We start from the raw sequence: 288358 nt of genomic DNA on the forward strand, positions 1-288358 counted from the left end.
TTATTAACTTGACCCTACACACATGACTCACAAAAAATAGGATGTGACTCTACCTTTCAGTCACCAACTCTGTACACATCTAAATGTCATTGTCATACCGACTTTTGTTCTGATATATCAGCTGCTTCTTTAGAAATCAAAGTTTTTATGCTAACGCAAACAAATGAACCCAAGTTACACCTCTGAAGTTTCAAGAGCACAGAGGTTCCCATCTGGGAGATTCTACCGGAGAAAGAAAAAAAGGATGCACAACAAGTACCACCGCAAAACAATATAAATGTCGAGGAAAAGGAGTAACTAATCAGTTACATCAAATCTGCTTTGAAGAGATGGAAGGTGACTTGTAACCGCGAGACAACCTTCTCAGCCACCATGGAAATGCAACCGCGCAGTAACCAGAGCAGAGACAAGCTCAAACGTCTTGTGAGGAGACAGTAAGTGAATTAGGTTTTCGATTAAAGGAGTTATCTAATTCTGGATTACTAATCCAAATATAATCTAATTTTGGGTGAGTGACTCCTACCTGCTTAGGTAGGAGTAACGGTAAATGAGATGAGCAGAACGGGAAAATACTGAGGGCATTAAGTACCACCTTACAGTTTAAATTTGCTGTAATAGAAACATCCTCGAACTACATTATCTGAGCAAGTGTTAAAAAGAACAGCAGCCTAAATGCCAGAGAAGTGTCCAAGCAGAAGCTAGACAAGAAACCGTCCAAAATCAAGAGCATCACTGTAAGTTCAGAATAACTATAGACTTGCAGAATGGATCTACTCATTTTCCTAGGGGAGAATCAAATTAATTGTACTAAATAGCAATTAGTAGCTGATGCAATAGTGTCAACCATAGTTACAGTTTAACAAACATATTAAGGGCAACTCCAATATTGCCCTCAGTGCACATTTTTCAGGACTGTACTTTTTGTCTTTGGTTTCACACAGTAGTCACTGTATAGCACAATTTTTTTTTTTCCTACTCTCCTCTGAAAAGCTTTTTCTTTTATTGGATCAACCAGAACAAAGTATAAACTGCACCTAAGCATGAAAGCCTGAAATACTCTTTTCTTTCTTACCAAACTCCAACTTTAAAACCTTAACACAACCAAAAAACAAACTTATATCTGCAGCGGTAGACGTGCAGGTTGCTCAAAACAGTCTTGCTAACGTTACTAACACTGCCAAATATTTTTGCCTCAGATTTTCCACTCAACTTTCATAAACGTTCTCAGCACCCAAATAATTGTATTAGCCCAGTCATTCTGCCTTTGGATTCAATGTTTTCACTTTGCACTTTTCATCCTGGGCTTGGGACATTTGAAAAAAATTACTAGGTACAGTAATTGCCTTGAAATGGAAGCATTTGTTTTCATCAGTGCACATGCAGATATGTTTGTATATATCCTCGTCCGAAAATATCCCTTCACGAAACTTGCTTTTTAAAATGTTGCCCTTTGCCCACCCCTAGGCTCCTACAGAATATTTAGTTCAGTGACGACATCCATTCTCTTGTGGCGTTCTAGCCCAGAAGTATGCAATTTTTATTCTTTTACATACACTGTGCAAAATTAATTTTAAAAATACGGTTTACAATTCCTCACGAATGGCAAAGAGCAAAAACAAGAACGTTTACATATTTCGACAATGATCCCGGGCATTAAGGCCAACAATGTTAGCCACGGAGAGACTGGGTAAAAAGAGGTGGGCTGATCTTTCATAGGACTGCTTCCGTGGTCGCTAACAACAGTTCGCCTGCTCACTGGACAAGCAGCGACACAAGCTCTGGAAGCTTCCAATTCATTTCGAGATTCACAATGCGGAAGAAAAAGCCCGGCAGCCCGGCTCCGCGGTGCGCAAAGATATGCGCGGAGGGAGGAGGACAAGCTGGAGGCGGCTCAGCCAGCTCAGAAAGGCCGGGTGGGGATATGGGGGCGGCCGCGAAAGGCGCAGGCTGCAGCCTGCCAAGACAAGGGAGCGTAGTCGCGGGCTCTGCCGCAGCCCGACCCCCAGGAGGTTTTGAAATCCCCCAGTAGGAAGCCCGCACAAAGTGACGACCCGGTGTCTCGACTCTGGGACTCCTCTCGCCCCCGTGAATCCCTGAGACAATCCCTTCTCCAATTCGTGGTGGCAAGCCCCCCATCCCTCCTCTGGCCGGGTCGCTGGTCCCCAGTTCCACGGAGGGATGCGCCGCTGCCCAAACGCCTCCGTTTGCGGCGGAGATCGGTGTAGCCAACCAGCTTGGGGTCCCCACACTAAGAGCCCAGAACCTCCTCCCATCCACCCTCGCAGGCTCCCACTTACGGGGTGCACCGATCGCTGAACTCATTGGCGATGGTCTCGATGCCCCCGGCCCGGGCCACCGCGATGTAGCAGCTCTGCGATCCCACGTCCAAGCCCACCACCGACATGGCCGGCTCGCGGTCCGCCTCCGCCTCGGGTCTGGGTCTACGTCCTCCGGCCGCCTGCCTGCTCCTCCTGCCGCCGCTTTCTGCCCGGCCGCGTTCGGCTCCGGCCCGCGGGGTCTGGCCGCTCCTCTGACACTCAGAAGGACACACGGACAGCCGGCCTGTCAGGCTCCTCCTACTCCCGGATGACAGCGGCGGCTGGCAGACGAGAAGCCCCGGGAGAAAGCCGGGCTCAGTCTCCGCGGGTCGCTCCGCACCTCCGGTTGCCTGCCTCTGCCGCAGCTCGCACACCGTCGCCGGGGCTGAACTACCGACCCAAAAGGGGAGGTCCCACTTCCTCAGCCTTATGTATCGCACTGATCAGAACTTTCCAGAATCTGCGGCATTTACTCACCGGCGCCTCCACCGGCCCCTCCACGTGCCACTTCCGCTTCCTTCTTCTCGAGCCTTCTGGAAAGATTCTACCCAATGGGCGGCCGGTCCCCCGAGAACGGCGGCCGTTGCCATGGCAGCGACAGGGCCGCTCCCGTGCCATTGGCTCAAGGCTGCCTCCGCCCACTCCCGCCCTAGCCGAAGGCATTTTGCTGCCCTAATAAAACAGGCAACGAAGAATGACTCCAAAACTCGGAATAATCACAATTTGCTACTGGGAGGTGGTACCCGACCCTTAACTCTAAAGGGAGGCTGAACGGGCGGAGAGAGACCCCATTTTTGCAGAGACCCCAGACACCAGGATGGTGGGGAGGCCGGCCAGCTGTCCGGAGAGCATGTTGGGAATCGTAGTCTGGCCGGGAGAAGTGTGCGCCTTGCATGCTGGGATGTGTAGTCCTTGTCGCAGTGCTTGCTGGGACCCGGCTTTGTCTTCTGGGACTCGCGGGAGAGGCTGGGCTGGGTTCTGTCTGGCGCCTTTGCGCGGGTTCCCTGGCAATAAGCGTCATTTTGTTCGTTTGTTTTGTATTCACTTCTATTATTGTCTGGATTACCCGGACAACTGGTGCGTTACGACTTAGGAGAAGGAACACCAGTTTAAACCGCTTATAATAAAAGCAAAAGGGTTTTGTTAAGTGTTCTTGTATTCATCAGCCAGCAGGATGATCTTTTGTGGAGTAAAATGTCAGGTTTTTGTTTTTTTGGTTTTTTTAAAGCGATTTTTAGTTGTGACGTCATTTGGCAGGCTGTTCACAGTATCACTTTCTGCTTATTTTTAATACGTCTGATTTAAGCCGACGCTGTTCTACCCTGCCACTCCTAGTCATAAATTGGTGCTGTGTGTAAGTTTTGCTTCTTGTTTGATGTGAAGCGGTTTCTCTTTCTTTCCCTCAAAAGCGATGTCCCCGTAAACGTTTGTTCAGTGAAGAGACAGGGTAAGAAAAGGTGGAACTGTGTTGCTGATAACTATCAGGTCTTTTATACCCTTTTATGTCTTTTTAAGTTTGCTTCTGATCCCTGAGTTTACCTTATGTCAGGCACGTGGAAGTATAAGCACAGTTCAAGTGTGTTGTTGGATAAGCGTGTAATTGAATAAGGGGTTGTAACCTAAAGTTAGAAAAATCTAAAAGAGTGTGAGAATTCCTCCTTGTCCATCAAAACAAGTAGGTTAAGTCAGAGGCAGGTTTACAAAGGCCCAGGCTTATGTTACATGTAAATTGTATGTGCTTTTGCTAGTTTTCTGGCCACTTAGGTGGCTTACTTAACATGCTTCAGTTAACTCACCTTTAAAATGGGAGCGATAACAGTTATCACAGGGTTGTGTTCTTAAATTTGGACATACAGTTAGCTGTAACTGTAAGTTATTTTTGTTATGCATCCCAAAAACTTGGTTTCTGTCCCCACCCCCCACCCACCAACTTTTTCTTGCATATCAAAACCTTGTAATAAAATCCATGGAGACATAGCAATTTTGAAGAGAAAGAACCTTTGAGATTATTTGGTCTGCTTCCCACATTTTAACTGCTGTATGAAGAGGAGACATGAACAGTTCTCAGTCTTTGGAGCCAGACAGATTTGGGTCAGGTTCAAATCCTTGGCACTCTACTAAGATGTTTTATATAAAGTACAGCTTGTAAGGGCACGAGGCCTCCTGGAATCAGACTTCATGGGCTTGAATCCTAGCTATTCTTATTTGTGAGCTGCGTGACCTTGCGATAATTGCTAAGCCTTTCTATATTCCACCTCATAGTGTTTATGTAATGATGGAAACTGTATATAAAGCACTAAACAGATATCATTAGTAATATTACCTATGTACTGTCTGTAATCTTTGTCAAATTCCTCTTTGCCCTCTGTTTCCTCCACTGTAAAATGGAAGAAATACCTATTTTTGCTAGGATTTTGGAAGGATTCAATATAAATGAAACATAGGGTATGGTGTTATCTAATAAATTGTAGTAATAGAAGTAATATCATTCAGTGAAAATACAAACTTTAATCTTGTACTGCTGTGGATGCGTTATATAGTCATGTTATAGCCCCCTTTTATTTAATCGATTCACCTTAATTATTTAGCACAACAGGTAAGTGATAAGAGGTTGTAAAATCTACCATATTTATTATCTAATTGAAATTCTTAGCTGGGCCAGGCATGATAGCTCACATCTGTAATCCCAGCACTTTGGGAGGCTGAGGCAGGAGGATCCCTTGAGCCCAGGAGTTAGAGGCTGCAGTGAACTATGATCACTCCACTGCACTGTAGCCTGGGCAACAGAGCAAGAGCCCGTCTCTAAAAATAAAAAATAATAATAATTCCTAGCTAGGTGCAGTGGCTCCTTCCTCTAGTACCAGCCACATGGGAGGCTGAGGCGTGTGGGTTGCTTCAGCCCAAAAGTTGAAGTCCTGCCGACGCAATATAGCAAGACTACTAAAAAAAATGTGGGCAGGCGCGGTGGCTCACGCCTGTAATGTCAGCACTTTGGGAGCCCTAGGCAGGCAGATCACAAGGTCAAGAGATCGAGACCATCCTGGCTAAGATAGTGAAACCCTGTCTCTACTAAAAAAATACAAAAAAATTAGCTGAGTGTGGTGGTGGGTGCCTGTAGTCCCAGCTACTCCAGAGGCTGGGGCAGGAGAATGGCGTGAACCCGGGAGTTGGAGCTTGCAGTGAGCCGAGATCACGCCACTCTACTCCAGCCTGGGCGACAGAGCAAGACTCCATCTCAAAATAAATAAATAAATAAATAAATAAATAAATTCACTTTTATCACTTTATTTTATTTATATGTTTACTTTATATATTTTTATTACACATAGAATTTATCACACTTTCTATTGTAATGTCAAAAATTTTTAAATGAGACTTGGACCAAATAATGACAATCCCTACAAATCCTTGTTACGTAATTATGAGTCCAATTAGGTTTCATTCCATATTTGTTTTAGAGAATACCAAAGACGTCAAAATTGGAAGCAGAAACAGACCGCTTCCAAAGAACAATAAAAAAAAAATGCAAAATTAAGAAAAGCCCAAACAAAAATGCCATTCAAAGCAATAATATGCAGTAGATATAAAAAACTATGCCAGGCTTCCTTAAAAGGAGGAAGAGATGGGCAAAGGAGGGGATATGCAGATAGAGTAATATACATGAAAGGGCATATGACCTTGAATTTCTGGTATCAAACAGTATGGCGGTCTTCTCTATAACCAGCATAATTCCAAGGGCTGGAGGGTTACAGAAGTAGTATAAAACTTGTTCTAAATCAAGATGTGTTTTGTCGCTTCTCTACAATGCTAGGGCATCATCGTGAATACTCAATTATCTGAAATCTTGTCCGTTTGAACCTTTTTCCGTATTTGCTTACCAAAAGATTTTTGTTTTCTTCTTATATATTAACCTGAAAATTTATCCTTTAAACCTTAATTGGTTCTGCTAAAACCTATTTTGGCCTTATTTTAAGTTATATTAGAATGATCATCTGAAAATAGAAATGCATGGGGAAATAATGCAGGGAGCAGAGACTTATAAAAAGGTACACCTAGAAGTAAGGTAAGTATGTTTTGTCTGCTAGGACATGGAAAAGGATATGGAAAAGATATGTAAAATGTTGTTTCTTTTAATCTAAAAGGGATCATTATATTTTGTAATAAATGTGGCAGACAAAAACTCAATGTGTAGGAAAATGTTCTTGTCTGTCCCCTAACCTAACTGTGAGCCACTTTCCCATTGGAACACCGTGCTCAGGCACACTGGCCCCCTACCCCACATAAACACAAGGTGTTCTTTTATTCCCCTGACTAGAAAATTATTCCTCAGGCTCCTGGCTAGGCCAGTTCCTCATCCTTCAAGGCCTATTGAAATCTTCACCACCTGTAGAGAAGGTTTCTGAATGCCCACCCAGTAAGCACATTACCCTTCCCCAAAGTATACCCAGTTTTTGTTCAGTTAAGGAGAAGCTGGTGCCAGCCCGAGCGCCCAGGGTGGTCACTGTTTGGCTTAGGCCAATCAGCACATCCTGTTCCCCCTGGCCACCATCATTGGTTCAGGGATGGTTAGGTGACCTAGGCAGCCCAATCAGGGTGACTCTCAGGACTGTGGTTTAGAATGCCTGGATATCGGGGTATTTCTCTGCCCTTTTCACCCCTTCTACTCCCGCCATCTTCTTCCTCCAGGTGCTGTCGTGTGAGGTGATGAGGCCCAGAACCATTACAACAACCTTAAACTATCATCCTGAAAAGGAAATGACACATGGAGGTGGATAGAACTAAGAAAATTAAGTTGGAGCCTAGGGCTAAGTCAGTCTTGAGAACCCCACTCTACCTCTAGATTTAAGTTATGCCAGCCATACATTTCCTCACCACTTAAGACACCTTGAATTGGGGTTTCTGTTACTTGCTACCCAAAGCAAGTAACCTCCTCAGGAAGGTCTTTCATGACCATATTACCTAAAGCACATCCTGGTTCACTGTCTATTGTCATCCACTGATTTCCTTCACAACATGTACCACACTCTATACTACAACATACAGCTGCAGTGATCTTGGTGTGTGTGTGGGGGCGGGGGTGGGTGTGTGACTTCCTTCTTTGAATTGTCTGACTCAGAGGGCAGTGACTGTTTTTCTTCTTTATAGTGCATTATAGATGCTCAATCAATATTTGTTGAATAGTTGAATGAAAAAAACAAACTTACTGGGAAAAGCTTTTCTCTAATGCAGAGTTTCTCGGCCTTGGCACCGTTGACATTTTTTGCTGGATAGTTGTCGTATGGGCTGTCCTGCGCCTTGAATAATTAACTGCATCCGTGGCCACATCCCCCTAGATGCCAGCAGCAGTGTCCTGCTCTTCCTCTTGCCCCCGCCCCCCACCTCACCCCTGGCCCAATTGCAACAACCGAAAATGTCTCCAGACATTGCCGAATGTCACCAGTGAACAAAATTGTCCCTGGTTAAGAGCTGTAGCTTTGATTTAAGCCTAATACAAAAAGGGCAGAGTTTCAGAATGTGTTTGAAAGAAAATACAGCACTATCTGATTTCTGAGCCACAGAGGCTAAGAGATGGGAGAACAGTAACCCAGATCTGAATGAGTCAGACAACAACCTGTATTAGATTACAAGAGGAGGGACACATCTCTCATTTGGCTGCAAGACATGCCTGCTGTTGTACAAATGCGCACTGCCTGTTCCAAAAAGGTAATCTTGAACTGTGGTTGAAAGTATTTTTGTGATTATCAATTATTTCCTTCAGAAAGGTACATATAATTCACTGTTTTCCTTTGCCTTGGGGTTTTTTGTTTGTTTGTTTGTTTCTCAGGACAGAGGCTTGTTCTGTCACCCAGGCTGGAGTGCAGTGGTGCAATCTCAGCTCACTGCAACTTCCGCCTCCTGGGTTCAAGTGATTCTCCTGCCTCAGCCTCCTGAATAACTGGGATTACAGGCACCTGCCACGGCGCCTGGCTAATTTTTGTATTTTTAGTAGAAACGGGGGTTTTACCCTACATAATATTCTGATTTTCCACCCTGAAAACTAAATTTATATACCAGAAATAGATTCCTCTTTTCTTCTTTCCTTTGTTTCTTCAGGCACTTGTGAAAAGCAGAAAAGGAAGAGTTAGTATCCTGTGTCTTTTCTATTCCAAATTATGATGAGGTCAATTCAAAGTCCTTGTACATAAAGATGCGTCATTTCAGTACAGACTCTTTGGGTTTGCTGTGTTGAAAAAAAAAGCACCTTCATTTTGGTGGGAAAATAACTAAAAATTGTTGGTGTATATTTCTGTGGGTCAAAGAGATTCTGAAACCAGGATGTGTCTGAGCTCTTGAGGCATATTTTTACAGATGCCCTCATTGGGTAGCTTGTTAAGCTGTTGGAACCAAGGGTGCATTCAGTTCCCCTAAACTAATTAATAATCCACTAGGGAGGGTGGGAGTGGTAGAATGAAAAACATTTTGGGTACCTGTTTTTATTGAGCAAGTCAGACTGTTCTTACCTCATTTGTACCAAGTGAAATGAAATTCCTCCTTCCAGACACTTCAGAAGAACTGACCATCTGATTGCAAAGTTACATCTTGGCAAGGATATATATAACCACTTGTCCAGTGGTGGATGACTAGAATAATGTGGAAAGGAGAGACGTAACTCAAAGCCATACAAATTAAAGTTGCTTTATTTGATTCTTTGACATCAGTGGGAAAACAGCAAAAAGGGCATTTCTTGCCTATTCTGAACGATGAGGCACTCATTATTCTACATGCCATTCAGCTGCTTTCCACACCAGCAAACATGAGGTTAAAATACATTGAGAGGAAGGAGCAAAGCATTGGATAAGGTATTTATAACTGAGACTTCCTAGAAAAAAATTCAGTTACTCTTAGAAAGCTAATATTGCTGACCAATAACACTGAAACCAGCCTTTTAAATTCTGAAATGTAAGTTAGACCCAAAGAGTCTGTACTGAAATGACTCATCTTTACGTACAGGACTTTCAACTGACCTCATCATAATTTGGAATAGAAAAGAAACAGGATACTAACTCTTCCTTCCTTTCCTTCTTTTCACATGTGCCTGAAGAAACAGTTACAATTCTGTTTTTCCCAAGGAAGTATGTAATTTGTTACTTTCATTAAAGAAGCACATTCTCCATAAATATGTTAGTCCACCTTATTTCCTGCTTACAAAAGTTTTCTTAGCCTTTCACCATTTAACAACTCTTTTTGTATTTGGACAATATAAATGTTTTCCCCTTTGTCTCTGAAAAGAGGAAACAGCATCAGCCCAAGACGCAAAGGCAGGAGAGTGTCTTGAGCTCCTTGTCCCTGCCATGTCTCCAGCCTCTGTCTTTCCCAGGCCCAGGCAGATACCCCACCAGCTGGTGCCTCCCAACTCCCAGAGCTCCTTTCGCCTGGGTTCTGCGGTGCCATCCATGCTTACACATCTCTCTCTGCACAGTGCCCTCCACCGAGCCAGGTGTGTAGCCAGCCCTCACGCCCTTTGCTGCTGTTAAATGCCAGCACCCCACCCTACCCAACTCTTGTGGCTCCGCCTACTGCCAGCACTGCTACCTCATCAAACAGGTGCTCCCAATCATTCCCAGTCATATGAAAAAACCAAGTCATATAGATTTACGTTTACATTCCCAGAATGGAGATATTTTTATTAAATAAGTTCCACCTAAATAAAACCAATTTCCCTAGTTGGTTATATTAAAGGCTGCATAGGAAGATATCCAAGGGGCAGGCTGGGCGCGGTGGCTCATGCCTGTAATCCCAGCACTTTGGGAGGCCGAGGCAAGCAGATCATGAGGTCAAGAGATCGAGACCCTTCTGGCCAACACAGTGAAACCCGTCTCTACTAAAAATACAAAAATTTGCTGGGCATGGTGACACACACCTGTAATCCCAGCTACTCAGGAGGCTGAGGCAGGAGAATCGCTTGAACCCAGGAGGCGGAGGATGCAGTAAGCCGAGATCTTGCCACTGCACTCCAGCCTGGCAACAGAGCAAGACTGTCTCAAAAAAAAAAAAAGAAAAAAATAAAAAAGGAAGTTATCCAAGGGGCATATGGCTCTGTAGGACTCTCCCTTATATTACCGTGGTCAGACTGGCTGGGTGCATTAGAATCTTTATGGCTCCCTTCCAACAGCTCCCCACTGCCCCCACCACCCCCCAACTCCATTCCTCTTGAGAAGAAAGGGGAGTACTGCTCTGCACGCCCTGCTCTGCTCAGCTGCCTCTGATTTCTGTCTGAGTTGTTCAAACTTTAGGGCTTGTTTATGGATTCTCCCAGGGGCTGTGAGCTCCCGAACACTGTCCTTTCTCTTTTTATTTATAGGCCTTTGTTGAATGAATCAAAAATTGCTCCTTTCCTTTTCCTTCGTTTCTTCCTGTCTTCCTTTCTCTCTTCATCATTTATTAATCATTCACTGTTGGTTGTGTCTCCTAAATGCCCCAGAATGAAAATCCCTGACCTACCTCTGCCAAGGTTCATTTTTTATTTTTTATTTTTTATTTTTTGAGACGGAGTCTCGTTCCGTCGCTCAGTGGCGCGATCTCGGCTCACTGCAACCTCCACCTCCCGGGTTCAAGCGATTTTCCTGCCTCAGCCTCCTGAGTAACTGGGACTACAGGCGCATGCCACCATGCCTGGCTAATTTTTTGTATTCTTAGTAGAGGTGGGGTTTCACCGTGTTAGCCAGGCTGGTCTCGATCTCCTGACCTTGTGATCCACCCGCCTCGGCCTCCCAAAGTGGTGATTTACAGGTGTGAGCCACCATGCCCAGCCCTCTGCCAAGGTTCTTAAGCCATACATGCATGTTCTCTTCCTATCTGATTACTTTTTGACCTGCCATGGCTAAGAGGCCTAACCAGCAAGTGGGAGCCAGGCCTTCTTACATCACCGGCTGCAAGAAAGTGAAAAAAGTGTCCGTCCCTGTCTGCTAGAACAAACAACAAACCATTCCTCCTTTTCCCCACCTGGGACCTGCACTGGCCTTTCTGGGCTTTCCAGTGGGGAGGACAACTCATTAGGAGGAGGAAATCCACTCTCGACTATCGCCTTTGGTGGCAGAGATGAATAAAAAAGGTTTTGCTTCTCCTTTGGAGTAATGGAAGCTCGACCCTTACTACTGTGACCTACAGCATGTCCTTGAGGATCACATTTGTCTTTGAATAGACCCAGACCTCTTCCCTGGGGGCAGGCTACCATTGTCTGTTGTTGTGTGTAAGGAGATGTGAGGGTGTTTGGCAGGGATGGTGAGTGGGGACTATAACATTGAGAAACCCTGGGCTGTTCCCAAAGTGAGGCAGGAGAATAGAGTCCGGAGGCAGGGAACCTAAGGCAGATTTAGGCTGACTTCCTAGAACTAAATCAAAAGGAAAACGCAACTTTGCAAGCCCCTCCCTCCTTTTCCTGCATGGCAGACAGAAAATTGCAAGTACCTCTGATTGGTTGCTTTCCACAACCAATCAGATGTTTGCATAGGAATGCAACTTTGTAGCTTTGCTTCAGCCTCTGATTGTGGACCACTACTTCATTTGCATGGGGTGTACACCATGGCCAATGGGAAACCACTAGAATGTATTTAAGCTCCAGAAAATTCTGGAACTGGGGCCTTGAGCCCCTATGCGAAGGCCCACTCCCACCATGTGGAGTGTACTTTTATTTTCAACAGATCTCTGTTTTGGTGCTTCATTCTTTCCTTGTTTTGTTTGTGCATTTTGTCCAATTCTTTGTTCAAGATTTCAAAAACCTAGACACCCTCCACCAGTAACAAAAGGAAGAATCCAAGGACCTTATTGGCTTTTTTGAATGAGGTCCTTGGATTCTTATTAATATGGAGCAGTAGGTCTCCATGATATTAATTAGGGTAAAATAAAACCAACATGGCCAAACCTTTGTGCTTTTAAATGTCCTTATAGATTACATAATGAAAATACCTATTAGCCTTTGACTTGAAATGTTTTATTCTAGTAAGTCACCTTCACACTTTCCTCATACAGAGTGATCTAGATGAACTCCTACAATGTGGCAGCCCTTTGCTTTGTGCTGGTGATACCATGACGAACAGCCCACGTTCCTGCCTTCAGGAAACTGAAAGGGAGCCAACTCTCAGAACTGCAGCAAGGTTAAGGGCCTGGGCAGCTGTACTGTGCATTTGGTATTATAGTAATAGTAACAAGACAACCCTCTAAAGACTGTGTCTGAAGTCAGGCAGAGCTGTTTATAAATCCTGGCATCTGCAACCTCTCTTGGGCAAACTGCCTAACTCCTCTAAAATCTTACCGGTAAGATGTGGATAAGAAATTCTACCTAGGCCAGGAACGGTGGCTCACGCCTGTAATACCAGCACTTTGGGAGGCCGAGGCAGGTGGATCACCTGAGGTCAGGAGTTCAAGACCAGCCTGACCAACATGGCAAAACCCCGTCTCTACTAAAAATACAAAAATTAGCGGGGGGTGGTGGCGGGCGCCTGTAATCCCAGCTACTAGGGAGGCTGAGGCAGGAGAATCGCTTGAACCTGGGAGGTGGAGGTTGCGGTGGGCCGAGATCATGCCACTGTACTCCAGCCTGGGCAACAAGAGTGAGATGCCATCTCAAAAAAAGAAAAGAAATTCTGCCTCATTGTGGTGTTGTGGGGACCAGTAAATAAAGTAATATCACCTAAGCCTGATGTCTTCCATAAAAAGGGCACACATAATTGACAGCTATGGTTATTATTGCTTTGATTACTAATGCTTGGTTACCTAAGACACTTCCAAGTAACTTCATTCCCTTCATAACCCTTTCCCAGGATTATGAGAGAGAACAGCAAAACTGTTTCCTTATCCTTATCTTTCATATTGTGCTGTTCATATTGCATGACTGCTTATATAATTGACAGTCCACAAATTTCAAAAAAAACTACGTATATCTGTGTGAATATCTTTGCAGATAATTCTAAGTGAGAGAATCAGATTTTAGAGGGGAGGTCAAAATACCTCCATTCCATTGTGAAAAATTCATAACAATATTCTGAATACCACGGATTTAAAATCTATCACTGTCCTGGAAAGGTTAACTTTCTTTTCTTTACCTTTATTTCTATGACATTGTTCTTTTGGCCCTGTCTCCAGTGTTACTTTATAACACGTTATATTTCTGCTCAGTGGATTGCTACAGTGATGTTGGTACATGTTCTAAAGGGATATATAGTATCATGCACTAAATGGACTAGTCCATGCACCTTTGTTCGGCACTGGAAATTTCCCAAGTCTATTCATTCATCCATTCATGCAACAAATATCTGTGGAATTCCTCCCATGAAAAGCCATCATGTGAAAGTGTTACAGTTGATTGAAGGATCATTGTCAACAATGAAAATGTTTGCCTGCCTGCTGGGGCAAGAGACCTAAAGAAGTATAATGCAGAAGATGACAAGGAGCTGTAGGGGAAGCCAAGGGCTCAGGGGTCAGAGAGGGCTGTATTCAAGTCTCACCTCTCTCACTTTAACTGTGTGACTCTGGGAAAAAGCTTAAGCTCTCTGAACTTCATCATTTTCATCTTCAAAATGTGGATCTTCCATCATTCATTCAACAACCATGTCGCCTTTGTGCTAGGTACATCTCCCTGTCATTTATTTATGCTCTTGTTAAATTCTCACTACAGTTCTCTAAGGCATCTAGACAGTAGTTCCTCAACAGATGCTATTTTATCGACCCTGTACTTTTAATGAACATATTAATTCAACAAACTCTGCGTGTCTGCTATGGGCCATACCCTGAGCCAGGAGACACATGACTTTAAGAAAAAAAGAGTTAAAAACTGTGGCTCAAGCTTCTCGGTCTGGTTGAGGACACACCCATAAACATAATTATGCAATGGAATCATTATGACAGCTCTGTGCACAGAAAATCGTTGGACACAGAAGTGGGACACGTAGCTCACCTGGGCCAAGGGGGTGGGAATGGGGAATAAGGTGGGTGACGCCTGAGCTGAAGTGAGTAGGATGAAGGAAGAGGACTCCGTTTCTCTGCCAGAGTATGCAAATACAGAGGAGATGAACAGATACCTATGCAGAGCAGGTTAGCGATTCTGAAGTTCAAGGGTCAAAATAAGGAATGAGCAACAATGATGTAACAGGTGAGCCCAGCTCAGAGAGGCACATACTACAGATGTTTTTCCAGGTTGTCTCTGAGTACTAAAAGATTGTTAAGTGTTCCAGGGACCTTTTTGCAGTAGCAGTGGCTCCCCAGGAATTCATCTTGACAAAATAAAACCAATATGGCCACACCTTCATGTTCTTAAATAGGTTCTTACAAATTACATCATGAAAACGGCTATCGACTTGTAATTTTTTTCTCATTAGTCAGTTCTTCCTCAGACAGAATAATCTGGATGAGCCTAATTCCTCTGGCTAGGACTTTTAAAATCATGTTGGCATTTGGGCTGGTTCCTGTAGCTGGTTGGCACAACCCTCTAATATCAAGATGGTGCTTTGTGTGCCTGACTGCTTCTAGAAGAGGGTGACCCACTGCCCCCCAACGCGGGCCATTCACTGTACCACTGACTCAACCCACTCACTGTACCACTGACTCAAACCCAATTCAATGGCTACCCAAAGCAGGACCAGGGATGAGATTTGACCGACTGCAGACCCAGAACCACCACGGCTAGAAAAGCAGTATAACCATGAAAAAGAAATTTCTGCCAAAACATTTGTGGGCTAAGATTACACACAAGTACGTTTGAGACTAGAGGAGTCGAAACATAAATAAACTGTGGAAAGGAGCATGCTAACGCAGAGTGGGACTCCTAGAAATGTGAATTTATTCTCTTTGCCACCCAGGGGAGCCAGAGACTCATGAAAATCTTACACAAGCTGTCAAAGTTACGAGCCAGGGCAGGGAAAAACAGTATATTAGTTTGGATTTTTGCAGTTGCAGGTAACAACAACAACAAAAATCAGCCAACCAACAAAACAAAACAAAAATAGGAATTTACTGATTCACATAATTTGGAAGTTTTAGGGGTATCTAGTTTAGGCTCAGCCATATCCAGCAGCTCAAGTGACATCCTCAGGACTTTCTCTCTGCCCATCTCTCAGCTAAACTCTGCTCTGCTCTGCTTCCCTTCTCAGATGGGCCTTCCTCATACAGGGGCAAAGGCAGACCTTGCAGCTCCAGGGTAACATAGTTCTTACTGTAAGAGAGTCACAAAGATACAATCAGTAATTAGACTGGTAGTAGAGGCAGGTATTATGACCCAAACCCTTGCTTGATCAAACGGGGAGGAAAAGTGAAGGGGAAGGGGCACTGGCCTCAGCAGACTGGGAGCCACAGAGGTGGTGGGTGGGGACACAGGCAACGTGAGAACAGAACACAGCGCTTTCAGTAATTTCTTCCCTTTCTTCAGCAGAGCCTAAGCCACCAAATCTCTGACAAGTAAGTCCCGGTGAATGGGGCACAATTTTTGTTCTATTAGAAGCGCAAGTCGGCTGGGCCTGATGGCTCACACCTGTAATCCCAGCACTTTGGGAGGCCGAGGGGGGCTGATCACGAGGTCAGGAGATCAAGACCATCCTGGCTAACACGGTGAAACCCCGTCTCTACTAAAAATAGCAAAAAAAAAAAAAAAAAAAAAAAAATTAGCCGGACGTGGTGGCGGACGCCTGTGGTCCCAGCTGCTCTGGAGGCTGAGGCAGGAGAATGGCATAAGCCCGGGAGGCGGAGCTTGCAGTGAGCCGAGATTGCGCCACTGCATTCACTCCAGCCTGGGCGACAGAGTGAGACTCCATCTCAAAAAAAAAACCACAAAAAACGAACTAAAGCAGAGTAAGGGGGCAGGTGGTACAGGGAATGGTGTGTGTGTGCGTGTGTGTGTGCGCGTGTGTGTGTGTGTGCATGTGTGCGTGCGTGTGTGTGTGCGTGTGTGTGTGCGCGCGTGTGTATGTACGTCCGTGTGTGTGCGTGTGTGTGCATGTGTGCGTGCGTGTGTGTGCGTGTGTGTGCGCGTGTGTGTGTCTGCGCGTGCGTGTGTGTGCGTGTGTGTGCGCGTGTGTGTGTGCATGTGTGTGTGCGCGTGTGTGTGTGCGTGTGCGTGTGTGTGTGCGCACTCCTACTTTAAAGGAGGTGGTAACCAATGAGCAGAAGCCTGAAAAGAGTGAAGGAGTGACGTGCAGATAACCTGGGGAGAGGGATTCTAAGCAGAAGGGAAACATGCAGAAGGCCTGGGGTCGAAGCCTGGTTGGCACGTTCTTTGAGTAGCGAGGAGGCCTGTATGCCCTGAATGGAGAGGCAAAGGCAAGTGTGATAGGAGAGGGGGTGAGAGAGGGCAGTTGGGGTCATCTAAAACCACCTAAGTCCTTGTAAGACAGAGCAAATCTTTTATTTGCCTCTGAGCGAAATGCAAAGCCATTGGAAAGCTTTTAGCAGAGGAATGATGTGATATTCGTGATTCTCCAAGGCTCACTCTGGGTACTGCATGAAGTCCAGAGCAGTGCTGCCCAACAGAAACATAATGTAAGCCACAAATGCAAGTTGTATGTGTCATTTTAAAAGTTCCTAGTAGCCACATGAAAAAGTAAAAAGAAATGGATGAAAATAATTTTAATATATTTGACTTAACCTAATATATCTAAATTATTAACAGTTCAGCATATAATCAATATAAAATTATTGAGATATATATATATATTTTTTTTTTTGAGACAAAAGTATCGCTCTGTCTCCCGGGCTGCAGTGCAGTGGCGCCATCTCAGCTCACTGCAACCTCTGCCTCCTGGGTTCAAGCAATTCTCCTGTTTCAGCCTCCCAAGTAGCTGGGATTACAGGTGTCCACCACCATCCATCCCTGGCTAATTTTTTTTGTGTTTTTGGTAGAGATAGGGTTTCACCATGTTGGCCAGGCTGGTCTCAAACTCCTGACCTCAGGTGATCCACCTGCCTCGACCAAAGTGCTGGGATTATAGGCATGAGCCACCGCACCCAGCCTATATTTTTTGTTAACATACAGAATCTTTGGAATCTGGTGTGCATGTTACTCTTACTGCACATGTCAATCCAGAATCATCACATTTCAAAGGCTTAACTCCCCAACTCCACTTGTTACCATATGGTACTACAGTACAGGTTCACACTATAGGGGGGCCGGGTGAACATGGGGTCCCCAGGAAAGATGCTCTTCACTGGTCCAGATGACAGATAATGACGAGGCTAAGGGCAAAAGCACTCCAAGGGTGACCAATTCATTAAAAAATAGCTTCTCCTAAGGCGTAGGGTACAACTTGCTGACTCTCACCCCTGCTCCCTGCAGGGAGATGAAAGAGCCCGACTGGGAACAGCTCCGGGCATACCTGTGACAGCCATACTGGAAGAAAACAGTCTGAAAGAACTCAGCTGGCTTAGAGCTGCCGTCCATCCTCATCACGCTCCACACTTCGGAGGCTCTGCCACCTCTTCATCCTCCCACCGACTACATGATAATTCATGTAGAGCTTGACCTAGGGCAGCAGCACTCTTCCACAAAGTGTCCTCTGAGGAGAGGGGAGGGGAGGAAGCCCTATTTTTCCCTGGAAGCCACAATTTCCTCATTTCTGTTCTTGGCTTTGTAAAACAATTACATTTGAGAAGTCAACAACTAAATTTGTTACATGAGAATGCCTTATGTAACAGACTGCAACCTAGTTTAGTACTTAATCTAACTGAAAGTCTAATTTAAGAGTATACTCTTGTAACAAATTGCAGTGTCTCAGCAAGTCACAGCAGCTGAACTTCAGCCAATCACAGGTGGCAAAGGACTCAAAGAAGGTGAAAGGCGAGCTGTAGACAATTAAGCAGCCTCTCTGCCTCACTTCCGTTTTCTGTCCATAAATGCTGCCCCACCACATTGTAGGCCAGGGTTCTTAGCGCTTGTCTGGCTCTGAGGGCTGTCCTATTGGAGAACTGCTCTTTGCTCAAGCAAAGTCAGTTAAATTTAACTTGTCTAAGGTTTTTCCTTTTAGAGCTTGTTAACCCCAATGCACTGGATGAACAAGCAGAGTCCCACCAACTTTCTGTTGCTCTCCAGAGGAAAGCTTAGAGGAGAATTCCGAGTGCCCATTCTAGGGCCACATTATAATTTTCATGAACCCTTTCCTCCATTGAGAAAAAAATACATATATGTGTGTTTACTATTGGGCTGGTAAATTGATGTCTATACTAATATATTTAAAAATTTTCGGCCGGGTACAGTGGCTCATGCCTGTAAACCCAGCACTTTGGGAGGCCGAGGCAGGTCACCTGAGGTCAGGAGTTCCAGACCAGCCTGGCCAACATGGTGAAACCCTGTCTCAACTAAAAATATAAAAGATTGGGTGCGGTGGCTCATGCCTGTAATCCCAGCACTTTAGGAAGCTGAGACGGGTGGATCATCTGAGGTCAGGAGTTCCAGACCAACCTGCCCAACATGGTGAAACCCTGTCTCTACTAAAAATACAAAAATTAGCCCGCTGTGGTGGCGTATGCCTATAGTCCCAGCTACTCGGGAGGCTGAGGCAGGATACTCGCTTGAACCCGGGAGGCAGAGGTTGCGGTGAGCCAAGATTGTGCCACTGCACTCCAGCCTGGGGATCAGAGCAAGACTCTGTCTTGAAAAATACTACTAATAAAAATTTTTTAAAAATACAAAAATTAGCCAAGTGTGGTGGTAGGCGCCTGTAGTCCCAGCTACTCAGGAGGCTAAGGCAGAATTGCTTGAACCCAGGAGGCGGAGGTTGCAGTGAGCTGAGATCGGGCCATTGCACTCCAGCCTGGGTGACAGAGCAAGACTCTGTCTTTAAGGAAAAAAAACTTCAATATGAAAGTTGTTTTTTTTCCTTTTTTCTTTTTCTTTTTCTTTTTCTTTTTTTTTTTTTGAGGCAGAGTTTCACTCTTGTTGCCCAGGCTGGAGTGCAGTGGCACGGTCTCATCTCACCGCAACCTCCGCCTCCCATGTTCAAGCAATTCTCCTACCTCAGCCTCCCAAGTAGCTGGGATTACAGGCATGTGCCACCACGCCCAGCTAATTTTGTATTTTCAGTGGAGACAGGGTTTCTCTGTGTTGGTCAGACTGGTCTTGAACTCCTGACCTCAGGTGATCCACCCACTTCGGCCTCCCAAAGTGCTGGGGTTATAGGCATGAGCCACCGCGCCCGGCCTTTTTTTTCTGATTTTAAAAGAACATATTGTCAGGAGCCCCTAAAAGAATTACAAACCCTAGGTACTGTGCCCGCCATGCCTAATAGAGAAGTTGGCCCTGACCCTTTACATAGTTGCCCTCCCCATCCTTTCTATGCTGCTTCCGCCCTCCCGAATCAGTAAAGTGGGCATTTGAGCCCCTTGAGGACTTTATGAACGTCTCTTAAATGTGGCTCCAGAGACCCCTAAGGTGGATCGAGACAAGGCATTCATTGTTATACTCGGAGTCCCACTCTGCAACAGGCTGAGAGGTCATCTATAAACCATTTCAATGCCCAACTATGTTTCATAGAGAGCACTGGTATGAATCCAGTCGAAGTAATACAATGCTCTGTATGTGACTTTGTGTCACATATGGTATTTTAACTTTATGGACTCTGATTTTTTCTCACAGAAAAAATTAAAATGGAAGAGACATACAAATGATGTACTTTTTCCATTTTCCCCTATTCTAGGCAGTCTAGCCAGAGAGTCTCAGGTGCCTGGTAGTCTAGATTCTTGATTTAATGGCCCACCCTGAGCTATTAGCCACTTCAATTAATATAACTCCTTCAAGGCCGCGTGTGGTGGCTCATGCCTGTAATCCCAGCACTTCCAGACCAGCCTGGGCAACATGACAAAACTCCGTCTCTACAAAAAAAAAAAATTGGCCAGGCACGGTTGCGCACGCCTGTAGTCCCAGTCATTTGGAGTGCTGAAGCAGGAGGTTTGCTTGAGCCTGGGAGTCCAGGCTACGGTCACCACCTTCACTCCACACCACTGCACTCCAGCCTGGGTGACAGAGCCAGACCCTGTCTCAAAAAATATGTATATATAACTCCTTCAATTCACTTATACTTTTGTTCTCCTTACAGGCACGTTGTGTGGTAGCACTTTCCATTTAAATTTCTGCATGGCTATGTGATGTCCTTTGGTCACTAGAAGGTGAGTAGAAACGTGCTGTGTTACCTCTTGGTGAAAGTCTTTAAGGCAGTGTGCAATTATGTTCTCTTTACCTGCCTTGGGTCCACCATGTTTCGGATGGTGCAGGCAGAGGCCTGTGTCTCTGAGAAGCCAAAGTCCTGACTGCCTGAGATGAATATGTCCTGTGAGCAAAAAGTAAGCCTCTTTTCCAAAGATTTATTTGACAATGAAGCATAACCTAACCCAAAACACTTCCATGGTTGCATTTCTTCATTTCCAGGTCTCTTTTGTGTCTCACTTTCCGAAGTTCTTGGGGTCAATGTAGAAGATAAGAATGCAACAGCACCCATTAGACTGTAATGCTATTTATCCATATGCAGTGGCGTGCTTGTGGTGACCTTTTCTATGAAAGGATGAACACCCCCTTGCTGTTGAATTCACATGTGGCCATGCAACTTACTATGGCCAATGAAATGGAGCAAAAATGATATGTAATTTGCTCTGTTTTCCCCCTCCCCCATAGCAACTTTTAAAGTCTCAGGAAGAGGCTGCTATGTCATCCTGGGTCCTAGAGTCAAGGTGACATGAGCAGAACTATACCTGGCCCTTGATGGTGATGTAGGGTAAGAGAGAAACACATCCTTATTAAGCCTCTGAGAGTATGGGCGTCATTTGTCACGACAACCTGGTATGTAACACAATATCAAACCCACAAAATTTAGGAAACCCAAGTAAATCACAGAACTGAATATCCATGTGATGAGCATTCTCACAGAAGTGAGGCCTGCTGGCCTGATTGGTTAGGTTTAACACCTTCCTGGACCTGTGCTCTGCTACTTGTCCTAAAGATCAGGACTAACGTCCTGTTTGACTTCCGGCCTCCACAGGGCCTTGCTCCGAGGCAGTGTATCATTCCTGTTTATTTGACTACCTGGATAGGTGGACTCTCTTTGCATGCAGACCCAGCCATGTAAGATTTAGAAGGGAAGGAATAAAGAGCAAGATACTTCACTCAAGCCTCCTGACCTCCACCATATTGATTCAGCTTAACTATTCATCTGGCAATAGGGCCTACCTAGTTATTGATCAAGCAGTATTTGGCTACTGTTCCTTGGTTGTGTGACACTTAGGAATAAACCCCCAGAGGGAAGATTGAATGAGTCGTCTGATTACCCCAAACCCCAGCGCAGACCTGGACTCCTGTAACTAGACACAGTCTACAGCCAATGTCCTTATCAGTTTCCCAAACGAAAGCAGCATTCCAAACAGACAGCGTGTATTCGCCCATGTTATTGTTACAGAGTAGCCCTTAGCAGAAATTTAATGTTGTCTTGAAGGACAAGTGAACAGGGAATAAAATAAAGAATAAGTACTCAGTTAAGACGCTTTAGAGACCTATTTCAAATTACTCTTTTTTCAAATTAAAAAAATAAAAGAGGTTATGCTTTGGGGATTAATTTTAGGGATGCTGAGTAATGAAGCTATAGAGCACAGGGCAGAGCCAAGACACATCCACCCAGCTTCATCCCCACCAGTCACATGGTGAGCAAGCGAATAGGGCTGTCCTCATTGGACTCACATGCCTAATTATTAACACATTAATACATTGTTGCCTACGTAGCTCTGCTATCAGCAATACAACTTAAACAACTGGGCAGAAAGCTGTGGAGGACCACAATATAAGAGTGTTTTTAAATGATTCTATTTTCTCCAAGTACTTCACAGTCAGACAATTCTCATAAGAAAAAGCACTGAGGCTTGAATGTCCAGACTGAATAGAATTTTCAGAAATGGGAATTGTGACTGTATAAAGTATATTCCTATTGGTTTTTTTTTTTTTCCTCTCTCTCTCTCTCTCTCTGATTCAAGACCTGCATGAATAACTGGGTTTTTGGCTTGTTTGGGCGAAGACTTTCACATTTGCAAATTAATGACCCAGTCCTAGCTGAGATGGTAATATCTAAATACTTCATTTAATAAACAAACCCATGTCTGGATTTTTAAAATAGCCGTAGACTATGGATTGGATTGTCATTCATTTGTGCTCTAAGGCATCAATCCGTGACTGACTGAAGAGGCAACCAAACTGAACACACGTGTCAGGACTGTTTTAATGAAGGAAAGGAATTCACTTGACTTTTAAACTGCAGTTATTCAGATAAGCCAGTCAAAACACCAACTTCTGCAATCTGTCACTACTAAGAAAATGATGAGAACTCAAAACTATCTATTTTAAAAAACTATTTCTAAGGGCCGGGCGAGGTGGCTCACGTCTGTAATCCCAGCACTTTGGGAGGCTAAGGTGAGTGGATCATCTGAGCTCAGGGGTTTGAGACCAGCCTGGCCAACATAGTGAAACCCCGTTTCTACTAAAAATACAAAAATTAGCTGGGCATGATGTTGCACATCTGTACTCCCAGCTACTCAGGAGGCTGAGGCTGGAGAATCACTTGAACCTGGGAGGCAGAGGTTACCGTGAGCCGAGATTGCCTAGGCAAGAGAGGGAGGCTCCGCCTCAAAAACAAACAAACAAAAAACTATTTCTAATGTTATATAAGTTAATTTAGCAGGTATTTCAGCACTGTAATTACCTGACCTTCTTTGTGTCAGGTACTGTGCAGGTGCAATGACAAACCGGACAAGGTATCACAACAGAATTATAATAGAATGTGATTGATGATATGAATGCGGTAGAAATATGGATGAAGTGTGTGCACCCTGGGCTGGGGGTGGCGGTGGAGACAAGACAATCTATTGAGATATGGGAAGAAAAAACTATAAAAACTTGTCTTCACATTTTTTATCTCGTCCTTTAATTTGTTCTAAGTTTGTGTGTTTTAATATACATGATTGGTACTATGTGTGGCAGCAGCACACACAGTTTATAACTAGATATAGGCAGATATGGTGCACAGCTACCTGTGTAGGGAGCTCTGATAAAAGTGAACAGAAACAGGGACACTGTCATTTGATCCAAGGTGTGGAGGACTCAGGATGACATTCCTGAATAAGCGATATTCCACCTGAATCTTACAGGGGGCCCTGTGATTTCTCCAGGCAGAACAATTGTCAGGGGTGGGTATACTAGTTATAAGGAAAACATTGCGGCCAGGCGCGGCGGCTCACGCCTGTAATCTCAGCACTTTGGGAGGCTGTGGAGGGCAGATCACAAGGTCAGGAGTTTGAAGCCAGCCTGGCCAACATGGTGAAAACCTGTCTCTACCGAAAAAATACAAAAATTAACTGGGCATGGTGGCGTGCGCCTGTAATCCCAGCTACTCAGGAGGCAGGCCAAGGCAGGAGAATTGCTTGAACCTGGGAGGCGGAGGTTGCAGTGAGCCGAGATGGTGCCACTGCACTCCAGCCTAGGCCACAGAGCAAGACTCCATCTCAAAAAAAAAAAAAAAAAAAAAAGGAAAACATTGCAGTGTTTTCTTATATGGTTGAAAGAAGAAAAGACTTCTACAAAATGTGGTGTGGCCCAGAAGAGTCCTGATGCACCTTGGGGCAAATGAGGGGAGAGAGAGAGGCAGAACTGATGGTAGAAAGGTTGAGCCCAGAGTGTGAAGAGCTTAGGGTGCTAAGTTCAAGACTCAGGTTTACCCTATCAAGTGAAGAAGAGTGGGGGGAAAGAGAAGGACATGGTGGTTTTCTGGATAATCAGATCTTTCCACGGCCCCAGTGGACAAATCTGTGGGATTTCTTCTTAGTTATGATGCTAAGAGTGGGCCTGCCTCTGTTGGAGGAAGAAGGAAGAATCAAAAAACTCCTTAGCATACAAAATGTAGCCCTGAGAATGAGAAGCCCTCATATTTTTAACAATTGGTCCATAATGAGTCCTCCTGCAGTCTATAACCAAATCCATATTGTTGGTTAGCACAGTGTTGATCTCAGACATAGGGTCAGATAAGCGTTATCTTTGGATTCACTCTCTTTTCTACTCCTAGTGATATTTTATACTGATTACTAGACACCTGCCTAAAATCACAAATATCCAAATTATGCAACCAAATGCCTTCTTGGACAACCTGCAGTACTTGACATTGTTGACAGTCTTTCCATACTATTTGTGGGTCTTGGTTGCAAGCAACAGAAATAACTGTAGCTGACTTAGGGAGAAAAGGAAGAGAAGAATATTAGGTGGCTCAAATAATGTCGGGGAACAGGGTGGACATGGTGGATGGGCAGGGAATCAGTCAAGGAGGCTAGGAAGCCAAGAATAAGTCCCAAAATCATGCTGAAGATGGATCCAGGGAATCTGCTGCTAGCCCTGGATGCTGCTGCTTACACTGTGGGAGGCACCAACGCTACCTGCAGCTGTCACTGCTGCCACCATTCACTGTCGTGTATCCTGCAGCATCCCTCACTTCTTTCGTGGAGCCTGAGGCACAGGTGCTGATGGGCCGAGTCCAGGTTGTACCCCAGCATCCTAGCTGCAAGGGAGGCTGGGAAAGTAATCAGGCTTTACCTAATAGATGAGAAATTCCCCAAACATAGCAAAGGGGCTCAGATGCTGGCAAGTCAAAAAGAAAGCTAAATGTTCACTTTCTATCCCTTTCTGAAACACGTCTGTGTTGTTTCCATCACACAGGCTAATGTGGTTCCCTCCTACCTCTCTGCTTTGCCACTAGCTTCTCTTCCTTGTGACAATGGCCCTTGTGATACCATAGAAAGATGTTTGGTCTTTGTCCCTGGTTCCTAGCACAGAACTGCTAAAACCCTTGAAACTTCAATGATAGAGGTACCAAGAGCTGCTTTTGTTCTAATGGTCTCAGTGGGCTCCTAGATAGCCTCAGGATGAGGGCTGATTGCCAAAAAGACCACACCTTGATTAGAAGCCTGGAAGTCCCAGCCCCACCCCCAACAAACCTCTGGGGGGACAGGAGGAGCTGCTAAAGATTGAGTTAATCAGCAATGGCCAATTATGTAGTCAATCATGCCTATGAGGTGAAACCTCCATTAAAACTCCTAAATAGGCCGGGCGGGTGTCTCACACCTGTAATCCCAGCACTTTGGGAGGCCAAGGCAGGCGGATGGTCTGAGGTCAGGAGTTCAAGACCAGCCTGGCTAATATGGCAAAACCCGGTCTCTACTAAAAAGACAAAAAATTAGCTGGGCATGGTGGTACACGCCTAGTTCCAGCTACCCATCTGGGAGGCTGAAGCAGAAGAATCGCTTGAACCCGGTAGGTGGAGGTTGCAGTGAGCTGAGATCACGCCATTGCGCTCCAGCCTGGGCTACAAGAGTGAAACTCCATCTCAAAAACAAAAATAAAAACAAAAAACCCTAAATAGTTGGATCTGGAGAACTTCTGAGTTGGCAAACACATCTATGTGCTGCAAGGGTGGCACAGCCCAACTCCACAGGGACAGAAGCTCCTATGCTCAGGACTCTTCTGGACCTCAGTCTATGTACCTCTTCAGCTGGCTGCTCATTTTTATGTTTAATAGTGTTCTTCATAATAAACCAGTAAACATAAATAATGTGCCTTCCTGAGCTCCATAAGCCTTTCTAGCAAATTATTGAAACTGAGTAGGTCGTGAGAACAGAAGTAGAAGTACCCCAGACTTGTGAGTAGCATCTGAAGTGGGGTCAGTCTTCTGGGACTGAGCCCTTTAACCTGTGAGATGTGATGCTAATTTCAGGTACATAGTGTCAGAATTGAATTGAATTGTTGGACACCCAGTTGGTGTCAGCGTTGGAGTAGTGTTAGAAAAGACACGGAGTTTGGTGTCAAGAGGAAAAAAACTGAACAGCTCCAAGCTGATGTCTTCACTTTGGTGTTACTCCAATCGCCCCTCTCTCCCTATCCTCAATAACTCCCGTTTCTCTTCTCATCTTTTTGTGGGTCACTTCACATCTATATTTTAGTTGATAACTATTCTCTAAGCTCCAGTCGTTGTGTCTACCTGAGTACTGAACATTTCTTTGCAGATGGTTCACCCTCACCTCAAATGCAATTTGTCCAAAATGCAAAACCAGATCTTTTCAATTAACAAGCTCTTCTCTCTAACTTCTCTAACCATAGTACTTAGCCATTCAGATTCTAAACTTCAGAATCATTTTTAGTTCAGTCTGGTTAATCCTAAGACTTTTTGATATATCCTTCATGATAGCTCTTTCATCCACCTTATTTTACTAATTCTCTAGCCACCACTCTAGTTCATTTCCTTATTATGTCTAGACTATTGCAAATGTCTTCAAGCAAGTCTCACTAGCATCTGTCTAGACTCTCCCCAGTACATCCTGGACTCTGCCCTTACAGTCCTCTTAGTGGGCCACTTAGATCTAAGTGTCAGTCTCTCAACACACAATGGTTCCCACTGACTACAGAAGAAACTACAGCTTTGTAAACTTGCCATTTAAGCCGTCAAGAGTCTTGCCACAACTTCCTTACTTGTTCTAACATTGTATAGTCTAAAATTTACTTCAAACATTTAAACAAACTAAGGGTTGTTATCTAGTGGGATGATAGAAAGAAGACTACGTTGATTCCGATCATTCCAGGGTCCCTTAAATTCTACACCTGTAATGTTTCATCTTGCAGTATCTGCTCTTCTATTACCACTGCCCTACTTCAGTATCTTCCCATTGTCAATCGGTTCCCCAAGGTCCTTCAATGAATCATGCAGCTTCCCTGAGCACACGACATCACATGCATCTCAAAATGTGGGGTTTCCTGCTTTCTTCTCTTTTATCTCATGTCTCTCCCAAAGTAGGTGTCAATGTACACAGCAGGGAGATGGAAACAAGACTTGCCTGCTCTGTAGAGCCAAAGAACATGACAATTTAATTTAAACAAGATAATTCCAACATCCATTTGACTTAATGCTAGTAAAATGCTATTTCTGAAAATTATATTTTCATTTGTGTGAAACAATTTTGCCACAGCTATTTTATTGTTATGGCAGTTGAGAAATTAATGAAGCAAATACATTTTTTAGGGAAAAAAAGACATAAAGAATGTTTTGGTTCCAGCTTCTTCAATGAAAATAAATGATGTATTTCTATGCCTAACATTCCTCCTGTAGATGACTAGAAGTCCTCGGGGCCCTGTGGCCTCCTTTCTAGTGGATCTGGTCAGCCATTCCTTCTCTTCCTCGGCTGGGACTTGGGTCCTCCCCAAGGCCAGTGCCCCATTGCTGGGCTTGCTACTGGCCTCTCCAGACACCTTTCCTGTCTTCTCATCCCATCTTTGTGTGCCAGCAATACTGTTCCTGACATGATGAACTGTGGCCACACTGGTCTGCTTGCCATCCTGCAAATATCGTTTGCTTCACTGACTTCATGTCTTCTTCATTTTCCCCCTTTTCTATTTCTACTACTTTGGAGTCTTCCCTCATTTCACGACCTCTATTGAAATCCCACCTTCTCCCTGAAACCATCCTCAATCATCCGTGTCAGAGTTTTCCTTCACCAAGCACACTCCATCTGGACCTCTCCTATAACTGCCCTGTTCGGTAATTATTTGTGTGGTTACTTGGTAGGTGGTAAAGAGCTATACTAAAGTAAGATGACATTCTTTGTACTTTTATCTTTTCAGAGATTTTGTGAGTTCCTGAAGGGCAGAAGCTGAATTCTCAGCCTTGTTTCATGCCCTGGCATCTAGCACACCATCTTTTCAAAGCAGAAGATGAGGTGTTTTAGCTTGGATGTGTAGAGCAAGGGGAGAATTATTGGCAATGCCACTGAGGCATGAGAATAGGGTCTGGAGGCAGGGAACCTAAGGCCGATTCATGCTAACTTCCTAGAACTAAATCAAAAGGAAAACCCCAACTTTCCACACCTAAGTAATGAAAGGACCTGAGACTACTCCTTTTGCAAACTCCCAACCCCTTTTCTGTGTGGCAGATGGAAAACTGAAAGTATCAATGATTGGTTGCTTTCCACAACCAATCAGTATGCATAGGAGTGTAACTTTGTAACTTTGCTTCAGCCTGATTGGCTGCTTTCCTTAACCAATCAGACTGATTGCAGGTCAAGTCTTTGTGTGCAGAGAAGTGTAACTTTGTGCCTTCACTTTAGCCTCTGATTGGTTGCTTTCCACAACCCATCAGACGTTTGCATACTTTTGTACGTTAACTTAACCCTCTGATTGCGGACCACTACTTCATTTGCATAGGGTGTACACTAAGTGACCAATGGGAACCTTTAGAGGGTATTTAAACCCCAAAAAATTCTGGAACTGGGCTCTTGAGCCCCTATGCTCAGGCGACTCCCCTTCTGCAGAGTGTGTACTTCTGTTTCCAATAAATCTCTTTGTTGCACCATTCTTTCCTTATTTGTGCATTTTGCCCAATTCTTTGTTCAAAACACCAAGAATCTGGACACCTTCAACTGGTAACCACCACCAAAACCCCGCTATCCTCTATTCTGGGACAGCACTTTCTCCCCCTTCAATGAAACATGAGCATAAGTGACTTGTGACACTTTCACTGGGAGCATTGGATTGCTGGTGCTTGGCTCTCCAGCACACCCTTCCCTGGCAACAACGATTGTGGAGAGCTTGAGTTGAGATGCGGCCAGCCCAGAGCACTAACAATGGGGAACAGCTGGCCTGGAGGGTCGCCCGCACTGCAGCAGGCTTGGCATGACTTGGCATGACTAGGAAAGCCTTTGTTATGTTAAGCCACTGAAAATGTCGGGTTGTTTGTTACCATGGCATAACCTTGCCCATCTGATACTTATTATTTTAAATCTCTAATGATTGGGGGTAAAAGGTGACTCTGAGCCCGAGTTGGCTTCTTAGAAATCTGGCACCTCAAATACAGCAGATCTAAAACTAAACAGGGAGTAACCAAGTGCAGTGGGTAAGAGAAAGGGTTTTGGAGTTAGGTTGATCCAGATTTTAATACTGGCTTCCACAATGTACAAATTATGCATCCTAAACTGGCAGTTTTCAAACTTTGTGGTCTCATGACCCCTTTACATTCTGAAAAATTGAGGACTCCAAACAGCATTCGTTTATTTGGGTTACATCTGTGAATATTTTCTGTATTAGAATTAAAACAGAAATTTAAACATATGTATTAATTCATTTTAAATGAACAATAAGCCATATTAATGTTATGCTTTTACGAAAAATATATTTTCCGAACAAAAAAATTCATGAGAAGCATATCATTGTTTTACATTTTTGCAGATCCCTATAATGTCTGGTTTAATAGAAGACAGGTAGATTCTCATAATTTGTTTCTTCATTTTATTTATTTTGGATGACATAAAGGAAGAAAATGCAGCCTCACACAGATATGTAGTTGAAAAAGGGTCATTTGGAAAATACCGTTTCATTAGAGTATGCAGATCTTCCAAGGGTTGAGACATTTCATTACACAATATTTTAAAATCACATTTGTGAACACCACCATTGATCTCATTACAAAGTCTTTAAGGATGGGGAAGCTGTTAAACTCATGGCAGCACGTACAAGTTTTCCAAAATTCTAATTTCACTTGGAAGGTTGATTTGTATTACTGTAAACAAATTACATCGTTGTTTTCCTTAAAGCGACAGGCTTCTTTTATTTTTGAGAAAATGCCCAGTACCTAAACCTGAATAACCTGAATAAGTTTGCCATTTTTTAAATCGATTAAACATGGCATACATGAAAAATGCAACTAGTTCAGCTTGCAACTCAAGCAATCTCACAAGTGTTTTTTGAGACATCATGCTTTAATATGTAGAAGTACTTTTATGCTTACCCCTCAACTCGTTACACAAAATATTACAAAGATGAATACTCAAGGGTGTAATTTAATAAACTTAGTAATTTTTACTGCTTCATCAAGGACCTTGTAAGTGAACTTGGCTTATTTTGTTTGTCTGTTTTCTCACTGTAAGCATAGTTTGGTGCCACTACCTTGACTAGTGCTACAGCAGTAGATAGCACTTTTATCCATGATTGCTTTTGCACCATTGGTGGAAATACACACGCAGTAAAAGTAATGTGTTAGTATTGCTATAAAAGTAGTTTTGACCTTGCAAACCTGGATACCCTGAGTGTCAGGGACCCCTAAGAGAATCACTGTCCTTAGGCAAGCTACTTAATCTCCCTAAAGTAGGAATGACAGTCATAAAGCTGTTTAGAAAACTAAATATTATTCAACATGAAATAAAGTATGTATAGCATTTAGTATAGTGCATGGTACATAACAAGCATTTCAGTAAAGGTTAGCTACTACTATGCATCTGTTGATAATGTGAGGGCATTGCTGTCACTTACACTAGCAGTAATGATAATCTTTCCTTTTTCTCCACAAACTCATTCTTCTGGCAGATCTCCGTTTTAGTTAATTGCCTCATTTGTCTCCTCTGTGGCCTCTCTCTTTGCTCCAGCCAGTATTGACTCACTCACAAGTACAACTGATCTGACCTCTGTTGTGCCCTCACAGCAATCCCTTCCCTTCTATTCCTGTTGCTACTACCTCCGTTAAATAACAGGGTTTCCACTGAAGGCAGTTCTGGCTGTTGGTATTTGACAGTAAACTGAGACTCAGTTCACTAATCTTGTAAAGTGGGAATAATAGTCCTGTCACGGGTTTTTCTTTTTTCTTTTTTTGGTGTGGGGTTAACTGAAATAATATATTTGAAAGTAACTAGCAGAGTGCCTAGCTATTGCATGTGTTCAGTACATGTTAGTTTTCCTTCCTTTCCCCTTTCCTCGTAATTTTTTTAAGCCACGCTTTTTTCTTTCCTTCCCCTCTCTAATCCATCCACAACATTACCACTGAATTAAACTTCTCACAGCACTGATCAATCATTAAATCAGTACCGAACTCACATGAACTGAGTGTTCATCGTGTGAATTCATCACAATTGAAATACTCATTATTTTTCTGATAAGGGTTGCCGAGTTAGGACAACAGGTAGGCCTTACGAGCTACAGTCTTGTAGTGGAGGTTTTGGTCATCACCTGCTGAAACATCCTTCCATCTATCCACTGCTCATTGCCCCACTCAAGGGAAGGCCATTCTCTTAGCATGGTGCCTGAGCCCCTGCTCAGTGTGGTCCTAACCACCCTCCCCTCCATGTTCCCTCTTGTGATGGCCAAACTGAATAGCTCCTCGGTCTCTGAACTCTCGGTCTTCCATGGCATTTCTTGCCCGTCCCCTCTGCCTGGAATGCCTTCTCCCCTTCTCTCTTGGCAACTGCACCATCTCGGTGAGGCCCCACACAGCCCCACTGACGAATGTGCTTTCCTTCTCCTTGCCCTTGTTTGCACGCTTCTTACGGGATTTCCATGTTCTGGGTGAGTTTATGGCTATTTCTGTATGTCTTGGCCCTCCTAACTAGACTGTGGTCTGCCCCAGGAAAATGCATTTTCCTCCAAACTCAGCCTGCCATATGAGGGCCTTGCACATGCAGTTACTCCGGGATACATTTGTCACAAATACATAAAATTTTTGTTGAGTTTATTAAGCAGGATCCTACATCTGAAAGCAGCTGTTGTAAAATGAACAACTACTTATTAGCAACAGCACCAAAAACACCAACACATTTCGTGTAGGCTGCTGAACAGTCATGTCCCACGCCTTCTGTTCTTAGTAAAAGTCTAACGCAGACACTTCCTGTCATGCCTGCTATGAGTGATTCCTGATCTTTACTAAGAACAGGAGGATATGTAATTCTAAAAAAGACAACAAAACAGCCAAGTAGATCATCTATTTCTGATTAAAAGTTTCTACGATAGCTCATTCTTGTAGACAGGCTTTATAACACTCTGTGTCTTCAAATGTCAATGGCTTCAGATTTCTGGGCTTTCGTGGGTGGTCTGCTGAGATGGTAACCTGTTATATTTCCTGGATTTTCGTTCAGGGTTGTTAGGCTGTGAGAATCCCTTCGTTAAGCCTCTTTGAATAAAAATCTTGGTTGTGGCCGGGCGCGGTGGCTCAAGCCTGTAATCCCAGCACTTTGGGAGGCCGAGACGGGCGGATCACGAGGTCAGGAGATCGAGACCATCCTGGCTAACACGGTGAAACCCCGTCTGTACTAAAAAATACAAAAAACTAGCCGGGCGAAGTGGCGGGCGCCTGTAGTCCCAGCTGCTTGGGAAGCTGAGGCAGGAGAATGGCGTGAACCCGGGAGGCGGAGCTTGCAGTGAGCTGAGATCCGGCCACTGCACTCCAGCCTGGGCGACAGAGCATGACTCCGTCTCAAAAAAAAAAAAAAAAAAAAATCTTGGTTGAAAGTTTGGTTTGACAGAATGGGTTTTGCCTATAATTTTTTTTTTTTCCTCCAGACAGAATCTCACTCTGTTGCCCAGGCTGGAGTGCAGTGGCACGATCTCGGCTCATTGAAACCTCTGCCTCCCCAGTTCAAGTGATTCTCCTGCCTCAGCCTCCCGATGAGCTGGGATTACAGGCGTGCGCCACCATGCCCGGTTAATTTTTATATTTTTAGTAGAGATGGGCTTTCACTACATTGGCCAGGCTGATCTCGAACACCTGACCTCAAGTGATCCACCTGCCTCAGCCTCCCAAAATGCTGGGATTACAGGTGTGAGCCACGGCACCTGGCCTTGCCTATAATATTTGAATAGCTTTGGAAGCAACGTGAGACAAGCTCATTGAGGGCATTAAAGAAACCATCGCATGTCATCAACGTATTCTTCCTGAGCACGTGCAGTGGGGCTGTGGCCCCGGGTCCTCTCTGAGTGATGAAAGGTTTGCTCCCTCTCTCTTCTCTTCCTGTTTTGCTCTTATCCGTGGGGAACATAGATGTATCTTCCTCCCCAAACACTGAAGCATAAGGTACAAGTGATGAGTCTTTCTCCTGTGACCCCTCAGTGGTTACCCCACTGATTGTGGGGTACAGGGACGGTCAGCAGATTATGAAAGTACTGTAGCGTAGGTCTGATATTATAATGACCTTAAGTCCCAGAGACCCTGTTTTAGACATTCTATTTCACTGTTAAACCTAAAGACCTGATGTTAGGTTTGGAAAATAATCCTCAAGACCACTCATAATTCATAAAGCCGCTGTTGGATGCAGGAAGAGAACAGTCCTCCTGAAACAGGTTGACTGCTAATCCACTTTAGGCCTGATACTGAGTGAGAGGGCCCAGAGACTGGGAAGAGTTGGAATATGCCCTTTGGGCTTTGCTAGTATAGAAACAGGGTGCCGCGGGGGGGCCCCTTCCAAGTCACAGGAGAGAGGCAGCAGGCTGAAGGGGGCAGAGTGAGAAGCCGTTCCGGTCCTGCAGCCCCTCTCCCCACCCGCCACACTGCTGTTGTCTGATTTGCACATTCCTGCTGGGCCTCAGCCTGGGGCACCTGTCCTCCTTTCTCAGCTCAGGAACCTATTTCTCCTTTAAGATCCTGCGCAACAGTCGCTTTTCTTACAGATTCCAAAGGCCCTGAGAAATTTTGTTTTTCCGGTGTGTTCCAAAGTGCTCTGATCTACGCATGCCATGCATTTATAACAAGGTAGCAAAGTTAGTTATGAACATTTTTGTCTCCCTAACTGGACTGTGAGTTCTTGGGCCCAGGGCCACGTTTTATGCTCTTTAATATCTGCCCCAGAGCTTAGCAAAGGGCACATCAGCTAGAAGTGCTCCCTATCATTTGAAGGAACGAATGGAGTTCAGCCTTTTGGGCCTCAAGTATAGCTGTTGTAAGATCAGAAACCATCTGTTTGGAACTTGTTCATTAGATTATTTGGCTCTCAATGGTTTTAGTATGTCTTTACGTTCTCTTTTAGTATTTACAAAATTATCTTTAAAATTACCAGTCTGTTTTAACCACGTTGCAACAGCGCCTTCCCCAACAAAAGACGGCTCCTTGCTGCTTCCCCTGCCCCTCAACAAGGAAAGTTTCAGGGGCCAGCATGGAGGTGACAGCTGGGATTATGTTGAGTGAATCCCAAGTAGATGGCTTGCTTCATATCACAATCTTAGAGTTTATGGGATTTTTTTTCTACTTAGAGTTGTTCCTTTACTGTCAATGTTATAGGCAAGCAGTGCCTATCACGTATCTGCCAGTATCCTCATGAGTATGTTTCTCTAGGAAGCTCTCCCGACATGTGACTGGGAGAGAGAACTCCCAGAAGTCCATTTATCATATGACTAGAGTAAGTGAAAGGCAATTCTTTTTAAAATGTGAGTGATGGAGCTTTGTAATGTGCCGTTTATCTATGTCGAGTGTGGAAAGGAAGGATGCCAGAGCAAGTTTATTACTTAAACAGTGTGTTCTCTGTTGTCTTTGGGGCTTAATTTTTCCACACCTTGTTCTGGAATATAGTAATACTCTAACATGATGAATTTCCATGAAAACACTGATTAAGCACCGAGAGTTGCTTACCCACGTGGAGCAGGCATTTGATCTTATTAGTCTTCTGTGTCTAATCAAACACAGTTTGGTTACATGTTTACTACCCCACATATGCAAGGAATACTTTCTTGGAAAAAAGCAAAAACAGCTCTGGAAATTGGAAACAACCTAGAATCTCAACTAGGCAGGTAAGCTTGAGAATTTCCCAAGGATAAAAGCAACAAATTCAGTCAACCATAGATTTGACATGCTAAACTAAGAAATGAAATGGAAGGATCCCTACATTTATTTTTCCTCCCATCAAAATAGTATTGACCCAAGACCACAAACCTTGGGCGAATGGAACAAAAGGGTACTATTTGCATTCACACTAAACGGATCACACGTGAAATATTTAGTTCCCACTTTTAAGAAGTCAATACAAACCACACAGAGAGAAAATTCTTTGTCTCCAGGCCTCCTTTTCAAAACAATTGCAGCAGGTACTGCACAACTGCAGACAATAATGTCCTAATGCATTAGAGCCTAAGTCCCCTAAAGGCATTCAAGTTAAAGAGGGCTCAAGCCTACAAATGTTTATTCAGTACCTGCTTCTCTGTCTCCACGACATCCTACTTGTATTCCCAGGGCCATCCTACTTGTATTCCCAGCGCCTCATCCTCATTAAATGTTTAGCAAGTAGGTGAATGTGGTATGTCCATGTGAAAGATACCGGCATTCCTAGGGTGCTTAGCAGAGTTGCAGTCACATAGTAGGTATCCAACAAGTGACTAAATATGAAGGAAAACAGATACTGCCTTCGAGAGGTCATGAGCTAAACTAGGGCCGGGAAAAGCACTTGGCCCTGTGCACTTCCTTGGAAATAGAAGTGAGTCAAGGCTTGAGGGAGGCACGAGGGAGTTCAGAACCACTGAAGGAGTCTCTAGTTCCTACTTGTAATTGGTTTCCCCTTCAGTGCACCACACAACGCAACAGGGCTAGTCCCCTATCAGGGCCACCACTCTACCGGGCTGGGGAGGGAGGCCCTTGGCAGTCCTGCGGGAACAGGAGGCACTCCCACATCGCCCCACTTCTCTGTATTCCAGTTTAATTAATTTTTATATTTTGAATAAAATTACACCCACTCTCTTCCATTATGGTGAACACTTAAAATTACATTTATAGAAAATTACATTTACACAAACTTGTTTAAAAGCCAAATCCCAGACCTAGGCTATTGGCCAAAATCCATTTAAAGGGGATATTAAGTAAATTAGTTGAGCTGATTAAAAACACCTTCATCAAAGTAGAGCATTGGTGCCAACAATATTAAGAGTTGAACTATTGATTACATTTTTTTTTTTTTCACAGCAGATAATACATTAGCAGGGAGGAAAAGTGATTACTGCTCGCCTGCACTTTACAGGTGTAACTACTGATGGGGGTGACGCGGTAAGGTGGGAGGGCATAAAGGCAGGGCACGGGGCCTAGGTCAGGAGGGACGCAGAGAGGAAGGGAGAGGAGGGGTGGAGGCTGGCGGCCGGAGCGGGCAGAGGTCAGACGCCTCGAAGGCGGGCGCCGTGCGGGCAAAGCTGAGGCCACCTCCACCGTAGCCCGTCGGGCCGGACACCCGCCGCTGCAGCTAGCCGGGCGGACGCTGGAAGCGCGCACAGGGTCACTCCCGCTCCCGGCCGCCAGAGGGCGCGGCCGGCGATGGCGCGGCGGAGCTGAAGGAGGGAGGAGGGGAGCCGGCGGAGAAGGGTCAGCCGCGGCGGCAGGGCGGCGGCGGCAGCGGCAGCGGCGCAGCTCCGCTCCCCGCGTGTCTCCAGTCCCCGCGCCCAGGTAGGGTGCGCAGCCTCCGCCGCCGGGATGCGGCCGCCCGCCTGCTGGTGGCTGCTCACGCCGCCGGCGCTGCTCGCGCTCCTCACCTGCTCCCTGGGTAAGTAGCCGGCGGCCAGGCGCTCAAAGGCGAGGCGTGGGGTACGCGGGCACAGTCGCCCGTGCCCCGGTCGGCGCAGGGAGGAAGGCGCCGGGCGGCCCAGCCCTGCCCCGCCGGCGCGCGTCCCGCCGTCCGGTCCCCGCTGTGCCGCGCCGTCAGCAGCGCCCTCTCGCGGCGCCCAGGTGGGACTCGGCCCCGGGACCCAAGGCGTGCCCGCTCGGCCCCTTTCGGTCCTGGGTCCCCGCCGCCGCCCCGGCCCGAGACTGGCGTCTCCATGCCTCCTCCGCCCCGAGCAGGCGGGCGGCGGGGCGGCGAGGGCGCAGCGGCCGCCCCCACAGGAAGCGCGCAGGAACTGTGCCACCGAAGAAACTTTGAAAGAGCGCGAGCGGCGGCGGCGGTCCCGCCCCCTTGCCTTCCGCCCGCGCTCCGCCGTCCTGCGCGCCCCGCGCCGGGCGGGAGGCTGGACGGGAGCCGGCGAGGCGGCCCCCGAGGTCTCGCTTCTCCTGCTCGACCCCCAGGGGGGAGGACAGCGGTCCCGGTGTCCGCGCGCCTCTCCGCAGGGCGTTCAGGACGTGCCCTGGCCCCTGAGGGTAAGCGGCCAGCTCCGCGCCAGCCGTTCCCGGATTCCGACCCGGAGGAGGACAGGGGCCTCCGCGGGAGCGGGCGCGGCGGGGAGGACGCCGTGGGGAGGCTTGCTCCTGTCTCGGGTCTACGCTGGGAACATCAGGGGACACGTCTGCGAGCAGTGCTTGCCCGGTCTCCTGCTGCTGTAATGTCCATCCTTTTTTATTTCTATTCTCCTCGCAAGGGCATTTCCCTCCTTTATCGTAAAACGATGTGATAAAAGTTTAAAAAAAAAACAAAAAAAGAAGCAGCCTTGTAATTGACTTTTATGATAAGATTTGTTCAAGTTTGAAATCTTGAGCGAAAAATTATTTTCTTTTCAGACTGTTGCAGAGTTGTTGTCCTCTAACCCAGACTTGCTGGTGTTTCCAGCCTGTGAAAAGGCAGTAATTTCAGATTTTTTACAAATGGCAGAATGGTGCAGTTTAGGAAAAGACGTAGCGTTTTTGCGCACTGCTCTTGCTCTTGTTAGCCCACCGGAGCCTTTAAAGCCCGTTTTTATTTGTATTTAAGCTCTTCGAATAAGGATTAATTTGCTGCTTCTGTGTACTTCTGGCATTTCTATAGGCGCTCAATAAGTACGGGAAAAGAGCAAGATTAGTTGGTAATTAATTGTTTACATGCATGATTAATTAGCCAGCAGTGTAATTAAAAATATTAGGGCACTTGGGCAGAGAAGGCTGTAGTTGGTCTTGGGGGGCAACTGAATTTGGCTGGAATCGGCTTCAGTGGAAGAAAGGCATTGCTGGGTGGCAGCCCTGGGAGAAAGGGAGGTTGGAGGTTTGGGAAAGCGACTGGGTGACTCCTGGCTGCATCAGTTGGCTTGTTGCCTGGATGTTTTGCAACTAACCAAATGGGTGGGTGGTAGCTGAAATTGGCATTCTATTTATAGCACTGCACTTTATAATGCTGTACTGGGGGTATAATATTTGTATATAATATATACAACATATGGGCTGAAATGCACATTTGTATTGCTGTGTATTTTTTACTATCCGTGGGGGAATATTTGCACTGTCCAAATTTGATAATACACTGAAGGACATTCAGAATGCACTAAAATGTCAACACATTTTTAGAGATGTCTGTTAGCCTTGTGAAGTTGTCAGATAAGCACAATAAATAAGACATAAAATGCATTAAAAGGTCCCTGTGAGACATTTGGGCTTTGTGAACTGGCTTTCATGGGTTGGCACAGACGGGAGGCTGTATTCTTCGAGGTCTGAAGTGACTCATGAATACCTTTTATGGAGCTCTGCTTCGATTTAGGGGAAGGGCACTGACACGTATAAAGATGTCCCCACTTATGATGTTCTTGGAATCTTGCTGAAACAGACAATGTGACAGCCGTTTTGAGGCATGTGAACAATCTTGATAGTTTATAAATACCTTAAATATTCCCATGTAAAATGGGCCTGACTATATAGTTTCTCCACAAACTAGAACTTACTTGTTTATGTGTTTAGAGAAAAGTCAATATAGAAAATTTCTTTTAAACCCACATGCATATACAGACACGGTTCACTGCAACTTTGGTTCTAAAGTCTGGCACCGGTTTCAGAATGGGAAGATTGATTCAAGCCTCCAGGTTACCATTTGTTAGCTGTGTGGCTTTTAGTGGTTTTGAGCTTCAGTTTTCTCATATGAACAGGACGCATAGACTGGATAGAATGCTAGCATTTTGCCATCTCTTGCAGTTTTAACATACTGACCCCATTGTAGCAGAGACTGCCAGCTGCCTGCGCAATAACCCTTTGGCCCCTGTTTTCCTAACAAAACTAATATAATCCGGGTTGGGGGGAAGGGTGGAGGAATGATGGTGGGGTGGTGGTGGCAGCGGTGGCAGCAGCAATGTGAAACATTTCTCTCAGTGGCCTTTGCATATGGGGGCAGCTAGTCTCTACAGAGCTATCTTTAGAGATTGTTGGGTGGGGCTCCTGGTAAAGCTCATTCAAGGTGGCCTACTCAGCTGGGATGCATGCCTTTTCTGTTATCCTCCTTCCCATTGCCTATTAAGTGGATCTGATGGATGGAGCCATGGTGGCCATCTTGTGACCATGAGGTGACCTTGAAGATGGAAGCCAGCATAAGGATGGTAGAGGAGAAAGGTAGAAGAAGCCTGGATGCCAGATGGATGTGGAGCATCATGCCAACTCTGCATGGCCTGTTTGCAGACTTGTATTGCATGAGATTGTATGCAACCAAACCCAATCCTATTGCCAAACCTAATCCTAATTATAGAAGAAGCTTATTTGAACCAATTATATTGATAAAATAATAGGTATTAGCTTTTATTTTTCACAACCCTGTCTCTTCTCTGTGTGAGCCAATTTTGTATTTCTTAGCACCTGCCAAAATTGGGGATGGTTTTTCATTCTGAGCCAGGTCTTGCCCAGATTCCTTTCATTGCAGTGAGTCAGAAATTTTAGGACACCAAGAGTCAGACCTAATTCCAGGTTGTTTTGTGTGTTTTGATTCTTAAAACCTCTTCGTTTCTTAAGCAGTATGCAGATATTACTGGCACAGATTTTAATCTTCTGGATGGATTCTTTGTCATCCAGGTAATCCAGGACCCCCGAATTGGCATGGCCCACCTGGTCATGGACTTGACCCAGGGGAGTTTGCCAGTAGCCAACAGCTAAGCTAGTGGGAGGGAGGGAGAGCATCTGTTTCAAATAGCAGTGTGAATTGAAAGGAGATGTGGTAACTTCCTTGGGGACAAACATTGTGGGCTCCGTATTTGAGCACTTCCTTATAATTGGCTCTTGGAGCCAGGTTTTTTTTTGTGTGTTTTACTAGACTTGTTATGAAGCAAGCAAGCAAGCATAATTTTTAGGCATAAAGGTATTACTTAGAGAAAAGTTGCAAATGTTCTATGTTTTTCCTCTTGTAGCACTCCGTGTGGTCCATCTTTGGCTTTGCACAGATTACTTCTTAAGAACAATATTTGGGAGTCTCCATAGGTTAATCTCATCTTTCCCATGGTAAAGGAAAAGTTGTGAGTTTCAAGGGTTCATCAGACCTATTGAGGAAGTTCTCCCTTGCTACCATGATTTCAAAGTTCTAGTCACTAAGCAACCCCCAAAGAAACCTGATTTAATGTAGGTGTTGACTTGAACTACTCGAAGAATGTCAATTTTAAAATCGTGTTAAAAGGAAAAACTGCCCAAAGCGTCTCATTTATTCAGAGTAATGTGGGTACCTACTGTGTGTCAGGCATCGTGATATTGCAGAAACAAGACAGATCTAGTCTGTCTCTACCCTTGGGGAGCTTGCACCCCAAAAGGCAAGGTGATATTAAACAGTAACGACTGCAGAACGAATTGTGTCTGTGCTAAATGCTGTGGAAGAGATGTTCAGGATGCTGTGAGAACATGTTGCAGGGAGACAGATGGATTTTGCCTAGACTGGGGAGATGGATCTCAACAGGGAGCCATCTTGCACCTCAGGGAACGTTTGTTGCTGTCTGGATACTTTTTGGTTATCCCAGGGGCTGGTTTGGCAGAGGGTGCTACTGACATCTAGAGTCAGGGATGCCGCTGAACATCCTACAGGGGCACAGGACAGTTCCACCCTACCGTCGAACAATTAATTATTGGATCCAAAATGTCAACAGTGCCAAAGTTGAGAAACTGTGGGGTAAGGGTCAAGGAAGGCTTCTTAGAAGATGTGACGTTAGAGCTCAGACCCGAAGGGGAAGCAGAGATCTTATGGTAAGTGGGGGGCAGAGCTTGGTGGTGAAAGAGCCAAGTGGAGAGAGGACAGAGGACTGAAAGGCTGGCAAGATCAGTAGGGGCCAGGTTAGGCAGGGCCTTGCAGATCAGGGGGACGTATTTTGGGGTCGTCCTCAGAGCAGGGGGAAGTGTTTGAAGGGCTGTAATGGGGCAGTATGTGATATGGCTGCCTTTTCGTGATGGATGTTCCATGGAGCAGGAGTTGGAGGGGGCTGTCGTAGCTGTGGGGAACTGTGAGGAGGCTGCTGGAGACAGGTTGTGAGAGAGGGTTAAGAATCTCTCAGACTCTGGGACTGGTTGGGTTTCGTGTGCTGAGAGAAAGGGTGGGGCAAGGACGAGTCATACATTTCCGTCACATCCACCATGGGTAGTAGTGCTGTTTACTAACTTGGGCACTGAAGGAGGAGGACCAGGTTTTCAGAAAGTTTTATATAGTTCAATGTACACAACATAGGGTTTATTAAGTGTAATGAATTCTAAGTGTACAGTTCTGTGGCATTAAGTACTTACACCATTTTTTGAAATGTACTTTGACTTTTAATTTTAGTGGGAGTTGAAGCTGCATAAGTTCAGTTTTGCACAAACTGAGTTCAAAATGCATGTGAGATGGCCAGGTACCGTGTCAGGTGAGCAGTTAGATATTTAGGTCTGTAGAGGACAGGCCTGGCTGGAAGGTATTTTGGGGGGTCATTATATTAGGTGGCAATTTGAGTAGGTTTTTTTTTTTTTTTTTTTTTTAAGAGTTGGGTGTCTGTCTGGGCATGGTGGCTCAAACCTGTTATCCCAGCACTTTAGGAGGCTGAGGCAGGCAGATCATTTGAGGTCAGGAGTTCAGGACCAGCCTGGCCAACAAGGTGAAACCCTGTCTCTACTAAAAATACAAAAAAATTAGCCAGGTGTGGTGATGCGTGTTTGTAGTCCCATCTACTCGGGAGGCTGAGGCAGGAGAATCGCTTGAACCCAGGAGGCCGAGGTTGTAGTGAGCAAAGATTGCACCACTGTGCCTGGGTGACAGAATGAGACTCTATCTAAAAAAAAAAAAAAAAAAGTTGGCAGGTCTGGCTATGGGGCCCAGGCTGGACCTGAACTCCTGGCCTCAAGTGATCTGTCTGCCTCAGTCTCCCAGTCAGCTGGGACTACAGGCATGTTCCACTGCACTTGGTTGTTTTATTGTGTGTTTTTCTTTTGTGTGTGTGTGTGTGTGTGTGTGTGTGTTTTAAAGGAAGAGAGCCTTGATTAACAGAATAAATTCATTTAAGCATTTACTCAAAATGTATATATACCAAGATTTGGTAGAAGTTGGAGAGGACAGTAGTCTTTATCTACATATATCTACATGTTGTGAAGCTGAGGGTTTAGACAAAACAAAAATAAAAACAAAAACAAGTATAAGTGTTGTCAAATAAGAGGTGAACGTATCTTAAGTATAGCAGTGTCATTTCCTCCTAGGGATATGACTTATTTTCTCTCCTAAAAGAATATTTTATGTAGCTGAAAAGATGATATATTTTAGTTTACATCATTACTTCCCCGTAAGAAACTCAAGGCTCTTTACATATCACGTTGAATTTATCTTCTCTGGATCCTTGAGGGGGGAGATGGAGGAGGTTGTTTTTCATTTATGAGCTGAATGAAGTCAAGGAAGTTAAATGGCCACAGCCTGTTGTGAAAATAGCCACATTCAGTTACCTTGAGTTCCTGTCTAGTTGTGCATCTTAGTGGCTGTCAGACTTCAGAGAATCATCTGAGTGTCTTAAAGAAGCCCCTATTTGTTAAAATGCAGATTCTTGCGTTCTAGCTCCAGATTTTCTGATTCAGAAGATCTGAAATGAGACCTCCAGGTAAGTTGTCTGTGAAGCCAGGTGTGAGAACCCTGCCTGGGCCACCATAGGCCCGGGTATAAACTAGGACTCTTATTGGGTGATTTCTGTGAACATCTGTGGAATATAAAGATGATCGAGGCCGGGTGCAGTAGCTCACACATGTAATCCCAGCACTTTGGGAGGCCGAGGTGGGCGGATCATGAGATCAGGGGTTCAATACCAGCCTGGTCAACATAGTGAAACCCTGTCTCTACTAAAAATACAAAAAAAAAATTAGCCAGGCGTGGTGGCGGGTGCTTGTAATCCCAGCTACTCAGGAGACTGAGGCGGGAGAATCGGAGGTCGCAGTGAGCCACGATCACGCCACTGTACTCCAGCCCGGGCGACAGTGCGAGACTCCATCTCAGAAAACAAAACAAAACAAAAAAAAGATGATCGATGGTTGTTTTGCCTTAAAAAAAGTAAGGAGTTGTTCTGGAGAGAGCAAAGTGTGGCATTGAGGCCTACTCAGTCAGGTCTTTTGTGTACTTGGGAAAGGAACTGGAAACGCCAGAACTAAAACTGAGAAGTCTGTCTCAGGCTCCAGGATCATTTGGCAAATTTTTAAATGCTGTTGAGGAAACCATAGTCCGTGGAGCTTGAGTATCAAAAGTTAGAGCCGTGAGTTATTAAAGCAAAGGTTTTTGGGCAATATGCAAATAAGTTTCTAAAGGCTTAGAGCGTCTGAGATTGTGTGTACCATGGATTGAGTGGTACTGACAGGAGTGCTTACCTTATCTGTCTGTCTATCCATCCGTCCAACCATCTGCACACTAGGGGTACTTTTAAAAATCTACTTCTTTAATAAGATGCCCAAAAGTTAATCATAAATTTTTATAAGTTAAGGCTGACAGTTAACTGTTCAGTAGTACACTTGCAATTTAAAGGAATTACGTAAAGTGCTAATTTTTTTTTTGTTTGAATATTTGCTGTGCTCCTCTTTGGTGTGTTCTGTAGTAGGCTGTGTGACCCGGGATTTTTCTGACTCTTCCTATGACTTAGGCTATGGAACATGCTAGTGAGGGTGAGGTTTTAAATCTCACCCCCCAAAACTGTTTTGAGTTGCAATTTTCTGGTTTGCATATCCTGAGTGATCGTTTTTAAACAAGATGCAAATCAAAGTAGGAAATGATCTTTTCCCTCATATATATATAGTTATTTTCTATTTTTCTCTTTTTTTTCCCACCATCTACTGTCCTTCCTGTAAATATATTTATTCTCTGGCCCATAGAATATGTTGGTCTCCTCAAACTTTGTTGTCAAGTGAAGAAAAGCTAATATTCCAATTTTTCCCATGACTTCTGTGATAAAACAGGAGAGGAGTTTCAGATGGAGCTAGATCATCTCTGAGTCGATAGTAGGCTCAATGGGGGAATGTCTTGTCTGCACGCTTGCTGCCTCACTGGGGTAGGAGGCTTGGCCTCCTTCCTTACTACTTCTCTCCACTGGCTGAATTGTCCTGACATCTTTCCCAGCAGCAGATCTCTTTTCCTAAGAGTTTACTGTTTGGCACTTGAGCAAAAGGCTTAATAGGTTTTACCATAGGCCAGGTACTTTTTTGAACCTGAACCTACATGAACTCACTTAATTCTTATTCCATTTTTTCCCTCTACAGGGAGGGAAACAGAGGCTCAGAGAGGTGGCTTAACTATTAAGTGGCAGAGCCTGGATTTGAACCTAGGAGGTTTCAGTGTACTTTGTCTTTGTACTCTGTACTTTGACCTTATGCTATATGACTTCTCAGGCAGGGCCCTGGCCCGGGTCTCCTCTGCTGCCACATCTTTCTGTTGTACCGTGTAGCTTTAAGGAGGGAGTTCTTTGAAAGGATTCGTTAAACAGCTGCCTTCTCTCCTGCTTCTCCTCCCCATCTGGCCATTGCTTTAGTCTCCTTTGCAGTTTTGTCCTTAAATGTTGGGGTTCCCCTGAGCCGTCCTTGGCCTCACAAGCCTTGGCCTCCGTTCTGGTGCGCTGTGAAGATTCTAGTGCTGCAGCCGCTATCGCACGCACACCCCTGTGCTGGGCTCACCCCTGCACCTGGCTGTCCTGTGTATCTGCACTCACGTATCCTCAGGACGCTGGGGACCAAGTTGCCTTCCCTCACACGTGCTATCCTCCTTTATTCTCAGAGGCCCCAGGCCCTCCCCTCCCGTCTCACCACCCACCCCGTGCTCTGTCTCAGAGTCTGCAGCTTCGGCTTCTTTAGTGGCCCCACCCCTCCCCTGCTCACTGCCACCTTAACTGAGGCCCTTAGCGCTCCTTGCTTGACACCAGTGGCCTTCCCACTGGCATGTTTGTGTCCTTTCTTGTCCTCCCACAGCCATCTCACACACTCCAGAAAGCTGTCTTGGGCACAGGTCTCAACATGGCATACCCTCCTTAAAACCTCAAACAGCTGTTCCTGGCTCAGAAAAACCTGACTCCCCAGTACCACCTGCTCTTATGATATGGCCCCTGGTACCTTCAGCCTCATTTCTAGCCCCAGCCACCCCTCCCCACAGGGGTCCCTGCCCGGGTCACCCCCTTCTCACAGGGGTCCCTGCCTGGGTCACCCCTCCTCACAGGGGTCCCTGCCTGGGTCACCCCCTCCTCACAGGGGTCCCTGCCTGACCAGGTCACCCTCTCCCATCAAGGGACCCTACCTGGGTCACTCCCTCTTCTGAGGTATTTCTGCCACCATGTGTGTTGGCCCTGCCCTTGGCCTGCCCTGTATAAAACCCAGGAGGGAGAGACTAAAACCCGATGCCCTTTAAAAAAAGTATGGAGTGGCGGGGCCTTCCGTCCCATGGTTGGAGGTGGTGTCCCATGGTAAATGGAGCTGCTACCCAGCTTGTCTGCTGCTGTGGGGACAGGGGACAGTGGATTTGTCCCAGTAGGGTGGAAAAAAGGCAGACTTTACCCCTGTCGCTGGGCTGCAGGGGTGTTTGTTTCTGTCCCTCTGCTGCCATGGATTATCTTCAAAGTGGGTACTTGGAAACAAGTAAGTTGGCTATGCGCCATGTATCCTGGAGCTTAAGGCCCCCTGGAGGACCTGGAATTAATCCTGGAAAGCTCCACAGAGAGGCAGCTGCTGGAGGCTGGAGCCGGCTGGGTGACATGCTTTGTAAGTAGGTCACAGGAAAGAAAGTGAAGCCCCGAAGGCTTCCTCCCCCAGCGTGTTAGAAAAGAAGTGGCAGCCTGCATAGCCTGGAGGGAGTACCTGAGCCATGTGTGCTTCCAAGAGGCTCTCTGTGAGCTTTGGCCTGGGTGACAGAGCCACAGGTACCGGGTTTTGTGTCCTCCTGGCTTTTGTGCAGGGCAGGCAACCACCTAGACACTTCCCAGACTGCGGTCATTATCATTGTGGTCACCAGCATGGCCACAGCTGTTGGCTGAGCTTTTTTATATATTCTGAGCTGATGCCAAAGGCTGTAGGCATTGTCTCATTGGTTCCTGACAGCGCCCTCTGAGGTGGAGTTATTTGGCAGCTTAGTGGTTTTCTTGTTTTTAGTATTTCATTTGGTTTCTATGAGAGATGTTCCTGGGAAAGTTTGGGAAAACGAATTAAGAGAATTGGAACAAAATCAGGTGAGGAGGTAGAGGGCACAATCATCTTTCCTGCGTGGGAATGGGGGTCCCTTGCTCCCTCACAGGGACAAGGAAAGAGAGTTGATTAGTGCTGCTTAAATGCGTTGCAATTAATTACTCGCCAGTTTTCTTACACTCGGGGGCTTAGGCTGGCCTATAAATCTTAGTCCCAGGTTAGTTGTAAAATCTTGATTTATCTCTCCGTCTAGGCGTGCTAACACATTTGTTGGCTTGAATTATTTAAAGTTATCATGGAAGAGGTCCGATTTCTATTGCCTGCCCTGATTTGCACTTTAAATATAGTTCCCTGTTGCAATTTACCAGAATTCATGTTGAAAATAGAAAAGGGGAAATTACTTTTAAACAGCAGTTTGGCATATAAAGCATGATTTACTCTGGAATATTTCTCCAACTGCACATTAAAGCACTAAGGCCAAATTTTCAACAATATTTTCCCTGCTGAATCTGGAAATTAATATGAAAGCAAACAGCTAACACTGAGCCTCAGGTAGCCACTCCTGTGTGCCCCTTTGGTTGGGGGCAGGATGGAGAAATCTTTCCCTCACTCCTCCTTTTCTTTGTCACTCACTAGCCCAGACTCAAATTGCAGTATGCACTCTTGTTAGCATTGTTGAAGGTGACAGGCAATTTCCTACCTCCCTTGCTAATTTTTCTCACTTTGCTCATCTCTTTGCTCCATTTCTCTTTCATTTCCATGAAACCAGGATTTTTATGGGTAAGAATTCTGTAAATGGTTAGTTATTTTAAGATTGGATTTATTAGTGGTATAGCATATTCTGTGCCTTCACAGTATATTTGGTTCCTTTTTATTTTTATTTATTTATATTTTGTTAAGAGGCAGGGTCTCTCTCTGTCACCCAGGCTGGAGTGAAGTGGCATGACCATAGTTTACTGCCGCCTTGAGCTTTTGGATACATGGAGTCCTCCCACTTCAGCCTCCCAAGTAGCTGGGACTACAGGTGTGCACTAGCAAGCCTGGCTAAGCTTTAATTTTTTTCTTTTTTTTGGAGAGATGGGGTCCCACCATCTTGCCCAGGATGGTCTTGTACTTTTGACCTCAAGTAATCCTCCTGCCTCAGCCTCTCACAGTGCTAGAATTACAGGCATGTGCCACCACGTCCGGCCACATTTGGTTCCTTGATGATTTCTTTTGATTTATTTAGATTATAGAAATGTAAAGATAAAACCAATTGGCAGCTGGGCATGGTGGCTCATGCCTGTAATCTCAGCACTTTGGGAGGCCGAGGTGGGCGGATCACCTGAGGTCAGAAGTTTGAGACCAGCCTGGCCAACATGGCAAAACCCCAGCTCTACTAAAAATACAAAAATTAACCGGGCATAGGGCATGCGCCTGTAATCCCAGCTACTCAGGAGGCTAAGGTAGGAGAGAATCGCTTGAATGGAGGTGGAGGTTGCAATGAGCTGAGATAGTGCCACTGCACTCCAGTCTGAGCAACAGAGTGAGACCTGTCTCAAGACAAAACAAAACAAAAAACAACTGGCATTTTTTTCTAAGGATTATCTTGTTTTATGATTTGTTCCTACAACGGAAAGTAACTCTGATGCATTTTTTATGTCATTGTTTTAAATATTATAATTTGTGTCTATCATGGGAAAAAGGAATTTTAAATTTCACGGCAGAGTGATGAGAAATGACAGGCTTTTTTGGTTTGGGTTTTTTTTTTTTTTTTAATGGATATTTTAACTCTAGGTCTATATTTTTGGACAGAGCTAGAATCTAGTTTAACTTAGCTCAGTTAAGCTTTGTCTGGCTAAAGGAATGGTGTCTCGATTACAACAAGCAGAATTTGTGGAATTTATTTGACGTATTGGCAATATCTTTCCTGTATGTAATTCCTACTTTAAACAGTTACATCATCAAATAATATTAGCTGCTTACTTACAAAAGGTGATACATTAGTAATTTTAAGAACCAGTACCAAATAAAGATACCTTCCCTGCACTATATTCTACATTCTAAGGGCTAGGGACTTTTGTGTTCACATGCACTTCGTGGTCATATAGCTCAGTCTGGCCTTGCAAAAAAGTGAAGTAAAAGTAAACGTGTTATTAGATGATGCTACTGGACCTGTTACATTAAGAAAGTTATTTTATTTGATAAAAGAAGACATTCTAACCCCAGAGATATTTGACTGTCCTTGTTTGGAATTAGGAATTAATTGGGGAGGGGGAGATGGGTTTTTTTAGACAGGGTCTCACTCTTGTCCAGGCTGGAGTACAGTGGCATGATTATAGCTCACTCCTGGGCTCAAAGGATCCTCCCGCCTTGTCTTCCTAAGTAGCTGGGATGACAGGCGTGCTCTAGTATAACTGGTTGTTGTTTTTTTTTTGAAGACGGCGTCTTGCTCTGTCGCCCAGGCTGGAGTGTGATGGTGTGATCTCTGCTCACTGCAACCCCCGTCTCCCAGGTTCCAGTGATTCTCCTGCCTCAGCCTCCTTAGTAGCTGGGGCTACAGGCACCTGCCACCATGCCTGGCAAATTTTTGTATTTTTAGTAGAGATGGGGTTTCACTATGTTGGCCAAGCTGGTGTCAAACTCCTGACGTCATGATCCCCCCGCCTCAGCCTCCCAAAGTGCTGGGATTACAGACATGGGCCACTATGCTCAGCCACATGTCTGGCTAATTTTTTTATTTTTTGTAGAGATAAGGCCTCCCTATGTTGCCCAGGCTGGTTTCAAGCTCCTGGCTTCAAGGGATCCTCCTGCCTTGGCCTCCCAAAGTGCTGGGATTACACAGATGTGAGCCACCACGCTCAGCGGGAGATGGATTTTTGAATCAAAGTCATGAATTAGTTTGATCACAGTTTTTGTATCTTGCAAGTTCTCAGAATATTCTATTTTCTGGAATTCTGTGGTGCTAAGATGTGTTAACATGTTGCAACCTCCCTGTATGATATTCCTTAAGTAATTCTGTTTTTGATATCTTCTGCAGGGTTTTAAATGTGCATATTAGCTTAGAAGTAAATAAAATAAAACCAAAAAGTTAAGTACCCAGAAGCAGAATTTAAATGGCTTTGCAATTAAATCTCTCCTTTCTTCTTAGAACTTGAAGTGATGATTGGGCTTTGTTTTTCGTGTGTGTGTGTGTGTGTGTGTGTGTGTGTGTGTGTGTGTGTAAAGTGAGAAAATGCATTAGATCCTGTTGAAAATAAAGGTGAGAGGCACTAAGCTTCTTTGTTCTACTGGGTTGGCGCTGCCTAGTATAGGGAGCGGGCAGTCCTTATGTGATGTGACCCTAGGGTCCTCCAGAGTGAAGACTTTCACTCATTCATTTATTAAGTACATATTTACTGAGTTCCTTCTGTGTGCTAGCTGTGCTTTTGGTGTGGTGGCAAACAGTAGATAAAACTGTATTCCTGGTGGGGTAGTAGCCCAGGCCTGTAATCCTAGCACTTTGGGGTGCCGAGGTGGGCGGATTGCTTGAGCCCAGGAATTTGAGGCCAGCCTGAGTAACATGTTGAAACCTTGTCTCCACAAAAAACACAAAAATTAGCTGGGCATGGTGGCACATGCCTGTAGTCCCAGCTACTCGGGAGGCTGAGGTGGGAGGATCACTTGAGCCCAGGAATGAAGGTTGCAGTGAGCTGAGATTGTGCCATTGCAGTCTATCCTGGGCAACAGAGTGAGACCCTGTCTCAAAAAACACAAAACAACCCCACCCCCACCCCCACCCAAACCCAGTATAACTGTATTCCTGCCCTTGTGGAGCTTATAATCAACTGACGTAAGATAAGTAATAAATAAATATATATGTCAGTTGGTGATAAGTGCTCTGGAGAAGAGTAAAGCAGACTGAGGTGGATAAGGAGGGTGTGGAATTGGGGATTTATTATTTTATGTGAGATGGTCTCAGGGAGGCCTTGTATAATGTCTACTGTTACCTAAATTGTTCACATAGAGGTTCATATGGCTTAGATTTCAGTTTCACCCTGCCTTTTGAAATGTCATTCTGGAAATGGAAACGATGAAACCATGTTCGTCATTTGCTTCTTAGTGTGAAGATGTTTTAGATTCTTTCTTTTGAGCAAATGTTAATGCAATATTTGAGGCAATGGATGTCTGGGGGTGGGGATGGGGAGGAATTAGAAGGGATCCAAATGGGTGAGGTGGTCTCCTGCTTCTGAGTAGGGTCCCCTCTGCCACCAAGGAGCCCCTCTGCTGACACTCCTTGTACATTATTGTTCCATGGTGTCACTTCTCCCACTCTTTTAGTACATCATTGCCCTATGGCACTGCCTTTTACTCCTGTGAGTGCTAATTGGAGAAAGTGAACTCTGCAGTGCTTTCCTCTTAGCTGTTGAGGAGAAATGTGCTGTAAAATGAAGGGTACTATTTTTTGTTCTGTTAAGCTTCCTGTTTGGCTTGTCATTTTGCTTTATATTTTCAGAGTGTTACTGTCATGTTGTTGTTATTATTTTTAATGCAGAGCCTAAATGTGGCTCTAGGGATATCTTTGTCTATTATGGCTCTGACTCGAAACATTCATTCATTCTAAATGGAGAGTGATTTTAATTTCCCTCACTCTCCCAGCCCCATTGCTTTAGTAGGGTTCTGTTAGGGTTTAGTAGGTTCTGTGCTTGCTGGTAGTAGTATCTGCATCACACTTCTAACCTTGCAGCCCTTAGGAAAAAACTTGCTCTAAATTTAGCTCTGTTGCCTGCCAGGCTCTGGGAGTGATTTTGAGGGTGAGAATTTGTACTTCTTCCTCCTGGATTCTCAGGAATTCCCCTTTGCTTAAGAAGGCACCACACTTAAGGTTTCTAAGAAGTAGTATTTTGTACACATCTATTTTATGGTTTATGTCTATAGACACAAATGGCATACACAGCTTTGAATTTGTCTGATGTACTATTTCTTTTGCTTGGTAGCCGAAGCGTGTTGGCTTCGTGTTGATGAATAATTTTAGGTCTGAGATGAAGAAAGCCAGTAATAACAAGTTTGCAGCAATGCAGCTGCTTAAAAATGAGCAAAATATGTCTTGTTAAAGTCTCTTTTTTTATTATAAGCAAAACTGTTGGATATAAGAATTAACCTGAATTGCTAACTCTAATGTAAAAATGTTTCTTTTTTTTTTCCAGCTTTTGGTTTGGCTTCTGAAGATACAAAGAAAGAGGTCAAGCAGTCTCAGGTACTCATCCCAATGATCAAATCTTTTCCTTCCAAGATTCCTTTGTATTTTCTCTAATGGGAACTGTAACCATTTCATTCTTCAATTGTTATCATTTTTATTGTTATATGAATTCATATAATGTTGGTCAACACATTTTGAATCCCTAACGCAACCTATAGATAGACTTGCTTTTTAAAAATCCTTTAATATTTAAGGCTGATCCACTTGGTTTTAAAGTTATTTTGAGAAAAAAGGTGTTTTGACATAGAGTTGTACATTTTAATAGTCTTGCTTGGATACCATAGTTTTCCCCAGTCTTACCAAATACCGTTTTTTATTTCTTTTTTGCAACCAAGTTTCACTCTGTCGCCCAGGCTGGAGTGCAGTGGCACAATCTCAGATCACTGCAACCTCTACTTCCTGGGTTCAAGTGATTCTCCTGCCTCAGCCTCCCCAGTAGCTGGGAATACAGGCGTGTGCCACCATGCCTGGCTAATTTTTGCATTTTTAGTAGACAGAGGGTTTCATCATGTTGCCCAGGCTGATCTCAAATTCCTGACCTCAGGTGATCCACCCACCTCAGCCTCTTAAAGTGCTGGGATTACAGGCATGAGCCACTGCACCCGGCCCAGTCTTAGCAAATATCTTAACCTTGGGTTTAATTATCTCAGTCTGTGAAAGGATTTTACTATGTCACAGAAACCTGATTAGTCTCACCTTGAAGGTGGCAGTGTGTGAGAGGGTGTGCTGGGGGCTGGGTGGGAGACCCCAAAGGTGACTCTACTACCAGACAGTCAGAACCAGAAAGCTAGGCCAGGGGACTCGCAGAGAGCAGGCAGTGCTTATCTCAATCTCGGAGCTGCTGCTTTTTAATCATTGGTTGTAGTCAGGGAACGGCTCTAAATGTTTATTAGTTGGGCTTTGCACTAGATCAGTTTAGCACATAAAAAAGAAAAACAGTAGTTTAAAATGTCAGTTGTTTTTGTCATATTAGTTAAAGCTCAGTTGACTCTATTTTTTACCCCACAATTGGTGTAAATGCGTTTTTTTAATAATATGTTTCTTTTATCAACAGAGTATTTTAACTGTACTATGAGATTCTTACACAGGGGAAATGATAATACTAATTGCTTACGATTTTAAGACCTTTTATGATTAATAAAGCATGTCACACATATAATTTAGTCTTCTCAATGATCCTGTTATTTGTTAAAGTAAATATTCCCATTTACAACAGAGAAAACTTAGCCTCAGAGAAGTTACCTGATTTGACCAAGGTCACATGATTTTTTTTTTTTTTCTTTTCAACTTTTGTTTTAGGTCAAGGGGTACATGTGCAGGTTTGTTACAGGGGTAGATTGCATGTCACAGGGGTTTGATGGATAGATTATTTTGTCACCTAGGTAAGAAGCATAGTACCTGATAGGTAGTTTTTGGATCCTTGCTCTCCTCCCACCCTTTACTCTCAAATAGACCCCAGTGTCTATTGTTCCCTTATTTGTGTCCATGTGTACACTCTGTTTAGCTCCCACTTATAAGTGAGAACTTGTGGTTTTTCATTTTCTGTTTCTGCATTAATTGGGTTAGGCTAATGGCCTCCAGCTCTATGTTGCTACGAAGTCCATGTTCTCATTCTTTTTTATGGTTGTGTAGTATTCCATGGTGTATCCATACCACATTTTCTGTATCCAGTCTACTGCTGATGGGCATCTAGGTTGATTCCATGTCTTTGCTATTGTGAATACTGCTGTGATGAACATATGTGTGCATGTGTCTTTATGGCAGAACAATTTATATTCCTTTGGGTATATACCCAATAATGAAATTCCTGAGTTGAATGGTAGTTTTATTTTATGTTCTTTGAAAAATCTCTTTCCACCGTGGCTGAACTAATTTACATTCCCACCAGCCATAAGTATTCCTTTTCTCTGCAACCTTGCCAGCTTGTGTTATTTTTTGGCTTTTTAATATTAATGGCCATTCTGATTAGTGTGAGATGGTATTTCATGTGGTTTTGATTTACATTTCCCTAATGATTAGTGACGTTGAGCATTTTTTTTCATATGCTTATTGGCTGCATGTATGTCTTCTTTTGAGAAGTGTCTGTTCATGTCCTTTGCCCATTTTTAAAATGGGGTTGTTTGTTTTTTGCTTGTTGACTAGCTTACATTCCTTATAGATTCTGAATATTAGGCCTTTGTCAGATGCATAGTTTGCAAATATTTCCTTGCATTCTGTCAGTTGTCTGTTTACTCTGTTGATAATTTAGTTTGCTGTGGAGAAGCTCTTTCGTTTAATTAGGCCCCACTGGTCAAATTTTGTTTTTCTTACAGTTGCTTTTGTAGTCTTCCTCATGAAGTCTTTGCACAGGCCAATGTCCAGATGGTATTTCCTATGTTTTCTTGTAGGGTTTTTATAGTTTTAGGTTTTACATTTAAGTCTTCAATTCATCTTGAGTTGATTTTTGTGTGTGGTGTAAGGAAGGGGTCCAGTGTCAATCTTCTGTATATGGCTAGCCAATTATCCCAGCACCATTTATGGAATAGTGAGTCCTTTCCCCATTGCTTGTTTTTGTCAAAGATCAGATAGTCATAGGTGTGTGGCTTTATTTCTGGGTTCTCTAACCCGTTCCATTGGTCTATGTGTCTGTTTCTGTAGCACTACCATGCTGTTTGGTTACTGTAGCCTTGAAGTATAGTTTGAAGTTAGGTAATATGATGCTTCCAGCTTTGTTTCTTTGGCTTAGGATTGCTTTGGCTACTTGGGCTCTTTTTGGTTCCAAATGAATTTTAGAATTTTTTTTCTAATTCTGTGAAGAATTTCATTGGTAGTTTGATAGAAATAACATTGAATTTGTAAATTGCTTTGGGCAATATGGCCATTTTAACAATATTTATTCTTCCTATTCATGAACAAGGAATGTTTTTCCATTTGTTTTGTTGTCTCTGATTTTTTTTCAGCAGTGTTTTGTAATGCTTATAGAGATCTTTTACTTCCCTGGTTAGCTGTATTCCTCGGTGTTTTATTCTTTTTTGTGGCTACTTTTTTTTTTTTTTTTAGATGGGAGTCTCATTCTGTCACCCAGGCTGGCATGCAGTGGCGTGATCTCAACTCACTACAACATTTGCCTCCCAGGTTCAAGCAATTGTCCTGCCTCAGCCTCCCGAGTAGCTGGGATTATAGGCGCCTGCCACCACATCTGACTAATTTTTGTATTTTTAGTAGAGATGGGGTTTCACTATGTATCCCAGGCTGGTCTCGAACTCCTGACCTCAAATCCACCTGCCTCAGCCTTTCTCAAAGCGCTGGGATTACAGGTGTGAGCCACTGTGCCTGGCCTTTTTGTGGCTATTGTGAATGGGATTGCTTTCTTGATTTGCTGTCAGCGTGGATGTTATTTGTGTATGGAAATGCTACTGCTTTTTGTACATTGATTTTGTATCCTGAAACTTTGCTGAAGTTGATTATATCTTTTCTAGGTATAGTATCTTACTGTCTGTGAAGAGAGATAGTTTGACTTCCTCTCTTCCTGTTTGGATGCCTTTTATTTCTTTATCTTGTCTGATTGCTCTGGCTAGACTTCCAATACTATATTGAATAGGAGTGGGGAGAGTGGGCATCCTTGTCTTGTTCCTTTTCTCAAGGGGAAAGCTTCCAGCTTTTGCCCATTCTGTATGATGTTGGCTATGGGTTTGTCATAGACAGCTTTTATTATTTTGAGGTATGTACCTTTGATGCCTAATTTGTTGAGAGTTTTTAACATGAAAGAATTTTATCAAAAGCCTTTTTTTTTTTTTTGCATCTATTCAGATGATCATGTGGTTTATGAAAAAGCCCCGATAGATTCATAGCCAAATTCTACCAGATGTGTGAAGAGCTGCTTCCAATCCTACTGAAACTCTCCCAAAAAATAGAGGAAGAAGGACTGCTCCCTAACTCATTCTGTGAGGCTAGTATCATTCTGATACCAAAACCTGGCAGAGACACAACAAAAAAAGAAAACGTCCAGTATTCCTGACGAACATAGTTGCAAAAATCTTCAACAAAAATGCTAGCAAACCAAATTTAGCAGCACATCAAAAGCTAATCCACCACAGTTAAGTAGGCTTTATTCCTAGGAGGCAAGGTTGGTTCAACATACGCAAATCAATAAATGTGATTCATCACCTAAACACATGATTATTAAAAAGTAAAGTTAGAATCCAAATTTTCTGAATCCTTGAATATTTCTCACTTTACTGTTTTATATTACACAGCCCTATGCATTATGATGTGTGTATTTGGCAATAATGAGGATCATTTGTGACACATTTAAAGTGCTACCTAGTCCTGTGGTAGCACTCAAAGTCCTTGTGACTTTGAGTCCTGAATGACAGGCATAAGGCACTGGTCGTGAGAACCAAAGTGTTGAAGTTCTTTGTTTTGTGTTTTTTTTTTTTGAGACAGAGTCTTGCTCTGTTGCCCAGGCTGGAGTGCAGTGGCGCAATCTCGGCTCACTGCAAGCTCCGCCTCCCGGGTTCACGCCATTCTCCCGCCTCAGCCTCCTGAGTAGCTGGGACTACAGGCGCCTACCATCACGCCCGGCTAATTTTTTTTTTTTTTTTTTTTTTAAGTAGAGATGGGAGTTCATCGTGTTGGCCAGAATGTTCTCCATCTCCTGACCTCGTGATCTGCCTGCCTCGGCCTCCCAGAGTGCTGGGATTACAGGCATGAGCCACCACGCCTGGCCCAAAGTGTTGAAGTTCATGTCTTCTCCACCACTAGCCAGCTGTGGGACTTAGTGAACCTCGCTGTGCTCAGCCTCCTCATCTGTAAGATGGGGTAGTAGGACCTACCTCACAGGGCTGTTTTGGAGATTAAGTGTGCCTGTTTACAGCTTAGAACAATGCCAGGTCCTGTTTACATGTTTACCTGATAAGACAACAACAAATCCTATAAGCAGCCTTTTAAGAGGTCGCATAAGTCATCTTTCCTACCTGAACAAATCAAAGTAAAGAGGAACTGCTTTTGTCCGTTACATTTCTGTTGTAGAGGTAGTTGACTTCATATGAAGTGGTTGATGATAATGATGAAAAAAAGGTAGGTGCCAATAATTATTGAGCATTTGCTTTGTGCACACCCTGTGCTCAGCATTTTACTATCTTGTTCAACCTACAACACAATCTTGTGAAGTGGGTCTTGTCATTATTATTCCTATTCCGGTTGAAACAGGCCTGAGATAGTTGGTGGTACAGGCAGAATTAGAGCTCAGGGCCAACTGAGTGTGATCATGAACACATCTGATTATTTTATTCAGAGTCTCTAGGGCACTGGTGGGAGATTCCATTTTACTCCTCTTCCCTTTAAAATATTCCATATCAAATTCTTGAGGATGTCTTATCTTCTTTTAACGAAGGACTTATAAACTAAGCATTACATGTATGGATTGCAAGTGTTCAAATCTATTGTGAGTTGAAAAATAAAACCTGTGTCAAAGGGTGACTTTAATATGCGTTTTCTTGACTAGCATAGGAGCTGTCTGTAGGGTAGAGATTAATAGCAAATCTCTTTTGTATGTGAATAGGAATTCAGTTGACTTATAAAACCTTGACAGTGAGCACATTTTGATTGATACTGATAGCGTAAGAAACATGTGGCAGCAGAAATAATAAAACAAACCATGTGTTTCCTTCATCTTAGGAAGAACTAAGTCTTTTCACAAGGGAAGCTGGAGACAGAATTTTAATTGTTCTGTTAATTTAGTCTAATTTTCTTTCTCACAGGGGAAATTAGTCAAGACCATTTTGGTTCCATCTCAATTCACCTAATTCAACTGTTTCTTGCATATTTTATTTTTACAGTTTACAGATTGAACCCCTTGAAATGGCTAATCATTTCCTAGCTGTCGTGTCAGTCAACAGAGCTGCTGTGCTTAATAGCAAAGAGAAGGATGTATCATTTCGTTGCTTTTCTTTGATTTCACAAAGATAGCTATCTGATGGAAAGCCCAGCTGGTTTCGCAGCTTCAGTTGCTCAGTCTAGAACTGTAGCATTCTAAGTTGTTGATAAAGGTGACTTTTGCTTTCTATATTATTTTTTAGCTCACTCTCAAAATCTGTTCACATCTAATGATGTGTATTTTCTAAAGCATGCCTCCCGAGGAAGGCTGGGCAGGCGTTATCATGGTGGTGTGAGGAAGAGCATTGGGATCGAGTTAGGAGACCTGGGTTGTAATTCTGGTTCTGTGGCCAGAATGACTGGTGGACCTTGGGAAAATGATTTATCTTTTCTGAGCCTCTGTTGTCTCATTTGCAAAAGGGGATTGCTGGGTTGAATCATCTCCAGTGCTGTTTTTAGATCTAACAATTCTATTTTTCTAGGAGCCTCAGCTGGCAGCCAAAGCTGTGGCATCCAGAAGGCAGCTTGGCCTGGGGCAGGTGGTGGGTTGCCAGTGGAGCCAAATGGCTCCTCTGGAGCTGAGGCTGGCGCCTTCCCTGAGGGCAGGTTGTCTTCCTGGTCAGGAGTGGCATTTAGAGTAAGTCTGCGCATGCTGACTTACGGTGATAGCCTGGCTTTGGTTCAGTGCATTCAGAGAACTGGATTGAGCTTTCCAGTCTTTTTAATTTCTTCCAGGTCTTCGTATTTTATCAGGATTAAGTTGGGTGTCACTTGATCCATCCTGAGAGTTAACAAATCAGCATATAACTCTAGGTTCTCCTCTACTCAGTGGCATTTCTAGTCTCGAGACAAAGATAATTTCAGAATATGCCACTAAAGGTGGTCGCTCCCCTGTGTTTAGCTCTCTCCTCCCCGAGTGTTGTCATGGTCCCTTTGGTATTCTTAGAGGATGCATCTCTGTGGATACATCTCTTGGCTTTTAAGCTGCTCCCAATTTTGTTGGTAAGGGCTCGCGATCACATTTCTTGTTGCAGTCTGTGAAGACAATTGGAGGATATTTGCCACCGTCCAATTGTCATAATTATAGCATATGGCAGTTGAAAGCAGGAAAGGGCAATTAGGGAGAAAATTCCTTCTTAGTCTGCAGAGAAGACAATGAAAATGGCAGATTTAGCTGCTGACGCTTTGCACTTTGCTAGAGAAATCTTTTGAGAGTTCCTCCCTTGATTTACACCGAGTCGAGGTCAGGTATTTCTCTGCCCACATCCAGATTTCTATGTCTGGGGCTCTCCAGCTCTTACAGTGCCCCTTCTGTGCTCCTGAATTTTTTTTTTTTTTTTTTTTTTTTTTTTGAGATGGAGTCTAGCTCTATCCTCCAGGCTGGAGTGCAGTGACACGATCTCAGCTCACTGCAACCTCCGCCTCCCGGGTTCAAGCGATTCTCCTGCCTCAGCCTCTTGAGTAACTGGGACTACAGGCGCCCGCCATCATCCCCGGCTAATTTTTGTATTTTTCGTAGAGACGGGGTTTCACCGTATTGGCCAGGCTGGTCTCAAACTCCTGACCTTGCGATCTACCTGCCTCAGCCTCCCAAAGTGCTGGGGTTACAGGTGTGAGCCATTGCACCTGGCCTCTGTGCTCCTGAATTCTAGTGACCGCCATAGGCTGGCCTCCGAGGCCTTGTGCAGGCCCCTGGGACGACTCCTCAGGTAGGAGAGAACATTGTGGTAATATTCTGGAAGACAGTATGTCTGCACCCAAAAGATGATGGAGTGCGGTAATTCGTGGAACTCATCTTTATGAGGAGCACCCTGCCAGAATCAAGACTATCCTCTGATATGTTCATAATGCTTTATGGTTCACAGGGCTTTAAAAATGAACCCTCCTGAGAATCTCATGAACCAGTTAAGCGGTCACTGCATCTTATACAGTAAGGAAAGAGCTTCAGCTCAATCGACTTGCCCAAGATCGCATGAGAAGGGCACAGCCCAGCCTAAGAGGTCTGTCATGATGCAGAAGTACATCATTGCTCCGTGGTCCCTTAGGTTTCCGTCTCATTTCTTTAGGGAAGTGCTTCCAAGCCCCCGTTTTCAAATCTTCCTCCCATGCGCTGATACCCACCATGCACCACGCATGTTTACTCAGTGTATTGCTGGCTTCATTATGTACCAAGATTCATCTTTTTCTCTTTCATTTAAAATACAGGATTTGGAGAAAAGTGATATATCAAGGAAAAATGACCTAGGTAAGTAATGATTTTTTTTAACCTAAGAGTGTGTACTCAGGTGTATTTTGTATGAATTATATTGCCATGAAGTGATTTTTTTTTTTCTGATTTTATTTATGGGGTAAATATTGTTGTCCAAATAGTCTGTCTTTAGCCCAGCCTAACGTTTGTTCTCCTGAAGATGTGGGGCAAACACTTCTCAGATGGACATGTTGGCGTGTGGTGGACTTCTGTTTACTCAGTGAGATATGTTGGATTTAATTCCCTCTGGCATCATTCATTGAGCTTCTGATAAGGATAAAGCCCCATGCCTGGTGGGCTCTGTGGGGGAATGCAGAGAGGAAGGAGACGTGGTCTCTGTTATTAAGGACCCACACAGTGTGGGAGAAAAGGACAAACTGGCGTTTACGCGTGCCCCCCGGGAGTAGGCTCTCCACTCGCTGGCCTGCAGTCACCTCCGTGCCTTTCAGGAGTCAGCTCACCAGTCACGTCTGCCAGACTCGTCCCAAGCCTCCTGGCCTGGAAGCTGTAAGCCCTTCCTTTGTAAGGCATTATGCTTCTATCATAGCCCATTCCTTATTTGTACTCCTTTTGAAACACCCACCCTGCCATATATTGTAAGTATCTTCAGGAATGTGACCATGGGTTAGACCTAAAACAAAAATTTCATCGGAAGCATGCCCAGTGTGTAAGGCCACACCTCTGTGTGCAGGGGTGAGTCTGTCCCTGAAGGGTATGAACTTTGTCAGTGTGTTTCCTCCCAGGGTAGGAAGAATGACCCAAGTCTGGAACTCAGTCAGCCAGGACCTGGACACCAGAAGCAGTGGAACCTCACAAGAGGCCCATGATGTCAGGGGGATGCGGTCCATGGGAGAAGCTTCCCTGCAGACACAGGTGGTTGGCTCACCTCTAGTTTCATGATGGATAAGCCTGGGTTCCAGGAAACAAGAAGGGAACGATATACTCTTCTTGCTTCCTCCCCACTATTTTCCATGGAGACCTGGAAGGCGAGCTCTAGATAAGAGGGAAAAGGATAAAGGAAAGTGTTCCTTTCTAGGGCTTCTCTTCCTGGGCCTGGGTTCTGAGGGGTACAGAAGTGCAGGAGAGCCTGCCCTGCCCCCTCGTGGAAGTGGGAGAATGACCTGTTTTGGGGAGGCGTATCTAGGGCCCACAGGGGACTGTGTTGGGGTCTGTGGGGTCTGACAGCAGCTGTATTTAAGGAACCACATGAATTTGTTGCTTTTTCTTCTCTGTATTATCACACCCTGTATGGTTTAGCCACACCTTTCCATGTGGAGATTTTCTTTCCTGCTACCAACTCTGGTGGCTTTGAACATTTATTTGTAGTTTATGGGAGCAGATGAGTCTCTGGTTATTAAATGAATTAATGATGCAAGTCTGGAACATGGGCTTGAAACTACAAAGGGGAAGTTACCTTGGACAAGTAAATTTATATTCTTGCAATTGCACATGGCAAGTCGAGCGAAACCTGACTTGGTATCAGTTCATCTGAAAAAGACCCAGGGGGCTTCTTTGTCACAAGCTTTGTGTGAGCCTACAAGACCAGGAGGCTACTAAAGATTCTGTGCAGTTGCAGCGACAACAGTAGATTCAGGGCACAGAGAGCATGGCTCACAGTCAGAGCTGGGAGATAGCCTCCACGCACGGGACGCTGTTTCTCCTGCTTGCTGCCTGATTGATAGATTCACTAGAGTATGATTATTCTCACCAAGTAAACATAATTGGAGTGGCGCTTTGTGCATATGTGTTTTCGGGTGTGTGTGTATGCATGCATATTTATCCCTCAGCGTTAAATCATAAGGCTGCTTGTTACTCAGCTTTTATCAGAAGAACATCATGTTGGTTTCTCATCAGAAAAACACCAGTATGATGAAACCCATTTTTCTAGGTAATTTCTGACCAGGAAGATGAGCATTTTACAGTAGAGTGCTTTGCCCATGGTAGGTGCTCAGCAACTGAAGACATGGAGAGCATTTGGTTTCTTCCGGCTTTCAAAGAAGAATCATTGCTCTCCAGCATCCGTTTTATATTCTAACTATCTCTCTGCCCTGCTGCCTTTCCTGAGCACTCTCTGCCACTCACCATTGGCTTTGGCATTGCATTGGCCCTTTAGGTATCCTTGACTAATTTCTTTATCTTCCCCTTCTAGCCTGTCGCTCTGATTATTACTGTCAGGCACTTAGTGTGCGGCCCATTTATTGCCCATTCCTGGAGGAGAAACAGTGACGATCCATTTTGAGTTGTGACGGTGTTTGCTGAAGGCAGGTTGCAGTGAGTTTAAAGAAGTGCAGCCAAGATGATAAGGAAATTGTGGAATTGTCTTATTTAGCTCTGTCGACTGGGCAGCAGGAGCTTCAGAGTCAGGTGCTTGGATGGCATACACAAAGAAGACAGCTACCAAGATAAGCTCTGGGATCTGGACTCAGCCAGAATGTGATTCAGTGAAGGGATCGCTTAGGCTGTATGTCAGAAAATATTTCTTGGTACTGGTGTGAAGAATGCAGGAATTTAAACACATAAGCTGTTTTCAGCACCAAACTGTACTAACTATACTAATCTAGTTCTTTTCTGGATTGGGTTGGGGTTGAGTAGCATGTCAGTGAACTTCCGGCATTCATTGTGATCAGGGTCACAGGAGCTCCCCTCCCCTTTAGCCTTGTCCTCGATATTAACCCCCTTGCATCCTGTTCCTTGGCCATACCTAAGCGTTAGTATTTTCTGGCCCTAAATTTGATCCTCTGTCCCAAACTTTCACCACTCCCTCTGTGGGGAGGGTCTTTCCACACCTTTTTTTCCTCATCTTTGGGAGAGTGTCCTCCTTCCCTCCTTTGGGAAGGCTCTGCTGCCTAGGACCCCATTTCGCTCCTGAGGCACTTCCCCCATTTGAAAGTATTAATCTAGGCCGGGCGCGGTGGCTCAATCCTGTAATCCCAGCACTTTGGGAGGCCGAGACGGGCGGATCACGAGGTCAGGAGATCGAGACCATCCTGGCTAACACGGTGAAACCCCGTCTCTACTAAAAAATACAAAAAATTAGCCGGGCGAGGTGGCGGGCGCCTGTAGTCCCAGCTACTCGGGAGGCTGAGGCAGGAGAATGGCGTGAACCCAGAGGCGGAGCTTGCAATGAGCCGAGATCTTACCCCTGCACTCCAGCCTAGGTAACAGAGCGAGACTCCATCTCAAAAAAAAAAAAAAAAAAAAAAGTATTAATCTAGAGCCCAAGCCTGTCAGCATGGTATATAAATCCCTCATGATTTGACTTAACGGATCTGCCTCCCTTTCTAACTTTATCACCTACTGTACCGTGCCCCGCTCCTTTTCTCAGAAATGCCTGACAGACATGGCCGTTCCCTCAGGGATGCTGCAGAGATACCCCAGGCTGTGGGCTCTGTGGTGATCGATCCCACTGATCTGCTACCCTGTGTGTGTGTGTCTGCTGCTTTTTTTTTTTTTTTTTTTTTGAGACGGAGTCTCGCTGTGTCTCCCAGGCTGGAGTGCAGTGGCGTGATCTCGGCTCACTGCAAGCTCCGCCTCCCGGGTTCACGCCATTCTCCTGCCTCAGCCTCCCGAGTAGCTGAGACTACAGGCGCCCGCCACCACACCCGGCTAGTTTTTTGTATTTTTAGTAGAGACGGGGTTTCACCATGTTAGCCAGGATAGTCTCGATCTCCTGACCTCGTGATCCACCCGCCTCGGCCTCCCAAAGTGCTGGGATTACAGGCTTGAGCCACCGCGCCCGGCCGTGTCTGCTGCTTTTTAAAGGAAACTCAGGACATACCTCCTCCCGGAAGCTCACCTTGCACTCGCCCCCGGTCCTCTGGGCTCCGGTCCCCTGTGCTCAGTTAGCTCTGGCTTTCCATTTACTGCTTTGTGTTATAATGGCCTGCCTCTGAACAAGGCTCAGACACTCCAGGGCTGCGACTGGGCTCACTCATTCTTGTATCACAGAGCTCTACACTGAGGAGGTACTCAGAAGACGTTTGCTGAATGAATGAATGAAGCGTGCATGATTGAAGTGTAGGAGAAAGGGAGAGGCCAGCATGATTTCTTAGTAGCTATGTTAAAAAGAGGACAGATACAACTGACAGGACATGACCTAGGTATGGATGGGAAGAATTTGCTTTTTAATCTTCTTGCAAATCGTCTTCCCTGCGTGGAAGTGCTGTTGTCTTCATGAGAAGACAGTGGGAGCTTTGCTGAGCTGGTAGAAGTGGCAGGAGTTGGTTACTGTGATGAACGGTGAGTGCAGGATTAAACTTCTTTTTCTTTTTTTAGAGATGTAGTCTTGCTATGTTGCTCAGGCTGACATCAAACTCCTGGGCCCAAGCAATCCTTCCACTTCAGCTTCCCAAGTAGCTGAGAGTTCAGGTCCTTGCCACCATGCCCAGCCAGGATTAACCTTTTGCTCTTTAAAAAATGTATTATGAAATAATTTGAACATGTAAGAAGTTATAAAGAGAATAATATAATGAACATTTATGTATTATATGTTCATTAGGTTAAGAAATATCACCTAGATTAAGAAATTAAATACCATTAACACAGTTGAAACCTTTTAACCATTATCCTGATATGGTATTTATCATACTCATGTAATAAATTACATTACTCATGTAATCTTTTATACCTTCACTTGCTATGTGTGTATATGTTTGGTATATATACATTTTAATATATTTATGTTTATATTGTTGCAAACTGTTGATTTGTATATTCTTTTGCAGCTTGCTTTTTTCAGCATTATAACTATGGGATTTATCTGCCATATCCATCTGGATTGATACATGTAGTACTGGTTAATTTTTATTGCTGCGTAGCATTCCAGTTAATATATCTTGTTAGTGGATATTTTCGTTGCTTTCTGTATTTTGTTTTACACAGTGCCACTGTAAGCACTTTTGTCATATATCCTTGTGCACACATCTGAGTTTCTCAAGGATGATTAATAAGAGTGGAATTTCTGGATCACTGGGAATGTGCATCTTTTTTATTAAATTTTAGAAAAATTACACTCTGAGGCTTATTTACTGCATTCTTAACAAGAAGAAATCTTTATAACTCCTCTTTAGATGTGTCAGTTTATATTAATGTTTCAGATGTAGTACATCCAAGATAAGAATTCAGTTGAAACTGAAGACACCCGTTTAAGTCTTACCCATGTGTCCAACATATAAAGCTGAGAAGCTGGTTTAAAATAGAGACAGGTATATGGAATGTTCCTATTTATATAAACTCCTAAAGGAAAGGAATTAGGTCATATTCAGTAGGCTGTTCAGCATTTCCTTTTACATATTTCATTGAGTTTTAACCAAAGAGCATTTTAGATTATTTTTAGAATCTAGATGGCTACACTATGGAACTATCTGTTGTGTGAATATTTGAGCAAGTGAATAAATGAATGGAGCTATAGAATAGAACATAAGAACCATCAAATAGAATGGAATAAAATTAAAATCAAATTAGGGTCTCTGAGCTGAGATGTTAAAGAGAAATATTCTTGGTGGGGGAGAGCTTCCTTCCCAGCTCTCCCAAGGAACCAACCAATTTAATATATTTATGTTTATATTGTTGCGAACTATTGATTTTTATAGTTACTATATATTATATATTTGTGTATTTTATATATATATATATAAAATTAGTACATATATATATATATAAAGTTAGTACAAGCAACAACCCCGCATGGCTTCGCTGACTATCTGGCTGAATGCTACAATTTATGTGGCACCTTCTTCTGCCAGCATTCCTGTCTGGCGGCAGGGTGCTGACACAATCACTGTTTTATCCATTTCTTTGTTATAGGCTCAGAACCTGGGGAGGCCTAACGTGTTTCTCTGGGGTGCAGCCTTGCTACCGCCGTTGGCAAGCCCTCTCATGGTCTTTGTGGGCAGGACATACTCGGGTTTCCTTCCTGCTCGCCGTTGTAAAAAGCTGGCTGCCTGCAGGTGCATCTGTAGCAGGCTGGTGAATACTGGCAGCATGGGGTGTTGTAGATGGTCTTTATGCAGACTTCGTGCTAAAGCCCTGTTGCTGAGGAATTGCTGTGGCCGATTTCCTGGAGATAACACCTAATCCTGGCTAGGTGCCTTATGAGGTAGGGTAGGGATTATTGAGTTACTTATTTGCAAACCCTTGTGAACTCTTGGGAGATGGGCAGTTACTGTTGAGTGTCATCTTAAAGGGCCATTCAGAACATTCTTGAGGTAGTGTGGTAGTGAGCTAGGACTACATAACAAAGTACCACAAAACGTGGCTTAGTACAAGCAAGAGAAATGTATTGTCTCACAGTACTGGAGGTTAGAAGTCTGACATCAAGGTGTGGGCAGAGTTGGTTCCTTTGGAGAGCTGGGAAGGAAGGAGCTGTTCCAGGCCTCTCTCTTTGGCTTGTAGATGGCCATTTTCTCTGTGTGTCTCATACCATCTTCCTTCTGTGTGTGTCGTTTATGTGTCCAAATTTCTCCTTTTTCTAAGGAGACTGGTTATATTGGATTAAGGCTCACCCTGATGACCTCACTTTAACTTGATTACCTCTGTAAAGACCCGATTCTAAATGAAGTCACATTCTGAGGTATTGGGGGTTAGGACTTAAAAAATATGAACTTTGGAGGACATGTTTCAACTCATAACAGGTAGCAGCACAGTGTAGGATTATGTGGGAATCGTTAAAAGCTACTTGTGAATGTTAGATTTTCAGCTACTAGGAAGGTTAGCGTTCTAGATGTTTTCACACATTTGCAGTCATTCTTTCTGACAGATGTGAGAGCACATTCTCAGTTTGGTGCCATAGACTGGGTCCGGTACAGTCAGCTTATTTGCTTGCTAACTTGTAGGAAGAAAGTTTGGCAAACAGTTTAAAAAGAGGGAAAATTTCGTCTCTAGAATTACGTACAAATTGATTTTTTTCCCCTTAAGAGTTTATTGCCTGAAGGTTTGCCTTGTAGCTATTTTTTCACTTGTTTTCAAGTTTGTTTTAATAATTGTATAAAAAGAAATACCTGAAAACTAAATTTTTTTTTTGTTCTAGACTTAAAAGAAATTGTGTTCGTCATCCAGAGTCAAAGTAATTCTTTTCATGCAAAGAGAGCAGAACAGTTAAAAAAAAGCATCTTAAAGCAGGCTGCAGACCTTACACAGGTACGTAGCAATGGCTGGGGGCTGCCAGTTACAGATTTCTTGATTACCTTGATGTTTCCCAAAACACTGGATCTGTGGAGAATCAGTTTTTATTTAGACGAGAATAACTCCTCTGGCTCATTTTGCTTACTTAATATTGAGTATTTGTTGTTGAAAATATTTTGGTCAGCTGGGCGTGGTGGCTCACGCCTGTAATCCCAGCACTGTGGGAGGCCAAGGTGGGTGGATCCCTTGACGTCAGGCGTTCGAGACCAGCCTGGCCAACATGGCGAAACCCCGTCTCTACTAAAAATACGAAAATTAGCAAGGCACGGTGACGCATGTCTGTAATCCCAGCTATTCGGGAGGCTGAGGCAGAAGAATCGCTTGAACCCAGGAGGCAGAGGTTGCAGTGAGCCAAGATACAACACTGCACTCCAGCCTGGGTGACAGAGTGGTACTCTGTCTCAAAAAAAAGAAAGAAAATGTTTTGGTTAATTCCTAATGCACAAATTATCATATTCTGAATTATTTTGTGTGTGTGTGTGTGTGTGTGTGTGTATAAATATATATATATAAATTTAAGAGAACTATATAATTGTGTGGGGCAACTGTGGATTTGTCACGAAGTATGATAAAAGCAAGTAGAAGAAATAACTTTTTAAAGGCAAGGCTTAAAATAGAGATAATTAACGTTCAAAATTTTGGTAACAAGTTCTAAGGCAATTTTCATGTTGGAATAACATTTTCATTAATCTTAGTGCAGTGCTTCCTCTATGAGTCTCTTAATCTGCTTTTTTAATTGGATGTCATTAATTTAACTTTTGATTTGATTTATAATGTAATATTCCAGAAGGATTATGGAGAGAAAAATCTACTCATGTAGGTACATTTTAATAACATTTAAAATAGGCATGAACAGAATATAAAGCTGCTCTGAATGATGCTGGAGGTTTGGAGTAAGGGCGGATCTACCTTATGCTGCCCTATAGGTGCTTTCCTTCTTTAGCTAAGTAAGTCCATCAAGACCTCTGCACTATGTTGTGATGGCCTTCAAGACCGACGTGCTTGCCTGTAGTTAAATGCTATCCCTTTGTTCTCCCAGGAAAGAACTCTTTGACAGGAGACATATGTGGCTGACAGATTGCTTTCTTTCTCTTCATGGGTACTGGAAAATAAAGGGTCAGAAATGTCAGTGGAAACATAAACAGCCTTAACAGTATTCAAGGCAAGGAACTGCTGGGAATAGGGTTTATTATGCTTAATTTCTAAATGCTTTATATATAAATGTATCGAACTGTCCTGTGTCCCTGCAAGGCCAGGTTCTCTGGGCTGCTGTGCTTGAAACATCATGCTTTCTCAAAGGAGAAGAAAGTAATACATGCTATAGATAGATTGTTTTTCAGTAGTCAGAGATAGGAGCAGCTTGATAAGTTAAAAATTTTTCTTTTTTGGCTGGGCGCGGTGGCTCATGCCTATAATCCCAGCATTTTGGGAGGCCGAGGTGGGTGGATCATGAGGTCGAGAGATTGAGACCATCCTGGCCAACATGGTGAAACCCTGTCTCTACTAGAAATATAAAAATTAGCTGAGTGTGGTGGTGTGCGCCTGTAGTCCTAGCTGCTCAGGAGACTGAGGCAGGAGAATCACTTGAACCCAGGAAACAGAGGTTGCAGTGAACTAAGATAGCACCACTGCACCTCCAGCCTGGTGACAGAGCAAAATTCTGTCTCAAAAAAAAAAAAAAAAAAAAAAATTTTTTTTTTTCTTTTTTTTGGAAACCTAACTTTTGGAGGTTTTCTCCTACTAAACCTTCATGGATTGTATTAGAGAGGCAGACATGCAGCAGCCTTGACTAGCTGGCCTCTTCCGTCTGCTCTGCTGGAGGCACTAGTGGGGTAGCCAAGTGCAGGCTGCTGCAGGGGGGAGGAGGAGCCAGAAGCCCAGCTAATCCATCCCTCAGGTGGGTCCAGGGAAGCTCTAACTGGATTTTGCTCAGTCAGACCTTGGCAATTACCCCAAACTGTGTGATCAGTGATGACATCAGAACCACAGTTAGGCATCCCTTGTTCATATGAATTAAGAGCACACATTTCCCTACGTCACCTGCATGTGCTGCTGCTCCCAGCAGTACCTTTCGTTTTGCAGATACGGATTTGTGTTTTTTAGATTATGTATCTTCCCCAGTAGTCCTTGACATTGATATGGATAGCGATGCCCCTTGCCATCTAAGCCTAGTTGATTGCATATGCCCCTATACTCCCTCTACTGTTCATCTACTCTTATTTTTGGCCAATTTTATTTGTGTGCAAATGGATATTCATTGCTGGCTCTCTACCTGTCTTTCCGCTTCTGTTCTTCTGGGAAGAGTAGTTTTCAGAGCACCTTCGAGCAGGGCAGTGTTCCTGGGACTTGGTTTATAGCGGGGATAAGGCATGTGGGTATGTTTTGGTGGGAAGCAATAGAAATGATAAAGTATTCCTCCTTCTCCTCTTCCCCTTAGGAAAAATGAGAGTTGGCAGGATGCTGCTGGGGGCTGGATATGCCTGCTTCTTTGAGAGGCTCTGGGGCTCTGCAAAGGATAGGGCCCAGGTACAAGAGCACCGAATGCTTAAAACTAACTCTAGGCTCTGGGGAGGATGGTTAGAGGTTCCTGTGTAAGCTGAACTTGGCAGTTGTATATAGGAATGGAGAATGTGTGTTATAGTTCTCTTTGGTGTCTGTCAGGATTGAGGCAAGACGGTAGGCAGCTGAGCAGGTGTGGATCCAGCAGAGCAGAAGGAACCTCCATTGCTTGTTACCTTGTGCCAAGATAGTTGCACCAGAGCTTGTTAACTGAAGTCCCTGTCTCTGGATCCCAGCTTCATCTTCTACCGCTCACCCCCTGGCACTTTATTTGCCGGTAACTTCAAACTTGATATGGTTCTAGGATCACTTGCTATATTAGTGCATCCTTGCATTGCTATAAAGAAATACTTGAGACTGGGCCATTTATAAAGAAAAGAGGTTCAATTGGCTTATGGTTCCATAGGCTGTACAGGAAACATGACAGCTTCTCGGGAGGCCTCAGGAAACTTTCAATCATGGCACAAGGTGAAGGGGAAGCAGGCACATCTTATGTGGCTGGAGCAGGAGGGAGAGAGAGGGGAGGTGCTACACACTTTTAAGCAACCACATCTCTCAATAACTCACTCTCCTCATGACAACACCAAGGGAGATGATGTTAAACCATGAGAAACTGCCCCCATGATCCGGTCACCTCCCTCCAGGCCCTGCTTCCAACGCTGGGAATTACAATTCCACATGAGATTTGGGTGGGGACACAGATTGAGACCACATCGCCTGCTATGCCCCTGTGGCTTTGTATATTGTAGATCCCGTCTTCTTGTCAAGCCTATGTATCCCCATAAAGGTATTCTGTGCACCATCTTGACCCGCCGTGCTAAGCTACTTCCTTTTTGGTTCCACTTTTGTATCTTGGACAAAATTCTGTTCTATACTTTTTACCTGTCTCTTTTACAAATTTTGAGAGCAGAGAATAGACTATGTCTTCTGAGTTGATTCTTCAGAACCAAGCATTGAATCCTTGAAATTCATGATCTTTTCTTTCCCAGAGTTACTTTCTTCTCTACTGTAATAGAAGTTTCCTTGTATTTCTCCTATATACAGTATGGACCTTCACCCGTACGTACACAAGCATGCACACACATGCTGTATTAAATCATAAGTTCTTTGAAGGCAAACACTTCTTTGGATCCTTCCATAACACCTTGAACATAGTAGGTATTCAGCATATGGCAACTGAATTGACTCTAAGAAATTTATCAAATGAAAATGAAAATTTAAGTAACTTATGTATTTTATTCCTATTAACTCTTAAATGGATAATGGCCAACCTCCCTCTTATTAAATATAGTAGCTATTTACTTCTCTCAGTGAAACCACAGAGTTTAGGAATAAGAGTAGAAAAAAAAATTAGGTATGAGCTGGTGCTAGAAAAATATGATCTTATGAATAATTAAATCTTTTGGAGATAATATGAAAAAGAACCAGAAGATACACTTGACTACTTTAACACAGACAACATAATAGTGACTTAAAGAAGATGGAAATCTTTCAGTATTGAAACAAAATTGAAAAAAAAAAGAAGATGGAAGATGTACTTCTCCCCACCCAACAGTCCAGTCGGTGGGGGCCTGGGGAGGCAGCTCTGCTCCGGGTTCCTCTGTCCTGTTACTTGGATGAAGTGTCTTGTCCTGCTTGGTTGAAGCTGACCTACATTCTGCATTACAGTGTGTGGAGGCCAAGCTGCTTCCTTTTAAGGATTTTGTACCTTGCAATTGTATATGTTGTGTCCCTTTATGTACCTATGTCCAGGGTATATCATGTGGGTTACACCTGGGCTGGGAAGTGTAATGTCTGGTTGGGTGGTCCTGGATTCAGCTAGAACTCAAGGGGTTCTAATCTTTAGAAGGGAAAGGGAGCATGGATACAGAGGGACAAATCAACGTCTCTGCCAAAGTCAGGATTTTGTTTCCATGTCAAGGACTCACTTAGTCTGCGGAATTTATTTATGAACCTCTCATTCATTCTTTTCCTATTTGAAGACATACTATGGGCAAAGTACTGGGAATACAGAGATCAACAAGACATAATCTTGGTACTTGAAGAATGCACAGTCCCAGAGAGGGGAAGGGCCATCAGCAGGCAGTTTTTCTTTTTTTTCTTTTTCTTTTTTTTGCTCTGTCACCCAGGCTGGAGTGCAGTGGTGTGATCTCGGCTCACTGCAAGCTCTTCCTCCTGGGTTCACACCATTCTTCTGCCTCAGCCTCTTGCGTAACTGGGACTACAGGCACCCGCTACCATGCCCGGCTAATTTTTTTTTTTTGTATTTTTAGTAGAGACGAGGTTTCACTGTGTTAGCCAGGACGGTCTTGATCTCCTGAACTCGTGATCCACCCACCTTGGCCTCCCAAAGTGCTGGGATTACAGGCATGAGCCACTGTGCCCGGCCAACCAGGCAGTTTTCAAGCAAGGTGGAAGGGCAGTGATAGAAGGGTACACGTGGAACACGAAGGAGGGCCCCTACCATGGTGAGGTAGGGCAGGGGAGCTGAGGAGGGAATGTGATGCTCCAGGAGGGATTTCTGAAAGTGCTGAGCCTGGAACTGAGCCTACCTATTAGGCACTAGCTAGGTTGAGGCTGAGGTGGGAGGGGAGGGCTCTCTGGGTAAGGAGGACAGCAGGTAAGGTGGCCAGATGAGAGGCGGAAGCACAGATGTGTGTGCCCTAATGCTGTCCTGGGGTCAGCAGATGGGGGGTGGCAGTGTGGGCCCCAGGCCTGGAAAGTCAGGAGGGAACATGGTCACATGGAATTGTTTATCCTGTGGGGAGCCAGACTTTTCTGGGGGCTTCTCTGAGGGCTCTCCTGGTATTCTGAGGTGTATCTGTTTGGTACACAAGGTGGTTAGCGTCTCTCGTCTCTGGCAATACATGTAGCAGTGACCCTGGTCGCTGTTACAATTAAAAGTGCCCCTTGGTTGAGGATTACTACCAGCGAGTGCCGTTAGGGAGTAGGCCTGGTAGAATTTGTGTTTTAAAACCGTCCTCTGGTGGCCTTAGGTAGAGTGGCATTAAGAGAGCCAGGACTGGGCAAGGAACCTCATTCTAAGGCCGTGGGACTAGTCTTGGACCATGCTGCTCAGGGCGGGTTGCAGACTGCTGTGTGCCTTCTGCCACAGCAGTTTGAGAAGCCCTGGGCTGGAGACAGGGCCATGGATCTGGCCAGGGGGGGCGTAGGGGTGCTGCAGGGCCAGAATGGTGGGAGATGGACCCAGGCTGGAGAGAATGTCAGGGACGCTCCCAGCTGGGACTCAGATGAGGTGGGGCTGCTGAGTGAGACGGAGGAAGGTTCTCTGGTTTAGAGGGTGATGATGACTTCGGGTGTCATATCTGAAGTGAGCGTGTGAGCAGCTGGAGGCTGGATATTTGTTTTACGCTCAGGAGAAAGATTTGGCCAGAAGATGGTAGATTTGAGAGTCAGCAACATACGTAGGTAGTGGCTGGAAGCTTGAAGGTGCTGCTTCCAGGGGAAGCCAAGGGCCCTGGAGGAAGACCAGTGTCTAGGGGCTGGGCAGAGTCAGAGCAGACTGAAGGGCCATATGAAGGGATACGGAGAGGAGGGGCGGTTTGGGATGCTGGGGACCTGAGGACCGGCCCGTCAAATCACCATCAGTAATGCGACATTCTCCGGAGAGGCCTCAGAGAGACCAGTCTCAGACCGCCTGACTAATCAGGATGGTGGCCTGTGCACTGACCTCAGGATGCATCCCACTCAGTGTGCTTTGTTGTTGCTGGCACTGCCGCTGTTGTTATTTGTTTTTAATTCTGATAAAAAAACACATAAAATTTACATCTTAAGTGTACAACTCAGCAGTGTTAAGTGGAATCATGTTGTGCAACAGATCTCCAGAACTTTTTTATCTTGTGAAACTAAAATCTGTACCCATTGAACAACATTCAATGCTCCCCATTCCTCCCTCCCCCAGCCCCTGGCTACCACCATTCTACTTGCTGTTTCTGTGAATTTGATTTTTCCAGATCTCTCAAAGAGTGGAGTCATAGGGTATTTGTCCTTTTGTGACTGGCTTCTGTCACTTACTAATGCCTTCAGGGTTTATGACAGACTCTGTGTTGTTGTAGGTAACCTCAGTCTACTGTGATGGACATTTTCATCTGTAGACACCTATTTCCTCGGATGCTTATTTGGCGTTTCACGTATGCATCCCCAAGGTGTACTGTGTCCTTCAGTGTATCTGTTCTGCCTGCAGACTCCAGAGGAAGGTGGGACCTGTTCCCTACTCCTCTTTGCATCCCCCATAGCATGTAGTAGATTGCCAGCCACACACAGCATTAGAAACTGTATTTCCATTGATTCGTTGTCCTTAGCTTTTGAAGCTTAGGAAATAGCTACATTTCTTTAAAGTATTTGACTTTTTAGTGCTTTATTCTCTGCATCTATTTAGCTTCATAACACTTATGCTTAGTTTTTATTGTCCTTTATTTGCAATTTTCTGTTTAGGCAACCTGTTGAGTAGGGGACTTAGATTGCCACTAGGTGGCAACATTGGTTTTACATTTAAAGGCACGTAATTAACCAATATCGTTAAGCAATGCACCCCCCTCACCCCCAGCATTTAATTTCTGTGATAGTAAGTAGAGCCTAGACTAAAGCAATAAGGAAGCTTCCCTTTAATTATAAGATAGTCTGTTATTGTTGTGAAATTTTTTGCTTGGATGAAGACAGCTAAGAGCACCAAAGTAGGTATGACAAAACTTTAATTTGCTCACAAGATCCAGAGTGAGCTTTTAGAGCTTAGGTAATTTCATTTTTGGATTAACAAGTCTTTCGGAAGTTGAACTGTCCAGAAAGATTTTAGGGTTTGCAATTATTCTGGATTCTGGATCATTTTTTCTTTTACAGAGTTTTTTTTTTATGGCACATGTGTGATTAAAAGTTGACTTTATTCTATGAATAGCACTCTAGAGATCCATAAATGGGGCCAAGTGCTGTGGTTCACGCTTGTAATCCCAGCACCTTGGGAGGCCAAGGCGGGCGGATCACCTGAGGGCTGGAGTTCAAGACCAGCCTGGCCAACATGGTGAAACACTGTCTATACAGAAATACAAAAATTAGCTGGTCATGGTGGCAGACTCCTGTAATCCCAGCTACTCTGGAGGCAGAGGCAGGAGAGTTGCTTGGACCCAGGAGGCAGAGGTTGCAGTGACCCGAGATCGTACCACTGCACTCCAGCCTGGGCAACAGAGCGAGACTCCGTCTCAAAAAAAAAAAGATCCAAGAACAAGAATGGCTGACAGCTAACATAGAGTCTGTAGACAATACTTAGGGGGCAATGATGAGATAACTTGACCTGGAACTAAATGAAAATAGAGAAATAAGATCAACTTCTGAGAATTAAATGCTGAAATTCACAAAGCGTAGGGAGGCAAAATCACTTTAAAGAGGCAGGAGGGCTCCTTAGTTAAAACCTAGCTGGAGGCGGTTTTTTTGTTTTTGTTTTTGTTTTTGAGATGGAGTTTTGCTCCTGTTTCCCAGGCTGCAGTGCAGTGGTGCGATCTCAGCTCACTGCAACCTCTGCCTTCTGGGTTCAAGCAATTCTCCTGCCTCAGCCTCCAGAGTAGCTGGAATTACAGGTGCCTGCTACCACGCCTGGCTGATTTTTTGTATTTTTAGTAGAGATGGGGTTTTACCGTGTTGACCAGGCTGCTCTCGAACTCCTGACCTCAGGTGACCCACCTGTCTTGGCCTTCTAAAGTTCTGAGATTCCAGGTGTGAGCCATCGCGCCCTGCCTGCTGGAGGCTGTTTTAAGAAATGGACATAAGAAAGAACTGGTGACTCTGTCAGCTATGGGAGCTGAGAAAGGGAAAAACTAAGAGGCAGAAGTTGTCGGCATCCCAGTGCTGTTGTGGGAGCAGGAGCAGGCTGGCTCCTCAAAGGGGTGCCTCAGCAGCTTGGTGTGGCAGGTATGCACTGTGCCTGTAAGGGACAGGATGTCACCTGGGACCTGTGTCTGTAAGGGACCCTCATGTCACCTGGGACCCCAATTATGAAGCATGAAGGTTGCAATTTTGGTTTCTTCATCAATTTGCCCACCATGAACATTCGTAAAAGTTGCTTGGTGAGGCAGAAGTCAGCAGTAAGTTTTATCATTTGAATATTTATCTGATAGCTCAAAATATATACTCCTCCCACAATACCAGATGTCTAGAACTGCTGTTTAGTCATTACTCTGTCAGGTTGCACTTGACTACAAAGTCTGCCAAAAAATTAAGGTGCAAAAATATAATGATTTCTGTGATTATGCATCTGTTTTCAGCTATTCTCTTTGCTTAGGCAAGTCATTACCTATGCCTGTTTTGCCTCAAGATGCTAAAACGCAGCCTTATTAAAAACACAAACATTTTTCATCATTACAGCGTGAATATAAAAAGAAAGAGCCTAAACTAACTTTTTATCTGACATTTAATACTGTACATGGAGTTGTTAGTAGAAGAGTTAAACTGTTTCCCTTGTTTTCTACAAGGGTCATTGTAAGTAGTCATTTCCATCTCCAATTTTGAAGCTTATCATGCAGTTATAATGGTGCTGAAGTTGTGTGGGATGAGTAAAGTGTGTATTGGGAGTGGAATGTGATGTTTGTAGATTGCAGCGAATGGAAAGGAGGGTTGGTGAGAGTGGGGATGCGGCTGATGACTATGGCTTCCTAAATGTGGATCTGCACATAGAAGAATGCAGAGTTTGAAGAGGAGCTGTTTTTTTCCCTGTTTTTTTCTCCCTGTGGAGGGGTAATATGAAGTGATCAAGACTGACTATTTAAAGAGGTATGCGAACAAAAAGCAAAGTGGAGGTGAGGCAAACAGAAACCCGAAGGGAGAGTTTGTGCAATGATCTAATAAATCACCTGCTTGGATTTATTTTGTTCAGATGCCTATTATGTGCACAGCATCTGTATCAATTATGATTTGACTTCTTTTTTTAACTTAACATTCCTTCTTGAGTGGATATTTGTGTAAAAATTCTTACATTAAATATTTTGTTTGTTACATGAAACAGGAGAGCAAACAGCTCAGGCTCTAGAGATGATGCTGTTAAGTATCTTGAATTTATGTTGTGATGGCAAAGCTGTCACCTGAGTATTTTTTTTTTTTCTTCTGGTTCCTGGGGTCTAGCCACCAAGGGGATCCCATGCGGAGATAATCTTTCCTGTAGTTTCAAAAGCAAATTAACACCTGTCTAAAACCATTATTGTTCTCCAAAGGAACTTTATGTAAGATGAAATTGGAAACAATGAAGGAGAGAAGATAAAGCATAATTGCATTGTTTTCAGTAGCTTCTAGTAAAGCAAGGATCCGGGCACCATTTGAAGACACTAAAGTAGGAACTCAGCACAAGGCCAAGGTCATGCTTGCCCAGGGAATCACTTTGGATGGGGAGCAGAGAAGTCAGCCACTGTAGAAGGAATATTTGGGGAGAGGGGTAGGACAGTGTTTAGAATTAAGGCAGGAGCTGAGAAATAGGCAGAACCAGAGATAAATTATGGTTCCAGGCAAGGCAACCTGCAAATACCACCCCACTCCCCCGACCAAAAAAAAAAAAAAAAAAATCAGAAGTCAGGATGCTTAAAAGAGTTTCATTATTGGGGGCAGAGGTCGGAGGGGTCAGAGGTTGGATTACATTTTCTGCATTAGACCAAATGGAGCTAACCTAGCTGCTTAGAGACCTCTACACTCTCCACCCCGAACTATATAGCTTTTGAAGAGAACTGACACTCCTAATTTTGTAGCCTTTTGTGGTGAGACTATAAACCCTTTATTTAAAACCTGGCATAATCTCAACCTTACAAATTTTTTTTTTTTTTTCTGCTGTTCGCAGAAAGTTTTGGAAATCACTATTTTTCTTGAGAAGAGTTAGGCCGCCCTTGCCTCATTAGTTTTTTTGTTTTTAACTGCCTGATTTTCATTTGTTAAGCCAGAAGAGCTAGCAAAGCCTTTCGTAGCTTAGTGTAAAGAAGCTTGAGAAAGATGGCCTGGCGTTTTCTAATTTTAGAATATTTTTTTATTGACAAGGGAGACTCTGTGAGTTACTTCATTAAAAGGTTAACTTTGAGAGTCATGAGTGTGATTTATTTTGCCTCAGCTTTTTGATGCTGTGTATCATTAAACTTTTCTTTTGAAGTGAAAGGAGTTGGATGCTTAATAGTTTACTAAAAGTTAGTTTTATTTTTAGAAATTGACAGGCATTAATTGTATTTTTATTTATTAAATTCGATACTTTATTACATTGCTGTTGAATGCAAATTTATCGAGCCATTCATTCAACAAATATTGATTGAATACTTACTTTGGGCAAGGGCCTGGACAGGATGCTCCAGGAGAAAATAGAATTTTTTTTTATACACATTCTCTGACCTAAGTAACACTGTCCTTTTTCACATATACAACTAGCATTCTTAGAAACATCTTTCATACATGTGTGTCTTTATATAAACTTCACGCATCACAGGAAATAGAACATTGAGACTCAAGGCCAAGTTGCTCAACAGTAATGAAATCTTCATACTATTTGGAAGGCTGTGTCATGACCATTTGTCTCTCTTTGGCTGCCCAGCATTTGAACCCCTTTGCTTCCTGGAGAGGTCTATACCTTGTGTCTGGAGGAAGCTGGGGCTTGGCCCATTAAGGCAGACAGAGGCCAGGTGCTCGGGCTTCCCAAGCTCAGGGGAGGGTGGGCCTCCCTTCCAGCATGGCATGTTGGATGAGTATGGAGCTGGAGACCCCAAAAAGAAGGTAGCTGTAGACCTCCCTCCTCTGGGTGCCTAGTGGTGACGGTGGAGGCCAATGCAAAGCCAGCACGTGAAAGTGTGCAGAGGAGGTGGGGGCTCCATGAGCATGATGCCAGTGGTGTGTGATGCCCAGCAGGGACAGCCTCTCCAGGGTGTAGGTCACTGTAGACTGTGCCATGCCCAGTGCCTATTGCTGGAAATGGTACCTGCCCTCCAGGAGGCTCATTCTAGTGAGGGGAGCTGGTCATTCCACTGATTGAATTGCTGTATGAATCAGTACAAGCATGGCCCCCTGAGAACATAGGCAAGGAAAGCTGTGACCCCATCTGGAAATGCCAGTAAAGGCTTTTTTATGGCATTTGCACTAAGCCTTGAAGAAATGTAATGTGAGTTTGGTAGACTCCTGTCTTGGGCAGCTTGAGGGCTGTCACTGAAGGAGGCAATACATCGTGGGTGTCACTGGATATTAGGGAATGGATGAAGGAAAGAGGATGAGCTACCCTCAGCTAAGATGATGAGTTCATTTTTGGAAAGGTGGAGTTTGAGGGATTAGTGAGACATCTAGTTTATGGGCCCAGGGTTTGGAGTGGAGAGAATTGGCAACTACAGTAGTTATTGTAGCTTTTATTGAGTGCCCATCATCATTTTACTTAGTGCTCATATTGGTACAGTATGCTATGCTGTTTTCAAGCATCAGCTCATTGAACTCTATGAATTAGTTGCTGTTATTCTTGCCATTTTGCAGAGGGGACACTGAGGCTTAGAGAGATTAATAAAATAGTGGAGTAAGTCCTATACCTCAGTTCTGAGGGGATCCAAAGCTTATTCTCTCTGCCTTCCTCCTGACACGCAGGTGGGGCCACGATCCCTCGTGCGGCAGACCGGTGTCGATTGGTAAACAGGGTCCTGTTCAGTCTGTCCCTTCATATGGCTCTGTCGTTATGGCTTCTATCCCTGACATTATATTGTAGATTTGTTTGCTTGTTGCCTGTCTCCCTCACGAGAACGTGAGATCCAAGAGGGCAGGGACTCTGCGTGTCTTATCACAGCTGTTTACTGTATTCCTAGAACAGTACCTGGTACATAGTAGTTGCTCAAAAAATATTGCAAAATTGATGATATTGTTAATAGTCATCACATGCTTACCACATGCCAAGTGCCTGGCACGTATTAACTCACTTGCTCCCCTTTGCCATTATCATCTCAATACATGACAGAACGAGGTGGCAGAGCCACAACTAGGATAAGAAACTCACTCAAGTTGCTTGGCTCAGAATAGAGCCAGGGTTCAGAGGAAGGAATTTGGCTCCAAAAATCAGATCCTTAAATACTGAGCTTTACAGCCTTTTGTGAGCAAATGAATTATTAGTTAAAATAGATTTGTATGAGCTATAAAATAAACTTAGTAATGCATTTCAAAGTAAATTGTTCATAAAAATAAAAATTTCTAAATAATGAGGTAATATTTTTTCTTGTTAGGAAAGGACATTTAATGATTCAGACAGGTGTCCAGAGAAATCTTTTGTTTTTTTGTAATACAGTCTCAGATTCCTAGAAGGTATGTTGTTATAACATCACATATAATCTGCTGGGGGCCATAAATGAATACTGGATCTCTAAAGGCTAGTAAATCTGTCTGATACATGTTGCAAATAGCATGTTACAGATCTCTATTATCCTCATAAGACATACCTACCTCTTACAGAAGAAACTGTAACAATAAACAGATGTTAATTTTTACAATGATTTATTTGTTATTCTAAAAGCTCAGTTCAATGCCTTAGAATGATGTAATAGTTGGAATTTAGACATGCAGTTGAAATGGAATCAGTCTTAAAAGTTCAGTTTTTTAGAAGCTTTGCCTAATACTGAACCAATGTGCTGATGTTACTTTCTAATTTAGCATGTAGTCTGAATAATAAAACTGAATGAGACCATAAACCCATGTACTTCTAGGTTTAGAGAAGAAGTTAAGGACAAATGCCAAATACTGGCAGATAGTCTGTTGACAAGGGGAAGACCAGCAGCTTGTAGTTTAATTGTTGAATTATTTCCAGACATGCAGAAAAACTAAAATGGTTCAAAACCAAATCTGCTGAATAATTAAGGTTATTTATGCTATTTTATATATTCATCTATTTTAATCCATGTTCAAATGTTAGCTTTTTCATTCATACTATTAACAATTCTAGATATGAATCTTTAATGATTTCCCCTCCATATCAAGAGTGATGGCCCTTCTCCATTCTAAAAAATATTGTGAGAATACTCAGCTGTGATATTGGAATCAAACCCCTTTCCCAAATGAGGATGATGAATATGCATAAGAACCAACTAATGAATTAGAATGTTGGTTTTAAATTTGTTTGCTCTCAATAATTATTAGCTGTTTTAAATATAAATTCATGACTTGATAACAAATATGTTCCAAGGAAGTACTGACTGAAAGTTCTCTAGGCTTTCTGTCTTCAAAGTGATTATGATACCAGTGGATGCTGATAAAGGCAGAGTTTGATTCAAAGAGATACATACAGTTGACATTAAAGTTTAAATTATTGCAATCAGCCTTTTCATTTTCCTTCCCTTTTCTGTCATTTTCCATATTTGATCATTCGTATTTTTAGCTCCTTTATGTCTGCCTGTTAGGGCATTATCTCATTATCGAGAGAATTTTGAATTACCTTTTAGGTTTGAAATAGTAGCATGATTAGGCATCATTTAGATTGACGACAGTTGTTGCATGCATGAATGCCATTACTATGTCTTTATTCCAGACAACTCTTGGTAATGTTGATAGAACATTTTCTTATTTTCCCCTTGAATTTTAATTTGAAAACTATTTTTTAGTTATTCATCCAGTTACTTATTTAAAAACCTGCTTTGAGCCAGGGCACGGTGGCTCATGCCTGTAATGCCAGCACTTTGGGAAGCTGTGGCTGGTGGATCACCTGAAATCAGGAGTTCGAGACCAGCCTGGCCAATACGGTGAAACCCTGTCTCTATTAATAACACAAAAATTAGCCAGGCGTGGTGGTGCACCCCTGCAATCCCAGCTACTCAGGAGGCTGAGGCAGGAGAATCACTTGAACCTGGTAGGCAGAGGTTGCAGTGAGTCGAGATTGCGCCTGGGTGACAAGAGCGAAACTCTGTCTCCAAAAATAAAAATAAAAACTTGCTTTGAATCTAAAAATGGTATCATTTAGTGACACTACCTTTAAGGAGGTCTAAATCTTGTGATGGCGATAGATGGAACATAAAGTATTATAATCCTTAGTGGTAGGAACTGAGATAAGATCATTTGATAGAAAATTTTCTTGCACCCTTTTTGATAATTACCTTTAAGGTGCTACTACATCTAAGTGTAATATTATGTCTGTTTGGGTCTCTGTGTGCATTCATATATACATTTATATGTGTATATGTATGTATATGACAAGAATAAAAGCTCTTGGGCATTTTTGGGGATTAGTAGATTAAAATTTATTTATAATTAAGATGACCTTGGCTTAATCAAGAGTTAATCAAGAGCAGGTTTCTGAGTGCAACGGTAGCACCTACTTTGTATTTTTGAGTACTCACCTGTGGAGAGTGTTAGTAACAAGGCATGCTAGCTTTTGAAATATTGTTATATGGAGATACAGAGAGACAGGTAATTTGATCTTGTGTTCACAAACTGAAGCAAATATGAAATCTAGTATATGATTTAGTAAACAAATATAATGGAGCTATGAGTGACTTTAATCTACTGATAATCCAGAGTTTATTTCAGTCTAGGATGTGATTCCTTGTTTGCACTACCTAAACCTTTCCCTCCCTCATTTTATGTTGTGGCAGAGTTATTCATAAGCTTGTCTTCTAATCTCTCCCAGGAAAGTGTCCTCGTAGCCTTTCTGCTGAGGTTGCTGTCTAGGTATCAAAGGAAGCCTTTTCTCAGTTAATAGCTGTTGATGTTACGTTATACATCGCCTATAACTAGGAAGTATAATACTTCTTTGGAAGTAAATTTTTGAGGTGCATTCATTTTCCTTCAATTTTTAAAAACCTTAGCTATGTTTTAATTGAAGGATTTTTAAAGCATATATCTCATTATTATATCATCTTGACACAAATATTTTCACTTTCTGGTTCCTCTACTCTCTGTTCATTTAGGATTTTGTTTTATTCTTGGAATCATGTCTGATTTTTTTCTATTAAACATAAGGACATTTCCATTGCTATAAAGTTTTCAGCATAATTTTAATTGATACATAACTCATTAGCTACTTTTATGTAAAACTTTAAAAAGTATTTGCTCTATTTTTCTTGTCTAGCTCACATTTGCATTTACCCATAATTCCAAAGTTTTATGCAAATAGTAACATCATTAGTTTCTTTACACATGATTTTCTGCTCTTATGTAATCCTTCATGAATATATATATTTGCTGGAATTTTTAAAATACAATGAAAATTACTGCATAATTCAGAAGTAACTGTAGGAAAGCCCTGAATTATTTATATTGGGTAACTGCTAATTTAGCCTTAAGGTTTACTCTTTCTAACATACCACATTGTTTGTCTTATTTGACCCGTGATTACTGTTTTTTGCATTTCATATTTGTACATGGAAGTTGAAAGGAATATTATATAAAATAAATGAGATTTACTTGAAAGTTAATTCCAAAGATTTATGTTAAAGACTATTCTCTTCTTAAATAATACATATCTGAACTTTAAGACTGCTGTGAAATCCACATCAGTGCACTAATATTTCAGATACTTAGGTACTTCTTCTTGAATTCTTTTGTCTGTAATGGTTACTAGGAATATAGTTTTATAGCTAGTATAAAACACAGGATATAATAAAGTTTGTTGGGGGAGGAGGTTTAAGCATATCAGATATGAAATTTTTGACTTTTGGCTTTTGTAACAACTTGAAATATAGCGAATAGTGTTTTACTTCAAAGCTAACACTCATAGCCTTGAAAATATTAATCTCTGTATATGTGTGCATAATTTATGTAAGCACAGTTGTGCCTTATTTCTGAATTTTAGTTCCTCCTATGCTTATAAATTTGTCAATTCCATTATTATACTATTCTTACTATTGCCTGAGTAATTGATTATATTTCTAGACCAAAACTTTTTGTTATCAGGGTGTTATAATGTGTTTAGAGAACTTTAAAAAGTAATTTTTGCACATGAGGTAGATCAAATATTATATCCTCTAGTTTAGCCAAAGGGTTTTCCTTTTCACATGTTCCGTATGTTGTATATAAAATAAAAAACTGCTTCTGTGCCTCTGAGTTATCCCTGACTTTCCCCCAGGCTCTTCCCTTCAAGTCACCTTCACAGACTTCAGGTTGGCTCCAAGTCATGGAAGACTTTCCTTGTAGGTCTTGAGCCCTATTTGGGTGCGTGGGTGGTGCAGAGTGCAGAGGTTGCATGGATTCAGCCAAAATACTTCATTTCCAGTAGCTTCTGGAGAAAATAAGGAAAAAGAAGTGGTTTGAAGAGTACCATGTCAGGTCTCTAGAAATAGCTGCATTTTAAGCTAAGCCTTTTCTTTTTTTCTTTTTTCTTTTCTTCTTCTTCTCTTTTTTTTTTTTTTTTACTTTTTTTGGAGTGATCAATTCATACTTACCTTCTTTGATCATTGTTTTTTAGGAGCTCCCCAGTGTCCTCCTCCTTCATCAGCTGGCTAAACAAGAAGGTGCATGGACCATACTTCCATTGTTACCGCAGTACGTTTGTTTAACTCACGTGTAGATGACTGACATTCCTACCTGAACACTTCTATGCCCCTAGTCTTTTTATTAAGAGGATGTGGTTTTCCTCAGTCAGTAAGTGAAATAAATTTGAGTTTTACTTTTTATGATTACTACCTTAACCAAATTTCTTGATGATTGGTTCTTAATCATGAGTAGCTTTTTTTTTTTTTTTTTAAGACAGAGTCTCGCTTCATCGCCAGGCTGGAGTACAGTGGTGTGATCTCGGCTTACTGCAAGCTCTGCCTCGTGGGTTCAAGCGATTCTCTTGCCTCAGCCTCCCAAGTAGCTGGGACTACAGGTGTCTGCCACCATGCCCAGTTAATTTTTGTATTTTTAGTAGAGACGAGTTTTACCATGTTGGCCAGGATGCCCTTGATCTCTTGACTTTGTGATCTGTCTGCCTTGGCCTCCCAAAGTGCTGGGATTACAGGCATGAGCCACTGCACCCTGCCTTATATATGCTTTTTCTTAAAAGATAAAATGCTTCAAGTTGATATTTGAAAATTATTTATCCCCTGAACTAGTGTTGTTATGGAGAGAATTAGCTTTAAGAACTCCAGCTGGCCGGGCGCGGTGGCTCAAGCCTGTAATCCCAGCACTTTGGGAGGCCGAGACGGGCGGATCACGAGGTCAGGAGATTGAGACCATCCTGGCTAACACGGTGAAACCCCGTCTCTACTAAAAAGTACAAAAAACTAGCCGGGCGAGGTGGCGGGCGCCTGTAGTCCCAGCTACTCGGGAGGCTGAGGCAGGAGAATGGCGTGAACCCGGGAGGCGGAGCTTGCAGTGAGCCGAGATCCAGCCACTGCACTCCAGCCTGGGCGACAGAGCAAGACTCCGTCTCAAAAAAAAAAAAAAAAAAAAAAAGAACTCCAGCTGTTTTTTAAACCATTAGCATCTGGCTTTTCTATAAGCTGAAGAAAAATATAGAGAAAAAAACTAGATACGCCATTCTGTGTACCCTTCATTCATTTCCTCCCGATCAGTTTTAAACCTTATTATTAACTCATTTTACAGAAGTGATTACTGAAACTTGTTTCTTTTGATCAGCTTTTCTGTAACATACAGCAGAAATTCGTCTTGGATTTTCTTCTGTGAAGAAGAGACAAGAATACAGATTCCAAAACTCTTGGAAACCCTCAGCAGATATGACCCCTCTAAGGTGAATATAACTTCAATACCAGTTCTTATTTTGGGGGACAGTGTTTCAAAGGAGATTTAATTTTGATTAAGAAGCTTTTTAATCTAATAAAAAACCACTTAGTTTAAAATTAAACAGAACGAAACATTGTTGAATATCTGGAAGATATGTTAAATAATGCTCTTTGAAGTTCGTAGCTTATAGAGGGACAGAGCTTATGATGAGCCATTTTAAATGAAAAAAATCTGTGAATACATGTGTTAGCAATTTCAGAGAGTTGAAAACTATCACTTGAAGTTCAGAAACTGCTTATCTTAGCAATAAACTTAAGTTGGCTATTTTTCCTTATTAGACAGTGACCATATATTATTTTAGATAGAAAATTGTTTTTGAGTGCCAGCTGTATACTGAGCACTGTGGATGGCAGAGGCTAGAACAAAACAGACAGTGATTCTGACCATGTGGGTGGCAAAGAATAGCGGGGAGAACAGACCATTAGAGAAGCAGTTATGGTTAGAAGCAAAACATCCCTAATAAGGAAGACTAGGGTGCTGTTAGAAGCATATAACAGGGGCATGGAATCTAACCTGGGAAGGTCAGGACAGGAAGGTGACATTTAGTCTGAGTTCTGTAGGATGAGTAGGAGTTAGCAAGAGAAAAAGAGAGTCTACCAGGCAGGGAACACTGAGAAAGAATGGGGGTTGGGAAGGGATGTATCTTGAACTGGAGGAACTCAGTGAAGTCCACCACAGTGAAGTCCACAAAACTTTCACGTTTTCAAATCTTATTTTTATTTTGTGCAGATTTGATAGAGCAACTGGATCTTGTTTGCCTGGAAATCCCTAGCCCTGAGCAGTGTTTTTAACACTTAGTAGGTGGTCAGTGAATATTCGTGAATGACTTTATAACCCTGTAATAATCAGTTTTGCTGTTGGGCTACGTTCTAAGGCTCGTTAGGTTTAGAGAGCTGCCTTGGAAATGTGTCAAGAGTAAATTGAGCTCATTCAGTTCTCCTTCAGAGAAAAGCCCAGGTTACCACCTGATCACTTTTTGGAATTCTTTAAACTTGAGATAAGCAGAGATGGGCTGGTCCCAGTGGAAACCTGTCCCACCTACCTTTGGATGCTCACTCCTGAAATGAATCAGATGTAATGAGCTCATGGGGAATAAAAGGCGAGCTTCTGGACGCTGCTCGGTTTGTTGATGTAGATGTCAAACACTGGGCAACAGTGATCATTAGATTAATTTCTCCAATGCTGGAAAGTCTTTACTATAATAGAAACCACTGCTTTTGATGATCTTTAAATGCTGGAAAGATCCATTACGATTTTTCTTCATGCTTTTGATTTCTGGGAAGCTTTAGATATAATTGGATGAGAAGGTCGTTGGGTTAAAAAAATAATTCCTTCAAAGGGAAGAATTATGAACCTGTTTCATCCAGTCTTTTCAGATGATACTAACCAGCACCTATGTACTTTCTGCCATGTTTTATGTAAACCATTTGTTAGGCTTTTATGTTTCCTTTTGGCTTGGGAAAAACTCCCAAATCTTTTTTAGGATGTAGGAGTTTTCACCTCCTTCTAGTGTTCATTTCACCTGGAGATTATTTTTCCATTATCCATAGCTCTAATTCTGTACAGGAGATGGTGACTCACTTTGCTTTTTAATGAAAATTGGGATGATAAATTTAAAAGTTCAAAGCAAGTTCATGAAAAACAAGTACAGAACAGAAGCAAAAGGAGTTGTTTTCTCCCTCTTTTCAGAACTCTGCCATGTGAAAAAAAAAAAAAATCCAGAATGCTTTATTTCTTTTGAAACTAGCAGTAAGAAATTATAAAGATTATATAATGTTTAAGTTAGCTCAAACTAGTGTGATTCTTTTTTCCTTTCAACTGGTAGGGGGAAAAGTATAAAGCAAACCTGGCTTTGATATTTACACAAATAAGCTTTGAGTACCTTAAAATAATTATATAATGTGTGAGGGTATAAGGTATTTTGTTTGATTCTGATTTATTTCCTTCATCTTTCAGTCATTATCACTAATGCAAATGTATACTGTCATAAAATATTTTAAATGTAAAATTTTAACTTTTATTAAAGTAATCTTTGTTAAATTGCCTTCCTCGGTGATTTCTCTAAATTTTGTATGTTGTTTGAAGTCTCCTTTGTAACCACAGTATGCTATTAATATATGTGTATTTGATGAGGTGTGTTGACTTTAAATTTATTTTATTTTATTTTATTTTTTGAGACAGAGTCTCGTATTATCACCCAGGCCGGAGTGCAGTGGTGCAATCTCGGCTCACTGCAACCTCCACCTCCCAGGTTCAATCACTTCTTGTGCCTCAGCCTCCCAAGTAGCTGGGATTACAGTCATGCACCAGCACACATGAGTAATTTTTGTATTTTTAGTAAAGACGGGGTTTTGCCCTGTTGGCCAGTCTGGTCTTAAACTCCTGGTGTCAAGTGATCTGCCTGCCTCGGCCTCCCAAAGTGCTGGAATTACAGGCATGGAGCCACCACCTGGCCTAAATTTATTTTTAATAGAGATAATAGAGATAAATATTTAATAGAGATAATAGAGATAAAACACTTGTAAAAAGTAATTCAGAGGGACAGCCACCATTGCTGAGGCTTGAGTACTCAGGCAGTTTTACCCTCATAGTATAAACAAAGCCACCAGGAAGTTCAAATTGGGTAGAGCCCACTGCAGCCCAGCACGGCCTCTGCAGCCCAGCACGGCCTCTGCAGCCAGACTGCCTCTCTAGATTCCCTCCTCTCTGGGCAGGGCATCTCTGAAAAAAAGGCAGCAGCCCCAGTCAGGGGCTTAGAGATAAAACCTCCACCTCCCTGGGACAGAGAACCTGGGGGACGGAGCGGTTGTGGGTGCAGCTTCAGCAGACTTAAGTGTCCCTACCTGGCAGCTCTGAAGAGAGCAGCGGATCTCCCAGCACAGTGTTTGAGCTCCGATAAGGGACAGCCTCCCTCCTCAAGTGGGTCCCTGACCCCCTGTAGCCTGACTGGGAGACACCTCCCAGTAGGGGCCGACAGACAACTCATACAGGAGAGCTCTGGCTGGCATCTGGCAGGTGCCCGTCTGGGATGAAGCTTCCACAGGAAGGAACAGGCAGCAATGTTTGTGGTTCTGCAGCCTCCACCGGTGATATCCAGGCAAACAGGGTCTGGAGCGGATCTCCAGCAAACTCCAGCAGATCTGCAACAGGGGGACCAGACTGTTAGAAGGAAAACTAATAAACAGAAAGGAATAGTATCAGTATCGACAAAAAGGACGTCCACTCAGAGACCCCCTCTGAAGGTCAAAGACCAAAGGTAGATAAATCCATGAAGATGGGGAGAAACCAGTGCAAAATGGCTGAAAATCCCAAAAACTAGAAGACCTCTTCTCCTTCAAAGGATCACAACTCCTCAAGGGAACAAAACTGGATGGAGAATGAGTTTGACAAATTGACAGAAGTGGGCTTCTGAAGGTGGGTAATAAACTCCTCCAAGCTAAAGGAGCATGTTCTAACCCAATGCAAGGAAGCTAAGAGCCTTGAAAAAAGGTTAGATGAATTGCTAACTAGAATAACCAGTTTAGAGAAGAACATAAATGACCTGATGGAGCTGAAATACACAGCACAAGGACTTCGTGAAGCATACACAAGTACCAATAGCCGATTCGATCAAGTGGAAGAAAGGATATCAGAGATTGAAGATCAACTCAATGAAATAAAGCAAGAAGACAAGATTAGAGAAAAAAGACTGAAAAGAAATGAACGAAGCCTCCAAGAAATATGAGACTATGTGAAAAGACCAAATCTATGTTTGATTGTTGTACCTGAAAGTGATGGTGAGAATGGAACCAAGTTGGAAAACACTCTTCAGGATATTATCTGGGGCAATTCCCCAATCTAGCAAGGCAGGCCAACATTCAAATTCAGAAATACAGAGAACACCACAAAGATACTCCTCAAGAAGAACGACCCCAAGACACATAATCATCAGATTCACCAAAGTTAAAATGAAGGAAAAAATGTTAAGGGCAGCCAGAGGGAAAGTCGGGTTACCCACAAAGGGAAGCCCATCAGACTAACAGCGGATTTCTCGGCAGAAACCCTACAAGCCAGAAGAGAGTGGGGGCCAATATTCAACATTCTTAAAGAAAAGAATTTTCAACACAGAATTTTCATATCCAGCCAAACTAAGCTTCATAAGCAAAGAAATACAAATCCTTTACTGACAAAAGAAATGCTGAGAGATTTTGTCAGCACCAGGCCTGCCTTACAAGAGCTCCTAAAGGAAGCAATAAGCATGGAAAGGAACAACTGGTACCAGCCACTGCAAAAACATACCAAATTGTAAAGACCATCGACGCTGTGAAGAAACTGCATCAACTAAGGGGCAAAATAACCGGCTAGCATCAAAATGGCAGGATCAGATTTACAGATAACGATATAAACCTTAAATGTAAATGGGCTAAATGTCCCAATTAAAAGACACAGACTGGCAAATTGGATAAAGAGTCAAGACCCATTGGTGTGCTGTGTTTGGAATACCCATCTCATGTGCAAAGACACACATAGGCTCAAAATAAAGGGATGGAGGAAGATTTACCAAGAAAATGGAAGACCAAAACAACAGCAGGGGTTGCAATCCTAGTCTCTGATAAAACAGACTTTAAACCAACAAAGATCAAAAGAGACAAGGGCATTACATAATGGTAAAGGGATCAACGCAACAAGAAGAGCTAACTGTCCTAAATATATGCACCCAATACAGGAGCACCCAGATTCATAAAGAAAGTTCCTAGAGACCTACACAGAGACTTAGACTCCCACACAATAATACTGGGAGACTTTAACACCCCACTGTCAATATTAGACAGATCAACAAGACAGAAAATTGACAAGGATATCCAGGACCTGAACTCAGCTCTGGACCAAGCAGACCTAATAGACATCTACAGAACTCTCCACCCCAAATCAACAGAATATACATTCTTTTCAGCACCACATCACACTTATTCTAAAATCGACCACATAATTGGAAGTAAAACACTCCTCAGCAAATGGAAAAGAATGGAAATCATAATGAACAGTCTCTCAGACCACAGTGCAATCAAATTAGAACTCAGGACTAAGAAACTCAAAACCACACAACTACATGGAAACTGAGCAACCTGCTCCTGAATGACTACTGGGTAAATAACGAAATGAAAACAGAAATAAAGATGTTCTTTGAAACCAATGAGAACAAACACACAATGTATCAGAGTCTCTGGGACACATTTAAAGAAGTGTGTAGAGGGAAATCTATAGCACTAAATGCCCACAAGAGAAAGCAGGAAAGATCTAAAATCGACATTCTAACATCACAATGAAAAGAACTAGAGAAGCAAGAGCAAACAAATTCAAAAGCTAACAGAAGACAAGAAGTAACTAAGATCAGAGCAGAACTGAAGGAGATAGAGACATAAAAAAAAACACTTCAAAAAAAATCAATGAATCCAGGAGCTAGTTTTTTGAAAAGATTAACAAAATAGACTACTAGCCAGACTAATAAGAAAAGAGAGAAGAGTCAAATAGATGCAATAAAAAATGATAAAGGGGATATCACCACCAATCCCACAGAAATACAAACTACTATCAGAATACTATAAACAACTCTATGCAAATAAACTAGAAAATCTAAAAATAAATAAATAAATAAATTTCTGGACATATACAGCCTCCCACAACAATACAAGAAGAAGTCGAATCCCTGAATAGACCAATAACAAGTTCTGTAATTGAAGCAGTAATTAATAGCCTACCAAACAAAAAAAGTCCTGGACCAGACAGATTCACAGCCAGATTATACCAGAGTTACAAAGAGGAGCTGGTACCATTCCTTCTGAAACTATTCCAAACAATAGAAAACGAGGGAATCCTCCCTAACTCATTTTATGAGGCCAGCATCATCCCGATACCAAAACTGGTAGAGATACAACAACAAAAAAAGAAAATTTCAGGCCAATATCCGTGATGAACATCAATGGGAAGATCTTCAATGCTGGCAAACCGAATCCAGCAGTACATCAAAAAGCTTATCTACCACGATCAAGTCGGCTTTATCCCTGGGATGCAAGGCTGGTTCAACAAATGCAAATCAATAAATGTAATCCATCACATACACAGAACCACATGATTATCTCAATAGATGCAGAGAAGACCTTTGACAAAATTCAACAGCCCTTCCTGCTAAAAACTCTCAATAAACTAGGCATTGATGGAACATATCTCAAAATAATAAGAGCTATTTATGACAAACCCACAGCCATATCATACTGAATAGGCAAAAACTGGAAGCATTCCCTTTGAAAACTGCCCAAGACAAGGATGCCCTTCCTCACCACTCTTATTCAACATGCAATTGGAAGTTCTGGTGAGGGTGATCAGGCAAGAGAAAGAAAGGAAGGGTAGTCAATTAGGAAAAGAGGAAGTCAAATTGTATCTGTTTGCAGATGACATGATTGTATATTTAGAAAACCCCATCGTGGCCAGGCACGGGGGCTCACACCTGTAATCCCAGCACTTTGGGAGGCCGAGGCGGGCGGATCAGAAGGTCAGGAGTTTGAGACCAGCCTGACCAACATAGTGAAACCTCATCTCTACTAAAAATACAAAAAATAGCTGGGCGTGGTGGTGGGTGCCTGTAATCCCAGCTACTTGGGAGGCTGAGGCAGGAGAATCACTTGAAGCCAGGAGGAAGGTTGCAGTGAGCTGAGATCGCGCCACTGCACTCCCGCGCTGGTGACAGTGCAAAAACGCCATCTCAAAAAGAAAACCCCGTCATCTCAAAATCTCCTTAAGCTGATAAGCAACTTCAGCAAAGTCTCAGGATACAAAATCAATGTGCAAAAATCACAAGCATTCCTATACACCAGTAACAGAGAGCCAAATCATGAATGAACTCCCATTCACAATTGCTACAAAGAGAATAAAATACACAGAAATACAACTTACAAGGGATGTGAAGGGCCTCTTCAAGGAGGGCTGCAAACCACTGCTTAAGGAAATAAGAGAGGACACAAACAAATGGAAAAACATTCCATGCTCATGGATAGGAAGAATCAGTATTGTAAATATGGCCATACTGACCAAAGTAATTTATAGATTCCATGCTATCCTCATCAAGCTACCATTGACTTTCTTTACAGAATTGGAAAAAACTACTTTAAATTTCATATGGAACAAAAAAAGAGCCCACATAGCCAAGACAATCCTGGGCAAAAAGAACAAAGCTGGAGGCATCACGCTACCTGATTTCAAACTATACTACAAGGCTACAGTAACAAAACAGCATGGTACTGGTACCAAAACAGATATATAGGCTAATGGAATGGAACAGAGGCCTCAGAAATAACACCACACATTTACAACCATCCGATCTTTGGCAAACCTGACAAAAACAATAGGGAAAGGATTCCCTATTTAATAAATCATGGTGTTTTAAAAACTGGCTAGGCATATGCAGATAGCTGAAACTAGATCCCTTTCTTACACCTTATAAAAAAATTAAGATGGATTAAAGACTTAACATGAGACCTAAAACCATAAAAACTCTAGAAGAAAACCTAGGCAATACCATTCAGGCCACAGGCATGGGCAAAGACTTCATGACTAAAATACCAAAAACAATGGCAACAAAAGCCAAAATTGACAAATGGCATCTGATTAAAGAGCTTCTGCACAGCAAAGGAAACTATCATCAGAATGAACAGGCAACCTACAGAATGGGAGAAAATGTTTGTAATCTATCCACCTGACAAAGGGCTAATATCCAGAATCTACAAAGAATTTAAACAAATTTTCAAGAAAAACGCCATCAGAAAGTTGGCAAACTATATGAACAGGCACTTCTCAAAAGAAGACATTTATGCAGCCAACAAACATGAAAAAAAGCTCATCATCACTGGTTATTAGAGAAATGCAAATCAAAATTACAGTGAGATACCATGTCATGCCAGTTAGAATGGCGATCATTAAAAAGTCAGGAAACAACAGGTGCTGGAGAGGATGTGGAGAAGTAGGAATGCTTTTACACTGTTGATGGGAGTGTAAATTAGTTCAACCATTGTGGAAGACAGTGTGGCAATTCCTCGAGGACCTAGAACCAGAAATACCATTTGACCCAGCAATCCCATGATTGTATATACCCAAAGGATTATAAATCATTCTTCTATAAAGATACGTGCACACATATGTTTATTCCAACACTGTTCACAATAGCAAAGACTTGGAACCAACCCAAATGCTCATCAATGATAGACTGGATAAAGAAAATGTGGCACATACACACCATGGAATACTATGCAGCCATCAAAAAGGATGAGTTCATGTCCTTTGCAGTGCCATGGATGAAGCTGGAACATCATTCTCAGCAAACTAACACAAGAACAGAAAACCAAACACTGCATGTTCTCACGTATCAGTGAGAGTTAATCAATGAGAACACATGGATACAGGGAGGGGAACATCACACACTGGGCCTTATGGGCGGTGGGTGGCTTGGGGAGGGATAGCATTTGGAGAAATACCTAGTGTAGATGACGGGTTGATGGGTGCAGCAAACCACCATGGCACACGTATACCTATGTAACAAAACTGTACGTTCTGTACATGTACCCCAGAACTTAAAGCATAATTTGAAAAAAGAAAAAAACCAGTAATTCTAAGATACTCGTGGAACACTGAGTTATTCTTTTAAGGTTTTTCTTGATTATAATTGTCCTTCTAATGAAATCTTTAAGGAAGTCATTAAGATTAGGGGAGTGGTTCTATGTATAGATTCTATAATAATTTTTTAAAGGTAGTTTACAGTATAACCCACACAAAAATACTGAAAATCATATACTATATAATAGCTGAACACTGCAATTAGGAGATAAAACAGCAACATGTTTTCCATAAGATGTTTGGAACCAAAGGTTTTAATTGTGGAAGGTTTTAATAGTGAAAGATTTGTAAGACAGTTTTCAAAATACACTGAGATGTTTATTTTCTTTATACAAGCTTATTGGCATGGTATGTAAAATACAGTGATTTTCATATTGGTTAAGGTTTAGTCACTTGATAAAGAGCTATATTATAGATTTTTTTTAAAGGTGCTGAATTTTTAATCTCAAGCTGAGGTGGTTTGTCTTGGTTGTTACAGGGTATTCTTCTTACCCAGTAATGATTTAATATACCCATAGGCAAAGTATCAAGAAGAAAGTCGTCATATGGATCTGTGAATCTAAATGCAGTTTTAATGTTAGATTTAAAAATTAACAGCTGTCACATATGTGCAGTTATGATCTGTTGATAAACTGAGGAAAAGTAGGACTCTGGGAGTTATTTGCAATACAACCACAAGCAGAATAAGGCTCTTAAGAAATACCTAAGAGTACTCATGCATGGTGTCTTCTTGATTTTACATACTGATAAATTAATAGAGAGTGAGGTGGTCTTGGTTGGGTAAGAGAGAAAATATACACAACTTTTAGAACTTAGGGTACTTGATCCATATTTATGCTCTAGTTTCTTCAATAGAGGAGAGTTGCTTTTTAAATCTCTCCTGGACTTGCTATGTTCATTTGACAAAAAGTTACTGCACATCTGTTACATGTTAGGTGAACTGGAGATACAGCAGTGAACAAAATGGACAGCATCCCTGCCCACAAGGAGGTGTGTTCTTGTTTCAGGGCAGATAAGCAATAGAGAAAAATGCAAATATATAATATGTCGGATGGTAACAAGTGCCATGGAGAAGAATAAAGCAGAATAAGGGAGTAAGGGATGTATTGGGAATGGGCTTACCTGTCTATATAGGGTGTTTAAGGAATACCTCACTCATCAGGTCACATTGGAACAGAGTAAAGGAATTGAGGGAGTCAGCCATGTACTCTCTTATGTCAAGCTGCCTGCTTCATACCTCTGCTTATCTAATAGGAACCAAAAACTCGACATGTTCAAAGCTGAACTCTCAATGCCTTTCTAAACCTCTTCCATCTTCAGTCTTCCTCGTCCAGAAATGCATCGCTGTCACTGTCTATCCAGTTGCTCATATTAAAAGCCTAAGACTTGAGATTGGTTCTTCTTTTTTTCTTCAACTTCATGTTGGCATGACCAGCTGGTTCTACTTCCAAAATATATCTCCTGTCCATCTTCTCTTCATATTTAATACTACTACGCTGTTTCAGGCTATCGTCATCTCTTGCCTTGACCATTATTAGAGCCTCCTGTTTCAGTAGTTTCCCATTCCACCTAAGATATTTTTGCTGGGTATAGCATTCTGGGTTGGGAGCAATTTTCTTCTGTTACTGTACAAATGCTCTACCATTGTCTTTCCCCTCTTATCATTTCTGTTGAAAACTCAGCTGTATATCTTGTTTCTGTTTATTTAAAAAAAAAAAACAAAAAACAAAAAACATGTATGCCCTCTCCCCTCCATGACTTCCCCTGCCGCCAGCTGCTTTTAGGATATTATCTATCTTTAGTTTTCAACAGTGTTACCGTTATGTGCCTATGTGTGATTTTCTTTGTATTTGTTCTCACTGGAGTTTACAGAGCTTCTTGAGTGTACAACTTGATAATTTTAGTTAGTTTTGGAAAATTCTAAGCCTGTATTCTTTAAATATTCCTTCAGTCCCATTCTGTCTCTCCTTAGTTTCTAATGTCATACATTTTAGCCATTTTCCTTGTGTCCCATGTTGCCATAGCTCTTTTCTTCCCTTTTTTTTTTTCTTGTATCAGTCTGGATATTTTTTACTGGACTTGGTTTCCAGACTGTTAATCTTCTCAGCTATTGTGTGTAATATTTTTTTGAGTTACTAACTTCAGTTCTTGCGTTAAGTTTTAGATTTTTCATTTGGCCCTTGTTTATAAATTCCAGTTCTTTGGTGCAATTTTAAAAATCTTTTTATCCTTAAAGGACACATTAACCATATCTTTTTAAAAGTCTTATTTGATAACTGCAACATCTGCTTTATCTGTGCATCTCTTTCTGTTTTTCACTTTTCTTGTTTCTGGTTTGGTCTTGTTTCTTGCTCTGCCGGGTAAGTTTTAACTAAATCTCAGATGTTTTATGTGAAAAATTAAGAAGGCTATGGATGATAGGAATTCCTATAGAAGGATTTAATCTTCTGGGTTGTAGATGTTGTTTGGGTAGGTCTATTTACAGACTGCCCATACTCCAGAGCCCTTTTGTCCTGGCAATCTGAACTCCAGCCTTGGTTTCCCAGCACTACAGTACTGCTAAAGGCTTTGCTCAGCTTTTAGCCTCTCCACTGCTGCTTTCCGCTTGGTTCATTTTTTTTCCTTGGTTTTTGTGCAGCTTAGGTCATTGACGGAAACTTGCATGCAGCATCTTGAGACCCCCTTACATCTCTTCTCTTTCAAGGTCTCCAGCTCCAGACTCTACCTTTCAGTCCAGCGAGGCTGCAAAAGCTCCCAGCTGCTGCTTTTAGCTGTGTGCTATTTGCAGCTCCAGGAATCAGCAAATTCCTTGAGGAAAGGAGAAGGCCAATATGGGGCTCCCATGGATGGCCTTTCTAATTCTGGGATCTTAGTCCTTTATGTCCTATCTGCCTTTGTTGTTTTCTAATGGCTTCAATCGTTTGCTTTATGTAATTTCTCCAGCTTTTATACCTGTTAGAGTAGATGTGATCCAGATTATTCTATTGTGGTCAGAAGTGGAAGTCTTTCATTACACTTCAATAAAGTCTGTGCTCCTTTCCTCTGGCACATAAAACTCACCCTGGTCAGCCTTTTGCCTGTCTCTTTTGTACCTTACTCCCACATCCAGTAGCTCCAGCCACACGGGATTTCTTTTTTCATTGACTGTATCAAACTTTTTCCCACCTCAGGGATTTTGCATTAAGTCCTTTGACGGCTCTTCCTCAGATTTTTGCATAGAGCTTGCTCTTTGATATTATTTCATCTCAGTTCGCTACTGAGGATGAACAAAATGCTAGTCATCATTATATGACTAACAGATTTTTGCATAGATCCAGCTCCTTGATATTATTGCATCTCAGTTTGTTACATCCTAAGAGATTTCCCTCTCTTTCAGGGCAGCTCCTAGTCACCCTGATGTATTTTCATCAAAGCACATTTCAATCACTACCTGGTTATTTTATTTACTTTTTAAATTTCCATTTCTCCACTGTAGGGTAAGTTATGTTTCTGCCTGGTGTGTGGTAGATTCTCAATAAAAATCTTTTGAATGAATGAGTAAATAAATAGATAATCACTGATTCTGAAAGGAATTTTTCAAATCATTCTTTCAAAACCTCAGTAGGGCATAAGGGCATACTATTTTCTTCGCCCTAATAGTCTTTTTATGTGGAATATTCTACAAAATACCACTTTTATACATTTATGGTATAATGATGACTAATACCTTGTTCATCTTGATGATGAGATCTTGAACTACTTTTTGTATACAAAGCTTATGTTATATTCATTATCATACTAGTGTTAATTATATTTTTGTTCACATTCTCTAGAAATATTTAATCTGTGCTAATAACTCTTTATCACCCAAAATATTTAATTATCTAAAACCAATAGTACAACTTTCTATTGGTCTTACATGAAATGGTTGTTTTTAAAGTGACATGTTATATCTTTATTTAACAGGAATGGTTTTTGGGAAAAGCATTACATGATGAAGAATCTACAATAATTCACCATTATGCCTTTTCTGAGAATCCTACAGTTTTTAAGTATCCAGACTTTGCTGCAGGCTGGGCCTTAAGTATTCCACTTGTAAACAAGTAAGAATTTATTGGACTTTTTTCAGGGAGGTGGGAAGGGTGTACATCAACTTTTAATTTCTTTGAGTACAGTAACTGATGGCTCTCAGGATCTCAAATGAGTTTTTCAGCCAGAGGCAGTGTGTGGTGAGACCTGGAAAAGGAGCCACGTGCCTGAGGGTTTTTGCTTCAGCACTGTCATTTACTAGACCCTTCAGACAAATCATTCAACCTCTCTGTATATTCTTCTTACTCATCCACAAAATAATAAGCTGTGAGACTAAGGGAGAAGACAGAAGTGCTCTGAGAACCATGCACATGGAAGCATCATTACTATTGTTAAGAGATGTACTTAGCTATAGGTGTAACTTCTCTCACCCGTAAGAAAATGAAGCAGTAACATGCTGGGGTTGAGAGTTGATGACTCATTAGGTGCATGGGTGTGCATACTGAAACACGGGCCAGGCAGGAGGACAGCTAGCTAGTGGAAGGTACTATAGGTAATCATAGCTAGCCATTTGTGTGTATAATCACAGTGGTGCTCTGTTAGATGTGGAAAGTGAAGATGGTTAAATTGTAATTCAGGAGAAATACGGTTGTTGACAAGCCCTTCAGATTATTAAATGTTTTTGTTCTTTAGGGAATAGAGAGTTGATAAAGCAGTTGTGACTTTTTTATCTTCAGAGATTAAAGAGTTTCTGTCATTAAGTGTCCTGTCTCTAGGATTTGGGGTCTTCAAAATCTTATTAGCCCATTGTAGATATATAGGATAGTACATACCTTGTCATTCCTAGCTGGACAAAACTTCTTGACTACTCCTTTCACATTTGAAAGTTCTCTACAGTGTGATACCCTCCTTTCCAGTGTAGAATCCAAACAACAAAACAAAACCCCTGTGTTTCCTACCCTTCCTTGCCACTAGGAAGCAGCCATATGTTGTAGGTTCCATCAGGTAGATGTGTTCTGTACAATTATTTTTGGGAACTGAATTGTGTGGGGAAGGAGACAAAGCATGGGGGACCATTTGAATTGAGACTGGTAGCAGAGGAAGAGTCAGTTGCGGTTGACAGCAGCTTCCTGATGATGGCAGAGTCTGAAGTTCCTATGCTGCTTATTTCTTCGCTACAAATCTGGGGGTTCTTGGAATCTTAGCTTACAGTCTGTTTAATCAGACTTTCCAGTAATTCCATGAGCCATCTATATGCTTTAATGAATTTACATTATGCTTTAACTAGCCAGAGTGGATTATTTTTGTTTGTTTGTTTCCAGTTAAGATCCTTGCCGGGCGCGGTGGCTCACGCCTGTAATCCCGGCACTCTGGGAGGCTGAGGCGGGCGGATCACGGGGTCAGGAGATCGAGACCATCCTGGCTAACACAGTGAAACCCCGTCTCTACTAAAAAAAATACAAAAAATTAGCCAGGCGTGGTGGCGGGCTCCTGTATGTAGTCCCAGCTACTCGGGAGGCTGAGGCGGAGAATGGCGTGAACCCGGGAGGCAGAGCTTGCAGTGAGCCGAGACCGCGCCACTGCACTCCAGCCTGGGCGACAGAGCAAGACTCTGTCTCAAAAAAAAAAAAAAAAAAAAAAAAAGGATCCTTGACTTACACACTCCGTCCTGGGACTGCCAGGCAAGGATGCCTTTCTCCCGTCCCCTACCAAGCATGCCTAACAGCATCTGCACAGCCTCCCTCCCTTCATTCTTAGAAGGGTCAAGGAGGAAGGGGAGTGAAGACAAGAAGAAGTGGTCGTTCCTTTCTCACCATCTGCTGGTCTGCCTGGTTCTGTGCTCTGCAGGGGAGAGGGGAATATGTTCTGCCCTTCAGCAGCCTCGGGTCGTGTTTCTTCTCAAATTAAGTACACTTTGGTTTGCTACAGCTTGAGCACCGGCAGTTCCCAGGACACTCTTTTCCTGCAGTGTCCAGCAGCCTTATGTTTGGGGCCAGTTTAGCCACCTTTGTTGAGTCTGGACTCTTAATGCCTAGAAGCTGTGACCTGCACTTTGTAGGCTGAGCCACTGTTCCTTCTCCCTTCCTCAAGTATTCTTGTCATCCTCGGCCACAGGAGGCTTCCTCTAGCCTTCCTCATTTGGTCTCTGCTTAGTTTTATGGTATGGAAAGATTTGGTCTGACCTCTCCTTGGGAGAAGTCCCACATGGTAGTGATTTTTTCTGACTTGGGACTTATAACCTCTGTGTAAGCCTGTTTCTCTCCCATTTCCCATATAGTACGAAGTCCCTTGAGAGAGGAACAAACACAGCTATTGCCTGCCCTGTGAAGTGCTGTAACTGCAGCAGGTGCTTCTTCCTTCAGGGCTAAAGAGGAAACTAGTGGACCCAGGAAGAGCTATATGGCAAGCAGAGGGTCTAATCATTTCCTTGAAGCTAGTATAGCTCTTTTCTTCATCACTGCCTTCTGATCCAGGAGGCCTCTTATCCTGATGGCAAATCCTTATAGTCTAGAGTTTTACCTTCCTTCTTCCCATCACAATTTCCTATCTTCCTTTAGCAAGACTTTATTGGAGACCTCTTGATGCTGAATTCAATTCAGTTTTTGTTGAATTAGGTGTTAGAAGTAACTATTTATTCTTGCTTCCTTTGACTTACTGTCTTAACCAGGTGTGGGTTGATGGAAGTGATCCTGTTTGAACACATTTTTGACTCCTAGCATCCCTATATAGGGCAGTTCAACCTAACTCTTATTGGCTGACATGCTGGTGTTAAGTTTAACCTGTTCTAGAAAACCTCTGCCCTCTGCTTCACTGCCCATCAGGTGTAGCGGCACCCAGAGCACTGGCAGGCTTTGTTGGCTCTGGCTAGCGCTCACCTCATTACTGTCTCATGCTCACCACATGACTAGCTTCCAGGGGTTCGTGAACCAGGGTTGCAGGTTGTGCACTAGCCGAGATGTTAGCCTTGTTAAGGGGTGACTTTATGTTCTGGATTATCTGGCATTTTGCAAGGTAGTCCCACAGGAGACCACAGGTCCATGATTCCCTTCCTTGTTGTGTCTGTGAGATCATTGAACCCATCTGTTGACAAGGGAAGGTAGCCAGTGCCCAACTTCCATAGGGGTTTCACATCTCCCTTTCTGGTCAAGTTTAACCATATTTAGGAGAGAGAACTGAGGGCCACGTCACTGCAGCAGGGTGTGTAGGCATTTTAGTCTGTTTGGGCTGCTATAAGAAAATGCCGTAAACCAGGGAGCTTATAAACAACAGCAGTTTATTATAGTTCTGGAGGCTGAAAGTCCAAGATCAAGGCGCTGGCAGATTCAGCGTCTGGTGAGTGCCAGCATTCTGGTTCCTTTCCTTCTTGCTGTGTCCCCTCATCTGGGAGAAGGGTTGAGGGGTCTTTTTTTTATAAGGGCGCAGTCCCATTCATGAGAGTTCCCTCCCCATGGCCTCTTCACCTCCCAAAGGCCCTGCCTCCTAGTAACATCACCTTGAGGGGTAGGACTTCAGCCTATGAATTTGAGAGGGGACACAAACATTCAGACCATAGTAATAGGAACTGTGACTAAGGGAGTTAAAGCCAAGAGGTTAATCTTTTCCACAAAGCTCAGGAAATTCCCAGCACTTCCCCCGTGACTCCAGTATGATAGTGGAGTGAGGCACCAGATAACCTTCTGCATGCTGAATAGTGACCAACAAACTGTAGAATGTGTATGGTTCATTGATATCCATGGTCTTCTCCCAACCTCCTCTCCCTTTCCCCTGCCAGGAAAGACAAAGCAAAATAAATATGCAGACTCTACCATAGTGCCATATTTAAAATTCTAGTTATCTTAGATCATATTTCCTTTCCCCCTGATGCTGACAGGTAATCAAGCAAATAAAATGATATAACCCATCTGGCATAACAACTATCTTGTGGTCAAGATATATTTTTAAATGGCTTTTCTAGTGGGGATTCTTATTTATTTTTCAAGAAATTGGTATTATACTCAGGACTAGAAGGATAAAGTATCCATTAGCCCCATCAGCTGCAACATTGGATCTTCCTAGTTGTTTTTTTCCCAGTTTTTCCCTAATGTGCTGACTTTATTTCTTCCTATTATTGGCAGCTATATCAATTAGCATGCTTTTGGATGCAAGTAATAGGAAGCAACTGAAACTGGATTAAGGAAATACTTTGGCTGTAATTGGGGTGAGTGAGGTCTGTGGTTGGTTGATCCGGCAGTTTATCGATATCACTGAGGACCCACACTTTCTCTGTCCCTCTATCCTATAGTACACAGAATCCATTTATCCTAAATGTGGTTCCTCTTGTGGTTTCAAGACAATAAGGGCTACGTATTTCCTGTTTGTATCCAATAGTAGACAGCCTGTTCCCGACCATGAATGGTAAGTGCTTAATCCTCAGTCTGGTTGGGCCAACTGCATATGTGTTCTAATCTCCGGACTGTTAACAGTTGCCTGGGAATTTCATTGATTATTAGAATTATTGGAATTTTCAGTTCTAATCCCCAGAGTATTAACAGTTGCCAGGGAATTTCATTGCTTATTCTGGCTGGCCCAGAGTAATCAGTCTCTGACTCTGGAGCCTGTATAATTGTTGGGCTTAATATTAATCAAAACCAGAATTTGTTTAGGAAGAATGAAGGGGAAACTATTTACATGGACAACCAACAGGGCCAGTCCAGGAATGCTGATTCCCTTTGTGTCCTTTCCTTGACTTTATGGCCCACATTGTAGGTAACGTAACAACTTACAGTTACTTAAGTATTTCTTCTGCCCTAGTCTCCAGCACAACTGGTTACCTAAAGATATTTCATGAGGCACGCTTTCTTAGACTATTTCCCACTGAAATTTTATTTGGCCTAACAATTCCACATCAGTGAGTTTTGAGTTCACACTGCCTAATATTTCCTGGCAATCCATCCATTTGATCAATTAAAACAAATTGATTTTGAAGTCATGTGGCATGAGTCCAAATCCCAAAGTTACCTTGATACAGTTTATTTATGAATAAATATTTTCCTTTTTGGAGAAATTTTCATTAACTTCCAATAGGATGATTCCTTCAAAAATCATCTTATTAAAAAAATCGTTACAGGACACTATTTCTGGTTTTCGCCATTGTTTTTCCACCAGCAAACCTTATCGAGATTTCCTTCAGCAGGTTGCTCTGTTGACTGATTGACAAGTGGGATTGAAAAAGCCAGCTAGGTATTGAGTTGAAAGGGCCCTCGTTCATTTGCACGTCTGTAGCCTAGGTGGTTGTGTTGTTAGAACTGTGCCATTGGGGGCATGACTTAACTTATTTATTTATATTTTTTTTGAGACAGAGTCTTGCTCTGTCACCCAGGCTGGAGTGCAGTGGCACGATCTTGGCTCACTGCAAGCTCCACCTCCTAGGTTCACGCCAGTCTCCTGCCTCAGCCTCCCGAGTAGCTGGGACTGCAGGCTCCCGCCACCATGCCCGGCTAATTTTTTGTATTTTTAGTAGAGATGGGGTTTCACCGTGTTAGCCAGGATGGTCTCGATCTCCTGACCTCGTGATCCACTTGCCTTGACCTCCCAAAGTGCTGAGATTACAGGCATGAGCCACCACACCCGGCCCAATAACTTCTAAAAATTGGGAAAGCTAAAACTTCATATTTGCCAGGAACTGAATATTTAATGAGGAAACATTTCATCTAAGTAACTGGAATTTCTGGCTTTCATTGGTTTTTTGGTATTGTTGGTTACTGAAACTAGCATTGGAAAAACCCTGCTTCATATCTTGCTTGATAGAAAAACGAAATCCAGTTAGCACTATTAGGTATTGCCATTTAAGTTAGTTGGTCACCCTGCACACTCTTAGAACTTGAACTTGTTTGCAAGGTGACTGGGTGACTGACATAGGCCTGAGGTGGCACATGAGGCTAACTCTTCCGCCAGAAGTCTATGATATTTACATAAATATGACTTGGTTATGGTACACTCTGTGGACTGCAAGAGATTGCCACTGAAAGATAGCCCATGTACATTTTCATTAGTCCTCTTATCAGTCCTTTTCTGTCTCAGGAATTCTTTTTTTTTTTTTTTTTTTTTTTTTTTAGCGATGGAGGCTTGTTCTGTTGCCCAGGATGGAGTGCAGTGGCACAATCCCGGCTCACTGCAACCTCAGCTTCCCGGGTTCAAGCAATTCTCCTGCCTCAGCCTCCCAAGTAGCTGGGATTACAGGTGTGCAACACCATGCTCGACTAATTTTTGTATATTTAGTAGAGATGGGGTTTCACCATGCTGGCCAGGCAGGTCTTGAACTCCTGACCTCAGGTGATCTACCCGCCTCGGCCTCCCAAAGTGCCAGGATTACAGGCATGAGCCACCACACCTGGCCCTGTCTCAGAAATTCTATCAGTGGTTTTCACTTTTTCCCCTTCTGAGGTTTCCCTCAAAGAAAAAGAATTTTCAAGGATTGAATGAGAAACTTGAAAAGCCAAAAAGATGGAGAGCATGTTTAAGGTAACAGTACTAAGGTGTTTATTGACGGTTGTGAAGGGGCCTATGAAACACGGCCATCTGACAGTGGAGGTCACATGCTTCTTGTATTCTGATCACAACTTGGTGTTCCTCGCCTGTGGCAATAAGCCCGGGTATGACTTTTCTGTCTTTGGAGCCTGAATGAAGTGAAGACTTACTCTTTGTGGTCTAATTAGATTTTGAAGGCATGTGGCATGAGTCCAAATCCCAAAGTTAGCTTGGTACAGTTTATCTATGAAAACTTGCTCCAACTGAGAAGAATTCATATTGGACAAGATCTCACTTGCCAGGGCAGACATTTTTTCTCTAAGTATATATTTGGAGTGTATCTGAGGATGTAGACTCTCAGTCCACCCCACTTACACTCACAGATCTGTGGGCGAGTATTGAGCAGGAATGTGACAGATATTATATGGGGCTTCTTTTGGTGCTACCTGCTACTAAGCTATGTTAGTATCAGCTGTGAGACAAATACTTTGTAATGAAGCACATTTATCCTGTGTCTGCTTTCTGTCTTCTTCTAATCAGAGAATCAGAGGTGAATTTTTATAGAAATCTTTCGTGGCCGAACCAGAAAGATGTAATTAAAAACAGTTGGAAAAAAAATTGAAATTTATTGCTATTTTTCCTTTTTCTTTTAAAATTTTTCTTTCTTTTTTTTTTTTTTTTTTTTTCTTTTCTTTTTGAGACAAGGTCTCTGTTGCTCAGGCTGGAGTGTGATCATGGTTCACTGCAGCCTTCAACTACTAGGCTCAAGCGATCCTCCCACCGCAGCCTTCTGAGTAACTAGGACTACAGATGCACCATGCTTGACTAATTAAAAAAAATTTTTTTTAATTTTGTTTTAAATTTTATGTTAAACTTATGTTGCCCAGGATGGGCTCTAACTCCTAGCCTCAAGCAGTCCTCCTGCCTTTGCCTCCCAAAGTGCTGGGTTTATAGGTATGAGCTACTGTGCCCAACCTACTTCCTTTTTAAAATCACTATTATTTCTTTGTAGTGAAATTATGTATGAGGAGGTTTGTAATTTAAACTAATAGTCTAGTCTTCAGCTCTATAAGTAAATACAAAACCATATGGTATTTTGGTGATTTGGGTAAGTATTCCTCCCTCGTTAGCTTTGAATCAAATATGTTGTCTAGTTCATTCAGGGAGCTCACTGAGTGCTCATTGTGGTCTGGTACGGTGGGCAGTGCTGGCAAGACAGAGAAGAAAGTATAACACAGAGAGAGCTATGTATACACCAGATTTTAATGCATGTGATAAAGCTGATAGGTCTGTGCTTTGTACTCTGGCAGTCAAGGAAGTTTCCATTTACTCTGGTGGGCAAATCTGGGTAAGTTTTACAGAGAAGGTACCCATGAGTTTTGTGTTTACAAGTTTGCTCGGTAAAGGTTGGGAACAGACAGTCTAGGCAGATGTCCAGCAGGAGAGAACAATGGGGAGGCGTGTGCACTGGGTGTAGCAAGTGGGTGCTGTGATGCTAGAGATGGCTGGGAATGGTAGGAGCCTGGAGACTGGCTCCGGAGTTTGGGGCTTTATTCTCTATGGGAAAGGAGCCATTGAAAATGTTTAAACAAGACAATGACTTGCAATAAAAGTGTTATTCTTCCCCAAAACCACATGCTTTTCCCCCATGAAACCCAGCAAGATTCATTAAAGTAAGAAACAAAAAGTGGCCGTGTCTGTTTCTCAAGCACAATTTATTTTCCCTTTCCTTTTTCTTTCTCTGTATTATTTAGTGTAAAGATTATCAGGAGTCAACAAAGCTCGTGACTTTTTCCCCCAAGGCATTGTATTGTATCGTACGTTATTTGGCAGATGTTGGAATAATGAATGCTACTTTCCTTGCGTTCATTTATTGGTCAGCCAACCGTTGCATTTTCCACAGTTCTTTCCCTCAAGGAAATTAAACTGTTATTTTTATCTTTAAATCTGTATGTTTATCTGTTTTCAAACACTAGAAAGTCTCAAGAATGTGTTAGTCTTATTTGACACTTCTTTTGGTTAAAAAAAATCAAATTGTCTCTATTTTCTAGGCTTACCAAGAGACTAAAGAGTGAATCCCTGAAATCCGACTTTACAATAGATTTAAAACATGAGGTATGTCATGTTTCGTTTGATTAAAAGTCCTAGTAATCAAGAATTCACGTCCTTCGATGTAAAAGGTGTTTTGCATTCCCTAATCGTGTAGTTCCCCACCCACATCTACTCCCCACAGAGATAATTTCACAACACTCCAGTGAATTAGTTGCTTGTATTTTAAGCTCATTTCAGTTATGTAGGTGAAGACAGAACAGTGAAAAAGGTTGCATCTTGTGATTCATGATTCTTTACTTTTAAGCTAGATGGATGGGTCCAGAGGTAGATTTCTAAAAACATGCAAAAATGGCATTAGAAGTACTCTGCTCTTACATGGTGCTTCGGTTGTACATATGCCAGTATGGATTAAATGATCATGCCCCCCCACGCCCAATTCATACCTTGAAACCTGAGCGCCAGTGAAATGGTCTTTGGAAGTAGACCTGTGGGAGGTGACAGGGGCATGAGAGTGGAGCCCTCATGAATGGGATTGGCACTTTTATAAAAGAGGCCCCAGGGAGCTTCCTTGCCCTTTCTGCCATGTAAGGACACAGCTAGAAGGTGCCATCCATGAACCAGGAAGCAGGCCCTCACCACTGAATCTGCCAGTCCCTTGATCTTAGACTTCCCAGCCCCTAGAACTGTGAGAAATAAATTTATCATTTAGACGCCACTCAGTCTATGGACATTCCTTTTCCCCCCACCCTCCAGTTTGAAAATCTTTAGCTTTAAACCAGATGGCAAATTTACCTTGATGTTGATTGTAATTACTGATGTATTTGATTTCTATCACTTTATTTTTTGCCCCTCTCCTTATTTTCTATTTTTCTTTTCTTTTCTTTTTTTTTTTTTTTTTTTTTTTTTTTTTTTTGAGACGGAGTCTCGCTCTGTCACCCAGGCTGGAGTGCAGTGGCGCCATCTCAGCTCACTGCAACCTCCTCCTCCTGGGTTCAAGCAGTTCTCTGCCTCAGCCTCCTGAGTAACTGGGATTACAGGCGCCTGCCACCACGCCCGGCTAATTTCTTTTTGTATTTTTAGTAGAGACAGGGTTTCACCATCTTAGCCAGGCTGGTCTTGAACTCCTGACCTCGTAATCTGCCCACCTCGGCCTCCCAAAGTGCTGGGATTACAGGAGTGAGCCACCATGTCCAGCCCCTCTACTTTTCTATTTTAAAGTTCCTTGTCTTCTTATTTATTTATTTATTTATTAGTCCATATTTTTTCTTGTCTGCTATTTTAGAAGTTCAATCTGTCTGTACTTTACTGGTTATTTTAAATATTTTAACATGCATTCTTAACCTAACAATGGTTTATTAATTAACAGCCAGAAAATTTGAGGGCCTTAGGATACTTTAACTCTGATTATCCCACTCCCAACTTATATGCAATTGTTATTCAATGTATTTGTCCCTTTTTCTTTTTACCCTGGAAACTTAGATATTATCATTATTTTATGCAGTTAACATTGGTATTAACTCGTCATATATTTGCCATTGTTTTTGCTTATCATTCCATCTTGTGTCTTGGGCCTTCCGATTGAATCATTTTTATTCCTCCTGAAGTGTATCCTTTAGAATTTCTTTTAGTGAGGTGGTAAATTCTCTCAATATTTTTTCTTTAACAATATTTATTTCAACTTTGTTTTTGAAGCATACTTACATCATGTAGATGATTCTAGGTTGCCAGTCATTTTCTGTCATCACAAGTTTTATTGAATTCTTTTTCTTTCTTTTTTTTTTTTTTTTTTTTTCTGCGATAGAGTCTCTCTTATTCTGTCACCCAGGCTGGAGTGCAGTGGTGTGATCTCAGTTCACTGCAACCTCCGTCTCCTGAGTTCAAGCAATTCTTCCACCTCGGACTCCTGAGTAACTGGGTCTACGGGTGTGCACCACCACGACCAGCTAATTTTTGTATTTTTAAGTAAAGATGGGGTTTCACCATATTGGACAGGCTGGTCTCAAACTCCTGACCTGACTCCAGGATCAGGCCTCCCAAAGTGCTGGGATTACAGGTGTCAGCCACCACACCCAGCCTCAGTTATTTTTCAAATGTGCTTGTTTTGTGTAATCTTTTCAAAATAATCTTTTCTCGTGTTTTAAAGTTTTTCTTTATAAAAATATATTAAGCATAGTAATTTTATAATCTGTTTGATAATTCTGATATCTGAAGTTTTTTGAGTCTGATTAAATTATGTCTGCTGGCTCTTGTTCATTATCTTATTTCTTTTTTGTGTGTGATTTTTGTTTTTTTCCTCTGAGTGATTGTTCTGTAAGCACCCTTGTTCCTTTAGAAAAATCCCCTGAGCCTTCTATTAAGGTTGTGGTTCCTTAGTAAGGATTTACATTAGCTTCTGCCTGTTGCTAATGAGTTATACTGACTTGAGATAATTTAGATGATCAGTTTGACGTGTTTTGGGACCTCATAGTGGCACAATTTGAGGAGGCCTGGCTTTTGGTTACAAAATCTAAGAGGAGATTTAGCGATGATTCTTTTCCCTCCGTTTAGACCCGTGGTCCTAGCTTTATGTATGGGATTGCTGTTAGTCACACCCCACCTTGGGTGGGTCATAGCCTTCAGTCTCTTCACTCCTATCAGAAACTCAGCCTTGCCAGAGGTCAGCTGATACCTACTAGGGAAAACTACCCTTGGTGCCCTTTTTTCCCCAGGAAAACAAAACTTTCCCATTTTTGTTCTCACAGATTCCACATTTTTGTGTCAACTTAGCAATACATTTAAATATTTAAGGGCATTTTACCCAGCATTTTTAGATGTTTTAAGCAAGCTGAGTATTCGGGGTATGTAATTACCATACTAAGGAAACTGGAGCCGTAATAATATTTTCTTACATCTCTCTGTGATGTTGTAGAATGTGTTCTTTCCTAAAACCGCATACCTTGGAATTTTTTGGCGGTCAGAATATTGATTCGTAGTTAATTGCTTATTGTTAGTAATAGAATACATTTATTCACATGGAATTGTCATTTTTTTAAGTTTAAAAAGTCCCGTTGAATGCTGACAAATTGATATGGTTCAACCTACTCTCTATGGAAGGTGTCTTCTGCTTTCCCTTGAGATCTTTTGTCCCTTCTTTTACTTGTGTTGACTGAGTTCTTTCGTCACTGCCTGTCTCCTGTCTTGCGGCAGATTGCCCTCTACATCTGGGACAAAGGCGGAGGACCTCCCCTGACCCCAGTGCCTGAGTTTTGTACAGATGACGTGGACTTCTACTGTGCTACCACGTTCCATTCTTTTCTACCACTTTGTGTAAGTAACAGAAGAAAAACTTCTTTGAATATCAAAGGAAAAATTTAGATGCTGTGCATAATGTCATCCTAGCACTTTAAAATAAATTTTAGATTCAGGGCATTCATGTGCAAGTTTGTTACAAGGGTATGTTGCGTGATGCTAAGGTTTGGGCTTCTACTGATTCTGTCACCCAAATAGTGAACATGGTACCCAATAGGAAGTTTTCAAACCTTGGTCTTCTTCCTTCCTCACCTTTTTAGAGTCCCCAATGTCTGTTGTTCCTATTTTTATGTTTGTGTGTACCCAGTGTTTAGCTCCCACTTGTAAGTGAACACATGCATGCAGTATTTGGTTTTCTGTTTCTGCATTAATTCGCGTAGGATAGTGGCCCCTAGCTGCATCCATGTTGCTGCAAGTACATTATTTCATTCTTTCTTATGGCTGCATAGTATTCCTTGGTGTATCTGTACCACATTTTCTTTATTCAATCCACCATTAATGGGCACCTTCACTGATTCCATGTCTTTGCTATTGTGAATAGTGCTGCACTAGCACTTTATATCTAAAAAGAAAATCAACATTTTCCCTGTGCCGGGTAAGAACTATATATCATGACTCTAGTAATAACAATCATACAAGGTTAGTATTATTGTAACTCCATCTTACAAATGAGAAGAGAGAGGCGCAGAGAAGCCAAGTGCTTGTTTATGACTACGTAGCTAGTAGGGAGGGAAGCAAGGGTTCTGACGGGCTCCCCTTTATCCAGAGCCTTTGTGAAGGACTGCCCATCATAGTGCTTTAGGGTTAGTATGCCCACAGTCATTTCTTTTGTTGATGATGTAGGATGCATTGATTGGAATTTCTGTTCCATTTCCTGGAAAGGCCATTGCCAGTACTTTCTGTGACACCTAAGCCTTCTCCACAAGCCTGCACCCTTTACTGTCTCAGCAGGTGGCTCTGCCTTTCATCTCACTGACAGCCATCCAGAACTTTCAGAATGAATTCACTTGTGTTGGCAGACCCAAGGTCCAGCCCCAGTATGAGCCTGGAGACCCTGACACTCACTAGGTTGTTAACTGCTTTTCTCATAAGAAAAAATATGTTCACCAACCTCAAATGTTGTCGTTATTCTCAAGTCAGTCACACAGAAGTCTGTGTGTGCCATTTTAGGAGATAAATACATAGACACACACACACACCACACACACACACGCACACACCCCAAAACACAGTGCAGCACTGAGAGAGAATCTGTAATGTGTTTGCAGTTCCAGAGGCGCGGACCAGTCTTTCCAGGCAGAATGCTTGCTTGCTCTTTCAGTGCTCTCCTAGTGCCTTGAGTGACATGACAAAGCTGTAGTTAGATGTCACTGTAAACCAGCCCCAAATTATGTAGGAGTCATGATTGAATATGATTGCAGGCCTAAGACAGGTAATAAAGGGGTCAGGAAGGGCTTGGGTGTGCCTTGTTGACAGATCCCTCTTGGTGCTCCCTTTCATCTGTGTGATCATCCTGGGCTCCAGGACTGCCCCCACCCCACCTTCACCAGGTGTTTGAAGGAATCCTACCTTTGGCAGAGGAGAAAACATCCTTAGCCTAGACTTGGGTCACCAGTAAAGAGGCTGCTGTAAAAATGTTTTCAACATTAAAGTAAGGCCAGGCCCAGAAAAGGGCAACATCTCTTATTTTACACTAAAAAATCCTCCTATTTCTCTCTTTTTGTCAAAATCTTCACCAGCTGGAGAAAGGAAATGAGAGGTCACTAACATTTACTGGTCAGTTACTATGTGCTTAAAAAATTACAGTAATAATAGCAGCCTTGTGGTGGTTATTATTATTTTTCTAAACAAGCCGACTGAAATTCTGAGAGCTTGAGAAACTTGTTAAGGGGATGCACAGTCCATGCACGGTGGAGCAGGCAGGTCCAGGGCTGGCTGACAGAAAGGCTGTATTGTCAGCTGCCCTATGTTTCCATTTCTCCCCTAAAACTTCGTCCCGGATATGTTTGATATCCTTGACATTGGTTAATTTGAACTCTAGAGCATGTGAGATCTAACGTGGGTGTGAAGTTAACGCTGACTCACATATGCATATATTTTTTCTTTTCTTTTTTTTAGGGAAAGCCAGTGAAGAAGGAGGATATTTTTGTTGCAGTAAAAACATGCAAGAAATTTCATGGTGACAGAAGTATGTTTTGGGTTATTCATTTTATCGAACGCTAAAATCCAAACTACCTTTTAAAAAAAAGTACGAATGAATTCTTGAGTGTAAATTCAGGAAAGGGATCATGACAATCCGGATGTTGAAGTGAAAGCAGTTATTTAATCAGTATTCCTCATTGCACCATTTCAATCACCAAGATCAATTAGGAAGGAAAATTTTGTGTTGAAACATGAGTGGTCGTAGCCGATACTGTTTATAGCAGTATTTTAAATTGGAAATGGAAAAGCTCAGTGTGGCAGTCTTGGAGACTGTGTGAAAAACAATCCATTTTGTCAAACAACGTATTAGGTTCAAACAACATATTAGGTCTGTTCGCAGTCTCTAAACGGGATGAAGAATGTCAAGAGGGGATTTCAGGGTAACAGCATGCCAACAAAGAATAAAGACTTTTTCTTTTTTTTTCAATTTATTTCAAATGCTTACCTTGGAACTTGTTAGTTAAGAGATGTATTTGCTCATGAGTAGATAATATTGGAGAAGAAGAAAAAGCCGCTGTACAAACAGTGAATCTCTTCTTAAGGAAATCCTGGCATGCAGATTAATGTTGTTTTTATTCAGGTTTTTGATGTCATTACAGAATTCTGCTAAGTTGTGATGATAATGTAAAAAAAAAAAAAAGCCCATCCTAAATATAAATAGACATAATTTCTCTCTTTTTGCACCTTATTTCAAGCAACACTTTTCTGAAATTGAAAATTAGGCAGTCTTTTGCATTTTCTAATTTTAGTGCATTTTTTTTTTTCTCATGAAAAGACTGTCGATTTCACCAAGAATGTGATATTTATGTAGGAGAGATTTCTAAACCAACTGTCATTTTCATGGGATTGGAACTACTGAGGAAGTTCATTTATGTATTTTATGTGATAATATGATACATACAAATTATATTTTAAAGGGGAAGATGTTTTCCAAATAAAATAATATTGTAATTTGAGATTATAGTATTGTCTAAGACATCAACATCAATTAAAATTGAGCTATAATCAATTATATCTTAAAAATACATTAACTGTAAACCTTCGTATTTGCCTAAAATAGCCACATTAAATTCCAAATCCTATTAAATCAGCCTAAGTGAATATATACATTTGTTATACAACGAGTCCTAAGATACTATGAAGAATCAGTATAGCAGTTAAAATTTTCTATCATAAATTTAACCTAAATTTAATATCCTTTTACTTTTTTCATAATATGGAAGGGTTTTTTGGGATTATTTTGACAAATACCTTCTTTAAATAGGTATTGGGGAAATGAACTATACTGCTTTTTGTTTTATTTCTTTTACAGCAAACAGGAACTGTTTGAGTTTATTTAATTGATCTTGAAGCTACACTTGGAGTAGTGATTATTTTCACAATATGAATGTTAAGGATAGTGGTGCTGGTACTTTTTCTTTGAAACACGTTTTTCAGGTCACAGTGACGCAGTAAAATTAGGGACACTCCCTTTTGTATTTTTTATATTCTACAGAAATGAAAAAAAATAGTTTGTTAATTTTGATTTAGTAATTTTGAATCTAGTTTACTGCTTTCTTATTTTGTATAAGTTTGAGATACTCTTTTTAGATATTCATGAAATCCTTTTCTATTTGAATTTTGACTCAAAAGTCTTTAAAAATTACAAAATCTTAAAAGCCTGCTAGGAGCATTAGAAACAAACCTTCCAAAGCCAGATACATTGATTTACTGCTGTTAATTTGAATCTGGTGTCATTGAAGCATGAGGCCTAAAATGTATCATGAAGTTTTCTTATTTGGGTTTCTGTGGTAAACCATTTTGCAACTTGGATATGTTTGTTTGAAAAGATAGTCTAAGGCAACAGGATTTCAGTGACTTTTTGAAGTCCATTTTGCATGACTTCATGTAGCCTGCCAGGCCACTGTGCTCTGCCCCTCATTTTAGAAGCCTAGTCCAGCCACCAGTTGGCCCAAAGAGTTATCCAGTAATATCGGTTACAAGGATAACACCACACTAACTGCCTCTAACTGCTAATATTTTTTACATTTTCTGGTGTGTTTTTCACATATGTTCTATCATCTAATTTCATGTTGACACTTCCTTGTGTTATAATTATTGTTATTCACTTGTTGTAGAAAAACCTGAGTATGGAATGATACACAACTGGCCCAGTTTCTTGTATCTTACTGAGTAGCAGAGCCAAGAACTTAGGTTTTCTGGCTCCTAAATCTACCACAGCACAGCTATACTGTAATCTCCTTGGATGTATTACAAACTCAATACTTGATAAATAGTCTTTGGTGTTCACATTGATGTCCTGCTACGCTCAAGGTCAGTTTTGACTTGGCCAGAAGCTGCGAAAGTAGGCTTTCCATTTTTAGTAGCAATGGGTATGGCAAGGAATTGAAACCCACACAGGATCTAAAATACAAATTGAGCTGAGAATTTAAGACTGCCACTCCTGTCTGAGCATGTCACTGCTATAGTCAAGCAGAACACATGGTCTGGGGTGTTGGATTTTTTTTTTTTTTTTTCGTTTTCCTTTCCCTGTGTGCTCTATGGTAGAAATACTTTAGTCATAAAGGCCAAATGATGAAGGAAAAAAAATCTAGAGAAACTGTGCTTGTCTTTGCCAAGTTGACAGTGGGCTGTACTGTTAATTGTGGGCACAGTGTCCCCTGGCACTGAGTGGTGATGGCCCCCACTCCTGGCTCATTATAGTGTTGGTTACCTTCCGGGATGAGAAGGAGAGACAGAACGTGTTGTGTTCAAGGCCCTAGTCACAGCAAGGGAAAATACAGATTGCATTTCTTTTTTATACTCTCATGGAAGAACTGGTAATAAAACCAAGTTTCAAAATGAAAAGAAATATTTTAAATGTTGTACTTTCTTTGCTTAACAATGACACATTTATGTAATTGCTTTTGTCTGGATTCTGACTTAAGTAAAACATAGCATTCTTAGAACACAAAGCAAAACTATATTCTGTCTTTTGACTCAAGGAAGTAATCCATATTGACATAGTTGAAACAGCAACACCCTCTGAGGGGCAAGCATTTAGTAGGGTTTTAAAGAAACTTGGGAATGATTACATAAGGTGATGAATTGGGCATAGCATGTAAAATGATATTTAAACAAGGAAATGATCTCTGATGTTTTAATATTCAGCTTGATTGCTTCGTCTTGGGTTCTGTGTTTCCCACTGTGGGACCTGAGCTGTCAGAAAACCTTAAGAATTTTCTTTGGATCATTTTGCCATGCAGTTTGCGTGCATGTCTCATGTACCCCGTGGCAGCCACTGGTTTTGTTCATCAAATGGTGGGTGGTGGGACACTCTCCTGCAGTCTGCCTCTAATTAAAGAGGTTAAATTGCCGTTTGCTCAGCCTTTAGTTCCTTTCCATAGCTTCCTGAGCTCTTAAAAATTAGCACTATATTCCTTTCAGATTTAAAAAAAAAAAAACTGTTTGCTATCTTTACTGCTGTCGTCTTGTCTAGAGGCAAATCTGAACAAACTGATTGAAAGGGGTGTTAGGAGGCTGGTGTTCTCTCTGACGGAAGAGGCTTACACGTACTGTGGTACAATCTGCTTACTTAAAAGGCGAGGCTTGAATTCGAATACAGCAGATAGAAGGCCAGACTCTAATCAAATGAGGTGATTAGATCAATGACTGAAGAGAGGAGAGGAGTCAGGTGTTGCCTTTCCCTGGCTGTTGAACAGCTGATGTTCCAGATGGCCCTACAATGTTGTGTTAGGTCATCCGGGAGGGATACTTTTCAGGCTTAGGTACACCTTAGTCTTTAAAATGAGGAATTAGAACACACTCGTGTGTGTGTGTCCCTAATCTGCTCCTGAGAAGTACAATCAGGGTCTGATTTTGTGGCCACTGACTTGCATACTGAGACAAAAGGGCCATCTGCAAGCTGAAAATAGTGGATTCCTTAAAATAAAAACTATTCACATTCGATGGTGTGGTAGTTTTAATAAAATGTTCAAGTGTCAAGTTCATTTTCATTTATAACCTGAGACAGCTTTACAAGTCACTTCCCTGGGGGTAAAAATGCATGTTCTGTCCTCACAGTGAGACACGTCTTCTGCTTAGAGTCTAGAAAGCTCTAAGAAAGATTTATGCCATCTGTGCAGCTGGCATTTTTATAGTAAAATTTTTTTACTTTGCTCCAAGTTTAAGTTATCTCGTGACAAACTTTCTTGAAGGAGGCATTCACTATTATTATGTGATAGGAAGTATGCTTCTTTATTGAAAAGGAGATAATGTGTCAGGTAACTTATTAAAGTATTTTCTCAAAGTTTAATATCTTTAGGAATACAGTGCCTCAATACAATATAAAATATTTTGTAAACAATAGAATGAATTCATTTTAGAATTTAAGTGATGCTAATAAAATAGGCCATTATTTTAAAAGTTTAATTTAGAATTAAAACCGTGGTTGAAAATAAAGCCTTAAGCTGTTTTTTTTGGAAGACTTTAAATCCTTTACGGCTAAGAGGTACGACAGACACATGGAGGTTGTATTGACAAGGGGAGAGATGTACAAACTGTTGAATGCTTTAGGTGTTATAGAATCATAATATCTCGGCCGGGCGCGGTGGCTCACGCCTGTAATCCCAGCACTTTGGGAGGCCGAGGCGGGCAGATCACAAGGTCAGGAGATCGAGACCACAGTGAAACCCCGTCTCTACTAAAAATACAAAAAATTAGCCGGGCGCGGTTGTGGGCGCCTGTAGTCCCAGCTACTCGGGAGGCTGAGGCAGGAGAATGGCGTGAACCCGGGAGGCGGAGCTTGCAGTGAGCCGAGATCGCGCCACTGCACTCCAGCCTGGGCGACAGAGCGAGACTCCGTCTCAAAAAAAAAAAAAAAAAAAAAAAAAAAAAAAAGAATCATAATATCTCAGTATATTTAAATGGTTGGCTTGTTTTAAAATGATTAATCAAAGGCTGAATTGCCTTTATGAATAAAACCTTCCTTTAACAAGTTTCCACAAATAATCCTGGGCCTTTTATTGAAATGCCTACAACATTCAGTCCTCATTCAACTATTTATTGAGTACCTACTATGTACTAGGCACTGTGCCAGGTGTTGGGAAATGAGTCATACACACATTAATTCTTACCTTTAGTGTAATTACTTTTTTTTTTTTTTTTTTTTGAGACGGAGTCTTGCTGTGTTGCGCAGGCTGGAGTGCAGTGGCCGGATCTCAGCTCACTACAAGCTCTGCCTCCTGGGTTTACGCCATTATCCTGCCTCAGCCTCCCAAGTAGCTGGGATTACAGGCGCCCGCCACCTCACCCGGCTAGTTTTTTGTATTTTTTAGTAGAGACAGGGTTTCACAGTGTTAGCCAGGATGGTCTCGATCTCCTGACCTCGTGATCCGCCCGCCTCAGCCTCCCAAAGTGCTGGGATTATAGGCTTGAGCCACCGCGCCCGGCCCTTTAGTGTAATTTCTATTTTACCTGTTTCAAAGTAAAAGAGAAAGCAAAAGCGCTAATTCACCCTTGATTTTGATTTTAATTTTATTTAAATCCATTAATTGAGAAGAAACACCTGTGCTGTTTAATAAACCTATTAGAGCAAAAAAGGACTGAAGGCCTAAAGGCTGAGCAAATTGAAAGCAAAATTCACACAGCCTGCAGGGCTCTTGCTGGGGCACTGAGGAAAGTTCTTGACCTTTCCTCACAGCTTCTTCCAGCATTATGTAGTGGAGGATATTTTACCCAGCAGTGTGAACTTGTAGTGGCTGCAAGCTGCAGGGAGCCCTTTCCGGGGTAAGTTCTGTTGCTTCTTATATGCAAAGCAAACTGCCACAGCAGTGCCAAGGTTAACATTTTTGTTGTGCCGAAATTTGGAAGTAGAACAGAGTAAAATTTTTTAAACTTTCTTTTTTCCTTTTTTTGTCCCCCAGTAGCCCTATCTATTGTTTAGTACATCTTTGACCATTTTGACATGTAGAAACCTTTAGAACTATCTGTTTTTTATGGTTGTGGAAAAATTATATTTTAATATATGAAAATAATATATAACTGGTAATTTGGTAATAATTTAGTAGATGTGCAGAACTCAGTTTTTTTTTTTTAAGCCAATGAATGATTATGGAATGATGCACTTTCGTATTTTCTGTTTAAGGGCTGTCTGAACTGGACTCAGAATTTGCTTACTTACTAGCTAAACACTCAAAATTTACATTGAAACATCAGTTTTTGCATTTATTTCTATTTGAGTTGGGAACAGGGGACAGATACATGGTCTGATAAAGCTTCTCAAAAGTTAAGTGAAGATTTGGTTCATCAGAGTTTTGATTCTTAAATTAACAGTATATAATATCTAAATGATTTTTTTCTATTGAAAAAACAAGAAACCGCTTTTTAAACTTCAGAGATGCATAGGCAGTACTTTGTTTTTTACGTGTGGAAGAAAATAATTACGTGGTCAGGTGAATTAATATCAAGTAGCGGTAAGGCTCTCTGTCGGGTCTGCAGACAGAGCTATCTTTGAGCATCGAAAGCAAAAATACAGAAAACCAGGACAGCTTTCTGTTGTGTTTGTGTTAAAACATTTAGCTGCTAATGATAGAATTTTAAAGCCTGTAGTAGTTTTGTATGTTATTACTTCCACATTTTTCAAAAGTACAACATCGTAATATCAGTCATCATATGCAGTGATTCTTATTTGGCAAGGTCATGCCCTTTGTAGGGTTGGGTGGTTCTTTAGAATCTTTGGGTGGGGACATGCATAGTTTGCAAAGGTCTTCCCATGCTTCATGGTAAGAGGGATGGATATTCTCTTACCACGCTCCATGGTAAAAGAAAAATAAGTTAACATTAATGTAAACACAATAGCATAATCAAACTAGAAGATTTGTCAGTATATGGAAGTAACTGCATTCATCACCAGGAATGAGAAATGCTTTACTCTAGAGAATGTTGAAAATGCTTCAAGAAGAGGGTTTTAGTCAACAACGTTGGCATTTCTCAGGATTGGAAGCAAGCAACTCTTGGAACACCTGGAGAACAACAAATAATGTTTCTCTTCCTTTGTAGATGATTATACTGCCATTTTGAGTTTTTAAGCTTTCTTGTGTAACTGTGCCGGTGATTGTCATCTCTGTAATTTTTTCAGTACCTATTGTTAAGCAGACTTGGGAGAGCCAAGCAAGTCTCATTGAATACTATAGTGACTATACTGAAAATTCCATTCCTACTGTGGATTTGGGAATTCCTAATACAGATAGAGGTGAGTCCATAATTCTTACTAGTCTCCTTATTAAACACCCCCATTCTGTAAATACAGTAAATTAGGTTAGGATAAAAATGAAATGTTTTGTAAGTGCTATAATTTTTGCCTCATACTAGTTTTTTTCCCTTCTTCCCTCATGGATATAGATTGGTTCTCTCAAACTAAGGGCTTTATAGTACAAAGCGTTGCAGGTGTTTAGTAGACTGTATCCTATAATTGAGCACGTGATAGTTCCAACAGAATTTAACAATAGATTTTTCATACCTTCATAATTCTTTGTGGTCATGATGGGGTGCTTAAAGTTGATTTGTCATATTCCCACACAAAGCTTCTATCCTTGTCAGTATTATAGTCTAGTTCACATATTGTATTACCTGTGAGTGCCACCTAATCACATTCTACACTAGTTATATGTAGAATAAACTCTATTCTATATGTTAAGATTTTAATTAGTAAATTGTTAGAAATAAACCTGCTTTTCTCTTTAAATTGCAGGCTTTCTAATTAAAAACACTTTTTAGGATGCAGAGAGTGGAATGGTAGACATTGGAGACTCCAAAAGGTGTGGGAAAGTAGAAGAGGGGTGAGGGATGAGAAATTACCCACTGGGTACGATAGACACTCTTCGGGTGATGGCTTCACCAAAAGCCCAGACTTCACCACTGTGCAATATGCCCATGTTACAAAACTGCACTTGTACCTCTTAAATCTATAAAAATTTTTAAAAATTGTGTCAAAAATGGAAGTGTAAATTTGGCCACCTCATCTTCAAATAGTCTTTATTCATCTTAAGTTTTATCCAGTATTTCTGCCACCCTTTTTTCTTTATTTTTTTGTTCCCCACGCCCTTTTATGAGTAAAGAAAAAAAGTAGCAAACTGATTATGTTATATACAGTTTATCTTAATTATTTTATGTTAGTGTCACTCATAATTCTTTCATTAATATAGTACAGTGTAGAATCAGATATGCCATTTCTGTAGTTACCAGTTCTTCTGACAAGGTTAAGTGTATTGCTGAGTCTGTCTGTTGCTGTTTGATTTGGAAAAACTGTTTTAGATTGGGTTTAATAATCATGTATTTACGTATACCTTCCTTATTTGATTTCTTCATTTCTAGTCTGACCTTATTGCCTATATGTATATTTGTTCTAAAAGGGATTTGAGATGGCTTTCAAACATACATATTGTAATGGTTAAAAATACACAGAGATCAAGAGTAAAGAAAATAAAGGTCAAATTGAGTGGTTTGATAGTCATTAATATAAGTTAATATTTGTTCTCCACTGTGTCACCAAATAATTAAAATGAGGGGGCATATTCCTGTTTATCAATTTGACTGCTCTTCCCAAGTGTTTTATTTTGGTCCCAGCAGTTACCATTAAAGCATTGCAATTTATCTATTGGTATCCGAAGGACTGTTACTCTGTCTTACTCAGCACTGTATCCTTCAGTGCATATCTTAGTACCTGCCACAGTATCTGGCATATTAGAAACTTAGTGGTAGTAAATATTTACAAAATAAATAGAGGTATAAGCGTCCACCTTTGCACTGCTGCTTCCCTGTGGCAGTGGTGCCTGGGGTTCTAACACCTCCTTCAGAATAAGCGTATCTAAGAAAGGATACCACTGCTCATTGCTGTGAGTCTTAAAACTGTCTTGCCCAGACTGAAGATGCTAATTCTATCTCTGCCTCAAATTATCTGTGTGACTGTGTAATTCCACTAATCTCTCTAAGTCTCCATTTCCTCGTGTGTGAAATGAATGACTTGACTTTCATTATCTCTAAAGTTCCTACTGGTTCAATGTGTCTGTGAAAATTAGAAAGGCTATTTTTAAAAATTTTGAACTTTTAAGCTGCATGTTGGTGTGTAAGCTCTTACAACACTGCAAAACTCAAAAGAAATTAATGAATTCTATATATTTTATAGGAAATAATACATTGTAAGTTTTTTCTTGCCTTTTTTAGGTCATTGTGGAAAGACATTTGCCATATTGGAAAGATTTCTGAATCATAGCCAGGACAAAACAGCATGGTTAGTCATTGTGGATGATGATACATTAATAAGGTAAGGAGTCATTCTCATCCTAAATGGCTTTAAATTCTACATATATTCATATTCAAAAAACTAGATGGTACTTTTTCTGGCCAAGATGAATTAACGGGGACAGGGTTTACCCTTTTATCTGAACCAACCCTCTAAAAGAACAAAATATATAAAACAAAGGTTTTTAAGATACTGAATATTAGGTGCAAAGGAAAATGATCTAAAAGAAACATGAAGCAAATGAGGTAAGTTCTGTGACTGCCACAGCTGACTGCCTTAAGAGAATTCCAAGTTACTGCTTAGGGAGGGAGCACCAGATGGAACCTGACAGACTCTGTGGGTGGAAAAGATGGAGACCAGAGTCTCAGGAGACCAAGGCTATTAGAGTTTGCAGGACAGAGTACCAGAGAGGGGAGAGCTATACAGAAAGGGAATACTGGAGATAGGTGAAGAGCCCCCTATGTATTCAGTAGAGTATTGATCAGTGCATATGTGTGAGGAGACTACCCGATGCTGGGGAAAGATCCAACCAGATTAGAGGGGATGGTTACTGACACTCACACAGGCCTGGGCTGGAAAACCCCTATTCATAAGGTATTGAAAAGAGTACGTAAAAGGGTCTTGCCTCAATAGGGGGGATAGTTAACCCTAGACTAAGCACTTTCCTAGTCCTGCCTAACATATCTGAAAAGCAAGATACAAGAAAATGAAACTGTTTCTAAGTAATAGCCTGTGTCTGAGAACAAAACTCAGGAAGACTTACAGAAGTACAAAAATGACCAACATCTAATGAAGTAAAATTCATAATGTCTGCCATCCAATCAAAAGTTGCCAGGCATATAAAGCAGCAGGAAAATACAGAAGTGAAAAAAAAAATAGCTTATTGAAATGGTTTCAGAATTTATACACGGTTAGAATTAGAAGTTGTTAAGCTGTTACTATTAAATAGTTATTATACTTCTGTTCCATGTGTTCAAAAAGACATGGAATGTCTCTTAGTCTTAAATAAGTTGAAATCATACCTCTAGAGATGAAAACTACATTCTTGATTGAGGTGAAAAACCCACTGGATGGGTTTCATAGCAAATCAGACATTTAAGAAGAAAGTATCAGTGAACTTGAAGACAGTGCGATAATAACTATCCAAAGTGAAACACCAAGATAAAAAATAATTTTAGAAAATTAACACCATCACTGAGCTGTGGGACAATTTCAGGTGGCCTTGAATATATACAATTGAAATCTCCAAAGAGAAGGGGCACATAAGTATTTAAAGAAATATTTTTCAAATTTAATGAAACTTGTAAACCGACAGATCCAAGAGTCTCAGTGAACCCCAGGCACACCATGAACACAAGAGCAGAGAACAGCCACCTCCAGGAATGCCATAATGGACACTTACGGCAGTACCCACTGCCCTGCTCTGGGCGGCTGTGGAATTGAGAACTAGCATGCTCAACCCATTGCAGCTACCTGCAACACCAACATGGACCTCTTGGGTCTCTGGGTTGCTCCACCACCACTGCTGCCATCATTCATATCATACCAGCTACTCAGGGGGCTGACAACTTGTCTACCCATCTAGCCCACTGCCCTCATTACTAGCTTCTAAGCAAGCAATTCACCTGCAGGCCCAAGAATCAACCATTCAGAACTCTGTAACACTGCAGCCAGCATAAGCTACTATAGGGCCTAAAAACACGCATATTCACCCTTCTGCTGCCACCACTGGGGCCCAAAGACTGACTCAGTTGGCATCCAAGTCCCCAGCAAAATTTCACAGCTTTGGCTACTAACCATACCCTAAGCCACTGAGGAAATTACACATACCGTGGACTGTGTACTATTGAAAAAGTCACACAAAGACCACGCTACAACAGCACCAAAAATGAAAGCCAAGGTGTCTTACTTAACCAACAACATATATACATCTTCAGGAAAAATATTCTCCCCTACAAAAGCAATTTTTAAAAATTGGAAAAACAGTACCAGATATGCAGATATCAATGGAAGGAAACAGGAAACATGAAAAAGCAGGAAAATATGATACCAGTAAAGGGCCACAACAATTTTCTAGGAACAGATCCCAATCAGTAAGAATTCCTTGAAATAACAGATAAAGAATTCAAAATATTGATTTTAAAGAACCTCATTGAGGTACAAGAGAAATGTGAAAACCAGTACAAAAATAAGAAAATGAATTCAAGATATGAATGAATGAGAGATATACCAAGGAGACAGATATCTTTAAAAAACCAAACAGATTCTGGAACTGAAAATTCATTAAAGAAAATACAAAATACATTTGAAAGCTTCAGTAATAGAGTAGACCAAGCAGAAGGAGGAATTTCAAAACTTGACGACAGATCTTTTGAAATAATCCAGCCAGACAAAAATAAGGAAAAAATGAAAAAGAATGAAAACAGCCCTCAAGATGTCTGGGACTACACAAAATGACCAAACTTATGAATTATCAATATTTTTGAGGGGAAAGAGAGATCAAAAAGTTTAGAAATCCTACTGAAGGAAATAATTGATGAAAATGTCCCAAATCTAGCAAAAGAGATGTTTAGATACAGGAGATCCAGTGATCTTCAGGTAAATACATTGAAAAAAGGACTTCACATGGCATATTAGGACTTCACATGGCATATTATATTCAGAATGTTTAAATTCAAGTGAAAGAAAGATCTTTAAAATTACAAGAGCAAAAGCATCAAGTCACGTATAAAGGACTAATAGTGGACTTTTCAGCAGAAATGTTATAGGCCAAAGAGAATGAGTTGGCACTTTAGCCATCGTGCTAAAAGAAAGAAAGAAAGAAAAAAGCTGTGAGCCAAGAATTTTATATCCTGCCGGAATAAGCCTTATAGATAAAGGAGAAATAATCTTTCCCAGACAAGGAAATGCTGAGGGAATTTGTCACCACTAGATTGGCCCTACAGGAAGTGCTCAAAGGGGTCTTGAACATGGAAACAACAGGTTGATACTATCATCCAAACACATGAAAATATAAAACTCACAGGTCTTATAAAACAGAGAATGGAATCAAATGGAAATCTGACAAAATTTCATCAAACCACAACAACAGAGAGAAAGAATGAATTTGTAAAACAACTAGAAGACAGTAAACAGTGTGACAGGGACAAAGCCTCAGATATCAAGATTAACCTTGGATATAACTGGATTAAATGCTTCACTTAAAAGATACAGATTGCCAGAATGGATTTTTAAAATTATTTTATCTGGCATTTTCCAATAACATTGGTAGTATTTTTTTTTAATTATACTTTAAGTTCTGGGGTACATGTGCAGAATGTGCATGTTTGTTACACAGGTATACATGTGCCATGGTGGTTTGCTGCACTCATCAACCCGTCATCTACACTAGGTATTTCTCCTAATGCTACCCCTCTCCTAGCCCCCCACCTTCCAACAGGCCGTGGTGTGTGATGTTCCCCTCCCTGTGTCCAGGTGTTCTCGTTGTTCAACTCCCACATATGACTGATAACATGCGGTGTTTGGTTTTCTGTTCCTGTGTTAGTTTGCTGAGAATGATGGTTTCCAGATTCATCCATGTCCCTGCAAAACATGAAATCATCCTTTTTTATTGCTGCATAGTATTCCATGGTGTATATGTACCACATTTTGTTTATCCAGTCTGTCATTGATGGACATTTGGATTGGTTCCAAGTCTTTGCTATTGTGAATAGAGCTGTAATAAACATAAGTGTGCATGTGTCTTTATAGTGAAATGACTTACAATCCTTTGGGTTTATACCCAATAATGGGATTGCTGGGTCAAATGGTATTTCCAGTTCTAGATCCTTGAGGAATCGCCACACTGTCTTCCACAATGGTTGAATTTACACTCCCACCAGCAGCATAAAAACGTTCCTATTTTTCCACATCCTCTCCAGCATCTGTTGTTTCCTGACTTTTAATGCTTGCCATTCTAACTGCTGTGAGATTGTATCTCATTGCGGTCTTGATTTGCATTTCTCTAATGACCAGTGATGAGCTTTTTTTCATATGTTTGTTGGCCACATAAATGTCTTCTTTTGAGAAGTGTCTGTTCATATCCTTTGTCCACTTTTCAGTGGGGTTGTTTGTATTTTTCTTGTAAATTTGTTTAAGTTCTTTGTGGATTCTGGATATTAGCTCTTTGTCAGATGGATAGATTGCAAAAATTTTCTCCCATTCTGTAGGCTGCCCGTTCACTCTGATGATAGTTTCTTTTGCTATGCAGAAGCTCTTTAGTTTAGTTAGATCCTATTTGTCAATTTCGGCTTTTGTTGCCATTGCTCTTGATGTTTTAGTCATGAAGTCTTTGCCCATGCCTGTGTCCTGAATGGTATTGCCTAGGTTTTCTTCTAGGGTTTTTATGGTTTTAGGTCTTTAACTCTTTAATCCATCTTTAGTTAATTTTTGTATAAGGTGTAAGAAGGTTTTCTGCATATGGCTAGCCAGTTTTCCCAACAGAGACTAGGATTGCAACCACTGCTTTTTTTTTTCCTTTCCATTTTCTTGGCAAATCTTCCTCCATTCCTTTATTTTGAGCCTATATGTGTCTTTGCACATGAGATGGGTCTCCTGAATACAGTACACCGATGGGTCTTGACTCTATCCAATTTGCCAGTCTGTGTCTTTTAAATGGAGCATTTAGCCCATTTTCATTTAAGGTTAATATTGTTATGTGTGAATTTGATCCCGTCATTATGATGCTAGCTGGTTATTTTCCCAGTTAGTTGATGTAGTTTCTTCATAGTGTAGAAGGTCTTTACAATTTGGTATGTTTTTGCAGTGGCTGGTAGCACTTTTTCCTTTCCATATGTAGTGCTTCCTTCAGGAGCTCTTGTGAGGAAGGCCTGGTGGTGACAGAATCTCTCAGCATTTGCTTGTTTGTGAAGGATATTATTTCTCTTTCACTTATGAAGTTTAGTTTGGCTGGATATGAAATTCTGGGTTGAAAATTATTTTAAGAATGTTGAATATTGACACCCACTCTCTTTTTGTGGCTTGTAGGGTTTCTGCTGAGAGATCCGCTGTTAGTCTGATGGGCTTCCCTTTGTGGGTGACCCAACCTTTCTCTCTGGCTGCCTTTAACATTTTTTCCTTCATTTCAACCTTGGTGAATTGATTATTATGTGATTATCTGATTATTATGATTATTATCTGATTATTATGTGTCTTAGGGTTGCTCTTCCGGATGAGTATCTTTGTGGTGTTCTCTGTATTTCCTGAATTTGAATGTTAGCTTGTCTTGCTAGGTTGGGGAAGTTCTCCTGGATAATATCCTGAAGAGTTTTTTCCAACTTGGTTCCATTCTCCCCATCACTTTCAGGTACACCAATCTAACATAGATTTAGTTTTTTCACATAGTCCCATATTTCTTAGAGGCTTTGTTTGTTTTTCATTCTTTTTTCTCTAATCTTGTCTTCACGCTTTATTTCAGTAAGCTGGTCTTCAATCTCTGCTATCCTTTCTTCCACTTGATGGATTAGGCCATTGATATTTAAAACTTTTTTAAAGTTCTTAGCTTCCTTGCATTGGATTAGAACATGCTCCTTTAGCTTGGAGGAGTTTGTTATTACCCACCTTCTGAAGTCTACTTCTGTCAATTCGTCAAACTCATTCTCTGTCCAGTTTTGTTCCCTTGCTGGCGAGGAGTTGTTATCCTTGGGAGGAGAAGAGGCATTCTGGTTGTTTTTGGAATTTTCAGCCTTTTTGCACTGGTTTTTCCTCATCTTCGTGGATTTATCCACCTTTGCTCTTTGATGGTGGTGACCTTCGGAATTGGTTTTTGTGTGGATGTCCTTTTTTTGATGTTGGTGCTATTCCTTTCTGTTGGTTAGTTTTCCTTCTGACAGTCAGGCCCCTCTACTGCAGGCCTGCTTGAGTTTGCTGGAGGTTCACTCTAGACCTCATCTGCCTGGGTATCACCAGTGGAGGCTGCAGAACAGCAAAGATTGCTGCCTTTTCCTTCCTTTGGAAGCTTTGTCCCAGACAGGCACCCACCAGATGCTAGCTGGGGCTCTCCTGTATGAGGTGTCCGCCAGCCCCTGCTGGGAGGTGTCTCCCAGTCAGGAGGCACAGGATTCAGGGACCCACTTGAAGAGGCAGTCTGTCCCTTAGGAGAGCTCTAGTGCTGTGCTTGGAGATCTACTGCTCTCTTCAGAGCCAGCAGACATGAACGTTTAAGTCTGCTGAAGCTGTACCCACAGCCACCCCTTCCCCGAGATGCTCTGTCCCAGGGAGATGGGAGTTTTATCTATAAGCCCCTGATTGGGCCTCCGCCTTTCATTCAGAGATGCCCTGCCCAGAGAGGAGGAATCTAGACAGGCAGTCTGGCTACAGCAGCTTTGCTTAGCTGTGGTGGCCTCCACCCAGTTCGAACTTCTAGGCAGCTTTGTTTACACTCTGAGGGGAAAACCACCTACTCAAGCCTCAGTAATGGCAGATGCCCCTCCCCCCACCAAGCTCAAGCATCCCAGGTGGACTTCAGACTGCTGTGCTGGCAGCAAGGATTTCCAGCCAGTGGATTTTAGCTTGCTGGGTTCTGTGGGGGTGGGATTCGCTGAGCTAGACTACTTGGCTCCCTGGCTTCAGCCCCGTTTCCGGGGAGTGAACAGTTCTGTCTCGCTGGCATTCCAGGCACCACCAGGGTATAAAACAAACTCCTGCAGCTATGTCGGTGTCTGCCCAAATGGCTGCCCAGTTTTGTGCGTGAAACCCAGGGACCTGGTTGGTATAGGTACCTGAGGGAATATCCTGGTCTGCGGGTTGTGAAGACCGTGGGAAAAGCGTAGGATCTGGGCCAGAATGCACCATTCCTCATAGCACAGTCCCTCTCAGCTTCCCTTGGCTAGGTGAGGGAGTTCCCCGACCCCTTGTGCTTCCCATGTAAGATGACGCACCCCGTTTCTGCTCGCCATCTGTGGGCTGCACCCACTGTCCAACCAGTCCCAATGAGATGCGCCAGGTACCTCAGTTGGAAATGCAGAAATCACCTGCCTTCTGCACTGATCTCACTGGGAGCTGCAGACCAGAGCTGTTCCTGTTCAGCCATCTTGCCAGCCATCTCCTGTTTTTTGTTTAATAATTATTTCTCATAGTTCTCGAGGCTGGAAGCCTGAGATCGGGGTGCCAGCATGGTTGGGCTCTGGTGAGGGCTCTCTTTTGGGTTGCAGCGTGCTGACTTCTTGTATCCTTAGATGGTGGAGAGAGAGCAAGCTAGCTCTGTGGCCTCTTAGAAGGGCATGAATCCCATTTATGAGGTCTCCACCCCCATAATCTCTTCACCCCCGCCAAAGGTCCCACCTCTAAATACCTTCATATTGGGAATTAGATTTCAACATATGATAAAATTTGGGGGGAACACAAACATTCATTCCATAACAGCTACTAGTCTTCTCTTAGTGTAGACTATCAAATACTAAGAAAAAGAAGGGTCTGTTTTTCAATAGAGATGATGGAAAAACACTGTAAAATTATGTAACTTTTTTTTTCCGTCACCATCTGGTTCATCCACAATATGTTTCTTTTTCCTTTTTTTTTTATTGTGGTAAAGTACACACAACATCAAATTTACCATCATAACCATTTTTAAGTGTACAGTTTAGTAGTATTAAATACATTCATAATGTTGTGCAGCCATCTCCATAACTCTTTTCATCTTGTAAAACTGAACCTCTATATCCATTAAACAATAACTGTCTATACTCCCCTACTCCCATCCCCTGGCAACCATCATTCTATTTTCTGCCTCTATGATTTTGACTACTCTCAGTACCTCATATAAATGGAATCATACAGTACTTGTTTTTTTTTACTTGCTTATTTTACTTAGCATAATGTCCTCGAAATTTATCCATGTCGTAGCATATTGCAGAATTTCCTTCCTATTTAAGACCGAATAACATTCCATGGATACAGTATGGATAGCCCATATTTTGCTTATCCATTCATCTGTTGATGGACACTCCCTCAACATGGGGTTGTGGGTATGCACCCAGAAATTGAATGACTAGATCATATGGTAATTTTATTTGTAATGGAACCATCACACTGTTTTCCCATAGAGGTTGTTCCATTTTACATTCCTACCAGAAGTGCACAAGGTTTCCAGTTGCTCCACATCCTTGTCAACCCCATTGTTTTCTGGGTGTTTTTGTTTTTGTTTTTCTAGTGGGTGTGAGTTTTGATTTGCATTTCCGTAATGATTAGTTGGTGGGGAAAAAACTGACCTATTTTCCCCTCTGTTCTCACACTGCAATAATCATCAACACAGAAGACAACTTCTGTGACCAAAAGTGTGGAGCAGGGAGATTTCTCCTACCCACCGAGCAATCAGTCTGTTCTGCAGTGGACATCAAATGGGTGTCCTCTAATTCAGTTTTAACACTGTCTACCTGGAGATAGTGCCAGTTCCCACAGTTTGAGGGTTCAGTGCCCAAGACTGCCCTACCACCCCATACACCAGACACCAGTCGTTAAGTCCAGGCCTCCAGAACTTCTGACTGATGAACTTCATGTCGGGGTTCTTTCTCGCATTTACCAGTTTATTATAAAGGATATTACAAAGATACAGATGAAGAGATGTGTAGGGTGAGGTATGAGAGAAGGGGCGTGGAGCTTCCATGCCCTCCAGGAACCTCTACATACATGTTCAGACATCCTAAAGCTCTCTGAAGCCTGCTTTCTTGGGCTTTATGAAGGTTTCATTATATAGCCACAATTGATTAAACCATTGGCCATTGATGATCAACTTGACTTTCAGCTGCTTTCCCCTCCCAGGAGATTGGGGGGTGGGACTGGAAGTCCCAACTCTCTAATCATGCCTTTGTCTTTCTGGTGATGAGTCCCATCTTGAAGCTGTCAGTGAACAGTAGCCTACAAAAAGATAGCAATTTGGATGTTCCAAAGATTTTAGGATTGGTATGTCAGCAAATGGGTGTTGAAAGCCAAATATATGTTTCTTAATATCACAGTCTACCCTTGGTCTTCAGATACCTTACATCAAAAGAACATATAACTCAAAAGATATTGCCACATTAGAGTCTTGTTGCATCATTAATAACTAGTCTAGTTCATTATATTGTATTAATATTTCCCAGGGTGAGTCCACTCAGGTTTGCAGGCTTCCTTTCAATCTTGTCAGGTTCCAAACCTGGAGCAGTCTTGGCAAACAACAGCTTTCCCTTTTTAGATATCTGTTATAACTGAGGTGAGAGACAATGTCATCTGTTTCTCTGAGTGTCTTTCAAGGTATTAATGTAATGTTAGATTTCCCTCCATTTATAATCCATTATTCATTCCTTTACCCTCAACTGCTATTTCTCTTTCTCTCCGTTAATACCCAAATGTTTTCACCTTTGGAAGAGACATCAGAATCACTGCCGTTCCGGTTTAGATTGCAGTCAACAATGCTTGTCTGGCAGGTACATCCTCCTCAGTCCATTCCCATGCAGGTAGGGTAAAGTTACGTAGGTGCACAGCTAGTGGGTTATTTTTACCACCAGGCAATATAGCTGCATTCACTTTTAGCCCCAGTTTTGCTAAATGGGGTGAAGGAGCAACCCAGTCACATCAGGCCCTAAGGAATTTTGACATAAGGTTTAAAAACATAGTTATGGTTTTTTGCTTGGAAATCAGCCCTGCTTCCAGCACTGGCAGTTGCAGGCCTGGTCCTAGGACCACTACATCAGGTAGGGGGGAAAGAAAAGGTTTTAGTGAGCTGATTTGGGGAATAAAGAAAAAATGGTCATTATTCCAGTGTACTCCTGGCTTGGCAAGATTTGCATAGTCATCCCAGCATCCTCTTCATCCCTTCTTCTCCAGATCAGCTTTAGAAAAACAGGAACATCTCGTGGGCAGACTCCTTTAGTCCCACTCATGTTGAGTATGAGCACACACTCTTGAAGGCATGTAAGCCAGCCTTTTATGTTTCCAGTGTTTTCAATACCTGTTCTACTTGTCTATCAAACTATGATTCTAAGGAGACTATCTCTGTGCCCATTGTTGGACATTATAGGCTGTACAGTGTGTTCCTTGATCTGAAGAAATGACGATTGGCCATACAGATCCATGCAATATCTTCTGTTTACTTGTTTTTTAAATGGTACTCAAGAGTGTTTGCATGTTCCACTGAGTAAGCAGAAGCCATGCCAGTCAGTGTCTATTCCTGTCAAGACCCATTGGTGGCCCCATAGGGCCACTAGCATCAGTCTCTGTATTGCCAGCTTTGTTTAGGGCCTTTGCACCAGGGAATCTGCCCAATAGTCATTATCAGTCTCTGTCTTTTTTGCTGGTGTACAGAACAGTTCTTATTGGCATTTTGTGCCTGAGAGGATGCAAAAGGAACATGTCTAGATTCAGCCCATCTCTGCCTGCTGCCGTACCCCTATATCCACTAATTTCATGGATCCAGGTGGCCACCTCAAGGGAGTACACAGGGATACCTGCTTGTCAATTCCAGTCATCTTCCAAACCTGGAAAGGGGCTTGATGCAAAAGGAACATATCTAGATTTAGCTCATCTCTGCCTGCTGCCGTACCCCCATATCCACTAATTTCATGGATCCAGGTGACCACCTCAAGGGAGTACACAGGGATACCTGCTTGTCAATTCCAGTCACCTTCCAAACCTGGAAACGGGCTCTTCTGATTGACATTAACTTGTTCTGCCTTAATGCACCCCTCAAATGTCCATGGGGCCATGCTTCATGTGGGCATCCTTTTAACAGACCAAGTATCCGTTGCCCTCTTGCCTGACTGTATGGGCAGGTGATTGGTCACTGCCTATGAGTTAGTAAAATCCCAAACACAGGTGTTTCTACCAGTGTTCAATTCTTCCATTACTGTTAGGAAAATGCATGCAATACAGCCCACCAAGATTATTTGTTCTTACCTCCTGTGGTCAAAGTAGCAACTTCTAAACAAGATGGTATTCATTTACCCTGGAATTGCCATCCTCAAACCAAGTAGCTCTTGGTTGGTCAGTCAAGAGCTGCTTACAGGGTACTGTAGAGTCCAGTGGCTCCTCACATAGTTCCAGAGTCAGTTTTAGTAGAAAAGTGGCCCTCTGTTTGTGAGGGTCTCCTCCTTGCTTTCCCCGGGTAGCATGATCCCATACAAATTCTGTTTTATAATGGGCCTCATTTGGGCATTGCCTCCCTTATTAGAGTGTTTCTCTGACATCACCCAAAACAGCCTGGGCATTTCAGGTATAATTGTAATTGTCTGATGAGTTTTTCCTGCCTGCTGCACAGATAAAACCAGTTCATCGAGACTCTAATGCTGCAGTAAAGAAAGAGTTTAATTAATGTAAGACTGGCCAAGTGGAAGGACTGGAGTTATTACTTAAAGTAGTCGCACTGAGAACTCAGAGACTAGGATTTTTATGGTATATTGGGTGGGCAGGGGGCTAGGAAATGGTTACTGCTGATTGGTTGGGAACGAAGTCGTAGGGATGTGGAAAACAGTCCTTGTACACTGAATCTGTCTCTGGTTGGGGACCACAGGGCCGATTGAGTCACGAGTCATGGGTCTGAGTGGGGTCAGTTCTTTGCCAGAAGGCAAAAATCTGAAAAACATCTCAAAAGACCAGTCTTAGGTTCTACAATAGTAATGTTATCTATAGGAGCAATTGGGGAAATGTCAAGTCTTGTGACCTCTGTCCACATGATTCTTGATCAGTAAGGGATGATAAAAAATACACTTTAGCAAAGTTCAGGCCCCTCCCCTGATCCTAATCTTGTGGTCTTTCATTAGTTTTTGGTCTCTGAGCAAGGAGGAGATTAGCTTTAGGGAGAGACTGGTAGCATCCTTCCTTCCAAGTTAAACTATAAACTGAATTCCTGCCATGATTAGCTTGACCTATGCCCAGGAATGAGTAAAGACAGCCAGCCTGTGAGACTAGAAGCAAGATGGAGTCAGCCAAGCTAAATTTCTCTCACTGTCATAATCTTTGCAAAGGGGGTTTCATCAAGATCACTTTATGTCCTTCAGTCATAGGGGTAGCCTCAGTTAATGTCCTGTAGCAAGGAAGTAAATGCCCTTCAAGTGGAAATTCTCTAGTTCAAAGTCCTAGTTGTCATTGCTGGGAGGCACTCACAAACCTTTGCCATAAGCCCCAGAAGGTACTCTGCAGAGGGCTATATCAAATGGGGAAGTTGTCCCCACCAGCTCTTCCGTTTCTATTCTGCACTATGTGGGCCTGGGAAATCCTAACCGGTTCCAATTTTAGCATGTTCCATTAATGCTGCTCAAAGGATTTACATACCTTCTGTTTTACAGTACTGGATAGGGGGAACATTTCCCAGTCAGATAAAATGTCTCTTCCCATAATGCAATCAGGTAAAAGAGATAAAACCATTTCACATGAAGTATGTTCAAATATGCCAGCTTTCATAATCCTAACAACCCTTACACTTTTATGTTCTAGTCCCAGGAATTTCCCTGTTTTATCACAAGATCATTTTACCCTCTCTTTTGCAAAAGGCTTTGGATCCCCAGTCTGGAGTCCCGCTAGGAGACCCTGGCCTCTCTGTTAGTTGTTACCTTGATTAACCAGTCTAACAGGTAATTCTAGGTTGGGTTTCTCATTTTAATCTTTATCTTCTTGTCTTTAAAAGTTCTCCAAACTGGGGGAAATACAGCAAACTGGTTTGGGCCCTTAAATGTTGAGAGATCAGCTGGGGGTCCCTTTCCTCCACTCAGTCTTCAATAATGTTGTATTAAGACCTTTGTTTTTTAACCCCATCAATTTCTATTTTCTTAATTCCGTTTTTTAATAACCACCTAAATATGTCCACCTCCTGGGGTGAGTTCCATGGCTCTCCCCTTTCTTTTTCCTCTTACTTTCACGCCTATCAATGTTTTCTCTATTCATCTAGTTTCAATAATTATTTGGTTTTTCCCTTTCCCACATTGACTATCCTCTTGGTCACCACAGGTCTCAGAGGTACTTTCTGTTGTTCCTGCATAATTTTGCCGTTGTGCAGTGGTTCCGAGGCTAGTGGCTGAAGCTCAGACTCACTGAAATGTAAGCTTGGTTTATGTAGCATCAGGGTCTGACCCAGCACTCTCTTTTAATTTTATTTTAGCTAATATGGATAACAGTGATCAAGGGATTGAATAGTTTGCTTTTTTCTGATTAGTTTGCATTTTCTTGTGCCTCTGGTGAACCAATTCTCCATCTCAAAATTCCAGTGGTAACTTTTACCTTTAGTAACTGAACAGAGCACTGTGGCTCCATGTCATGGGTGATCATTTGGCTGCCCAGGAATCAAGGGTATCTCATCCCCTAGACTTTTATCCTTTCTTTTCTCAAACCAAATGTTTCTCTGAACCTGAGCCATTCTAGCTAATCCCACTTCACTAACACCAATTGTTCCTGAAAAACTCTCAGAACATTTTTTTGTGTGTGTGTTCTTATACCACAACAATCAATGAGGAAGCCTTCTGTGACCCCAAAATATGTGGGAATTTCTTCCCCCCAGCAAACAAGCAGTCCTCTACCAGCTGGGTGTCCTCTAATTCAATTCAGTTCTGACACCATCTGCCTGGAGATAGCCTTAGACCCCACAGGTTGAGGGCTCAGTCCCCAAGACTGCTTCCCCAGACACCAGTCATAAGTCCAGACCTCCAGATCTTCTGACTGACTGGCTCTAAGTTGGAGTTCCCACAGCCCCTTCTTTAGGTTCCTTTAATTTGCTGGAGCAGCTCACAGAACTCAGGGAAACACTTATGTTTACTGGTTTACTGTAAAGGATATTATCAAGGATGCAGATGAAGAGATATGTAGGGCAGGGTATGGGGGAAGGAATGTGGAGCTTCTGTGCTTCCATTGGGTGCTCAACCCCCAGGAATCTGCACATGTTTAGCTATCCAAGAACTGTTCGAACCCTGTCCTTTTGGGGTTTTATGGAGGTTTCCTTATATAGGCATGATTGGCAACCATGTAAAAATGTGATTGAACAAAAAGCACATGTTCTAAACCCAGAAAGACCTCCTTATTCGACTATTCTTGGCCTCTCTGTGTAGTATTTCTTCCTCTAGGTTATGGGGCAGGACATTCTCGGGAATTAGAGTCTTCTGACCTACAGTCAGATTAAATTCCTACCTTGGGCAGGTATAAGGACTTTGATAGCAGCAAGAGGCACACAAATTCCTAGGCAGAAAGGGCCAGGTCCCCAGTGAAACCCAACCTTCAAGCCAAAGACAGACTGAAGCGTGACAGCCAGGCTATCAACTCAGGGTAGAGTCCACGGCCAGGAGTGAGAACTTCCTCAATGCCTTTTAGCTAATCAAATGGTGCTTTTCCCAGGCCCACCCATGGACCAGTCAGCACACACTCTCTGATCCTGAGCCCATAAAAACCCCAGACTTAGTCACATATTGGGACTACCTGCCTTATGGCACCCTGTCACACAGAGGACTATCCACTTTGGGTCTCCTCTCTTGTTGAGAGCTGTTCTCTCATTCAATAAAAAACCATACCACACCTGGCTTACTCTCCAGTGTGTGTGTGTGTGTGTGTGTGTGTGTGTGTGTGTGTGTGTGTGTGTGTGTAACCTCATTCTTCTTGGACGTGGGACAAGAACCTGGGACCTGCTGAACAGTGAGAGTGAAAAGGGTTGTAACACTTTCCTGACTGGCTTACTGAGCTGAGGGCAGTGACGCACTCCCATTCACTAGAGCGGCAGCCCTTCTGGGGGCCTAGACCTCAGGATTTCCTGAGCTGGAGCTGTAACACTGTAATCCTCCCACCCCTTGCTGGTACCAGGCAGCTGCCCCAGGTGATGAGAACTGGCAGTGATGAGGCTGGGCCAGCCCAGGAGCCACGAGTGGAGTGGGGCGGCAGGACCAAATGAGCTGGGACATACCGCCATTCACCGAAGCATGCAGATAGTAGGAATGAATGAGCTATAACAAGAACAAGCTGCAACGCTTCCTGGGGACTCAGAGCTTAGGACTCCCTGAGCAAAAGGGTAACAACCCTTGCGGCTCCACAGTTGCTGGCATCTCCAAGTTTTCAGGCTCTGCTGCGTCCCCCACCCCTTGTCCAGATGCTGGCACCCAAGGGAGAAGCTGGTCACAGCATGCCCAGCCCAGCTATGGGCTGAGCACAGAGCCACAGCAGGCATGGAACCTGGGCCAGTAACATGAGCTAAGCGCAGCCTGCCAGGCTTAGTGGGCAGAGCAAGTCTAGTGGCAAGCCCAGAGCCGAGTGAGGCCCTGACCAGAGGTGCCGCTGGCTGACCGGAGATTTCTGGCTGGTGAAGCAGCACTGAAAGAGTCTTGTGTCAACAGGAGAAGGTCAGAGAGAGACTGTTTCCTGAGATCTGCTCCTGAGGCCTAATAAAGCAACCCAGCATTATAACAAAAGACTAACAAGGGCTATGGGAGTTAAAAGCCAGGAACTCTGGATGAAAACCAATATATATGTATTCGTCCATTTTTACACAGCCAAACCATATCAATATAAAATCATAATATCACACCAGGATAGTGGACAGCTCAGTAGTCTGACAGCAAGAATAGAATGCTCAATTCTAAACTAGAGAATGTAAACACAGCAAGGAAATCCTGGATACAGAGTTGCATTGCACCATGCTAGACTGGCTACTGCTCTCCATGATTGTGATCTGTCACACATCAATAAGAGACCTAGAACTTGCTTTCCTGAGAACAAGAGATGAGTAGTTTTGTTTGTAGGACACAGTGAATTTTGATGCGACTAACCTGAAAGATAAGCATATTCTTTCTCAACCACTTTGTAAAGCTGAAAGTAAGTTCAGTAGCCTAGAAATTGATCTCCATCATGCAAGTGATGCTCTCAGAGAAAAGACCTTGGTTTTAGAATCTGTACAAAGAAACCTAAGCCCTCATGCATGACACCAGGTCAGGGATAACCAGGTCCACATGTGTTTATGTCTTTCCACAATGTCAGACTTTTACTGATGCTATTTCAGCCACAAAAGCCATGAGCTACATGGGAGTTCCCAAGGAATTGATTCTCAGTACTTCCTTTTCAGTCAGTAGAGCCATAGGCACACAGGTTCAAGCCACTCCACAAGTGAGTCAATATTGCAAACCCTAATAGTATACTTAATATATAATTTTATAGATTAAACTTCCCATAACAAAGTTAACATTTAACATCAAGAAAAAGGGGATAGGAAAAAGGGTTAATGAACCACTCCAGGGAGAGAGACGTTGACAAAGAGAATATCCTAGTCTGGGCCTGGCAGTCCCTCAGTCTTGCAAGGAAGAGACTTTGATGTGGGCAGAGTCTTCAGTGGCAGATACCAGGTGCTTATCACAAGTGACAGCAAGACTGTCAGTTAAGATGGCCGTTTGAGCTGCTGAAGTCTTGCTCTTTCTATGGCCACAGAGTCCTCTGGTGAGGACTGAAAATGGAGGAGTGTGCTTGGTTATGTCCTCATTTGATTGAATAGAGTCTTTATTGATCAAGCAAAACATCTGGTCCCTGTTGGCAAAGTGCCTAATGAAATGTAAGATGGAGTCTTTTCCTGAGATGAAGTTACTTATTGTCAAGGATACTCTATGTGTAAGCCAAACACAGTGTTAAATGAAGTAAATCAAACAAATGTATTAGAATGAATAAGATAAAGTAAGTAAATACATTGGAAAGCAGAAGTCTGTAAAAGAGGGATTATCTTGACTACAGAGTAAACATAGAAAGCCCCAAAACTTATATGGAAACAAATTTAGTACAACAAGAATGTGGAAACAAATTTAGTACAACAAGAATGTGGAAACAAATTTAGTACAAGAAAGAGACCAAAGAAAAAGAAAACAAGATATAGTAGAAAAGTTAAAAGAAAATCTGTCTTTGCAGACATAAGCAGCATCTTGAGAGAACTTAGTTAAGAGAGAATAAAATTGCTTCGATAAGAAGTTGGCGGGAGCTGAGAAAGATCTGAAATCTGAACTCTTGAAAACGAAAACTTTCTGTAAGACTAATAAAACTGAGTTGGAAAAATATAAGCAGCTCTATCTACAAGAATTAAAAGTTAGAAAATCACTGGCAACTAAACTAAACAAAACCAATGATAAAATAGCAGAGGTTAGTAGCAAACTCCTTGTAGAGAACAGCAGACCAGATTTTTACACCACTCTTATTACGAGGCAGTCCTAGAGTCACCTTGTGTGCTGAAAACAGGATAGTATTCAAAGAACATTTTCTAGTCACTCAGAAACCATCAACATTGTCAGAGGCCTTGATCTTCAGACAGATATAAACCTGACTGGAAGTCTTGTGGACACTTTTCACTGGTCAGAGTTTCTTTTCATATATTAAATTTGTTTTCTTCACTTTCAGCTTTAGCTTTGTTAGCTAGGGTATTTTTGTAAGACTCGCAAGTGGGGATGGGAAAGGTGATCTCTGTACTTTGTTTTCTTCTTACCCATCCCTCCCACCAAAAAATGAGACACCAGAACTGTTAATGTTACTATTGCTCTGTGAGAAAAGATATCTTGGTGAATAATTTAGAGACATTTGTAGGGCTCAGAAGAAGACAGGAAAATGTGGGAAAGTTTGGAACTTTAGCCAAGAGACTTGTTGAATGCCTGTGCCCAAAATGTTGATAGTGATATGAACAATAAACTACAGGTTGAGGTGGTATCAGATGGAAATGAGGAACTTATTGGGAACTGGAGTAAAGGTGATTCCTGCTTTGTTTTAGCAAAGAGACTTGTGGCATTTTGCCCCTGCCCTAGAGATTGGTGAAACTTTCACTTGAGAGATGATTTAGGGTATCTGGTGGAAGAAACTTCTAAGCAGAAAAGCATTCAAGATCTGACTTGGATCCTGTTAAAGGCATTCAGTTTTATAAGGGAGGCAGAGCCTAAAAGTTTGGAAAATGTGTACCCTGACTATGCGATAGAAAAGAAAAACCCATTTTCTGGGGAGAAATTCAAGCCAGCTGCAGAAATTTGTGTAAGTAACAAGGAGCCTAATGTTAATTCCCAAGATGGGGGAAATGTCTCCAGTCCATGTCAGAGACCTTCGCAGCAGCCCCTTCCCCCACTCCCCTCCCTCCACATCAGAGGCCCAGGAGGAAAAAGTGGTTTCGTGGGCTGGACTCAGGGTCCCCATGCTGTGTGCAGTCTAGGGACTTGGTGTCCTGCGTCCCAGCCACTCCAGCCGTATCTAAAAGAGGCCAAGGTACAGCTCAGGCCGTGGCTTCAGAGGGTGGAAGTCCCAAGCCTTGGCAGCTTCCATGTGATGTTGAGCCTGCGGGTGCACAGAAGAATTGAGGTGTGAGAACCTCTGCCTAGATTTCAGAAGATGTATGGAAATGCCTGGATGCCCAGGCAAAACTTTGCTGCAGGATGGCGGCCCTCATGGAGAACCTCCACTAGTGGGGAAGAGAAATATGAGGTCGGAGCCCCCACACAGAGTCCCTACTGGGGCACCACCTAGTGGAGCTGTGAGAAGAAAGCCACTGTCCTCCAGACCCCAGAACGGTAGATCCACTGACAGCTTGCACCATGCGCCTGGAAGACCTGCAGACACTCAATGTCAGCCCGTGAAAGCAGCCAGGAGGGAGGCTATACTCTGCAAAGCCACAGGGGAAGAGCTGCCAAAGACCATGGGAACTCACCTCTTGTATCAGTGTTACCTGGATGTGAGACATGGAGTCAAAGGAGATCCTTTTGGAACATTTAAGATTTGACTGCATCACTGGATTTTGGACTTGCATAGGGCCTGTGGCCCCTTCATTTTGGCCAATTTCTCCCATTCAGAATGGCTGTATTTACCCAGTACCTATACCCACATTGTATCTAGGAAGAATTAACTTGCTTTTGATTTTACAGGCTCATAGGCAGAAGGAATTTGTCTTGTCTCAGATGAGACATTGGACTGTGGACTTTTGAATTAATGCTGAAATGAGTTAAGACCTTTGGGGACTGCTGGGAAAGCATGATTGGTTTTGAAATGTGAGGACATGATATTTGAGAGGGGCCAGGGGTGGAATGATATGGTTTGGCTGTGTCCCCACCTAAATCTCAACTTGAATTATATCTGTCAAAATTCGCACATGTTGTGGGAGGGACCCAGTGGGAGGTAATTGAATCATGAGGGCCAGTCTTTCCCATGCTATTCTCATGATAGTGAATAAAACTCATGAGATCTGTTGGGTTTATCAGGGGTTTCTGCTTTTGCTGCTTTCTCGTTGTCTTTTGCTGCCACCATGTAAGAAGTGCCTTTCGTTTCTGCCATAATTGAGACCTCCCCAGCCACATGGAACTGTAAGTCAAATTAAACCTTTTCCCCCTAGTCTTGAGTATGTCTTTATCAGCAGCGTGACATAGACTAATGCATTAAATTGGTACCAGGAGTGGAGTGTTGCTGAAAAGATGCTCAAATATGTGGAAGTGACTGTGGAACTGGGTAACAGGCAGAGGTTGGAACAATTTGGATTGTTCAGAAGAAGACAGGAAGATGAGTGAAAGTTTGGAGCGTCCTAGAAACTTATTGAATAGTTTTGACCAGTGAAGTCCAGGCTGAGGTGGTTTCAGATGGAGATGAGGAACTTATTGGGAACTGGAGCAAAGGTCACTCTTGCTATGCTTTAGCAAAGAGACTGGTGGAATTTTGCCACTGCCCTAGAGATCTGTGGAACCTTGAACTTGAGAGAGGTGATTTAGGGTATCTGGTGGAAGAAATGTCTAAGCAGCAAAGCATTCATGAGGTGACCTGGCTTATTCTGAAAGCAGTCAGTCATATTCATTCACAAAGAGATGGTTTGAAGTTGGAACTTAATGTTTAAAAGGGAAGCAGAGCATAACGGTTTGGAAAATTTGCAGCCTGACCATGAGGTAAAAAAGAAAACTCCATTTTCTGGGGAGAAATTCAACCCTGCTGCAGAAATTTGCGTAAATAACAAGGAGCTGAATGTTCATAGCCAAGACAATAGGGAACGTGTCTCCAGGGCATGTCAGAGATCTTCACGGCTGCCCCTTTCATCACAGGCCCAGAGGCCTCGGAGGGAAAAATGATTTCATGGGCCTGGCCCAGGCCCCACTGCTCTGTGCAGCCTTTGGACTTGGTGCCCTATGTCCCAGACGCTCCAGCTCCAGCCATAGCTAAAAGGGGCCAAGATACAGCTTGGCCTTTGCTTCAGAGGGTGCAAGCCCTAAGCTTTGGCAGCTTCTACATAGCAATGGGCCTACAGGTACACAGAAGACAAAAGTTGAAGTTTGGGAACGTCTGCCTAGATTTCAGAGAATGTATGGAAATACCTGGATGTCCAGGCAGAAGTCTGCTGCAGGGGTGGGTCCCTCATGAAGAACTTCTGCTATGGCACCATATGCAGAAGGGAAATGTGGGGTTGGAGCCCCCCCACAGAGTCCCCACTGGGACACTGCCTAGTAGAGTGCTCAGAAGAGGGCCACTATCCTCCAGACCCCAGAATGGTAAATCCAGTGACAGCTTGCTCTGTGCACCTTGAACAACCACAAGCACTTAATACCAGCCTGTGAAAGCAGCCACGAGGGCTGTCCCCTGCAGAGCCACAGGGGTGGGGCTGCCCAAGGCCTTGGGAGCCCACCTCATGCATCAGCGTGTCCTGGATGTGAGACATGGAATGAAGGAGACTTTGGAGGTTTAATATTTAATGATTGCCTGGCCAGGTTTTGCACTTGCATGGAGCCTGTGGCCCCTTTGTTTTGGCCATTTTCTCCCATTTGGAACAGGAATATCTACCTCCTGTGTCCCCTGTGCCCCCATTGTATCTTAGAAGTAACTAACTTGCTTTTGATTTTGCAGGCTTATAGGTGGAAGGGACATTTCTAAGTGGTGTAAGTTCTTAAAACATGAAAAAATAGCCTTTCTTAGCACTACCCTTTGTGTCTACTTAAAAAAGTTATTTTTTGATTTTTTTTCCTATAAATTCATTGTTTTCATCCGAACAGCAGCTGCAGTTGCAGGCATTTTTATGACCAACTCATGGATAGTCTGACTTTAGAGAACCCAGACTAATACACTGCCCTTTGTAAGCTATTGTTGCTAACGTGTGTTAAAGGCAGATAGGAACCAAAAGGTATTCAAAAGTATAAGCAATTAGATACAGAAAGTTCTCAGACTTGGGTGGCCTTGTTGAGGGAAACATAAGCATGATTGTGCCTCATTATCTGAGGATTTATAGGGTAGCCTCACTGCCCAAATTCTCTTCCCCACCTGCCAGCCAGGGGCCCAACATGCATTTGCATCTCAGTGGCTCCTTTTTAGGCCATCAGAAATTTTTTTCCTTAAATACCAAGTTCATCTGAAAAGATGTGAGGATTAGTTCACACTCACTTGGAAACAGGACTGGTAGAAATAAGATCTAGAGCACACTGGCCAACTTCACTTCAGTAACCTGCCACTCTCACCACGCAAATCAGGCAGCCATATTATGGTAGGGGCTTGCAAAAACTGAGCAACAAGCCACTCGTGTCTCAGTTTCTCTTCTGTTCCTAGTAATGTGCAGTGTTCATGCGTTCTTTTCTTTTTTTGTTTGTTGTTTAAAAATTTTATTCATTCTGTAAGTCACTCAAATTTCTTAACTATTTCAGTTTAGTGTGACACAGTATACAGAGTGGGATGTAAGAACCATAAACTATTCTGTAACCACATTTGAATCAAATAATCATGATTTGTGTTCCCTTTGGCACCTCAGTATCTTCAGGCTCCAGCACTTGCTTAGCTGTTATGACTCTGGCGAGCCTGTGTTTCTGGGAGAGCGCTACGGCTACGGCCTGGGCACTGGCGGCTACAGCTACGTCACGGGAGGAGGAGGGTAACTATGATCACAGCTTTCTTCAACTACTTTGAACATAAACTTTCTTTTCCACTTGAGAGGTGGGTCTCTGGCACTGGGATCTATACTGATATGTGAGTACTCTGTGAATGGTGGTTGTTAGTATGATAGGAAAGTGAACATTATATTTGCTAAATATTAAAAGAACACACAGTAAAGAATATTTTAGCCCTTGAAGAAATGATATAAAAAAGTATGTCATACTTGGTAGAATGTCCCTAACAATGGTTGCTTCTAGGCAGCCAACTAGTTTTGATTATGTTTAAATGGAAAAAACAATTGGTTATAGATTTTAATCTCAGAGAATAAGCCATTAGACTATTAAATTATGGAATGCTTAATAAATCACCTTTGGGGAACGTATAGAAGCTTACTTAGGCAATTAAATGATATTTGTGTAGGATTTATAGGTTTTAAATAACAGCTAAAAATCAATGTTTTGAAGAAGCATTTGCCTAATCTCTTATGAAGATTTTAACTTGATTTATATGGGTGAATCAATTAAGCAGTTTTCCCTATTACTTCTATAGTCTTACTATTGGTGCGTGTAGGCAAAATCTTATCAACTGTAGTCATTTACATTCATTCAGTAGATATTTATGTCTGCTGTGTGCCAGGCAGCATTCTAGTTTATAATCTAATGGATGATACACTTCTGGAGGGCTGGGACCTTAAATTCCTACTTTGCAATTCCCTAGATTGGAACAATTCCTACAGGAACCTGCAGGATCTCAACAGTCATACGACAGGCATCCTGATTTGGTCTAGCCGATTCAGTGGTGAAGATAACACGGTTATGGAGGTGGCTCTTTTGTAGTGATAACCAAACCTGAGCATGTGTGCTGATCTTTGTTAGTCTATGGCTTGCATCTGCCTGAGGTCATTTACAACAGGAGGGGGAGTCCAGGGAGGCCTTTGAAAAGACACTAGATTAAGCCCAAGGAGTGTTGACCTCCTTATCAAAAAAGGTTCAAGCTATTTGCAGCCTTGCTGTAATGCGTTGGGCTTTCTGGGTGAAGAGTTAGGGCCAATTAAGGATCAGAGCATGGCACCCATCGAGCCAGGGTGTTCCACTTTGAAAGTGGCCCTGTTATTTGTATATGGGTTTGTATACTTTATAGCATGATAGTGTTCATATAATATTTTTAAAACAGAAGTGACTTGTTATGTGATTTCTGCAAGAAAACCATTTTGTTGTCTTCATTGTGTATTGGATTTAGCTGTTGTTTCCAAGACTGGCACTCAAGGCCTTCTGAAACCTCACTTTACCTTACCTATCTAGCATTGCCTTTCATCATCCCAGTTGTTCATTCGTTCAACTGGCCTTGTGTGGGCCAGGCACGGGGAATGCACAGATGAAAGCTGCACAGCCCTTCCCCATAGGAGCTCACAGGCCAGTGCCAGATTCGCAAATACGTTGCACAATTGTCATTGCTCCCCCTTCCCTTGCCCCTGGCAGGCCCTGCTAGACCACCAAGGTGGCACCTTTCACTTCTTCTGTGCTCAGCGTCTACCTTGCTCCTGGGTACTTCCCACCACCTCTAGTTTTTCCATCTTAAAACTTCTCACCACCACCATGCCATCTTCTTCCTACCCTGCAGAACATCTTGAATTCACTACTCTATCTCCATTTTCTCAGCTCCATGCTCAGCCCTTTACGAGTCATTAACTCCCAGCCTCCTTAACTATCTCACTGAGGTTTCCAGCAACCTTGCTGTAGCTAAATCAAATTAATAATTTCCAGTTTTTATCCTATTTCACCTCTTAGCAACCTTTAACACTGGTGACTGTTGACCTGAAACACTCCTTTCTCTTGCTTTCCAGAGCGACATCCTGTCCTTGTTCATCCTTCTTTCTGGTCATTCCTTCTCGGTTGTTTCTATCTATCCCTTCAATGTCTTATGTTTCTCCAATGTCTTATGTTTCTCAGGCATCTTTTGTAGTCCTCCTTCTCAGCCCATATTGTCCCTGGATGATCGTATAGCTTGATGCTGAATGTACCCAGAACTCTTTCTCCAGTCTAGAGCTCTGCTGGCCTCCAGATTCATAGATTCAAAGGGCATCTCCACTTGACTGATTGACAGACACATCACACTCAGCACCTTGTCATTGCTGACTGTAACCCCTGATTGGTTCTTCCAATGTGCCCCTCTCAGGGAAGACATTGGCATATATGAGTTCTTACCCCAGGAGTCTGTGAGTCAGCTCTCACCCTTTCTCTCCTTCTTTCCCCACTCCCTGCAATCAACTGAATCACCCAGTCCTGTCCATTTTATTTCCTAAATCGCTCTTCCATCAATACTTCTCTCTACCTCCAGTAATCTCAACCAGGTCACTGTCATCTCCTGTATGAGTTCCTGCCACAGCCTCCTGTTCGCCCTACTTTTTTGTCTTAAACTCCACTCCATGCTGTTGTCCACACTGTAGTCAAAGGGACCTATCTAAAAGCAGATCTGGTCCTCTCTCCCCTCTGCTCAGATGCCTTCAGTGGCTTCTCATTGTCTTTATTTTTCCCCAAGAGTGTGAACCTTTTTCTACTTTGGCACCTAAGACAAAGAGATGATCATTCAGATTTTAACAAGAGTCCAGTTGATCTGGGATGGGTCCTCAGTTTTGATCATCTCTAGTTTGCCTGATTAACAGCCTCCCTGGGTGTTGATGAGGCCACTGCTTTGGGCCCAAAGGCCCAAGAGTAGTTTTGTCTTCTACCTACTTACTAGGCCCAGTTTGCTGCTGAAAGCTGCCATGGCTGGCCTGCTACTCCCCTAGCAAGGATTTTTCTCTCTAGAAATTCATTCATCTAGGCTTCGTGGCATTTACCTCTCTTCAGTTTCATAATTACATATGATTTTCCTATTATTTGAATATTTTTATTTGAGTGTTACTTTACCATGGCGTGAAAGTCTTCGGCATCCTCTGATATCCTAACTGGCAGTAGAACTTCTCCCATTGCTTTTAGGACCAAGTCCACACTCCAAGGCTTATAAGACCTCTCATGATCTTGGCAGATGCCGTTTTACCTTTCTAGCCTCATCGATCTACACCCTCATCTTAAAGAACTCTTGCTGAACTTGTTTCAGTTTCTCTGAAGCACTATTTTTTTCCTCTCCTCCCAAGATATGACATTTGCTGGTCTCTGCATAGCACTGTTTCCCCAACTTTCTGCCTGTCTAGTTCCCCGTTCTTTTGGACTCACCGTAGCTATCACCATTTACTCTTGAATGCCTTTAGCCCAGTCTAGCCTCTCAAATCTGGGTTTAGTGCATTTCTAATGTACTGTCATAGCATATTATGCAAACCATTATCATTTAATTGCCTATTTACTTTTCTGTTTTCCACTTAAATTATGCATTATTTGAAAGCAGTACCTGTGTGTTTCATTTCTCATTATTTCCTCACTTCTTAGCATAAGGACTCATGTTTTTCAAGGTACAGGGAATAAATGAATAAACAAATCCATGAACACAAGGCCCTGATCTTTATATAACTAACATTGACCAATGTGATGTTCTGTTCTTAATAGCACTTTTACAAAGATGCAGAAACATTCTTCATGAGATTGTCTCTTATATCAACCTTTGATAAAAGCTGTAAGACGTAATGTTGATTAGTTTCTCTAGTATTACAGTAGAATTTTCTGATGCTCTAGCTTGAGAACCAATATGCCTTTTAACAGCAAGTCAGAATCAGTGGCTTGTAAAACCAATTCATGGACCATAACTAGCATTTTAAATTAATGAACTATTGAGTGGAATGGAATAAAATGGAAAATATCAGAGTGCATTCCGTGTCATAAAGGTAGGTATTGTTTGTGACATTTTTGTTTCAGCTTTATACATACCCAGGCAGACTCACGCACCAAACATAAATGGTTGCAATGTGAAATTCATTTCTTGATTTCTAATTGTGGGTCACAGTCACGTAAATTTTTGAAAACCACTACCTTAAACCATCTGTCGTAGGTAAGGATGTTTTGACAAAGCCGAGTCAGACATGCAGGTTCCTGTGGTTTCTGTGTAGGTATTTTGCATTATTTGGAGCATGAGACCTTTGTACTATTTGAATCCAAGTGTCTGTTTTTCACTTTGTTGCTTACTCCATGAAAGTTTTGGTACTTGGAGAAAACAAGTTGAATTTTTTTTTTTTTTAATTTCAATAGGTTTTTGAGGGCAGGCGGTGTTTGGTTTTATGAATAAGTTCTTTAGTGGTGATTTCTGAGATTTTGGTGCACCTATCACCCAAGTAGTGTACACTGTATCCAATGTGTAGTCTTTTATCCCTCATCCCCACCCTTCTTCTGAGTTCCCAAAGTTCATTCATTATATCATTCTTATGCCTTTGCATCCTCATAACTTAGCTCCTACTTATAAGTAAGAACATGTGATGTTTTGACCGTTTCTTTTTGAAAATACTTATTTACATATGTGCATTTAGGGAGGAAGCTGTGCTTAGGGTATCTATCATCAGCCTTTTTGGCAGCCTTGGGAGCAAATGACTACACCAGAATAAGATATTGGGCAGTGTCCTCAGAAGAGGCAGCAGGAAGTGTTACCCAGAGAGACCACCATGACCTGTCTATGGGCTGAAGGCCAGGAGGGGCAGGCGTGTTTCTCATGCATGTTCCCTTCCTACATCTTCTTGATCTGCACTGTGTTCTTGGGCAAGTCCCAGACTCTCATTTCAGTTTTTCTTATTTTAGACATTTGTATATTGTATATTGAGGGAAATAAAATAATCCTGTAGCCTTTCAACATCTTGTTAACATTTAATAGTTGGTGGCCAGAGCAGACAAGTGTTCTTTCCATCCAGGATATGACTGGTAGTTTTCCATTTTGGCGAGCAACCTTATTTGGAAAGAACTCACCAGCATGCTAATAAACAAGTATTATTGACGGCTCATATTCACTTAGTTTATGCGAATAATTAATGTGAGACTGAGTAGGCAAAAATATAAAATAATTACAAATTAAAAGTTCATGCTCGTGTTTCATCTTCCTATAAAGTTAGTTTTTCAGAGAGCGGATCAAAATGAAAGTCTTTCTCATTTTTCTCATTCTACTGGATGCTGAGAAAAGAAAAAAAGCATTTTTACTATTTACTGTCCACCCATCTTCTCATGTACGCTCTTTTCCCAGAGTCAGTAGCTTGAGCCCAACGTGGCCGATTGGGTGTAGGAGTTCCACTCAGCCACAAAAAATGTGGCGGGGGAGGTTTCACTGTGGACAGCAGGCTTTCTAAGAGAAAGGCAATTTATGGTGGGTTTTCAGACTTGCAGTTTTCCTTTCTCTGTAGTTGACAGGAACTTCGTTTCTTTTTATACCTTCCTATTTTGTTACAACATCTTATGTAAAGAAATTCTCTTGTCTAGTCAAGGGCAGGGAGGGAGTCCTGCACTGTCGCAGGGGATGGCGGAGGAGGTTGGCCACTAGCATTAGGTAAAACTGTGCCGAATTGAGCCCAGCATGTGGAATCAGTGTTTTTGATTCAGGGATTCAAGCTCTTTGTCCTTTTTTCCTTCCTCCTAGAGTGATTCACAGAATGTTTCCTCCTCCAGGAAGAAGGTCTTTGCATAGGCAACTTTGTTCTCGCTTGTTTGATGCATAAAACTTTTACTGAGTGCCGTGGCCAAGGCCCTATATGTGGCAATGGGACTATATGGATGAATTTTAAATAGTTTTGCCTTAAAGAAAGTCTTTGATGATCGAGACTGAACTTGTGAATCATATATTTCCTTCAGCCCTTTCAGTTTTTGAGCTTTTTATGATTGTTAAAAAGATTCATTTCTACCTTAGGATCAGAATGGAAACGAGAAACCAAACTGTATTTTAAAACAAAGAGAAATTATTTTGGGAACTTGGTACGAAAGTGTTGGAAAGGGCCAGAAGACTAAAAGACAACAGGTAGGGTTTTACCTGAGCTCAGTAACTAGAGAAAGCTGCTATTGCCTGTCAGTCTGGAGGAGTAGAGTCCTGTTTCCCGGGGCCCATTTGTGCAGCAGCGGTCCCTGTGGAGCTGCTCTAACCCTTCTCTGCTCTGGCTCCCACTAGAATGGTCTTCAGCAGAGAAGCCATCAGGAGACTTCTCGCCAGTAAATGTCGGTGCTACAGCAATGATGCTCCCGATGATATGGTCCTGGGAATGTGCTTCAGTGGCTTGGGAATCCCTGTGACACACAGCCCTCTCTTCCATCAGGTGAGGAAATGGTTTTTATTCTTCCCTCACGGCGGGTGGGGGACAGGTTCTTCTCACTTAAGGATTTGACTACCTTCTCTTCACATATCCTGGAAACAGACAAAGAACTGTGTTGACAGGCTCCAGGGGAACGTCCTTAACAGGACTGTTACCCTGTTTGATGTAACACTGCATCGTGTACATCATGAAGACGGGAGGCAAAAACATACTGAAAACCAAGTGACGTTTGACTGGGATCCTCACACGTAGGACCAGGGAAAATCTGGGTTTTTGTTTTGTTTTGTTTTGTTTTGAGACAGAGTCTTGCTCTGTCGCCCAGGCTGGAGTGCAGTGGCACAATCTTGGCGCACCACAACCTCCACCTCCTGGGTTCGCACCATTCTCCTGCCTCAGCCTCTCGAATAGCTGGGACTATAGGCACTTGCCACTATGCCCGGCTAATTTTTTGTATTCTTTAGTAGAGATGGGGTTTCACTGTGTTAGCCAGGATGGTCTTGATCTCCTGACGTCGTGATCCATCCGCCTCAGCCTCCCAAAGTGCTGGGATGACAGGCGTGAGCCACCACGTCCAGCTTTTTTTGTTTTTTGTTTTTTAGTTAGAAAGATTGGTGGCATTTAAAAATTACTGGATGCTGCCTAGAAATACATAGTACTGACCTAATATTGTCCTACTGGCCACTGAGTCTATGTAATTCTACACCATCCTCAGTTTTTACACTGTCTGTCTTTTTACTGAGATTTTTCTCCTTCACTTGCCATTAAACTGAATGGCTAAAATCTATTAAATTGCAATTGGGTATCTCAATAAGCGTATATTCTTGGGGTTATGGAACAGAAGACATGAGCTTATGTTTACCAGGGACGGGTAGTGCTTATAGCCTCCCCATATTGCAGTTTGGGGGTTGGAGAAGGAAATCCTTCTGCTTTATTTTTAGTATCTTTTACGAACCAAGTCAGTGAATTTTCTGCTAAGAATAATAGCAGATGTTCACAAACTTAAAATAACCATAGATCCATACCCATCTAATATCCTCCTTCAAGAAATTTAAAGTTTTTGAAACTTGAAGTGTGTATGCATATGTATTTTAGGTGCCTTCTCTTATACTGAAAATAGTTTTTATGCTTTATTTACTTATTTTTGTTTATTTATTTTGAGATAGGGTCTTGCTCACTGCAACGTGGCTCACTGCAGCCTTGATCTCCTGGGCTCAAATGATCCTCTTGCCTTAGTCTCCCAAGTATCTGGGACTACAGGCACACACCGCCATGCCTGACTAATTTTTAAATTTTTTTTTTATGGAGATGGGGGTCTTACTATGTCGCCCGGGCTGGTGTCAAACTCCTGGATGCAAGCGATCCTCCCACCTCAACTTCCCAAAGTGCTAGGATTGTAGATGTGAGCCACTGCACCTGGCCCATGCTTTATTTATTTAGTAACCAGTAGCAAACATTGTCATAGCAATATAGAAAACTTAGCATGACAGAAATAGTACTATAGAAAACAACTCGAATAAGACTAAAAGTGTTTGCATCATCAGGAAAGGCAGAATCCATTTCTGTATCCTTGAGACAATAACAGAGCATAAAAATAGACCTTTAATATAAGGAAATGTATGAGAAACCTCCTTTCTGATGTCAGTTAGAAGATACTTATTTGTTCTTTAGGACTTTGAGAGGTCTTACCCGCTTTAAGCCTGTGTTGTGTTAGGATGACTTAGGAAAGAAAGTGTTATTCTCTGCAGCTCCCTCTCTTGCTCTGTTTCATGGTGTTTCAGTCACACAATAAAAGGGGTAATTAAAACTGTTAGTGTATAAGGGAAATAATTTATCAAGGTTAGTGTGACAGGTCTTAGATTTTTATAGCAGCCCTTTTCATTTAGGGGAGAATAAATTAGCTAATAAAATGATAAGGAGAGAAGAAAGAAGGAAAATCATCTGTAGGCAAAAGTCCTTTGAAGATAATTTTTTTTAAAAAGGTTGTTGTTTCCCCCACTTCAGAACCCTTGATTTCCCTCATTCACATACATTTTAAACTCTTCTAAAATCATAAAATATGTTTAAAACCCATCCTCCCCAACCGATAAGGCCTGTATCTTCCAATTCTTAAGCCTCTTTTAGAGAGTTTGATAATGATTTGGACATTGCTTTCCATTTATAGTGTTTAAACACTGATCCAAACTGTGTTTGTTCATCTTCACAAAGAAATATGAGGCAAAGAGATAAAATGTAAGAATCCTGATGAGCTAGAGACAGAGTGGGCATTTGGAAGCAGTCTCAAATGCAAAATTGCCTGAGCCATCACATTTCTTCTGTTTTTAGAGAAAGTTATTGTGAATTCACAGATTTAGAAGGGGACTCCAGGGAATACCTAGTATTTCCCTTTGTTGAAAGCACAGCACCTAGAGCATGTGGTTTTCTGTTCTTCCAAAATTATGTGCCACTAATGGACATGGCAGTGTGCAATGGTTGGTGGTTGCTCAACTCCGGAAATTTCCCAAAAAGTTTTAGACCACCATTATGGTGGGTGAACTGTATGGTATGGAAATCCATTTTTTTAACACAGTTATAAAAATACATTTGTCTAAGGAAATGTGATTTTAGTCTCCATTTGTTGCCCTGTTTAGTGTGCTCCAGTATTTACAGATGAAAAGTTCTAATTTTGCCCAATGTAGGAGGTCTTTCCTTTTTCTTTTTTTCAAGATGAAGTCTTGCTCTGTTGCCCAGGCTGGAGTGCAGTGGCATGATCTCAGCTCACTGCGACCTGTGTTTCCTGGGTTCAAGAGATTCTCCTGCCTCAGCCTCCCGAGTAGCTGGGACTACAGGTGTGTGCCACCTCACCCGGCTAATTTTTTGTATTTTTAGTAGAGACGGGGTTTCACGTGTTAGCCAGGATGGTCTCAATCTCCTGACCTTGTGATCCATCTTCCTCGGCCTCCCAAAGTGCTGGGATTACAGGCTTGAGCCACCACGCCCGTCCGGCTGTAGGTCTTTCTTACGCAGTTTCAGCCCCTCTTCTCTTCCTGTATGCAGATGCCTACCACACTCTGTTCCTCAAGTTCTTCCCCACCCCTCACCCTCCTGGTTTGGGATTTCCTCTTGGCATTATTAGAGGCTGCATAGACTTCTTGGTATTAAAGATACCATTTTGGATGTATTTCACTTTTCTAGTTTTGTCTAATGCTTTTCCATGACCTCGTTTGTCAAAAATGACCAGCAAATTGTAGTGTTTAATAAGTCAGCTCTTTTAATGCATGCATAGGCTCCCTGAGATGCAGTGAATCACTTCTAGAATCTGCATTAATCGAGGGAAAAAATGTTACGGTTTATTTTTTTTTCCTGTTAGATGCATTTCTGTCTTCAACAGTTCATTTTTAAAGGTGAAAAACAAGCAAGGATTTGTTTCCATTGCTTTTACAGTGGCCCTTCCTTAACCACAGGGGGTACGTTCCAAGACTCCCCCTCCCCCCGCCCCCCAGTGGATGTTTGAAACCTTGGATATACTGAATCCTACGTATACTTTGTTTTTTCTTATACTTTACATACCTATGATCAAGTTTACTTTAGAAAGTAGGCAGAGTAAGAGATGAACAGTAATAAAATAGAGCAATTATAACTGTATGCTGGCATCACTACTGTTGCTTTAGGCTATTCTTAAATAAGGGTTCCTTGAACACAAGCACTGTGATACTGCAGCAGTGGACTGGATAATGAGGCGGCTTCTAGCAACTCAGGGGCAGGGAGTGTAGACAGCATGAAGATGCTGGACAAAGGGAGGATTCTTGTCCAGTGCGGGATGGAGTGGGACACCCCACATTTCATCCTGATACTCAGAAGGGCCCGCAACTTAAAACTTAGGAATTGTCTATTTCTGGAATTTTCCATTTAACATTTTCAGACTAAAATTGACTGTGGGACACTGACACTTCAGAAAGTGAAACCATGGATAAGGGGGATCTACTCTTTCTTCTGGGATCATTGTGGAATTATCTTCTAAGGGAATTGAGAGAGTATTTGTCCTTGGTTTTCTTCCTTGCCAGTAAACTCAGAGGGCCTTGCAAAGAAACATCATATAATAAATGAATTCCTTCACCTAATATTCAAACCTTTCCCAACTCTATTAGACTATATTCCAGTGTGTATTTTTTGTCTGTCTCACTGTTTCTTCCTTTTAAAATTCCTCTTAGATTTTTATCTCCATGAGCAGTTACAATTTCTTAAAAATAGCAGTTGTAAAAGTTCTCCCCTTAGATTCTTTTGACCTTTTCTCCGCAGATATTATTGTTGGAACACTCGTCTGAATAGTGTATTTGTGCTGGTGGAGGTAGGTTAGGCCAGGGGCTGCTGAGTGTGCCCAGCCGGTGGTGAGACGGCTTGAGCAGAGGCAGCCCGTGCCCTGGCAGAGCACTGGCCCTGGGCTTAGCACCTGTCTCTGGTCTCTAGTCCAGTGTTTGCTAGTCATGTTACTTCTGGGAGCTCCGGTTTCCTCAGCGGTAAACTGGAAGTGAACCATAATATTCTGTCCATTTTACAAGGTTGTTTCTAGGATTAAATGAGATAAAATTTAACAAAGGTATTCTGTAAACCATTTAAGGGAGTTTATTCATATCAAAGATTTAGGCAGACTGTAATAAAATAGTAGCCTACAAAAGGCTTGTTTTTAAGATGCATCACATCTGGTTTTGATAGTCAAGACAATTGTAGTATCGATGACCTAATGAGTTACTTTATAAAACAGATGGCCCATATAAATTAATAAACAAATTTAAGATGGTTACTGGCCGGGCAAAGTGGCTCACGCCTGCAATCTCAGCACTTTGTGAGGCCAAGGCAGGTGGATCATCTGAGGTCAGGAGTTCGAGACCAGGCTGGCCAACTTGGTGAAACCCTGTCTCTACTAAATACAAAAAATTAGCCAGGCATGGTGGTGCATGCCTATAATCCCAGCTACTCAGGAGGCTGAGGCAGGAGAATCAGTTGAACCCAGGAGGCAGAGGTTGCAGTAAACTGAGATTGCCCCATTGCTCTCCAGCCTGGGCGGCAGAGTGAAACTCCATCTCAAAAAAAAAAAAAAAAAAAAAGGTGATTCCCAGATTCCCAAGAGAAACTGGATACTTTGCTTAGAGAAAACAACATAGTATCTGATTTCAGTTTCTTTCTAACCCTATAGGTTACTTCTTCAATCTTATTCTAACCTGTATCTAGTTCTGCTTAAGTTTTATTTTCTAACCTCTAAAAAATGTTGCAATGTAGATAATATAAAAACTTTTTAAGTCCTTTCGCAGACAATTTTGGGTTACTTGCAATTCTCATTTACACCTCATTTACACCTCTGGAACTAGACTAGATATTTGGGCAGGAAGAGAGTATGAGTTACGTTATCCTTCTCCCCCAGTGAGCTCCTTTTCTTTCTTCGAATGATGTCACCTAATTACACATTAGAGCAGTAGACAGGCCAAGGGAAATCTGAGAAATCTTTGCCCTGGCCCCCCACAACCCACTTCTGGCCCCCCACAACCCACATATGGCCAGAGTTTCCTTAGAAGTACCTGGAATGTAACAGTTTTTCCGTCTTTGTGCAGAAGTGATAATAGTAACTTAAATGGCTTACCAAAGAAAGCTTTTTGTATTTATTACTATGGTTCAGGAATCTCCCAGAGGCAAGACTGTGGAACATAGAAGCAAAAAGCAGTGCATTTGGGGTATTAAGGTAATTGGAGACACAAAAGCAAAGAACCTGGAGTTAGAAGAAAGAGATCAGAAAATAGTTTCCTTTTTGCTTTTAGATTCCCATAGCCAATATTAAGTAGTGAAGTAAAGCAATCCACTTTATCAACTCAAATGCTCTTCTGCAGCAAAATTATTTTCAATCAACAGGAAAGCCTAACTCTCTCTTTTTCCTGCAGGCTCGGCCGGTGGATTACCCTAAGGACTACCTTTCTCATCAAGTTCCCATATCGTTCCACAAACACTGGAACATCGATCCAGTGAAGGTGTATTTCACATGGTTGGCACCCACTGAGGAAGCCAAAGCCAGGCAGGACACACAGAAAGGTTTTCGAGAGGAGTTATAAAGCAGGGTGACCTGTGAGCATAGCCTGCGCAGGGAATGAACTGGAGACTGTGGCCTCATCCCACTGTGCTGTGCTCACAACACTTGTGTCTGCCACGTGGCATTGGACGCTTGCTGACTTTAGGGGGAGATTTTATGTATGGTATTTTTTGACAGAGGAAGAAAAGGGGTCATAGGAGAAACATTTTTTTTTTTTTCTGGGAAAAATCACTTGCTTTTGACTTATGCAGTTGTTTTAACACTTAGTGATGACTGTTTATTCTACAAGCTGTGATACAGCCGTTTTTATTATTGTCACAGGAAAATAAATGGTACCAGAAGTCCCTTTCCTGTTCTGTCTCTTCATTATAATGGAAGTTTCAGTTGGGCATGAGCCTGGAGAGATGTGACTGTCTACAGTTCTATTTGTATATATAAAAAGAAGAGTGAAAGTCTTTTGACATGGATATTACCAATGGTATGAACTTTTAAACCATATTATTGATGATGCAAATTATTTCCTGGGAACTCAGTAGGAATAATACTGTGTTAAGGAATAATACTGTACATAAAACATCATGAAACTCTAGATATGAAATCCCCTGAAGTCTGTAATCATGGTGGTTATGTTTTCTCTCTTCTTTTGCTGTTTGTGCCTCATAAAGAGAATGAGGTCTTCTACTAGAGCTTCGTATTGCTTTATAGAAGTTCATCTGTGTTCTATTTCTCCCTGAAGCCCTATCTTTATGGCCTACTTGTAACAAGAAAGTGTAGTAGATGCTGCCAGAAAATAGTGTCCTCAATATTTTAAAACAATGTTGATGTGTTTTGTTCAAGTCAGCAAGCTCTATGTGAGTCTCAGGAAGTGAATTAAATTTGGACCTTATGTTTTACTCTTTTTTTTAATGTTACTTAATGACTCTCTCCTGACTCAGAAGAGAAACCCCTTGTGGAAGGACAACATGGTAATCAGGCAATTTCTCTGGGTCCCCAAAGAATGACATTTGAACACAGTATTTTGCGACAGCTCTAGTTTTCAAATTATATCTTTAATATATAGTAACTTAACATATTCAGTATTAATGTATAAAGAGCACTCTGTTTAATTATATAATTCAGTTTTTGTAAAGATATTTGCGTAAAATTTGATTTAATATGTCTTAAACTGATTTTGGTATAGTAAATTACTTATTCTTTTTAATAAAAACTGTTATTCATTAACTTTGCTTATAATGCTTTTTATAGCCAAGCACAGAATTTAAAGCCATACCACCAAAAGTACCTGTGTGTGTGTTCATATGTTTTTCTTGTAGTATAGATTTGACTCATTACCAAAATGATGCAATAGTATTAGTATTTACCATTTTTCCAAATTAGCAACTACCAGAACTCGTGTGTGTTGCAGTGATAACACAATGCATTGGATTCAGTTTTGTGAAAATGGATTTTGTGGCCATCCAAGGGATGTATCAGGGATGATCAGCTGAGGAGAGGCTCCAGAAGGATTTCTAGATCGTATCAAGCCTCTACTGATGGCCTTAGCTTCGTTGTCATTGTAACTGAGATTGTTGTCATTGCCACCATGGTAGTCACCTTCACGTCATCTATAATAATACTCCTGGAGAGCCCTGGCTGCCTACACCAGTGGAGAAGAGTCTCTAGTTCTGCTCCGGCCTACTAACTGTTACCAGTGAGAGAACAACATGTTCATTTGACAGGACTGAAGCTGGCATCTGTACATGAAGATCTGTGTCAAGCTTTCTTCTTTGGTCTGATCAGTGCCTTCTACTGACACCGGGGCACCTCCTCTGGTACTTTTAAGTGTTAATTATGTTTACTTTTTGGAACCGTGTAAGCCTAACCACGAATAAAAGATCTTTGCTTAAGTTTTTTATTTCTCAAATATTGTGTTCATTAGTCTAGACTGGGAATGGGAAGGGGAGATGGGGAAAAGGAATGAATGAAATCAGAGAAAAAAGTCAGCAGCCCAGTAAATACAGTTTAAAGAGAGAATAATCACTTCAGAGCTACCCTTTTAAGAGAAAACCATCAGAAATTGACAATGTTTATATAAAGTTTATAAAGCCATTATGTTTTATTATATAACAAATCAGAGATGTTATTTTAGAATCGACTCTCATCTAAAGAACTCAATTTTGAGTCTGACATTTCCAGGAGCAGATATTGTCTTATTCACATTTCCTTTGCTTTGAAATAGGGCTTTCCTTCCAAATGGCTGTTTTTAGGATAGGGATGTTAATATCAGGGATTTGTGTGTGAAATAACTGGAATGTCATTTTTGCTTTTAAGCCATTCCTGATGATATAGCCAAAGTGGGTTGTCTGATTATGTAGGATTTTTACATCTTGCAGCTAAATCAGAAATCCAGACATGAAAATAACCTTTCTAGGACGCCTGGGAGCAGAAAACAATAATAGCATGCTAAATTAAAAGTGATGCTATGTGTGGGTATGTAAATATCAGTGCTCTCTGCATTTCTGGGTTTATTGAAGACCTCTTGTGCTTCCACATCTCTATATATTATAGTTATGTATATTTCCTCAAAAATTAATATAATTGACATCTTCAAGAATGTTTCTATTGTCTTCCATTCATAATCAGAGATGTAATTTCTATAGACTAAATTATGTAATTAAAAGTTGAACACTTTCTTACAAAGAAAACTCTAGGCCCAGATGGTTTCATCGGTGATTTTCTCCAGGCATCTAAAGATGCAATACTGTGTTTGTGGAACATAAACTCTTTCAGAGCATAATGAAAAAGGAAACATTTCCCAACTGAATTTATGAGACCCAGATTTCTCTGACACCAAAACTTGACAAAAGAAAATCACAGACTAACACCTTTCATGAACATGAAAGACAGTGATCCTAAACAAAATTACCAGCAATATGTAAAAAGAGGTTACATAAAACGGATAGTGACTCATGACCAAATGGGTTTATTCTGGGGATGCAAGGCTGCTGTAACATTCAAAAGTCAAGTAATTGACCACATTAATAGAATAAAGGAGAAAAATGTATAACCATTTTAATAGCTGCACAAAACAGGAGGAAAAGTATTTGACAGAATTCAGCAGCCAACCTTGTAATTTTCAGAAACTGGGTAAATTCCTCAATATAATAAAGAGTGTCTACAAAAAAAGTGTCATAATACCTAATGCTTTCATATTGAATTATTTCTCCCCCTAAATTTGGAGGAAAGATCAGAATGTTCACCATCACTACTTCTGTTCAACATCGTTTAGGAGATCCCAGTCAGAGGAAAGAAAAGAAAATTATATAAAGAGTAAAGAGAAGTAAAAAGATATTTACAGATGACCTGATTGCATACACACAGAATTCAAAGTATCTTATAATGAATTTAGTAACATCGCTAGATACAAGACTGATATAAAAAATAATTGTATATTTACATACTAGCAACAAACAATTAGAAAATAAAATTAGGAAAACAATGTTATTTACAATGGTATAAGAAATATTAAATACTAGGGAAGTAGATCTTAAATGTTACCACCACCAAAAAAAAAAAAAAAGAAGTGCAGGAATGGATGGATATGCTAATTGGCTTGATTGTGGCAATCATTTTACAATGTATACATATATGCAATCATGTACACTAAGTATACACACTTTTTATATGTCAAGTATACCTCAGTAAAGCTGGAAAGCATTAGCAAATATCTAGAAGTAAATAGTTGCAAGATCTCTATGCTGAAAACCAGAAAATCTTGAGCGATATTAAAAAAGAACTAAGTAAGGTTTATCATTTTATGTACTGAAATAATATTGTTATGACAATTATCTCAAATTGATGTATAGATTTATTTCCAGTAAAAATCTCAGACTTTTTTGTGTGTAAAAATTGACAAATTGGTTCAAAATATAGAAGGAAATGCAAAGGACCTAGAATAGCCAATTATGATGACAAAATTCGAAGATTTACAAGAACAGATTTCAAGACCTACCAAAAAACTACGGAAGTGTTTTACTGGCATGACAATTGAAGTTAGATAAATTGAACAGAATCCATACATATATGATTACTTAATGTACGACAAAGTTGCGATTCATGAGGGAAATGAACTTTTCAGTAAATGTAGAGAAATTAGATATATGGAACAATATAAAGCAACTAACTCGGATTATAGACATTATATTCCAAAATTAAGCTATAAAGCATCTAAGAACAGTACTTTTCAACTGGGGGCCTTTTAGCCCTGGGAGACATTTAGCAGGATTTTCGATTGTCACAACTGGAAGGAAGTGCTACTGGCATCTGATGGGTAGGCCAGAGCTGCTGTTAAACACCCTACAATGCACAGAAGAATAATTAGCAAGGAATTATCTAGCCTCAAATGTATTGCCAAGGTTGAGAAACACTAGTCTAGAGGAAAACCAGACTAAAATATCTTCATGATCTTAGGTAAACGATGAATTATTAAACAGGTAATAAAAAACCACTATCTAGGGCCAGTGTGGTGGCTCACATCTGCAGTCTCAACATTTTGGAAGGCTGAGGCGGGAGAATTGCTTGAGGGTAGGAGTTCGAGACCAGCTTAGGCAATGTAATGAGACCCTGACTCTACAAACCAACAACAACAAAACACTATCTACAAAATTAAAAAGTAGATTTTTTTTTCTATCAAAGAAAAGGAAAAGGTAAATTACAGACTGGAGAAGATATGTATGACATATCTGACAAGGACTCTGTGGCAGACAACTCTAAATTAGTCCCCATGACCCCTGACTCCTGGTATTCATACCCTTGTGTAATCCTCTCCCCTTGAGTTTTCATGGGCCTGTGTGACTTGATTCTAACCAATAGGATGTGGCAAAAGTGGTGGGATGTATGTCACTATGTGTATGTGACTCTATTCCATAAGCCTGTAATATTCATCTCATGAGGAGATACTCTTCCTTGTTGGCTTTGAGGAAACAAGCAGTCACGTTGGGAAAGCCCACATGGCGAGAAACTAAGGGCAACCTGTAGGCAACAGGCAGCAAGAAGCAGACTGGAAGGTGGATATACCACAAGGGACTGAATGCTGCCACCACATGAGTTTGAAAGAAGATCCTTCCTCATTTGAGCAAAAGATGAGACCACAGCCCTGGCCAACGTAACTGTTGCAGCTATGTGAGAGATCCTAAAGCAGAGGACCCAGCTAAGCCATGCTGAGACTCTTGACCCACAGAAACTGTCAAATAACAAATGTATGTTTATTTGCATCTCTTAAGTTTATGGTAATATTGCTATGCAGCAGTAGATAATACAGGTTCATAGCCAATATAACTCCTACAAATCCAAGAACACAACGCAGTCAAAAATGTCCAAAAGACTTGAACAAGCACCTCGCAAGAGACGAAATACAAATGGCCAATACATGTATTTTGAGTGTTCAATATCGTTAATGAGATCACACATAAACCCACCGTGAGACGTGCTATGTGGTTACAACAATGGCAAAACTAAAGAGACCTGATACTTTTGAGTGTTGACAAAAATGTGAAGCATCTATTGAATTCTTATAAAGTATTGCTTAAGAGTACTAAATTAATAGCCATACTGCAAAATTATTCAGCATTTTCTACTAAAGCAAACCAAACATCTATGCCAGGGTTCAGCCAACTGCTGCCCATGGGCTAAATCCAGGCCACCACCTGCTTTTGTCAACAAAATTGTATTACACAGGCATGCCCATTTGTTTACATATTGTCTATGGCAGAGTTGACTCATTACAATGGAGAGTGTATGGCTTGCACAGTCGATATATTTCCTATCTGCTTTTTACCGAAAAAGTTTGCTGACCTCTGGTGTACACTATGTCTCAGTAATTCCTCTCCTGAGTGCACAGTTCCACAAAATGAAATGTTCAGAGTTCATAGTTGCTTCATTATAACAGCTCCAAATTGAAAAAAAAAAGTCTACCAAGAAGAGATGGACAAATTATGATATATGCATACAATGATGGATAATTACTTCACAGCAATTAAAATGAGAAAACTATTGGTAGACATTACAATGTGAATGATTCTCACAGGTATATTGAACAAAAGGAGGCAGACACAAAAGAAAGCATATGATTCCCTTTACAAGAAATTCAAGAATGGGTAGAAATAGTTGATAGAAGTTAAAAAAAAATGGAAACTCCTGGTGGTGGGGTATAGAAAAAAAAAAAAGGCTGCCTAAGGGGTGTTCACTGCCAAGTCTTAGTGGAGCCTTTGCTGGCAGTGGATGGCAAAAAACTACAATTCTCCAAAAGGATTTGGTGTGTTGGCTACTTCATATGGGGCTAAATACACATTTATGTGTTCTGGACGCTAGAGGAGGCAGGGGTAGGATTGCCATTCTATTGTGAAAGTTCAGAAATCTTATTCAGCATTCTTATGCAATTGGGAGACAACACTACCTGTAGAAGAACATGAGGGGTGGCAATTAGAATCAAATAACAGTAGGGGTTTTGGGGTCAGACTGAGCAGTTGCCGTGGCAGCACCTCACAGACTAGGGGATGTGGGGGCCAGAGCTGGGTGTGGACTTGGGCCCCCACATTTGCCCGCGTGCCCTCCAAGTCGGATGGGGTGAGGTGCCCTTGTGGATGTGGGCAAGGCTGCTCTGAACTGCCCTGGCAGGACTGTGGAGGTTGGAAGACTTTGTTTTCTGAGGAAAAAACACAGGTGAAAACATGATGTGAAGATAGAAACGTCCATAAGAAAGCAAAGCCTGGTGGAAGTGGTGCTTCAGGCTGGGTCCCAGTGGCAGCATTCTTAATGAATATCGGGATGTTGGGGGTTATGAGGTGAATCCATGCCCTGGCAGCCTTTCCGCATTTGACAGGAGAGCTGCTTCTTGAAGCAATGAATCAGGTGATGGGTGAGTGGCCATGGGAGGTTACCCCAACGAGGTTGCAAGAGATTAAAGAAAAAGTAATTGATGAAGGTAAAGAAATGGAAGCTCACTCCTATTCAACATAGCATTGGAAGTTCTGGCCAGGGCAATCAGGTAAGAGAAAGAAAGAAAGTGTATTCAAATAGGAAGAGAGAAAACCAAACTGTCTCTTTTTTGCAGATGACATGATCCTATATCTATTGCAGATGACGATCCTATATCTAGAAAACCACATCGTCAGCCCAAAAGCTTCTTAAGCTGATAAGCAACGTCAGTAAAGTCTCAGGATACAAAATCAATGTGCAAAATTCATAAGCATTCCTATACACCAACAATAGACAAGCAGAGAGTCAAATCATAAATGAACTCCCATTCATAATTGCTACAAAGAGAATAAAATTCCTAGGAATACAGCTAACAAGGGAAGTGAAGGACCTCTTCAAGGAGAACTACAAACCACTGCTCAAGGAAATCAGAGAGGACACAAACAAATGGAAAAACATTCCATGCTCATGGATAGAAATAATCAATATCATGAAAATGGCCATATTACCAAAAGTAATTTATTTAGATTCAGTGCTATTCCCATTAAATTACCACTGACATTCTTCATAGAATTAGAAAAACTACTTTAAAATTCAAATGGAATCAAAACAAAGAGCCCATATGGCCAAGACAATCCTAAGCAAAAAGAACAGAGCTGGAGACATCAGATTACCTGACTTCAAACTATTCTACAAGGCTACAGTAACCAAAACAGTGTGGTACTGTACAAAAACAGACACAGACCAATGAAACAGAATAGAGAACTCAGAAATAAGATGGCATATCTACAACTATCTGATCTTTGACAAACCTGACAAAAACAAGCAATGGGGAAAGGATTCCGTACTTAATAAATGGTGCTGGAGAACTGGCTAGCTACATGCAGAAAATTGAAACTGGACCCCTTTTTTACATGAAACTGGACCTCTTCCTTACACCACATACAAAACTTAACTCAGGATGGAGTAAAGACTTACATGTAAAACCCAAAACTATAAAAACCCTAGAAGAAAATCTAGGCAATACCATTCAGGACATAGGCATGGGCAAAGATTTTATGATGAAAAAGTGGAAAGTGACTGCAACAAAAGCAAAACTTGACAATTGAATCTACTTAAACTAAAGAGCTTCTGAACAGCAAAAGTATCACCACAGTGAACAGACAACCTACAAAATGGGAGAAAATTTTTGCAATCTATCCATCTGATATAGGTCTCATATCCAGAGTCTTCAAGGAACTTAAATACATTTACAAGAAAAAAAAAACATTAAAAAGTGGGCAAAGGACATGAACAGACACTTCTCAAAAGAAGCTATACATGCTGCCAACAAACAGGGAAGGGAACAACACACACAGGCCTGTCAGAGGTGGATGGTGGAGGGAGGGATAGCATCAGAAAACATAGCTAATGCGTGTTGGGCTTAATATCTAATTGATGGGTTCATAGGTGTGGTAAACCATCATGGCACATCTTTGCCTATGTAACAAACCTGCACCTCCTGCACGTGTATCTTGGAACTTAAAATGTTCGGTAGAACTTAACAGTGTTGGGGGAAAAAGAAGTTGAAGCTGACAGAAATGTTCACACTCCCAGTCTTGTCCTAAAAAAGATTTGAAAAGGGAATTCACTGAAGTCTTTGCAAAGGAAATTATTTGAATCTCCGTGATCCATGCTTCCATAGAGTTTGTGTTCTAGGAACCTTTCTCTGACCTTCTTTTTGAGAAACCAAAGCCACCACCCAATGGAGAGAGTCTAGTGAATCTGTTTCTGCCATAACCTCAGCAAAGAGGGATGCCTTCATAATGGTTTGGAGAGAATTGACTGCACATAAGAGATGGAACTCAAGAAACTAGTTTCCAAACTAAAAGCATCAGATTTTAGAAGGCCATGAGCCTATAAGCATGAAATACAGACTGAAATATAAATATAAATACAGACAGAAATATAAAATGGGTGTGATAATAGCTCTGCCTGTGATTTGAGCTGGGAATTTTATTCTGGGCAGTCCATTTTTTGAATTACACTTCTTGCCAAGGCTGCTTGTCTCGAAAAGGAGTATAGGGAGCTTATTAAAGGAGTGTCAGATTATAGCCTTCACAATGGCCAGTAAGGAAGCTGTAAGTAAGGATGACTTAAACCACTTGTTACACTGTCTAAACCATGAAGACTTGTGAAGAATATTTTCTTTAAGGTGAAAGAGAATCCCTAGGAAAGAGAGCTTCTCCTACTCTAACGGTACCCTGGTAACTGGGTCACAGCTTAGTCTATAGTCATGAGCTCTGTTTCCAGTAGAGACCATTAATGTGATTGATGAGAAGGCAGGAAGACATCAGGAGCTTCACGCTACTCTTAAGAAATTTGATAGAGGCCCAGGAGCTTGCATATTAGTTGTCAATTAAACATAGGTTTGCTGATTAAATGCCCACGAGAATCATGGCTTTACCTCTTTCCACTGAAAATGGAAGTACAAAGAAAGATTTTTTTTTTTCCTCCAATAGTACAAAGGTCTATTTATCATATGCTAGTGTTGCCTTCTTGGTTTCCCTTGAATAATTTACAAGCCTGGCTATTCAGGATGTTCTCAACTTAATGTTGAATGATGGCTACAAAGATTGGGAGGTGGCTCACGTACAGGCTGACGATGAGAGGGCAACCCAGTTAATCCTGAGGAAGTGCTGCATCAGCAAAATGCAACATTAAAAACTTCTGTAGTTAACAAAAAATTACATCTCTTAGCAACCTAACTTTTTTAAGGTTAATTCCAAAAATGATGAATAAATTCTTAATTTAGAACATCTTTGAAAGATTCTCCCCGCAGCCCGAAAGCTTGAAGGGATAAGTAACTCCTCCCTCCTCAGGTCAGTCCCATGGCATAAGGCCACTTGTGTCAGCAGCGTACACCAGCAAGATAGCAGAAGCAGGAATGGAGCCGGCCAGAAGACACCCACCCTGGCTAGAAGACACTTAGCCCTGAAGAAGAGGCCATCCAGGTACTACGTAGCAGTCACGTCAGACTAGGACACTTCCTGTTTACAGAGGACTATAAAACCCCTATCCCATCCTCACCTGGGGCTGACACCATGTTAGGCCTCAGCCCGCCAGCACCCAGGTGCTCATTAAAATAGCATGTTGCTCCACCCAACCTCATGTTGTCTGTTGGCGTGCACTCGGGCTTCGAACAGATTCAAGAACCTTATAGTCTTGACAAGTAACATTGGGATTTATAGAACCTGTCAAGTTGCCTGGTGCTTAAACTACCATGCAATTATTTAATATTAGTGGAGACTAGTTTCCTGCCAGCAGGGAATCATCGTGGATACCTAAACCGGATTGTTCCAGACACACACATGAGGGGTAGCTATGTTCTTGGTCCAAGTTTAAGTCAAGATCAGAGTATTCTGGATTCAAGACACAGAATCCTAGATCAGATTGAGCTGCTATTGAGAGCAAACGGCCTCAACAGTACCTGGGCCACTGCTGCTTCTCAAAGTAACAGAGGATTTTTTTTTTTTTTTTGACTATAGATTGATTATTGAGTATTATACAATTTTAGGTATTGTGTTTTAGTCAATTCCCGTCATTCATTTTGATGCTCAGGGTGTTCCAAATTTGACCAGAGTTTGCCTTACGCTGGCTCTTGGGTTCTTTTGACATGACCTGTTAGTAAATGGGTACTTCTGTGCTTTCTAGAACAAGGCCCACCTACTTCATTCCCCATTCCAAACCTGGAATCTGTCAGGTTCCATTTGGTAGCATAATAGCAGGATGGTATTTTGAAACCAAAACCTTGGCATCGGATGCTGTATGAATGCCATGGTGTCACCAATGACACGTGCTCATCAACATGTCTCACTTGAATCCCGTCATGCCTTTAGAACTTCCAGTTTACCGGAAATGTGAGGAAGAGAGGAACAAATTAGAAGTGACATGGGCTGAAACAATCAGACAAATCCAGACTGTGAGGTATTCTACCTGGCAACCTGACTTGGTTTCTTTAATGAGTCAATATCAAATACTCAGGAGAATCATGTGGCAAGGGCAGTTGGAGATTTAGAGAGACTAAAGAAGTGTAACGAAAGCAATATGGGTTCATTAATGGAATCCTGTTTTGAAAAAAAAAGTACTGGCCAGGTGTGGTGGCTCATGCCTGTAATCCCAGCACTTTGGGAAGCCAAGGCAGGTGGATCACAAGGTCAAGAGATCGAAACCATCCTGGCCAACATGGTGAAACCCCATCTCTACTAAAAATACAAAAATTAGCTGGGTGTGGTGGCATGCGCCTGTAGTCCCAGCTACTCAGGAGGCTGAGGCAGGGGAATCACTTGAACCCAGGAGGCAGAGGTTGCAGTGAGCCGAGATCATACCACTGTACTCCAGCCTAGTGATAGAATAAGACACCATCTCAAAAAAAAAAAAAACTATAAAATAATACTGAGACTGTTAGGGAACTTTTAATACAGTCTTAGATGATATTCAATAGTTAATTTTTTCAAGGTGCGACAATGTTACTGTAATTGCTTAGCTGAATATTTTTTGGTGATATGTACTAAAGTATTTAAGGGTAAATGTAATGATGTCTGTAGCTTATTTAAAATGACTTGACAACAATAAAAACTAAAATGAAATGTTGCATAACAAAAATATATATTATGTATATGTGAAGCAGATGTGGGAAAAGTTGAAGAGTTGTGATGGTTACTATGGGACTGAACAAAGGGGGATGAACGCAGAAATCAAAACAAAACAAAAGAAACTGTTCTAAAGAAGGGGCCGGGGGCTCCTTGCTTCTAGCAAGCAAGGGCCTTGAGCTTCTACAGCCCTTTGTATTTATTGGGTAGCAATAGCAGGGAGGAGGAGCTCACAGTTGATTAGCTGCTTGATCACAGGTTCATATTATTGCTAACAGGCTTCAGTTGTGCCTGTAGATAATCATAAGAAACACTATGCCTGGGGCATGACTGCCCTCAGCATTCCTTCTGGGCAGCGGACTCAGTCTGTCAGTTTGCCAACATCCTGCTTTTGTGAGAACAGTTTGCTGTTTACTCATATAGCCTCCAGTGGTAAACTGAGCTGATCATGACCCTCATTCTTTCTGCCTCTAGGTGATGGGTATTTATTGTACCATTCCCCCTACTTTCCCATATATTTAAAGTTTTTTGTTCTAAAAGAAATATTTTCCAAGGGAGGTGGAGAACTCCCTGACTTTGGGATGTAGGCAGCTACTTGCTCCTGAGAGCTTTCTGTCAGTGTTTCTTCCTACATTTCCATAGTCCAGGAGCTGCTATCACCGTCTCCCTCCAGTTTCCAAAGGGATGGGATATGTCTTCATCCCCTCTTTCTTGTTCAGCCTTTTCATTTGATAAGAACTGCTTTCTTCTAATTCTATTTTCCAAATATGTCGTGAACCAGTCCATACCTTTGGCCGTGATCCTGGAGGCACCCTGGCAGCAACCCTCCAACTGGCTCTCCCTAGTCCATGACCCTCTTTTTTCCACGACCATTCAGCCCCCAGAGTAATCTTTCTAAAGTGTAATTCTGATCACGCTGCTTCCTGTGACTCCCATTGCTTAGAGGATAAAGTCCAAGCCCCTCGCATGGTGTATGTGGCTGCATGACCAGCATGACCTTCATCACCTGCCCCTGCTTCAACATGGATCTGCTCCTCTGTGCCTTCCAGTTCTCTGCTCCTCTTCTCTCTGCTGCCCTTTGCCTCCTCTTCCTCTGACTCCCTCCTCATGGGCATACTGAAATTCCCAAATGCAGAAGTCCCCTACCCCAGGAGAATTCCTTGGCCACATCGCTTCCTTACTGGGCTGCAAGTCCCCCATAATAGCATGTGCCCATGGCAGTATTCACACTTGCTCATACTTGTAGGAGGCAGTGGGGTGCAGTGATTGGAGCCAAAGTGTCTGGGCTTGAATCCCAGCTCTGCTGCCCACTCACTCCTTATGTGACCTCGGGCAAGTTACTTAACCCTCCTATGCCTGCAGTTTTCGTTTATGGAGTCAGGATAATAGTAAGAGACCCAAACTCATCAAGTGCTGCGGGTGAAGTGAGTCCAAATGTGTACAGTTTAGAATGGTAACTGGCACATTATAAGCACTCAATAAATGCTAGCCATTATCTGAACTGTGTTCCTATCTCCTCACTCGGTGGTGAGCTCTTTGAAGTGAGGGGCAGTATTTATAAATATTACCATGTGCCAGGCACTGTGTGAGGTGTTTCTATTTCAGCCAGTCCTCACAATTGAGGTAAGTGCCAATTCTTCCTCCCTGTGCCCCTCTTCCCCTCTCAGCTCCTTCCTTCTTCCCATCTTCTCTCTGTCCTTCCTTCCTTTCATACATACTTTAGTGTCAAGTCTGTGCTGTCATCCCTATTTGACAGATGAGGAAGCAGCCGCCTGCAGAGAAGCTAAGGAATTTGTCCATATGCACACAGCCACCTGAGCGGCAGCCCTGGGGTGGAATTCCTACCGCCTAATTCCTGAAGTTGCTGCGGGCAACACTGCACTTTATACTTCTTTGTATCCCTAGCGTGTAGCATCCTGACTGCCATTTAGTGTTCACTAAATATTTGTGAAATGAATGAATGAATGAATGAATGAATGTGAGTACATTAAATGAAAATGAAGGAGAGATGAGTTGGGGGTGTAAGAACTCAGGTTTGGACAAAGGCATTCCATGCTCTGAACACTCAGCCCAGGGTCAGGTGGACAACCTGCTGAGCAGACAAGAAGATCCCTGAGGACATGTGAACCAGCTTTTCGAAAGTCTTGCATTTTTCTGAGAATTCACATTAAACTCAGCAACCTGGACCCAAATCTTCATTTTCTTCCCTTGTGGTGAATGATCAGCATGTTTGGGTTTAGCTCCCCTTTTATCCTCCATACCACAAAGATTACTCAATTTCCAGGGTTATGTCTGTACATTCCTTCATGCTTTTAGCTATTCTGAGCAGGATTTAAAATCATTAGCTGCTAGAGACTCTTTTATTACTTCCATAGTTGAATGTCCTCTTTACTACCTCTGCTGGGATTTTCCAGTCTGAAATTCACTCTTCTTGATGATACCATCTGCAGAAAGGCCCGTCTCCTTTTGAGTAGCCAGCGGGCGGCCAATATTGCTTCATCAGCGCAGCCTTTCATGACTGTCTTATCTGAAATTGTCCCCCAATCTCCATCACTGTCCCATCACCCTATGCTATGGCCTTAACACTCATTTTCTTTAAAATTATCTGCAGCCATAAAACCTGTGTTTTCAGCCCCTTTCTATCAAAATGTAAGCTGTTCACTCGTGGTGGGTGTACTGGTACTGCCCAGTAAATACTTGTTGAATGAATGAAGTGGGTGTGTAAGAGGCATGGAGAAAAGATGATGCAGAAAAAGGATTAAAAGAAGTGCAGAGTCCCCGTGGGACATTATTCTCTTGCTTTGTATTCTATTATGTCTCCACCACTAGCCTGCAGGCTGGGAGAGCTTGGTGCTGCTTGCTCACTTTTTCATTGGTTTCATTCATTCCTTTGATGCACTCATAAAAGACTTATTGAGCATGACTGTTGGCAAAGCGGATGTTCTGGAAGCCGGGAATCCTTATTTTGTTGACAAGAGAGACCAGACATAGCAAGACCCTCTTCTGACCATAATTTTACTTGTGGCTAAACCTGCAGCATCAAAGAAATAGTTCCTTTTCCTGTTGGCCCGGAAAGTCTGTATTTATAAACTGTCAGCTGCAGGAGAGCAATCCGCTCCTGTAACCCATCCTCAGTTCGTGGAATCTTTAATCAGTGCGTGCTCAGCAGGCCCCCAAGGGAAGAATGACTGCTTTGCATTGGGAAGGGGGTCTGGGTGAGAGACGACCTCGTCCCCTCCGGGGTTGTGGAGGTGCCCCTTTCAGCAATTGGCGTCGCTTCTGCATTTCCTTTGTCCCAATGGGGACTTTGCCGGGCTGCGCTGCCCCTCCCTAAGGGATGGTCTGCGCATAGGGTTAAATATCCAGGGGACCCACAACTCCCCGGGGACCGCTAACGGAGTCCTGTGTTGGCCAAAGTCAGAGCGGGTTGCAGGGCATGTCTGCTGGTGGTCTGGGGGTGCTGTGGCCCCAGAGCAAAGGGATTCCAGGCAGGGGAGCAGCGCCAAAGGTGCACAGCCCCGCAGCAACCCCGCCTCAGCCTGGGTGTGAGGGGGTGCGGCAGGGCTGCGCGAGCTGGCCACCCTGTTCCCAGGTCATGTCTCATCGCCACTGATAGCATTGCCCTGGGTCTCGGGGGCAGAGTAGCTCCTCAACAGCTTAGCAGCCGGCAGACCGTCAGAGGCACCAGGGGAGCAGAGAGGCTCCTCCATAGACCCTTTCGCTGGGCACTGAGCTCCTGGGAGGGGAGCAGGGTTGACTTCAGCCAAACTCTCGCTGCTTTTTTCGCGTGCGCCCTGCTAGCAGAGTGTGATTAGTGCATTTGGATTCCATTTGTGACTGAAGCACAAAATGCTCGCCTATACTGCGAATGACCAATGCGGTGGGATGAAAAGGGACCAGAAGTTTATGAAGGTCCAGAAAGCAAAATAAGGTTAGCACCGAGTGCTGTCCAGCTCCTAAGGAAACTAAAGAGGCTATAGAAATTTTTAGAAAACAGTTGAGAGCATGGATCTATCCTGTCTGGGGGCCACTGTGAGAGCGCTCCACAGCCTTGGCATCCTTCTCAGGGTACTTAGAAAATCCATGTTTCTCCAAAGTAGTCTGGGGACTCTTAGCTCCAGCATCTGTAGTTCAGGGGAGGTGCTGAGAAGACGCAAGTCTCACAGGGACAGTGGGGCTGGGGTCCACTCAGAAGGTTGGATTTGCCCCCGCATAGTACATAGTCCTTGCCATTCTACTGTCACTTTCAGGCGAACTTAGTTGTTCTAAGATAAATCAGGGGAGTTGATGGGAGAAAAACAAAAGTAAAATCCCTTCCGGGTTGGTGGTTCAGTTAGGCAGTTAGGCAGTGTACAGCGGCCCCGAGCTCATCTAGAATCATGCAGCCATAGAAGAGAGAAGAAATGCAGCGACGCTGTCACTCAGAGCTTCTGATCCACAGGTGCCAGCTTACCCTGCTCCTCCAGGACTCTGATGCGGCTTCCACTTCCTCTGCAAACCCTCCATTCATTTCTCCGTACAGCCTCGTTCGCGTTCCCTCCCCAACCTCCTGGCTGCTCATCACCAGAGCTCATCATGCACTCTTCTTGCTGTGCCCAACATCCGTCCTCCTGACATCTTTGCCCTTGAGCCCTTTTTCTCTTTTCACTCTGTGTTTCGCTACCAAGTAACCTCACGCATTGCAAGGCCTTAGCTATCATGTGTATGTCCACGACTCCCAAGAATTCGTTCCGTCCCAGATCTCTTCTCAGAATTTCTGGCTAGCAGAACCGTCCAACTGAATGTTCGAAGGTGCCTCATCTTCAACAAGTCACTTTTATTTCCTATCACCACCTAACCAGCCACGCCCCAGCCTGCCTTTCCTGGTAAAACTAGTGAATAACACTTGCATGCACTCAGTTGTCCGAACGAGCCGGTGGCAGATTACCTGCAATCTCTCGCCCTTGACAAATTACCTGAAATCCCTCACCCTCTTTTTAGTCAGGTACCAAACAGCAAGTTCTCTTTATTATTTCATGTTCTAAATTTCCCTAAAATCCATCTCTTCTTCTGACCTTGCTATTCCTATCTCCCGGACTGGTAAGTTTGCTGCCTTTCTGGTTTCTTTGCTTCCAACAAAGAAGAAACCATCTATCTTTCATCTATCTTTATTGCTACCTTTGTGAATTTCCTAATGTGAAACTTAATGTGATGTTCCAGCCTAAATGCAGTGTTGCCCCCCTATAAAAACCCCTCTTTAGGATTACATCTGTTTGTAATACGGACTCCCCTGCTCAAAGTAACTTGCTGCTTTCTGCTCTTTTCCCCTAGAACACTCCCGCGATACTAGTCTTCTTGTACTCCTCTTGCCCGTATTGGTCTATATAAGACCATCATGAACAGGAGCTTGAGCAAACGTGACTTTATTTTCAAATAGTGAACTCAACTTTGCTCTTGAGAAAAAAGATAATTCAATCTTTCCCATTCTGGCATTTCCAGTCTAATCCGGGGATTTTTTTTCAACCACACTCAAATGTTATTTTCTCAATCACTGTCAAGTTCAAAGCTTATCATTGTAGGATAAATGCTGTTTTTCACAGTTTCTTTCCTCTTTATTTTCACCTGACTTTCTTCCTGATGGTGACATAAGTGCAGCAGGATGGGGAGGATATATTTTCCAGCATTGGAAAAGGGGTAGCTGCTTTCCAGTGGGCACTCTTTGCGGGGCTTCATCCTGCTCAGTCTATGGGTGTCACTCTCTGCCCCTGTAGTAACTGCTGCAGTGTGGCTGGGGGCCTGAGCTTCAGGTGTCTAATACTGGAATCCACCAGGATATGGTACTCCCCTCCCCTGCTGATGAAAGTCCCTGCCATTGTCCTCTGTAACTTTCTCTTCCAAGTCTGAGACCATTTCTGGGCCACTTTTCCTCTCAGAATTCTAAAATCTCCTTGGGAATCTGGGAACATTAGTCAACTTTCTCTATGCTGCATGGGAACAGGTGGGGGTTATGGCTTGTAAGGTTCCTCTTTAGCCTACCCTTACCTATGGCTATGGTGTGGGCAGTGTCCTGCCAAACATGGAATAAACCCTCCAAATAATCAACCCACAACAAATTTTACTTACTTTTCATAAGTTTACTAATCTGCCATTTGAAGAGATGTCTTCAGTTGTGATAACTCAGGTTCAATGGTTTATACAATATTATGCATACTTGTAGGATGCATGTGTATTGCAGGCCAAGATTGCAGAAATATCTCTTTCAAATATAAAGCTCAATTTGTTTTTCAAGCTGTCAGTCTAATAGGGCGATGGGAAATGAATCCCAGATAAATTAGGGAGTCTCATTCTTTTATTAGCCCAGGGCCTTGGCTAGGGCCTTTGCTAGGGTCCAGGGGTAATTTGATTTGGCGCTATGTCCCCACTCAAATCTCACCTTGAATTGTAATAATCCCCATGTGTCATGGGAGAGACCCGGTAGGAGGTAATTGACCCATGGGGATGGGTTTTCCCATGCTGTTCTGGTGATAGTGAATAAGTCTCATGAGATCTGATGGTTTTATAAAGGAGAGTTCCCCTGCAGATGCTCTCACTCGCCTGCCGCCATGTAAGACATGCTTCTTGCCTTCTGCCATGATTGTGAGGCCTCCCCAGCCACATGGAACTGTGAGCCCATTGAGCCTCTTTTTCTTCATAAATTAACCAGTCACAGGTGTGTCTTTATCAGCAGCATTAAAATGGACTAATATAGTAAATTGGTACCAGTAGAGTGGGGCACTGATATAAAGATACCTGAAAATGTGAAAGCAACTTTGGAACTGGGTAACAGGCAGAGATTGAAACAGTTTGGAGGGCTCAGAAGAAGATAGAAAAATGTGGGAAAGTTTGAAACTTCCTAGAGACTTGAATGGCTTTCAGCAAAATGCTGATGGTGATATGAACAATGAAATCCAGGCTGAGGTGGTCTCAAATGGAGATGAGGAACTTGTTGGGAACTGGAGTAAAGTCATCCTTACTATGCAAAGAGAATGGTGGCATTTTGCCCCTGCCCCGAGATTTGTGGAACTTTGAACTTGAGAGAGATGATTTAGGGTATCTGGTGAAAGAAATTTCTAAGCAGCAGAGCATTCAAGAGGAAGCAGAGCATGAAAGTTTGAAAAATTTGCAGGCCGACGATGCAAAAGAAAAGAAAAATGCATTTTCTGGAGAGAAATTCAAGCCGGCTGCAGAAATTTGTATAAGTAATGGGGAGCCAAATGCTACTCACCAAGACAATGGGGAAAATGTCTTCAGGGCATATCAGAGACCTTCACAGCAGCCCCTCCCATCACAGGCCCAGAGGCCTAGGAGGCAAAAATGGTTTCCTGGGCCAAGGCCCCTCTGCTGGGTGCAGCCTAGAGACTTGGTGCCCTGTGTCCCAGCTACTCCAGCCATGGCTAAAGGGGCCAACATGCAGCTCAGGTTGCTGCTTCAGAGGGTGTAAGTCCCAAGTCTCAGTGGCTTACATATGGTATTGGGCCTATGGGTGCACAGAAGTCAAGAATTGAGGTTTGGGAACCTCTGCCTAGATTTTAGAGGATGTATGGAAATGCCTGGATGTCCAAACAGAAGCCTGCTGTAGGGGCGGGGCCCTCATGGAGAACCTCTGCTAGGGCAGTGTGGAAGGGAAATGTGAGGTTGGAACCTCCACACGGAGACCCCACTAGGGCACTACCTAGTGGAGTTGTGAGAAGGGAGCTACCATCCTCCAGACCCCAGAATGGTAGATCCACCAACAACTTGCACTGCACACCTAGAAAAGCCACATTCAATGCCAGCCCATGAAAGCAGCTGGGAAGGGGGCTGTACCTTGCAAAGCCACAGGGGAGGAGCTGCCCAAGGCCATGGGAGCCCACCTCTTGCATCAGTGTGACCTGGATATGAGACATGGAGTCAAAGGATATTACTTTGGAGCTTTGATTGCCCCACTGGATTTTGGACTTGCATGGGTCCTGTAGCCCGCCTTCATTTTGGCCATTTTTTTCCATTTGGAACAGGTGTATCTACCCAATGCCTGTACGGCCATTGTATCTAGGAAGTAACTAACTTAGTTTTGATTTTACAGGCTCATAGGTAGAAGGGACTTGCCATGTCCCAGATGAGTCTTTGGGCTGTGGACTTTCGAGTTAATGCCAAAATTAGTTAAGACTTTAGGCGACTGTTGGAAGGCATGATTGGTTTTGAAATGCAAGGACATGAGATTTGGGAGGGGCCGGGGCAGAATGATATGGTTTGATTCTTTTTCCCCACCCAAATCTCATCTTGAATTGTAATCATCCCCATATGTTGTGGGAGAGACCTGGTGAGAGGTAATTGAATCATGGTGTGGGGGTTTCTCATGCTGTCCTTGTGATAGTGAATAAGTCTCAGGAGATGTGATGGTTGTATAAAGGTGAGGTTCTTTGCACATGCTCTCTCTTGCCTGCCACCAAGTAAGACATGCCTTTTGCCTTCCACCATGATTGTGAGGCCTCCCCAGCCCCTTGGAACTGCGAGTCCGTTAAACCTTTTTCTTTATAAATTGCCCAGTCTCAGGTATGTCTTTATCAGCAGTGTGAAAACAAACTAATACAAGGGTTTGAAAAAGGCTCAGGAGGAAAATGGAAAATGAGATCCAGTGGCTTCCAGAGGACACGTTTTCCTCTTCTGGCTTGATGTTTGTTCTGTTTACCTGGGGAAGGCAAACAGGGAACTCAAGTGCTTCTATGAGAAAGAGAGAAGGGTTATAATATCCTGTGTCCTCAGAGAGCCCACTGATTCTCTGTGTCACTTGTCTATACAGTATCCACCGTGGTGTCCATTATTGCATTGGGCCCACAGTTGCTGGACTATATAGGGTGCTGCAGGGATGCTCCTGGGTCCCACCCTCTTGCCCCCTCCCTTTCAGTTCCATTGATATACCATGTCTCTGGCACATAGGAAGTAACTTCTGATTTTCAAGCTATTCTGAGCTGTATGGAAGTTTTTGGTGGCCATCTAAGACCCCGTCTTTTGTTACTCCCTTCAACTATCTATATATATTTTTAGTCTAGCTGCTTCTCTAGCGGTTTCCCTGGAAAATAAATCACAGACCTAGGTCTTCTCTTCTTGGGGTCCCCACAGACCTTGCAGGGCATGACAAGGAGAGTGGGGTCTCTTCCAGAGACCCATGAACCAGCCCTCATACCTCTTCCTCTCTTTCAGTTCCCCCAGGAAGCATCTTCTGTTATCCCTGGGGCCAGTTGGGGGAGTAGGGCATTGGACACCCACCCACCGGGTTTTCTCTCAAATCTTTTGAGCCAGAGGCTTTTCTATTCCCATAAAGTACTAGGCTTTTGAAACTCAAAAGGTGGGAAGATAATCTTTTCCCTCTGCTCTCTGTTATCATCACCTCTCCTTTGCCAAGTGCTTTGAGTCTTACAGAGTTTCACTGCTGATGCCCTAACCTGACGGCCTGAGAAGAGGGAAGGTTCAGACAGTGCCTAGAAGCCATAGCAGGCCACAGCTGCCCAGCAACCTGTCCTTTGCTGCTTCTGGATGTCTACACCAACATGTTAAATGAGGAGGCTATGCTTTGAGTTCCTCCACTTTACTTGAAAAACTTGTACATTGGTATCTTGGGAGAAATGTCTTTTCCACTTTTGACCTCCAGTGGTTAGTGACGCCACTGAACTGGAATGGTGTAGCCTCCCATGCCTTTGAGGAAAACATTTTAGGATCCAGTGAAAAAGCTGAGTTTGTTTTTCTCTCTTTTCTTTTTCTGTTTAGTAATGAAAAACCTCTGGCATGGATCTGGGTGGAAGGGAACATAATGGAAATGAAATCAAGCGGAATCCAGAGGCCAGGTTTTCCTCTTCCAGCTGATGTTTGCTTTGTTCACCTGGGGAAAGCAAACAGGGAACTCACGTGCTTCTGTGAGGAAGCGATAAGGAGTTATATTATCCCATGACCCCAGAGAGCTCGTAACTATTTCTCTCAAGAAGTCCCTGCAGTTGCTTATGGATTTAAAAACATCATGATAACACTGAAAACCACTGAAAGCAAATAGAGCACAGATCAGAGAGGAGAACTTCAGCTAAGGGCATAGTTGGCTTTCCTTGAGCACCAGGCTGGGATCTCTGAAGAGGATGGCTGCTCTTCCTCTTCCTTCTCCTGCTCGTAGGTCTCCCACCACTGCTGCTAGCTAGCATTCACTGAGTGCATGTGCTATGCCAGACACCTTTTAAAGGTAATACACTAATTAACCCACTTGATCCTCACAACAACTCTATGAGGTAGGTACTATTATCATCATCCTCACCATGAATGGTTATCACCATCCCCTTGGTGCTATTTTTGTGATAGTGACTTTTTGTGAGACCTGGTTGTTTACAAGTGGGTAGTGCCACCCCCCTCCATCCCGCCCACTTGCTCCTGCTTTCATCATGTAAACTGACTGCTCCCACTTTACCTTCCTCCATGATTGTAAGTTTCCCAAGGCATCCCTAGGAGCAGATGGTACCATGCTTCCTATACAGCCTACAGAGCTGTGAGCCAGTGAAACCTCTTTTTAAATAAATTGCCCAGTCTCAAGTATTTCTTTATAGTAATGCGAGAACGGACTAATACACTGGCTTATAGGGATGACCAGAAACATATAACTGAACTTTTTGAGTCTATCGTCATCTCACCTGGGCTGATGTTCAGAGCCTCCTTAGCATTTTGTTGGCATTCAAAAAACATTGTCTAATGCTAGAAAAGGCTCAGGAGGAGGCTGACCAGTCACACACAAGAAGATCCTAATAACCAGGTGAGGGCCAGCACCAATCTGGCAATGCCCCTTTAAAACCCCAAGTGGAACCTGAATGACAGGGAGGAAGATAAAATCCAACATTTTTGGGATTGTATTTTGATGGGGCTCAGGAAGGGTGTCCCGAAAAACCAAACGCATAAATAAGATTGAGGAAATTAGACAAGAAGTGAAAGAGAGCTCATTAGCATTTTGGGTAAGGATTTTGGAGGCTTATTGGAAAGATACAGATGCAGCTGCAGTCTTGAAAATTCCAGGTTAATTAATATGACTTTTATAGGGCAGAGTATGCCTGACATTCCACAGAAATTGCGAAGATCAGAGGGCACCCTAACATTGCCAATGTCTCACTTGGTTGACGTGGCATACAAGGTCCTTCTGAGTCTAGAGTAGACTAGGAACAACAAAAGGAGAAACAAAAATTGCAGGAAGATGAAGCTGCAGGCTAAGTTCTCAGCAGCAGACTTAGCTAAGAGTCTGGAATGGCCTCCTCAAAAAGGGCAAAAGCCACCCCCTACACATACCTGAGGAAAAACCAGTGTGCTGATTGCAGGAGAGAGAGACAGTAGAACAAAGATTGTCCCAAGTTGAATAGAAAGCGGACCAAGACCAGCCTTGCAAAGGCTGGATTCAATGGAGATGACCTGAAATGTTGGGACTTTAAGGCTTTTTCCACCTTTCTTAATGTTACCTGCCAGGGGCCTAGGATAGCCATTAAATTGAGTGATAAATTAGTCAATTTTTTGATTGATGCTAGAACAAGCTACTATAACTCAAATGTAACTCTTTTTTTTTTTATTTCAATAACTTTAGGAGTACAAGTAGTTTTTGGTTACATGGATGAATTATATAGCAGTGAAGTCTGGGCTTTTAGTGTACATGTCACCTGAATAGTGTACATTGTACCCAACAGGCAATGTTTTATCCCTCAATTCCTTTCTTACCATCCCCCTTTCTGAGTCTCCAGTGTCCATTATACCACTGTGCCTTTGTGTACCCATAGCTTACCTCCCACTTATAAGTGAGAACATGTGATTTTTGGTTTTTCATTCCTGAGTTATTTCACTTAGGATAATGGAATCTGGTTCCATCCAAGTTGCTACAAAAGGCACTATATTTCATTCTTTCTTTTGGTTGAGTAGCATTCTATGGTATGTATGTGCTACATTTTCTTTATCCACTCATTGGTTAATGGGAACATAGGTTGATTCCATATGTTTGCAATTGTGAATTGTGCCGCAATAAACATATATGTGCCTTTTTGATATGATGACTCTTTTTCCTTTGGGGAGATACCCAGAAGTGAGATTGCTGGATCAAATGGTAGATCTACGTTTAGGTCATTGAGAAATCTCCATGTTTTCCATAGAGATTGTACTACTTTGCATTCCCACCAACAGTGTATAAGCATTCCCTTTCACTACATACACATCAGTATCTATTGTTTTTTGACTTTTTAATAATGGCCATTCTGCCTGGGGTGAGGTGGTATCTCATAGTGGTTTTAATTTGCACTTCCAAGATGATTAATAATGTTGATCATTTCTCCTATGTTTTTTGGCTACCAAATGTAACTCTTAAGGCTGCTTCTACTCTGAATCCTGTCTACCCTGCTACCAGGGAAACTCCAGCTTCCTGTATGATTGCATTCAAATAACTGATCAAGTTTACTCTAGCAGACTGGACCTCACAGACTTGCCATTGACAGAACCCAATGAAAAGTTCTTCACTGATGGAAGAAGTTTTGTAGAAAAAAGAGTCAGAGGGGCCAGGTATGCTGTAGTTACTGCTCAGCAGGTAATTGAAGTGCAGGCCCTCCCCCCAGGGACATGCACCCAAAGGACTGAGCTTTAGCCAGAGCTCTACATCTGGGTAAGGGAAAGCAATTCAATGTTTCACCCAAATATGCTTTTCTAATGGCCCATTTCCATGGGGGTAATTTCAAAGGAAAGGGGCCTCCCTCATTTTCAACAACAAAGCATAGTCCTCAAGTGTTTGCATTATTAGAAACAGAAAAATGCCCAGGGAAATAACAATTGTTCACTGTTAAGGACACCAGAAGGCAGGCACTCATGTTGCACGAGGAAATATGAAGGCTAGCCTAGCTAGGCGAAAAAGGCAGTCAAGGAACCCGCTGCCCAGATGGCTCTTGTTCCCACTCTGTTTGGAGACCCATTGCCCAAGATATTTGGAGGCTGATCTTAAAAGAGCTGAGGAATGGGGGTTTTCTAAACATGCCAACCATCAATGACTTAATGAAATAAAAATTCCCCTTCCAAAAACTTTGATTAGACTGATTCTTGAGAAAATCCATCAAAACACCCATTATGGGTGCAAGGCTACTTTATGCTGAATACAGTCTTATCCTGTTGGGCCTGACTTTTAATGAACAATACAAACCATAGTCCAAAGTTGTCCTATCTGCCTGAAAAATAACCCAAAGCTCCTGGAAGGCACAAAAGCTCCTTTTAAACAAGGAACTCAATGGAGAGGTACTAATCCTAGAGAAGTCTCATAATCAGATTTCGCCATAATGCCCCTGGCCCCTGGATTATTTTTGATATTCGTTGGTTTTGGTTGATACCTTTACACAGGCTGGGTTGAGGCTTACCCAACCAGGCCTGAGAAATCTACTGAAGTTGTAAAAGCTCTAATAGAGAAGATAATTCCTTGATATGGACTCCTAAGAACTCTAATGAATAGGACATTAAAGAAGTCTCTAAAATTTGCCAAGAGACCAATCTCATCTGGGAAAAGAACTTTCCCGTTGCCCTGCTGAGGATATGGGTAGGCCCCCAAAAGTGGATTGGCTGTTAGCTCTTTTGAAATATTATGTGGGAGATCATCTCCCTGACTCCCAGACTCCCTGTCACTTGAGGATTTTTCCTCCCCTGCAACAGAAGCTAAGTCACATATAAAACAGGAAATACACTAAGTATATTGGCTAGTCTTTCTGAGTTTGTTTCCAGCAGACTCCACTTCCTTACAGACATGCCTCTCCACTCTTTGAAACCAGGAACCAAGTCTTGCTGAAGACCTGGAAATCCTGCCAGGCAGAAGACCAGCTGCAACCACAATGGGTCAGCCCTTTTGAGGTGCTGCTGACCACTCAACTCATCTGTCAGGTTAGCCAGTGTTAAACCATGGATTCACCAATCAGTCCCTCTGGGATCCCTCCAGGGGAAATAGTCATGGTCTCATGAACCTTTCCGTGGCCTTAAGTTAATATTCAAAGCTCAGCCAAAGAACTCTAGATAAGAAATCATAAAGGAAACATGTGCTTTTCAGGTTGTTATTGTTCTCCAGATCCTTCCTGCTCCTGGATGGATGATTCATCAATTTATATTTCACAAGCTCTTGCCTCATTGGCCAATTTATGCCACTGTTATATATGTCACTCAAAACCCCAATATGGCTGGGTGCGGTGGCTCATGCCTGCAATCCCAGCATTTTGGGAGGCCAAAGCAGGTGGATCACCTGAGGTCAGGAGTTCGAGACCAGTCTGGCCAATGTGGTGTAACCCTGTCTGTACTAGAAATACAAATTTTAGCCAGCTGTGGTAGCATGCACCTGTAATTCCAGCTACTTGGAAGGCTGCAGCAGGAGAATCACTTGAACCCAGGAGGCGAGGTAACAGTGAGCCAAGATTGTGCCACTGCACTCCAGCCTGGGCAACAGAGTGAGACTCTGTTTCAAACAAAACAAAACAAAAAAACCCAATCTGCTCTAGACCATAGTAACCCCTTAATCCAACCAGTTCATAGCTTTTTGCATGTCCCTACCTGCACATTTGAACATCTGTAGACCCCTAAAAGAACATACTGAGCATGCCTTATATGAAAAACCTTTTAGGGACTACAAAGTCCCCCTGGTTTCCTAGAAGAAGGCAAATGCCTCTTTTCCCTTGATGGTGACCTGAACAGCACTCCATTTGATTGGGATGTGATGAATCAGGAAGACTTGTGGGTAGGCATAAGATTGTTCTCTTAGATTCCCCCAGGGGATCCCCTCTCCATATTCTCTGTTATCTTAAAATTTGGATTATCTATATTATTGATCATCCTAGTTCAATGTGGCTTAAGATGCTGTTCTAAAACCATTAATAAAAGTATGCAGATCATGGTATTCCAACCTGGATGCCAACCAGGTACTCATGAGTACTTCCGATTACACATGCAACATTTTCATTCTTCCTTATTATCCCAGCATGCCCCTCCGCAGTATCAAGCAGCCAAAGATCAATGACCAGATTCCTCATGATTAAGGAATTGACTAAATAGAAAGGGGGCACTGAGACCAGTCCAGTTTCCCATAGAACTGAAGCTTAAGAAACTTACATTTGTTTCTATTATCTGAGTTTCTTTCTCAGGAAATTGACCATCAGGACTCCCGGACCATATCAGGGAACTGAGGCTTTCCAGGTGACTGCATCTGGACAACAGATACACCTGCTTCCTGTTTGCCAACTCCTCTTCCTTACCCCTCCCTCATTCCTGTTTTGCTGCACACACATGGTTACAATGCACCAGACCTCTCATCTGATCCCCTGCTGCCTGTTGACCAACTCCTCTTCCTTGCCCGCCCCCCGTTTTCCTTCTTCGCTATATGAACCCCTAGCTTTAGTTGAGCTGAGAGATGGATTTGAGACTTGCCTCCTGTCTCTCTGGCTGACATCCCCTGCAATAAAGCCTTCCTTCCCTGGAAGTACTCATCGTCTCAGTGATTGGCATTCTTTGGGACAAGCCACTTGGCCTAGGCCGAACTCCTGGCGTTCAGCAATACAATCTTAACAATATTTAACTGAATACTTTAGGAAAATGTACACGTTAGTGGTTGAATGTCTCCTTGACCCTCCCTCTGCCACTTAAATTCAGGCCTAAGCACCCCTCTTTTTGGGGGAAATATGAGGATGCCATTATAGTACTGGGGTTATAAGCACAGGGACTTTCAGGAACCAGGTGGGTCACAGTGAAATACATTTCCACAGAAACTGAGGACTTGGCTCAAGTAAATAGAGCCATTTATAGTCAGTCAAGGCCCCCACGTCCTGAACCTCAATCCAGGCATGGTTTTATAACCCTTGCTTATGCAGCAGAAGATAGCAATTGGAGAAATGCTTCAGATGGTCTTTAGTCTCCACGTGCTGAGTCATTTTTCCAGACTGGGAGAAGCTGAGTTCCATCAGCCGTGGCTCTTCAGGGTCATCAGGATCCAGGGACTGTACATGTTACTGCTCCTTAGGGACAGAGGGACAATTGTACACTGACTTCAGGGTATTGGCTGATGTGTCTCAGAGCCAGAGGCCACACCAGGAACCACAGAGGGAGTCAATTATGTATCCGTATTTTGATACACCCCTTAACAAAAAGAACCACTTGAAGCACTTTAAACTCTTCTAGCTATAATTATTTCAAGCAGCAAACCTAACAGGCATTTTCCTTTATACAACCCAGCAGAAACATTGCGTCAACCTGAAGTACACTCTTAGAAGCAATTAAAACCATCACATTTAATTAGGCATGTCTTGCCTGTGCAGATTTTCAAGTACACTGCCAATGCAGACTTTCAAGTTCTCTGTCAAGACCAAATCTCCTAATTCCAATCTCACGAAGGGACCTTTCTCTGGACTCATCTCTAGGGATAGCCTGACAGTGTGGTTTTATTTGTGAGTGCCCCCGCCAGTCACAAGCAGGCCTTGGAGGGCATGTTCCACGTTGCTGCAGGAGGGCAGGCTCTGGGTAGACCTAAGAGGACCTGATGTCCAAACCTGACTCTGCCTGTCAAGGGCTGTGTGATAAAGGGCAGACCTCCTCACCTTGCTAAAGGCAGTGTCTTCTGTAGAAAGGGCAGTATACGTCTAACTCCCAGGAATGTTGGATAGCGCACGTTTAGTACAGGGACACAGGCAACATTCAACAGCTTTTATTCTTATTTTCACTGCCCAAAGTCCTACAGTTACTAAGATGCACAGAAGGGGCTTGCTTAACTCATGCTCTTGTGCTCTTTTTGTTTTCATTTGAACATTTTTTAATGTGAAAAAAATATACAGAAAAATGCATAAATTCAGGCAGTTTAACAAATACTTGTAAAGCCAACACTTGTGTGAATTTTCAAGGAAAGGACAACATTAGTGATATCCAAGGAGTCTCTTGTAGGTCCCACTCCTCCGTTTACTTCCCTCTCTTCCCCTCCCCTGCCTGCCCTGAACCCCTCCTCTCACACAGCTTCCAAACAGACTATAGCTGGCTTGGCTTTTGGAAGAAATCTTCTCTGGCAGTGAGCAGCAATCCCTGTAGCACAGGAGGCTGAGCACTGGAGGATGGCAGAGATACTAACAGACTACCCTACCTGCCCTCCCATTTCCATGTCCCACACAGAAGTGTGTGAGTCAGTGCCCCACAGGCCGTGGCCTCCTTCCAGGGCTAAGGGATAGCTGTGTGCACTGAGAGGAACAGGCACCCAGGGGAGTCGGGGGCCAACCACTTTTTATTTCTGTGTCTCCTCATTATCTCTCTTTCCTAACCCATTAAGAGACCAAATTCCATTGCTTCTTTTTCTCTTGAGGCCTCTGATGGCAGTGACTGCTACCATCATTCCAGCTGCAGCAGGGAGGCACAGCTGGGGCTGCATACTCCATAGATCTGGGGTCGGGTGGGGGAGGGCCGGCCCCTGCCCCTTCTGAGTTTGGAGGGGAGCTCTCTGTGCCACTGCAGCCACCCAAACTACAGCTGCAGACCCAGGCCTCCTGCTCTGAGGAACAGGTACAGCCGCCCAAACTGCAGCTGTGGATTGGCGCCTCCCTGTGTTCTTGGGGGAGCTTGGGAACAGGCAAGATCTGCCCTCCTGCCATGGCTGCAGACCTGGACCTCCCACTCCATGAAGTAGGCAGGAGATGGGGACAAGTGGTAGCCCTGCCTCTTCTGAGTTGGCAGGGCGGGAGCTCCTGGGGGTAGCTGTGGCTGTCCTCCGAGGCACAGGACCCTGGCATCACTGCAGCCTGCACCACTGGGGGCCCCAGGAAGGAACCCCCCTCAACCCCACCATCCCTGCAGGCTCGGGGTATCTGCTCCCACTGCCTGGCCTCTTTGCTCCGGGCGCCTGCTCAGATTTCTGAAAGGCTGATTGGGGCAGAGCCCTGGGGCCATGAATGACAGTAGGAGGCAGATTGATTTCTGGCCAGAAAGGGGCGGGTGCCCAGTAAGGCCCCACCTTCAGGCCAGGGAGAGCCTGAAGGTTGGGGGCCTGGCTGCCAGTCCCACTGACTGGAGTGGGGACTCATGGTGCCTCTTGCAGGCCCACCCATGGCCACCCAGGGATCAACTGGCATGCACTTCCTCCCCTCTGAGGTCCGTAAAAGCCATAGGCTCAGCCAGAGCAGGGCAGAAGATGACCAGAGGCAGAAGAGGGCAGAGAGATGGGACCACCAGCTGCAGAGATGACTTGCCAGCAGAGAGGAGCTACTCTCTCTGCTTAGAGGTTCAGAGACCTGAAGAGACCTTCGAATGACTTGCCTGTGGAGAGGAGCCTTTCTCTCTAGGGCCTCCTCTCTGATGAGAACCAAACACTGGACAACCTGCTAACAGAGAGGAGCTACCCACTCCTCTGAGCTGTTCTAACACTAAGTAAAACATTTCCTCTTTTTTGCCCTTCACTTTTCTGTGTTCCTGGATGCAGGACAAGAACTTGGGCAAAGACGCCATGGCCACAGAGGGTTTTGGCCAGAAAAATCGATACTCCAGAGATCCTGTGAACATTTTGGGGACTTGTTCGGGATCTGTGGAAGGGTAAAAATGATTCTGTCCTATTTTTCAGAGTCTCTAAACTCCACAATAGTCAAAATGAAGGAAAAATACCGGGCCTCTGTCAGCCAGTTGAAAGTGACTAGAGCAGCTGCAGGACTTAAGACACAGAGGACAGGCTTGCTGGGGAGGACATCATCAATCCCCCATCACCCTTAGGTATTGGGAATGTTGGCTTTGTTCCAGGACTTCAGACACAGAGGACAGGCTTGCTGGGGAGGACATCATCAATCCCCCATCACCCTTAGGTGTTGGGAATGTTGGCTTTGTTCCAACCCAGTTTCCCTTCCCAGAGGTCTACCCATTGCATGGGACTGGAAGGAGGTCCTGGAGCAACTGAGGTTATCTGGCCAAGACCACGCCTCAGTGTTATCCAAAGGCCTCTGAACTAACTCCAGTCCCCGACTACCCGTCAGCACCAGGACTTCCAGTCTTTCCTATTGTTGTTTATTTCTTATTTTCTTTGGTGGCTGTCATGCTTCCTATCTCTTTTCTATTCAGTGTTAAATGTTAAGGATGTTTGTTGTAAACCAGGGATGTTACTACCTAGAATGAGCATTTAGCTTAGTCACTGAAAGTATAAAATAGAAGATTGAGTAGCACAAAGCAAAGTGTGCTTTGGTATCTGTAAGTAAACTCATGGTGAAAATGTCCTTGTAGTTTACTTGGTTGCCACCTTGAGGCACAGAAAAAAAGCATTGCCTCAGGAAAGAAGCTTTCTGTAAACATGAGGGCAAATGGTCCAGGTCCCTTATGTGCAGGCCTCCTTTGCCCTGCAGTGTAACCCCAACCCAGACCTTTGCCAACATTGTAGGATTGATTCAGCCCTCCTAGTGGCCATCTCAGGAGAGGTTACAAGGGCAATCCCAGGGAAGTAGGGAAGCAAACCCCAGAGCTACCTCCAGCAGGGGAATCAATCTTCTCTGCTCCTCCCTATCCAGGTTATCTCTCAAGTTTACCCCAGCCTAGGAATCCTGGTTTTAGGCAGGTCCCAGTCTCAACTGCCCCTATGACAGATGCATGGTGAATATGGCCCCATTAAGGATCAGGTCACCTTTTCTCTTCAGGACTTAAGGCAGATTAAGGAGGATCTTGGCAGGTTTTCAGACAGCCCTGATGGGTATATAGAGGCTTTCTAGAACTTAACCCAAGTATTTAAACTTTTCTGGAGGGATGGCCATGTTCCTTGTTGAATCAAACCCTGAAAAGTAGGCCCTTCTCAGCAAGTGGGGAAGAATGTTGGGGATGAGTTTTGTTTACATCTTGTATAGGGCCAGCGAAGGGGTGGAACCTTATCCAGTTGGAAGAATAGCAGTACCACTGGAGGACCCTAATAGGACCCCAGTGATGAAATGGGACAATGGAAGGAAAAACTTTCAGGTGTGTATATTGGAAGGCTTGTGAGGGACTGGGACTGGGCCTCTCAATTGCCCTGGGCTATCCATGGTAGATCAGGGATTGGATGGGAGTTCCAGTACCTTCCTGGAAAGGCTAAGAGGGGTCTTGGTAAATATACCCCTCTATCTCCTGATTCAATAGAGGGACAGCCAGTCCTAAGAGATCAGGCAGCCCCTCTTATCAGGAGGAAGCTGCAGAAATAAGCCACAGAATCAAGTAGTACCTCCTGAAAGTGGCCACCTTGGTCTTGAACAGTAGGAATCAGGAGGCCCAAGAGAGGAAAAGGCGACTCAAGAAAAAGGCAGAGGCTGTAATAATCACCTTGCAGGCTCACAAACCCCAGAATTCCTAAGATGCACCTGTTGACTGCTGCAAATGTAAACTATTGGAGGGCGGACTATTCCCAAGACATGGGTCACCGGGTCCAGGGCCGGTGTTGCAAATGGAACAGCAGGGCTGATGGGTCCCAGGGTTCCTTTTCCTGGCCTTGGTGGTTCAGATCATCATTGCCATTTAGGAGCCCTGGGTGATTCTGGGGATTGAGGGGAGGAAGATGGACCCCCTTGATTCAAGTGGGCCTTCCAGTTCTCTTCTCTGACCTATATCCCCCTTTTAGCATGACCGTGAGGGGGTCAGGGAAAGGCCAGCCTCTTAGTTGTCACCTTCTTAGGCCAGGTCCCCAATTCCTGGGACTCCCTTTATCTCCCTTGTTTGAGGAGGACCTGGCCCCACAACTTCACCTGCTTGTGTTAGAGAGGCAACAGAGGAGCGGCCCCTACCAGTTGCTAGATGCAAATTGTCAACGGCCATCTGGGACTAATTTAAAAGGTTCATATACCCTCGTGAGGCACCTTTTTATTGCAACACCTCTAGAGTCTTTCCCCTGACCCCCAGCAGCATGCTTGCAGAGAGGCATGGCAACTTGTCTCTCAGTAGATTGCCTGTGTTTTAGATAGAAAATGAAATCCTTGTCAGACATACTACTGAATCTATCCTTGAGTGTATGAATTCTCAAGTTTGGTTGCATCTTGTTTAGACTTTGTTCTCAAGTATTTTAAAAAGGGCTGGTTTTGTTCTTTAGGATAACAAGCTCCTCTAGTTCGAAAAGCTTCCCACTTCATTTGTTGATTCAGTATTAATGTAGTGCCTCTGTGAATGCCAGGGCAGGGTTGGGAGCACAAGACTCAGGTCCTGCCATTTGGAGTAAGATTGTCCAGACAGGGCAGGGCTGGGCTGTGAATCTATTGAGACCACCCTGGCCCCTTGCCCTGTGCGCAGTCTCCAGCAGTCACTTCACAAATATGTTGGTTTAATTCAACTCCAGGACCTCCTGGGTGACTTGAAACAGGAGATTCTGGATCACTTCTGCCTGGATAGTGACCCTGATGGTATAAATCTTTGATTTTGGGAATTCTGTAAGAAGTAATCTTAAGAATTTAACATGGCAAATCCCTCATTCTCATGACCCATCCAGGCAGCACATCTACAAAGGCATATAGTGAGACAGGTGACACACAGGCTGTCTGCATATAGCCATGTAAGCCTCTGAGGGAAAAGAACCAGGCAGGGGTTCCAACCCTTCCCAAAGTATCAGGAGGCTCAGGGAAGCCAGATCACCACCCAGGGGAGTCCTAGCATCAAGGTCAATGTTTGAGCATTCACTCCAGTGTATCCCGGGCACACCTAATAATTACTCAGAGACGTCAATCTAAATGAGGGCTTTTTCAAGGAACAAAAGCCTTAAAACACAGTAAATTCTTAGTAAAAACCTACTGGATTAAAGTTGAGTTAAGGATATACTTTTTTGGCATTAAGACAGCTTAAAATTGAATTCAGATCATTTACCAGATATGTTGGCAATAACCAATAACCAACAAAATATTTGGATTCTTACTATATGTGAGTCTGCATTTCAGTAGTTGAAAGCTTAAGCTTAAGAGGTAGAGAGATAATGTATCCAAATGCAAAATGACTTTTCTGTGGAACTACAGAAAGTACCATGATGCTTTTTCCAAGGACCCACAGAGACTGTCAAGTCTATTAAAAATTGGGTGGGTGAATTGTATTTCGTTGTTTCCCTAGATTATCTTCCTATTAATTTAGCAAATGAGGAAGTTAAAGACGTCTTTAGTGAATTAAATATCTTGTTAATGTTACTGTATGATCTTTTACATAGTCAAGACCAAGCCAAAACAAACAAAGACAGATGGGGCCACCACATTTTATCTCATTAGTGAACAATGAAAGGCATCTAGAGGAGGAGGCCAGAGCACTCTACCATAGTAACGTTGTCTTTGATTTGAAATAGAATCTATTTTCTAACGTCAAACATTCAAACTCACTTGGTGAGGGGGAGGAAGGTGGTCATCAAGACAAAAATTTGACAGTGTTTAGATTTCCAAGTTACATGCTGGTGTGTAGTATCACTAGAGAATTGGTAGTGTATAATAGTAGCAGTTAAATCTTACTCTTCATACCACCGGAAACACGTACTCTTACATGAGTTTGTGCAAACAGGAGCATGTGTGTTTATGAAATAAAGTCTACATTAAGAGTACGTGGGAGCAGGAGAGGACGGAACAAAATGCCAAAGACAGAGACAAGAGAGCATACGGAATTAAGTGCTTTTCAACATAGTTGGAAAGCAGAGGAGATGTGTGGTAGTGGTAGGTGGTAGGTGGTAGAGTTAAAAAAAAAAAATTTAGAGAGGTAAGCCAGGACTGGATCCAGGGCTGGATTTTGGCTTGTAAGCCAAAATAAGGAATTTGGACTTCATCCTAAGAGCAATGGGGGCTTTTAAGCCATTTTCAATAGGGAAGAGACATAATCAGATTGGCATTTTGCAGAGATACTTTGATCTGCATTGTGGAGAATAGACTGGAGTGGCAAGGGACAGGGAGCTGTGGGGTGCAGTTAGAAGAGCATCACAGGTGAAAATGATAAGAGGGTATGTGTTCTCCTTCAATGTCCACATTTCTGGAAACCACATACTAAGAAGACGAAGTCCTCTTGATAAACTTTATCCAGTGGATCCTGACTTCAGGATGGAAAACGCTCTGTCATAGGCTTTTGCTGCAGTGCTGTCCAGTGTCTGTCCAGAACGTAGACAGGATTTAGGATATGATCATTGTGTGCATGACTACTTCTAAAAGTATCTTTGAATCAAATAGGTTGTATGTTAAGGATAACAAACCCTGACGTCTTTTGATATTTCTGACAAGCAAGTAATAGTCCAAGAGCCAGGAATCTTCATAATCCCCAAGTCTGGATGAGTGGCTGAATTCATGGATTATTTTTGCTTTGAAAAAAAATGGATTTCTCAGTAGGATGAACTTACTGTAACTAGGAAGGCTTGTATTTTTTAGCCCTGTTTTGAAAGACTGAGGAATGCTAGGGGAGAACATGAGAAAAGGTCACCCCAAGACAATGTTAATTTTTTTTGCAGAATTTTGTAGTTTAGGATCGAAGGCTTTCTTCAGTCAAGAGGAGTATAGCATTCATTTTAAGGCTATTTTTTTAAGTTTCAAGGTGCACTGACAGTATACACTGTGTTTGGGTTCTGATGTACACTACTACCTATATTATGTAAGTATTTACGATATATATCCTAGGAATCATTGGTAAGAATGATCTAAAATGCTACAGTAGCTTTCTTCATACTTTATCATTCTCCTTTCAATTCTCCAAGTATCCACAATAAATCGTTCTACTCTCTTCATTCCCAAGGGAAATCACAGAAGAGGAAACTCGGTTGGATTTCTTTTGAGAAGAAAGACTTTTAGGACATAATTTGGCACCTAAGAGACATACACAAAAATGAAAGCTGTATTGAGCTACCTATTCTGTTTTCTCCAGAACTCCTTTTTGAACTTTAATAAACAAAATTTGTCTACCTAAAATAAGAATGGCTAGAGAGGCTCTAACTGTTGTCCTCACTCGCTACAGGTATATCTTTAGGCCACTTGTTCTTTTCCCTTTCGTGGCTTTTCAGTCCACATCAGTGGGACAGACTCATGCACCAATGTCCAGAACACATCTACTGGCTGTTGGTTCATGTCTGCAAAACTGGCTTCAGTTACCTCCTGCTTAAGAGTTAGTCATGCACAACACAACTGATGTTGGTCAACTGACTGAGAACACTGAAGGTAGTTAAAAGATGGAAAAGTGTCTGGTTAGACATAGATATGGCACGTTTAGAAAGAAAACACTAGGTGGGTATATTTTCCAAGGGATTGGTTGGTATGTCTTCTATTCATATATGTATACAAAGACAGGGTCTTGCTCTGTCTCCCAGGCTGGAGTGCAGTGGTGTGATCCTAGCTCACTGCAGCCTTGGACTCTTGGGCTCAAGCAATCCTTCTGCCTCAGCCTCCCAAGTAGCTGGAACTATAGGTGTGTGCCACCACACCCAGGTAATTTTTAAATTTTTTGTAAAGATGGGGTCTCACTGTGTTGTCCAGGCTGGTCTCTAACCTTGTCTCAAGCGATCCCCCAGCCTCTTCTTCCCAAAGTGCTGAGATTAGAGGGGTGAGTCACTGCATCTGGCATCTATTCCTACTATATTTTAATTGAATATTTACTGTAGAGTTATATGGGTAATACTGTGTCGGTTAACATGAGGAGTATAAAAGTAATCTAAGAACCATCCCTCTTGCCCTAAAAATCTTACAAGAGTTGAAGTGACAAGACACATATGAAAAGTTAAATAATAAAAGGCTGTATACAACCACAATAAATGAAGTTGATTTGGGGGAGTATGCAGCAAGGTGTGGGGAGGCCAGGTGCCTTTGAAGGAGAAATGAAGCAGGTGGGGTAACAAGGTGATTTAGAAGAAATTATGGTAGAAGAATGTTTTACAGGCAGAGGAGATGTTCCCCAGAAGAGAGAAGGAACAGCAATATAAGCAAAATCAGAGATATGAGAGTGTTTTGTTTAGCATCAGGCCTCACTGATAAGCTCTGAATTATTAACATAACAGAGAGGGAAGAAGAGACAGGAGGTGACATTAGAAAGCTTGGACTAGATCACAAAAAATTAAAAAATTTCAGGCCCAGGATTTAACTTGTTGACAATGGGGCTTCATCTAAGCTTTTAAGTGAGGAAATGTCACACAACTTATAAGATAGACATTTTTATAAAAAACATTAAAAATAATTTAAAGTAATCCAAAGGAAGGAAAAGATGACAAAATGAGGCTGCTCTGGTGTCAGACATCAGTGTCTTTTTTATAGCTGAGAAGATTTCTATTCAATGCTGTTCAACATGCTGGGAAATACAATAGTAATGAAAACAGATAGGAAGTGCCCTTCACTGGGCTCTCTTTTTGGGGGTCCTGAATATCTTGGGAGCAAGTGAGCTAATGAGCTACAGAAGTCAGGAGACACAGAAACATCAGTGTCAGGAGCTTTGAAGGGCCGTGCAGAACTGGCAGGTACTACACAGCACAGTGCAGAGCTAACGCCGCCTGAGGCTGACACCACAGTGCCTCCTCTTGCTCTCTTTTGCCCCTACTTCTAATCATTAGAGCCACAAAGTTCTCAGGGTTTACCCTCTACAGCTTTCTCACAGCTTCCCAGAAATCTAGATAAAATGCTGAGGTTAGAAAGTCAGTGGCCTGTCCAAACTCACCTGACGGATCACCGATCACCGTAGAAAAAGAACCGAAACCTGGGAGCTTTCCACAGTGTTACGAGGCCTTTGCCAGAGGTGTGAACGTCCACCCGAGGGGATTCTCCAGGAAACCTGCATTTCCAAATTCTGAACCTGCCTCTATAGATTGCAGTGTCTACTTTTCCCTCTTAACTTCAATCTACTTTGGAGTTCAACATCCTGACTACCCCACCTTTAAGGCCCTTCTCCTTGTAAACGATAGCTCTGTTAGCTGGGTCCTGCTGGCCTTCTGAAAAGGACAAAAGGGAGGCCAGCAAGAAGCTCGGCCAGGTCATGGTTGGCAACAGGTTGGGCCTCAGGACACTGGGATGGGCAAGTTAAGAAACAAAATGACTAGAGGTGCTCAGTGGAGTCTTGGGGCTGAGGGCCTCCTCTACAGAAGTTCCTTTTACTCATGGGCACGAAAGTGACCAAATACATTTGTCATTGCGACTATGGCAAGAGTACGTGTGGGATGGGAGGCTGGAGAGAAGCTCATTGTCACTCGTTGCATGAGGAATGGATGGGTATCCATATTTTAGACTAAAAGGGGAAATTTCACCTCTAATTTCAAGCAGGAGCTTTTTATGTTAAAATGTAAACTTCATTCCCTATCTCCCCGCCCATTTTTTTTTCTTTGTCCAACAGAGTCTTTCTGAGTTTGTATTTAGCTGTTGGGATTAGTTTAAAAAACCTCTCTGATGACCACAGCATGTAGGAAGAAGCTGGGTCCCAAAGAGAGAATGCAGTTGCCAGAGAGAACACAGAAACAGGCACAGCAAGCTTGGGCTGGCCTGAGAGGTCTTTAGTGGCCACCACAAACTTCACCAGCCCAAGTGGAGAGAGGCACAGCTGCCCATGAAACGAACAACAACATTGCACTCAGAGGCTGTTCCTCCAGGACCTGCCTAGGCAAAGTCCAGGTCTCAGAAATAAGGACACCACCGCAAGAAGAGGACCCCCAGTGACAATCTGCTCCATGGGACATGGAACACAGGACACAAGGAAGAGGACTGAGACCTAACTGGGATGTTTCCCTCACCGCTCTGGCTAAAGCTTACCATCCATTTGACAGCACGGAGAAATTCCAGGCTCATAGCAGCACCCGTCCTACAAACCTTTTAGTTTCTAGCAAGTTTCATTTGTCAGAAAGTACACACACTTCACATTTACAATGACCTTGTCATTCTCCGTCCTGCTGCTTCTTTTCCCAGCAAAAATTCTATTTTACCCCTTCACGATCCCCCTTCCAAAATATTCCTCGGGATTTCTAGGTGTGTTTTCATCTGGGATCTGAATGGCCCCTTCTACTAGATCACTTTGCTCCCAGAAGCACCTGGAAGGAGGCATGGCCACTTCCGTCTTGTGCCTGACAGTCCCCCTTCCTCCATTCTCCTACTCCGTTCCCCTCACAGAGGCTACTCCCCCTCTGCCACCAGCTCCCCTGGATCACCCCTCTGTTAGCACTGGAGTTCACATGGCACGGTTCCTTTACACCCCAGCCCTCTCCTTTCTGGAGCATACTGCGCTGAGGAGGGGGAAGCCACAGGAGCTCCGCCCAGCCTCTGAGGGAGCCTCCCACCCCTGCTGCCTGGCCGACATGCTTTGCTGCTCTGTTGTGGCCTTGGATAAACTTCTTTATTCATAAGGATTTTCTCCTGGAACTGCTCTACTTTTCCCCTTCAGTCTGGTTTCTTTCTGGAACACTCAGTCCAGCAGAAATATCTGAATATCATTGGTTTCAAACATCCCTGTGGAGCTCCTGCTCCTTCAGGTTCATCAAGAGATGTGGCTGGACACCGTTTCAGTGGCAGTTAAGAGCTTTCTCAAAGTTCTGTGACAGTTAAGAAGCCGTTTGTCTGCAGCAGGGAGGCTGACCTCTGGGTCAGAGGTCATGAGTTCTAAGGTTTCTCAGCTCTGGCCTGGATACAATGTCCTTTTCCGTGTGTATAACAGACTATGTATTATTTTCATTTCAAAGTATGTGTTTGGTCGTTTTCAATATATCCTTTTTGCGATTTTCACATAAAGCCCTACCTAACTTAAATAATTCTTGGTGTTTCCTTGTGTCCATACTTGGGCAAGGTGGACCTTGAGACTAGGTTCCTTGAGTTTAAGAGCCCAGTTCTTTGGTTAATGAGGTCCATTCTGCCTGCGGGGGAATATGTGACCTAGGACCAGATTGGGGAGGTCACGAGCAAAGAGGACAGCTGACTGGACAGAGATCAGGAACCCCCAGGCAAATATTGGGGTCATGAAAGGGTGAAAATTCTGTCAAGACCTGCCCACAAATACAGGCAAGGAAAGAATATAATTTTTTAAAAAGATGAAAGTGAACCACTTTCCTTATCATAGAATGTTCTCTTAATTTTTCCTCTTTTTGGAGATAGAATGCCGAAGAGTACTTAAAACTCTCTGTCTGATGTAAAGGATAATTATTGAGCAAACATCTTTGTCACCCGAATATGTATCCTTCTGTGGAGGTAGAATTTGGTTCTTGACCTTGACTGGGGTGATGCTTGCAGGGCAGACAGTGGCACAGGGTTGCTAGAGCGTGTGAATGTGCAGTGAGTACATGGGTTTGGAGTGAGCAGAGAGGAGATGGGGGTGCAAGTGTATGATTACTCTGGGGTGCATACTTCAAAGGCCTGAGAAGATGTTTCCCAGGAAGGCATGATGCCAAGGGTGGGGCACCAGGAGCAGCAGGCCTGGGTTCTTGTGCTGCCATCTTAGTGTGACTGAGTAAGGCATGGGCTCCCACCGAGCCTCACTTCCTTCAGCAGTCAGACAGGGCCACACATTACCGCCTGTTCCTATGCCATAGGAGTGCTGCGAAGATAAAAAACATAATTTACTTAAGCTCTTTGAAGACTGAAATAGTACTCAATGTAAATTCTATTGTTTATTCTGATTTTCTCATGATGTAAGGTACTGTAGTTTAATATCGTAGGAAGGTGTCCTTTGAGATCTGATTATAGGTCTTAATTGTCTTGAGGAATTGGGATAGCTTTGAGAAATGCTGACAATCTCTTAAAACATCTGGTGGAGATTAGCTGAGGAGTATCCCTGGCAACAGTCTGTGAGAATTAGAACAGCTGTCAAGATGGACGTCTGCTACTGAGCTCTTCAGCCTATAATTAACACACCTCTCACCCACCTTAGAAAGGGCTCCACTTGCTCTTTAAAAATTGGAGTTCCTTTATTTGTTTTTAAACACAGGTCAGGAGACACTTAATTCTTGGTTGGTTTTGCTGTCAAAAGGCTGTTGGTTTTTATCCTACAGAGTGTGCTGGACTTGAGTCTGATGAGGGGATGAACTCAGCTGACTATTTTGGCAGCCATTTTATTAGATTTAACGCACCTCTTAGTTTTCTCACCAAGTTCACAATTAAATAGGGAGTATCTATAAAGAAAAAAGAGATATTATGACTCTAGCTTATTTTTTACATTCAAGGAGCCAATAAGTGAAATGTGTAGTTTTAGTGTGCCTTTCTGAGCCAAGACGTAGGGTCATGCCTGTGGCTTTCATTCTTAGCATAGCTGAAAGCAGCCACACTTAATTTTGCAGAGTAACTAAGACCCTGGGCTCTAAAGTCAGGCAAACCAGGGCTCAATGTTGGTATATATTCCAGATGTCTTTCTGATTATTCTTCAGTGTGCAAACCCACACAGGCAAAATAAATCCATATTTTCTACTTCTATAAAAGTAGAACCATATTTTATAATTTGTTTATAAATCTTAATTTTCCACTCAATTTATACTATTTCCACATAAGTAAATATTCATTTCCAGTTTATAACGATTTCATAGTATTTTACTGTATGTATTTAAGCAACCCTCTATTATTTCTTTAGATTGCTTTTAATTGTTTGCTTTTACAAATCTGCAATTAATAACCTTGTGGATACTACTTAATGCTTATTTCTTATTATTTCATTAGTATTAAGGACAGGCATAGGAGTCTTTTTCAAAATGGATGAAAAAATCTTAAAAGTGTTTCTTAGTACTGTAAAGTAACTTCCAAACAGGTTGTCAAGAAAGGATAGAGAACAGTATTTTTGTACTGGTGGAAATAACTGACCTAAGTAAGAGAAAAACTAATGTTGGAAGAGAAGGCAGAATGGTGAAATCAATGTCCTTGAGTAGGTGAGAGATGTGGGACCTTACTGCATTTCTCAGAGTGTTTTGTGTTGCTATAAAAGAATATCAGACTGAAGCAGGGGTGATCAATTGATCTGATACTGACCCAGAAGTGGTGGCTGGGTGGTTTATAAAGAAAAGAGATTGGCCGGGCCCGGTGACTCACACATGTAATTCCAGCACTTTGGGGGGCCGAGGCTGGTGGATCACCTGAGGCCGGGAGTTCGAAACCAGCCTGACCAACAGGGAAAAATCCCGTCTCTACTAAAATTACAATATTAACCAGGCGTGGTGGCACATGCCTATAATCCCAGCTACTTGGGAGGCTGAGGCAGGAGAATCGCTTGAACCCGGGAGGTGGAGGTTGTGGTGAGCCGAGCTTGCGCCATTGCACTTCAGCCTGGGCAACAAGAGTGAAACTCTGTCTCAAAAAATAAAAATAAAAAGAGATTTACTTGGCTCACAACTCTGATGGCTGAAAGTTCAAGACTGGGCGTCTGCATCTGGTGAAGGCCTTAGGCTGCTTCCACTCATGGTGGAGGGCAAAGGCGAGATAGTGAGTGCAGAGACCACATGCTGGAGAGGCGAAGCAAGAGAGACGGGCAAGGTGCCAGGCTCTTTTTAACAACCAGCTCTTGGGGAAACAATAGAGCAAGAGCTCACTCACCCACACCTGCCCCAGGGAAGGCATTCATTTATTCATGAGGGCTCTAACTCCATGACCCAAATACCTCCCCTTAGGCCCCATGTCCAATACTGGGGACCAAGTTTCAGGATGAGGTTTGGAGGGGACAAATAGCCAAACCACAGTAGTTCACAGATGAGCACTTTAAACAAGAATAAGGAGAATTCATCTCAGGTAATGAGCAGGCAGGTAGAATATGTGGGAGAAGATGCTAGAAGGCTGATAGGGTGGTGGTAGGAGTCAACAGTTCTATTCTGATTGCTTTAGCTTTCTTAGTGAAAGAGGAAACAAGGTCATGAGTTTGATAGTACAGGAGAAGATACGGAAGGTTTGGGGTGAGAAGACATAAAATACAGTTAATTCTCAGTATTTGTAGATTCTATATTTGCACATTCACCTACTTGCTAAAGTTAATTTTCATTCCCCAGATTAGTACTTGCAGTGCTTTTCTGGTCATTTGCAGACATGCGCATGCTCAGGGCTGCAAAAAATCTCAGTCGTTCCAGGTGCATGTTCCCAGCTGAGGTTGAATAAGGCCACAGTCTGCCTTCACATTTCAGCTTGTATACTATAAGCAAGTGTCATCTTTGTGGTCTCTTTGGTGCCACGTTTTTAGCATTTTTTGGTGCTTTCTATTGGTGACTTTGCTGTTTAAAATGCCCCCTGTCCAAGTGTAGTGCTCAAGTGCTGCCCAGGGTTCCTGAGTGCAAGAAAGGCTGTGATGTGCCTTATGCAGAAAACACGTGTGCTTGAGAAGCTCCATTCAGAAATGCGTTTTCGTGCTTTTGTCTGAGTTAAATGTTAATGAATCAATAATATATATTCAAGAAGGTGTCCTTAAACAGAAACATACTTAAAATAAGATTATGCTTATTGGTTGATGAAAATGTTGTGGTCAGAAGCTTGCAGAGATCTGACTCTGTATTTCCCCTAACAGCGATGGTTTAGTGTTTGTTAATTCAGCATTCCTGACAACTTTATGGGGCATAGCTACTGTGAATAATAAAAATAGACTATATTGTCTAGAAGAATAGGAGAGTGCATGAACTAGGGAAGTATAATACCATTGTTGGGCAGCCATCAGGGCCCACTAGACTTTCAAGATCATGAATTTAAAGTAAGACAATCAATGTGGCTGTGTTTTCCTCCGGCCACATTAGTGAGTTTGATGAAGCCACACAAAGGGAGAGCCACACAAGGGAGCGAGTATGATGACTGTCCTTTACAGTTCATGTCTGTGTATATATGTATATGGTCCCCAAAATTGTTAGCATAACAGGAGCCAAGAATATCTTTTTAATTTAAATAAATTTTTTTAAAATGCATATTTCTGAAATCCCTCAATAAAAATAAAGACTGTTTCCTGGGACACATAAACTGTGACCGATGTCTTTCACCAGCAGAGACTAGAATTTGACGGCATCCACTCAGGGACACCTGGCTTTCCTTGTGTGCTTTGTACACACTAAGAATTTTCTGGTAAATCAGGCATGATTCAGTTTTTTTTCTCTCTCTCTCTTTGTATTTGTGTATTTCGTTCGGGATTTGGGGGCATCTGGTAGTTTGTCAGGACTGGAATCCATGCCTCACCAGTGAGTAGCAGAACAACTCTTTTAACCTCAGTTTTCTCATCTAGAGGTAACGTTAGTATCTTCTCATAGTGTTGTGTAAACATAAAAGACGATTTGCAAAGTGCTTTAAAAGTAGCGTCAAACACATAGTGTGTCCCTACAAGCTAGTAAGTCGTCGTTGTGGTGATGATGATTACAGCATTGGGAAGCTGGTCCATAGTTAGGAAGGTAGGAAGTAGTAGCCATCAGTTCTTACCACAGACAATAGGGACTGTGTTCTGAATGGGTCTCAGCTCAGACTTGGGAAATGTCTCACCAGGTTCCCAAAGAGCCCACTTGGTATCTTTATATCATAAAAGAATAAGATGTCAGAAAAAGAGACATTCTCGGTGTCTATACAGTAGCCGTTGACCTGCCGACCCTGGGCCAGGTCCGAGGCTGTCAGGCCAGTCTGTAGGAGAGATACGGAGAAGTAAGAAGAGACAGTCCCAGTGGTTGGATGGGGAGGCCACCCTCTGAAACAATCATCAACAGAAATCTTGCTAGAAGGGAGGGAATAAGTCACACATTGAGGTATGGCCGGTTGAAGCTAGAGAAGTAGATGAACTGGACACCACACACTGCTAAACCGAAAAGCTAGAGAGAGGTGAGGTAAGAGAGGGTTGGAGAAAGAAGGATACTCCAGGTGAGGCAGTGAAGACAACGAGATGTAGATGAGGGGAAGGACCCATTGGAATGGATCATTACTGATGGACCCCCTGCCCCCTTCAGTGGAGGGGGACTCCCTTCCTTTCATGTGGGACTTGGTGCTATTGCTATTGAACCAGAGGCGGGTAATTATCGTGAAGGGGCCGGGTTGGATGCCAGCAGCTACCTCTCCAAGATTGAGGGAGCAGATACTCAATTTAAAATCTGCCCTCCCTTCTGCAGAGTGGCATGACAATATTTGCAGACTGTATCTCCCTTTTTTTTTAAATTGAAAACTAGATTTTTTTTCGTTTTTTGTTTTTGTTTTGAGGTGGAGTCTCACTCTGTCACCCAGGCTGGAGTGCAGTGGCACAATCTCGGCTCACTGCAACCTCCACCTCCTGGGTTCAAGCAATTCTTCTGCCTCAGCCTCCCCAGTAGCTGGGATTACAGGCACGTGCCATCATGCCCTGATAATTTTTTTTTTTTTTTTTTTTTTGGTAGAGATGGGGTTTCACCATGTTGGCCAGGCTGGTCTTGAACTCTTGACCTCTAATGATCCGCCCCCGCTTGGCCTCCCAAATTGCTGGGATTACAGGCATGAGCCACCGTGCCTGGCCTGAAAACAAGTTTGTGTGTGTGTGTGTGTGTGTGTGTGTGTGTGTGTGTGTGTGTGTATGTGTGTGTTTGAGACAGAGTCTCGCTGTGTCACCCAGGCTGGAGTACAGTGGTGCATTCTCGGCTCACTGCAACCTCCACCTCCCAGGTTCAAGCGATTCTCCTGCCTCAACCTCCCAAGTAGCTGGGACTACAGGCGTCTGCCACCACGCCTGACTAATTTTGTATTTTTAGTAGAGATGGGGTTTTCCATGTTGGCCAGGCTGGTCTCAAACTCCAGACCCCGTGATCCGCCCACCTCAGCCTCTCAAAGTGCTGGGATTACAGGCATGAGCCACCATGCCCAGCCAAAACTAGTATTTTTAATATATCCTTGGGATGGTTGAAAAATTAAGGTAAAGAGATTCTAAATTTTCTTCTAGGTTATTCAGGAAGGGTTTCATGGAGAAAAGTAAGAGGAAGAAGAAGACTTAGTAAAAGAAAAGAAACAAAGGGAAAGGGGCGGATAGTTCCAAAAGCGAATTCTGTTTCAGGTGTGAAGAAAGGTCACAGAGCTGGGGACAAGAATTGAGGAAAGGGAATAGAGATGGAGCTGGCAGTTGCTTGGTAGCTCAAAGATTGTAAACTTGGGAATAGGAACTGCCAAGGAAATCTAAGAAGGGGCTGGCATCCCAAAGAGGAAGTTAGGAACTGAAATGCTAGCGTTGCATCTGTAGGGTAGGGGAAGAAGAAACTATGAGATAGACAGCATTCTGACCCACACCATGGGCGGGTGCGTGGGAGACTGTTAACAAGCAGGACGTTTCTTCACCACATGAACAAATTAAGGTGGAGAGGGATGGCTTGCTCAGCGGGGCCACCCGGACCGTGGTTGAGACCTGAGCCTCTGGAGTCAGTCAAGGCATGGCTCTGATCTGTCTGACAGCAAGGAACAATGCTTGCTGTTCAGATACACATCAGCCAAGGCATGGCTCTGATCTGTCTTAACAGGAACAAATGCTTGCTATTCAGACACACGTGCTCCACAGAAAACGAGATTTGTAGAAGCCAAAGAGAAAGCTTCTCTTTTTTCTTTAACTTTGTATTATACAATATTTGACATATACAAAAGAACATATGCAAGTCATGAAGAAAAATGCACAAAGGTACAAAGGCAACTGGAAGAGTACTAATGCCACTGAAATTGTTGGGGGTCCTACTGGATTCCATTGTTCCCTGGGGTTAAACGGTATTTCAGAATGATCTGAAGTTGCATTTACCTGATTTCTAATGAGGGCAAGTATCTAAGGTCCATTAGCATTTTCTCTTCAGTATGAAATAAATACCTGTTTAAATATTTTTCCCATTTCCCTCCCTCATTGGTTTAACTTTTTTATTCATTTGTACATGGTTTTAAGATTTTTGTAAAGAATTCTCCATAATGACTACTCATCAGTTAAATTTGTTGTAAATATTTTCTTGCTTTTCTTGCTTATCTTTTCACTTTATGACAGCTTTTGTTTAACAGAAGTTCTTAATTTTAGAGTCACAATAATTTTAGAGCACATAGAATCCTGTGAACTCATCACACCCATCTTTCCCTCAGGGTGACATCTTACGTAACTGTAGCATGATATCAAAACCAGGAAATTCTGGCTGGGCACAGTGGCTCACACCTGTAATCCCAGTACTTTGGGAGAACAAGGTGGGCAGACCACCTGAGGTCAGGAGTTTGAAACCAGCCTGACCAACGTGGTGAAACCCCATCTCTACTAAAAATACAAAATTAGCCGGGTGTGGTGGTGGCAGCCTGTGATCCCTCCCTACTCAGGAGGCTGAGGGAGGAGAATCACTTGAACCCCAGAGCAACGGTTGCAGTGAGCCAAGATCATGGCAGGAGAATCGCTTGAACCCGGGAGGTGGAGGTTGCAGTGAGCCGAAATTGCGCCATTGCACTCCAGCCTGGCTGGGCAACAACAGCAAAACTCTGTCTCAAAAAAAAAAAAAAACCCAAACCACTCCCACAAAAAATACCTAGGAAATTCACACTGGTACAAAACCATTAACTAGATGACAGACCTCGTTCAGTTTTTGCCAGATTTTACATGAACTTATTGTGTGTGTATGTGTGCGTGTGTGCGTGTGTGTGTGTGAGTGTGACCTATAGGGTTTCATAGAGGAGTTTTACCAAACTTTCAGGAATCAGATTATTCCAATCATGTATTAGATTGTTCCACATAAAATATTACTATTCAACCTGTAGAAAATTGACTCTGAGTAGTATATTTGATATAAGTATGATTCTAGTTGTAATATCAAGAATTCACAACAACATTGTGCTTGTCAATTTTGCTTGACTATTGAAGTCATTTTTTAACTTTTTGTTTTTTCACAGAAGTAAACAATATAGAGTCCTTGAAAAAAAATGCAAATAAATACTTTCTTATATCAATTTAAACTGAAACACCATACAGCTGAGGCAGATAGAAGCACCATTTTGCCTTTGGAAAAGCTCTTTTAGTAAAAGGATTATTTAACCATAGTTTGAAAACTTTATTCTAGAAATTAGAGTTTCATAATTGAGACTCAAAATAGATCCAAGTCTGTTTTAAATAAAAACAAATGAAAAGCCGAGCCACAAAAAATAATTCAGAGATTTGGAACCAACTCAAGAAATGTCTACTAAGACAGTAAATCAACACCTGGCTACAGTAGGGGAAGGGGAAGAAATTGGACAAGTGACTCTAACATCATTTCAAAAGAAAAGATTAAAAAATACATGGAACTGTTGCTTCCTACTTTTATTTTCATTTTATTTCTTTTTAAATTGTTTCTGAAACATGCAGTATTTAGCTCTCAATCCACTTCACTGTGGTTCACACTAACTAGAATGGAGTCCCTTAAAAGGCCGCTAAAAAAGCAGAGTTTCCACATTTATCTTTTTCAAACTTGGCTTCAAAAAAAAAAAATATCCCAAGAAAGTAACCCACAGTTCTTTGTCTACCATCTGAACTGTAAGTTAGTATAAATAATCTAGTTTTATGCGAATAATAGACACTGTGGACTACTAGACAGAAGGAGGGAGGAAGAGAGCTGTGGGTTGAAAAACTACCTGTTGGGAACTATCCCCATTACCTGGGTGCACATGTACCCATGTAACAAACTTGCACATGTACCCCCACCCCCGTCTCTAAAATAAAAGTTAAAAATTTTTTAAATCTAATTTCGAGACAAGGTGCGGTAGCTCATGCCTGTAATCTCAGCACTTTGGGAGGCCAAAGTGGGCGGATCATGAGGTCAGGAGATTGAAACCATCTTGGCTAACACAATGAAACCCCATCTCTACCAAAAATACAAAAGATTAGCCAGGCGTGGTGGCAGGTGCCTGTAGTCCCAGCTACTCGGGAGGCTGAGGCAGGAGAATGGCGTGAACCCGGGAGGCGGAGCTTGCAGTGAAGCAAGATCGCGCCACTGCACTCCAACCTGGGGACAGAGCAAGACTCTGTCTCAAAAAATATATAAGTTAAGTTCAGTTCTAACTGCAATTCCTGAACTACTTTTGCTGGGCCTGCAGGAATTAATGGAGCACACCAGCTTTTTATCCTTAAACCAACCTTGGATTTTAGCCTCCCTGGTATTTTAAGTGTGTTGAATACACTCTCACAAATAGAATTTGAGTCATATTTCTCTCTCTCTGCCTAACTTCTCCAATATTTGTAAAGTATTCATGAATATTCTTAATTCATGTGTTCGTTTGCATACATTTAAGCAGGGTCACCAGGGTCGCTCAGGGAGAGAACGCAGAGGCCTGGCATGCAGGCGCAAGAGTAAGAATTTCTTACCAGTCAGTCTTGGGCCTCTTTCTCTCTATGCAAACTGGTGAATCTCCTCTGTGAAGTGGTAAGTTAATTGGTTGGATAATAAGAAGAACTTAAATATTTTGTCAGAAAAGTGAAAAACGTAAAATGCCTTTTATTTAGTTCATGTGACTTGAGTAATCTTTGGGAAATAAAGACAGTTTTAAAGATTGTTAGCAAAACAATTGTCTTCAAAATGTAAACATGGTCTAAATTATGTTCAACTGTTAGGTTTTATAAATGCTTTAAGGCCATAAGCTGCTTCTTTGGCTTTTGAAAATTGTTTAACTTGCCTGCTTTCCAGCTAGGTAAGGCCTGGGGACATGGGGAGTTGGCCATGCCCCAGCTGTGCTGGAAACAGTCAAACCTTATCAGAATGTAACTTACCAGGTTTTACATTAAAGTGAAAATTGCTAAGAGTCGCCATTGTAGCATGCAATTAAGACTACTAGAAACAGTTTTACATGCAAGGTGTGTAAGAACAGTAGAATATGGAGTTTTTCTTGTAAAAGGATATAAAAGGTTTTTGCTTCTTCAAAACTTCTGAGTCATCATTTTGGCAAATAAATAATTTATGGAATCTGGAATCCCAAAATCAAACTTCAGTTTTAAAATTGTCTTTCCTAATGCCTGAAAACATCCAGAAAAGAGGTAAGTAGGATTATTTGACATGTTTACATATATGGGATTGCAAAAATGACGTTTAATCTTCTTTAGGTTATATTTTTGTGAATAATACTCATATAGATCCCAAAATTGTATAAAGCTACTAACGCAAATAAAACAAAAAATTAATTAAATATCATTAATTAATATTAATTTCATGTTAAACCAGCTAATACTGAAATTGTTTAAAATAGTTTATAATCAATGTTTGATCCCATATTCCTGAAAAAACAAAGCTTCAGGTCAGCCATTTAAACATTTATAAAGGGATTTCATTCAATTGTTATTTTCTTTTTTTTTGAGACGGAGTCTTGCTCTGTCACCCAGGCTGGAGTGCAGTGGCGCCATGTCGGCTCACTGCAAGCTCCGCCTCTTGGGTTCACGCCATTCTCCCGCCTCAGCCTCCCGAGTAGCTGGGACTACAGGCACCCGCCACTACACCCAGCTAATTTTTTATATTTTCGGTAGAGACGGGGTTTCACCTTTGTAGCCAGGATGGTCTCGATCTTCTGACCTAGTGATCCTCCCGCCTCGGCCTCCCAAAGTGCTGGGATTACAGGCGTGAGCCACCACTCCCGGCCTCAATTGTTATTTTCAAGGCGTGTTTTCTGGTTGTATAAAAGCTTTCCCACGCAAAAGGGCTGATGTTATAACAGTAGATTATTATGCTACAATGTATTTTCACTAGGTAAAGAAAGCTTTTTTTTTTTTTTTTTGAGACACAGTCTTGCTCTGTCGCCCAGGCTGGAGTGCAGTGGTGCAATCTCAGCCTACTGCAACCTCCGCCTCCTGGGTTCAAGCAATTCTCCTGCCGCAGCCTTCCAAGTAGCTGGGGTTACAGGCGCCCGCCACGATGCCCAGCTATTTTTTTTTTTTTTTTGTATTTTTAGTAGAGATGGGGTTTCGCCATGTTGGCCAGCCTGGTCTCGAACTCCTGACCTCAGGCGATCCACTTGCCTTGGCCTCCTGAAGTGCTGGGATTACAGGCATGAGCCACTGCACCTGGCCAGAAAACTTATGATTGAATCTTCTGGAAACATCAGAGAAAGACTGTCCTTGCCATCCACGCTACAACAAAATTTTGGAACCTTGAACTTTGAGTTCATAATCTCACAACTGAGAAGGGTCCTTACATGCTCTTGGAGGTGTGCACTCACTGGAACCCTCAGGGTAAAACTAACCAGGGAAGTTTTCCCAAGAAGAGAATGGCATCCTTGATGTAGAGTCCATTGTTTTGGACTGAGTTCATGCATTAGGCCCCAACAAACCAAACCAAACCAAAATGGAGTCACTTGTGCTAAGATTTTAAGGAGACACATAGATTCTAGAGCAGACCAGGTTTTGTTTTTCCTCCTACAGATCTCTATAACAAACATTTCTGATAGCATAGGTATCCATCCCCTAAAGTTCCCGTTAAATCTTTTAACCAAATTCATTTCCTCTTGCCTAGAGACCATCACACTTATGATCGTGCAGCAAAGGTTCCAGCCAGTTCCAGGTGAAGACACCACCACTGGCCATCAGAAAGCTACCCTGCCTCCACTAGTTGGAGCAGGGCGAGAGTTCCATGATCCCCAGTAGGTGGGGACTACACCTGGAGCCAGCATGAAGCAGTTACAGAAAAAAGACCATCGGTCCTTCTGCCTCCCACAAAGATTTATGGGGATCACGTCTCTCAGAGGGGAGATGAGGCAGTAAAATAGGGTGTGGAGGCAGGAAACATAAGGCCGATTCATACTTCAGCTATGACAGGAAATATCCTCTCTATAGAGCATACGCCGAGTAAATGACTTTGTAACTTTACTTCATCCTCTTCATTTACATAGGGCGTACCCCAAGTAGAGGGTATTTAAACTCACAAAAACTCTGTAACAGGGCCTTCGAGCCCCTATGCTTGGGCCCGCTCCCACATTGTGGAGTGTACTTTCATTTTCAATAAATCTCTTCGTCCCTTCCTTGCTTTGTTTGTGTGTTTTGTCTGATTCTTCAAGACGCCAAGAACCTGGACACCCACTACCGTTAACAATTTTAGAGCCGAATCCTCCAGCAGGGACTGTAAAAGATTGGATGCTGTATGCATGATACAAACCCTTCACTCTTCAGGAAGAAGCTGGGAGTTGAGGATTCATTCCTGATTGTAAGGAGCTGTGCTGAAGATGGGATTTGTGGATGAGTACATGTCCACTCTTCCTGCCTGTTTCAATGTGGATATTTTTCTCAGTTGTTTGGTGTTCAGGAGTCTTTCAACTAGTTTCTGGCTTTCTCCTGGAGGGAACTGATCCATGTGTTTATTTGGTGCATCTGTGGGAGGAGGGGTAGCCAGGAGCAACTATTTCTTCATGTTGCTGATGCCACTTTCCAGAATTTTGTTTTGAGCAAATGGCTTGAAGTAGGAGAATACGGTAAATGATTTTTAAGGTCTTAATCTCCTTAAGTTAAGGAGACTGTTTTAGCAAATATGTTTTGGAGCAGATATCTGTCTAGAATCGCTAGCACCTAGAGACAGAGACACTGACCAGAAGATGTTCCTGAAATACAGGTGGCAAAGATTTAATCCAGGCAGGTGGTTTTCAAAAATAACAATAAGGGCTAAGTCCAAGAATTGGCATAGTTTATACATAACCATAATGTTTATATTTATTTTTCTCCAAATAAGGCATTTCACTGCATAATATGTAGCTATGCTTTTTGAGTAAGAGGAAATACATATTAAACATTTCTAAAGCATCTGGAAAAATACCCCTTTCCCCCATCTGTTCTAGACAGTTAAACCTACTTTGGACCAGCTGAATTTTCCACAATAGTTTCTTTGGATATTAAAATGACTGAATTCTCCAAGCAGAAAATGAAAATCCTGAAATAGAGACGGAATAACAAGTATTACTTCTGTTCAATCAAATATAAAATTTAAGTGCACAATTAAACTCCTTCTGTTTATGTGCTTTAACATTTAAATCTTCTTACCCCATGCAATAACTGAAACTACCTGATGGAAAATAACCAATCTGAGACTGAATAAAATGAATCTAGTGGTCTCAGGGACGAGCACAGTTAGTCAACTAGTGTTAGTAAAATCCATTTTTATGTCTAATTTTGATTGCAAGTCATTAGGTCAGCACTGAGTTTAAGAATGTGGCCCAAGAGAAAAGCTGAAACATCATGTTCTCACTCTTTGCAACTTTAGCCCCATCTGGTTGAAAATTTCTGCGGTGGTTCCCAGAACAGCTTTTAGATAACACTGATGCATTTGAAAGGAGCTTTCTAAGGACCAAATAATCTTCAAAAATTTCAAAAGAAAAACCAAATGCTCTTCTAAGCTTTTGCTACTCAAGATGTTTATTGTGGGCCGATCGTATCGACATGTCCTGGGACTTGTCAGACTTGCAGAATCTCAGGCCCTACCCAGGCTTACTGAATCAGAAAGTTCTTTTCACAAGATCCCCAGGTGATTTAGATTAAAAGTTGGACCTATTAAGTCTTGTTTTAAGCTCTTTGAACAGGTTTTAGTTGGGGGTGAGAGAGTTCCATGTTTTAAGAGATAAGTGCTGATTCTTTGGGAGGAGATTTTCATTGCAGCTATGCAACTGAACAGCTCACTGGGAAAATGCAGAAAAGGAAAGAGCCTCTTTAAGATCACAGCCTCTGGTGGCAACCATGCTCAGAGGACTAACCCATTCTGTGGTACAGTGGAGTTTCTTCACGCCTTTAGGTCACTTATCAAGTTTAAATGAAACCTGCCTATTTCTGCATCAGGCAGGAGCTATTAATGCTTTCTCCACAGATTTGCAAACCCATGTGTTTGTCGTTATGCATTTAAGGATTAGCAGCCATCTTCAAGGGGCTAATCCTTCAGCGCCTGATCAGACAAGAGAAAATAATTAGACCTACAAATAGCCTGACTTTTTAATTGCACAAAAAACATTTCCCTCCTCCCACAGGAGGACACAGATCATTCCATAATCCAAGACATGGAGAGATGCTAACTGAGATGCGTGACAGGGTCCAAATTCAGTCTTTTTCCAATTTTTCAAAGTGCAATTCTGGCCCAAACCTCTGCACAAGCATAGAACCCTGCCAGTTACATCTTGTGCAGTATGAGGAAATCCTTTCCATTTTAGTCTCTGGCAGTCAGGACCCCTCTATTTTGTTTTGAGATTGATTTTCTAGCTAAAACTTTGTACTTTTTGTCCCCAAAGATCTTCATGGGCAGAACAGACAGAGCTGGATGGGGTGGATGAGGAGAGGGCCAGGTGGACAAATGGCTTCATGCTGAGGATGCAGCACAGGAATGGGCTTGTGGAGAAGGCTCTTTCCTTCATTTCTCTTCTTGGATCTCTTCTATCACAAGGGATATGTCAACCCTTCATGCTCTCACCATTATAATAGTAACTTTCGTGATCTAATTTAGTTAGCTCATCAGTGTGATTCCATTCACAAATGACTACCTAAAATGATATCTACATTTCAAATAATAATTGTAATTTAACCGTCACTTTAACTGATTGCCCAGCCTGCCATTTTAGGACTTTATTATCATGCTCTGCTTAGATATTTAAAAGGGTCTTCACTGAATCAGCCTAAAGCTTCTGAAAATCCCTACTAATGAGTTACCACGTGGAACCTTCACAGAATTCCTAAGCCTCAGTGTTCCATAATAGAGACAGGCATAGAGGGAAGAATGCTGACTTTGAAGCAAGATGCACCGAAGTCAGCATCTTAGCTCTGTCATCTTGGGTAAGTTACTAACGCCTCACTGAGTCTCAGTTCCTCACTGTATTGGGGGAAATAATACCTATTGCATAGTTTTCTGTGTAGATTAAAAGAGATAGCAAATGTAAGTTGCTTAGCAAGAATACTGGCACCTAGTGGGGAACCAAGAGGTTTAATCCTTATTTTAATCACCCTTTCCTTTCTTGACGAATGGTGTCTGTAGCCTGAGCCTGTCAGAAGGTTATGTGGCCAAAACTTTATCGAGTGAGTGCAATCCAGGGAATCCAAGGAAGCAAAAGTGAAGGAATCAGGTAAATGAGATGAAGGAAGAGAAGAAGTACAGGATGGTACATTTCCAAGCTGTCTAGACTGGACCGGAAAACATCCTTGTTGCTCAGTTATGCAGGACATCACCAGGGAGGGCATATGGAAGTGTGCGTCTCAGCACAATTTCTCGGGAGGAGGAGGAGAGAATAATCTATCTGTTGGCTCCTTTCTTTCTGCGTTGCTTGTTGGCTAAATCCAGCCCCCACTGGCACAATTAGATTGTCAACTCACCTAGATTTCTAAGTTGTTTTTGCCACAAGAGTGCTGGCATTGAGCCAATGAAAGGGCATGAGCCAGAAACATTTAATACCTGTCTGTCTGCAACATGCAGCTTTGAAGATCCATCTTGGAAAGTCAGTGGGTTGGGTGGCTTAGGAGGCCTCTGGCATCTGCACCTAGCATTGACAGGAAAGCTCAAGGGTGGGAGGTGACGGCCCTGCAGTGTGAGGTCAGAGGTGTGAGAGGACACACAGCCTGGTCCTTCTTCAAACTTCACGGGACTTCAGGACTAGCTGCTTGCTGCAGCAGAGTCAACCGCTGAGCAGCTCCCCTGAGTGGGCAGGGACGAAACTCAGTGGGCAAAGAGGGACATCTTCTCTCTGTGCCAACGATAATGCCATTGGTGCCAAGAAATCTCCCTGGAGAGTCACCCATAGCACTGAGCAGAAAAATAATAGCCAACCAAATCTGAGAAGTGCATGAACTGGGTCTGGTATTGTGAGAGTAGGATATGGGCTTTCAATAATTCATGAATGTGGAGGGATATAAAATCGGCTCTCAACACAGGTTTTTTTTTTTGTTTTTTGTTTTTTGGTTTTTTTGTTTTTTGAGATGGAGTCTCTCTCTGTGGCCAGGCTGGAGTGCAGTGGTGCGATCTCGGCTCACTGCAACCTCTGACTCCTGGGTTCAAGCAATTCTCCTGCCTCAGCCTCCCAAGTAGCTGGGATACAGGTATGCACCACCACGCCCAGCTAATTTTTGTATTTTTAGTAGAGATGGGGTTTCACCATTGTTGGCCAGGATGGTCTCGATCTCCTGACCTCATGATCCGCCCACCTCAGCCTCCCAAAGTGCTGGGATTACAGGCGTGAGCCACCGCGCCCGGCCTCAACACAGTTTTGTCTTGGGTCAAGTTTATTTTTAGTGCCCTTCGGATTAAAGCTCAGGAGAAAGGTTGGGTTTAGAGACCTTGATTTGCAGAATTCGCTTGTCTTCTGTCTGACTTTAAAGTCTATTTTCAATCACATCATTGTGCCTACTGCTTCAGTACAAAGATGGTGCCAAAGCCATGGGATGGAATATCACCACCCAGAATGAGTAGGGACCAGGACTCCTCGTACCTGAAATGATGGAACAAAAGGCTATGGAAGACCTGAAAACTAAGGTCTTAGCAACAGAGAGAAAGCCAAAAGAGAGAAATTAAGAAATTAAGAAAGAAGAGATTTTCAGATTAAAGGAAGGGATCCTCAGTGTCAGATGATACAGAGAGGCCAAGCAGAATAGGAAGAAACAAAATAACAGAATTTTGTAACTGCCACTCTGACCAGAACAATTTCTGTGGCAAGATGCGGATTAACTAAAAGTATTGCTGAGTATTGAGCAGTGTAGTGAAGTGAGGAAATAGAGCGAATTAAAAAAATTTTTTTTACCTAAAATTGGCAAATAGGAAGACAAAAGTTTTGGTACCTTGGTGGGGAGGGGGAAATCAGAGTTGAAGTAAGTTTTTTTTCAAAGCACAATTCATTTATTCAATCTGCTATGACACTATTGGGTGGTTTCCAACTTCTTGACAATTAGAAATAATGCTGCTATAAACATTCTTGCAAATGTCTTTGGGTGCATATGTGTTCCTATTTTGGTTGAGCATCTCTAGCGATAGTCATGGTGCATTTCAATATTCAATCAATAGCTCAGTTTACTGATATGTCAGTTACATCATGTTGATAAACCATCTGTTACCTTACTATTTATGTAAGTTTCTGTTCTGTAAGTTACTGACGGAGGTGTCTTAAAACCCACAGTACATTATTGATAACTACGTCTCCTTTTACTTTTGTTAATTTTTGCTGTCTTAGAAAAACATACAAATTTTGAATTGTATATTTAACCATTAACAGATTTAGAGCTTTTTTATATCTTCTTGGTAAGTCGAAATTTTTGTTGCTGTGAAATTTCCTTCTTTATCTCTAGTAATATTTCTTATCTTGAAGTGTTCTTTATCTGATATTTACTATCTCTTGCTCAGGGTTTGGAAGGAATATCTTTTTCTATCCTTCTACTTTCAATCTTTCTATGTCCTTATATTCAAGACTTGTCTCTTGGAATCAGAATATGGTTTTAAAATCCTATTTTCTCTGATCAAACATTGCCATTTCTAAAGCATTTAGTTCATTTATGTTTATTATAATTATCTAGAAGCAAGGTATTTTTAAGATAGTGGAAGCATTTATTCTATTTGTGGGCAGGAGGGAAGGAAAATCTCACCTTAAGTAGCTGTCAGCCTGTCTTTCCCTGGAGTCCCCTATCTCCACATTCTTCTATGTCCACTTTGTCACAGCTTCAAAGGGGCAGATTTCCCAGATCCTGCTAATGCTGCTGTTCTGATTAATTTGGAACTTCGGAAGAAGTTTATTTGGAGTGGCAGAAATAATGACTTTTTTATTTATCCTTCTGACTTTTGTCTTAATATGTAATCCAATTTTATCTAATTTTTTTCACACAAGCTGGTATTCCCTGTACCCACTATACCATAACCTTCCCTTTATTTATAGAGTGGCTAATTTAGTGAGCACTCACTTGTGCTTGTTGCATGGTGGGATGAAAGGGGAAGGGGCATGGTTGGGAAGGAGGCTGGATATACTGGCTGAGCACTGAACTGTGCAGCCTGTAACAATGGAGAGCTTGCAATTCTCTGATGCACAAAAGTTGACGCTGACCTTCTCTTGGCTGAACTGTTTGCCAGCTTTTCCTTAGTCAACTCCCAAATGACAGCATCCTTAGCAGAAAATCCTTGCCACTTGGTGAGACAGATAATCCCAGTGGTTAAACTCATGGGCTCTGAAGCCACACTAGTTTTAAAGCTTGGCTCTATTCCTTATAATCTGTGTGATCTTGAGCAAATTCTTCACCTTCTTGAGGCTTCATTTCTTCATCGGTAAAGTGGGGATTAAATGATACTACTTTATGGATTTTTAATGAGGAGAAAATGAACATATATGTTGTGATGTTAATTTTACCTGTCAACTTGGCTAGGCCACAGTACCCAGTTATTTAATTAAACAGTAATCTAGGTGTTGCTCTGAAGGTATTTTGCAGATGTGGTTAACATCTACAATCAGCTGACTTTAAGTAAAGGACACTATCTTTTATCATCTGAGTTGGCCTTATTCAATCAGTTGAAAAGCCTGAAGAGCAGAACTGAGATTTCCAGGGGAAGAAGAAATTCTGCTTCAGCCTGCCGGCTGCCTATGGATTTTGGACTTGCCAGCCTCACAATTGCATAGACCAGCTCCTTGGAATAAGACACAACGTGTATTTATATCCTAGTGGTTCTACTGCTCTGGAGAACTCTGACTAATACATATGCGCAAAGCCTCTGGCACAGTGCCTTGCTGGCCATCAGTCCTCAGGAAGTGTTGGCCTACCGTTATTATTCTACGCATATCTGATTAGCACAGAGAATGCTTTCTGGAAGCATGAAGCTGTCAGAGGATAATCCCTACCAAAAGGCAAGCTCAACAGTCATTCATTCTTGTCATACCTCCTGCAGTTGTGACCTGCTTCTGTTCTGTTCTGTTTTGTTTTTCCTGTGCAATGATGGTCCTTATGATGCTCTTCATAATATCACAGGTCTTGCACCACGCCCCACTTGGCAGCTGATTTGCCCCCTGTGCTTCTCTGACATTTCCTTGAGAAGGCCACTGGCCACCAAGCTGCACTTCAACCTCAACCTCTACCTCTTCCATCCTCTGCAGCACCTGTGGCACTGTTGCTTGTGTGCCCTTTGTGGTTGTTTTGTGAGTCAACATTGAACCCTAGAATATTCCATAATGGAAGAAAGAGCGACCACAGAGAGTTGAACTCCATCCTGATTGGACAAAGCACCCTATGAGATGTCAGCTCATTGGCTGAGAGCTTTGGATAGCACTTTATTTACTCTATATAAGAAAATATTTTTGTAGGTCAAAAAGATTGACCTACAAAAAGGTCAAAAAGATTGAATATTGGTAACTTCACATGCTTCACCCTAATAATTGTACTCTTCCTTACTGGAATGGATTTATACAGTCTCTCTCTCTATTTTTAATTAAAAGATGTTTCTATGACCAGAGTATTACAGCAAATCAGTGCCGTATAGGACTGCACTAAGCAACATACATGTGTTCTTACTGTTGTTATCCTCATGAGACTTTATAGCAAAAGGCAATCCAAGGGCACCACAGAGTGAGCCTTGGCCTGAACAGGCCACTTTCCTGGTCTTGGTCTCTTGGAGATGGAGTGGGCTCAATGAGGAGGTACGGGAAGCTCTCTGATTGTCATTACAGACAGGCAGGCTTGGAGCAAGCTATGCCTCCAGCCCAGAGGACCATCGCAGAGCCATTTGTTTGCTCCCCTGAGTATTAGGTGTTTTGTTAGCAGCTCTTCTCTGCCAGTGAGTGATTTTCATTGTTTTGTGAATTTTTAGTACAGATAGTATCAAAGGCTATGTGGCAAGATGCTAAGCATATACTTATGTAGGCTTTTGCGAAGCAGAAAAATATTGAATTTTAGTCATTAAAAATTGTACACTTCTGTCTTATGCATCACACCGTCTACAGAGGCTGTTGAAGTGCCACATCCTTACTGGATGCTCAGTGAACACGTAAGCTGCCATTGATGTAGTGGTGACAAGGCCTTGACTTTTAGCTGGACTAACCAGGCTTAAGCCATAGTTCTGCTACTGCATCGTTGTGTAACCTTGGGGAAGTTCACCTCACTGTGACTCAGTTTTCTCACCCAAAATGTGGACAGAAACAATCCCCTATCTAAAAGGATTGTAATGAGATAGTATCTGTAAACCATGGTGCTATGTATATAAAAAGCATAGTATGTGCTAACTATTGTTATTCAATGAATGACTCTTAGTACACAGGAGACATTTTAAAGTTCAAATTGTGTTACAAAGAAGCAATACAATGCCGAAAGCAAACCATCTACGGGATGCCCAAACTCCAAAAACTATCCTATTCTTTCTCTTGTTTTAGGATGGTATTGGTCACTGTGTGCTATTATGGAGGTCATAGACTAGCTTAGGTCTCAGGAGGACTTTTGTTACACTGTTTCTGTTCTAATCCATTTCTTCTGCCTGGCATTTGATACCTCTTTGACAAATGCCTGAAGTGGCTGATGCAATCATTTCCTTCCTACTGACCTGTGGCTGTGGCACTGATATTGTTTGCTGGGCTCCATCAACAAGATAACTTGACAGGTATATCCAGATCCACCCACTTACCCTGAAATTAGAGACTGTATCTATGCATTTTGTCCACAATGAGTTAAAAATGAATATATTTTGCCTCTTTTGTTCTATTGCTACCTGGCATTTTAGAATCTGACAGTATGTAATCATACTAAAGTATTATTCTAAACTTCTTTGAAAGGCATATCTCACAAGAACTCAGGAAACCTAGACATCTTTATGAGTTCTTTTCAAAAAATGTCTTGGAGGAAGCTTGGAATATTAACAGTGCCTGATTTTTCTCACTGCTCTGAAAACTGCATTCAGATTCACTCCAAAGCTACAGAACTTGCATCAAAGAATTCAGCCCAAGAGGAGAGAAATGGCCTTTCCAGCAAAAGTGATAAAAGTAACCTAAATTTCCAGGGTGCCTTTCCACTGAAGAACTCATAAAGGCTTTACAGGATTTGCTGAAAGGATTTCTATCCAGAAGGGTTCCTTTTCTTGGGTAGCATTTGATTGATAAAGTTTCTCAAAGTTTAAATATATTTCTGAATGTCTTTCTCATCTTCGTTACTGTGTTTTCTGCTGGAAAGCATTTCAGTTTAACTTATGGACATCCATTCCTTTAAAGAAAAAAATCAGGGCAAGAGCTGAGTCACTTTTCTTAGTCCTCTCATCATTGAGTTTCTCTGGATAGCATTTTCTTCCCAAGTCCTCTTTTCTTGTTCAGCCACTTCTAACTTCGTCTTTCCACTGCATTTTAATCATTCCCAGCCAGGGCCAATGAGCTGACAGTGCCTCACTCCAGGGCCCAGGGCCCCAGTTAACAGCCTTATGTTTTTTTTTCTTTTTGAGACGGAGTCTCGCTCTGTCGCCCAGGCTGGAGTGCAGTGGCCGGATCTCAGCTCACTGCAAGCTCCGCCTCCCAGGTTCACACCATTCTCCTGCCTCAGCCTCCGGAGTAGCTGGGACTACAGGCGCCCGCCACCCCGCCCGGCTAGTTTTTTTGTATTTTTTAGTAGAGACGGGGTTTCACCGTGTTAGTCAAGATGGTCTCAATCTCCTGACCTCGTGATCCGCCCGTCTCGGCCTCCCAAAGTGCTGGGATTACAGGCTTGAGCCACCATGCCCGGCTAATTTTTGTATTTTTAGTAGAGATGGGGTTTTACCATGTTGACCAGGATGGTCTCTATCTCCTGACCTCATGATCTGCCCACCTCGGCCTCCCAAAGTGCTGGGATTACAGGCATGAGCCACCTCGCCCAGCCCCATGTCTAATCTTTAAAAAAATGTTTGCAGAGATGGGGTTTTGCTATGTTGCCCAGGCTGGTCTTGAACTCCTGGCCTCAAGTGATCCTCCCACTTTGGTCTCCCAAAGCACTGGGGTTATAGGTATGAGCCGCCACATCTGGCCTATATCCTTCTATTATAAGAGCTGTATATGTTCATTATAAAACAACTTAGAAAAAACTTTCTGTATGTAATCCTACCTCAAAGAGATTAACAATGCCACCCCCCCTTTTTTACAGTTTCGTTATTGACCCTCAAAAGTCAAAATTAGAGTCATTCCTTATAGGAATGATTTTTTTAAAAATCAGAACTGAAAGAACCAGTACACTTGGCATGATGTGCCAAGTATTTATAAATTTTGTATCGATTTTGTAAAAAGCTTATATTATTTTGTGACTATTTCCTCAGGTCTTATATCCTCCAGTGACTCCATGAGTTTATTGTTTGAAAGCATGTGAGGGTTTAGGTAATCCCAAATGCTCATGAAATTCTAGACCCTGAATGATGGATTGTGTTGCTTGTGACTCCAAAGAAAGGAAAATAATAACAGACCAGGGTCCCTGGAAAGTGAAGGGACAGTTATAAATGTAACAAACCTTCAGAAATGTGTATCAATCATGGTCCTCCAGAATAGAGTCAATAGGAGATATGTGTGTGTATATATATATACTTAGAGAGAGAGAGAGAGAGGCTTATTTTCAGAAATTGGCTCACATGATTGTGGGGGCTGGCAAGTCTGAAATCTGTCAGGCCGCCTGGCAGGGTGGAAATTCAGGCAGGAGTTGCTGTTGCAGTCTTGGGTCTGAAATCTACAGGCAGGGTTTCCACATTGCAGCCTTGAGGTGAGGGAGGTGGAGTTCTGTACCCCAAAAGTCACTCAGCAACCTCTTAAATAATTGCTTTCATTTATAGTCTGCAACCAGGCAATTCAATACCAAAGTCTCAGGAGATGCCTGACAGTAAATGGCTGAAGAACAATCCAGAACTCAAAGAAATGCTTGAAGTCAAATGCTCCTTCCTGGTTCTATTACTGCATATGTGTTGACTTAAATAACTACTGTTTCTTAATGATTCTCATTTTCAAAGGCCAAACCTCCACATTAAAACCAACCAACACAAATCATTATGAAACTGTTAGGGGATAGGCTGATTCCTGTGCTGAAACTCGTCAACAGCGTACAAAGATGAAATGCTTCCCCAGTGATTTTACAGACCTGCAGCCAACGTTTTAGGCTTCGGGAAATCTGCAGCCAGGTCGGTGTCTTCTGTAAGCAGTGTCTGCTATAATTAGAGTTTGGGTCAACTCAGAACCTTTGTATATACTTATTGATTTGTATAATAGCACAGAAAGAAACTTCAGAATAATCCGTCTTATAAAAGGCATGGAAAAATCCTGTGTAAGTGTGAGTAAATTGAGTCCAGGGCTTCCTTACTCAGGTGTTGGCGCAGAGAAGACAGACCTGGTATCATTCAAGGATACAATCTGCCTGGGTACATAAGAAAAAAAAAAGGAAGATGGATAAGGGAGTTTAGGGTTTAGGCAAGAGTGGGATGGAGGTGCTGCACCATGAAATCTAAATTGCAGAGGAAGGGAGGGAAGTGAACAGAGGCAGGGCTGTGGATAGGGCCAAGATGGAATATGGGTGAGTTGGGGGCCTTGCTGACAGTTCCAGGTCAAAGCCTGGGACCATGTGCCGGGGAGCAGATGCTCCACAGAGGCGGGGGCCTTCACCACAAGGTGGGGGAGGTAAAGGTCTAGAAGAGATCTGGAAGGTGGACAGGACAATAACCCTCACCTCCTGACCTGGGGAATAACAATGATACTTATAATGATGGAATATTAACAGCTCCCCATTCTGGAGAGAGAATTTGGAGCCAGGTACACACAGTAGGAAGACCGTGAGAAGACACAGGCAGAAGATGACCATCTACAAGCCAAGGAAAGGTCTCAGAAAGAAGCAACCTGCCAACACGTTGATCTTGGATTTTAGCCACCAGAATTGTGAGAAGACAAATTTCTGTTGTTTAAACCACCCAGTCTGTGGTACTTTGTTATGTTTATTAAAGGTGCAGAATTGGGATCTGTACCTGTTTTCACTTTATATCATCTGTAGGGAGGGATGTCTTTGCTAAGTAAGCAACTTTGATTACAGTATCCCTCCTTTTACATTCCTACGAATTTTCTCAATTTTATATATGTATTTCTCTCCCACCTCATTGATCTGATTATTAGTAGTAGGTGTGAGGATGAATTAAAAGGCACATTGGCTCTGGTACTAAAGGAATAGAAAAACAAAAAGAGATTCTAAATATTCTCATAGAATGTAGAAGTGGGGTGAGATTCTTAGAGTTTTACTCTCGACTGCATGATTTTCATCATGTTTCAGAAATCTGAATGCTAAGGAGGTTATGAGAAAACTATGCATATAGGAAAATAGCAACAACCAAAAGATTTAAGGAATGTAAGGAGTACATATGAGGGCTTATGTACATTCTTTTACCTGTAATTAACCATACAGATTAAACTGCACACACATTTAATGGCGTTTTCTTTTATTTTTTCCAGACATTCATTTACTCCTTAAACAGTTTGCCCTCATTTGCACAGAGCAAGGTAAGGTCAAGCACTAGACCATTGTTAAGTACTATTTTAACACATATGCACATAATTCCTTCTCTCTGTGGCCATGTGTTCAGAACTGCTAACTGGATACAAAGGAAGGAAGGATTTCAGCATTCCTAGTTTGGGTGACATTTTCTTATGATCTCATGATGAGCTTGAAGCCAGACATAATAAGTTGGCCTGTCCTCAAGCCACAAGAACTTGAAAGAACCAGATCTGTCAGACACATCAAACCCACCTTGGTTGGTGTGAACCACTCAGCTGTCGGCACATGTCCTGTTTGGTTTCTTCTTGTGAAACCCCAAACTCCAGGATGTGCACGTGGTATTTTTTTCTATAAGGTCTATTCCAAAACCACTCAGTTAACATGCTAAAGCAAACCCATCTGAGTTGGGCTTCCTTTGGGTTATGCTTTCTTTTTGTCCTTGCAGCCCAGCCTCCTGCCTCTTCCTCACTCCAATATCATCCTTCCAATGCTTGGTCCCACTCGCCCTCATAATCCTCCCTTCCGAACCAGTACACCCGACACCCCCGTACTCCCCACTGTTTACAAACTCCCCTATAACCTCAGACTCCTCTTTGAACCTCCTCCTGGTCTCCCCAATGTGACTGTCACTAGCTCTCCCCCGAGACATCCTAAAGACCTCATGTTACCTTAATCATGTCTGTGAAGATTGTATCTCCAAATGAAGTTACATTCTGAGGTACTGGGGATTAGGACTTAAACATGCAAACTTCTGGGAGGACACACACTTCAGCCTATTATGGTGCCCTTCCAAAAGCTTCTGAATTTTAAGTCAGTGGAGATTTTTTTGAAATCAGTTGAGCTTTAATCAGTAAGGTCTCCTGGCTCTACAGACAACTTCACAACACATTTTATGGAAACGGACACACAGATAGGAAGGGAAGGTCTCTTTAGCAACCTCATTCTTCTTCTGAGAATGTCGAATGCATCATCGACCTAGAGAAAGCCATTACTGAGAAGCCTAGTCCCTGTAGAACAAGCACCTTCTCAGGCAAATTCTCAGCGCATTCTCAAATTGCCCAAAGTGCTAGCACTTGACAAAGGTCAAGGAAATAACAGCAAATCATTAATAAATGAATCCATCACTGGGTACTGCCTCTTGGGTCACTCCTGAGCTACTTCTCAAAAGAGTTTTCTTACCTGAGGTTTCAATTTCTGTTACTATGATAGATTTTAACCATAAAAAGAATCTATTTTGTAATGAATGGTCTACCAGCCTGGGCCTTGGAGTTGTTCCTGACCTTTGTTTCCAGTTAAACAGTGGAGGGGAGCCACATTAAGGAGACCTCACCATCAAAGACAGGTAGCATCACGGGGATGGAAATAGGCATAACCAACATTTAATCAGCACAGTTTAACACAAAGGATGAACAAAAGTGCCTGACAGGAATGGAGGGTGGGAGGGTTGTAGGAGAGAGCATGAAGTGAACTCTGAGAGATGGCCCAGGGTGATGTATTTACTAATGGTAAAGGTGAAATTACTGATTCCAGGAAATGAGTCAAGGTTTGGAAGAAGAGGTGGCAGTTTTACGATGTCTTGCAGCAGAGGGAAAGAGCTTAGTGAATGGTGATGGGGGACATGAGAAGTGTTCCAGACAAGTGTTCATGAAGTGAGTCTGTCAGCAACAGGCCGCTCCATCCAGCACAAGCTGGCCTGGTGGAAAAGTTATAACTTAAACATTGCTCAACACTTGGTGTGCCAGAACATATTGTACCCCTTGTTTGAGAAGATCAGTTTCTTTTACCCCCTTCTTGGCATTTCAGGAAGCCACATGGATTTCTCCCCAGCACCCCACTCCTTTCCAGAATCCCATTTTCTCACTCTTCAGCCACATTGGAACATTGTGCAAATCTACACACCTTTTCAGTGCTTTCCCTGCACATGCTCTTACGGGTGTTATTTCTCTCTGGAAAGTTCCTATGCTTTGATCCTTTCTAAGACTTATTCAGTGTCAACTCCTTTACAAGGATTCTCCTGACCCTTTTACTTTGAATGTTTTCTGTTCCTCCTCTGGACACCTATAGCATTTTAAACTTACGATGAAGTTCAACCTGTTTCATTATATATTAAGATTAACTTTCTCTAATCTGTCCCCATTTCCAATAGACTATCTAACTTCATGAAGATGCGGATTTTTATTTTCACTTTCTTTATATCCTCACCTGTACCAAACACAACCCGTGCACATAGAATGTGCATCATAAATACCAGTTGGGTGAAGCGGAATCCATATTTGCTGAATGATGTTGAATGGATGCATGAAAATGGCTCCCTTCCTGTGGGTACTTCCTTACTGAAAGTGAGATCAGAGTTCCACACAGCATGGCACTCTGGAGGCTGGACCACAAGTGCAGGAGGGGTGGATTGGTGCTAAAGTGTCAGGGTATGGTGTTAAGGGCACTCACAAACTATGATCCCAGGGTGAAGCCAGAGTTGAGAATGAAACAGATAGTCCAAAGGAAATGTCAACTGAAGAGGCAGCAACCAAGAGTTCAACAGGGCACAGTAAGCCAGCTGGGCTGAGGAATGGCTGGGAGGTGTGGTTGACGTGTCTCCTCAGAGAGGCCAGGGTTAAAAGATTGGAACCTAGTTGGTGAAGAACTATTAAGTGGAGTAAGCTCTTTAAGATACTTTGCTCCTTTACTGTTTCATTCAGAGATGTTTCAAACCATTGTTTGCCATTGTCTTAGTTCAGATATCATCAACATAGCTTGATAGAAATTCTTACCAGTTAGTCTGGGAGGTCATTTTAACCACCTCGTTGGAGGTCATTTTTCTTAATCTTTCCTTTAACAGGAAGCCTTCAAAGTATTCAGCCAGTGCCGCGTTGTTATCTGTTACCTGCTACAACCTTGAAAATGAGGTGAGGTGAGTGGATTTCTCTAACTCTGGTCCAACCGAGTGGCTGGGACAAGCCACTGATGACTCGTCACCTCAGTGACAGCCAGCAGAACTTAGCCAGCCTCCTAGAATCTGATGACCAAGTTGTGTCTCTTTGAACTTTGATTTTCTTCTGGGTTCTCGATCTATTGGTAATGGTGAGACGTGGTGAAAAGGGTTCTAAAATTAGTCCAAGTCCCACTTTTTTCACTGAAAAACTTTGTGGCTTAAGGGTAGATACCTTGCTTTTATTTTTTATTTTATTTTATTTTTATCTTTATTATTGTGTTTTGAGATGGAGTCTTCACTCTGTCGCCCAGGCTGGAGTGCAGTCGTGCGACCTCGGCTCACTGCAACCTCTGCCTCCTGGGTTCAAGCGATTTCTCCTGTCTCAGCCTCCTTAATAGTTCAGATTACAGGCATCTGCCATCACACCTGGCTAATTTTTGTATTTTTAGTAGAGATGGGGTTTTGCCATGTTGGCCAGGCTGCTCTTGAACTCCTGACCTCAGGTGATCCACCCGGCTCAGCTTCCCAGTGTTGGGATTACAGGCATTAAGTCACCTCGCCCGGCCACCTTGCTTTTACAATGGGATAATAATCACAAGTAGCCCTATTTGTAAAATCTCGAAGGTCGTGGCCTGGACACAATAGATTCTTGAGGCTGTTTTCTTCAGTTAGTTTAGTTATTGTGTTTATTAATGGTAAGTAAATACTATTCCTTGAACACTTGTGTGCAAGGGGCTCAACGGGACAGTCCCTCTAATTACCTACCCTCTATGCTTTGGCCTGCTTGTCCTATGGACCAATTTGCCTTGAGGAATCCACAGTTCTAGTAAGCCTCTGCTGTCTAGAAAAAATACTGAAAGTGAAATCATTGATTCATTGATATCTGTCTCATTACTTTATATATATTTCTGTAAAATGAAGATGATTGAAAAAAAAAAAAAAAAAAAAACTACCTGACAAAGCCGTGCCAAAGATGAAATGTGACTTGGAAGGGATTTGTGGACTGTGAAAGCCTTGAGAAATGTAAATGATCATTACCGCCATTTGTTCTCATTTGTTCTGCCCGAGTGCCTCTGCCGGCCGCCCTGGTCTGAGCAAGACCAGCAAAGGAGCCGGGGAGGGCTAGTGGCTTTTCACGCCGTGCCTGCCCTCTAGTGGCTGTGATCTGCAGCCGCTTTACCGAATGGGTGGCCCAGAGAGGAACGGAGGAAGTTCAAGGAGAAGTGTTCAGCGGGGCCATCAACGTTGTCCTCAGCCTTCTCCTCTGTGGGAGACAGTGCCTACACTCCTTTACCTGTCTACAGTGCCTGATGTAGTGGAGGGACAAGGCTTTGGAGGTCAATAGCGCTGACCCTGTCATTTACCACTGACCTGAGTCAATTTACCTAATATCCTCTGTGCAAAATGGGAGAAATTGAAAGTGGTTGTGAAGATTAAATAAGCTAATTTATGTAAAATAGTCCTCCCAGTATCTGGCACATTTTAAGCATTTTAAAAAAGGCTTTTCATTCCCTTCAAACTTTATTTATATTTTGGGGTTCGTATTGGCAGGCTACTTGGGGCTGGGAGTATATATTTAATCCTTATTTAGATCATCTTAGATGTGCTTCCAAGAAGCAGAATGTTCCCTCTCTAACCCTTTCAAAGGGAAAACAGCTGCCCTGGGACTGATAAGTTCTACAATTACAGGGTTTGATAAATCTGCTCATCTAACTCTGTTCTCATTTTTCTTTTCCGATATCTGGGTCTACTTGCTGCTTTAACTGGGCATTGCATCCTGCCCAGCAGAGATTTTGAGTGGAGCATCTCTCTCACGAGCTTCTGAGGTCAAGAACTGTGTTATCATCTAGCATATTGCCCAGGTCTGATCTTCAGGAGCTGAGCGTGAGCAGCATTCACGGGGCAGACATTCCCTCCACTTTCCCTGTGCCCTGCATCCAGCACCAAAGGGCTGAGGCAAATCAGGTCACTCTCTGTGCTTAGCTGGGAAGGGACACCTTCAAGGCAGGAGACATCATTTGCTATTTCCAACGTGGATATTTTCGTATTCTCAGAAATTTTCAGACATTTGAAGGGATGGGTCTTTAAATCACACAGAGGTAACACATTGAATGACTTCAGGCCAGTTACTCAACCTCCCGGAGTGTGCTGGGACTGGCTTACAAGAGTCAGTTGTGCCTCTCTCTTGTCAACTGCACATGGGAGCAAAGACCTGAAGGAGATAAGGGAATGAGCTGCTCAGCTATCAGAGAAGACTGCTCCAGGCAGGAGAACGAACAAGTGCCTGGCATGTGGGGGAAACATCAAGGGGCCTGGTGTGACAGGAGAAGAGGGAGCAGGGGAAAATTTATGGTTGAAGAGGGAACCAGGCCTTGTAAAGACACTGCCTTTTTCTCAGAGTGAGATGAGTAGTAGAGTCTGAGTGGAAGAGTGAGTGGAAGGTTTAACAAGATCATCCGAATATTGGCCCCCGACTCTTTTCTGGTTTGTAGAGTTTCTGCCGAGAGATCTGCTCTTAGTCTGATGGGCTTCCCTTTGTGGGTAACCCGACCTTTCTCTCTGGCTGCCCTTAACATTTTTTCCTTCAAGTCAACTTTGGTGAATCTGACAATTATGTGTCTTGGAGTTGCTCTTCTCGAGGAGTATCTTTGTGGCGTTCTCTGTATTTCCTGAATTTGAATATTGGCCTGCCTTACTAGGTTGGGGAAGTTCTCCTGGATAATATCCTGCAGAGTGTTTTCCAACTTGGTTCCATTCTCCCCTTCACTTTCAGGCACACCAATCAGACATAGATTTGTTCTTTTCACATAATCCTATATTTCTTGGAGGCTTTGTTCATTTCTTTTTACTCTTTTTTCTCTAAACTTCTCTTCTCGCTTCATTTCATTCATTTGATCTTCAATCACTGATACTCTTTCTTCTAGTTGATCGAGTCAGTTACTGAAGCTTGTGCATTTGTCACGTAGTTCTCGTGTCACGGTTTTCATCTCTATCAGTTCGTTTATGGACTTCTCTGCACTAGTTACTCTAGTTATCCATTCTTCCGTTCTTTTTTCAAAGTTTTTAGTTTCTTTGCACTGGGTACGTAGCTCTGAGAAGTTTGATCGACTGAAGGCTTCTTCTCTCACCTCGTCAAAGTCATTCTACATCCAGCTTTGTTCCGTTGCTGGCGATGAGCTGCGTTCCTTTGGAGGGAGAGATGCGCTCTGATTTTTTGAATTTCCAGCTTTTCCGCACTGCCTTTTCCCCATCTCTGTGGTTTTATCTGCCTTTGGTCTTTGATGATGGTGACATACTGATGGGGTTTTGGTGTGGGTGTCCTTTCTGTTTGTTAGATTTCCTTCTAACAGTCAGCACCCTCAGCTGCAGGTCTGTTGGAGTTTGCTTGAGGTACACTCCAGACCCTGTTTGCCTGGATATCAGCAACAGAGGCTGCAGAAGATAGAATATTGCTGAACAGCAAGTGTTTCTGTCTGATTCTTGCTCTGGAAGCTTTGTCTCAGAGGTGTACCTAGCTGTGTGAGGTGTGAAGTGTCAGTCTGCACCAGGTGGGGGACATCTCCCAGTTAGGCTACTCAGCGGTCAGGGCCCCACTTGAGCAGGCAGTCTGTCCGTTCTCAGATCTCAACCTCCCCATGCTGGGAGAACCACTGCTTTCTTCAAAGCTGTCAGACAGGGACATTTACATCTGCAGAGGTTTCTGCTGCTTTTTGTTTAGCTATGCCCTGTCCCCAGAGGTGGAGTCTACAGAGGCAGGCAGGCCTCCTTGAGCTGCAGTGGGCTACAACCCAGTTCGAGCTTCCCAGCAGCTTTGTTTACCTACTTAAGCCTCAGCAATGGTGAAATTCAACAGCCTTTCAAGCTAAAAACTCTCAAAAAATTTGGTATTGATGGAATGTATCTCAAAATAATAAGAGCTATTTATGACAAACCCACAGCCAATATCATACTGAATGGGCAAAACTGGAAGCATTCCCTTTGAAAACTGGCACAAGACAGGGATGCCCTCTCTCACCACTCCTATTCAACATAGTGTTGGAAGTTCTGGCTAGGGCAATCAGGCAAGAGAAAGAAATAAAGGGTATTCAGTCAGGAAAAGAAGAAGTCAAATTGTCCCTGTTTGCAGATGACATGATTGTATATTTAGAAAACCCCATCGTCTCAGCCCAAAATCTCCTTAAGCTGATAAGCAACTTCAGCAAAGTCTCAGGATATAAAATCAATGTGCAAAAATCACAAGCATTCTTATACACCAATAGCAGACAAACAGAGCCAAATCATGAATGAAATCCCATTCACAATTGCTTCAAAGAGAAAAAAAAACCTAGGAATCCAACTTACAAGGGATGTGAAGGATCTCTTCAAGGAGAACTACAAACCACTGCTCAGTGAAATAAAAGAGGACACAAATAAAAGGAAGAATATACCATGCTCATGGATAGGAAGAATCAATATCATGAAAATGGCCATACTGCCCAAGGTAATTTAGATTCAATGCCATCCCCATTAAGCTACCAATGAGTTTCTTCACAGAATTGGAAAAAACTGCTTTAAAGTTCATATGGAACCAAAAAAGAGCCCACATTGCCAAGACAATGCTAAGCCAAAAGAACAAAGCTGGAGGCATCATGCTACCTGACTTCAAACTATACTACAAGGCTAGAGTAACCAAAACAGCATGGTACTGGTACCAAAACAGAGATGTAGACCAATGGAACAGAACAGAGCCCTCAGAAATAATACCACACATCTACAGCCATCTGATCTTTGACAAACCTGACAAAAACAAGAAATGGGGAAAGGATTCCCTATTTAATAAATGTTGTTGGGAAAATTGGCTAGCCATAAGTAGAAAGCTGAAACTGGATCCTTTCCTTACTCCTTATACGAAAATTAATTCAAGATGGATTAGAGACTTACATGTTAGACCTAAAACCATAAAAACCCTGAAAAAAAACCTAGGTAATACCATTCAGGACATAGGCATGGGCAAGGACTTCATGTCTAAAACACCAAAAGCAATGGCAACAAAAGCCAAAATTGACAAATAGGATCTAATTAAACTAAAGAGCTTCTGCACAGCAAAAGAAACTACCATCAGAGTGAACAGGCAACCAACAGAATGGGAGAAAATGTTTGCAATCTACTCATCTGACAAAGGGCTAATATCCAGAACCTACAAAGAACTCAAACAAATTTACAAGAAAAAAACAAAAAACCCCATCAAAAAGTGAGCAAAGGATATGAACAGACACTTCTCAAAAGAAGACATTTATACAGCCAACACACACATGAAAAAATGTGCATCATCACTCGCCATCAGATAAATGCAAATCAAAACCACAATGAGATACCATCTCACACCAGTTAGAATGGCAATCATTAAAAAGTCAGGAAGCAACAGGTGCTGGAGAGGATGTGGAGAAATAGGAACACTTTTACACTGTTGGTGGGACTGTAAACTAGTTCAACCATTGTGGAAAACAGTGTGGCGATTCCTCAAGGATCTAGAACTAGAAATACCATTCGACCCAGCCATCCCATTACTGGGTATATACCCAAAGGATTAAAAATCATACTGCTATAAAGACACATGCACACGTATGTTTATTGCGGCACTATTCACAATAGCAAATACTTGGAATCAACCCAAATGTCCATCAGTGACAGACTGGATGAAGAAAATATGGCACATATACACCATGGAATACTATGCAGCCATAAAAAAGGATGAGTTTGTGTCGTTTGTAGGGACATGGATGCAGCTGGAAACCATCATTCTCAGCAAACTATCGCAAGAACAGAAAACCAAACACTGCATCTTCTCACTCATAGGTGGGAACTGAACAATGAGATCACTTGGACACAGGAAGGGGACCATCACACACCAGGGCCTATTGTGGAGAGGGGGGTGGGGGGAGGGATAGCATTAGGAGATATACCTAATGTAAATGATGAGTTAATGGGTGCAGCACACCAACATGGCACATGTATACATATGTAAGAAACCTGCACATTTTGCACATGTACCCTAGAACTTAAAGTATAATAAAAAAAAAACAAGATCATCCGGTTTCTCTGTTAAGATGAGGCTGTAAGGAGCAGGTGTAGACTCAGGGAGAAGAGGTAGGAATTCTTGCAGCTTTCCAAGCAGATGCCCATGGCATGGGCAGGTTCAGGAGTGGCGAGGGGATGAGCTCCTGGATATCACATGACAGCAAGGCCTGAAGATTTGCCAATAGATTGTCTCTGGAATGTGAGAGAATGAGGGGAGGTGAGGATGAGTCCAAGCTTGTTGACCTGAGCAACTAGAGGGATGAAGCTGCCATTATGAAAATGAGAAGACTGTGGGAGGAGCTGGTTTGGGGAAGATATCAGGAGTTGGATTTTGGACATGTTAACTTTGAGATGCCTAATAGACATCCATGAGGAGGGCAGTTTGATGTTTTGTTACACAGCCCGCAGGTCAGGGGAAAAGTTCAGACCTGATGTAAGAGTCTTCAACATAGAGATGATACTTAAAGCCGAGACATTCAATGAGATCACCAAGGTATGACTATTGATAGAGAAGAGGTCCAAGCAGTAAGCTCTGAGGCACTCCAGTGCTGAGAGGTCATGGTGGTGAGGAAGAGTCATGGAAGAATACTAAAAAGGAATAGGAAGTAAGCCAGAAGTCAAACTAGGGAGCCGAGGAAAGAACATACCATGGAAACAGGGAGTAATCAACTGTGTCAGATGGTGTTGATGGGGCAAGTAAGATGAGGACATAGAATTATTTCATTTAGCAATATGAAGGTCATTATTGAGTTTGATAAAGAAATTTTGATGTAGTGCTCCACATCCAGATTATAAAACCAATATTGTAGCTTGTTAACTTGTTTACATTTCTATCACACTGATGATTTCTTAGACACAGGGAATATGATGTCTCACTCATTTCTGTGTCCTGGCATGCTCAATGAATATTTGTGGAATGAATGTATAAATACACAAAAAGGAGTATTTTAGATATTGGCCTAGGATGCCCATGTGGGGCTGCAATCACCCCAGGACTACTGAGTCAGAAAGAGACCTCTACTAAGGATTGTACTTGAATCACCTGGGGATATAGGTGACCATTTGTCCTATTCTTCATAACACTATCATTCCAGAAGTCTCATGTTTTGCATATCGTCATCATCATCACCATCATCATGATGATGATCATCATCATCCAATAACCACATTCTGGCAATTCTTCCCTCATGGTTCATTTTAGAGTAATTCTTCTGCCTTTACTTACCAACTTCTCATACACCCCAACATTATAAACTCTCTAATACAATTTGCTATTGCTCAAGACTAATTGTTTTCATGCTCAAACTTTCAAAGACCTATATATTATACTTATTATTCTTTTTGTGGCTTTAAAGGGTGCCTATCATTTAATCATTGAACTGGAGATATTTATTGAGTGAGGTGTGTGCCATCTAGATGTTACTCTTTGGAGATACATGGTGACCAAGTTAGATACAGTGACTGCCCTCAGGGAGCTTGCAGTCTAATGGGTTTATGTGGCAGAGACATTAAACAACTACAGTAAAGTGATAAATGGCATGAGAGGGCAATTGGCCTCTTCATCCATGTTTTCCAGGGTTCTGTCCTAGGTCCTCCTTTCCTCACTCTCTATGTGCTCCGAGGTGATTTCTTTCACTCTCTGGGATTCAATTAATGACTCTCAAGTAGAGATCTCCAGCTCAAATCTTTCTAAACACATCCAAACAATGTCTCTTGGGCCTCTTTTCTTAGGAGTCTCAAAATCACTCTCACAGACAATGTGTCAAAAACAGAAGCAATCATTCCCTGTCCTCCAACACACACCCACACCCAGGCTTTTCTGTGTTCTGAGCCACCATCACCTGCAGCATCACCAGGCCAGCTGCCCAGCTCATCACCAGAGCTCTAGCCTGGGCTTCCTGGTCGATCTCACCCTATTGTTAGCAGCCTGTCTTTTCTTCTATTACTTGTTTCTCCTAAGCATCTCTCAAATCCCACAGTTCCCTTTTTTCCTGCTAAAAATATCGTTAAATTGCAAATGTTAAATTTTATTGGACCTTTATTATGTATCAGGCCCTGTAATAAGTTATTTGTATGTGTTTCCTCATACAACCCTCAGAACAATACTATTGGGTAAGCTCCGGTGAGTGCTAGCATTATTCCCACTTTTACACATAAGGAGGCTGAGGTGCAGAAAAGTTAAGTACTTTGGAGAGGGTCACACAGCTGGTAGGTGAAAGGGCTTTGCACTATGAACCTGTGCCATTACCACAGAGCCCTTAGTTCAGGCAGCTGTCATCTCTCATCTGGATTTCCTTAATGGCCTCCAGCCATGCCCTTTTCTAAGCTTCACTTCACACCAGAGTAAAATTATATTCCTACTTAAAGTTCTTTAGCTGCTCCCCTCTACCCTTAGGGTAAATCCCAAAGCCCATATGCAGCTGTTGACATTGTTCCCCACTATCTGACCTCTGGTTACTTTTTAGGGCCTTCCCATTTCCTCCTTCCCCCACCCACCACACAGCCCTAAAGCACTTTATTTTTAAAAAAAGTATTATTTATTCCAAAGGAAACATTTCATTATATGAAAAATAATTTTTCTTGTTTAATATTCATCTCCCTCTAATCTCTTCCCCAAATACACTTCCCCCCACTTACGCTATTATGAATTTTTTTATTTTTAATTTTTTCCCCAAAGTTTTAAATCTGTTTTATTTTGAACTAATTTAGACCTACAAAAAAGTTATAAAAATACTACAGTTCCTTTACATTTTTCAACTGGCTTCCCTTAATGGGAATATCTTGTAAAACCATAGTACAATAATTACAAACAAGACATTAACACTGGTATAATATTATTAAAGACCTTATTGTAATTTGACCCTTTTTTCACTAATAGCCTTCATTATTTTTAGAAAAAGATAAAAATAGGACTGTGTTGGAGTCACTTGCTTTTTTTTTTTTTTTTTTTTGAGACGGAGTCTCACTCTGTCGCCCAGGCTGGAGTGCAGGGGCACAATCTCAGCTCACTGCAACCTCTGCCTCCTGGGTTCAAGCAATTCTCCTGCTCAGCCTCCCTAGTAGCTGGGATTACAGGCACCTGCCACCATACCGGGCTAATTTTTGTATTTTTAGTAGAGATGGGGTTTCACCATGTTGGCCAGGCTGGTCCAGGTGATCCACCCACCTCAGCCTCTCAAAGTGCTGGGATTACAGGCATTAGCTACCTGACTTGCTTTTTTATTGCTACATAATAATTGTACATATTCATGGGATACATGTGGTATTTTGGTATAAACTTACAACATATAATGATCAAATCAGGGTAATTGAGATGTCCATCACTTCAAACATTAATCATTTCTTTATGTTGAGAACATTCCAAATCTTCTCTTCTAGCTATTTAAAAATACACAATAAACTGTTGATAAACTATAGTCCCCCTACTGTGCTATCAAACATTAGGCTTTCTTTCTTCTAACTGTATTTTTGTACCCATTAACCAACCTCTTTTCATTACTCCCCACTACCCATCCCAGCCTTTGGTAAACATTATTCTCTACCTCCATGAGATCAACTTTTTTTTTTTTTTTAGTTCTCACATATGGGTGAGAATATGGAATATTTGTCTTTCTGTAACTGGCTTTTTTCACTTAACGTATTGTTTTCTAGGCTCGTCCATGTTGCTGAAAATGACAGGATATCATTCTTTTTATGGCCAAACAGTATTCCATTGTACATATACCATATTTTCTTTTTCTATTCATCCATTGATAGACATTTAGATCGATTCTATATCTTGGCTATTGTGAATAGTGCTGCAGTAAGCATGGAAGTGCAGATAGCTCTTTGATATACTAATTTCCTTTCTTTTGGTGTATATCCAGCAGTGGGATTCTGGGTCATATGGTAGTTCTATTTTTAGTTTTTTGAGGACCCTCCATACTGTTTTCCATGGTGACTGTGCTAATTTACGTTCCCATCAACAGTGTGCAAAGGTTCCCTTTTCTCCATAACCTTGCCAACACTTGATATCCTTTATCTTTTTGAGAACAGTCATCCTAACAGGTGTGAGGTGATCTCTCATTGTGGTTTTAATTTTCATTTCCCTGATAATTAGTGATGCTGAGCATTTTCTCATATACCTGTTGACTATTTGTGTGTCTTCTTTTGAGAAATGTCTGTTCAGGCCCTTGCTCATTTTATAATGGAGTTATTTATTTTCTTGCTGTTGACGTATTTGAGTTTCTTGTATATTTTGGATATTAACCCCTTATCAAATATACGATTTACAGATATATTCTCCCAATATATAGGTCATTGCTTCACTCTATTACTTGTTTTCTTTGCTGTTCGGAAGCTTTATAGTTTGATGTAATCCTGTTGTCTGTTTTCACTTTTGTTGCCTGTGCTTTTGGGGTCGTATCCAAAAAATTATTGCCCAGAAAAAGGTCATGTTGTTTTCCTCCTATGTTTTCTTCTTGTATAGTTTCAGGTCTTGGTCTTAAATTCCAGTCATTAATCCACCTTTTTTTATTGGTTTTTTTGTGGTTTTTTTTTTTTTTTTTTGAGATGGAGTCTCGCTCTGTTGCCCAGGCTAGAGTGCAGTGGTGCGATCTCGGCTCACTGCAACCTTCGCCTCCCAGGTTCAAGTGATTCCCCTGCCTCAGCCTCCCAAGTAGCTGGGATTATAGGCACGTGCCACCACTCCCAGCTAATTTTTTTGTAGTAGAGATGAGATTTCACCATGTTAGCCAGGCTGATCTCCATCTCCTGACCTCGTGATCCACCTGCCTTGGTGTCCCAAAATGCTGGGATTACAGGCGTGAGCCACTGCACCAAGGCCATTAATCCATCTTCAGTTGATTTTTGTATGTGGTGTGAAATGAGGGCCCATTTTCATTCTTGTGCATGTGGATATCCAGTTTTTCCAACTCCACATATTGAAGAGATTCTCCCCATTGTGTGTTCTTGGTGCCTTTGTTGAAAATCAATTGACTGCAAATGCTTGGGTTTATTTCTGGCTGAAGCACTTTCTTTGGTTCAGCTCTGAGTCATCTCCGTTTTCCTCTGTTTAGGAAGTCTTCTTTTCACTGTGACTGACCCTCCTCCTTCACTTATCCCACATTTTCTGGAAATATAATATTTTATCAGTTAAGTTTCAGTTCAGAAGTTTTTTCTAGGAAGCCTCCCTGATTCCCCAAGTCTGGATGAGATGATGTGAGAGGCAGAGTACTGGCTCCCCGAAATGTCCATGTCATTAATGCCCCGTACCTGTGAATATGTGACCTTGTGTGGCCACAGGACTTCGCAGATGTGATTAAGTCAAGAATACTGAGATGGGGAAATAATCTTAGATGATGCAGATGAGCAGTGTGATCACAAGGATCCCAATAAGAAGGAGTCAAGAGAGTCAGAATCAGAGGCAATGTGACTGTGGATGCTCCAGAAGCTGGAAAAGGCAAGAAAATATATTCTTCCATAGAGTGTCCACAGGAGCACGGCTCTGCACACTCCTTGATTTAGCCTTGTAAAACTCATTTCGGACTTCTAAACTCCAGAACTATAAAATAATCCATTTGTGTTGTTTTAAGCCACTCAATTTGTAGCAGTCTGTTGCAGTAGTAACAGGAAACTCATACAGATGGATTTCCCTGTGCTTCCACACCTTCCACACACTATGTCTTCACACTGCAGATTCTATTTCAATAGCTCTATTACTTGCTGTCTCCTAAGTAGCCCATAAGATCTGTAAGAGAATGCACTGAGTCAATCTTATGCAACTGATATTCTCAAGGACAAACATTGCTGTTGGAACGTAGCTGGTGCAAAATTAATATATTTTTGGATGAATGCTTGTCAAATGTGTGGAAATGATATAATGGGTTTTCCAGGTTTCTCAGGGAATAACTGTGAGAAGAAGGTAAGTGTGGTGTTTCTTTGTGGGCTTATCTCAATCTTAAGTATATATACTATATAGAAGGAGCAAAAATTACTGCTTTTTTCCATGGGATCATTCTTAGCTTAGTTTGCTTGGCTTTGCATGCCTGGAAATTGACCCTTTAATAAAGTGCTTTCTTGTGTTTGCAGTCCTGCAGGCACAAGATTCCTTGTTATGAAGAGCTTAAAATAACCTTTCTCAATTACTAGCCTCTCCTGCCTGAAACCTCAGGTTAGTGATGTCAAACAACTTACGATCGGCAGGTGACATACTATCATTTGAGAGACCTCTTAAAACTAGATATTCTGAAGCTAAGGCCTGGACCTCTAGTATCAGAATCTCCAGGAGAGGGATCTGGTTCTGCAGGTGATTCTGATGCACATCCAAATTTGGGAACCTCTGAGACTCAACCCTACAGGAAGTGAAGTGCAGCTGTCACTTTGGCCACTAGATGGCAGGCTTTACTCTCCACCCTGTGGTTCCAGCACAGAAAACTTGTTACACCACCCCACCCACCCCACCCCAAGGGAAATTTAGTATGCTTTGGGCCAAGTACTAGAACAGATATGTTCGTACGCTTTATCTCACTGAGCTTCGCAAACACATTGAAAGTTAGACATCATTATCCCCAATTTACAGATGAAGAAACTGAGGCCTGTGGGACAACACTGAAAGATCATATCCTTTCCATTTAACCATGCTGCCTTAATCTGGTTGGCTTAGACAATTAACTGTCTTGCCTGTAGGAGGAGTTCAGTGAATATTTGTTTAACACATTAACGATAAACTTAAACCTAAGAGCAGCACCAGGTGATATCTCTAATTTTCTTCTAAGCAACTTTATTACAATAATTGATCTTTATTTCAGTTTTCATAAAAGCGCAAGGAGAAATAAACAAGAGTTAAATGCATTGCCTTTTAAATTTCTTGGATGGTCTTTGAAGATGAATATGCAGAAGTCTAGTGGTGGGCATGCTGAAAAGATAATCATATTCAGGATATCTGGTGTGGCCACCGATACAATGTGGTCTCATGAGACTAGAGGGAATGAGGCTCCCTGAGAGCTGTGGCTCTAAAATCGTGTTCCTCCAAGCCAGGATGCTGGTCGGCATGTGGTGTGTGTACCTCTCGTGTGTGGGGGAGGCCTGTGTGGTGTGTGGGTATGAAAGGATGGGGGCCAGGGAAAGATGAAAGAGAGAGAGGACATTAGACCTTTTAGTCCCTGTTTCAGTGAGAACATCCAAATGTTATCCTTTTATGTATTGGTACCCCATATGAGATTCTCTTTGGAAAAATGGTTTCCATGGCCATTAAGAAGTAGAAACTGTTGACCTAGGTCAACTCCTGACTGATAAGCAATTGTATTATTTTGTGCAGAATTTTCATCTGCATTAGCAACATACATAGGCTCAACAAAATACTTTGAATATATTCTGAAGATGTTTTAGTTAAGGAAAAAATGTTTAAGGTTCGTAGGAAAAAAGAAAGACACAAAAACAATTATCGTGAAAGTCCAAAAACGGTATAAATAAGAAAGGTTCAGACAGAAGTATTTTTTAAATCTATTCTGTTTTATTTTTTCTGTTAAAAGCCAATACGATCTATTAACACAAGTGATGAAACTGAGAACGAGAAATCCCTCCTTTTTAGCAACTCTGTCTTGAATCAGGGACAGGATTATGTGACAAAGGACCTTGTGAAGGTCTGTGAAATGCCCTGTATAATCCAGATCATTGCAAAGGGAAAGTGACTTGGTGGGCTTATATGTGGGTTGCTGAATATTCCCTCAACTGCCCTCCTGCCACCCTGCCCAGATTTTACGGGACCTTAGGAAGGAAGGAGACGTCATAAACAGCGGGATCAACTCAGTAAGCTTGTGTGATTAATACTATGTTTCACTTTTTCGGCTGCTTAGGATCAAAAAGGAAAAAAAATAAAGGTTACAAAAAATCAATATCAAGCCTAACATAGGATTGGAAACACAGCAATGGTTGGAACAAATTAGAACCACATTTTCATCATCTGACTCCAATAACCAAAGGAAACACCCTTTCCTTCTTTGGGAGCTGTAGCTCTCTGGAGTTTTGGGAAGCCCAAAGGTGGAGACCATGTGGCCTCCAGGTGAGGCTGTAACTGGATCCTGCCAAGTCTCTGATGGCCCCTCTGACACCCTTTCCCCTTAAACTACATTCATCTTGTCTCTTCCCAGGACACTGTGTCTTTTAGGGGCAGAAGGGGATGGTAGCATTATCCTGGAGATTTTGGACATCAGACAAACCTCTCATGGTAACTTTTCAGTTGCCTTCCTGGCTCTTAGGGTGAAAGGGGGCAAAAATCAAGACCCTTATATTTTGGAGCCATTTTAACAACTTCACCAGTTTTGTTAAAATAGATATTCTTATTTTTCAGCTCTCTTTTGTCCTCCAGTGTTTACATGCTAAGTGTACACGCTTGCATATTCTCACGTATTTCACAATATTCTTTAAAAAAGCTGTTTGGTTTCTTCTGACAGGAATTCAGACCTAGCTTCTGAGCTGTGGCACAGCAGAAGAAAGGCAGCCAACACAGGATCTGAAACAGCCCAAGGAGCCTTCCCTCATTAGCTCTTTTGATACCCAGTGAAGTCACTCTGTCTTTACAACATCTGATTCTCTTTTTACTTGTAGTACCGAACTCTGGAGGTTATGAGATGCCATCGTAACTCTCTCTCTCTCCCTCCCCGCTATTTAAATGTGCATTCTGTGAAGGTGAGAAGCTTAAACAGTGCCTGGTATATAATAATTGCTCAACAAATATTTGTTGAAAACGGGAAGATGCTTATTTAGATAGTGAAGGGCTTGTGGGGGGTGGGCAGGATTGCTGCTCTGGGTCAGTCTGGGGAAGTTTAAGTATGGTTGGTGGGCAGGTAAGACGCGTGCAGGGTCTTGTCCAGGATGTAGTAGTCCCAGCACCACAGCACATGTAAATGCTTCTGAAATGTTTGATAGTGATGTTGAAACGGGAGAGTTCCCTTGACCCCTTCGCAAGACTTGTGAAGGGGTTGACTCCTTTACTCGCGTGCAGCACTCAGTCCCTTATGGAAGGGAGCACATTAGCACATGGGTATGGGAACCCAAGCGAACGAACACTGGAACTGACCGGTTGCTTCTCTCTGGCAGGAGCAGATTCTGTGCGAGCCCGTGGCAGCATCCAAGTGTGTTACAACGCTCTTTTAATTCTGCTGTCTGGGAGGGGATGTCTGCAACCCCCCGGAGCCCCAGAGGGCAGGTGTTGCAGTCAGTGCTCTTTTATCATTTGCTGTCCATGGACAGCTAAGTATTAACCAGCTCAGTGAAGGGTGAGTGTGACAGCCTTTTATACCCTGCCCTCTTGGTACCCTAGTTCTTGTCTGGTATCAAGAAAGAATCAGGTCACAATAAATAATGGAAGGGTGGTGAATGTGGAGGACTTAATTGAGTGGTGGAAGTGGCTCTCAGCAGAAGGGGGAGCTGGAAAGTGGGTGGAGTGGGAAGATAATCTTCCCCTGGAGTCCAGCAGTCCCTAGCTGAACTCCTCTCCGACCATCATCTCCAATGTCCAGCTGTTTCTTCTCCTCTCGATGTTCAGACACTTCTCTCTTCTGTGTGTATGACTGCTGAGTCTGGGGTCTGGGGTTCTTATGGGCACAGGATAGGGGGTGAGGTGGGCCAAAAGGCAACATTTGGCCAAGAAAACAGAGATGGTTCTCACTTTGGGCCATGGGTCTAGGCTTAAGGGTGGAGCCCTCGTCAGGAACTCTGCCGTCTTCTACCCAGTATTTCCCTGCCTCCTGGCCTTATCAATGTTGCCTCCTCGTCTTATCAATGTCATCTCTTCCTCAAGTTCCTAGTGTCACCCAGTACAAGTCAGTGACTCAGTAGATTAATCAGCACCCTTTTCTCTCAAATTGTCAAAAGCTATTCAGAGTTATTGAAGACACTCAATTTGTTGCAGTTAGGGATGCAGAAACTGAGATGAATAAAAAGTGTTATCAGATTTTAACTTAAGACCCTAATTGTTAGATCTTTATTCTCTTTAAGACTTTTGGAAAAGGAAATTAAAAAAAAATGTTAAGTACATATAGATGGCATGAAGAGGAGATGCAAAGGTCTTTGAGAATGAAGTGGGTTTTTTAAGTGTTAAAAAAATGATCGTTTTTAGTTTGAAGGCACTGAGTGCAAGGACAATTAAGCAAGTAAAAGTCTCACTTTTTGAACTCAGAAAGTGATAGTTCATTGACTTAATGGATTTTCAACTTAGCAAAATTGCCTTTTAAAAAATAACTAATGCTGTCTTTCTCCTGAGAAAAGCTTTTTTTTTCCACCTCAGTTTTTTCATAAGCCCAAAAGTATTTTTGCATCTGGGCAGGCCTTTCTATGTGGATTTTGGTGTGAATGTAGATAGTTCTTAAGTTTCTTTCTATACCCAAATTGCTGCTCAGTATTTCTTTCATATAAATATCCTTTGAGTTGAACCACCAATTTTTACTTATAATATCTAATTTAGCTAAAGTAACTTCACAGACCCCTTAAAACTTGCTCTGTAAAAGTGGGAATACTGAAAATCACTAAGTCACCATGGGGCAAAGGGCATAGAATATGCTAGAAGTGACTCTTGCCTGGTTGTAATTTTGGTTGGCCCTGACTTGCATTGCATGTCAATTGCAAGTGTTTTTTACCTACCTAGGAGGGTTTCGATGGGGAAGATCCCTGCAAGCTACAGGAAGTTCTTTGGACCAATGGTTAGCCAACTGCCCTGGCACCTTCCCGGCAATGTCGTATTCTTGCCAAGAGGTGGCGAGCTTCCAGGGATCACTGGGGGACACAGAAGAAAACCTGGGAAAATTGAAGCGGAACCCCTGAGATGTGGTTGACCAGATATATGTGCTGGCATCCTGGCTCACGGGATGGGGAAAAAAATAACCTGTACCTGTCTACAAATTGTTTCAGATTTGAAGAAAGCACCATGATAGATGCCTTTACATGCTTTCTGAAAAAGAAATTCCTCAGCATTTCGCTTACATATCTACAACACTGTTGGGAATGTTCATAATCGTAGTCATAGCCACAGAGAGACTGTAGATGTTTACATTCTGTTCCTGGTCAATCTGAGTGTTCCAGAAGGAAAGGAGATTATTTCTGAATGCATGTATTTCTACATTTCATATCTAGATATTAATTTATGCTGTGATCAAGCAAACCCTCTTTGGTTCTTATTAATGCCTTACATTTATTTTGGGGCTTTTTCCTTGAGGAGATATTGTTATAGTAAGTAGTTGGTCTGGCATGAGCAAGAAAGGAGAGAGCTCTCCCACCCCGCCCCAAGAATGTCAGGCGACATCAGGTGATGGTCTGGCTGTTGGTAATTGTCTCTCTAAAGTAATAGTTGGTCACAGTCAGTGCCAGGGAAAGGCAGTTTCCCTGTGATAGAAAAAAACCTGAAACTGGTGATCAGCAGTTTCCTGATAAGATCTCTGGAGTTGGGCAGCGGGCTCCAGCATGTGCATTAAGAGGCAAAATTACGGAGTTTAAGTGGTCTATGACATTCCATTGACATTTGACGGGTAAGGGAAGAATGCCTCAAGTGAGCATGCGTACACCTCCCGTAAACACACTGCGCTTGCTCACCTCCCAAGTGCCCGCAGGCCACTGCACGTGCAAACAGCCCACCGCCAAGGGAAGAATCAGGGGAGAAGGACCGCAAGACCGCAGAGGGGGGTCTTTTGACCACAAGACAAAAGGTCAAACCACACACTTGTCCTTCAAGTTGCCTGCTTAGCCCTCTTCCAAGTATACTTTCCTTCCTTTTATTCCGGCTTGAAAGCTTTTAATACACTTTCACACCTGCTCTAAAACTTGCCTCCATCTTTTCTTCTGCCTTATGCCCCTCAGTCGAATTCTTCCTTCTGAGGAGGCAAGAATTGAGACTGCTGCAAACCCATATGGATTTGCTGCTGGTAACAGCATAATTATTTTATTTGAAATGTTCACACCCTTTCATCGTATTACAGAAAACAGACATGCAGTATCCATGTAACTCTCCTCCCACTACCCACTTTAGTCTCATCGTTCAAAATAAGCAAATTACAGCCTTAAGTGGACATTACCATCAGTAAGAAAGGAAGTGGAGGGAAACGTGTTTACGTAATGGGACAAGCACTGGACAGCAGCTAGGGAAAATGATATGACACCCTACTGCTGCTAGCCGGCAGTGTGATGTTGGAGGAAGGTACATTTGGGGTCATAATTTCCTTACCTACAAAATAAGAAAGGTAGGCCAGATGACATGGATGACCTCTTCAAGCTCGAATTCTAGGATTGGAGTTCAGAGAACAGCAGAAAATGGCTGAGACCCTTTTGGGGGACAGTCTCCCCTCACACTGGGGATTCTCTTATTTTTCTTCTCAGGGAAACAACGAGCATATTGTGAATTGTAATAAAGAATATTCAGCAGATCGGCACTTTGTCATCACTGTGAGTACAGCTTCCGAAAGGAAAGGGAGAGAGAAAGAGAAGAAAGAGACTAAAACAAGGAAAAGAGTTTCATTAAAAAAAGAAGATGAAATTTATGCCAAGTTCAAAAACTAAACTGTGCATCAAAATGTACACTCATAGTATATGGATAGGTTAAAAAAATGAGACATGATAAATAACTTTTAAGCAGGAAACAGTATTTACATATAATCCAAATCAATCCACACGTTGTTTATTTAAACGATTCTCCAATCCAGAGGGCTTGGGAATAAGAGTTTCTGGATGGCCTAGTTTACCCAGATACCTAAAGCTTAGTTAACCTCTTAAATTTTGTAATTTATTTTTAATGGGAAACTTTCTAAAGTGTACATTTCCTTGTCTTATGAGACAGAGTAGATTAAATGGAACATTGGAGCATAATTAGCCCTGGGGAATATAAGTATCAAGCGCTCAGTTCATAGTTAATAGACTCAGATGTAGATATAGATTGAATAGCTTGTGCTCCGAAGGCTCACAGACACAATTGTGCTCCTGAAATGTGTCTGTGTTTTTGTGATGGGTGCTTTGGAAATTCCCTGTTATCAATTTGCATCACAGTCATTTACCTGCTTCCCATAAAGAAAGTGTGGCCTGAGGCTACACCAGCTAAATGAATTCCCGAGGAGTTGAGCATAGCTGCCTCTGAGAACATTAGTGATCTAATTAAGGCAGCCTTTCTAATGATTGCTATTAGGTCCTTTTGCTTGTAAGCACTGTTTAGTACATGGTTGTTCAGATCCTGGACCACAGGCTCCTAGTCCGTGTGGGCCACCCCTTCTCTCTCCAATGTCACATGTTATGCCTCTTTATAGTCACTTCTCCAGTGCTTTCTGCTCCCAGGTCTAACACTGCCCTAATCGAACAACCAATCAGGGTCCTCTTCCCTTCTGGTCAGCAAATTAACCAGCTGCCATGTGTTAGTATAATCTTCAGGTATTTGACTAAAACATTTGGCTTATTGGCCACTGAATATTGAAGAGTCTTGTTGCTAAAGAGGCAATTAAAATGATGAACAAAACCTATCTTTCCTATATCAGCCATTATTAAAGTTCTACACAAGTACTGTACTTGTTGGGTTATGATATAACTCTTCCCCTTCCCCAAATAGAAAAGGTTTTCCCTCTATCCAATGGGTTCTTGCTCCAGTTGTCAAGCCAGGCCCCCAAGGTTCGAGGAGGTGGAGAGGGGAGGACGACAGGAGAAAGTGGTGTTGCTGCTCCTAAGAGCGGAGCCTGGCACCCATGGGAAGAATAATAAACCCAAGTCACGCAGCTGATAAGAAGAAGCAGATTTGGGATTATTTCGCTAACCTCTTGGGTATAAATTTGCCTTAGCATAAGCTATGAGTTAAAACTAATGGAATCGTTACAATAACAACAGATTCAAGGCAGTAGCTATTAGAATTCATGATGTTTTCCCTTGTTTCTTATTGTTTCCTCACAGTCAGGGAAGTATTTGGTTTTGCTGCCTGCATAAACATGATACTGGAATTTTTTCAAATTTATTATTTAGTTTAAAGCTATCAGTTATTTTTTTGTTTATGTGTACTTCAGCTCCATATAAATTAATTTCAAATTTATTATATCTTGCTACTTGCTTCTTTCAATTTTTACTTACATATTTACTTGGTCCAGGGCACTAATATAACAATCCATTTACATGTGTTTTATAGCATGACTGGCTTTTTAGGTACCAGCATTTTCTGAAAAGCAGATTGTTATTTTCATTTATAGCATCATATAAAAGATGTAGGATTTTATCCATCAGTTAATTTGTTGCATTTTGTATTTATTGATATCAATATACTTCTATCCCTATGATTTTACACCTTTTGCCCAGAATGTTGGAATATTGCTGATTATGATTTTTATATTGGTTCTAATAAGTAATATACCTTATTTTTATGAGTAACATAGTATTTCTCCTATAAAACCACAATAAAATCACTTTCAATCCTTCAATTTGATGAAAAGTACTTAATTTCCCCCCAAAAGTTCTTCATAAAATCTAGAGGTACCTTGTGCATTGCATGTGTTCTGTGTGTCCATAAACTATAAATAGATGCAGATGTTACTATCTTATGTAACATCTTTATTCCATTAAGGTTTGTTTAGCATCTTCTGAATAATGGCTGTGAGTCTCACTTCCACTTCAGCAGCAGGGTGGTTCAGAGCTCCTTCTAGCACATCTTGAGAACTGATACTCAAATGAGCTCACAAAATACATTTATGTGTGAGATTTTCCAGGCCCACAAAGGGTTCTCATATTTTATCATCAAACATCCACCATTGTTTTTTCTTAACCAGATAACTTTTATAGTCGTGATCCCCCTATAACCTTAGCATTTTAAGTAAGTCATCCACATGTGAACTATTACCCAACAGAGGAAGAAGAGGAAGAGGATCGTTCGCCCGAGACCATCTTTGTCACCATGTGATTTAGGTTCTTAAGTAGCCACGAGGTGTGATGACCACTTGCATTTCATGATTTTTAAATTCTTATTTTAAATTCACTTTCATTTAACAAACTTCTGTGTTTCTTTAACTAATTTTTACTTCTGGTTCAAACTCAGGCACGCTCAGAAAAGGAAAAGAGTGGTTTGTTTTTGTGATGGTAGCATAACACGGTATAGAAATGTCTCATTTATTTATAACTTGAGATTTATACCACCATCTAATTCCAAAAGGAATTTGAGGTGATACATAGAGGTGTTGACTTTGCTCTTATCTGAGCGCCTTAAAATGTAATTCATGCTGGTGGTTGTGTCCCATATATCAGCCCCTTGTTGGCATTTGGTGATTAATGTCTGTGAATGGAACAAAACTCATCCTGAAGGTATAAAACATCCTCTCATCCGTGAGGTCTTGGCAAGCACTGAGAAAACTGCAAGAAGAAATCATTTGAAATTGCACACTAGGCCCAAAAGAGTTGAATGGCTATTTTAATTTTAAAGAGGAACTTCGAAGGATAAAATAACTTTTTTTTTTTTGAGACAGAGTTTCACTCTTGTTGCCCAGGCTGGAGTGCAGTGGCATGATCTCAGCTCATTACAACCTTTGCTTCCCGGGTTCAAGAGATTCTTCTGCCTCAGCCTCCTGAGTAACTGGGATTATGGACGCCTGCCACCACGCCTGGCTAATTTTTTGTATTTTTAGTAGAGATGGGGTTTCATCATGTTGGCCAAGCTGGTCTTGAACTTCTGACCTCAGGTGATCCACTCACTTCAGCCTCCCAAAGTGCAGGGATTACAGATATGAGCCACCGTGCCCGGCCGACAAAATCACTTTTTAAAAGGCATCTCTACTAGAAAATGGCTAATGCACCCCCTTCCCCCACCCTTTGTACTCCCTGTGTATGCAACATCCAATCATTGGTGCCTCTCTGGGTTCCTGTCCGGTTGCCTCACTCCGGCATGACCTGGTCACGCATCACATTTTCATATTTTTCTTTGCACAATGTCACATGGAAAAACTCTGACAAAATAAGTTAAACAAGTTTAACATTGGTAAACAATGCAACTTTTGTTTTAATCTCTCTTTCTGACTTGGTTTCTCACATCATCAGGAAGTAAAATAAGCAAGAAGTGGGGAGGATGAGGATGGAGGAGGAAGGAACAGCCGAAGCAGATATTTTTGTTTGGTGTTGCATTAGGTGAGTGACTGACCACACATTTAATAGGCTGGCAGATGGCTTGATGGCTGTTTTTCAACCCAATTGACTGGATGTTTGGGCTCAGCAATTTCCCTTGGCAAAATCGTGAAGTAATTTTGAAGCTGTATTCACTGCTCATTAAGTTTCCTTTCTGTGCTGCCCTCCCTCATACCTTTGTGTTTTCCTCCGGGTACCTTTCTGGGAGCACAGCCTGCCTCTGGAGGATCCAGGGTGGGACACACAGAAGGGAGAGTTCTGGAAACAAAAGGAAAACCAGGTCATGCAGAGGTGCAAGATCAGAGGCTCCCCTCTGCAGAGGTTGGGGAGTCACAGCCTTCATCACTTGTGTGGGGACCAACAAGCAGTGGACGCTGTGGACCCGGCTCTTGCCTTCCTTATTGGCACCTTCGAGGGGATCCAAATCTGAACCACTTATGCTTATTAAAAAGTCATTTTCCTTGCCTCTACTGTGGACCAACTAAATTCCTAATCTCTCTGGGTAGGACCCAAAAATCTGAATTTTAAATAACCACCTACGGTGATTTGGGTGGACATGAAATTTGATCCCTAGTGGACTGTCTCCCATCTAGATGATCTCCTACGACTCAGCTCTAACCTTCTATAATTCTGAGGCCAATTGAGTTTGTCTCATTTTGTTCTCCATAAGGAGAAGCCCTGGGCCACAGATGTCCAGCAGGAACTCTCCTTATCCTCATCAGCCTTATCCTCATCAGAACCTTATCCTCATCAGCCTTCAAATCTGCAAACATCTTCCGCAGCACGTCATGCCTTGGCAGGCACTGTGTGCAGGTGGGGATGGGTCATGTCGCCCTCGCTGTGGAGCTGGGAACATAACAGTGAGACTCCACTGGGGGCTGGTCCAAATGCAGCCTCGTGACGAACTCCTGCTCATGGGCACGAGGGCACCAAAGACACTTAGGAGGGGCAGAAGGAGGCACCCTGCTGATGGGCCCACTGGCAAATTCCATGGCAAGGAGAGTGGCAGCATTAGACAGAGGCAGCAAGATGGAAATCAGGTCAGGCCAGAGAGAGAACATTCTGGATGACATCATGGTTGCCAGGAAGCCGGGGAAAGAAGCCTGCTTGACCAGACCACACTGAGAGTCTAAAAGGGTCAGAGGTAGGGTCAGCCGATCCCAGAGGGAGTGCAGATACTCTCAGAATGATCTCTGATGCCAGGCTTCTGGGGTGCTCTGGGGATGCAAGAATAACCTGCCACCCTGAGAAACTCATTGACGCAAAGTTCTAGAAACACAGCCAGCTCTCTGAGAGGAGCCAGGTCCTTTTATGAAGATCCTTCTTTCCCCCATGGCTCACTAAAACAAAATCTAACTTCATCTCCCTGGGCCTCAGTTTTCTCATCCGTAAGATGTAGGTGTAGATAATCCCCACAGTATCCTCCAGTCTTATGTTTCTATGGAAACTAAGCAAAATAAATAACACAGGAAAATATAAAAAGACACTGTTAAGCAAGACAGAGTGAAGGTAGAATTTTCTGGCGAGGTAAAAGCCTGTAAAGGACAGAAGGAAGCCTTGACCACAGAGGTAGTGAGCAGCAGCAGCAGGTCACATGTGGAGCGGGGACGGCAGGGGTGACTCCAGGTCCAACGTACACACTTTGGATTTGGCCCCATGGAGAAGCCAGGAGGACGTGAGGGCTCACCGCTCACTGTGAGACTGGACAAGGTCAAGGTACAGGCAAAACTATTCAAGGCAATCACTGCTCAGAGGATCCTCCAAATAAAATGGCTCATCTGCCTCAATCTGCTTTCATGGCTCCATTGTTACTTATGTAGCTTTTTTTTTTTTTTAAATGCCTATGCATTAAAAGTCTTCAGGGAATATTCACTTTGCTCAAATCCTCAGTGACGACGAGCATCAAGTTTTCAAATGTCAAGCATACTCTCCATAGCATTTTTTAAAAAGACTAAATAAATTGAAAGAAAATCCAATGTACATGTTCCATTCTGCAACCCCAAGTCTCCTAGTGCCCCTCAGTTCCTCAGCGTGCCTCCTGTGTCTGAGTGGAGAGCATCTTTAAGAGGAACTGTCACAGGGATGATGCACCATCCCTAGCTAGGAGCCCTCCCAGTCAGGAGGGGGATGGCTCCTTTAGCAGAGGCAACAGCTTGAGAGGGTCCCAGATGAGTGCCATTTTCAATGCACCATATTTCCCATGTACCTAGAGACTCTGTCAGGAATGGGGTCACCTCACAGAGTCACACACACAAGCCTTCTTTCGGAGCTTGGAATGCAGAAAACACAGCAGCACCAGCTCTCTCTTCAATCAAGGTAATAGAAACCTCTTTTAAATCTCACACTGATTCCTCTGCAGCTCCTGGCAATAGACATGAAAGAGCCTTCATTGAACGATTTGTTCTTATCCATCTTGGGAATGAAGAGACATCTAGGTGGGGCCCCTCATACCGCAGGCTCCTATTGGAACACAGGAGTGACTTGCTCAGGGTGGCAGCCCCCATCCGAGAGGCTCTGTTCCTGTCTCCTACCTCTGATCCCTAAAATGGATGTGAAAACAGTGAAATGAGAAAGTCACTTCCAACCAGTTTGAATTTTTTTTTTTTTTTTTAAGATGGAGTCTCGCTCTGTCGCCCAGGCTGGAGTGCAGTGGCACAATCTCGGCTCACTGCAAGCTCCGCCTCCCGGGTTCACGCCATTCTCCTGCCTCAGCCTCCCGAGTAGCTGGGTCTACAGGCGCCCGCCACCACGCCCAGTTAATTTTTTGTATTTTTAGTAGAGACGGGGTTTCGCTATGTTCGCCAAGATGGTCTCGATCTCCTGACCTCGTGATCCGCCCGCCTCGGCCTCCCAAAGTGCTGGAATTACAGGCGTGAGCCACCGAGCTCGGCCTGCTTTAAAATTCTTGTAGCAAAGAAGGACTCACTTGTACTTTTACAGCAACTGAATAGCCAATACTTAATGCACAGAACGCAGGACACATTTATTCTTTAATTTTCTGGATCAAAGACGGTTGCTGAACGAAGGTTGTGGAAGCTCAAGCAGCCCCAAAGCGCCCCGTGGCTTGTAGTAGACTGTTTTTGGAAGAAAAAAGCAAGACCTATTTGGTATTTTCTTCCTGAAGTGAACTGAAAAGCAAGCTTGATCCTCTTAAATACCGTCCACATCATTCACCTTTCTTCAACTCTGTACTAATTTATCGAGTGTACTTTATTTTAATTTTTATTATTACATCTTTCATTTCCGCATTTATAGTAGGTTCTTTTTCGGTGCTACTTGTACTTGTTTCATTTCTCCTTGTTTGTATTTTATGCAGCCTTTTTCTTGTTAAAAGATGTTATGCCTCATTTATCTTTTTGAATACATTTAGCCTACATATTTGAAGGTTTTGCCAAAAAAATTCTATAAAATGAAGTCTGGAGTAAATTCATAGTTTGATGGTTGATTTTGTTGGCTGTCTCTTTTAGTATTAGATTGCATAATGCATCTCTCTCTCAGACTAGCAGATTTGCAATTGCTTCCTCCTGGTTCTCTGAGCCTCTGGGATTAAGAGGATTCAGAACACTGTCCCTAGTTGTTGTTTCAGATGATAGTTTCAGATGCCTGTTCCACTGTGATGTTGGAGATGGTAGATCCTCTCACTCAGCCAGTTGGCAACGAGGTTTACTGTCACATTCTAATGAAACTAGGAGCTGCTCTCCAAAACCATCTCTCCAGGGGACATGTGCTGTGTTAGTTTTTCCTTCTTTAGTCTCTTTTTGTGATTAGGGAGAGCCCCTCCTCAGCTCCTGCCTTCAAACTGCGAGCCTTGTCCTTGCCCTGTGTTTGACGGAGAACTCCTAGTCCCCATTACCCAACAGAACATTATCTCTTGGTAGCCACTGCCTGCTTCCACACTCGGGGCCTACTGGGATCCTGGTCTCAGCCACCTCACCATTTTGCATCTCTATTCCATTTCTGGTGCAGGAAGACATTTGTTTTGTTGATTCTGGCTAAAGTTTTTTGTTCCCTTTTGAACTGTGTTCCTGTCATCACTATATTTCACTTATTACTATATGTGTGACCTCAAAGGGTGAACACTTGGATATAACTCCAAAAATGTGGTTCTGTTTCTGCAGAATTTAATTTTTAACTTATGCAGAATTCTGCTGTGGTTTCATGCATTTCACAAACATTTGTCAGTTCCTCGTGTATGCAGGTCATTGTTCTAAGTTCTAGTGGAGCAGCGGGGAGAGGTGGTATGAAGCTTTTCGACTTTCAGATGCTTTCAATTTTATCTAGGATTAACTGTCACTCTCAAAGAACTATAATGCAGGCCCAAATCAGAAGGCGTGGTCTGACTGTAATCAAGCAACTTGAACTTTCCAGTCTGTTTCTCCATCTGCAAAATGGCAACCGTAACATCTACTACTTTGGGTCGTTTTGAGGATTAAACAATATAATAGAAATAAAACACTTAGAATCCGGCACAAAGAGAGTACTCAATGATATTAACTATGCTTATCTTGGTAGACACTGTCTCAACTTTAAGCATCATGACATATATATGCATACGTATATATACATACATATGATATATGTATATGTGTATATATAGAGAGAGTAGTTTCTTAGAAACAAAATATTTTAAGTTTTTTGTTTTGTTTGTTTGTTTTGAGATGGTGTTTCGCTCTTGTAGGCCAGGCTGGAGTACAATGGCATGATATTGACTCACTGCAACCTCTGCCTCATGGGTTCAAGCGATTCTCCTGCCTCAGCCTCCTGAGTAGCTGGGATTACAGGTGCACGCCAACACGCCCAGCTTATTTTTGTATTTTTAGTAGAGATGAGGTTTCACCATGTTTGGCCAGGCTGGTCTCGAACTCCTGACCTCAGGTGATCCGCCTCCCTTGGCCTCCCAAAGTGCTAGGATTACAGGCATGAGCCATCACTGCCGGAAAAAAAAATATATTTTTATGTCTTAACTTTTTTTCTCTTTAAATTCTTGTTATTGAACTGTGACAGAATGGGCTTTTCTGTCCCCTGGACCACCTACATTTTCATGTTTCCTCACCTTGCCCAGGAGGGATTTTTGCAGCAGAATAATGCATCCATGTTATGCACAAGAGGGATTTGTTTATCTTGAAAGTGCTCTGCTTTAAAGAAGGTAAGAACTCACCATCTCCTCCTTGAATGAAACTAGGAATGGGTTTCCAAGGGCTCAGACACAGGACCAGCAACAAAGGAGGTTCTAGGGGTGGACAGAGAGTAGAAAAAGAAAGGAAGAAAGGAAACCAAGGGAGAGGAACTTGTGGATGCTCATCTGCGAAGGCCTCTGCGTGTCTGAGAAGTGACCCAGTGAGAAGATATTTTATACCAGCCTTTTTACTCTGAGAATATTTGTGATTGGCTGTGAGTGTGATGGGATTCTTCTGGTAATGGGCTATCCTTGAGTTCACTGTTGAAATGGTTGAGTGATGCCCATTTTTTTCAAGGGTAAAACCTTGGCTGAAAGCTTGATTCCCTGGGATACCAGATATCCTGGGATGCCCTAGATCACTATAGTGATAGATAGGAAAGCTTATTGTGAAGACTTGTGAGAAAATAGTGCCTACACCAAACATTTCCCTAACCCATGGATAGATAGTTTGGTCCAAGATCATCCCGGGAGGGGCGGGGATACGTTACATCCAATGTCTTAAGGCAATGGAAGGACACGGTATTTAAAACAGACACTCTTCTGGAAGATGAGTGGACCCCAGAGCAGGATAGATGCTGTGCAAGTCATTGGACAAGAGAAAAGCTTAAGAGTGATTCCTTCCTGATCAGAAAGGGCCCGTGGATGTTATGCTCAAGAGATCTTCATTTTGTTTTACTTTATTTTTATTTAGTTCTGGGATACATGTGCAGGTTTGTTATTTAGGTAAACGCGTGCCATGGAGGTTTGCTGCACCTATCAACCCATCACCTAGCTATTAAGCCCCACATGCATTAGCTATTAATCCTGATGCTGTCCCTACCCCTAACCCCTGACAGACCCCAGGGTGTGATGTTCCCCTCCCTGTGTCCATGTGTTTGCTTTGTTTGACTCCCACTTACAAGTGACAACATGTGGTGTTGGTTTTCTGTTCCTGTGTTAGTTTGCTGAGGATGATGGCTTCCAGCTCCATCCATGTCCCTGCAAAAGACATGATCTCACTCCTTTCTATGGCTGGCTAGTATTCTACAGTGTATATGTACCACATTTTCTTTCCCCAGTCTATCATTGATGGGCATTTGAATTGATTCCATGTCTTTGCTATTGTGAATAGTGCTGCAATAAACATATGTGTACATGTACTTTACAATAGAATGATTTATATTCCTTTGGGTGTAATGGGATTGCTGGGTCAAATGGTATTTCTGGTTTAGATCTTTGAGGAATTGCCACACTGTGCTCCACAAAGACATAGTTTAAAGTGCATTCAGTAATACAATCGTGGAATGAGGACATGCCAAGCACTTTTTATTTTTCTCATGTTTATAACCACAAACGGAATGTTGGTTGAAGGCCTGTTTTGATGATTAAAATGAGAAGGTTGTAACAAAGAAAAAGACTTGTGCATGTAGCTAAGTGCTGCTGGGATCATGCCTATCAAGTCAAGATCATCTAGGGGGACACAGAAGGAAAAGGAACCCTTCAACATCATTGGGATGGATTTAGAGAAAAATGTTAACAGCCAGCTTCATTTTTCTCAACCTTGGTGGCACAGCAATAATTGTTTTTATGTGCTGAAACTCTTGTAAGTTAAAACAGCCCTCATGAGCAGCCACCTTATTTCAGCAGAAACCAGATAGTGCTGAGATTCATTTTTGAATGTTCTTGTGGATTTTTCTCTTTCCTTTTTTTGAGACAGAGTCTTGCTTTGTCTTTCAGGCTAAGAGTGCAGTGGCACAATCACAGCTCACTGTAGCCTGGACTTCTTGAGCTCAAGTGATCCTTGCACCTCAGCCTCCTCAGTAGCTGGGACTACAGGTGTGTACCACCATGCCCAGCTAATCACCCTCTGGAATTTTGAATGAATATTGCCTCCCTGCCCAGGAAGACCTGGAATGCTCATGTATTGCTAGGGTGGACGCAGGCTCATGGGGACGGGGTTGAGGGGTGCTGGGTGGTGTGCACATGTGGCTTCAATGTTTAGGTTCAGTTTTGTTTCTCTCCAAGAGTTTTAAACGTAAATTAAGACCCACTCAAAATGAAGCATAGCCATTGCAGTCAGTCTAAAATAAAGGAGGGAAATTGGAAATCATACGTATTTGTGTTCAGAGAAATAGGTCAGAGGTCACAAAATGCCTGGCTGTGCCAAACTCAAACCGAAACAGAGCAACAATGAGATGCTCTGGGCGAAGCCCAGGTTCAGAACATCTATGTCTGGAATGGCTCAGATTTTGTTCTCAGATTTTATCTGTTTTTCGGCATTATCCCAAATACCAATACAATGTCAAAATAGAACGAAATTCTCCAATCGGATGACCAAGGCTTCCTATAGGGAAGAAGATAATTTTCCTCTTAAGAGTTTTAGCTGACTGATCCTTCATAGCACTTGGCTCAGGTGACAAAATTCATACAATCAAGGTCTAAAAACAGATTTCTTTTCCATGTTACTTTTCCTTATCTAAGTGCTGCAACCCACTAATAACAGCAATTTGTTAACTTTCTTAATATCTTACATTTTCCTCTTCACAACTCCATTTTACATCCATAATTCTTAGTTTTTTTCAGTGATGCCTTAAATTCTTACTGCTTGCTTCATTTGAATATTATGACATTTAATGAAATCTTTCTCATCAGGTTGATGGATTTCTTTGTTCCTGTTTCTTGTCCCTTTCATGATATGTCATTTTGAAAAATTGGACTTGAATGCTTTCTAAGTCTTCTTTTTAGCACTGTTTGCTATCTCATGTTTTTAGAATGATACTTTTACCAGTTCTCAAGTATTGCCAAAAGGAATCAATTAACATTTTCTCTACTCATCTTGGAAATAAAAAGATAAATACATTCTTCCGTGCTAAAAAATAGAACAGAAGATCCTCCCTTGTGCTCATCCTGGTCAATTCAGGTTCTGGGTCTGTTGAGAGAAAATTAATGGACAAAAGAATGCTATCAAGAAGAGAATATAAAGAAGTACTTTTTAGAATTAATTAAGTAATGCAGGAGAACCTCATGTGGTAACTAGATTATTAGAGAAATACTTTTTTACTGACTGTATAAAACTCTGACGCTTAAAAGAATACTGTCTTTTCTGAATGGGTGGAAGCACAGTGTTCTGGGATGCATTTGAACAGACTTGTACTTCTTATGCTCATATATAAATATCTGCTTGCAAACGTTCTCAAAAGTAATTATTAAAATATATGTTGAAAGAATGAGGGTAATGTTACATGAAATTCCAATATCTTTCTCTGCGATAACATCTCAGAGTCTTTAGAAAATTCTTTTGATTTAGAGTCTTTAGAAAATTCTTTGCCTTATTGCAACTAACCAAGTCTTGGAATAAATGCTGAGACCAAACCAAACTGCTGCAAAGTAACATTAATGAGACACGGTCTGCTTATTTTTTCCTCTGGAGTATCATCATTTGAATACTAGAATTTTCAAATCAATTTCTTTTTCCATTCCAAGCACCCAGAAGCTATAAAATCAGATATTAGCATTGGGGAAGATTTATTACAAAAGCTATAAATTGAATTATCTATTCTAAGAGACCTGATATAGTCAGATACTTCAGTGAAATTTTTGTACAATTATCTTGGATATTTTTTTGTTTGTTTTGTATAAAATCAACACTATTTCATCTATTTAAGTATGTTACAGTCTAGCAAAAACAGGCTTAGAAATCTTTCCATTATTAATAAACACACATATCTCCTTGAAAATCATATCTATGAGATCTCCCATTCAAGTATTTTAAAGTAATATAGGAATACACTGTCTTTGTGAAAAACTTAAACATTATGGGTTAAGTTAGTGTTTTTCAGCCCTCTACTTTCAGTCCTGGCTCTCTTCCTAGAGTTAACCAGTGTTATCAGTTCTTTGTATATGATTCCAGATCTTTTATTTCTTCTATACATTTTCATCTATGTCTGTATTTATATTTATAGCCATATAGCCATTTGGTTGGACACTATTGGCATAATGACTAATGCTTACCCACTTTACAGAAGCCATGTGTAAGTCCTAACATTCTTTATTGCCTCTAAAGTATAGAAAGTTACAAAATTTCAAAATAATGCTTAAAACTCTACCAAATTTAATATTACCAAATTTAGCATTTATAAATAAGTCATTACATTTGAAAACAATGGGTAGGTTAGATTTTCCTTACTTCACAAATGTTCCCAAGTACAAACGATAATTATTGAAAAACCATAATTAATTACAAAGTAAATAAGTTACTTGTAACCAAGTCTTTTCAAAAGCAAAATTAGAAAAATCTTTCCTGATTTTTACAACAAAAAATTTATATTTAATTTAGGAAAAAGGTCTCAAATTAGGCGGAGTAATGTCTTCAAAATTTAAGATTTCCTAGAGCTTACAAATTTCTTAAAATAATTTTTTAGAACTATTATTCTAAAATAATATTCTAAAATAATCTTGTAGAACTATGCAACATTCTTTTGTGTATTTTTTAAAAACTTGCTTTACTCACTAAAATATCTAGAGAGTTCTAATGTGAGTAGACGTATATCCAGCTCCCTGTTTTGTAACTGACTGCTAATATTTCATGGTGCTTTTGGAAAGTGAAAAATATGGTGGCATATTGTTATCAATGGAAATTAGTGGATAAAGTCGGTACTTAGGGACTATCGAACATAAGCCAAAATTAAGAACGATGTCTGATTACAAATACAAGCCCTGAATAAAGAAGCCGATATCATGGCACTCAACAGGCAGCTTGGGGGAAAAACTGGTATGAAATATTAACCCGATCACTTTCTCTACCAGTACGTGTTGTTGAGATTCTAGAATATGCTCCTTGTTGTGCTAGGTACTGGGGGAATAGCGCTATGTAAAGTGAGTCCCCTCTTCATGGAGCTTATAGACTAGTGGGGAGGGCAGACACTGTACAACAATGCCTAAAATTTACTATCACAAGGAAAGTAGAGGGTGCTCTTACCCATTTAGGGGTTCAGCAAGATCTCCTTGAGGAAGTAAAATGTAAGCTAGACTTGATGGTTGAATAGGATTTTGCCTAGCCATAAGGAGGCGTCAGTCTGGATTGAAGAGAAAACGTGGCATTACAAGTTGATGGAATAGCATGTGGAAAGGCTTAGAAGCAAGAGGGGATTTGGCCTTATGTATAAGATGACAAACAGGAGAAAATGGAGGCAGGAGAGCTGGGCAGCTGTCAGAGTTTGGAAGGCTTTGAAAGCAGGTAGGGAGCTTGATTTTGCTTCTAAAGAGAATGGAAAGTCATTGCAGGGTTTTAAGCAGAGCTGTGGATGACCAACTTGGCCTCTTAGAAAGAGAACTGGAGTGGCTATGTGAAGGACAGGTTGGCAAGGAGTCAGTCTAGGAGCAGAAAGACCAATGTGGAGGTTGTTGCACTAATTCAGATGAAAAATGAAGACTCGGGGTAGAGTGATGGGGAAAATTCACTGACTCAAATTGCAGAGTCTGCCAGCAGGGCACATCTGTGCCATCTCTTTTTGGCCTTGGTAGGTCCTGGATTAGAGTAAAAGGTTTGGCTCATCTGGCCCTCAGGTGAACCAGCATTTGGATCATGACACTACGTACCGAAGGCAGTCCCATGGTATGCAGGAAAGATGGGGAAGAGTGGGTTCAGTTACCCTTACAGAGCTGCCTAGTCACATTCCTTGGATTTTAGACCAGGAGTCTGGTAACTTATAGCCTTTGGGCTTCCCATAGAAAGATTTGTTTTACCTACACAGTGTTTTTCTTTCTAAAATGAACTAATTATCAATATTTTAATATTGTGATATTTTATATCAAAATCTAGATGTTCAATCTCTAGAAAAATCAGAAGATCTGGTTACGCTGGATTTGCATTTCTACCTGGTAACATCCTGCCCATTTAGAGGAGGCCTATGCTCTTTCCTTTGCCACATTTCTGTCCACTCTCTATTGCCTCCCTGGTTCTGGGTATCATGTACTAATCATGGCGCTTGTGATAGAGGCAGGAGGCAGAGAAATGCTAGGCAGACAGAAGTGGGTTCTCAGTGAAACTCACCTCCAAGCTGAAGACAGTTTAAACACTGAAAGCCAACCTAGAAGTTAAATCTTTGGACTCAGACTGAGATCTTGTCTTCCTGTTTGGCAAGCTTTCCTCTGATTGGTCCCCACCCTTCCCCTGTTTTACATATACCTACCCTTTCCTAATTGGTTTTTCTACTTTGGCGTGCCCACCTTTGAGTGGTGCCTTTGCTTTAACTTTTTTTGCATACTCACAAACCAGTCAGCACACACTCCCCACTCTGAGTTCAAAAAAGGCCCCAGACCTGGCCACCAGGGGGATCTTTCCCGTCTTTGGGGAGGGGAACCATCCCCGCGCCCCCAGCAACAGTGTCCCCTCTCTGCTGAAAGCCATTTTCACCATTTAATAAAAATCTTTCTACCCTTCTCATCCTTCAATGTCCCACGTATCCTCATTCTTCATGGGCACAGTACAAGAGCTTAGGAACCACTGAACATAGGGGTGAGCTGAGGCATGCCAATGTGGCCAAGCAAGGCCTGGGAGGGGCATCACCAGCCAGGAGTCCCTGGCTTGGAAAGCAACTGAGAAGAAAAATCCTACACTGTTATGCTGCATTTCTCACACCCAGCCTGGTTTTCCTCATTCGTGTTCCTTGCTTGCATCTATAGGTGTTTAAATTTTTGACCCCTTTTCTAGTGAATTTTCTTTAAAAACCCTGATTTGGCATTAAGTCACCTACTTTAAGCTAACAAGCACTAAGTCCCTCTCCTATAGACTTTACACTTAAACTAGAAAAATAAGGCACAAATATACATTTATTCATTCAGTATTTCTTGAGTACCTGCTATGTTCAAAGCATGTGCTAGACACTGAGATACAAAGATACATAAAGGAATCCCAGCCACTGCCCTCATGATTTTTACAGTCCAATTATAATATAATAATTAAATTATTATTGAAATAATAGCAATACATAATAATCACAGGCAAATTCAAATATAAAAAGGTAAAGGTCTGCTCTGAGAGAGTAAATGGTTACTTTAAGAAAGTGGAAGAAGTCTTAATTTACATCAAACAACCAAGGAAACTTTCCAGAATGTAGCACTTGCTCTCTGCTCTTGGAGTGGGTAGACAATGTGATGCTCTGACGTGTATCTATCCTTCTGAACTGAGAGATGTCACACAAGAGTTACACGGGATACATGGTTTATGAGATTCAGATTTAACTCTGAACTGTCAGGAACATAAGAGAACTGTCCTTGAGGACTGTGAATCATCTCCTGAGGTCATTGAGCCTCAAGACTGTCTACAGAAACATCAGTTTTCACTGCACTGCTTCGGCTCTTTGGGAAAATCCTTTACTCTCTCTGTCATTGGAAAAGCCTCAATAATCCCTTCTGTAAGTGATCCCTAGGATCCCTTCAGTTCTAAGGTCCTATGACTTGTGAATGAAAGGGCTAATAATGCATGACAAAGAGTTCAAAGTATTACCAGGTGGTACCTTCCCTTCCCTCATGGGGTACCAAAATAGCTTTCAGAGGTGGGGTTAAGTCTGGTAAAGTGAGATTCTAAACTCTGGAATGAATTTGAAGGTTTTGTTTAAGGGAGATTTAAGAAAGTATCCTAGGCTGAGCATGTAAACCAAAGGCAAAGATATAAAATACAGGCCATAAAAATAAAGGAGTAAGGCTGGGCACAGTGGCTTATGCCTATAATCCCAGCACTTTGGGAGGCCAAGGCGGGCGGATCACTAGGTCAAGAGATTGAGACCATCCTGGCCAACAAGGTGAAACCCCATCTCTACTAAAAATACAAAAATTAAATTAGCTGGACGTGGTGGCACATGCCTGTAATCCCAGCTACTTGGGAGGCTGAGGCAGGAGAATCGCTTGAACCTGGGAGGCAGAGGTTGCAGTGAGCCAAGATTGTGCCACTGCACTTCAGCCTGGTGACAGAATGAGACTCCGTCTCAAAAAAAAAAAAAAAAAAAAGGAGTAGCCAAGCGTAAGGTACAATTTGATGAGTAGGTGGCACCGGGGAGAGTAAGAGAGAGGCGCTCAGAGATAGCCCATGAAGCTGTGTGTGGAAGGAATTGGATCCATGAATAGAGAATTTAGTCTTGACCTGATAAGAAGGATCAAAGTGGTGTTTTAAGAAGATTATTCGAGCAGTTCTGTACAACAGGCTACTGCTTTCCCATCACCATCCTCAATGGCACTGACTAAAAGTTTTCAAAGCCAACTACCTAACATTTTGGGCAGAGACTCTTGAGTTCCTATGCGACAAAGGCTAAGCTTTTGGGTCTTAAAGGAATGAATCACAGCGTAAAGTCCGTTGGACTGTGATAAATAAACCTGGGATTGAAATGACTTATGTATACAAGCAACCTTACACTTAGATTGTTTTTTTTTTTAGCCAATGGCTGAAAAATTTTTCATCAATCACCAGTCTGAATCAATCCTAGGTAATTCGCCATTATTAACCTCTTTTCTCCTCCTTCTTGGCTTGGCAAACACAGTCTGTCAACCAAAATAAGAGAAAAAAGAAGCAGGTTGAACTGCTTTTCAAGCTCTCTGACTTACAATATGATCTTCCTGGTTATTTGCAAATGGCAGACAGAGCTTCATTTTCCTGGATCCTTTGCTTTGAGAAGTTTGAGTTTTCTAAAGTCTGTCACCTCTTTTAAAAGTAAAAAATGAAAAATAGTGCCCAAAGATGCCTATACTATGTCATCAGAGTAGAATTGGAGTCATAAGTAACCAAAGATTTCCACATTAATATTATTTAAAATCTAAGAATAAAGCCAACTGCTTGCCAAGATCCCTGACTATATCGCCGGAAGTTCCAAAGCACTAACCTGGACAATCGTGGCTTTTTTCAACTTAATTTTATTATTTTATGTCTTCTAAATTTGAAAATTATTAACTTAGCAGGATACTAGCCATCAGTAGCAAACTTTAAACTCAATTTATAAATTCCTTGGAAAAAAATGACTAGGAATATATGTATTGTTGACCTCATTTTGAGAAATTTCCTTACAGGCTTTCCTCGTTTATCTTAAAGAATGATTTAAATCCCATTCCAACTTTGCAGATAGTCCAGAAGTAAAATGCATGTTACTGTAGGTTTCAAAGAACTTGTGGAGATTTTTGGTGGGAAAATGGAAGAAAAATGACAGAAAACTTATACATCTAAATTATTTAGTGCCATTGTTTTGATACTTTGAAAATATTTTTAGTGTAGGTGATGCAAAGTCGATCATAGTTTATCAGGTTTACAGTTGGGGCAGTTGCTCTAAGCAAAAATGCTGTGTGCCTCCGAAAAATAAAGAAACAAGGCATTAAAACCCTATGACAGACAAGCTAGGTTTTATTACACATCACCTCCCATATTAGCGGTGTGTCCCAGTTGCTACAGGGCACGTCTGCCAGTTTGCTAAGCAACTGTGGATAAGGGTTTGCTCTATGCAGAGGAATTTTTGTAAATAAACTTATATTTTAAATGTAACAAGGGAGATCCTATTTAAAGAATTCTACCCTTTAATCTACTCTCTATACCATGTCTAAAATAATCTTTTTTTTTTTAAGCCCTAAAAATCAGAGCATGTGACTATTCTCTTGCTAAGAACGTTCAGTGGTTTCCTATTGCTTACCCTTAATCTCTGTCTCCAGAAACTTCAATTTTCCTGCTCCAATTATAACAGTAACAACAACAAACTTCTTGGTCTGGTGACATAAAGTAAGAATTACTGCTAATCCCACATGAGTCCTTTGGTAATTATATCTAAGTAGTCTTCTAGATTGAAATACCATGAATGCAGAGGAAACCATGGCAACACATTGATTTTTTTTTTTTTTTTTTTTTAGCACTCTCTCACTGTTCTGTTTTGTCATCCTTGAGGGAAGCTATCCCTTTTTATCTGGTGAACTTGTTCATTTCCACTTGAAGCATCACCTTTTTTTTTTGGTAAACTTGTCCAATACCTGCAGCAGTTAACTCTCCTAACATTAATCCTAAAGCATTTGCATTTCTTTCTATTATAACACCTGGGTTTGATTATAATTATGCCAGAACAGTGTGGTCTCCTCCAGTGTACTCGGAGATCTGGGAGGGCAGTGAACCCTGTTTTATACCGCTTTGTGTCTACAGTGCCTGAAATACAGACAATACTTAAATGTCTCTTAAAAAACATGACTTTATAAAACAATGATAAATCCTTTTATAAGAGCTCTTTCATGATATAAAGAACCATACACCAATCAATTTAGTTAAGAGTCCGAGTATCTGTCTGTTAGGTTTTCGTGAGTTGGGGTGCAACAATATGCCATGTAGCTTCAGAGAGAACAACAGGAAAATTATCACAGATATTTCCATGCTTGATACAGTGACTTGTCCACCAGAATGTCACAATAGACTAAGGAAAGTGGTGGAAAGGCAAATAAAAATTCCAGACTTCAGTCTATTTTGTGATCAATTTTCAATCTCGGTCTTTTTAACGGACTGGAAAAAGGTTAATGACATTGTCTGGTTGAAGTTTCCTCACCCTATCCCTAGAAGAGGTTCCATTATCTATAGCAATATTCAGAAGACTGGAGGTATTTGGAGGAAGGAAGTCATTGATTAGCCATGTTAGCATTTTGGCTGTCAATATCTTTGCATCTCCTCTTCAGAAATTCGGATTTAAAATGACACCTGCTAGACACACCACAAAATTCCCTCCCTCCAGAAAGCCTCCTTTGGTCACCCTCTCAACATATAAGTTCCTAAACAAAAATTGCTTATTTTTTTTTGTAAACATTTTTAAGCATTTCATGTCTGTTCAGGATTCCTAATGATAATGAAATCTTCCTCAGGGAAAAGTGTACGTGTTCCACTTCTTTAATATCCTCTTTCCACAATGTTTTAGTCCCTTTTGTGTTGCTATAACAGAATACCCAGGACTGGGTAATTTATAAAGAAAAGAGGTTTATTAGCTCATGGTTCTGTGGGCCTGGACCTATGAGAAACATGACACCGAATCTGCTGAACTTCTGATGACCACCATTTGCTTACATGAGACACGGTAGAGAAAATCCAAGGGGAAGCGGACATGTGTGAAGGAAAACTCAAGGGCATCCTCATCTTGGCTTTTAAACAAACCACATCCCTTGTAAGTTGGATTCCTAGGTATTTTATTCTCTTTGTAGTAATTGTGAATGGGAGTTCACTCGTGATTTGGCTCTCTGTTTGTCTATTATTGGTGTATAGGAATGCTTGTGATTTTGCACATAGATTTTGTATCCTGAGACTCTGCTGAAGTTGCTTATCAGCTTAAGGAGATTATGGACTGAGACGATGGGGTTTTCTAAATATATGATCATGTCATCTGCAAACAGAGACAATTTGACTTCCTCTCTTCCTTTTTGAATACGCTTTATTTCTTTCTCTTGCCTGATTGCCGAGGCCAGAACTTCCAATACTATGTTTAATAGGAGTGGTGAGAGAGGACATCTTTGTCTTGTGCCGGTTTTCAAAACGAATCTAATTAAACTAAAGAGCTTCTGCACAGCAAAAGAAACTATCATCAGAGTGAACAGGCAAGCTACAGAATGGGAGAAAATGTTTGCAATCTACCCATCTGACAAAGGGCTAATATCCAGAACCTACAAAGAACTCAAACAAATTCACAAGAAAAAAACAACTCCATCAAAAAGTGGGCAAAGGATATGAACAGACACTTCTCAAAAGAAGACATTTATGTGGCCAAAAACATATGAAAAAAAGCTCATCATCACTGGTCATTAGAGAAATGCAAATCAAAACCACAATGAAATACCATTTCATTCCAGTTAGAATGGCGATCATTAAAAAGTCAGGAAACATCAGATGCTGGAGAGGATATGGAGAAACAGGAACACTTTTACACTGTTGGTGGGAGTGTAAATTAGTTCAACCATGGTGGAAGACAGTGTGGTGATTCCTCAAGGATCTAGAACCAGAAATACCATTTGACCCAGGGATCCCATTACTGGGTATATACCCAAAAGATTATAAATCATTCTACTATAAAGACACATGCACACGTATGTTTATTGCGGCACTATTCACAATAGCAAAGTCTTGGAACCAACCCAAGTGCCCTTCAACAATAGACTGGATAAAGAAAATGTGGCACATATACACCATGGAATACTATGCAGTCATAAAAAAAGGATGAGTTAATGTCCTTTGCAGGGACATGGATGAAGCTGGAAACCATCATTCTCAGCAAACTAACACAGTAACAGAAAACCAAACAGCACATGTTCTCATATGTGGATGTTGAACAAGGAGAACACATGGACACAGGGAGGAGCACATCACACACCATGGCCTGTCAGGGGGTAGGGGGCTAAGGGTGGGATAGCATTAGGAGAAATACTTAATGTAGATGACGGGTTGATGGGTGTAACAAACCACCACGGCACGTGTACACCTATGTAACAAACCTGCACATTCTGCACATGTATCTCAGAACTTAAAGTATAGTTTAAAAAGAAAGAAAGAAAGAAACGAAAGAAAGATTTTTTAAAAAGAAAATAAAACAAACCACTTTCGAAGAATGTTCTCAAGAGAACTAATGTATTCCTGCCAGAGTGAGAACTCACTACTGGGAACACCATGCCACACCGTTTTTGAGTGATCTGCCCCCATGACCCCAACACCTTCCACTAGGCCCCACCTCCAACACCACCACATTGAGCATAAAATTGCAACATAAATTTGATGGGGACAAACTCAAACCATATTCAAATAATAGTACATACCCAAAAGCAACAAGCACACGCTTCACCTCATATTGACAAATATTTACTTCCATAGGAAATCTTTACCATGTTGTCAACTGTCTCTTCATCCTCTGCCCTCCCAACGAAATGATATATGGATGGTATTTAATTTAGATTACTTTGTTCTTTCCTTCCCTTCTTTATTTGGTTTTATTTAGAAAATATTGTAGCACCTCTTAAAATTAATTGGGAGTCCCGAATTGCTACAGATAAAATCTTGTGATGCTACATCTCAAAACAAGAATAGAATAGGTATTGTGGTTAAGTCTGGTCACTTGGGTTTTAGTCCTACCTCTGCTCTGATAGGCATTACTTTGGGTTAATTCTGGTGTTACTTTGTGTCATTGTTTTAGTTTCCTAATATGTGAAATAGGAAGAATAAATAATATGCTGCCACTGTCATCAAATTGGTGTAAAGATTATTTGGATAGGATGGAAACACACTTTGGAAGGAACAAGTCACTACTTTTGAGTGTCCTCACTTCCTTCCACCTGTTATCCAGGAAACACACACACTGAGGTGTGTGCCGGTAAAGACTCCAATTTGTAGCAGCTGCCAATTTCTATGGTGTAAATACTCCCACTGTGGTTGATTTCAAGCCATCAATAATTTAGCATCCAGCTTCCAAAATTCTTGAATGTTGAACAATTGGGTCTTGATACAGGCTGGCTTCAGCACACTCCTGCATATACCTCAGACTCTGAGGTCATCTAATAGATTATTGTAAAATAACATAATAAAATAGCAAACCAGCCATTTCCAATGTGACAAAGTAAATATTACTCCTAACTCTTATATAAGTCCTTCCATCATTATATCTAAGTGGTGTTCTGGGTTTGGATACCATGAATGCAGGGAACACACAGCAACACATCAATTTTTAAAAATACTTGCTTACTTAGTCTACGACTGCTAATAAAATAAGATTTATTGTGGCCACCCAGTTAGAACGAAGTGGCTGTAACAATCTCTTCTGAGCTCATTATCTTATGTCTTAACTGAGGAAAAAGTAGTAATAATCATCACTACAGTTCATGTTTAATGAATGCTACTCATCTTTTCCTCACAGCCACCTTGTGTGACATGTAATTATTATTCCCCATGTTACATGGCAGGAAAGTGAAGTTTAAGTGCACAGGAGGCAAAAGGAGGAGCAGAAATGCAATAGAAGGCAACTTGGTGTCAGCCAAGGCTCTCCACCAGCTCCTTTTTCCCTGTGAACTATCTTCAGCGTAATGCTCGTGTTAAGTTACTTTCTTAACCTGTTCTACCAATAAGAATAGCTATTTGCATTTATCACAATGCAGTCGTGTTCACTTTCCACATGCTTGACTTTACAGCACGACGCCTTCTTGAAAAATTCTGCTCAATAAAATGGGAGCTAGTTGGTTTCTATTAATGGCTCAGATATTCATCTTATTATTTGATTTTAATTTAGACTATTTTTTCCATATAGTAATTGTAGATTCCCCTGCACTGGATATGTGACAGGGTAGAATGTTTGCTCCAAAATGTTGAAATAAATGGTGTAATATATCCTCATTGTATAAACTCTTCTTATTCCTTTACTATCTATGCAAGCCCCTAACTCTACACAAAGTTCTCTTGTGGACTTTGACTTTTATATTGTTTTGAATATCCTACAAATAGAACTTTATATTTGCTCTCTAAACACGCCAAGAACAAGAGAAGAATAAAGTCTAACACTGAGTGCCCGTTAGATTGAGAAGGAATGTCAGTTGTGTGAATTTGGGAGAAAGGTCTGTTTTTTCAATGAATGGTGGCTTGCATGGAGATTGTGTTTATAGCAAAGCAAAAGCCATGAGAGTCTAAACAGCAGTTCGGTTCTCCCAAGGAAACAGCTGAGAAAAAGGGCGTAAATAGACTACATTCAGATAGGTTTTCAGTGTATTAACTGCTGCAGAGGAGGAATTCTGTTGTACAGAACTGTTTATTGTTACCATATCTCATGTCCTGTTTGGAACTTTCCTATATACAAATGGAAGGAATTGAGAAGCACGAGACACAGGAGACCTATGGAGGATCCCGCCCATCTTTTTGATTATGGAAGGCTTCCCCAAGCTTCTTTGTCAGTGCACACCAGTGAAGATGTTTTCCTGTCTGCATTTCCTGGCTGTATAGGTAAAGCATGCTGCCTAGGTCCTGTCTGCAAGTAGCAATACTTTATAAACAGCTTCGTGTGACCTGTGACTTATCAGAGTTTGCACTGCACAAACAAGCATAGCAGGGTTATATAGTCTATTGGTATTTTAAAAATGGCCTCTTCTGGAAAATGATTTCCACTCCCTTTCCCTCTTTCTCTTTTTTAACAATCCCATTTCAGAATTGTAAAATCCTTTAAATTTTTTTAAATGTAAATGATGGTAAAAAAAAAATCAATAAATACTCAATCCAGCCTAGGCTATAAGACTTTTCTCTCTTGATTTCGGCTTCTCTGTATTCCTGAAATACTTGATTCATTGCAAGTGCTAAGTGAACAATGAAAGTGAGAAGTAGTGAGAAGTATGGTTCTGTTTGGTACAAAGACAATTTCAGTGGAACTTCAGCTAGAATTATTTATTTATTTATTTGAGACAGGGTCTCATTCTGTTGCCCATGCTGGAGTATAGTGACCAATCTTGGATCACTGCAACGTCTGCCTCCTGGGTCCAAGTAATTCTCATGCTTCAGCCTCCCGAGTAGCCGGAATTACAGGCGTGCACCACCACGCCTGGCTAATTCAGCTAGAATTAAAGTTGTACATTATGGAACTATAAAAACGAGTAGAAGCTTTAAAGTGTTTCCAGTAAGAGAAGAGTTTCTCCATTCTACTCTCTACCTCCATGAGATCAACATTTTTAGCTCCCACATATTTGTGAGAATATGCATATGTCATTATTTCTTTATTAATACATTTAACATATTTCTGATAACTCTCCACTATGAAAGATGAGGATTTACTTCCATAACTTATCCAAGTTTTTTTTTTATCTCTCCATTTTGATTTTTGGTAGTGATTATTTTAGTTATGTTGCTTGCCTTTGTAACTTTAAATGTCATATTTAAACTTCTATTTCTTATTTCACCAACTTAAGCCATTATATCTTGACTTTCTACTATATTAGATGAGGATATTAGTATTTACTTCCTTTTTTTCTACACTCTTCTTTTATATCATCAAGGTTGATGTTTACATTCTGTTTTCTAACTATATTTAAGGCTGAGGATTAATTCAATGAGTTATCTCTCATAGTTGAAAAGAAATAAATAAATTTATGTAAGTAAACTATCTGCATTTTATTTCTTGCCAAGTAAAATAGAATTGCATTTCATTCTCCATGGGTGCAATGCCCTAACTCCCATGTCATTTGAAGGAGACAATTCACAGTGTGGAACCTAGGTGGAGTTTCTTTTCTTAGACTTTCTCTATTGTTTGAAATCATGCCATAGTTTACTTTGCAATGTATTTGGACGTGCATTTCTTATACAGTTTTATAGCTTTCTTAACTGTTCTAATTAATTCCTCCCCCTCTTATTGTGAGTAGAGACATGTTTTTGTTTTGATTTTTACCACTTTTTACTAATATAAGATAGTTCTGTAGTCTTGTTATACTGCTTGGAATCCATCTTATTCCCTTTTATTCTTAGAATCCAGTGGTTTTTTCTTTTTTTTATTTTTTATTTTTTGAGATGGAGTCTCGCTTTGTCGCCAGACTGGAGCACAGTGGTATGATCTTGGCTCACTGCAACCTCCGCCTCCCGGGTTCAAGCGATTCTCCTGCCTCAGCCTCCTGAGTATCTGGAACTACAGGTGCACGCCACCATGCCTGGCTAATTTTTGTATTTTTAGTAGAGATAGAGTTTCACCATGTTGGCCAGGATGTTCTCGATCTCTTGACCTTGTGATCCGCCCACGTTGGCCTCCCAAAGTGCTTGGGATCACAGGCCTGAGCCACGGTGCCCGGCGGGCTTCTTATTTTTAATTTGAACCAGTTGTTCAAATTAATAATTAAATAATTAATTACATAATTAAATAATTTAAATAATAATTAAATAATTAAATTAGATATTCTGCATAACTATCATGCTGGCAACATTTTCACTGAGCTCCTCAGTAAGGTTCCTTATTTCTTATAGCCCATGATTTCCTTTCTCTTTACCCTTGTTATTCTCCTTAGCGGGGAAAAATGTATGGTGGGCATATTCTGAGCTCTTTTCTAAAAATGCTTCTGTTTGTCTTAACTTTCATTGAAAAATTGGGTGGGCATAGTAGTCTAGGTTTAAAATCACTTTTCCTCAGAACTGAAATATCAAGGCATCTGATGATGTTTATATTCCGCTTTGTAACTACCTTCTCTAAAAGTTGAAAAGCAATAAATAGTACTTACATAAGAATAGCGATTTGCATTTTGTTTGTTGCAAAGTAAAATAAAGTGCTAGGATTTCATTTCATTCTCCATGGTCCAATGCCCTGATGCCTGTGTCCATTTAGTGTTATTGATGAGACATTAAATTCTGGCCGAGTCTCATTTGCTGTGTTTTGCAGTGTGGAAGTTTTAGGGCCCTCTCCTTTCCCTTAGCATTTTGAAATTTCATGGCAATATATTTAGAGGGTTTTTAAATGTTTCATTACTTCTTCTTGGATCTCTGTTTTCTCTTAAAATACCTGGATTAGGTTCTCTTATCTTTCATGCCTCAGTATTTCAGTTTCGTATTCTAGGAGATTTCCTTCACTTTAACCTTCCAAACTTCTATTACATTTAAAGATACTTCAAAATCATGTTTACTTTTCAAGAGTTACTTTTTATTTTTATGGTTTCTATTTTATAGTATCCTTTTCTTGTTTAATGAATGGAATATATTCTTTAAACAACTTTACTGTGGTACAATTTATATACTATAACATTCACCCTATTTGAGTGTGCAATTCAAAGATCTTTGGTAAGTTTAGAGTTGTTCAGCCACCACTACAATCTAGTTGCATAATATGTTCATCACCTCAAGAAGCACAGTCAATTTCCATTCCCACGTTCATCCTCAGACAACAACTAATCAGTTTCTATCTGTACAGATTTGTATTGCAGTCTTTTGCACCAGGTTTCTTTCACTAGCATGTTTTTGAGATTAATCCATGTTGTGGCAAGTATGAGTAGCTGATTCCTTTTTATCGCTTAATAGTATTCCATTGTGTGAATATACTACCTTTTGTTTATTCATTCATCAGTTGACAGGTATTTGAGTTGTTTTCAGTGTTTGGCTGTTATGAATAATGCTGTATGAACAATTTATGTTGAGTGGACTTAAGTTTTCGTTTGTTTTAAGTAGATATCTAGGAGTAAAATTGCTGGGTCATATGGAAAGTTTATGTTGAACATGTTAAGAAACTGTCAAACCATTTTCCAAAGCCACTCCCTAATTTTTACCTTTTTACCAGTGATGTATACAGAACCTCAACTTAATAGAGAATGGCAAGCAAGAAGGGTGCCACAGCTCCATGAGTACTCCAGGAAAGCAAACAACAAGCCTTAAGACCGTTACTTACTCACAGCACAGAAAACAGCAGCAGCATAATTGTGCCAGTTTACCTTGTCCTCAAGTCCCATAAAGAGCCTAGATAGATGCTCGGCCTGCAGAGGGTTGCACAGCAGTAGAGGAACCAGGGTTTAGGGTCCAGAACCCTTTGTAGCAAATAGCAAACAAGTTAGTCCATGTCTCCAGGGGGGGCAAGAAGTCACACGGTAATCAAGCTACGGTTGCCTCCATGTATTAATTGCCTTCTTTACCAGCTATAGAAGCCACTCACATTTAAGGAAAGGATAATCCTTGCAGTGTGGCACATGCAGCAGTGTGCAGGAAGGCTCAGAGCCCACAGCCGGCTGTCTCCCCCAACAGCGATAACAGGGAAGCTTGTGGAAATTGGTTAGATCCAGCATATATTTTAAAAACAGCTGATAGGATTTCCTTTTAGATGGCAATGTCGCCACTGAGAATTCCTATGCCATTCTCTGTGACAATCCTTGTATATTACCTGTTTTTACTATCTTTTTTGATTTTGGTAGTAAAACTATATTCACCTCATTAGTTAAGTTAGTTGTCTCATGGATGTATGCTTGGTGCCTAGATGGATACCTGATGCTAATCTGATGTAAGTGTTACTTGATGTAAGTGTTCAGTAAATTATCTTATGACTGACCAAATGAAATCAGCTGTTAGCCTTATTATCAATATGTAAAAATTACTCTCAGTGGAACCAAGTAGTGCACTATGATATATTTCTTTTTACATGGGACAATTTTCTTTTGCTTGGGTCAATCATTGCCTCATTGTTGTCTGCTCAGGTGACTAAATATCATCATGAATTGATCCTGGACTCTCTACCGCAAGTTTAACTGTCTTCTCCAAACAGCCAAACATATAGTATAATCCTCAGATTCATTTTCTTAGAGAGACCCATACTTGAGTCCTCAATTCTCTTGCACTGATATATACACATTGTTCTTTGCACTTCTTGTACATCTCTTTTCTGGGGTTCTCATCTGGGAAATCCCTTAATTCTTGCATTGATTTACAACCTCCAGAACATGGCTGAAGGCTGGAAAATGGTCTATGGGAGAGACACTTTGAGGCCTACCATGTCTGAGCTGTCTTTACAATATGTTAATACCTGACTGACCTGAGAGATTGGTTGAGTACATTACTTTCGAAATCAGTTTCCTTCAAAATTCTAAGGTTTGTTTTGTCTTTTAGATTCCAATGTCACCTTTGAGAATTCCTATGCCATTCTTTGTGACAATCCTTGTATATTACCTGTTTTACCCCCCTCAGGATTATGTATTGATCACCTATACTGTAACAGTCCTCAACTGTGTTTTATTTTGTGGGTGGGTCATTCAGTGAATTATTCTTTTAGTAATTCCCTTCTGCATTTTTTTTTCTCCTTGAAACTCCTACTATTTAAATTTTAGATGGTCTGGACTTGTCCTCTAAATTTATTCTATTTTTTATCCTAATTTTCATCTCTTTGCCCTTTGTTCCACTTTCTGGGAGATTTTCTTTCCAGAAAATCTTTGTAATTCAAATCTTCTACTGACTTTTCCCTGCTGTCATACATTGTTATGAGTTGCATTATGTCCCCTAAAAAGGTATGTTGAAGTCCTTACCCCCAGTGACTCAGAAGGTGACTTTATTTGGGAACAGGGTCTTTGTAGATAGAATAGAGTTAAGATCGGGTAATAGGGTGGGGTCTAATCCAATCTGACTGGTGTCCTTATAGGAAGAAGACAGGGAAAGCAACACGTAATGTCAGAGGCAGAGATTGGAGGGATGCAGCCTCAAGCTAATAAATGCCAAAGACTGACAGCCACCACCAGGAGCAAGGAAGAGGTAGGGAAGGTTCTGCTCAGAGTCTCAGAGGGAGCATGGCCTGGCTGACACCTTCATATTCCAATTCTAGCTTCCAACACTATGAGAAAATAAACTTTGGTTGCTTTAAGCCTCCCAGTTTGTGGTAATTCGTTATTGCAGCCCTAGGAAACTATTACATAGATGTAATGTCCAAGATCTCTTGTCAAAGTTTGTTCTTTTTTTTATTTACATCATATGTTTCCTCAAAGATCTCCCCTCCCCTCCCCCCCCCCCCTCCCCTACCCCCTCCCCTCCCGTCCTCTCCTTTTTCCAGGGTCTTGTTCTGTTGCCCAGGCTGGAGTGCAGGGACACAATCATAGCTCACTATAGCATTGAACTCCTGGGCTCAACTGATCCTCATGCCTCAGCCTCCCCAGTATCTGGGACTACAGGCACGCACCACCAGCACTGGCTGATTTTTTTTTTTTGGTGGACACTGAGTCTTGCTATGTTGTCCAGGCTGGCCGCAGACCCTTGGTCTCAAGCAATCCTCCCACCTCAGCCTTCCAAAGTGTTGGGATTATGGATGTGAGCCACCATTCCTGGCTTCCTTCCTTCCAATTTGTTCTGTTTGGTCTCTGTCTTCCATATTAACGGTGTTTTACGAATGTCTGGTGCTGTTAGTCATCCATTCGATTTCAAGACTATCACTCTAAAACACTGATTAGAAGTTCCTTGTTATGGGTAGGGCTCATTGAGAGTGACAGGCTGAAAGTCTCCCTTGGGGAAGCTTGGGTCCAGTGTCTGAAGTATCAGTTGTTAGTAGATCTCTTTTCTTGGCAAATTTCACCGGAAAGTCACTCTTTAATTTTCTGCCTGGCAGTGGGGCTGGGAGTGAGGGAGCTAAGGGTCTCCCTTTTTGTATGTAAGGGTCCCCAGAACTAGTGCACCTCGGATGCAGTCTCCTCCAGCCTCCTGCTGGGCTGGGGCAGGGTAGTTACCTAGCTGAGGGGGAGTGAGGAGGGATCTACGGGTTTAATTGCTTCTGTTACAGATTTTCAATCAATTCTGTGTTTTTAGCTTCTTCCGTGCCCACTTTCAGAGGTGACTGGTGCTTCTGAAGTGGTGTCGTTGTCTGGGGTAAATACCTGAGGTTCATCATCTCATGCCAAGGAAATCGAGGACGCAGACACACAAGAAGTGAGTTTAAGGCCAGAGGTTTAATGGAAGAAAGAAAGAGAATAGCTCTCTCTCCTGCAGAGAGAAAGGGGCTGCCGAGTGGGTCTTTGGTTCTGAGGTGATAATGCACGGGTTTTTATAGATGAGCTTGAAGAGGCAGTGTCTGATTTACATAGGGCCCGGAGGATTGGTTGGACCAAGTGTGTCATTTACATAGCGGTGAAGAGGCTAGCCATCTCCCACCCTAATATTTTATTATGCAGATGGGGTCTCTACCTGGCTGGCGCCATGTTGCCTGCTTTTTTACTGCACCTACGATGTCAAAGAAAAGGGAAAAGGGAACCTCCATGTTGAACATGCCTGGCCCCCAGGTAGCCTTTTCCTATTGACAGAACTGCTGACATTTACCTATGCAAGCTTCCAATTTGCTTATTTATGTCTGCAGCCTGATTTTACAGACTGCCCTTTGTTAGAAAAGAAATGATTTGGGGGCTGCTTTTTGTTAAAAGGAAAGCCTTACCGAAGACTCTCTTACCCTCACTAACTGCCTAAATAATTTCTTTGTAACTCCTGTATCACTTCTACTTCCTCTGTATGAGGGGTTCTGCAAAACGACTCTGTTTGCTTCTGGCCTTCACTAGGATTTCTCCAATGCTGTGTTAGGTTTCAAAATTTTCCAATCTGTAAGACCAATTAATATTCATCTGTCTTACAGTCAGCAAAATTTTATTGCTGTCATCTTTTTTCCTGTCTACAACTTTTTAAAGTTCTCTCTTGTTTAAAAGTGGTGCTGTAGGAAAAAGATGCAAACTTGTATATTGAAGTCACCGTGGTTAATCCATTGCTTTCAATCTTTTTTTTTGTCATTATATCTTCAGTATAATTTTTATAAACAGCAAATTGCTTTATTGAAAATAATCTAATTGGAGAGTCTTCATCTTCTACAAGGAGTTTCATTAAATAACAAAGTGATTGTCAGGATACATGGATTTATTTTATCGGTCTTATTTTGTTCTTTCTATTTACTGTGCTTCTTTTCCTCCTCTTTGACTTCTGTTGAACTGATGGAGTTTTCTTCTTTCTTTTTAATTTCCACCATATTTTACTTCTAGTCTTTTAGTGATTCCCACTTACTTGACATAGTCTCAGTTAATCAACATCTCTGCCTTCTCCTTAGCAATATAAGAATCTCTGACCATTTAAACTTAGATATTTTCTCACATTACTGATGCTCTGTATTTTAATCCCATCTTGCTTATAACAGGTATTTGTCATTTTTATAATTATTCTTAGAGTTTATTTATAGTTACCCATAAATTGATCATGCTTTCCATTGCTTCTTACATCCTGTTTCCTCTTTCTGTTTAGATTTTTTCTTTTCGTATTTTCTTTTTTTTTATTCTCCTATTTTTATTTTTAATTTTCCTTCTTTTCCAAGTGTTTAAACATAGAGCGCCTGGTTAAAATTAACATCTAACATTAGCCTTCAAGTCACTGCTGGAAGCTATTTTACCCTTCAGAAATATTCTAGATACAATGAATTTTACATGTTATTCATATTTTGTGTTACTGTGTTGGATTTTCCCCATCTATCACCCAAGATGGGTAACTCCCATACTTCATTTAGTAGTTAATATAAGGATAAGCATACATTTCAGGAAGAAAGGTGGAAGGAGAAAGATAAATAGAAAGAAAAGAAGGAGGAGTAGTAAAAGGAGGAAGAGGAAAGAGAAAGGAAGGAAAAGCGAGAAACATATATCCTTACAGTTTTAAATATAATTTAGTTTATCTTATAAATCTTACTCTGATACGGTATTCAAGAGACCCTAGGAACATTTTTAGGTTCTTAAGCAAAGGGAAACATGAGATTTTATTGAAACAAAAGATGTTCTAAAGGACAGAAACAAAAGGGACTGTCTCTTCTTAGAGCACAACTCTTATGGCAATTGGATGGGCTCTGAAGGGCCTTAGTGCTCATCCAATCCTAAATTGCTTAAATAGTAATTTAAGTCTCTCGCCCTCTGTTTTGTTTACCTGCAGCTGTTCTTGAGTAATGGAAGGTACATACAATACCTTTTTAACAACGTCTCACTCCTGACACAAAAGAAGTTCTTTATTAATGCATTCAACTGAATTCTGATTTAATAGTTCATTTATTTCAACCAACGTTTACTGGCTGGTGATACAATTGCTCCTCAAGGAGAAATGACTTGAACAGGAGAAGAGTTTTTAAAATTTTTTTTTAAATAGGAAATTTGTACTCCAAGATTCTTCTGTGCTGTAGTCAAAAGTGATGTGCCCTTGAATGGACTCTGAATGTCCTTCGACACAATAGACATGGCCAAGGAAAATAAACCCAAAGAAAAGAAACCCGGGAAAGACTGTAGGTCTAAGAGGCATGGCCAAGGTGTTGAGTGTAAGTGTATGTAACAGAAAAACTTCTGCATTTGGGGCTATTCTCAGAGTAACCTTGTTTTATCATAAGCAACTGAGCCATAGAAGAAATGCAGAGTAAATATTCCAGCTCCAGAGGATACATGCATTGTAGTTCACAGCCTTCAAGATGAAGTTGATACTTCAGCCCTCAAGATGACACTACTCAGAGCATGCATTTCTCTGAGCTTCAGCTTCCTTATTTGTTAACAAAACGAAGTGAAATATGACTTGGTTATGAACTTGAGCTTCAAGGTCAGGCATAGATAGTTTGAGTTAGGCTCTGGCATTTACTAATGATTTAAATATGGATAAATTATTTAACCTAAGCTTTAAAAAAATGTTTTCTTTTATTTTTGTTTTGAAGCTGTGAAATGAGGATTACAAAAATACCTATGTCATAGAGCTGTGAGACTGAAGTAGTTTAGTTCATTAAAGCACTTAAGTCCCAATGCCTGGACGACACAAGCTCCCATAAATGTTGCCATTATTATTATTATTAAGATTTTTAGTGTCTCATCATAATATCTAAAGGTTGCTTGTTGTCATAATAATAATACACAAAATAAACCCTCATTGGAGGTGATCAATAGCAAGAGCCTGGGTAATTATTGAGGTTATTTTTCCCTACCCATTTACAAAAAACGTTGAATCCAACCTGTCTTAACCAAGTATCCTGAAGGCTGTATGTACTCATGCACTTAAGGAGAAGGGACGATTTATGGTGGACCCTGCTAGTGCTTTCCAAAACCCACTTTTTCCTTCTTAGACATATAGGAGTCTTTATTTTCCAGCCAGATGGGGTCCTATGTCTTGTTCTGCTCAATGACAAATTGAGAAGACATGAGGTGCCACTTTTAAGACACTGAAAAGCCTTGGAGATTGTTGGGGTCTCTCTTCCTCCTGTGAAATGGTGAAACCTGGGGCTCTAAGCTGCTTAGCTGACTGAATCACCGCATGGAGGAAATCTGGTCTGGAAAGTCAGCCAGGCCTACAGTGGACTTTGCATGCTGAAAACCTGTTACTGTGTAAGGCACTGAGTTAATGGGACTGTTTGTTACAGCTGTGTAGTACAGGGGATCCTCACTAACACACTGTTAAAAAACTCAAAGTTACTCTTCATTTTGCAGACCTTAATTTGAGAGAGTTAAGTAGTTACAAGACAGAGATCACCCAATTAGTGGCACAGCTAGGACTAAAATCCTATTCCCAGGTTTCTTTCTAGTACATGTCTCTGTCTATTGAGATAGCATACTCCACACCTAATTTGCAGGACTGAATATAAAGAATAGAGACTAAGTAAAATACGTAGCACAAAACCCATCCTATAGTGGGTAATTTAAAAAATTATAACTAATGTTTTGATTCTCTAAATTTAAAAACCTATTGCTATTGCTCTACACTTCTACCTGTGCCAAACATGCTGATTAATGCCCTTTAATTCTGAACCAATATTAAACTAGAAATTGATAATACATCTCAATTTGGGAGCAATTATATTTTTATAGCTTAAACTGCTGGTGCAGAATCTATACTTCACTCCATTTACATCCATTTAACACAAGAGAAATGCCAGTCCATTTTTCAGATAATGACAGAAAATTCATTCACATTTTAAGTATGTAGAAACTTTGAGAATTTATAAAATCAGAAGCCGCACTCCTGGGAATTATTTTGTCATCATCCCTTCTTGGTCTTAATTCCTCTATCCTTGCATCTCCTCTGGTCCTGCCCATCCTTACCTATGCTCTTTATGATGTTTCCCTTGTCTTTTGAGAGAAGTATTATCACATCATTGTAAATTCCTTTTGGCATTGCTAAGAAGGCATCTGGCTTCAGCATAGTTCAAGGATATCAGAAGGCATTTAAACTATTAGTAGGAATATAGTATCTTCAGCTCAGAAAGGTTTTGGAGCTCATCCAATCCTTATTCTAAATTAGGTCTTAAATTCTCATCCAAACAAATGTGTCAGAATTTCCAGAGATACATCTTAAAATTGTTAATTCTTAGCCCCACCTTAATCCACAGAATCATATTACTCATGATCATAAAGGGGCATAGTAATTTCTAATTTTAAAAAACATTATTTTCATCACATTCCTCTATTTCCTTCTGGTTATATCTCCTGCTGTGCGATTTCAATGTATGGTCTAAATGGGGAACTACTGATTAAGTTTCAGTTTTTCCCTGATTCTGGAATCACCTCTACAAACTCTCTGGCAAATTTTCTCCTATTATACATACTGTTGCTAATTTAATACTGTTACCTACTATATTAGCTATTTGCACCTTTATCTACAGCTTCCTATATTTATAGAGATGATACACAGAATGCTTTGTTTTAGTCCTACAATGATGGATAAAGAGCAAGATAAAGACCAGATTTATGTATATATAATATACATTTATATTTGTGTATATTATATATGTATATACTCAAGCATTATCAAAAACAATCTGAAGGGAAGTCATGGTATGTTTTATATATAATATATATTTAATTTAATTTAATTATAAATATATAATATATATATAATATACACAAATATAAATATATAATATATATAACAATCTACCATGAAGACTTCCCATCAGATTGTTATTGATAATGCTTATTGAATAAATAATACTCTTTTCTATGGATACATTTTCCACTGGTAATAGTCACTAAGTCTTACTTTTGAAATTTATAGTAGCTGCATTTAAAAATTAAGGCCAATGCTAAGCTATTTTGAACACCTTTATCACATCTTTTGAAGACAAAGAATCCTTTAGAGCTGAATGAAAGCAGTTGTTACATTGAGAACATTAGAAATTCAACAGCAGCAAGTAGGCTAACTTGGAAATGTTTATTGCAGCCTTATTCATAACAGCGCCGAACTAGAAATGAACCAGTTCACCAATTGTTCATTGCACAATTAAACTCCTTTAAATTTAATTCAGCTGAAGTTTTTCTTTTATCAAGCTCCAGCCCCTAGTCTCCAGGGAGGGGAGAAGGGCTGAAGGTAAAGTGGATCACCAATGGCCAATGAAGTAGAGTCAGTCATGCCTGTGTAATGAAGCCTCCATCAAAACCTAAAAGGGACTGGCTTCTGGGACCTTCCAGAGAGCTGAACACGTGGTGGTTTCTGGAGGGTTGTGTGCCAGGGAGGACATGGAAGCTCCATGTCAACTACCTGTGTATTTCTTCATCCAGCTGGTCATCCGTATCTTTTGTAGTGTCCTTTATAACAAATGGTACATGAAAGTAAAGTATATCCCTGAGTTCCGTGAGCCACTCTAGCAAATTAATCAAGCCCAAGGAGGGGGTCCATCGTGAGAACTCTCAATTTATAACTGGTCAGTCAGGAGTATACGTGACAATCTACTACTTGGTATCTGATGCTATCTCCAGGTAGATAGTGACAGAAGTGAGTTGAGTTAGACGATACCTAGCTGGTGTCCACTGCAGAACTGATTGGTTGCTGGTGGGGAGAACTCCCCACACATTTTGGTAACCGGTGGTGAAGTATTCATTGTTGACTGTAACAGTAGGAAAAACAGTTAGGTTTCCCATCCTTTTAGAGGTAGACTCAACCTTGAAAAATAAATAGGGTCCAAAACTACACTGCACGTCAATGGGGAATTTTTCTACACTCAGGCTAAGTGAAAGAGGACATTCAATCACTGTAAAAATATTTTTCCTGATCCTGGTTTTATAAAAGGATAAAGCTCATTATGGAAAACTGACAAAGACAAAAAAGTAGTAAAAAGACAACCCAAAGTAGTCATAATTCCATAATCCAGGGGTAACTATATTTAGTGTTTTGTCTTATATGCTGCCAGGAACCTATGTGTACATGTACCATATTGCCTTGATCTTGGAAGCTTTCAATTTTAAGATACATTATTAACTTAATAACATTTTACTGAAAACAAGTTTTTAAAATATAACACATAATACATTATTTTAAATCTTCTATTTTATTTAGTCCAGTTAATGTCATAAATGGCTTTGAGCCTTCAATAGCTATCACCAGCATTAGAGTGATGTGATGCTTTTTATAATCTAGGCCTGTGATCATCACTTCTTCATTTGTTATAGAAATGAAAATATAATTTTGACATACACTGAAAAAAGTCAGGGTTTTGCTGCATTTCCTATTTGGTTAAACTTATTCCAAGTTTTTCTTATCTGCAATACCTACTTTCTCTTGGTCATCAGCCGGAGCTTCTGAAAATAGATTTGAGGCCTGAGTAATAGTCCTTCACTACTCTTGAACTGGTCATGCCACCTCTCCTAGCTTTGAAAATTCTAAGACTGAGATCAATTTCTACAGCATTTAATGCCATTGCCTAGTGTGTGACCAACCAAGTGCATGACAGGCAATCTTCTGCACACAAAATAATTTTTGTTTGAAGTATGCATCTAGAATAATTTTAAATCATTAGAAGCAATAATTTGTGATTCAAGTTTATGTTAAATGCAACTGCTTATACGAACCCAATGTAAATAACTCAGCTCAGGTAGCAATCCAATGAACATATATGTACATACATTATGATTCCTATTTATGATTATTTTCTTATGATACATTCTTTGATAAGCTAAACTCAAAATATTGAGATCAATATTTTGTTTCATCTTAAATGTCTTTGATTATTAGTGAGATTGAATATGTTTTATACTTATTGGCCATTTGCATTTTTTTTTTTTTTTTGAGACAGTCTCACTCTATCACCCAGGCTGGAGTGCAGTGGCATGATCTCAGCTCACTGCAACCTCCACCTCCCAGGTTCAAGCAATTCTCCTGTCTCAGCTTCCCAAGTAGCTGGGACCACAGGTGTGTGCCACCACACCCAGTTAATTTTTTGTATTTTTAGTAGAGACGGGGCTTTACCATGTTGACCAGGCTGGTCTCAAACTCCTGACCTCAAGTGATCCACCTGCCTCAGCCTTCCAAAGTGCTGGGATTACAGGTGTGAGCCACCACGCCTGACCCGGCCATTTGCATTTTTTTCTCCCATGAATTGCCCTGGAAATGCCATCTGCTCATTTTTCCTTGTCATTTTTGTTTCTAATATGTAAATATTCATATGCTAAGGAAAGTAGCCTTTGTTTATCACATTTGAGGTAAGTATTTTCCTAATATCTTGATTGACTTTTAAATTTATGTTTGTGTGTGTGTACAAAATATTTATCTATATCCGTGAAATCAAATGAATCCATTGTTTTCATTAGGATTTCTTTTAATGATTTTAAACTTGGAAAGTTCTTTCTCCATTTTGAAGTTAGATTAAAATTTTAAAAATATATTTTAAATATATTTAATATTAAAATAATAAAATGCATCTGCTTGAAAAATACATTTTTGTTTATAGTTTTATATTTTTTATAAATATTGATCCACCTGGAATTTAATGTGTGTTATGGAAAGCTCTGTTTTTACTTACAGGAAATAATTTATGTAATTCATCTACCTCTGAGTAATTTATCACACTTTGCTTATTATTATATTAGGTTATATAACAACTTACATTTCTGGATTCTCCTTCTGCCCAGTAGTTCTGTATGTCTTTCCTTACATCAATAGTACATAAATGTAATTGTTGTAGAATATCAGTTTGCATTGCATTCAACATAAATAGAAATCTCTACTACAAAGAAGGCATTATTTTTTTCACTTTATAAAAATCAAGGGGCGAGTAGCCCAGAGCTGGTTCAGCTGCTCAAGATAACACCAGAAACTGATAATTCTGCCTGCTTTTCATGCTTTCAGACTCACTGGCATTCACAGCATCAGCTCCGTGGTTTTACCACTCCCCAACCGCACATCTTGGGACTCCTCAGCCTCCATATTGCATGAGCCAATTTCCTCTTATATATATACATATATATGTACATATTTATAATATAAATATAATTGAATACCTTTTGTAGCAAATAACTTCCCTTTTCTTCCCTGTTCGCCCTTACTGATCTTTATTATCTGACATAATAAACACCCTACTAACTTTAAAATGTAGGTAACCCCTTCAAATTTAAAACAAGTTATGTGAAATCAATTATGTGAGTATTTAAAACAACTGCTATATCTACCTCTGTATCTCTACCTGGTTTCAAATTTCTCTGCTAATCCTTTCTAGTCACTTTTTTCATTCTCAAGCTCTTTCATTGTTCTTTAAATTTGTTTTTTTCTGCCGTTGAACATCTACTCGTGACATTCTTTGGTCTTTATGTATAAAGTTCAGTCATGTTTTTTTTTTTTTTTTCTTCTGGGAGCTTTCGGTGTCACACCATTGTCTTCTAGCATTAATTGATTTTGAGAAGCACTTTGGGACCAACGCGATGTATTTCTCCTTGTGGGTAGCCTGAGCATTTTCTTCTAATTGCTTTGAGAGTCTTTTAATCTCCCAACATTCAAGCAGAATGTCTTTTTTGAAATTGTTTTTCTCATAACATGAAGTACAGTCTCAATTTTTAGATTTACGTTTTATTTATTTAGATCAGGAAAGCATCCTTCTATTTTGGGGGGTTGTTGTTTCTAAATTTCGAATTTGTTATCTTTGGGAGTCTTATGATCTGTCATTTGGATATCTTAAATTGAGCTTCCTTTTCTATCTTTTTCTACTTTTACTCTATTTCCCGAAGGACACTTTCTCATTCAAAGTTAATTTTTTTCAGTATCAAATCTGTTATTCATGTCTTAAACTAGTATTATAAAAATTGTGTTTTCCATGTTCTTTTAATTGTGGATGATTCTTTACTTATGACTAATTATTTTAACTTGATAAATGAAAAAATCTGAAATGTTTTCTAAGATTTTTCACCTCCTTTGTTAAATGTCTTTCAAAAGGAGTTAGCCTCTGTGATTTTTTTGAACCACAGCACCCCTTTATTGACACCATGATTTTTCTTCTGCTTTCCTAAAAGAAGGAGGTGAATGCTTATTGTGTGGTGTACCAGTGAGCAATTTCTGCATAACAAACCACTCCAAACTTACTGGTTTCATATAATAACTATGTTTAGTTGATGATTCTGTAGAACGACAGTTTAGGCTGGACTCAATTGGATGATTCTTCGAGTTTTTGTTGGGCTCCCTCATGCATTGGTGGTCAACCTGAGGTCAGCTAAGTGACTCTGATTCTGAAAGTTGTGTGACTGCTAGCTAGGGCACCTTACCTGTTCTCCACAGCCTCTCATTTCCTACTAAGCTAGCTTAAGCTTGTGCTCACGGGAGGATAAGGTGTCCAAGAGAGCAAGGAGACACGTGAAGGCACCTTTATACGCTTCTGCTTGCATTGAGTTTGCTACTGTCTCATTAGTGAAAACAAGTCACATGGCTAAGCTCAGCATCACAGTGTGGGAGGACTGCAGAATTACAGGGTAAGGGGGGTGAGATCACTAAAATATTTGTAAAATTTTAAAGTTTTATGTTTTCATAAGGGTGAGTCATTTAACTTCTTTCAGCTGAAAAAAAGAAAAGCAAGCAGAAATTCCAAAGTTTTGTGATTACATTTTATACAAAACATGTGGTGTCTCAAAAGCATTCGTTTCTCAAGTGATCTTCAAAAACTCTGGGAATTAAGTGATTGCTCACAGACTTTGGGAATTCCAAAATTTCTATTATTAGTAGTGTATTAGTCAGTTTTCACACTGCTGATAAAGACATACCCGAGACTGGGAAGAAAAATAAGTTTAATGGACTCACAGTTCCACATGGCTGGAGAGGCCTCACAACCATGGTGGAAGGTGAGAGGCACTTCTTACTTGGCAGCAGTAAGACAGAATGAAAGTCAAGCAAAAAGGGTTTCCCCTCATAAAACCATCAGATCTCATGGACTTATTCACTACCAGGAGAACAGTATGGGAGAAACCGCCCCTATGATTCAATCATCTCCCACCAGGTCCCTCCCACAACACATGGGAATTATGGGAGTACAAGTCAAGATGAGATTTGGGTGGAGACACAGAAGCAGACCATATCATTCTGCCCCTGGCCCCTTCCAAATCTCATGTCCTCACATTTCAAAACCAAATCATGCCTTCTCAATAGTCCCCCAAAGTCTTAACTCAAGTCAGCATTAACTCAAAAGTCCACAGTCCAAAGTCTCATTTGAGACAAGGCAAGTCTCTTCTGCCTATGAGCCTGTAAAATCAAAAGTAAGTTAGTTACCTCCTAGGTACAAGGGGGGCATAGGAATTAGGTAAATACAGCCATTCCAAATGGAAGACATTGGCCAAAACAAAGGGGCTACAGGCCCCTGGCAAGTTCAAAATCCAGCAGGGCAGTCAAATATTAGAACTCAAGAATGATCTCCTCTGACTCGGTGTCTCACATCCAGGTCATGCTGATGCATGGTCTTGGGCAGCTCCAATCTTGTGGTTTTTCAGGGTACAGCCCCCACTCCTGGCTGCTTTTATGGCTGGCATTGAGTGTCTGAGGCTTTTCCAAGCATATGGTGCAAGCTGTTGGTGGCTACCATTATGGGGTCTGGAGGATGGTGCTCTCTTCCCACAGCTCCACTAGGCAGCACCCCAGCGGGGACTCTGTGTGGGGGTGCCCACCCCACATTTCCCTTCTGCACTGCCCTAGCAGAGGTTTTCTATGAGCACCCCATCCCTGCAGTAAACTTCTGCCTAAACATCCAGGTGTTTCCATACATCCTCTGAAATCTAGGTGAAGGCTCCCAAACTTCAATTCTTGACTTCTGTGTACCTGCAGGCTCAACACCATATGCAAGCTGCCAAGGCTTGGGGTTTGCACTCTCTGAAGCCATGGCCTGAGCTGTACCTTGACCCCTTTTTGCCATGGCTGGAGCAACTGGGATGCAGAGCACAAAGTCCCTAGACTGCACACAGCAGAGGGACCCTACCCCGGCCCACAAAACCATTTGTTCCTCCTAGGCCTCTGGGTTTGTGATGGGAGGGGCTGCCACAAGCTCTCTGACATACTGTGGAGAAATTTTCCCCATTGTCTTGGTGATTAACTTTTGGCTTCTTGTTACTTATGCAGATTTCTGCAGCTGGCTTAAATTTCTCCTCAGAAAATGGAATTTTATTTTCTATCACATTGTCAGGCTGCAAATTTTCTGAATTTTTTATGCTCTGTTTTCCCATTAAAACTGAATGCAGGCTGGGCACCTGTAATCCCAGCACTTTGGGAGGCTGAGGCGGGCAGATCACCTCAGGTCAGGAGTTCGAGACCAACCTGAGCAACATGGTGAAACCCTGTCTCTACTAAAAATAAAAAATTAGCCAGATGTGGAGACTACACCTATAGTCCCAGCTGCTTGGGAGGTTGAGGCAGGAGAATCATGTGAACCTGGGAGGTGGAGGTTGCAGGGAGCCGAGATCACACCACTTCATTCCACCCTAGGTGACAGAGCAATACTGCATCTCAAAAAACAAAACAAAACAAAACAAAAAACTGAATGCCTTTAACAGCACCCAAGTCCTCTCTTGAATGCTTTGCTGCTTAGAAATTTCTTCCGCCAGATGTCCTAAATCATCTCTCTCCACTTAAAAGTTCCACAAATCTCCAGGGCAGAGGCAAAGTGCCATCAGCCGCTTTGCTAAAACATAGCGAGTCACCTTTGCTCCAGTTCCCAACAAGTTCCTCATCTCTGAGACACCTCAGCTTGGATTTCACTGTCCATATCATTATCAGCATTTTTGTCAAAGCCATTCAACAAGTCTCTGTGGAGTTCCAAACTTTCCCACATTTTCCCGTCTTCTGAGCCCTCCAAACTGTTTCAACTTCTGCCTGTTCCCGAGTTCCAAAGTCACTTCCACATTTTCAGGTATCTTTTCAACAGTACCCTATTCTACTGATACCAATTTACTATATTAGTCCGTTTTCACGCTGCTGATAAAGACATACCCAAGACTGGGAAGAAAAAGGTTTAATGGACTCACAGTTCCACATGGCTGGGGAGGCCTCACAACCATGGCAGAAGGCAACAGGCACTTCTTACCTGGTGGCAGCAAGAGAGAATGAAAGTCAAGCAAAAGGGGTTTCCTCTTATAAAACTATCAGATCTTGTGAGACTTATTCACTACCACAAGAACAGTATGGGAGAAAGTACCCCCATGATTCAATTATCTCCCACCAGGTCCTTCCCACAACACGTAAGAATTATGGGAGTACAATTCAAGATGAGATTGGGGTGGGGACACAGAGCAAACCATATCAAGTAGTGTCAGCAAAGTTTAATTTATTTCAAAGCTTTGAATGAAAGCTACATAATAATATAATGGAATAAATACACCTAAGACGTCAACATATGAACCTGCCTACATATAGGGAAAACTAAGGAAAGTTTTATACTTCATTGAGAAGTTCTGCAAAGTCCAGTTTTAGCATGTCACACAACTGAAAGGACTAACTTAAATATCTTCCTCTTTAGAGAAGACTTAGACAAAGACTCATGCTACAGAATTTTAAGAAGAAATCAAAGCACGCTTGAATACATTTCAGAAGCCCTTCTAGCTTAGAGAAGCTCTTCCACTTCTTAGTAAAAAGTGCCATAGGATAGACCTTAAAGAGCTTAGAAAGAGTCAGAAAGAAGGAAAATAAAGAGACACCTATGTGGAGATGTGAAAGGATGTGGGGTTAGACTTATGGGATTATAGAATCTGTTTTAGGGTGGCTGTACTGTCTGGATTTTCTCTAGACAGTCCTAGCCATATGGTTATACAACTTTTTCTTGAGGACCTCTGTAATATGGAGAAAACACCGTGACTGTATGGATTATTTCAGAGAGTAGAAAGACTGGCTGGGTGCTGTGGCTCATGCTTATAATCCTAGCACTATGGGAGGTAGGGGTCCGTATATTCCCATGAGGACTTCAGAGCCCAGAAGGGCTAGTTGATATATCCATGGTTGACCAACTAGTAAAAATGAAATATTTTATTCAAGGAGTCTGATTTCTGAGTTCAATATACTTTATAAGATTTTTAAAAATGATATTTTTAAAAAATGTGCATTTGTGAGAGACAGTGATACATCCTTCCTAATTCCTTTTAACCATGAAGATAAAAGTCTGTCTTTTAAATGACTTGAATTTTTTTGATTCACAGTTTTAATGCTGTATCAATCAAGGTCCACTCAGGAAAACAGAGATGGCACCAGTTATCTTAAGAAAAATAATTTAATATGGAGAATTGATTAAACAGATATTAGAGGACTAAAAAGGTAATGTAAAAATAGTAACTGCAGGAGGCATCTACCACTTCTGGGGTGGGAGAATAAAGGGCAATTGAAAGTTGGCCTGGCACGCATGGAAATGGTAAATGGCTAAGGATATATTGGTGTGCCACTAACAGTGTCTGCTAAAGGGATCTGCAGAGAATAATTTATTTTATTAGTATTTATTAATGGTGTTTCATTTAGTTTGCTTTATCAAATGCCACAAAAAGTTGAATCCTGGCTTTTCAGAGGTTTGAGCTATTCTGAAAAACAGTTGTGCAAAATCCAATCGGGTTTGTCAGTGGCATGGGATATGTGGAGTGTTGGGAGTGAAACTCCCTGGTACAGGCAATAGGGAGAAAATCAACTGCAGAGAATTTAAAAACAATAATAAAACCGATTAAAAGGCAGTTTGCTTTTCATTATCACAATGCATTAGAAATTCTAAACAATGTCAGTGATAAAATATTCCTCTCTAATAGATGAAACACCGCCGCCCACCCCACTCTATTCTTTGTGTATGCACTGCAATAAGGTGCTTTATCTTCTAGGGAAATATATTTGTAGTCAAATTATCTCAGGTGAGCATCTCAAGTCTGTGAAGAGGCAGGGGTCAGTATTCCCATGAGGACTTTGGAATTCATAAAGACTAGTAGATATGTCCATAGTTGACCAACTAGTAAAAATGGGATCTTTTATTCAGGGATTCTGATTTCTGACTTCAACATTCTTTTTGTTATAAGTTTTTGAATAGCAGTTTTAAAAAATATATGCCTCTGTGGGAGATAATGATATATCAAATGAAGCCACTTGTTTTCCCCTAAGCTTTGGATTCTGCAAGTAGTCTGCTGACTGAAGAATGACTGCACCTTAACATTCTAAATCATTCACACGAGTAGCCCTGATTTCAGTGGTAATGTTGAAGTAAACTACTATGGTTACATTCGGCACATGGCTGAGAGTTGTATTGATAGTTGACCAAACAAGAGAACTGTTTCTCTATCTTCTGTTGATAGTCAGCAGCCATTGTGCAGACGCGAAGCTCCTGCCTACTCTATTGTTTGAAAAGACAAGGGATTGGCAAATATTAAACCCTAGTGCTCATCAGAGATCCTTGCTACTGGGGTGACTTTGTTCCACATGGTCACTCAGAGACCCAGGTCATTGCTTCCATTTTATTGCTTCACCATCCCAAGGATATCAGTTTCATCCGTGTGGGGGAGTTGAGCCACTGCCTAGTTCCTGTGTTAGTCCATGGTGTGTGGAGGGCCAGTGATTTTTTTTTTTTTTTTTTTTTAAAGCAAGTGACACAGAAGAAGCATGTATCACTTTCATTCATATCCTCCAATCTAAAATATTGTTTAGGAAAATTGAGCATATAATCTCACAGTACTAGTTTAAAAGAGACTCTAGGTCTATGAAGCAAGAGAAGGGCACAGAAACGTCATTTCCTCAGAGTCCTCTCTACTTCATCGCCAGGCATCAGAAAACAGCCTGCTGAAAGAATTCATCCGTGAGAAGCCAGCCCTATGGGAGTTATTCACTTATGGAAAGCTGAGAAACACAGTCTGTAGCTAGGTGGCCGTGGCTCAGCTTAAACTGAATTAATATGGAAGAAAGGAAGATCAAATTTTAAGGAACTGTTAGCAGTCTTCCATGAACAGTATGTATTCACAGATTTTTATAACGTGTCTTATCTCTCAGCTAAAAAGATAAGACTCAGCCCACAGCTAAGAGAGCAAGTAGTAGTAACAGCTTCTAGAGATTGTGAAATTGACAGATGAGTAAATATGTATTCACACAGACATAATGAGATTATAACGTCATGATGAAATCAGAACTCTGTATTTGCATTTTATTTCATACAATGCTTTTCTTGCCAGATAGAGGAAAGCTCATTTATTCTTCTGGGTGCAAGAACAATGCAAGCAACTAAAATATAACAACTTGCTACATACTTGGAAGACCTATTTTTAAACAATATGAATATTATTTATTTAAACACTTAGATTCGCTTGGAGACTTTTACCTCAAGGTCTACACAAACCAAGAAAACATTTTTAACTATTTTAATTTGAGACAGGTTCTTGCTCTGTCACCCAGGCTGGAGTGCAGTGGCACTATCGTGGCTCACTGCAGCCTTAACCTCCCCAGGATCAGGTGATCCTCCCACTCAGCCTCCCAAGTAGCTGGGACTACAAGTGCACGCCACCATGCCTGGCTTATTTTTCTTTCTTTCTTTCTTTTTTTTTTTGTGGAGACAGGGTTTTGCCATGTTGCCCAGGCTGGCTCAAGTAATACACTATCCTGGCCTCCCAAAGTGTTGGGATTACAGATGTGAGCCACTGTGCCTGGCCCAAGAACACATTTTTATATGGAAAACATTGCATTAAAAAATCAAGGGAAAGCCTTCCTGTCCTAACACTATTCAGTCAAATATACAATGTTTGCTAGACTACTGAGAAAAGCCACCATCTATGGTGACAGCCAGCATTTTCTTTATTAATGTCAAATCAGTACTCAATAACTTAACCTTATTTTGTCTACTTTATCTTATAATTAGGTTATATAGCAGTTTACTCATAGGCATGATACTGAATATATTGCCTGATACAAGTTGTCAAAATTGTCTGTGGCCTTAACTCCTATTATTTTGACATCCCTCTGATGTTTTCTATATTACTGGCAGAAGTGAAGTTGGTATTACAATTGCCTGCATATGCTGGTTCACAGAAGAGTAAGGGACCTATTTCCTCCTCATAAAAGAGATTATTTAAAAAACAGAATTATAAGCATTACTTCTATTTTAAAATGTTGAGATAATACTATTTGCGTAACTTGAACACCATACCCAACAAGAGCATGGACTACAAGTCTTATTACTTATTACAATATCTTTTATTACTATGCAGAAGTTCAGTTGACTACCCTATAAAGAGGAAGAGTATGTTAAAACACAAATAGGAGAAACGCATTCTATATACAGTCATGTGCCTCATGATGTTTTGGCCAATGGACCGTATACGTGATAGTGGTCCCATAAGATTATAATGCCATATTTTCACTGCCCCTTTTCTATGTTTGGATATATTTAGATACACAAATATTTACCATTGCCTTACAGCTGCCCACAGTATTCAATGCAGTAACATGCTGAACAGGTTTGCAGCCTAGGAGCAGCAGGCTACTCCCCATGGCCTATAGTGGGCTTATACCATTTAGGTTTGTGTAAGTACACTCTGTGTATGATGTCTACACAATGACAAAAATCACCTAATGGCAGATTTCTCCAAATGTATCCCCGTTGTTGTGATGCAAAACTGTATCATGTAACATTTGAAAATAATTTGTTTCACAGAAATGTAAAAAGTGGATTTTTTCTCTTTAAAATGTGGCTGCTTCTAGGGGCAAAATTAACATACAGGACATGAACTTATAGCATCATAACTGTTGAAGGAAATCTCTGAGAGGCATCTTGTTACAATTTCCCCAAGTCACACGTTACTTCTTTATCATCCCTGACAGGTTCTCCTGCATTCACCGCTATCTGAATGATTCGGTGAGGCAGACCCCATTCCATTCTCTCACTGCATTGATGGACAGCTCATAGCTGCCTCTTCAACATCTTATTCTCATCAGCTTTTTCTGAAACCACAGCGTAAATCTTTTCTCGTTTACTGTGATTATCCATTACATTTTTGAGGAGTATTATTTTCATCCTGAGACTTTTCCAGGCTAACCATTCCCAACTTTTTCCATATTCCTTGATGGAAATCACTTTCTGTCCGCCTGTGATCCTGATGACCTTCCTCTGGATATACTTCTGGTTTTCAGTGTCCTTCCAAAAGCTACTACAGATGTGTTGTGACCAGTCCAGAGAACGGAATCTAGTAAAATAATCTTTTATGAACTGGGTGGTAAGCATTTGTTGATGACAGTGACATAGCATTAACTTTCTCATCAGTTAAACTCTATGGCTTTGTTTGAATGGCAGGGGGAGTCCTTTGTTCCCAAGTATGGCCTTTCAGGGAGTCTGTACTTCAACCTCTAGTGATTGAAAGATTGGATTTATTCACTTGATGCCGAAGTTTATTTTTTCTACACGCATTTTAAATTCCCTTAGTAAAATATGTCATTGGATGTAGGCAATAATTTAAACCTTTCTTTTATCTGGATTTAGTTCACAATTACAGGAGAGCAGGAAG

The 288358-nt window shown here is 41.9% G+C and overlaps 2 protein-coding genes across 5 annotated transcripts in view; one reads left to right on the forward strand and one right to left on the reverse strand.

The window, feature by feature from the left end:
* The window catches only part of HSPH1 (heat shock protein family H (Hsp110) member 1), a 26435-nt gene extending 23676 nt beyond the window's left edge, over positions 1 to 2759 (reverse strand). The window contains exon 1 of one of the 2 annotated variants that reach the window (XM_005585592.4): positions 2298 to 2759. In XM_005585592.4, coding sequence (XP_005585649.1) covers positions 2298 to 2404 — 107 coding nt within the window. In that variant the 5' untranslated portion in view covers positions 2405 to 2759. The remainder of the gene's footprint in view (positions 1 to 2297) is intronic. The other variant, XM_005585591.4, reaches the window with a different exon arrangement.
* Positions 2760 to 36419: 33660 nt separating this feature from the next.
* On the forward strand, positions 36420 to 157052 carry B3GLCT (beta 3-glucosyltransferase). Of its 3 annotated transcripts, none has more exons than XM_015439125.4 (15): positions 36420 to 37195; positions 51511 to 51560; positions 59625 to 59664; positions 66695 to 66804; positions 83792 to 83868; positions 84946 to 85057; positions 97699 to 97835; positions 106320 to 106383; positions 109507 to 109626; positions 111727 to 111796; positions 118928 to 119041; positions 121012 to 121111; positions 142785 to 142904; positions 148973 to 149117; positions 155021 to 157052. In XM_015439125.4, exons 1-15 carry the CDS (start codon positions 36880 to 36882, stop codon positions 155186 to 155188), a joined length of 1743 nt encoding a protein of 580 aa, XP_015294611.3. In that variant the 5' UTR covers positions 36420 to 36879; the 3' UTR covers positions 155189 to 157052. The 3 variants fall into 3 exon arrangements, with proteins under 3 accessions (XP_015294611.3, XP_005585650.3, XP_065389204.1); XM_005585593.5 differs by having other exon boundaries at positions 36420 to 36605; XM_065533132.1 differs by lacking the exon at positions 36420 to 37195 and adding an exon at positions 45862 to 46083.
* Positions 157053 to 288358: the final 131306 nt, after the last annotated feature.

This window comes from Macaca fascicularis, chromosome 17 (assembly GCF_037993035.2).
Source record: "Macaca fascicularis isolate 582-1 chromosome 17, T2T-MFA8v1.1".
Taxonomy (NCBI): domain Eukaryota; kingdom Metazoa; phylum Chordata; class Mammalia; order Primates; family Cercopithecidae; genus Macaca; species Macaca fascicularis.

What these genes read in the sequence shown, in the direction of transcription:
- B3GLCT (XM_015439125.4), top strand. Translation starts at nt 36,880, where the DNA reads ATGCCTCCTCCGCCCCGAGCAGGCGGGCGGCGGGGCGGCGAGGGCGCA. An exon ending in AATTCCTAATACAGATAGAG is followed by an intron (nt 119,042 to 121,011) that starts GTGAGTCCATAA and finishes TGCCTTTTTTAG; the next exon opens with GTCATTGTGGAAAGACATTT. An exon ending in GATGATGATACATTAATAAG is followed by an intron (nt 121,112 to 142,784) that starts GTAAGGAGTCAT and finishes TTGGCACCTCAG; the next exon opens with TATCTTCAGGCTCCAGCACT.